The 280,280-nt window shown below is 48.9% G+C and overlaps 16 protein-coding genes and 2 pseudogenes across 26 annotated transcripts; 10 read left to right on the forward strand and 8 right to left on the reverse strand.

The window, feature by feature from the left end:
* The first annotated feature begins 3,742 nt into the window (after window positions 1–3,742).
* ubiad1 (UbiA prenyltransferase domain containing 1) lies at window positions 3,743–7,259 on the forward strand. Of its 2 annotated transcripts, none has more exons than XM_018746655.2 (3): window positions 3,743–3,925; window positions 4,401–5,014; window positions 5,402–7,259. In XM_018746655.2, the coding sequence occupies exons 2-3, from the start codon at window positions 4,456–4,458 to the stop codon at window positions 5,887–5,889; spliced, it is 1,047 nt and encodes a 348-aa protein (XP_018602171.2). In that variant the 5' UTR covers window positions 3,743–3,925; window positions 4,401–4,455; the 3' UTR covers window positions 5,890–7,259. The 2 variants fall into 2 exon arrangements, with proteins under 2 accessions (XP_018602171.2, XP_029105476.1); XM_029249643.1 differs by having other exon boundaries at window positions 3,743–3,922; window positions 4,399–5,014.
* Window positions 7,260–9,293: 2,034 nt separating this feature from the next.
* On the forward strand, window positions 9,294–59,848 carry mib2 (MIB E3 ubiquitin protein ligase 2). 4 transcript variants are annotated; one of them, XM_029259152.1, is made up of 19 exons: window positions 9,294–9,555; window positions 28,989–29,348; window positions 32,286–32,457; window positions 42,144–42,250; window positions 44,346–44,540; window positions 44,660–44,802; window positions 46,130–46,237; window positions 47,976–48,080; window positions 48,436–48,598; window positions 49,253–49,386; window positions 50,877–51,025; window positions 51,149–51,305; window positions 53,210–53,364; window positions 55,720–55,846; window positions 56,040–56,258; window positions 57,066–57,244; window positions 57,659–57,858; window positions 58,045–58,110; window positions 58,716–59,848. In XM_029259152.1, the coding sequence occupies exons 2-19, from the start codon at window positions 29,126–29,128 to the stop codon at window positions 58,955–58,957; spliced, it is 2,844 nt and encodes a 947-aa protein (XP_029114985.1). In that variant the 5' UTR covers window positions 9,294–9,555; window positions 28,989–29,125; the 3' UTR covers window positions 58,958–59,848. The 4 variants fall into 4 exon arrangements, with proteins under 4 accessions (XP_029114985.1, XP_029114977.1, XP_029114975.1 ...); XM_029259144.1 differs by lacking the exon at window positions 9,294–9,555 and adding an exon at window positions 21,353–22,106; XM_029259142.1 differs by lacking the exon at window positions 9,294–9,555 and adding an exon at window positions 28,346–28,736.
* A 4,011-nt stretch (window positions 59,849–63,859) lies between these two features.
* Window positions 63,860–147,912, forward strand: mtor (mechanistic target of rapamycin kinase). Of its 4 annotated transcripts, none has more exons than XM_029249917.1 (58): window positions 63,865–64,019; window positions 64,452–64,616; window positions 65,035–65,143; window positions 65,313–65,545; window positions 65,669–65,869; window positions 66,126–66,260; window positions 67,317–67,592; window positions 67,957–68,065; window positions 69,773–69,956; window positions 70,050–70,178; window positions 70,403–70,647; window positions 70,965–71,180; window positions 71,501–71,706; window positions 72,278–72,400; window positions 72,495–72,578; window positions 73,101–73,193; window positions 73,443–73,577; window positions 73,805–73,934; window positions 75,138–75,388; window positions 76,337–76,423; window positions 78,183–78,350; window positions 81,027–81,139; window positions 83,322–83,484; window positions 84,967–85,059; window positions 85,524–85,664; window positions 87,895–88,037; window positions 88,618–88,780; window positions 89,933–90,078; window positions 113,399–113,474; window positions 114,041–114,180; window positions 116,108–116,208; window positions 117,446–117,561; window positions 119,437–119,514; window positions 119,598–119,705; window positions 120,607–120,732; window positions 121,038–121,169; window positions 122,188–122,303; window positions 123,589–123,706; window positions 123,794–123,991; window positions 124,071–124,171; window positions 125,449–125,545; window positions 125,683–125,781; window positions 125,877–125,999; window positions 126,109–126,291; window positions 126,964–127,098; window positions 127,226–127,400; window positions 128,015–128,150; window positions 128,263–128,410; window positions 129,064–129,186; window positions 129,411–129,493; window positions 129,726–129,798; window positions 129,878–129,952; window positions 130,053–130,188; window positions 130,572–130,637; window positions 130,923–131,003; window positions 131,787–131,867; window positions 132,011–132,116; window positions 132,198–132,461. In XM_029249917.1, exons 2-58 carry the CDS (start codon window positions 64,497–64,499, stop codon window positions 132,211–132,213), a joined length of 7,542 nt encoding a protein of 2,513 aa, XP_029105750.1. In that variant the 5' UTR covers window positions 63,865–64,019; window positions 64,452–64,496; the 3' UTR covers window positions 132,214–132,461. The 4 variants fall into 4 exon arrangements, with proteins under 4 accessions (XP_029105753.1, XP_029105750.1, XP_029105751.1 ...); XM_029249918.1 differs by lacking the exon at window positions 63,865–64,019 and adding an exon at window positions 64,020–64,067; XM_029249919.1 differs by lacking the exon at window positions 63,865–64,019 and adding an exon at window positions 64,120–64,199.
* Window positions 96,011–99,343, reverse strand: angptl7 (angiopoietin-like 7). The gene is made up of 5 exons (XM_029249923.1): window positions 98,862–99,343; window positions 97,666–97,766; window positions 97,322–97,516; window positions 96,930–97,128; window positions 96,011–96,676 (listed from the first exon to the last, which is right to left on the reverse strand). The coding sequence occupies exons 1-5, from the start codon at window positions 99,247–99,249 to the stop codon at window positions 96,507–96,509; spliced, it is 1,053 nt and encodes a 350-aa protein (XP_029105756.1). The 5' UTR covers window positions 99,250–99,343; the 3' UTR covers window positions 96,011–96,506.
* Window positions 134,535–139,023, reverse strand: LOC114909880 (tripartite motif-containing protein 16-like). The gene is made up of 6 exons (XM_029249922.1): window positions 138,418–139,023; window positions 138,012–138,107; window positions 137,580–137,813; window positions 137,301–137,460; window positions 136,977–137,027; window positions 134,535–135,379 (listed from the first exon to the last, which is right to left on the reverse strand). Exons 1-6 carry the CDS (start codon window positions 139,006–139,008, stop codon window positions 134,835–134,837), a joined length of 1,677 nt encoding a protein of 558 aa, XP_029105755.1. The 5' UTR covers window positions 139,009–139,023; the 3' UTR covers window positions 134,535–134,834.
* Window positions 144,685–146,184, forward strand: LOC114909882 (serine/threonine-protein kinase mTOR-like). The gene is made up of 2 exons (XM_029249925.1): window positions 144,685–145,470; window positions 145,558–146,184. Exons 1-2 carry the CDS (start codon window positions 145,228–145,230, stop codon window positions 145,807–145,809), a joined length of 495 nt encoding a protein of 164 aa, XP_029105758.1. The 5' UTR covers window positions 144,685–145,227; the 3' UTR covers window positions 145,810–146,184.
* A 596-nt stretch (window positions 147,913–148,508) lies between the features above and the next one.
* On the reverse strand, window positions 148,509–152,025 carry LOC114909881 (serine/threonine-protein kinase mTOR-like). Its single transcript, XM_029249924.1, has 9 exons — window positions 151,802–152,025; window positions 151,542–151,689; window positions 150,550–150,672; window positions 150,243–150,325; window positions 149,938–150,010; window positions 149,784–149,858; window positions 149,560–149,695; window positions 149,107–149,172; window positions 148,509–148,826 (listed from the first exon to the last, which is right to left on the reverse strand). Exons 1-9 carry the CDS (start codon window positions 151,888–151,890, stop codon window positions 148,582–148,584), a joined length of 1,038 nt encoding a protein of 345 aa, XP_029105757.1. The 5' UTR covers window positions 151,891–152,025; the 3' UTR covers window positions 148,509–148,581.
* A 1,860-nt stretch (window positions 152,026–153,885) lies between these two features.
* Window positions 153,886–158,451, reverse strand: LOC114909879 (E3 ubiquitin/ISG15 ligase TRIM25-like). The gene is made up of 6 exons (XM_029249921.1): window positions 157,826–158,451; window positions 157,420–157,515; window positions 156,988–157,221; window positions 156,700–156,868; window positions 156,376–156,426; window positions 153,886–154,789 (listed from the first exon to the last, which is right to left on the reverse strand). Exons 1-6 carry the CDS (start codon window positions 158,414–158,416, stop codon window positions 154,257–154,259), a joined length of 1,674 nt encoding a protein of 557 aa, XP_029105754.1. The 5' UTR covers window positions 158,417–158,451; the 3' UTR covers window positions 153,886–154,256.
* A 4,483-nt stretch (window positions 158,452–162,934) lies between these two features.
* Window positions 162,935–186,601, forward strand: LOC114909249 (serine/threonine-protein kinase mTOR-like). The gene is given in 24 exon segments (XM_029247086.1): window positions 162,935–163,021; window positions 172,805–172,971; window positions 174,253–174,370; window positions 174,458–174,557; window positions 174,560–174,615; window positions 174,695–174,795; window positions 176,060–176,156; window positions 176,307–176,405; window positions 176,501–176,623; window positions 176,737–176,919; window positions 177,598–177,732; window positions 177,860–178,034; window positions 178,649–178,784; window positions 178,897–179,044; window positions 183,216–183,335; window positions 183,543–183,625; window positions 183,858–183,930; window positions 184,009–184,083; window positions 184,196–184,331; window positions 184,718–184,783; window positions 185,068–185,148; window positions 185,930–186,010; window positions 186,154–186,259; window positions 186,341–186,601. Coding segments are annotated over 24 exon segments (2,562 nt in total). The 3' UTR covers window positions 186,357–186,601.
* A 2,284-nt stretch (window positions 186,602–188,885) lies between these two features.
* LOC114909853 (tripartite motif-containing protein 16-like) lies at window positions 188,886–193,554 on the reverse strand. The gene is made up of 7 exons (XM_029249690.1): window positions 192,933–193,554; window positions 192,527–192,622; window positions 192,095–192,328; window positions 191,816–191,975; window positions 191,524–191,565; window positions 191,343–191,393; window positions 188,886–189,493 (listed from the first exon to the last, which is right to left on the reverse strand). Exons 1-7 carry the CDS (start codon window positions 193,521–193,523, stop codon window positions 188,958–188,960), a joined length of 1,710 nt encoding a protein of 569 aa, XP_029105523.1. The 5' UTR covers window positions 193,524–193,554; the 3' UTR covers window positions 188,886–188,957.
* A 2,010-nt stretch (window positions 193,555–195,564) lies between these two features.
* On the forward strand, window positions 195,565–195,687 carry LOC114909929 (uncharacterized; annotated as a pseudogene).
* An 8,324-nt stretch (window positions 195,688–204,011) lies between these two features.
* On the reverse strand, window positions 204,012–208,560 carry LOC114909856 (E3 ubiquitin/ISG15 ligase TRIM25-like). Its single transcript, XM_029249693.1, has 6 exons — window positions 207,937–208,560; window positions 207,531–207,626; window positions 207,099–207,332; window positions 206,811–206,979; window positions 206,487–206,537; window positions 204,012–204,626 (listed from the first exon to the last, which is right to left on the reverse strand). The coding sequence occupies exons 1-6, from the start codon at window positions 208,525–208,527 to the stop codon at window positions 204,085–204,087; spliced, it is 1,683 nt and encodes a 560-aa protein (XP_029105526.1). The 5' UTR covers window positions 208,528–208,560; the 3' UTR covers window positions 204,012–204,084.
* A 12,967-nt stretch (window positions 208,561–221,527) lies between these two features.
* Window positions 221,528–225,499, reverse strand: LOC114909857 (tripartite motif-containing protein 16-like). The gene is made up of 7 exons (XM_029249697.1): window positions 224,878–225,499; window positions 224,472–224,567; window positions 224,076–224,273; window positions 223,702–223,737; window positions 223,414–223,582; window positions 223,092–223,142; window positions 221,528–222,145 (listed from the first exon to the last, which is right to left on the reverse strand). The coding sequence occupies exons 1-7, from the start codon at window positions 225,466–225,468 to the stop codon at window positions 221,601–221,603; spliced, it is 1,686 nt and encodes a 561-aa protein (XP_029105530.1). The 5' UTR covers window positions 225,469–225,499; the 3' UTR covers window positions 221,528–221,600.
* An 8,046-nt stretch (window positions 225,500–233,545) lies between these two features.
* On the forward strand, window positions 233,546–236,343 carry LOC114909258 (serine/threonine-protein kinase mTOR-like; the record flags this gene model as incomplete). Its single annotated transcript, XM_029247087.1, has 6 exons — window positions 233,546–233,611; window positions 233,725–233,778; window positions 233,883–233,983; window positions 235,762–235,858; window positions 235,996–236,094; window positions 236,191–236,343. Coding segments are annotated over exons 1-6 (570 nt in total), but the record flags the coding sequence as incomplete, so codon positions are not given.
* LOC114909855 (serine/threonine-protein kinase mTOR-like) lies at window positions 236,343–243,105 on the forward strand (annotated as a pseudogene).
* Window positions 243,106–245,710: 2,605 nt separating this feature from the next.
* Window positions 245,711–250,110, reverse strand: LOC114909854 (E3 ubiquitin/ISG15 ligase TRIM25-like). 2 transcript variants are annotated; one of them, XM_029249692.1, is made up of 6 exons: window positions 249,505–250,110; window positions 249,043–249,138; window positions 248,612–248,845; window positions 248,324–248,492; window positions 248,000–248,050; window positions 245,711–246,252 (listed from the first exon to the last, which is right to left on the reverse strand). In XM_029249692.1, exons 1-6 carry the CDS (start codon window positions 250,093–250,095, stop codon window positions 245,711–245,713), a joined length of 1,683 nt encoding a protein of 560 aa, XP_029105525.1. In that variant the 5' UTR covers window positions 250,096–250,110. The 2 variants fall into 2 exon arrangements, with proteins under 2 accessions (XP_029105525.1, XP_029105524.1); XM_029249691.1 differs by lacking the exon at window positions 248,000–248,050 and having other exon boundaries at window positions 249,505–250,095.
* An 8,534-nt stretch (window positions 250,111–258,644) lies between these two features.
* Window positions 258,645–270,628, forward strand: exosc10 (exosome component 10). Of its 3 annotated transcripts, none has more exons than XM_018753105.2 (25): window positions 258,645–258,786; window positions 259,248–259,384; window positions 259,478–259,601; window positions 260,784–260,888; window positions 261,146–261,311; window positions 261,408–261,516; window positions 261,602–261,677; window positions 263,037–263,147; window positions 263,229–263,372; window positions 263,520–263,710; window positions 264,350–264,506; window positions 265,087–265,235; window positions 265,686–265,736; window positions 265,862–265,973; window positions 266,747–266,794; window positions 266,894–266,972; window positions 267,926–268,029; window positions 268,137–268,232; window positions 268,329–268,403; window positions 268,518–268,623; window positions 269,132–269,205; window positions 269,400–269,583; window positions 269,763–269,827; window positions 269,958–270,031; window positions 270,104–270,222. In XM_018753105.2, the coding sequence occupies exons 1-25, from the start codon at window positions 258,661–258,663 to the stop codon at window positions 270,132–270,134; spliced, it is 2,694 nt and encodes an 897-aa protein (XP_018608621.1). In that variant the 5' UTR covers window positions 258,645–258,660; the 3' UTR covers window positions 270,135–270,222. The 3 variants fall into 3 exon arrangements, with proteins under 3 accessions (XP_018608621.1, XP_018608622.1, XP_018608623.1); XM_018753106.2 differs by having other exon boundaries at window positions 267,929–268,029; XM_018753107.2 differs by lacking the exon at window positions 269,958–270,031 and having other exon boundaries at window positions 270,104–270,628.
* Window positions 270,629–272,117: 1,489 nt separating this feature from the next.
* srm (spermidine synthase) lies at window positions 272,118–278,852 on the forward strand. Its single transcript, XM_029249694.1, has 8 exons — window positions 272,118–272,320; window positions 275,268–275,388; window positions 275,639–275,731; window positions 275,823–275,976; window positions 276,197–276,280; window positions 276,731–276,876; window positions 276,969–277,091; window positions 277,870–278,852. Exons 1-8 carry the CDS (start codon window positions 272,190–272,192, stop codon window positions 277,888–277,890), a joined length of 873 nt encoding a protein of 290 aa, XP_029105527.1. The 5' UTR covers window positions 272,118–272,189; the 3' UTR covers window positions 277,891–278,852.
* Window positions 278,853–280,280: the final 1,428 nt, after the last annotated feature.

The raw sequence follows: 280,280 nt of genomic DNA on the forward strand, positions 1-280,280 counted from the left end.
GAGCCCGAGCCCGAGCGCGTCCCCGTCCGCGCGTCCCCGTCCGGCCCCGGGCTGCGGCGCTCCTCCGGTATCATGTTACGAGCAGGAAAGCGATGGAGGCCGGATCCCGTCCAGCTTCCGCGCGCGGGAAGCTCGTGCGCCCGCCATGGCAACCAGCCGTCAACAACGCGCCGGGCGAGGCGCGCGCCGGGGTCGCGCGGGACGCTCGCTGTGTGTGTGGCCGGTGGTGCGGCGGAGACCACGCACGTGTCGCCGGGACGTGTCCTCCTGTCCAGCTTTTGACACGGACGGACATCTGTTCACTCTTTATCTGACACTCGTCTCCAGAAGGACTTACTATAGTATGTTAATATGTTATTACAGCTGGGTAACTTTACTGAAGTAATTTCGGGTAAGTACCTTGTTCACAGGTACTGCAGCCAGAGGTGGGATTCGAACCTGCAACCTAACGTAAGAGAGCCCACGAAGGAGGGACAGCGTTCAACGAACAAACAAACAGCACAGAAGAAATGGGAAAAGACTCCGAGACGGAATCGGACGGAACTAAAAGGAAATCTGGCTTCTCCACGAGCCTCAGCCGCGCGGTTTCTCCTCGGAACGGACCGACAGCGTCCGCGTCCACGTCCAACATCTCACAGTACAAGTGTCCAAAACCGGAGGGGACGGGAGACAGAAATGGGAAAGACGAAAGCGTGGACGACATAAGTTCCATAAAACACTGAGAACTTTGTGTCCCTGAAGTGTGCAAGGGGGACGGGGGGTGCAGAGGCCTCTGTTTTTACCACGTTTCCACACGTGTCTCTGTGTCCTTTTATGTTCCGTCTAATATGTGGAGGGCGGGAACAACAGACAGCTCAACAATCTGGGTTTTGCATTAGAAGGTAGCGGAGCTGAGCCGCTGTGCCTGTAACGAAGGTACTTAGGCTGAATTACCGCGGTAAAAATTCCCAGCTGTGTAAATGGCGGGAGTGTAAAACTGTAACACATGTCAGTGTTAGTAAAGCAAAGCGTTTCCACCGCTCGTTTCGCTCCAGACCTTCTGATCTGTAGTCCAGCTGGTGCAGAACATCCAACATGTAGCAACAGGGTGTCGCATCCCAGAAAACGCCACAGTGCTTCTCCGTTTACCATGGTACATCACTTATTAACTGTCTTACATTTATCTGACACTTTTCTCCAAAGCAACTTTCAATGCTCAGCTACCCATTTATACAGCTGGGTAATTTAGGGTAAGTACTTTACTCCAGGGTACCGCAGCTGGAGAAGAGATTCGAACCTATAACCTTCTGGGTCCAAAGGCAGCAGCTCTAACCCTAACTACCAACTGTCCACCTACACAAATGCTGGCTGTGAGTCTCAGAGGTCGTGCTGTCGCCCCACACAACCATAGCTGTGGGTTCGAATCGCACCCCTGGCCGTGTCTTAGTGGGGGGTCTCTCGTTCTCCTCGCACCCTGCGCTCTTCCCAGGATCCGGGGCTGAAAACGCGGTAACGGATGGCGTGGACGACGGTAAAGGGCGCTGTACTGTATCTCTGCCGTTGCACCGTGTTTTTCCTTCTCACTCTAGTTCGAGTGTCTGCATCTTGTAAATATTCATTTCATTGCTTTTGTTATTTATTTTGTTCTTTACTAATCGTCTTAGTTGCTACGTCTCACGTCTGCTCTTGTGCGCCGTGTTGAGCTGCTGTGTGTGTGTGTGTGTGTTTCCCTGCAGGGATTAATAAAGTATTATTCTCTCCTACCTTACCCTACCATACCATGCTGCACCCTACCCTACCACGCCGTACCCTACTACCCTAGCGTACCCTACTATGCTGTACCGTACCCTACCATACCGTGCTGTACTCTACTGTACCCTGCTGTACCCTACCTTACCCTACTCTACCATGCTGTACCCTACTACCCTAGTGTACCCTACTATGCTGTACCGTACCCTACCATACATGCTGTACTCTACTGTACCCTGCTGTACTCTACCTTACCCTCTTCTACCATGCCGTACCCTACTACCCTACCATACTGTACCCTACTGTATTATACCATTACATCCCCTATCATATAATACCATGGCATACTCTACCGTACCATACAATGCCGTACCCTATCATACCATACCATGCCGTACCCTATCATACCATACCTTGCTGTACCCTACCATACCCTACCCTACTTTGATTCTTGCAGAGGTAACAGTGGGCTGGGCCACTGTTATTAGGCCAGTTACTATGGTGAAGGCCCTCTGTCCACAGAGCCATTGGACACTAACACAGTATTTTCATAAGAGGTTTACTTTTATTCATATATCTCGTGGTTTTTTCCCCAAGGAGACACTGTTAAGCTACTTACACTGGTGTGTAACCTTTTATCCAGCTGGGTCATTTTTACTGTATCTGTTCAGGGTAAGTACCTTGATCATACCCCAACAAGGAAACCTAGCTTGTCGTGCTGTTGGGGCTTGTGTGCATCCGTGAAGCTGGAAGCTATGCCGTCGGTAGTCTTGACAACCAGAAGGGCCACCCAAGACGGACAGGTTCTAGCAGAGGTGCCACAGCGGATGGGCAGTGTTGGAGGCGGAAGATCACACTCCACGTGACGACGGCAACGACATCGAATCTACACTGCGCAGAAGAAAGGCCAGCCAATCTACTTCTGTATCTTGCCAAGAAAACTTGATGGACAGTGAACAAGAAACTCGAACTAGTGCTGGAAGACGGTCCCCTAGGGCAGGGCGGACGCTCGAGGATCTCATCAGACTAGCACAAAACCGAGCCCTTTTTAATTCGCTGGTCTATCAAGTGACCGAGACTCGAACCCGAGTTGATGGCACGTGACGTGACACCTTGATCATGGGTGCTACAGCAGGAGGTGGGATCCAGACCCAGGTCCTTTGAGGCCGAAGGCAGTGGCTCTAATCGCCATGCCACCTGCTGGCCCTCATGCGTACCTGCTGGGTCGTAGGGTTTAAAGGTCAGCGTCTCTGAGTAAACTGAGGGTGTGAGGCCCCCACTGAACTCTGTAGCAAGTGTTTGGGAAGCCTTTGTGTATTTTACTGTATTTTACTGTCTCCTTTTGGGTTTTATAAAAACTCACAACTTGCCCCCCTACACTTGGATCTTTGGTGAATTCATAGTTGTGGTGCCAACATATCTTACACTGCTGCACAGCGATCGAGTGGCATAATCCGTACATAATATGCTCAACGGCAAAATGGTGATAAATTTGTTTGTATTTTCTCCATTAAAATGACAGGAATGCAGTGATTTTTGCAAAACAATACATTTTTTTTTACTAAACTTTTCATCTTTATCGCATGTTGAACTGAAACGGCTGTAAATGACACCATCCACTGCCTGACATTCTTGTTCTTCTTAAATTAAAGAAAAATAAATTTTTGGATACAATCATTTCATTTTACCATATTGAAGACAGCTAGTCCTGCTGTCTATTGATTTATTTTAATTTTCAGTTACTATTGTCTTTGATTGCTGTCACTGGTAAATGGGATTTCAGGCTTTTTTTTTGCAGTCATTTCTGCTTTTATTCAACCACGAGATGTATTAGTATTTCAGTTACCATACTAATTTAACAAGTACATTTGTCGCTCATGTGGACACGAGGGGAAGCGAATATTTCTCCTTCTCGGTTCCTCAGTGGAATTACGTCACCGACAACCACAAAGAGGAACTACAATAGCGGATCGCATGTTTCTTAGACGGAAGCACTTCCGGGTCGCACCGACGAGTGTCGGACAAAATGGCGCCGCTCAGGCGGACGGTCATGGCAGAAATCCTGGGATTTGACACGTAGCTCACCAGCCTGCTGGCGAATTTTACTCAATGTTTTACGCGATTAACTGTCATGTGAGGACGAGAAAGATGTTGCCTCGGTGCGCGAGAAACGCTCTTTGAGGTAACGGTGGAAAAGGTGAGTTTCGCAGTGTTTTTTTCTTATTAAAGTTGAGTTTTGATGGTTGGAGGTATTAGCATAGTTTGCTAACACCGGATTATCTTCTTAATCGCTTGCCTCCGAAAGCAGCTCACCAGCTATTGGCAGACATGTATAAACCCTAAAATGTGGTGTGATCCGGGGTACTTCAGTTTGTACGCTATGTGTTTTGAATTTAATAATGATGTTTGCTGAGTGTGTGAGGTACCTGCCTGCAGCCCCCAGACAAAATACTGCCGTCACAAGAAAACTAGTACTGCACTCCTTTACAGTTCAGTGTTCAGCGGACAGAACGTGGAGATGGAGCTTGCAGAAGGGCTCCGCAGTGAGCCTCCTTTTTCAGGGGGCCTCGGGGTTCTTGTTGATGTGGCACTTCCGGTCATTTCTGGGCCTCTATTACTGCCTCTGACACCCCTCCCCCCACAATTCCATCTTCCCGATTTGTTCTGTCCAGGTGGGCTTCCCGCAGTCCTCCCGCTGTGGCCTGGCGCTCGAAGCCCGGCTCCAGGATGACTCAAGGACAAAAGGCGAGCGGCGGCACGGAGACCTACGTCGTGAACGGATCTAATGGACACGGGGGGCTGCAGGACGAGGTCGGCGCGAGCAGGCCCGAGCGGGAGCCCGCCGAGGCCGCCTCGGGCATCGCCCGGATGGCCACGGGCGTCAAGTCCAAGTGCGCCGCCTACGTCCTCGCCCTGCGGCCCTGGAGCTTCAGCGCCTCCCTTACCCCGGTGGCTCTGGGCAGCGCGCTGGCCTACAAGACGGAGGGCGGCGTGGACCTCGTGGTGCTGCTGGTGTGCGCCGTGGCCGTGCTGGTGGTGCACGGCGCCGGTAACCTGGTGAACACCTACTACGACTTCTCCAAAGGCATCGACCACAAGAAGAGCGACGACAGGACGCTGGTGGACCAGATCCTGGAGCCTCAGGACGTGGTGATGTTTGGGGCCGTGCTCTACTCTCTGGGCTGTCTCTGCGCCACGCTGCTCTACTTCCTGTCGCCTCTGAAGCTGGAGCACCTGGCGCTCATCTACTTCGGGGGACTCTCCAGTTCTTTCCTCTATACAGGAGGTGACTAATACCGGTTACTGTACCGACAAATATGAACCTGTCCATGAGTCACCCCCCCCAGAAGTGGATATTTTTAAACCACTTGTTCGTTCGTCTCATACTGTCACCTGACTTTCCATTACATACGTAGCACCGTAGCAGGCAGCGCTTAGAGCTGCTGCCTTTGGACCCAGAGGTTGCAGGTTCGAATCCCTCCTCTCATTGTAATACCCCTAAGCAAAGTACTTACTCTAAATTGCGCCAGTAAAAATGACCCGGCTATATAAACGGGTAAATAATTGTAAGCAGATTAACAGTGTAAGTCGCTTTGGAGAAAAGTGTTGTATATTTATCCATCAATATATTTATCATTTTTCTAATAATTTTCCTGCTGTCCCCAACATGCAGGCATTGGACTGAAATACGTCGCCTTGGGAGACGTCGTGATCTTGATCACCTTCGGCCCACTGGCGGTCATGTTCGCGCACGCCGTGCAGGTGGGTTACCTGTCCGCGTTGCCCCTGGTCTACGCCGTGCCGCTGGCGCTCAACACGGAGGCGATCCTGCACAGCAACAACACGCGGGACATGGACTCGGACCGGCAGGCCGGCATCGTCACCTTGGCCATCTTGATAGGGCCCACGCTCTCCTACGTTCTCTTCAATGTGCTCCTCTTCGTGCCCTACATGCTCTTCTGCCTGCTGGCCACGCGGTACACCATCAGCATGGCGCTGCCCCTGCTCACGCTCCCCATGGCCTTCCCGCTGGAGAAGCAGTTCCGCAGCCAGTGCTACTCCAAGATCCCACAGAAAACGGCAAAACTGAACCTCCTTGTCGGCCTCTTTTATGTTTTTGGAATCATACTGGCACCTCGGGGCAGTTTGCCAGAACTATGATTAACCTTGATTCAGTTTTTCTTTTGGTACAGCGCAGCTTTTTTCCTGCCAGTTTATTTATCGTTGCCCTTTTCTGTCGCGCTTTGAGGGCTATAATTTATTAATGGAGTTATATTTCAGGGCAGACGTGGCGTATAATATAGGGAGGAACGCTGCCAGGCTACTGTTGCTTCCCCCACATCCATCTGTGTTACCATCCACCTGTGATGTATAATGTGATTGCGGAGAGGCGTTTCTGTGCAGAGATATGAGAAGGGAAGGCTCTGTCGTGTTCGTTTTCCAGCGACGGAAACAAGCCCGAGATGGTAAAACTTCTCAAAATCATTGGAAATTGAAACAAGTTTCAACAGTTCAGAGTTGCGGAACTTCACTAAAAATGTTACTTGAATTCACTGAGTAACTTATTAAAATATTTTAAAAATATGATGGCATTTATATAGTGTTCTGCTTTCAAAGTATACAAGAATTCATCTTTTTCTCCCAAAAGATCTTTTTTGTACTATGTATTTGAGTTGTAAGACGTAGAAAGTTGGCTACAAAGGGTAGCTTTCGCTTGTGAAGTTCCTCTTTCTGCCATCAGTTTTATATGTAATCGTTAGAGAAGAAAACAAGATCTGTGACTAGTAGCTATTTTCTAGCTATTGGGCTTCACAAGAACGTACAGAACACACAGTGTAGTGTTTTGAACAGTTAATGGCTCTCTAAAATTTCCATCTGATATTAAGTTGGGGCAGAAATTAGTGAACTGATGTTTACTGTACCACAGTCGGATGCAGTTTCGCTGAGAAGCTGAAAGTCACTCAATTTGTGTACTCAAACTGTGAGGAAAACATTATATACAGTGTAATCACTGCAGTTACACCATAGTCCCTGGCCCTTGTTCAGTGTTTTATGCACCTTAAGGATTGCAATTTGTGTAATTTCAGTCTCAGCTAATGGTCCCCCCGATTGTTTGTCATATGTATTTTTTCATTTTTTTTAAAACAAGGAGAATTACGAGTAGACTGGGGGGGGAAATCAGTGTGGCTCATTTTTCTTTTTATTTCTACAACACAACGTTGCAGCATTTCGTTGACTTGATAAAAATGGAACCAAGGGCAGTGTTCTGTAGTACTTTCCACTGGAGTTATGGAGAGACCCAGACACTGTGTGATGTCAAAAGTCAGATGTGTGTGTTGGATTTTTACAGAACATCCACAGTTTGAAGTGTTGGGAAGGTGGCACTGGCCTGACTGCTTTTTCTATCTCTTGACTTCAGGTACCGTATCGTGCCTCTCCCTGCACAGCTTTGTAAGTGCTGGGGCTTTTCCATCACTTATCATCATCATCATCCATGAAAAGCCTCAAGTTTACAATAAACTCAGTGTTTTTAATCCTCTCAGAGGTGTTTTCTCATTTATAAATGGCAACTTATTTTTCACTGTTTAATTTACGGGGAATTTACCTAATGAGTACGAGTTTGAAGTTTTTGCAGTCACCATCTGGAGGAGTTTCAGTATGATATATTTATTTAGAAAAGGAATATTTCAAAATTATGTTTCCTTGCGCTCAGTGGGTTTTCATGGGGGGGGTTTACTGCATCCAGAAACAGCACCTTTCACTAAATGCAAACCGTGACACTAAAATGCATTAGAGCTATAGACTGTAACACACCGGTAGAACAGTAAAAGGGTGTAGAACAAAACGTAGAAGGCACTGAAAGGGGGTATGGAACATACGTAGAATGTACAGTACCGTAATTACTCGAATATTACATGATTTTTCCCAAAATTCAAGTTAAAAAAGCGGGATGCGAGGAGATAGATGCGGGAATTTTCGGAAACTGAAGTTTTTCAGGAAAAAATTAAATTGACGTTTATAATTAAATCCTCAGTATTTATCATAATTTGTCATTTCTCCCGTTATTTATACAATCATATTTTTTTTTTCTGAACCGCTTGTCCCATACGCGGTGCATTTAAATTTTAATTAACGTTATTTACGCAATCGATCGCTCACCTTCATCACGCGACATATTTGAATCTTTAGCGATTGACTCTTAAGCGACAATGCTTCTGTGATTAACATATGCAAAACTTTTTCTTTTCTTTTTTCACCAAGTAAAATTAGGGGTGCAAAATATACGCGAGGGTGAGTTATATTTGAGTAATTACGGTATTTGGACTGCGGCGCGGGTCGTCGGAAATCACAGGACAAAAACGATCCGTGTCAACAGGGGGCGCCATCGCACAACAAAACCGGCTCCACGCGCGGGGACGAAGACGACCATTATCGGTGTAAAACACATAAATTACGCTTAAAAACGATGTAATTAATGTGGACTGATGTGACGAAATGAAATGATTTTAGCAATGAGATCATTCACGTTTTCATCTTCCGTCTCGGTGGATTTTGCTTGGTTAATTTTTCAAAACACTTGGGGATAAAAAAAGATTTACTAGACTGTCTGTGGTCCGTATAATTATAAATGCGTATTTATCACACAGTGAGGAGTGAAGAAAGAATTGATGCTTTATCATGGAGGTAAACAATCTGAGGTCGGCAACATTTCCTATTTACTATTTTACCCGTCTTAGCTAATCATTCATATATTGTTATATTAATACACTATTATTGCGATAGAACGCGGTAGTATTTACTTACTTGTACCTCGAGGCAGCAAAAACACGCGCCAGAAATCCGAGTACTGTACTGTACCTGTATGTGTAACTCACCGGCATGTTGCTGAAAGTGGGTGCTACACTGTATATGTTGTTTAGGGACTCTTTTTTTGGTTTATTACGTTATTAACGTTTGTTTCATATGAACTGTCACTTTAAGCGATTCCCGCGCTCTCACTTACTGGGCGGGAAGGAGGGCTGCTACTTTTGTATCAAAAACACGATTTACAGTCACAGAAAACTTTTTAAAACTACATATATCTATTAAAAACGATTTTGTTTATTTCAACGTTCAATTATTCAATTTAAAACGCATCCCTTTGGAGATTCCAATACTGGAGAAGTTCACTGGGATGCACTGAATAATGAGACAAAAATTAGGAAGTTTGCGCTCACGTCAAATGTTAAAATCCGTGCTTTGTGTAATTTTGTCATAAGAGTTTCATTGATACCTTTGTCCAGCCAGGATCCCTTAAGATCACTTTTGGACACACCGTTAACATTCGATCAGTGCGGTCACACGCTGCCTGCACTCAGTTTTACTCCGTGTGTAGCGCAGAAGCGCGTGTCTGTGCTCGGTGCGTTACACGGTAATATATTGTGACACCTTCAGTACCACATGAGCGCGCACCTCTAATTACAGTGCGAGCTCGGGGCGTGCGACCTTTCGGACGGCGCAAAGGTGATGACGTCACTCCCGAAAAGATTAATGTGTCATTTGCTTGAGGTCCCGTGCGCAGCGGGAGAAGTATAACGGCTTCGGGGGCGTTACGTTGCTTTCGCAGTGACTCCGGGCGCAGCGTCAGCTTGAAACACCAAAGCGAGCGGTACGCGCTGCTTGACCGCTGACTGCAGGAACGTCTCCGGCCGCAGGGCTGCGCCGTCTGCGCAGACGGACCGACGACTTCCGCCTGCGCTCGAGATATGGCAGCCTGACTGTTCGCTGCCGACGCGTCGCGTCTCGAACAGGACGGAGGGCGAGGAGGCCGAGAACGTCCGGAACCGGGTCAGTGCAGCTGGGCTCGCGGCAGGCTTTGTGCGGGAAAAGCGCAGGCGGCGCGGGGCGGAGCCGAAGGTTTGCGCAGCCGGGACTGCGCAGCTACTGCAGTGAAGGATTGGTGCTGCTAGGGGGCTTGCGAACAGCTGCCTGGGGCTGGGGGTCCGCACCCACTCCCCGCCGTCTGTGTGTGTAAAAGGCCCGGGCCTTTAGGGTGCGGGAGGTCGGTAACACGGCGGCGGGCGTCTGACGGCTGTCTGCTTCCCTCAGTTTTCTCTGCAATGCGTTAGTCAGTGTTCGAGGTGTAGTTTTGTTTATTCATTTATTTTTAAACAAGAATTGACTTTCACTTCTTCATTCGCATGATAAGGTTCTCATTTCCACAAGTGTGACTAGAGAGAGCGGACAGGGCAGGTAGGAGGAGAAACGAGAGAAAAGTGTTGGTGAGGCGAAGGAGATGATGAGCAGTGCCAGTGCGGGACACGTCTTGCGTCTCGAGGAGGCGTAAGGCGCTGTTAACGGTTCTCACTCCGCAAACGCCGCGACGGCGGGAGCCTCTCCGAGTCCTGGTCCTGCTAATAACCGCAGATGAGCTGCGAGAGCCGGAGAGGCGCCTTATTTTATAATATTCCGCCTCCACAAAACGGAAACGGCAGCTCCTCCTCACCTGTGAGGCAGGAGCTGCGAACGCCTGTCAGCTGCGCGTGCAGCGCGGCGCCCTCGCGCTCACCGCGAGCTCCCGCGTTCTCCCGCTCTCCGGGATGCTGGCGGCGTCGCGAGCTCTCTGTGATCCGCCCCCAGATCCCAACCGCGGTTCTGAGAGAGAAAGAAAGGAAGGTAACTGAGGTGAGGTCCAGGTCGACGCGCAAACGCAGGTGTTTTCCACACAGGAGGGGTTTTACCTCTTTCTAACCATTGTTTGGGGGGTTACCCGCTCTTCCCCTGAAAGCTCGTCACACTTGCTGCGTTGAGAATATTCTGGAAGGCATCTCTCTCTGAGAAGGTCTGTCCTGTCGGAGAAGGAGATGTCCATCGTTCAAGCGGCGCTTATCAAGAGAGCGTCCCTCGCGTGCGTTGGTTTGTGTCCCGCTGGTAGCGTGGCAGTCAGAGCTGCTGCCTTTGGACACAAACAAAGGTCGCAGGTTCGAATCCCACCTCCAGCTAGTTCAGGTCACTTGTGAGAAAAGCGTGTGCTAGCGAATAAACGTATATTTGGAGGCCTGAGGCGCCATTCGCCTTCCGAGAGCCGCTGCCCCAGTTCCTGTCCCGTCTCTGTTTTTGTCACCCCTCTCTTTGCGAAGGCGCCCCTTCCCCGTTACGAATTTAACCTCTGCCAGTGGACGCACGTTGACCGTGTCGCGAGAGATTGTTGCGTGTCAAAGGATGACCCCTGAAGGAAGACACCTGACCTCAGTGACACCTCAGCAGAAATATGTAGACCTGGAAACTGTTTCCCCACCTCAGAGTAGTTATATTCTCCAGGGGGGACCTGGTAAAAATAGTACTCTTATTAAAACTCATACATCATCTCATGAGCTCTTAACACTTATTTGATTACTTGCAGAGAAATCGGTTTGTATAATTATGATTAAATGTGCTATGTATTGAATAGTAAGACCGCTTGGAATTCGAAGTTGCGTTGAAACGGGCCACTAACCCCTCTTAGACGCGATGAATCAGATTTGGACGTGAATTCTCGTTGTCGCTGGGTGGTAATGTGAATGTAAATTAAGAAGAAACGTTTGGGTAAATCCACATTTTTGTGGAAGGTGCAGAAAAACTGTACTCTACCCAGAGAATAAATTACTGTATTCCTCATCAGTCTTGTAAAGGCTTTTTAATTTTTCCTGGCCGGTTTAGCGTGCTCTGTATATGTTGAAAAAGCAGACTGGCCGCCACACTGTTGCATGTTCAAGTTCAAGTAGTTTTTATTGTCATTCCTCTATACAGCTTGTGTACAGTGGAGCAAAATGTCATTTCTTCGGAGACCATGGTGCAACACAGAACACAAGACAATAAATAAATACACAGGACAAGACGTGGACGCGGGTATGGCTGCGAGCTGTAGGCCGTTGTGGAGTAGTGTAGTGCTGAGTTAATTGTTCGATGGAGCCAGGTGAGCGTTGGGAGGCAGCTTGGTGTTGAGTAGTCTGACTGCCTCAGGGGAAAAACTGTTGCGGAGTCTGCTGGTGGTGGCGCAGATGCTCCTGTACCTCCTCTCAGATGGCAACAGGGCAACGAGTCCACGAGAGGGGTGAGGCTGTCATCCACGATGCTGGTGGCCTTGCGGATGCGGTGGTTTTTGTATGTGGAGTCGATGGCGGGAAGAGGAACTCTGATCTTTTCAGTTGTTCTTACCACTCTCTGTAGGGTCCAGATGTTCAGATCCCTGGATGGAAACTGCTGTTGTACCACTGATTTGGGAACGTTGCATGATGGTGTACTGCTGAGTAAGGCACTTAATAATGTGAGCAGTAGGCGTCCGGCTGAATACAACCTGTGTGGCCTGTGTGTGTGTGTGCCGACACTGGCCTCTTCATACCAGCACTGACAGTAACTGATGCTCCTGAACCTAAGTCAGTCTCCGCTCAGCCGCTCGTGGCCTGACAGGACCTTGGTGTGTGGTTAACCTTGGGCAGGTGGATGTGGGGAAAACGACAGGTGTCTTTTGAAGATCATGTGATTATGGATGGGGAACGGACTGCTCTTTGACCCTCTCCTCGTTGTCTTTGACAAGAAGCGTTTGTGCAAAGTCAGTTTACCTAATTGAGTAAATTCCTCAGTATGGTATCCCCTGTTATACGGACCTTATTTTTCCATGGAAACAGTTTGTGTACCAAGACTCTGTAAAGTGGGAGGGACTTTCACCCTATTTTACATGGGGGGAACCATACGTTTCTGGACTTGAAGGACATGCCCCCATATATTTATGGGGGCAGCTGCTAGTGCAGTGATTAGAGCTGCTGCCTTTGGACCCAAAGGTCTTAGGTTCAATTCCCACTTCCAACTGTAGTACCCTTGATCAAGGTGCTTGCCCCAAAATTGCTCCAGTAAAATTCCCCAGCTGTATAACTGGGTAAATAGGTGTAACCTTAACATTGTAAGTCACTTTGGAGAAAAGCAGCAGCTAAATTAATAAATGTAAATTTCCACAAACACCCCCCCCCCCACCCCCCCAAACAGTTAAAAACAATCCAAAAAATAATAATTAAAACATTAAGATATTAATATATACACACACACACACATTTTCGGAACCGCTTGTCCCATACGGGGTCGCGGGGAACCGGAGCCTACCCGGCAACACAGGGCGTAAGGCCGGAGGGGGAGGGGACACACCCAGGACAGGATGCCAGTCTGTCGCAAGGCACCCCTAAGCGGGACTTGAACTCCAGACCCACCGGAGAGCAGGACCGTAGTCCAACCCACTGCGCCACCACACCCCCTCTGATATTAATATAATCAAGCAGGAATTTAACAGACTGAATTAAGGCAGAAATTTTCTTTTTTCCTAAACTACTCTAAATTACGTACAGGTAAACATGAAAAACACACAAAGTACATTCACCTTTGCATACATGTACATTTATTTTATTAATTTAACAGACACTTTTCTCCAAAGTGCTGTATATGTCAGGAAAATTCAATGAGCAGCACATCTAGAGAAGGAGGGATTTGGATGCAGGTACTTGATTGTACAGTCAGTTTGTTAAATACCACAGTCTAAACCAGTATACATTACATGAACAGCTGCATAAGCTTTTCATTATTAAACAAATTGTTAAATTATGAAGCAATACGGGGGGGCGCAGTGGGTTGGACCGGGTTCTGCTCTCCGGTGGGTCTGTGGTTCGAGTCCCACTTGGAGTGCCTTGCGACAGACTGGCGTCCTGTCCTGGGTGTGTCCCCTCCCCCTCCAGCCTTACGCCCTGTGTTGCCGGGTTAGGCTCTGGCTCCCCACGACCCTGAATGGGACAAGCGGCTCAGAAAATGTGTGTGTCTTAGTGTGTGCATGACACAATACAAACGCGTACATGTTTAGAAGCGCTTCAGATCATGGGAGAAAGAGTCTGAAAGAGGTGTTTTCAAACTCCTTTTAAATGTACAGAGGTACGTAGGAGAAAAACAAATATTTCTCAAAACTAAGAAAAAAACTACTAAAAACAATGCAAAAGAGATTATTATACATTGTTGAAAAGCCTCTGCTTGATTAGCTTGAGACTTTGTGAGTCATCATTGAGGAAAAGTCGGCGCCAAACAGCTGGAAAAGTCTTCATACCGGCAGTCCGTTTACTGGGGTGTACCTGTATTTAATCTGTAGAAAATAATGAACACAAGAAACAATATGACAAATTGATTTTGATCAACAGCATTTGTGTTGTTTTATCATCCAACCAATAGCGTTTATGATTATTTATCAAGTGACCAATAGCATTTAGATTTTGCCGATCATCTGACCAATAGCGGTTGGGAGTGTTTCTCAAGTGACCAGTAACATTTAGAATTTGTCAATCATCTGACCAATGGCGTGAAGGATTGCTTTACCTTTGGAGCAGTATCATTTTGAATTGGTTTATGGCCTGACCAATAGGATTTTGGATGTGTTTATCTGTTTTCCCTGGCAGTGAGCAGCTCTCCTTGTCAAGCTTCCCTGAACTAAATGAAATTCATACTGGAATTGATGGCTTTGCGAAGTTATGAAACGGCGGTGTGGCGCCGTGTCGCGACCAGTATTATTGCAGCGAGCACGACGGCGCTGGCCCTTGACTGACACGTCAATTGCTTACAATGTAGTCATTCGCAAAAAGGGGGGGGGGAAAGGAAAAAATGTCTTCCGTTTTATTTATGGCGTCCGCCCACAAGGTCCTCCCACCGGGTATTTCTGTGATAAACTGCACGGCGTCTTTGTCTCTGGGAGATTCCAGCTAAAGAGCTGGAGAAACACAGACGTGCACATTCTTTTCCGGTAACATTTCCTTTCTCTGGAGTCGTAAATGAGGCACGAGGAGGGTCTCGCCCCCCTTGAGAGCCCTTACTGCTGTTGGAATACTAATAGCTGAGTGGGAGTGCTCTTTTGCCCCTCAGACCTGATGGTGCATTTTTAATGAGGTTGTCGTGAGTTTTGGGTGAACTTGCACCTTCCTATAGGGAGCTTGATTCCCTGCTGTGACTCCTGGGGTGTCAAGGGATGTCTGTATTACCATTTGCCCCCTCAACAGGTGCCTGGGGGCTGGGAACGAAATAGCCAGTGAACCATCCACTGTACCTCTCGATGTCGATCAGTGTCATTCGGCACAGAACGTAAGGTTGAGCAGATTGAATGAACGTCAGCTTATCCTGTGTTACTGCTTGAGTATTTTACTGAAATTCTTTGGTTTAAATTAAGAAAATCCTGCTGGTTCTTAGTTTTGGCCTCTGAGGTATAATGACCTCCCTTTTCCCTTCAGCGCTGCTGAATCCCTCCTAGCATTGAAGAAGGATCTCAAATCCATCTCTTTGAGGGCCACTTCTCTCCTGATCTGGCAGCTCCATTAATGAGTGCAACACCATCTACTATGAGTATCTATGTATTTGCTATCTGAATGTCACTTCTATCCCAAGGAGCTACTAGAGGGTTGTGAACCAGCAACACGGTGGCGTCACACACACAAGCTCTACGTCATAATCCTGTGTCCGTGTCTGAAGCTCTTCCTGTTGTCCAGTGTACTTTTTGTTCTTTGTGAGCTGAATGTCTCTTTGGAGGAAAGGCTCTGCTAAAGGGGTAAATGTAAAAATAGAGGCACTTCCACAAAGTGGACAAGAGCAGCGAGTGTTTACACTGCTCTACTGCTGCTGTTTTCTTCCTTTTTTTTTTTTTTTTTTTAAAACTCTCATTGACTAAGGTTATTGTGGCGGCTGTAAACACGCTAGAAATAGTACCTCGGATTATATGACGGGCCCACATGTAGGTGCCGCACTCCTCCGCCTTTGGTTCTTCCTACGAGGAGCAGGCGGAACAGAGGGTTGTGAACCAGCAACACGGTGGCGTCACACACACAAGCTCTACGTCATAATCCTGTGTCCGTGTCTGAAACTCTTCATCAGCTGCTCATTCACTTTTATGTACTTTTACGTCACTGTGGGGAAAAGGTATGCGTGATGTGCACTTCGGAGGTTCGACAGCAGGGTCTCGTCACAGATGAAAAATGCCAGCTTTCCTCAGTTCGCATCCAATGGCGTGACGGCATAGACACGGTGTTCCCTGAAGCTCCATGATTTCATTCTTAGATTGTGAACATTTTGCACTCGTGCACATTTCCTCAGGGGGCCCGACACCCCCAGCTAATCAATAATCCATATACCCCCCTTTGCGTGGCGTACAGGGGACGTGAACATGACGTTGCGGAGATGTGAATTCTGGGAGAGTGTCGGGTATGGACATCGGTGTTGGTCCTTTGAGATTCACCTCCTCACAGAAAAAGCGGTGGGTTGGTGTGTTGAACTGAACGTCTGGTGGGATGTGGAGCTGGAGTGTGTGGCTGTGTACGTGCAGGGCTGGAATGCAGCAGAGACACCTCCCTGGTTCCTCCAGCTCTTGTGTGTCTGTGTGTCACAGTAGTGATTGGCAGGTTAGAAGGACTGGGTCGTGGCAGGTGCTCATTCATCAAGGCTGCCCCCGCCCCCATGAAACACTGCTTCTCTATATCCCCCAATCACAGCATGATAACCCCCTCCAGCACACACAGCGGGGGAAACATCCCCTCCCTGTGCCTCTGTTTGACACAGCAGTGATTGTAAAAGGGATTTCTGCTGGCTTCTCTCTCATTTTGAGGTGTGTTTCTGTGTGTGAGAGCGAGAGCATGTATGTCCCCTCCCCACATGCCTGTGTGTCACCGGGGTTTGACAGACACAGAAATAGCGCCAGGCGCAGCTCAGACACCAACCTTGCCTCTGTGTGTTTGTGTACACACGGGTGTGCGTGTGTGTGTGTGTGTGTGTGTGTGTGTGTGTGTGTGTGTGTGTGTGTGTGTGCGTGCGTACGTGCGTGTGTGAGCGCGTGCACGTGCATGCGCACGCACTCCGGCCTCAGCACTCTGCCCCCACTTTCCTCGTCCTCCTCAGATAATCGCGCCGTCAAGGAGACGCACAATGGATTAATCGCAGGGCTGCGTCCGCCGGCATTTCTCAGCCGTCGCTCTTCCCTCTGTCTTGCTCCCTTACGGCTCTCACTGTAGCGTTTTACGTCCGCACTTTATTCTGTGTGTGTGTGTGTGTGTGTGTGTGTGTGTTTTTGTTATTCTTCGCCGCCGGGGATCTTTTGCTGTGCTGATGACCCTCAGCAGACAGCCTAGTAGTGTATGACTGGTGTCCCTGCTGTGCGACTGAGAGTGAGCTCCCCTCCCCCCCAAGTAACGCTGTGCTCCTTCCTTCCTTGCTTCCTTCTCCCGCTGCTGCTGGTTTCACTTCCTAGGAAGCGCCGCCAGGGCTGAGGCCCCCCGGCGACCGCCCGTCCGCCCGGTCCCCAGCAGTCGCCGTCATTGCGGTCAGGCTGGCTGACGGGTGTTCCTCGCAACCCTGCGGGGTAGTGAGGCTGCGCTCAGTCCTCCCGGCTCTGCGTCCCGCTCGCGGTGTCCTGCACGGCTCGCTTCTGAGAGGTAAAGCCGACGTTTGAGCTGCAGGGACCCCTGCTTCTCGCCGCTGTGCTCACGCACACACGCACAGACGCACACACCATGTCTTACCGTGTCCATTGTGACTGTGCGCGACGGCCACAAAAAGGGGGTTTGTGTCTGAGTTTATTGGGGCCGTTAGAGACGGGGAGCGCAGACCCCCCCCGCTGCCACTTTGTGCCTTTTGTTTACTCTGCTCTCGTGCCGAGAGGCTCTCCATATGTTGATCGGGGGCGCATTTATTAATTTATTCCCTTTTGTGGGCAGAAACTGAGCACGTAAAAGAAAGAGCTGCCGGGCTTCTCGGTGCTGCAGCCAATTTGCACAAATGTAAATAATGTCCATGTGTCAGGTGGTTGGTTATGAGCAAGGTGGAGGGTTGCGTTCCTCCCCCTTCTTTTTTTTCCTTCCGAAAGCTCAGATGCAACCTGGTAGACATGCTTGGAATCCATTATCGCACGTGAGGGCCGTCTTAGCATGTCGCATTCGGGGAAAAGGGGGTAGCAGGAATTTGCTTTGTTTGGGTTTACATTGCTCTGTTTTGGAAGACCTTTTGTGCGTCCAGACCTCAAAATGACATCACAGTAATAGAGGAAAGATGTTCCTCAGCGGGTCTTGGTCACTGTGTGTGAGAGAGAACTGTGTGTATTGATGGATCTAGAGTAGGAAATGGACATAGAGCATGTCATGTTAGTGCCCTGCATCGTCCCTTGGTCTTCTCTTGCACGTTAACCTGTGTGCACTGCTGTTTCAAAGTGTGCGAACCCTTTGCGTCCCTTAGTTTTACCACGGAAGTTATTTAATGAGAAGCAGTGTCTCTCATGTGACATGATAGATGTGCAATGAGCACTTCCATATGTTGCTTGACAGGAAATCGTGTGTGTGGTAGAAAAACGCAAGTAGTGCACGTGTGAAAATAAGGAAAGCCCAGGTTGTGTTGGTCAAGAGCAGGCGACCAGTTCAAGTTGAGTTGATCTGCGCAATTCCTTTGTTTCTCGACTCTCGTTCAGGTACAGTGACACCAGCAGCGTCTGGGAATTAGCTCAGGTCTCGTTCGCCACCTTACCCAGGGTTCCCTTCCTCCGGTCACCTTACCTCTGTGCTCTCTGCTAAGGCCTCTGGATGGACAACTTGAAGATAATGAAGGATGGTTTGCCTCTGAGCATTCCCTGAGCTCGCCGTTAGCCTGTGAGCCGACTCCTTGGCCAAGAAGTCCTGTCCTGCTACTCCATGACATGGCATTTGGGCTTTTTGTTGTTGTTGTTGTTGTTGTTGTTGTTTCAGTGTCAGCTTTTTTTTTTTTTTTTTTTTTGGGGGGCAATTCTGGTGTGTTACATCCTGTTCACGTCGTGCCGTTAATATCTTTAGCCAGTGTCAGGGTATGATGCCAAAGCACTAATCCTTCTGGGAAGTGTTGTAACACACGGATCAGCGTAATAACATGTGATCCTACCCTCCACCTTCCAGATGTTTCCTCGCTAGTGTGCGAATGGAGTGCTTACTGTTGCCTTTTCTCCCGCGTGTTTTGTGCATTTTGTCAGCATCCGTCGGCGAGAGAACACTCAATGAGACGACGTTGCTGCAGAGCTCTTCTCAGCCGCAATATCGATTTGTGCAGACATGGAGCGATATATCTAAATAGTACTTTTAATTTAAGTGGTCGGTGTAACGATGGCGTCCTTGGCGGTGTCGGCTATCGTCTTGTGAAGCGCGGCCGGTATATCGATAAGGAATAAATAACCCCAATTTGCCACGCTGACTCGGAGGGCTCTGGCTGATTAGCTGATTGTATTTTCTTGAAGTTAATTAAAAAGCACTCTTTCCAGCCTTATCATTTTCTGATTAGGTCACGGCATCAGCGGTTGTATTTTAGCTCATCTACTTAAAGATTTTTGGCACGTTTATGATGAAAATTCAATTTACTGTAATTGTTGAATGTGTTAACGCTTCTCCAATTTTATGTAGTTTTCATCGTAGTGAAGTGTGAGCAGTAAATCTGTTTGTATTTGAACACACAGTTGAACACTGAAGGGTACGTGAGCGGGACACCTTCTCGTCCATGGACACGACTACTGGAGAGGAGACCTTTTGCTCCCAAATGTGGTGCCTTAACCACTGCTCCACCTGCTGGGCACACAGGGAGGGAGTGTAATATTTTCCACTGGTTTTTAGCAGGTGTGTAGGGTGTCGTGCTTCTTTTGGGTACCAGGTCACTAGAGAGGGTACTTTGGTCCTTGGACATTGCCATTACTGCAGATACTACATTTACTTACACTTAATCATTTAGTTGATGCTTTTATCCAAAGCAACTTAAAGTGTTAAAGTTCAAATTATTGCAGTTACACGCTTACAATTATTTACCCATTTATATAGCTGGGTAGTTTTACTGGAGTAATTTTTAGGGTAAGTACCTTGCTCAAGGGTACTACAGCCGGAGGTGGGGATCGAACCTGCGACCTTTGGGTCCCACGACAACAGCTCTACCACTCAACTGACAGCTGTCCCAGAGCTTTAGAGAACCATGGGCAAAGTCCGCGCGAAGGAAGGTAAACATGGGTAGCGGGACCATGCTCTAGTTCTCCTCTTAAGTGCACTGGGAGGGAGCTGCCGGAGCACGTTAGGGCTCCGTGTTTATCAGCGACACAGGAGACTGCTCTCCAAAGATGACGTGCTGCTTCCCGAAGCTTATCTGCAGTAAGTTCTCACGATTTCGCTCGTCTCTTCATGTACCTGTTTACTCGCAATGGACCTCGCTGCATTGGAACCGGGGAGCCTCTCTGAACCTCCCCCTCCAGCGGAACCTGGCTTTGCTGCGCTTCTCAGCTAATGGCAGTGTCCTCTGGACTCACCTGAGGTTCCTCACCAGTCTGTCCTCCTCAGAGCAATGAGAGGAGCACAGCTCTGCTAAGGAGGGATTGGGGGTTTGAGACACTGAACAAGATGTAGACGGTGCAGAGAAGACATGGGGAACAGTGTAGACAGCATAGTGAATTACTACCGTTTTACATACTTGCCACTTCTCTCCAAGATATTTTATATGAGGCTTGAACGCTGAGCTGCTTACGGTGGTTCCCCGTTTATACAGCTAAGTAATTTTTCCCGTATCAGTTCAGGGTAAATACCTCGATCAAGGGCTCTACAGCAGAAGGTGGGATTGGAACCCAGCTCCTGCACATTGCAAGGTAGTCAATGTCACCAGTATGACCCCTGCTGGTTGTAGAAAGCAGAGGACAGTAGGACGTCCACTTGTGTCCACTTTCAACACGTGACGAACGAGGGTGTCGCGTGTGTCTGTCCGTTCCACCCCCTCGGGTTCTGCCACCTGCGTTTCTCTGCACTCGTGTGTGTCAGTGTAAGAGACAGTTGAATATGTCTGCTCAATTAGGGTGGCATGGTGATGGTGGCAGTGGAAAGGGGCGGGTCTGGGGGGAGCAGCTGTCCCTTTAAGCACACCAGCTGTCCGCCCCTGCAGAGCTGCCATTGTCACCAGTCTATTGGACCGGCGGCCACTTGGTGAGCTTTCAACAGGCACACTGTGTGTGTGTGTGTGTGTGTGTGTGTGTGTGTGTGTGTGGGGTGGGGACAGCCAGCTTGTTTGCAGTCCCCCCCCCCAGCGATGCAGTCGGGCTAAACGCCTTATCGGAACAAAATATTGATCTTCCCTGAGATCGCCTCTCTTTGTGTCTCGCTGCCTTTGGGCAATAACACGCTCCACACGCTCCAGACAGTCTTGCGGTCACCGTTTAAAGGGACGGCTCTGGTGTGAAACGTGGAAGAGCTTTTCTCTGGACCACAGATGCTGACTAGAGTTATTACTGCTGTCTGTTTCATCCAAAGTGACTCATAGTTTTTAATTCGTTTACACACCAGGGTATTTTTACTGGGGTAATCTGGGGTGAGTGCTTTCATCGATGGTACTGCAGCAGGAGCAGGAGGGCTTTAACCAGCAATCTTCCCATTGCAAGTCTAAGTCCTTAACCACTGTGCCACCTGCTTCTCCCTTGTACAGCTGCGGTGCACTTATGTAGGTTCACAACAGCAGTTGCTGGTGTGTGTGTGTGTGTGTGTGTGTGTGTGTGTGTGTGTGTGTGAGACCCCTGCGATCTGTATGGCTGCATTAGTTTGTTGGGGAGGGTAGGGTGGTGGCTCATGAGCTCCTCCACCTTCACAGGACTAGTCCAGTTGCCTTTTTTTGGTACCTGTCCTGTGGTGCTTTTGAGTAGTTTTGTGGCCCTTCTCTTTTTGTGGTAGACAGTGCAAGTTTCTATGCTTCTTTTTACCATGTTTACCTGACTGTCTCTCCATACCGGTGTAAATAACCACAGTAAGGTTCATAGTAGGACTGCCATATGTGTGTTCCTTGCGGTTGCGGTCCGTCCCCTCCTTTTCACTCTCTATCCCCCTTGGGTTCATTCCTCACACCTCTCTCTGCTTCCCTGCTATATGTGACCGCACTTGTCCATCTGCCTGTGGATATCCTGCTTGTCCTCCGCCTCTCTCTGCCCCCCACTGTCCTTCACAGGGACACTGGTACGGATGTGGCTTGGCAGGTGGCGCCGCCCTGATGGGTCAGCGGGTGGCATCGTTGTGTTGGACTGGCGCTCGGTCGTGAGAAGTGCGAACGCCAAGACCCCGCAGCAGCAAACCCCCGGTGACTCATAGCGCGGAGACTGTCGTGGAGCCTTCGCCCTGTGAGCAGGCAGCCAGGCCCCGCCCCCTATCGTCGAGAGACTTCTGCTTCCTGTTCCCCTCGCGGCTTTGCCCGGGCAGCACCGTGTGATATGTGTTTCACTGTGGAAGAGCTCAAACGTTCCTGTGGACCACACTGTCTATTCGACCAGCCCGACACCGCCGACTGAGGACTGTGGCGCAGTGGGATGGACAGGGAGGCTGTGTGTACAATGAAATCAGGTGTGTCGGGGATACAGGTGGCCCTCGACTTACGATGACTCACTGCCCCCTTTAACTTTTTTTTTTTTTTTTTTTCTTTTTCCCCCCCTCCCTGATGTTTGGTTGTAACGTTCAGCAACAAGCGCTCTGCATGCTGTATGGAAACAATGACTGGCTATGCAGCAGTGCTGTGTTTTGTGTATCAACCGTTTCGTGCGCGATTCCCTTCAAATTACTTCGTATTTGAAATGTTGTGGTTGAGCTGGAAAGAAAAAGTGAAGGAGAACAAAGGGATTTAGAAGATGCACTGTTTTCACTTTTGCAAGAAAGTATAATATTGTACCATATTTATATTATTATTGTAAAATTGGTGAAAAATATAGTAAATCCCAATTAAAGAACATGGTGTTCAGCCATGGTAATATTTTAATATATCCTTGTGGTTCATGTAAAGAGATTTCTCCTCACAACAGGGTCATTGGAATGGAACCATTGTGATCCGAGCACCACCTGTATTAGGGAACTGACGCTCCGTTGATGAGTGATGCTCATAAGATGATGGAGGGATGGGATTTCCGTGGTCACGGTTCAGTGGTGCCGTGCGGGCTTGCTGACATCGACCCGACTGACACCTAGTCCTGGGCTCACTGCTGAACCGACCCGCAGCTCAACCCCAGCAGTTCACATGGTTGCAGCGTTTAGTAGAACTGTAAATATTGTTGTGACATTTACAGCTGTTACTGTTTAATGCAGAAGCAAAACATTGGTCCTTTTAAAGCGGCAGGCGCCCGACTGTTTTAGCTAGTGCGGAGAGTGTCCGCTGTGGTGTGTTTGCGTGCGTGCGTGTGTGTGTGGTGTGGGGTGGGGTTAATTCTGCATGTGTTGGAAAAGCCAATATTTGGCTGCAGTCCCTCAGTGCTTTGGACCTTATTTGACTTCCTGTGATTTATTTAATTTTTCCAATACAGGGGAAACGGTGTTTGTGTGTGTGTGTGTGTGTGTGTGTGTGTGTGGTCTCCCCCCCCCCCCCCACTTTTTTTTTTTGAAACATGGCGGTCAGTATTTTCTCGGCTTGGCAGAGCTTTTGTTCAGTGGCAAAATAACTAAACAGTACATAAGTGCATTTAAATAAAGAGCTGTTTAGCACGGTCAGATAGCAGTGCAACTAGATGACAGCTCTAAGTTACACTCATGCATGTTGGTACCTTACATTGAGGGCAGTCTCTCCGACATACTGTTTTTACACCTTTTTTTTTTTTTTTGCACTGACTGTCTTTTGTTTTCAGCTGGTATTAAGAATTTTTATTATAATTATTATTGTAATTGTAGACTTGTGAATGACAGATTTCTCTGTGAATCCCTGACTGGATCAGGTCGACTTATTTTTCCCCTGTCAACTCCATCATTTTCACTTCCTCTCGGCCTGCCAAGCTCTTAACCATGTCCGCAGGCCTCTTTTGTTTCCACTTTCTCCAGCATGTTTCACGATTTCCCGGTGGCCCTGCCAGCTGTGGCTCTTTTGAGGATTTTATCAGTGTCAGTCTGTAAAATTTTTCCGTTACCCCTAAAATTTAGTGCATGTGGAGATGTTGGTTGGTTAAGACATGGCTGGTAGTGTTGTTGTTGTTGTTGTTGTTGTTGTTGTTATACTGTCTTTATCTAATCCTTTTATCCAAGACCACTTACAATGTCAGGATAAGGACAGTACACCAATTACCGTGAAGTCGAGTGCTCTTAGGTGGGTAAAGTTGGTGATGTGCACGCAAAGCCAGTCTTTTTGGTAACCGTTGCATTCCGGGAATGCCCAGTATGAAGATGAGTTTGTCATTACATGGGAAACTGGTGGTGCTGAGTGGTGGTCAGGGATCTGGAGTTTGAGTAAGAACTTTGAAGGAGCAGCAGAAGGTTATGCTGCGTGACCTTTGGATAAGGATATCCAAACAGCTGGGCACCGGATCCCCATGACCGGTTGGTTACCAGAAAAAGAACGCTGTAGCATCCTTTACCCCTGTGGTATCGAAGATCCACAGCCGACTGAAAACGGAAGAAATCTGCATTCCCTGTTTTTAACACCTTTTATATCATGGCATGTGACTGAAGTTGTGTTTTCATCAGAAATGTGCTGCCAAGGACCCTGCTCTCACTGTTTTCACAAAGTACAAACATCCAGTTTTCCCAAGTGGGGGGAAGTGGAATCCCTGGGGACGCCGGCCTTGTTGAAAGGCATGCGGTGCAATGATGCCGGTTCACCGCGTTCGTCCTTCAATGTGCCACACCCGGGGCTGCATGGACCACAAAGTCCCTTGGTGCGGTATTCGTGAAAAGCGTGCCTTTTTCAGGAGGGAACCAGGCGAGCCGGGTGACTGCGAACCTGGTGCCCTGGCGTCCGGGGCCGAGCCACCTGCTGTGCGGGATCCGTCACCCTCCCCGTTGTGGTCCCTGGGAAGGTCCTTGCATATCTTCTGTGATTTTCCCTCAGGAGTGACACAGTGGACACAAGTAGTAATGAGACGAGACAGCAGGGCATCTATGATATTTGTCGAGAGCTTTACTATAGATACAGGGGTAAACGACGGGGTGCTTCCTCTCCGCAGTGAAGCAAAGAGGAAGGGAGAGTAAACGAGTACTATTCTCGCCTGGATGGTGCGAGAGAACGTGGGTTCGATCCCTGCTCAGTCTGTGTTGAATTTGCATGTTCTCCCTTTGTCTGCATGGGTTTCCTCCCACAGTCCAAAATCATGCTGTTCAGGTTCCCCTATAGTGTGTGAGTGACACTGAGAGAGTGTGTTTCACTGATGTATGGATGAGTGACCCATTCTAAGTAGTATCTCTAGCAGTGTAAGTCACCTTGGTGAAAAAGGTGTGTGGGCTAGTAACACTACATAGTATCCATGTGTAAGAGATGAGGCAGCAGACAGGAGATGCAGTCGCCCGTAGCTGTGGGCTTTTATTTGCTAGACAGCGGAGAAGGACGGAGATGGGAAAGGGGGAGCAGGGAACAGGTAGGGAAGGGTTTCGTGCAGGCTGGGAGAGTAGGGTCGATCGGGACGAGGGCTTCGTGTCAGGGATCGGGTCGGCGGTTGTCTCGGTCTGGTTCTCCTCCTCGGTCTCTTCCCTCTACTGCTGGGCACCGGGGAAGAAATAGGGGATGAAATCAGCCCCAGCTGTGGCTGTTTTAACCCTGTCTCCGCCCCCTCCCCGGGCGGCCTCGGCGTGCTACACCATGATTGTAAGTCGCTTTGGAGAAAAGCGTCTGCTAAGTGAATAAATGTAAATGTGCTATTCGTCATTTTTGTAACAATGTTTATTTAGCCACTGTTGTCTTCTAGCTCAGGTGCTGCCACGACAGGAACATTGTACCACAGTGACATCGGTATGGGCATGGGTGTGGTACCAGACCCCATTGACGCCATACTGTGTTATCACAGGGATGAAGTAGCATGGCTCTTCACCTTGCAAATGATTGAGTTGTGAACTTTCCGAGACCTGAACATTTTTCCCAATTAGTCATTTCTCATTGTATTTCCTAAAATTTCTCTGTGTTTGTGCCTACTAAGCCCAGAGAGGACAGTAAGGGACACCTGGATAGACTGGGGGCGTCATAGTTCAACTCACTTCCACAATGTTTACGTTCCCTGTGTGGGGTTCCTGAGTGTCAGTCACAAGTCAGAAGATGAGGAACGCTGCACATGTTTATGGGATTAATGAGTTCATCCAATTGATATCGAGTACGAGTTTGTGGGGTGTTTTCATTTCCAGTCATCATCGACAACAAAAGTAAATTTTAATGGAACCGACTTTTTTTTTTCTTTTTCCTCTTCCTTGTTTAACAAACAAATCACATTGTGCACACAGCCTTCTCATTCCACCTGTTGGCTGTCTGAGGAGCCGTTTAGTACGGCTGTGTAACTGCAAGGATTGGTTGATACTGATGGGCAAGAAAATCAAGATTCCAGGAGCTCTTTGCCATGCTCAGGAATGTCTAGAAGGGAAAAGGTAATGCGATAGTTTTACCCGAAGAGGTGTGGTATTACCTTTTGTCTACAAGGAATGTGGGGAAGGAGCAGGTGATCGGCATCTCGGAAACACCTTCTGACTTTGGCTCTTGTCTCGGTGCCCAATTTGGCTGTTTCAGAAACGCAAATATATTTACATTTATTCATTTAGCTGATATTTTTCTCCAAAGCAACTTAGTGTTAAGGCTATGATTATTTACCCATTTATACAGCTAGGAAATTTTACCAGAGCAATTTTAGGGTAAGTGCCTTGCTCAAGGGTACTACAGCCAGAGGTGAGGATCAAACCTGCGACCTTTGGGTCCAAAGGCAGCAACTCCAACCACTACGCTACCAGCTGTACCTGAATACAGGCCAGAGCACTCGGAGATGGCGGCTTGCATTCCGGATCCTCCTCCTTACTTTAGCGAGAAGTCCTTTTGTTTTGTGTTTGGTGTTAGAAGGAGGCTTGTGGTTCTTCTCCAGAAGGGCGCCTTGTGTGTCCACCCTGAACACGGACATTGTCTCTTTTTGTTGTACTCCTTGGAACCATGGGAAGTGCTCTCTGTGGCACCTTTTTCAATACTTTGAAGAAAATGTTATTACAGCATGTTGTTGGTTCATTGAGGACAATATTAATGGGATGTGACCCTAGAAGGGCTGTAAATGTCAGAGAGTGTTCTAAACTCAGTCACAATGGAAAGAGGCGCATGGGTGTAAGAAGGGAAAGCCCACCCAGAGGCCTCAAGGCTATCCATTGACTTGAGACTGACGTCCTCAGGTGGGACGTCCGGGTCCTGGTGCGGGCTGTGCAACGGTGGGTGGTGCACGTGACCCAGAGGGCGAAAATGGAGGTGATGTGGAATAGACTCAACACTGGCACCTTAGCGAAAGAGCTGAAAGTGTGTGGAACATTTAACCGCTGACCTGTTTCTATAGTCCCGTGTTGAGCTTACATCTTTGAAGTGGTTTCTAGATCTTCATTTCTTGCATCCTGCTGGGGGCTGATGTACAGTGGAAAGAGAAGTGCTGCTTAGAATGTTTCCGGAATCTTCTCTCATTTTATGCTGATTTTAGCTATTTGCAAAATATCAGAAAGGCCCGATTGCCTGGTGTGTGAAGATCTCAAGTGGCGCCATGCATGCGGACCTTGAAAGACTCATCTCTGTGCCGTTCTTCGCCGAAGAGCTGATGGCTCTGCGATCCGAAGGCCGCATGAACGCAACGGTTGAGAAGAGGCCCAGAGCTCTTCACCTGGCACTCGGAACACTGGCGCCACTCAGGGCCTCCTGCTCCAGTGTCTCATGGAAAGATTATGCCTCCATTGCAAAGACAGCATCCAGGGGATTTACCAGGATTTACCTGCCTGGGCCGAGCACGGTCAGCTGGCTGATCCACGTGCTCAGGTGCGAGAGCATGAGGAAAGCTGTTCCTGTCGTGTTTCTTTCACATGGGAACGCGTGGCGAGGAGCCGTCATGGAGTGCGAAACCCATGACCACGTGGTCATACCTTGTAGCCCTTAAGCCGGTGCTTAGCCGCTTAATCTGAAGTGCATCGGGGAACCTGTCCAGCTGTGACATTATCAGAGGGACCCGAGGTGCAGCCCTGTGTGTAGCGGTTCGAGGTGTGGAGGCGTCAAGGTTTTATCGATCAGGATTTTTCCTCTTTTTGTCAGCCAAAGGAATTGGAGACAGGAGTGTAAATTCGCTTCCCTTGCATTTCCCTTGGTCTTCTTAGGTTTATCCCTAGTCTTTATTGCACTTTTCCATTAATACCCTCCATCTGTCCATGCAAGGGTGATGGTCAGGCTGCCGCAGCGCAGTGTATTCTTTCTACGGGGAACCAGGTGGAGATGTTTCGGTGGCTCAAAGGCCTTGTCACCCTGGGCCTCGATGAGATGTTCTGTGTTGGAGCCGCTTGTGTTGCGCAGCCGTCCATGGCATGTGGGGCCGGACGAGACCGGCTGTGTCCAGTGGCGCCAGGGGTCTGTGGCAAGCAGCCAGCGGACACGGTCGACGGGAGGCGATAAGTTCTCGCTTTCTCGCTCTCTCGCGCCGCGAGTGTCAAAGATACACTTAGTAAACAAGCGAGAAAGAACCACGAATTCGTGTTGGGATGGAACACACACTCAACTTTGGGTATAAATCACTCGTGTTATGGCATAGATGTTCTGTTTTTGAAGTGGGCGGCCCGTGAGGACGCACATCCCCAGTTCGTGGGGATCGCGACCCCGAGCCCAGCAGGGGACGATGTCACTGTGTTGCTCTGGCAGGGTGTACCTGTTCCTGGTGAACCCAAATGTGCATTGGTGCTGGGTGGTGGCCACGTGCCACACCCCGCGAGGAGGGGGGGTGAACTCGTCCACGCCAGCGGGCAGGGGCGGGGCCACAAGCACAAAAATGCCAGGTCCTCAGCAGAGCTGGTGAGAGCTGACGGAGTGAATGCCAGAGGCGGATTGGAGTGCTTCTCGCGGTATTCTATTGCAGCGCGGCGAAAGACGGTCTATGGGGGTGCTGCGCGTCCCAGGAAGAGAGCTGTCGGGGTGGGGGAGGTGCTCGGCAGTAAAGAGTTCCCGTGACACTGTGCCCCTGATCCACCGTCTGCACTCGCAGCTGAGGAGTGTGTCCCATGACTGTGACACACTCTTGGGGATGTGTAAGTGCACTGCTGGCAGGGGATGGGGGTGGGGAAGAGGATGCTTCCTCTAGGGCAAAAGGGTCTAATTGTAATCACACTGGAAGTGTTGGTTGAGCATTGATGCTCAGAGTTCTTAGTGTCGTCATGTGTTTATTGTGTGTGTGTGTGTGTGTGTGTGTGTGTGTGTGTGTGTGTGTGTGTGTGTGTGTGTGTGTGTGTGTGTGTCTACATAGGTCGTACTAATTGGATTAATTTTGTTGCATCTTTCAGCTTCCCCAGAGCTGTCTTCAGAAAGTCCCCTCCTTCCCTCCCTGCCCCAGCCGCCAGCCCGGCCCCGCCCCCGCCCCGGCACCGCCCCCCCATTGAGGAGCAGCACTGAGCCCGGGAACATCCCGCAGCGTGGCGCCATGGAGGTGGGCATGCGCGTGGTGCGCGGTGTCGACTGGAAGTGGGGCAACCAGGATGACGGTGAGGGCCATGTGGGCACCGTGGTGGAGATCGGCCGCCAGGGTAGCACAACGACGCCCGACAAGACCGTGGTGGTGCAGTGGGACAGCGGTACACGCACCAACTACCGCACCGGCTACCAGGGCTGCTTCGACCTGCTGCTCTACGACAATGCCCAGATCGGTGAGCGTGCGCCTGTCGCCCCTGCTTTGCGGGAAGCTCTGAGCACTTTACAGATATTCTCTCATCAGGTCAAGTTGGACACAGAGGTGTTGCTCCCGCTCTAAACTCACATCATGACTTCATAGATGGTTTTGGTCTGTATAGTTACGGTGTTCCTTACCACAGCGTGGCACCGGGTCCTACTTTGTCCACCGCTGTCAGCCAACCCGCTGCAGTGGGTGTGGCACCTGGGAAAGACCGCTAGGAGATTTCCCCCCTCGCTGTGGAACCTTGCGGCTTTAATCCGTCAGGTTGCTCCTAGCAACCGGCAGTGCTGAGAGAGAGGCAGTGGTGCGTTAATAAGATTTCTCTCCACAAGGAGGCGCTGCGCTGAGCTCAGGCCAGATTTGCATCTGGGTGGAATTGGAGCGGCGCATGTCCCGCGCATCGTAAAGTTAGTGCAGCATAAAGAGCATCGCGTGGGACGGGCTTGACTCATGAACAGTAGGTGGCGAAGTGGTTAGAGCAGTCATCGGGGACTAAAAGGAGCCAAGTTCGAATCCCACCTCTTTCCGCAGTACCCTTGATTAATGTACCATGGAACCTTGGAACTCGAACGTAATTCGTTCCAGAAGGGCGTTCGAGTTCTGATTCAATTTTTTCCATAAGAAATAATGTAAATTGCATTAATCCGTTTCAGACCCCCAGATGATTGTCTATTTAAGCCTATATACATACATACCTGATGCTAAAACCGTAAATAAAAAGTGTAAAACCCATAAATACGTGAAATAAAATGAAATACAATTATTGCTTCTGATATACTATCACCGGCTAACTGTTTTTCGTTTATCAAAATCAACAGGAGTTTTTCAACCTTATCAATTACCTGTGGTCTTTGCTTTGTAATAGATTTCACTCCTTTAGCAACATCAGCTGCTTTGATGGTCTCTTTTTTTTTTTTTTTTTTTTTCCCCCCCCAGTATAGTGCAGATCGTAGATTTGGGCATTCCATACTGTGCAGCCAGGTCAACCACGCAAACACCTCTATCGCGTTTTTCAATTATTTCCTTTTTAACCTCTATCGTGGCTCTCACTGTTTTCCTTTTTGGCTCATTGCTTTCACTAGTAACCTTCTTAGGACCCATTATGGCTTATTTAATATAAGATATAAAAAAACCACAAAAACACATGGAAATTCACAGCACAATTCAGCGAGATGTACACGCCGCAAGTTTTCAGGCAAGACTGACTCATACCGAGTCATACGCACCCTTTGTTTTACGGGAAAAAAGATGCGTCACGTGTCCGACAGGTTTTAGCCTGAAAGGTTTATCGGTTCGAGTTCCGAAATTTCGTTTGAGTTCTGAGACATTTTTTTTCTCGAACAACTCGTTCGAGTTCCGAATTGTTCGAGTTCAGAAGTGTTCGAGTTCTGAGGTTCTACTGTACTTTGTAAGAATTACCTTGCTGCATTAATGGGTAAATCAGTGCCAATTGCTTAGTGTAGGGGAAACATATTGTAAGTCACCTGGAGAAAGGTGTCAAAAATGGTTTATAATGTGCTGCATTAAGACATACATAAATTGTGAGATGAGGAAATGTTCCATATCTTCCTGAGTGTGTAGGGTGTATAGATTTGCCCTTAACTGACACTGGCAGTAATAAAGGAGGGGAGGTGTGGTGGACGACTGGACTCCATCTGGGACAAGTGCTCATTTTTATCATGTTCAGTTGGCTGCAATGAGAGCAGGTTCATGTTTCTCATCCAATGTCGCTCCTCCCTTGACACGTACGCACACAGATGTGCAGACACATGTGCACACGTGTTGGTGTTGCTCATGCTGTTTTGTTCCTAGGGTCCCTCCCTGCTGGGGGAAGGGGGCAAGGCAGGGCGGCTCGAGGCCCAGAGCACGACGCTGTTAATAGAGGAGCTTTTCTGCATCACAAGATGTGCAGCTAATGTTAAATGAAGAGTGTGAGTCGGGCCTTAGAGGGGGGATGGTGTTCGAGGGCGCTGAGCTGAGTGGAGATGGCGATGCTCCCGCTGTCCTGGAGGGCAAGGAGCCCAACTCCTAACGGGGAACTCGCTGTGTCCCACTGCTTTCACCACTTTTTCTGTCCTCCTCAGGGCTTTGTGTGTGTGTATGTGTGAGTGGATGACTGTGTGTGATCGCCCTGTGATGCTCTAGTGTCCTGTGCGGGCCGTAGCCTTCCTCACACCCTATGCTTCCAGGATAGGCTCCAGACCACTGTGACCCTGCTTCAGATGAGTGATACCGATGACGTAGTACAGCTTGTTTCCAGTAATGGAATTACTCCCGATCCGAAAGCGTAAAACACTACAGTGCATCCCGTCTCTGTCCAGGGAAGCGTACCTACATGGATCGTTATGAAGCGAACAAAATGTTTTTCTGTACAAGTACATGCAAAGTCTTATGTTTAGCTCATTTTTACGTGCGGTTTCCTTTACCCGCAGACCTTGACTGCTTCCTGAGCCCCGCATTTTCCCCATCGGCTGATCCGCTGTTGGGAGAGCGACAGCACTGCAGTAATCCCGCTGATGGATCGGACCCCGTGCTCTGAATCTCGCTCAGACTTGACCCTAATGCTTGCTCCTGCTCGGCCAATTAGCGCCTAATCTAGACGGATTAGCGGTGAAATGAAAGGAAGGGGAAATGAAGCGGAAGGGGCTTATTTAGGGTTAGCAGTAAATAACTGTTACCAGGCTGCGCTCACCTCACGCACATGCACTTTTTTTTTGTTTTCTTTAAGCCTTGCTTTGCTCACACACTCGTACTTTGTAAATCACTCCAAACGAGGTGTGTCCTCTGTTCTCCAGGGGTGAAGTCGCTCCCTTTGCTTGGATTGAGAGACTGTGTGTGTGGGTATACCCTTGCATAGCCTGGCTGTGTGTCCTTAGCCTGTACTGAACCATGTCGTCCTCTCATGCCGCAGGTGTGCGCCACTCCAACATCATCTGTGACAGCTGCAAGAAGCATGGCATCATGGGAATGCGCTGGAAGTGCAAGGTGTGCTTCGACTACGACCTGTGCACGCAGTGCTACATGAACAACAAGCATGACCTGAGCCACGCCTTCGAGCGCTACGAGACGGCTCACTCCCAGCCGTGAGTACCGTCCGCCGGCCGCCGCCCCTCCCCTTGCCCTGCTGAGTCATCCTGCTGCCTCTTTCCCGTCCGTTACCACATTTTCACAGTGCTACTGCCCCTACGGTCAGCGTTTGTCACCCGGACCACCACTTCGAAGCGCTGACTGGTGTTTTACTGTGAGAACACTTCACCTCTTCTGCTTGATGCGGGTTTTGGGTGTGTGTGTGCGTGCGTTCCCAGATTTGAAGGAAATATAAATATTACTACAGAGGAGGTACTGCAAGCTTCCTCTAGGCAGCAGGTGGCACGGTGGTTAGAGCTGTGACTTTCAACTTGAAAGACCCAGGTCTGTTATGCTCTCACAATAGATAAATATTTTTAAATTTATTTTTACATGTATTAATTTAGCAGACGCTTTTCTCCAAAGCAGTGTGCATCTCATAGAAAATACAATGTGTGTATTACATTAGCAGAAAGAGACATAAAATATAAATTGTGTATTTTATATAATCATAGATTATAGATGTGTGTATGTATAAATGTGTGCATATATATATGTATGTGTTGAGATTTCAGCAGATCGCAGAAAACGAGGCCTTGATACAATCATGAGAAAAGCAAAAGAAAAACCACAAACGGGTAGATTTACATGACGCACATCCAGCAAAGCGCCACCAGCAGAAATAATAATGACGACGCTACTGTGGCGGCTCACTTGGGGGCCGCAGTACTGACAGCCGTGTTTGGTAAAGGCTCCTGTGACGCGTGACTCTACAGCCCCGGTGCCTTGTGATAGTGACGCCCGTGTCGCGGTGCTTTTTCCCCGCTACGCACTTAAATGTGGTGCTTTGTTTACTCAACAGATGCGACTGATCACGGCAGCGTTCATGGCTAAGTGGGGAGAAAGTTCCTCCTCCTTTGCAAATGAACGTGGCCGACGTTGAAAATGATGCGTTAGCTAATTAGCAGGGAGAGCTGTGAGTTCAAAGTAATTTTTTTGTAGAAAGCAGATCTGGTGATTATCATTTATTTCTTTATTTTAACTTTTCGTATTTCAGATTCTGTGATGATTAATGAGCCACATTACATTTCTGTCTGATTGGCTGAGCTATTAATAGTTGTTCTTCTGATTGGCTGCGCTACTGAAGAGCTGATTGGCTCAGCTACGTATGTGTTGTTCCTTTGCAGATTGGCTAAAGTGCTCCACGCTCTTCTTCTCATTGGTTGATTTGTACCGCATTCGTTCGGTGACTGGCTCAGATTTGCCTGGTGTCTTGGCTGGTTCCTTGAGTTGCGCTGTGTTTTTCAGGTGATTGGCCGAGCTGTGCCGACTATTTAAACTGATTGGCTGAGCTTTCAATGGTTCTTCTGCCGATTGGCTGTACTAAAGCACCGCATCTGATGGGTTGAGTTGTGCTTGGTTCTTTTGCCGATTTGGCTGAGCTGTGCTTGTTCCCACTGCTGATTGGATGAAACACGCAAAGTTTGTGAGTCGGCCGGTCGAGCCGCAACCAGTTTTCCAGCTGATTGGTTCCGCTCTGTTTAGCATCTCTGTGGAATGCAGGAGCCCGGAGGCTGGTCCACAGTCTCGAGGGGTTCAGGGTAAGACTGATGATGTGTCACTAGATGGTCAGGTCAGCCTGCTGCTATGAATAATTCATGTGCCAATTACTGACACATAGTTGTAGAGCCCTGACACGGAGGACCATCGGCTTAGAGAAAGAATAATAAAAACATATCAAGCTCCTCGGAACGCTTGTCCAACTCGCTATGAAACCCGCGTTGTAGCGTGTAATAGAGAGGGAGGAATAACCACTGACAATAGCAGCACGATCCCAGCGTGGGCTCCTGTGCAGCCGGGTGGGCCTGGTGCCAGGGAACGCGGGTCCATCAGCTCTACTAGACCGTTTAGCCACAAGTGACGGTTTGCATAGCAAGGTCTGTCACCTGCTGGGGCAGCTGTAGGGCGATTGCTAATTGAGAGCCAGCTCCGCAACCTGCCAGAGTGGTGGGGAGCCCCGGGGGGTCCTGGGGTATAACGGGGGCATCTGTTTGCCCTGCACCTTCTCTGTGGCGATGGAGTGTGGGCTGCAACTGAGCCATTTCACCGTGAGGTCCCCTGACTTTAATATAGTCCCTTATACAGCATCTCGGTTCTTCCTCACTCTTCCAGCGGCGAGAGGAGACTATTTACACTGTTATACAACTGGGTAATTTTTGCTATGTCATTGCAGGGCAGGCACCTCGGTCCAGGGTACTACGGCGGAAGGTGGCCTTCGAACCAGGGCCCTTCGTGTGCAGAGTGGTCGCTGAAACCGTTATGCCGCCTGCTGTCCCGCATATTGTTGGTTATATTTAAGTTTCCATATTTATCTCATTTAGGGTTAGGTGTTAGGTTTTGAGCTGCAGTCAGGGTTCTCGTTTGCAACCGGATCCTCAGAAAGAGAAGTTTCTTGGTGCCGCTGGCGATGGAAAGCAAAGCGCACCCTTCCCCCTTGCAACTGAACCATCGCAACCTGGTGGAGCCTCCTGTTCCGCCTGCTCCTCGTAGGAAGAACCAAAGGCGGAGGAGTGCGGCACCTACATGTGGGCCCGTCATATAATCCGAGGTACTATTTCTAGCGTGTTTACAGCCGCCACAATAACCTTAGTCAATGAGAGTTTTAAAAAAAAAAAAAAAAAAAAGGAAGAAAACAGCAGCAGTAGAGCAGTGTAAACACTCGCTGCTCTTGTCCACTTTGTGGAAGTGCCTCTATTTTTACATTTACCCCTTTAGCAGAGCCTTTCCTCCAAAGAGACATTCAGCTCACAAAGAACAAAAAGTACACTGGACAACAGGAAGAGCTTCAGACACAGACACAGGATTATCGGTGCGCAGCTTGTATGTCTGACACCACCATGTTGCTGGTTCACATCCCTCCAGTAGCTCATGTAGAAGTGACATTCAAATAGCAAATACATAGATAATCATAGCAGATGGTGTTAGACTCATTTATGGAGCCATCAGGAGAGAAGTGGCTCTCAAAGAGATGGGTTTGACTGACTTCTGAGTCCTGAGACACAGCATCTCTGAGGCACGAGGGAGTGTGTTCCACCACATTTGGACCTGACATTGATGTGAGACCCCTTGTGCATGGAGGAGGTGGAGGAGTGCAGCTCTCTTGCTGAGATGAAGGGATCTACTTGCTGCTTTAACTGTATGATCGTTTATAAGTTTGTGTCTGAAAATAGTTTTGTTGTTGGAACAAAAGGAGGAAGATACTTCAGCAGCGTCTCTCCGGCCTCCCGAGCTCAGCTTTCAGCTTTGCTGTGTGAAAGGAAGAGATCTCCATGACTTATCTGAAGAGCCCAGATTTTAATTTACAATTTTAGCATTGTACCGGTTTCAGGTTTGCTTTTGGGACTGGATCCTACAGCCGTCTGACCCCGTTGCAATTCCTCGCCACCTTCACGCGTGTGGTCCAACTCCTCCCGGCGTCCGCAGCCGTGGCCTCGCGCCACGCGGCCTGCAGGCTGACGGCTCCTCGCAGGCGGTTTCACACCTGTACACTTATTCACCATAATGTGGCTCATTAAGACGCTGCTGGCGGTTGTGCCGGCGAGGTGCCGATGCTGCACCGAAGGTGCGAGGAGTGATGGCAGCTGCGATGGCTATGTAGCACACGAGGTATGAGTTCTCACTTCCGTTTGGCAGCGTAGGTGATGCCTTGGGAGAGCGGGAGAACGGCAGGCTGCTTTCACAAGGGGAAGTTGGGGGAGTTTCGGTTCCGTGACGTGTGAAAGGGGTCATGGTGGTCGGGGGGTGCGCATGCTCGGAGCCACTAATAAATATTTACACGTATTAATTTATTTGGTGCTTTTTTCATTGTGACGCACACTGTTCGCTTTGTATGCTGAGCACCTTCCAGTGTTTTATACATCAGGGTCATTTTTACTGCGTCACTTAAGGGTTAGTACCTTCATAGGGGTGATGATGCAGGAGCGGAGATTTGAACCCGGGACCTTCAGATGGCAAGGCCGCAGTTCTAAGCACTGAGCAAAGGGAGATTCAACTTGCCGACGTGCCACCCATGTGTCTGTTATGGACATGTTACGTGTGCGTGTGTGTGTGTGTGTTTGTTTCGCATTTGTTGTGTAAAGGGTGCGTGAGCAAGGTCGCTCTTATCCCCCAGTCGGATTATTCTCTGCGGTGTCCCCCCACTTCCCTACCCCTCCCATCGTGGGCACATGCCAGGGGAGCAGGATTCCTGGAAGCTGACAGGAGGCGACAGATGCGCGGCACAAATGGATCACAGTGCTTGCGTCAAACCCAGACGGGTTTATCGGCCCTCTCAGGAGACGCCGCTCGTTTGTTGCCCTTCGGTGGCGTCCCGGGCCAAGGCGGATTGGCACGTGCCACTCAGAGACGTGGACAATTCTGGGGCAAACCTTTCGAGTTCCTTGCGACCTTTGTGCAAGTCATCGTTCCTTTAAGGTTGAAGCCCGTCAACCACGTGGTTAACGTCTCACTCAACCTCTCGGCCGGACTGTTTGTTCGGTAAACACACTTCTCAAGTTTACATGCCTCTCCGATATCATGTGGGTCATTTGTTCCAGTCCCAAAGTGGTGATGGCAGTGCAGCCCTCCCTGCCAAGGGGACAGATCTATCCATCACGCAGGGACAGGACCCAACAGCAGGAGGGTCTCGCAAGTCCTCATTCCCACATTCGCATCTCGGTTACCTTCTGTTTCCATAGCAACTGGGCTGCCGTTCCTCACCTGTTGACAGGCTGCGTTGTGCAGGGAACAATGTGCACCTGCGAGGGAGGAGACCTGCAGGGATAGTAGTTGTGGTTTCACATACCAGTAGGGGGCCTGCTCTTGTACCCTTGAGTGACCTACTGGGCTGAAATACTCCAGTAAAAATGCCCAGCTGGGTCAAAAGGTGACACATATGAAAAATCATCAGTTTTGAATGTGAAAAAATGGAAGAGTGCAACGATGTAACTTCCTCCTCTGGCTGAGCTTCCTCCGGTTGTTTGTACTTCCCTTTGTTGACGTGAACTGTTGTTTGCAGTGTGACTGACGATCATAACTAGTTTTCTCGCATCCCGGAGGCAGTGGTCGCTGGTGACACATGACCTTCGGCCTGCTGCGGTGCAATTACCCGGCAGTGTGGTAAACGCAACGCGTGGTCGCTGTGTTCACTTCCTGGTCGGACCCCGTGACCGTGACAACTGTTGCCGAAGCACCCCATTGTTAGGGCTTGCTCTGGAAGGTCAAAGGTTACTCCCTCAGCGCACAAGAGGAGCACTGAGTGCTTGTGACCCTTTCTGTGCTATGACTAATGGGCACCTCGAGGTGCATGGGTGTGAAGTGTGTCAGATTGCATACCCTCGGTGCCCTTCTGCGTCCGTCAGCTCTATTACGTGAATGTTTTCGGCGGAGCGCAGATTGGCGTAACAGCGTGTGACAGTGAGAGCGTCTGGCCCAGCTTCTGGGCTGCGGTCACGGTCAGTCGGCCTGCGGTCCAGAGATTCAGCTGAACGCTGGTTTCAGGGTCTGTGAGTCGTTGGGTTCGAAGGTCCAGCGAGTAGGTGCTGTAGGATATTGACTCTGGTCTGGTTTAAATTCCTGGCACCCTCACAGACCAAAGGTCATCTTTATCGATTTCAGTTTTTTTTTTTTTTTTTGGGGGACACTTTAACTGTTAGACACGTTCACGGTCGGGGGGAGGAAATGATCCAAGTGGCTGGAGTGTCGGCATGGAAGTGTGCGCACTGTGAAATGGTATTTGAAATGTGTGCAGCACACGCTGAGTGACAACAGCAACCTGTGGTGGCCATTCATGTTTATAGCAGCAGGGGTTGCAGCAGTTAAGGAACTGACCAATGAAGGCTGCAGCTTTGACTGCAGCTTTGGCTCCAGGCTAAACTCATCAAGATTTTCCACAAAACAGTGAAGGAGACCATGTCATACATGGGCCAGCAGGTGGCGTAGTGGTTTAAGCTAGTGCCTTGCAGTTCAAGGACTCGGATTCAAATCCTACTTCTTGGTTTAGTACTCTTAATCAAAGTACTTACCCTGAATAGATGCCGTAAAAATTGCCTAGCTGTATAAAGGGGTAAATCACTGTAAACAGCATTACAGTAAGTCACATTTGAACATGTCCACTAATGAGTAAACATTAAATAATTATACATGAACTCGTACTCTGCTCCGATCTATGAGCACAAACTGGAGTAGTCAACCTCTCGTTTTAGTGGACACACACACACACACACACACACACACACACACACACACACACACACACAGTGCAGTGACATATGGACTTTGAGGTAAGAGGGCCGTGGGATGTGGTGCTGGCATATGGGCGCACATATGTTTACAGGAGGGAGCGTGTGTGTCAGTGTGAGGGGAGGGGGGTCCTGCTAATCGGCTCGGACGCAGGCGCAGAGTCCTGTCACGAAGGTTTGAAAAGAACCTCCGCCTGCACGTTGCTTGGCTGAGGGATTCGACTTTTGCCGCCGTCCTGAAGATGGTTTCCTGTCCTTGCTGCCAACCTGTGTCTCTGCATGTTGCCTTTCTTTAAAAGTCACAAGACTGGAGATGAGAAGTAGAACATGTTGTTGGTGTCAGTAGTGATTAAGTGCTTTTACTCGTGGCCAGGTCTTAAATGTGATCAGAAGGGTATTAGTTCAAGTCCCATCCGGAGCCCTGCTGCTGTTCCTGTAAGAAAGACAGGACAGAAGCAACTCTCAGTGAAGAAGTCTGATGTGCAGAAGGATTCGCTGACGAAGCTGTAGGCCGGAGGTACGAACAGGGTGGAGTGGAGCAGCTCTGCAGTGTAGCGTGTGTATAAATGACCAACGGTCCAAAAGCCCCATTTCTAGAGAGCCAATTTGTGTGATTGACAGCTAATTTTCACAGAAGAGACACATTTTCTGCATATCTTGCCAGAAGGAAATGCTTTTTCCGTGTCATTAGTTTGTAGTGAAGATTATAAAACCGTTAAGGGGTTTCAGTCCAAGGCATGGACGAGCATCCCATACGTGATCCACATGCTTTCCAGTAGCAGAAATGTGGGAATGGCACCCGGGGGCTGTTCTCCTGTGACCCAAAGATCAAGAGGCTGTTGTGTAAGGCGTTTAATCATAAAGGAGATTTAACTGCTTCTCTCCTGTGTTGACCATTACATTTGAGATTACCTACCAAACCTCCGCAGGTCAGCATTTGGCTAAATGTCAAGGTTATTTCGAGGACCCGCTGCTCACAGTTATGTGAGTTAAAGTGTGTTAGAAATTTATGGCATTATTATTCTGTTTTCTTTCTTCACAACCTTTTTTTGTTCTTTTTTTTTGGTCTGTTTTTTGCAGCGGTGTCCTCTGGCCAGGTTGTTCCAAACACCTGTTGTTGTCCAATGTTCGCAGTGTGCAGATGGCCGTGGATTCCCACAGCCGCCGTTTGTGCCACTGCGTTGCGCCTCTCTGCACGGGCAACCGGCCAGTTTCCACCCCGGGCGGCTGTGGAGTGCCATGGAGCCTTGGACAGCAGTGATGACCACGGGCCGGGGAGGGAGGGTAGGACGTCTGGTGCCGACTCTGGTGCGCCTTAACGGCAACACGGATGTCCAGTTTTTCTTGCCGCCAATTAGTGCAGCGGTTACTGTGGCAGCAAGTAGTGGTTAGAACCGTTGCCTTGGACCGACTCCTGCTGTACTATCTTTGATCAAGGTACTTACCCTGAATTGATACAGTAAAAATGACACTGCTGTATAAATGGGTAAATCGCCCTAACGCGGTAAATCACCTAAGACATGGGAGTCAGATAAAGTAAGATTATTAAAAAAAACAACATTTTGGAGATTGTCACTGGCCTTCCCACACCTAAGGTCCTACATGTCACCTCTGTGCAGTTGAACAGTGTCTTGTCACTGTCATTCTGTCTATGCTGTGGAAGCTTTTGTCACCAAGACAAATTCCTTGTAAGTGTAAACATACTTGGCAATAAAGCTCGTTCTGATTCTGATTCTGAACTTTGTAGTCATGGTTCTACGTGCAGGCCCGGCTGTCTTGAATGGCCATTTGGGGGAGGAGTTAGCTGCTAGCATTAGCTAAGTCTCTTTTTTTCTTGATGGGGGGTGCGATGGATAAAGAGTAGGTGATGCAGCTCAGGCTTGGAGGGAGGCCATTTGCTCACACCAGGAAAATAACACGATGTACACCACCCAGTCCCCACCCCCCAAGCCCGCCCCACCCTGTCACAGGTGCTCTGGTCTGGCATCCTGGGATTTAAAGTCATTTGAGCGTAAGCCACTAAGGATCCAGGTCGGTGGCGAATCTGCAGCCCTGCCAAGCCGTTGCGGCTATCTGGGCGCTTGTCGAACTAAAATCCCTCAGATTCCAAAGAGGTCTGACGGAGACTGTGGTCATCATCAAAGGGGGGGGGGTACTGACACCTCTCTCCTCCGCTGAGAGAAAGGGACCGTCGTCAGGGCAGAATGAGTGCCATTCGCTAATGTTTCTGCTGTGAAAGTATGGGAATAGGCAGTTCCTTTGCTCCGAGCTCAGATCACATCTTTACCATCAGGTAAGTCCTGCTTCATGTCTCACTGTCCATCATGGTTCTTCTGTGTTAGCTTTACACCTGATGTTGCTGTACTGCACAGCGATAGCCATCCCTTCATTTAGATGTGAAATTCATCTACAGTGGTGTGGTGGGTGTTAGATACCAGTACGGTACCAGTGTAAGCACACATGGGCAGCCTACACAACACCTGTATGGGGTGAATTGGACAGATGTGTGATAACCAAGCAACACACAGTGTCCTACATCTCTTGGAATTGTTTCTGAGTGTGAAACAGCAGCTTTTCATTGGGACTTTTGTGTGAATTTTTAATGGTGCGTTGTTCGTACCGAAGGGGAGCGCTCTCACTTCCTACAGTGCACAACTAAATCAGAACTCGATAGTCAAAAGTAGAAGCTCGTTAAGGTAGTGTAGTGGTTAGAGCTGTCCCGTCAGTACCCTTGATCAAGATACCTGGCTAGAATTAATACAGTAAAAATTACTCAGTTCCGTAAAAGGGTAATCGGTCCAAGTAGCTCAGTGTACTAAGTGGGCGGCACGGTGGCACAGCGAGTATCATTACTGTCTCACAGCGCCTTGGTGGTGCGAGAAGACATGGGTTCGATCCCTGCTCAGGCTTTGTAGAGTTTGCGTGTTCTTCCTGTGTCTGTGGGGGGGTTTCCTCCCACAGTCCAAAGACATGCTGTTCAGGTTTACCCACAGTGTGTGAGTGACACAGAGAGATTGTGTTCCCCTTATGTATGGATGCGTGACTCATTAGTATATCTCAGTAGTGTATCTAGCAGTGTAAGTTACCTTGGTGAATAAGGTGTGTGGGCTGATAGTAACATTTCATAGAGTTTGTTGGAAGTCGCTTTGGAGAAGAGTGTCTGCTAAATAAATGTAAATGTGTAAAATCCTGACAGTGTTAGTCACTGGAGAAAAGTAGGAATGAGACAAAGATGGGTCTCCTCTGTCCACGCTAGTAGCAAATGTACAATGTGGTCCAGTGACCTCCTTGAGCCTATCTGTGTAGTTTTGAGACTGCAGACTCACCAGAACCTTATGCAACTGGTCACAGAGTGGTTAAGAGCTCAGATGAATAGCTCAGTCCTGTCTGCTGTTACTTGACAAGGTTGTGTGTCGTGTTCGCAGAGTGAGCCTGACACCCAGACAGAACCTCTCCCGGATCATCCTCAAGGGAATCTTCCAGGGGGTCAAAGTGGTACGCGGGCCAGACTGGGATTGGGGAAACCAGGACGGTGAGTAGAATCAATGGCCTGGGACTGGAACTGGGTTGCCATAGTGCGTATGTGCGCGCATGTATTCCAATTTTCCATGTGTACTCATGTATTCTGCCTTCATACCACTGATTTCTAGCTACTTGTGAAATAGTCTGCAGGAGATGGTCAAGCAGGCTGGATGGGATGAGCGTTTCATTAATCATCAGATTTTCACAAGTATCTTTAAGATATTGGACATGCCATTCTGTATTTATGACTCATTAGCAAAATGTTGACCACAAAACCCAAAATTAGACATTTGTGTTCCCTGGCTAAGAAACTTGTGGTGGTGGAATAGTGACCACGAGCTGCTGGTTGTCAGATGGATTCTTAGAGGTTTTTTGGGACGACACTGTTCACTTTTTTTCCCCCAGATCCTAAGAAATGTGTGTTTTCACTGTGTGTTTCCATGCAAGACTGTGATGCTCATGCTTTTGGTTGGGTGTCTGCTCTGGGGAATGGGCTCTGATTATTCAAGTGCCACATCTGAGGCGAATGAGTCAAAATGTCAGTTTGCTGCTGGCTCAGCTCGGAGCGGGTCACCTCTCGCACCCTTGCTCAGCTATGCGGGGGAAGCCTGGTTTTGCTCTGTATGAGGAGAAAAGCATTGGAAAAATGTTGCAAGCTGCTTGTGCTGTTTACGGTAACCTGCTGCTTGGCATTCTGGGTAAAATCTCAAAAGAATGTCAGCTGAAACAGGTGGTGTTTCCTAGTTGTGTTGAATGATAGTCTGTGGTGTTGAGTTGTAGACTTTGGTGTGTTTTCTTGAGTTTTAGATGTTGGGGCTCGTGCCTTGGTGCTGTAGTTGAGTTGTGTTCTTCTTTGCTTGGTTAGTGAGTGTAGAAATCTTGTATAATTGTAGGTAGCTGTAGTGTGCAACTGTTGTAGAGTCGGTAGGATTCAGCCAGAGGGACACCAGGTGAACGTGAGTCCTCATGAAAAAGGGAGCTGCGGGCTTCCCTCTATTTTATCAGAGAGGTATGAACCCCATTAAAGACCACACTGTTTAATAAAAAGTGACATGCGTCTTTGCCAGACCTCCGCCTTCCTCCTGGATGTGGTGAGTACGGTGCTCTGTAGAACAGCAGCACTTGGGATTTAAAAAAGGAGGTTGAAGGTTTCACTGGAGAGCGAAGACCCTGCTGTGGAACCTTTGGGGAAGGTGGATGAACTGAATTCCTTCATTATCTGGCCGTTAGCGAGGGAAGTCGCTTTGAACCAACATGATGGGTAAAAAATGGAACGTGGAGCAACTCAGTGCTGCTTGGTATTGATGATGATGATGATGATGGTGGTGGTGGTTTACTCTGAGAGCTGTGGTGAAATTAACTGCGATTGTGAGATTAAGTTCAAGTTGTTTTAATTGTAATTCCTCTACATAGCTTGTATATAGTGGAACGAAATGTCATTTCTCCGGAGACCATGGGAGCAACAGAACAGGAGCACAAGACACGAAATAAATTAAAGCTGAAACCGCCGAAGCTCACACCTCTGATTATGGAAAAAACATCTCAGCGCTGTATGAATCAAACCAAAATGTCACTTAAAGGTTGTGGTCTGATTTACAGCGAGTTCTTGTTTGCTTTTCTGCATCAGGTTTTTCTTTAAAGAAGCGCTGCGCTCTCAGTTTCAGCCTGCGATACCTCAAAGGTCATTTTTCATTTAATTTTTCATCCAACTGCTTTTCTTCCTAATCCCATGTGTACAAACAAATGTAAAGATGTTCTTTTTTTAGCGGTCCAATGTAACTTTGTGTGTTTTGTCTTTCCTCCTGTATGTTTGTGTTCGGTTACTGCTGGGTTGGACAGTAAGTCTGGTTGAGGATGAGTCATTAAGGCACTGAGTTGCACTGGGACCAGTGAGGCTGGAACTGCTCTGTATTTCTTGCCGTTACCCACACTCCCTCCATCTCCCTCTCTGACGTGGCACACGACACCCTTTCTGATCGACCCTCGTTCACAGCTCACACCTCATCTGTGCCTCTTTGAGGGCCTCTACCTTCTGTTCTCTTGGTCCCAGTCTTCTAAGTTTCTCACGGCCCATTAAAGGCCTGTCCACCTGTCTGTGTGGCCAGGAGGAGAAGGCAAAGTGGGCAAAGTGGTGGATATCCGTGGTTGGGACACGGAGTCCGGACGCAGCGTAGCCAGCGTGACCTGGTCCAACGGAACCACCAATGTCTACAGGATGGGACACAAAGGCAAAGTGGACCTCAAATACGTGTCGGACGTGGCGGGGGGCTACTACTACAAAGAGCACCTGCCGAAGCTAGGTACACCAGCTGCTTCTGGCTTTTTAAACTCTTGCTTTCATGTGTTGAACAACTGAGTTGTGAAGTTTTACAGTCACGGATTGTCTTGGAGCTCTTTGTGTGTTTGTGTGTGCGCGCAGGTGAGCACGCGGAGCTGCAGAGGCAGGAGAGTGCAGACGGACACACCTTCCAGCAGGGCGATAAGGTCAAGTGTCTGTTAGACGTCGACATCCTCAGGCAGATGCAGGAGGGCCACGGCGGTTGGAACCCCAAGATGGCCGAGGTAGCGCAGACCTGCGGAGCAGAGTTCCCTCGGTCCAGTTGCCTTCCACTCACCCCTTCCCTCTCTCGCCTCCTTGGCGCAGCCCCTTCCATCTTTTCACGCGAGCTGTCCAAACGCAGCTTCCCAGAGATTTGCCAAACCGTGTTTATTACTTCTGCCTCCAAGAGAAACCGCAAGTAAACATGTCTACGAGGAAAGGGAATGCGCTCAGGAGCACATTTCCTCCGATGAAAGGCTGTGAAAATCCTCCAGTGACATGTGCCTGGCACTCTCTGCGTTTCCCGCCAGAGAAATGTCAGCGTCTTGGGCCTCGTTCCACTGGCAAGAAATGTGCCAAGAGGCTGCTTGCCGTGCACATGGGGTTAATGTGCCATTCTTTACAGCCCGGTCGAGGGAGTACGTGGCACGCTATGTCTTTAAGTGTTGACCGTAGTTTGGCCCTTTTGGGAAAAAGCAGTGTAATTGATAATAGCTGCCACTTGCATGTATTAAGGCACGGTAATGCATGGTAATCGCCAGTAACGGACACAGATAGTCACGGACAGTAACACAGAGTAGTGGATAGTAACGGTAAGAGATGGTAACGTATAGTAATGAATAGTATTGCCCAGTAATGGCCAGTAACTGGTAGTAACACATGGATAGTAAGGTATGGTAATGGTCAGTAACTAATAGTAATGGATATTAAAGCACAGTAATGACCAGTAATAGTCAGTAACTAGGAGAAATGGATAATGAATGACAGTAACAGCCACTTACTAACAATAACAGAAAGTGTAATGATCAGTAATTGATATTAATGGCCAGAAATGGGATAATCATGATGTAACAAATGGTCATAGTCAGTAAATGATAGTAACACATAAGTAATGCGCAGTAACAGCGAGTGGTGTACAATAATGGATGGATGGTAGTGCATTGCAACAGGGAGTAAAGTGTAGTAGAATGAAGCAACACTAACAAAGGCAAAGTATTAAAGAGCGAACGACGGTCAAGGACTACGAGGGTAGAGACGTCAGAGCGATGGCGCTCAAAAAGACAAGACTGAATGTCCCCCAAGAGGTTCTTTTAACTTTCAGGTCCTCCAGCCAATCACTTTCAGCTTCCAGGGTGTGGCGATGATGGATGGTCCCATCCTGTCCCAGTCGGGGCAGGAAGATCAAAAAAAGAAACAGCACAAAGACAGTGCAGTGACCATAAGAGTGGCGACCACGTTATTGCGAGGACCCAACGTCTACACTCTACGCTCGTTCAGGCTGGTGTGTTCCCCTTTCAACTAGAGATGTAGTTTTGATTGGCCCGTCTCCCTGGCTCCTTCCTCCCACAGTACATCTGCAGGATAGGAACTGTGCACAGGATCACAGACCGCGGTGACGTCAGGGTGCAGTACAGCAACAACATCCGTTGGACCTTCCACCCTGGGGCCTTGACCAAGGTAAGCTCGGGAGCTTTAACACTTCACGTCGTTGCTGTTATCACAACTGCCCTTTTGTATAGACAGACAGCTGGTGGTGTAGTTGTTAGAGCTGCTGCCTTTGGGCCCGAAGGCTGCAGGTTTGATTCTCACCTCCAGCTATAAGTACCCTTAAACAAGGTACTTACCCTAAATTGCTCCAGTAAAATTACCCAGTTGAATAAATGGGTACAATAACTGTAAGTGGCTTTGGAGAAAAGTATCATGTACAAGTAAATGTAATATTATGTGGTGTTGAAGTATTTCACAGTTTAAGTAGATAAATTGTAAGCTTGTAACTGTAATTGTAACCTTAACATAGTAAGTTGCTTTGGAGAAAAGCATCAGCTAAATGAATAAATGTAAGTATCATTCCAAGTAAGCTGGTACAACATTTTAGATTGTATTTCTGCTCTTTTAAATTGTAAACACTTTAAATTAACACATGACGTCCTCCGACGTGATATCAGCAGTTAAGGTGTTTCTGCATCTGATGCCTGGTATAATAATTTCTTCTGTATTGTGCTGAAGAGGTCCAATTGAAGGATGAGCAGAAAATGAATGGTTACAATTCACCTGTAATATTCTTTTAAAATACATGTAAAATGAGAGCAACAGTAAAGTATTAATGCACCTTGGGATGAATCAGATGTTACTTAATTGTTGTTGTGTAGCCTGTATAGTTGAAATTATGATTTCTGCCTTCTCACAGGTATCACTGACACAACACAAATGTTCTGTGAAAAGTACCACCTTTTGAAACAATTTAAATGACAGTCCTCACCCAAAGTGATCACCTTTACTGTATTTAAATTGTGCAAAGATCTCAGGTGACGTGAGAGGTAAAAATAACGAATAAGAGATGGATAAAAAAGCAGTGTACACTGACCTCCACCAGGACCAAAAATGAAAGCCTTCGGGTCTGATGGGTTAACATTGCTGTACTATGGTCATGACCATCAGCGCTGCCGTCCTTGGAGATCCTTCTAGTGAAGATGTCACTAGTTTGAGTGAAGGACAGAGTGAGGAGAACTTTGTTTAGGGGCACTTCTTACAACCGTATGGTAAAGAGCTCCTGACTTTCACACGTCTTTCCCTTTCGTCACTCCTGAGTGTTCATTATCAGCAGCGTTAAATGTTGAACCCGGGTCTTGCCAAGGCAGCATCCTGTGACGACTAGACCCCGCAGGCTGCGGTATTTGCTTAATCTGTGTTGATCCATTTCTGGACAATCGACATTACACATGTAAAGAATGTCTTTTATCCCAAGCTCCAAATGTGAGGAGTGTAAAAAGTGTGAAAATGCTGTGAAAGAACGTTCCTGAAATTACTGCGTTTGCTGCTCTGTGCCCATCTGGCCAGGGGCACCTACTGTTTGTACCGTGAACATAAGTGATCTTTGGGGATTGAACTCAGTGTGAGACCGAACGATCCTGCGAGTCCTTCTTGTGGTCCAGCTGAGGTGAGGCTACACTGAAGCTGAAGAGGGAAAAACCTCAGGGTAAAACTGACATGAGTTTGATCAACGTGAGCTCTAAGGTGACCACTTTACCGGGGTGATGAACAACTTCAGCACACATTCGTGACTTGGTCCTGTACTCTTCCTGTTTCTACACATCCAGTAAAAAAAACCAATGGGTTCGCTGGATTGGGAGGAGCAGGTTGTTGGGAGGACTAGGTTGGGTTCGTTGGTTTGGATGACCACTTTGCATTGTTCCAGGTGAACACGTTCGGCGTGGGTGACCTGGTGCGAGTGCTAGAGGACATGGACACGGTGAAGCGTCTTCAGGCAGGCCATGGGGAGTGGACCGACAGCATGGCACCGGTGAGTGGTAGGGTCAACCTACCCTTAACACCTCGGGGCCGTTGACTGCTCTTCCTGTGGGGGAACGAGGAACAAACTAACTTAGCATTTCCATGGGAATCAGGGTGTTAGACACCCGGGGACAGGAGCGGTCGTGGCAGGAGCCTATGTCCGGGGTGAAGGCTTCTCCCGTGCTGTGTGCTGATTGGACAACGCCCTGGTTACGCCCTCGCCCTGCCTGCGACGCACACCTCACGCCATTTCGCGATTTAACGTCTTAGCGGAGATGTTCTTATGGCGTTTTCGCTCCACCCCATCACTCACAGCCCGTCATGTAAAGTTGACCGTGTTTTGTGAATCTGATCCCCCCCATCAGGCCCTGGGGCAGGTGGGCAAGGTGCTGAAGGTGTACGCCGACGGGGACCTCCGCGTGGCCTTCGGCTGCCAAACCTGGACCTTCAACCCAGCGTGCCTCTCTGCCCAGCCGGCGGAGGTGGACGCCAACCTGATGACGGCGGAGAACCCCAGCGAATCAGGAAGTAAGAGTGCGGGGGGGTGGGCCTTCACGCCACTTCCACCCCCACCCCCCCGAGCTGGCGAGCTGCTCTTTGCCCCTTGTTCTGCACTCTGTTCATCTTTCTCCTCACACCTTCTCTCTTCCAGCGACTTCTGTGGCAGCGCTGCGTTGCGCCCGCTTTCTGCGACGTGCTCGCCTTCATCCTGTACCGTCCTTGTTTCTGCGCTGCTCCCACTTGTGTTTTACCACAGCGTGTCTTCTCTGTACCGCATCTGTGTGTGCGCGCATGCGCTGTTGCACGCAAGCTGTCTGCTCCTTGCTGTACTACCTGCATGCCTCCTCTTCAATGCTGTTGCTCACTAGGGGGGTGGGGCCTGCGGTCATATGGGGGGATTGGATTGGATGTACCTTCCTGACCCGATTATATCCCGTCCTGCTGGGCTGTGGTGCGAGGGGTGGTCCGGAACATGCCGGGCTCTTTGGCGTGATGCAAACGTGACATTTTGACTCATTCTTGTCCTCTGCTGGGGTGCGAGGACTCGGATGGTGTTTCACTGGGCTGCTCTCATTTGGGTCTCTGTCATTTGTCACTCATGGTGTGAAGTGCAGACTGAGTTGTCCCTTTATTAAATCCATCTCTCTTTCTCTCTCTCTCGCTTGGACTCCGCCCACACAGCCACTGTGATCTCGGTGCTGGAGAAGCTGCTGTCCCAGTCCACAGAGCTGGATCACCCGGGCAGGCTGGTCATTGAGGCAGCGCATGGCAGCGCCGCAAAGGTCCGAGACCTGGTGCAGAAGCACCCTGACAAGGTGGGCTCCTCCCCACTTCATCTGCATGAAACAATAAATCCACGATACACACTGTGACTGACTTTGGACTGGGACGTTGTTTCCTTTGCCATAATGGAAAAAGTAAGAACTGTGCTCAGCTGGCGGTACCTTGAGCTTTGTGGGGCATCGGCGCCGAGCTGAGCTGCAGCAGTCTGTGAGATCGTGGGGGGTCGTGCCACTCAGGGAAGCTCTTGTGGGACTCTAAGATGGGCTAAAGGTGCTGTACTGCAACTGTGGGGGGTGTAGGGTCGAGCCACTCAGGAGAGCTCCTGTCGTCATACCCTTGAGGGAGTTGAAGTGAGCTGGCAGAGGGGAGAAGTATGAGCTAAGCACATGAGTAATGTGAGTGTGGGAAAGCTGCCCGGACGCAGTGGCTCTGCAGCAGTCCTGCTCCGGTGTCCACTTCCTGCTTCCAAGGGCACAAGACGCATCGCACCACACAGTGTCCCAACTTTCATACTCACTCCATTGACTGTAATGCACACATTTTAACGCTCTAGTCATCATCGTTATTAGTACAGTATTATTATTATAATAATAATGGGTTGTGTTGCCCACAGTAGCGGCTTACATACATGTATGGCCACTTTATTAGCTACACCTTGATAGTACCTGCTGAGTCACTTCTTGCCTTTAGAACAACATGAATTCTGTAATCCGTGGATCGAACAAGGTGCTGGAAAAATTCCAGTCACCTTTGTCTGTGACACCTCGTTGGCATTAAAAGCTCCTTTCAAACGTTGAGCGAAGCAGTAACCGGACATCTCGCGCTGTCCGCACACTGTTTGCACTGAATGACAGCCACTGTGTGATTCACTGTGCGGGGGGAGCAAGCTGTTGTAAGTCAAGTGTAAATTGGTGTACCTAATAAAGTGGCGAAGTATGCTGTCTGCCTATATATTCATATATAATCCATATATTACCAGTGTACTGTATACACACACACACACACACACACACATTTTCAGAACCGCTTGTCCCATACAGGGTCACGGGGAACCGGAGCCTACCCGGCAACACAGGGCGTAAGGCTGGAGAGAGGTAGGGGACACACCCAGGACGGGACGCCAGTCCGTCGCAAGGCACCCCAAGCGGGACTTGAACCCCAGACCCACCGGAGAGCAGGACTGCGGTCCAACCCACTGCGCCACCGCGCCCCTCACGTACTGTATACATTCAAATATATATATAGTGGGGGTGCGATGGCTCAGTGGGTTGGACCACAGTCCTGTTCTCCGGTGGGTCTGGGGTTCAAGTCCTGCTTGGGGTGCCTTGCGATGGACTGGCGTCCTGTCCTGGGTGTGTCCTCTCCCCCTGCGGCCTTATGCCCTGTGTTGCCGGGTAGGCTCCGGTTCCCTGTGACCCCGTATGGGACAAGCGGTTCTGAAAGTGTGTGTGTGTGTGTGTGTGTGATATATAATATGGATATATATATGGATGTATAGAGATATGCTTGCACCTATCGTCAGGTGGACATTAAGAACCAGGGGAAGACGGCTCTGCAGGTGGCCGCTCACCAGGGCCACCTGGAGGTGGTCAAAGTGCTGCTCCAGGCCAACAGCAGCGTGGAGGTGAAGGATGAGGACGGCGACACGGCCCTGCACTATACGGCGTTTGGGTGAGCATCGCCGGATCTTCTACAGCAGCTGTGGTAGGGTTGGGGGGATCCTGGGGTTTTGGGAGTGAAAGAGTGGTGTTGCCTGGGTGTGGCGTGTAAGCTGCTGCGCATGTCCTTACGCAGGAACCAGGCTGAGATCGCGCGGCTCCTGCTCGGCAAGGGTGCCAACGTGAACCTGCTCAACAACTCCATGTGCACGCCGCTTCACATCGCAGTCAACAAGGGCTTCACCGAGGTGGTGCGCGTCCTAACGGAGCACAGCGCCGACGTCAACCTGCAGGTGAGCACCCTGCCAGCGGTGTGAATGGCTTTGTTAGTCAGCTTCCTACCCGTGGAACATTCCAGTAGAACCAGCAAGGGTAGCTCAGCAGTTGAGGACATGGACTTGTAACCTGAAGGTTACTGGTTCAAGCCCCAGTTGACTCTGCTGCTGTAGTGCCCTTGAGCAAAGAAGGCAATTACCCTGGATTTCTCCAGCAAGGACACACAGATGTGTAACTGGGTCAAATACTGGCCGTTTGGAGAGAAGTCAATGTTCTCTATTGTATTCTATGTACAATAAGTCCTGTTTTAATTAAAAAAAAAAAAAAAACAAAAAGCAGCAGCAACAATAAATGCGTCAGCAGGGTCCTCGCTCCCGTCTTCTCGCTCAAGATGTTTTCTCCTTGATTGCTGGAGCCATTTAGACTGTTTACCTTTACATCTCTTATGGGGTTTTATGTAACTGTGTCACAAAACCCAGTTTGCCTTCGCGTTGGTTCGTGTTTTGGGGTTTTTGGGTCAGATTTTCCACTCGAGCGGAGCGGGAGAAAGTAAGGAGCTGCTCTTGAGTGGAAGCATTGGTGTACTGCATTGCTCTCTACCCTACTCAGTGCTGTGAGCTCCGGGGCACTTCCTGCGTCTGCTGTTCCTGAGATTCGGAAAAAAAAAAATCCCTTTTTCTCTTTCTACAAGTTCAGCTTGTGACAGTGGGTGATTTCTAGGCCAAGCGCCTTCGGACACTTGGTCACGACCTGGATCCTGGTGAAATGCCCCCTTATTTTGGTGGCTGTATTTAAATTAACTGTAGATGTCTTTGCCCCAGTAGGGGGCACGGTGGCGCAGTGGGTTGGACCGGGTCCTGCTCTCCAGTGGGTCCGGGGTTCAAGTCCCGCTTGGGGTGCCTTGTGGTGGACTGGCATCCCGTCCTGGGTGTGTCCCCTCCCCCTCTAGCCTTACGCCCTGTGTTGCAATGTTAGGCTCTGGTTCCCTGCAACCCCATATAGGATAAGCGGTTCAGGAAGTGTGTGTGTGTGTGTGTGTGTGTGTGTGTGTGTGTCTTTGCCTTTGCCCCAGTCATCCATGGGAAACACAGTACAAGTTTACACCTGAGTTAAGTTTTCCATATGATAATTTTCCATTTTATTTATTTTTCTTCTTTCCCGTTTTCTGAAAATTAATTATTGTACTATTGTATTAAATTGTACTTTCCCTCCGAGCCCATAGATGGCAGTAAAACGCACCTAAACAGCCTTCATTCAGCTCCCTTCTACAGTGTTTACTGGTCTGACTAGACAAGGATCATTGAACCTGTTCATGGGGTGAATCAGTCATCAGTCTTAGCAATCAAATCTCTATACCAAAATATCGTTAAGATATTTTCATTTTCAGTCGTTTAAAATTAGATTTTATTAGATTATTACTTAGTGGTAAAAGTGGCATTGGAGTTGTGAAGAAAACGAGATCGGAACACATTTCTGGTCCCTGTTGCTTTCCTAGTTAAGGATCCACTCGAACGTCTGTTAAAGCCCTCTCCGAATAGTGGATATTGTGAAAGTTTCTTGCAGAATCCACGGAGCAAAGTATTTCAGCAGAATGGGCGGATAAAGAAAACAAATGGAAAAGAGCAGAGTTTCCCACTGCCAGGGGATCGTGGAACGTAAATAAATATGTGAGGGACATGTATTGTGGTCCAGAGCGGTACTGTTTGCTTTACGATGTCAGAATTAGACTTGTTTAGTCTTGAGGGTTGCAGCAGAGGAAGCGCATTATGATCAGCGGAGATTGTCTTAGAAACGCTGGGGTTCCTTTTCCTTGGCTGCGCAGGCGGTTAAAGTGCTAAATGGGATTTGCCCCAAGGGCATAAACAAACGTTTTGATCAGTGAGTATGAATAAGTCACCGATGGATGTTGCCCCCCCCCCAGGACTCGTACGGAGACACCCCTCTCCACGACGCCATCGCCAAAGACTTCCGCAACATCATCGAGATCCTGACGGCCGTGCCGAACATCGACTTCACGCAGCAGAACAACCGAGGGTTCAACTTGCTGCATCATGCCGCTCTGAAGGGCAACAAGCTGTGAGTACCCGCAATCCCCTATTCGGTCCAGAGGGACTCTGACCTCAGCAAAGAGGCAGGGCCTGGACCCCCAGCTCGGCCCCCCGGTCCCATGGTCCTCCCTTGGGTGCTATCGGGTGCCTCTCTCATACAGAAGGTCAAGGGTCAAAGAGTCCCAGTGTTCCACAAACACCCCGTTAGCTCCACTCACCCCAGTTGGTGTCCAGACCTTCTCGTTGTTCCCTCTCGCTGTGGTGCCCCCGTCTTCAGCATGTATATTTTTGTTGCTTCTGAGAATATTTGTAATGTTTGTTGAAAATCTTTTTCTATGTTCACCGTTTACCCTTTATGCTTTACATTTGAGAGGGACTGTTTTTCCTTGTTCTGAAATTTATTTGTTCTTTTTAATGGAGGAGATCACTGATGGAACGTTCAGGCTCCTGACAGGAGGAGCAGGGACAGGGTCCGCATCCTAAAAAGGACATGCTACTCCCCTGTGTGTGTGTACGTGGATGTGTGTTTGCACATGCGCATCTTTTGTCTGTTCTTTGTGTGTTCCTTGCCTTCTTCTCACATTTGCTCCTCGTGGTTGGATTGCTGGGGTCGACGGGTTGGTTTGGGTTCGAGTTTCTTCAGGTGTTGTGGGCTATGAAGACGCTGAGCTGATCAAGCAAATGAAACGAATAGCTTGACAGAGCTGCAGAGAAGAGATGCCGGGGCTGCATGCTGGTGGTTGGAGGAGGTGTGGGTGGGGCGGTGCAGGAGGAGGACATAATCTCCCTTGCTCTCTCTCGTTCTCTCTCTCACGCACACACGCGTGCACACACTCACCCCCATACGGCCACGCTGCGGCTACAATGACCCTGATGTCCCCTCGGCTTCGCTCCTGCATCCAACGGATGATTTTAACAGTTAATTTGTCCTGCTGCTCCAACGATGCAGGAGGGACAAATAAAAAGAGGGCAGTTTAGCGCGGAGGAAAGCGCTGAGCGCAGAGCCTTCGGCGACTCGCGGCTGCCAGCCTCCAAGGCGAGCCATGAATAATGTGCTAATGAGAACTGCAGTGTGCCTGCGCTCATAAATACTACCGCATTTCTTTTTTTTTTTTTTTTTTTTTAAATAAAGAAAAAAAAAAGTGTATCACTAAAGGGGTTCTGGGATATATAACAAGCTGGTGAGCAAACAAAACAGATGAACGCCAGGAGCCAAGGAGCAGGTGAGCAGAACAGTTGAACATACAGGCGAATGAAACGGACCGAGGTGCAGACCAATGCTGGAGCGCTTTGTGGTAAAGGAACCTAATGGTTGCGGTGCGAAGGAGTATAACAGCCCGGAGCAGGGCTGGGTTCGAGTGAACGTGGCAGATTGAGGAACATGCAGACATACAGAAGTGGAGTGCAGGCAAATGCCGTGAACTAAGGTGGACGTTCGGGATAGAGACACGAGTGCTATGGGCAGTCATGGGGCCTCGTGACAGTAAATGGCGGTACATGAGCAGTTTTACATGGGGTTGAATCTGACCCCCACATATAGTGCGATCTGACGTCAGTCTCATCAGGACACGTGCTGGGATCTGGCCCAGGAACACAAACTGAAGAGGGACGTGCAGTAGGTGGAGTTCAGTGCGTCGCCACTGGTACAGTGGGCCGAGTGGCACCCGGGCGCCGCTAACCAAGGCGAAGGGAAGCCAGGGACTGCGGTGGCTTGGAGTATGACCTCCGTACTGCGTGAGAGCGTCGCTCTTGTCCTGCCGCCTCCTGTGGGGCCCCAAGGCCCAACACAGGTGAGAATTCTGTATACAAAACACGTCCCTTTCACAGGTTGCTGAGCTCCACGGCCGTTCTGAGCGCGCGCACAAGGAAGGGGACCTGGAGTGGAAAACGATTGTGTGGTTAGAAGAAGCGGAAGACAGGTGATTGGATAGTTGGAGGAAAAGGAAAGCGGGTGATTGGACTGTTTGAGGAAACAGCAGAAAGGTGGGTGGATGGCTGGAGAAAAAGACAGAACTCTCATTTTATTTTTGCATATTGACTCTTGTTAGACAGGATGAGTTCCACTCACGTGGGAGTGTTACGATTCGGACAACTTGAGCACCAGGAATGTGGTAATACCTCGGTCGTGCAGTCTGCCCAAAGCTTCTGTAATCCCACTAATGGACCCCCCGGATGGGCTCAGAGACGCACAGAGGTTTGCTTCCCAGGGTTCCTTGCTGTTCCTAGGTCTCCTACTTCACCGGCATTCTGTGTGTGTGGGGTATCGTACCGGTGTGAAGGACCATGCTGTTTTTGAAAACATGTTCCTCAGTATCTTAGAGTGTAACAGGCTTATGATGATGATGACGGCAGTGGTAACATTGCTCTTTCCGGGGCACTTAAGGGCCGCGGAGATGATCCTGGCTCGGGCACGCCAGCTGGTGGATGTGAAGAAGGATGACGGCTTTTCCGCCCTCCACCTGGCCGCCCTCAACAACCACAGGGACGTGGCTGAGATCCTCATCAAAGAGGTGAGGAGAAGGATGCACCTTTCTGTCTTTGAAGGGCTCCTCTGGGGTCGTACTAGGGAACCTCCCTTTTTCAGTAAACAACCTCACGCTGTAAACATGCAGGATGACTGAGGAAGTGATGAGGACGCTGTTGGGCGGCTGACCTGCAGGGGGCAGCGCGCCGATCTTAATTCTCCTTCTCCGCCCCTACCAGGGTCGCTGCGACGTCAACATCCGCAATAACCGCAACCAGACGCCGCTGCAGCTAGCCGTGACGCAGGGCCACAGCGACGTGGTGCAGCTGCTGGTGGCCGAGGGCGCCAACGTGAACGCGGAGGACGAGGAGGGCGACACGGCAATGCATGTGGCTCTGAGCCGGCAGCAGCTAGCCGCAGCCGTAGCCGAGGGGGAGCGCTCTTCGCTGTATGCCCAGGTGAGCTCCTACCCCCCTCCCCCCGTCGGTTGATACACGACCCAATGTTCTCCCATCGCCGCAGTGCTCAGCAGCAGTGCGCTGGGCTCCTGCCAGACCCAACAAGCCTTTCTGGCGGTGGCCAACACAAGCGCCAGCCTGTTCACCTTGTCAGCAGCTCTGTCCGGGACACTTTCCCGGTTTGGGATGCGCCCAACCCCCTCATGCATCCATGACCTCATAGTTTCTGTAGCTTGGCTTCGATCGCCCACCAGTGCCTCCAAAGGGAGCGGTGACGTACATGTGTAGTGGGGCAGCTTACACACTCCACCGTGTGAATGTTGTCCAGCTGCTGCGCGCCGTGACAGGTTATTAGAGATTAGGCCCTTGGCCACATCTCATCCGATTATGCAACGAGCATCTTATTTGGGCTCACGAGTGGCCGAAGCGGCGGACTGCTGACTGCAGCAGCAGCAGCAGTGATGACTGGCTGCCCACCTGTGTTTTTACCTTGTGTTACTGCTCTGGAGAGAGTGCCTTTGCTGTTCAACACTTTGGCCCGTTTTGTGGCCGAAGGCAGGAAGTGATGTCAGCGTGGCGGTGAAGGCACTGAACATGTGACATAGAGAGTGCAGGTTGCAGCAGGGTGTCCTGTACTTGGACCCTTCGGTTCAGTACCCTAACCTTTCCAGTGAATCGATTAATGCGACATTTTACTTTCAGTTGCCAGATTTTATCATTGTGACAAAAAGTGAGCTAAACAAAAATATTATTAGTTATGAAAACTATCAAAATAGTTAGAAATCCTCTGCTTCGTCATGCCCCCAGCTGAGTGCTTCAGGGTTGCTGGGCAACATGGAGCTAAACATGGGCGCCGCCATCGCCTGCTTTCTGGCGCAGGAGGGCGCCGACATCAGCTACGCCAACCATAAAGGCAAGAGCCCGCTGGACCTGGTGACGGACGGCGCCGTCTTGCAGCTCATCAAGAACTTCTCAGAGAAAAGCAGGTGTGTAGGCCCCGCCCCCAACCATGAGGCTCCGCCCTGTCCCCGATCCCTCCTCCTCCTCCTCTGGAGCATTGCGTTCGAGTGTCAGTCACAGTAGGGGGGGTGCGGTGGCGCAGTGGGTTGGACCACAGTCCTGCTCTCCGGTGGGTCTGGGGTTCGAGTCCCGCTTGGGGTGCCTTGCGACAGACTGGCATCCCGTCCTGGGTGTGTCCCCTCCCCCTCCGACCTTACGCCCTGTGTTACCGGGTTGGCTCCGGTTCCCCGCGACCCTGTATGGGACAAGTGGTTCTGAAAATGTGTGTGTGTGTGTGTGTGTGTGTGTGTGTGTGTGTGTGTGTGTGTCAGTTACAGTCCTCAGTTTTTTTTTTTTTTTTTTTTTTTTTTTAAATATTCCTCCCCCGCCGACCCTCTCAGGCTGCAGCAGCTGCACTCCCCTCCTAGCGGGATGGGCAGCGGCGGCAGCAGCAGCAGTCTGCGCAGGGTTCACACGACGCCCAACACCATGACCAACCTGGCGGTGCCCAGCATGCCGGGCCCCAGCGAGTGCCTCATCTGCTCTGAACTGGCGCTGCTCGTTCTCTTCTGCCCCTGCCAGCACAGCGTGGCCTGCGAAGGTACGAATCCTTGTGTCAGAGCGCCGCATGCGTCCTCCATCATCGCAGCTTCGGCATCCTCACGCTAGTGGGCCGCCTTGCTTGCTGTGGATTGAAGGTCCCGCTGACATGTCAGCAGGAACGTGTGTGTGCGTGTGTGTGTGGGGGAAAGACTGACGGCATTCCCCTGTCTGTTGCCTTCCTCAGAGTGTGCTCACCGCATGAAGAAGTGCATCAAATGCCAGGTGACCATCACCAAGAAGATTCGACAAGGTGAACACTTCTCTTCTCTTTTCCTCTCATTTGCATTTATTCTTCCAGCCGACGACGCTTTTCTCCACACGTGACCTTTGTACACTGAGCTACACTTATTCATTCATTGACCTCCTTTGTTCTTGAAATTCACTGGACGTCAGTAGGCTGTATTCTGTGCTCACCTTCCAGGACTCCTGGGTTTCTCAATGACATACAGCCACGTGTCCTTATTAATAAACACTTTGGGTTTTACATCTACGTTTATTCATTTAGCTGATGCTGTTCTCCAAAGCGACTTGTAATTTTATACAGTTACTTGTAATTTTAAACTACAGTTATTTACCCGTTTGTTCAGTTGGGTAATTTTACTGAAGCAACTGAGGATAAGTACCTTGCTCACAAGTTTACTACAGCTGGAGGAAGGAAATTGAACCCATGACCTTTGGGTCGTGCCACTACACTACCAGCTGTCTTCAGCTACTTAGTGTTTGACCCATTTGTACAGCAGGGTTGTCTTCACTCAGTTCAAAACGATAAAAAGAATTTGAGTGATGTGGGCAGGGCCCTGGGAGCTGCTGACCCTCCTCCTGCATGTGTTCCTGCCCTGACCCCACCCCCTGCAGACCAAACAGAGGTGGATTCCAGCCCTGTGGCAGAGAACTCGGAGCAGCACAACCTGTTGGAGCAGCTGCAGTCACGCTACCGGCAGATGGAGGAGCGCATCACGTGCCCTATCTGCATCGACAAGCACATCAAGCTGGTGTTCCAGTGTGGTCACGCCTCCTGCGTGGACTGCAGCGCCTCCCTCAAGGCCTGTCCGCTGTGCCGGCAGACCATCCGCGAGCGCATTCAGCTCTTCGTGTGATGCGGGCAGCCGCCTGCCTGTGCTGTCCGCCTCCCTGGTTACCCCCCCTCCCCCATCTCCGTTCTCTCTCGTGCCCGACACACCCTCCACACCGGGATGCCCCGCCCCTTTGCGCCTCGCCCTGCCCTTCGCAGGCACTGCTCCCTAAGGCCGTCGCTGCATGCTAAACCGAGCGTCTTGGAAACAGGGGAGCGGGGCGCCCTGTCTCCAAAGGAAATGACCCGGGGAAGGACCCCGGCGTGTATCCCGGTGCGCCGGGGTGTAGCCAGGAGTCGCCTGTTACATGGTGTCTAAATCGTGGTATTACCGCAGCCGCAACATCCAGGCAGGCCATGGAGCTGTCCGCTGACGCGGCCCCCCGATGCCGCTCATCGCCCTGTTTACAAGAGTGCTAATGACTGTGATCTTTCTCTGTGTGTGTGTGTGTGTGTGTGTGTGTGTGTGTGTGTGTGTGTGAGACACTGGTAATCGCTGTTACTTGGCACAGTCTTAGACACGATCCGTTTCTGTCCTTGTCAGCTGTTCCCTAGGCAAACACACACACTGTTGCTCCTCATGGTACCTGAATGTCAACAGGATGTGTGTTTACTTTGCATATGTAAATGAGATACATATATATCAGTATATAAACCTGCGCACGCTGATACACTCAGGTGGTGCGTCTTGTATTGTAATGAGGGTGTGTGTATTGTTTGTGCTTCAAGGTGGTGTGCGTGTGTGTGTGTGTATGTGTGCGCGCTCTGTGTTTCCAGCTTGTTTTTCCTATTTATCTCAACCGTGTTTTCTCACCGTTTGTGGGCAGTGAGACGAGACCCCACCCTGTGCTGCAGCGTCCGGTCGTCACTCTACACGCGACGCAGGTCTTACACACATCCAAAAAAAAAAAAAAAATCAGCATGTGTTGTAGCTACCAGAGGCCTTGGAGGCGCCTTGGCTTCGCTCAGATTTCACTCCAAGCAGGAAATCATCTTTTTCTTTTTTTATTTAATTGTCCGAGATACGAATCGTGAAAATGCACCGAACCTGAACATCAGTCAGGAGTGTGAAGAGGCTTCGCAGCGAGAGGCCACCGAACAGCAATGGCAGAGCCAACGAGGTGTTCCTTTTGCAGCCTTTGAGCACACGTTTCTCTCCCTTCTTTTTTAGTGTGCACCTCAGTCTAGCTCGTGAAATAGAAGGGTGCGTGCGTGCGTGTGTGTGTGCGCGCGCGCTCCTGGATTGCTTTGAGCAGGGCAGACCTGCGAGTCTCGTTCCATCTTCATGGTCGTTGGTCATGTTCCCACAGCCCACACCTTTACACGCTTCCTTCGAGAAGGGCTTCTGTACATACTTTGACTTTTAAATTTGTATCATGGACTTAAACACGGGTTCGGGGGGGTTGGGGTGGTGGCTGACACCTCCCCATCCAGGTGAGCTAATGTTAAGGATGGACATGTGAATGTTGTAAATGGTCCTTTTTTTTTTTTTTTTTTTTTTTTTGCTGAAGCTCCTCCGGTAATTGTGCACCAGTGCCAAAGTGGGCAGGAAGGAGCCCCCACCCCCCACCCAAAGGACACCTGCACACTTGAGCTGGTCACCTTAGTGGAGGCAACCACTAGCGAGTCCAGCTTCTAGGAGTCATGAAGGCCTAATGTGATGCTGGAAATGAATAATATAATTATTATTATTATTATTTGTAACTGTGGATACAGAGGTGAAGGAAAATGAGAAGAAAAAACAATCCTCACCAGTTGGTACCGAAGAAGGATGAGGGGGCCACTTCGGACACATGAGCAGAGCATCGTTCCTCATCACTGCTATATGCTGTTGCTGTACTGCTCTCCTGTCCCTCAGGGGTACTACTTCTGCTGCCCCTCCGACCCCTGCGCTTTCTCTCTTTCCCAGGTGTGTCACCGGACCGAGGGACTCTGCTGTCCTACATCAGTATTACACATGTTCACGACTCGCAACACAGACTATCAGATGGATTTATTTTATTAAGTGTTATTTCTCCCGTTCCTCTTTCTTTGGAGCCAAATATGTTTTTAAAAAACAGGAAGTTACTTGCAAGACCACTTTTGCGCTTGTAAGTGTTGGAAAGAGGGAGCCGAGAGGCGCTCGTCTGGGGTCTGGGAAGGAGGAGCGAAGCCCGGGCTGCGGAGCTTTGGCCTCCGCGCCTCGCTGTGTCCACACGTGGGACGCCGGGCAGCTTTGCGCTCAAATGCGGGAAAAGATTGTTTCAGTGACGCGTGGTGTCGTCGGTTTGCACCGCGTTTTCAGTTCTGCTCTTGGCCTTATTCTTCATTCCTCCTCTTTTTTTTTTTTTTTTTTTGTTTGACTCTGTAAAATACAACTTTTGCAAATAAATGGAAACATTTTATAATGGTGCTTGTGCTGCTTCCCTTCTTCTCCTTTTCCCTATGGCACTGCTTCACTTGACCAGACAGTTCCTTGACGAGGTTAAAAGGCATTATTACCACGGTTTATTGTAGCTACTTCATCTCAGGTCAACATTTAGCGTCCCTGTTACCTAAACAATTCTCCACTAACACTCACGGCTAATAGTGCTGAGCGACTCCCTATACCCGGTACGCCCCGTAGGTGTGGTGCGGGATGGGGAAGGGGGTGGGGGTGCGGTCGCGGTCAGTGCAGCCCGTAGGGACACTTTAGAGAGGAACTGAGTGACAGCTGATTACGGTAAAAGTGCACTGACTGGCTTTCAGCTAAACAAAGTAATAATGGTAAATGGTGAAATACAGATGTAATAAGGAAGTGATACATTTAATGGAGTAAAAGTACAATGTAAACTACTCTGAGAAACAATGTCAGTACAAGGAACAGAGTAAATGTAGCTTGTTACCACCCACCTCAGGAGAACAGTTATGACGCAGTTATGTAGAGCTGCTGCGGTAAAGTACGGTAACGGTAGGCGATGTCCTGCAACCTCAAGGATCTGGCTGAATCCCCACTCCTGCTGTAGGACCCAGAAACAGGGTACTTATCCCAAATTGGGACTGTAAAAATTACCCAGCTGCACGAACAGCTACATCGCTGCAAGGCTGCTTGAAGGGAAGTGTCAACTAAATGAATTAATACTGTCATTTTGCTGCTGCACATTACCACGGCGAATAAATGGTAATAAGATGATGGAAAGGAAAAGTACAGTCACAGATGGTGTTGGAATAATTTATGTGGCGCTGAAGAGGGTAGCTGAGAGGCGGCTTTCCAGACCTTTCTTCAGTGCTGGGAGGGATTCAGCAGTTGTGCAGGACATAAGGAGCTGGGTGTACTGCATCCAGACCAAAATCAATGGACTTTGCATGTTGGACCCCTCTACCCCCCCATGAGTGGGAGCACCATGCGGCCAGAAGTCACTCCGGGGAGCAGATCCTTGGACCAGAGCGCCAGACCCAGGGGCCACAAGGGGACGCCATTTCCTCGGGTGTCTCGTGTCCCTGTTTACACCGTCCCCCTATAGTCCTGGGAAGTTGACGCGTTTCCACCGGGTGTCCCAGCGTCCGTCGACTTTCAGCGAAAAAGGGAACTTCAGCAGATGCCGCAACAGGCGCCGTGCTCCGACTGGACAAGCAGATGACCTCAGGGCAGCTCACGTTCCGGAAAGTTCTTGTGACCAGGGAAGTCGTTCACTTCTGCTGCGTCGCTTATTAGCTTTCGTTAAGTTACAGCGCAGAATTTCTGGCGTGAGGCTCAGGGGTTCGCGGTGGCGTCCAGTAGGGGTCATGGGGGGTCACTGCACTTCGCTCCGAAGGTTGGCACAGCCAACTGGCAAACTCCACCACCCGAACCTGCTCTGAAAAGCCAACATAAAAGGCAGCTCTTGCCCTGCACCAGCACCATGGCCTGTCAAAGGTCTGAGGTCCACCGTCAGTAGAGGACATGCGAGCGGCATGCTGGGAAAACGGGGGCGCTGAGTGTGACGCACCCCTACGCGCACCGCTGTCCGAGGTTAACGTCCGCAGATCCACACGTGGCTTGTTCCAGAAATGCGGGATGATACTGTTTAATGAGGAGAAACACAGCCAACTGTGTGCGTGCGTGCGTGCGTGCGCCGGCCTCCCCCCAGCCTCAGGCTCTCGGGCTTTTATTGGGTCAATGATCTCGCTCCGGTCCAAACCGCTGCCTTACCGCAGTAAATGACAGCGAAACGACGCTCCCCTGGTGGTAGGAACCCAGAGGGTCGTACAGAGCTCATCCCCTCACACCGATTCACTCTTTTATACAGCACGGTAATGTTGGCCGTACGGTTCAGGTGAAGTACCTTGATCAGGGGTTCTGGAGCACGAGGTGGGATTTGAATCCAGAAAATCGGAAGAGCACCTCGAACCACTGCGCCCCCTGCTGCCGCCTTGAAATCCTCACATCTGCAGTGGACACGACAGTTATACTTTAAAACGTATATAGACGAGCGATAAAAATATGCACTGATTTTTTTTTAAATGACAATTAGCAGATGAAGGGCGCGCGGACAGTGCAGAGTTCATCCATCATTTTCCCATCATGTGCCACAGCGCCACCTGGCGGCCGCCGACTGTTATACACATCGGGCAGGTGTCGACTCTTTTTTTTCTTTTCTATAGAGCAGAGAGAATTCAACACAGTTTTGAGTTATTGAAAAAACAACCGACCTCTCTGTGCTTCAGAAAATAAAAACGCCGCACCGACCGTCGTCAACTTGTGGAAACACGTCGCGTCACGAGCCCAACGTCCCGCCTCTCTAGGCCTTTTAGACCGCAAGTGTGCCGTGATTGGATAACGGCTCGTCATAAAGACGCGCGAGAGGACTCTGAAAATAACTTGATTGGCCGAACCGATTGTTTGTCGTATAGGTCCGAGTTTGGCATGATCTCATTGGAACATTTTCCCGTCAGTTACTCAGACTCAGCGCCTCACCTGGATACCGCATACGCCAGTTAACCCTCCGGCCAGCTGGGGGCGCCATTGGCCAATTGGTAGATGTCCTCCCTCCCCGCAACCTACCCCGCCGAAGAAGAGTGTCGAGCTTTCGTACCTTGACACTCGACTCGGCTACCGAAGCTACGCTCTCCGCTCTCCACTCTTCAGGGTAAGACGTGTTTCCGCGTCCACGTGAGGCGTGTCCTTCGTCCTGCAGGTGCGCGCGCGCCGAGCGCTTCCACGCACGTTCTTCTGCTTCTCTGGGTCCGCGCAGGAGGGAGGTTGTGGCTCGCCTCGCGCTGCCCGCGTTAGCGCAGTTGCTAAAGCTAGCCTGCCTGGCAGAGACTGAGTGAGTCTGAGGCGGTGGTGTCGCGCGCCCGCGAATTAATTAAAAAGCTGCTTCTTTGGTGGAAATGAGGCGGTGAGCGACTAATAAGTGACGCGCGTCCCACCCGGCTCAGGTGTCACTCTGAGGCGGGCGCGTTGTCACTCACTGTCACGGCATGATTTCTGGCCCTTCTGGGCCAGCAGCTGTGTGTGACACACATCCCTCCTCCAGAGTCCAGGGCTCAACTAAACTGGTCCCTCCGACCTCTGACAGGCTCCGCGGGGCTCCGGCTCCGACGCCCCCGCCGCCACTGCCGCGATGTCCGGCACGGCCTCCGTGCTGCAGCAGTTCGTGAGCGGCCTCAAGAGCCGCAGCGAGGAGAGTCGAGCGAAGGCGGCGAAGGAGCTGCAGCACTATGTGACCACGGAGCTCCGAGAGGTAGCGTCCCTCCGCTCGCTCGCTCAGCTGGTGGTCAGCGGGGTTCCGCACACACTGACGGAGCCAACTGCCAGGGGAAGAAGGGTTCCGAACAAATAGCCACCTGGGTTTTGGCGCAAGCAGCCAGTTGGGGTAGGGCGCACACAGCGTGACACAGACAGCCGCCGGGTACAAAACACGGTACTGGAGCGAGCAGGATTTTACTGCGGTACGTACGGGGCACTGGGGATAGAACACCCAACGTAGACAGAGGCCCTGAGGCAGGCTGTCGGGTCGAATCCCGCACCTGATGTAGGATCCCTGGTTGAGAAACGTCTCGAAATAGAAAAGGGTGAAGCATCGGTGGGAGCGGTCGGCTTGTGCGGGCTGTTTGTTATTCACTTCGCTTTTTTATTACCACGTTTCCCTCCCTGTGAAGCTAAGCCAAGAAGAGGCGACCACTTTCTACGATGAGCTGAACCACCACATATTCGAGCTGGTCTCCAGCTCTGATGTCAACGAGAAGAAAGGCGGGATCCTCGCTATAGGTCCGTACCCACAATTGCCGCGGCCGTCCGTCTTCGGCTCTTTTAACAGCGCGACGCGGGTTCGAGGACGTCAGTAGTGGTCTTGTTTTTACTCTTCGTGTAGGCGGTAGACGTGGAGAGTTTGTGGTTTCCCACTTGTAGTCTCTCGTGTGTGTGTCCGTCCGCCCAGTGAGCCTGATTGGCGTCGAGGGGGGCAATGCCACGCGAATCAGCCGTTTCGCCAACTACCTGCGCAACCTGCTGCCCTCGAGTGACCCCGTCGTCATGGAGATGGCCTCCAAAGCCATGGGCCACCTGTCTATGGCCGGAGACACCTTCACCGCGGAGTATGTCGAGTTCGAGGTGAAGAGGGCCCTCGAATGGCTGGGAGCGGACAGGAACGAAGGGCGGCGCCACGCCGCTGTGAGTATCGCGGTGCAGCCGATTCTGCACGCCGAACCGGAGTAAACGGCGAAGCCGGGAAGCGGAACTAAAGCGACCTGTGTTGCGTCCAGCTGCCGAGCTTCTCCCTCCTTGTCCCCACAGGTGCTGGTGCTGCGTGAGCTGGCGGTCAGCGCACCCACCTTCTTCTTCCAGCAGGTGCAACCCTTTTTCGACAACATCTTCTACGCCGTGTGGGACCCGAAGCAGGCGATCCGGGAGGGCGCCGTGTCGGCGCTCAGGGCCTGCCTCATCCTCACCACCCAGCGGGAGACCAAGGAGATGCAGAAGCCCCAGTGGTACAAGGTGCGGCTGCGTCTGGTACTTTCCTCTCAGCTGGTGATGTGCAGGAACGTGGTGGGACCCCCGCCGGCGTAACTGCGGTATTTTCACTTAGACGGACGCGGGCGCTGTGGTATTTGGTGATGCTTTTATCAGAGATGATGTACGGTACCTTTGGCCCATTTTTCCAGCTCTTGAGTTTTTATTGATATTTGAGTCTGTGTTTCGGCCAGTGCCTTAACCGCCCTCCCCTTCCTCTTTGTCTGGGCGCTTCTCGCAGCAAACCTTTGAGGAAGCGGAGAAGGGCTTCGACGAGACTTTGGCCAAAGAGAAAGGTATGAACCGCGATGACCGAGTGCACGGCGCCCTGCTCATCCTCAACGAGCTCGTCCGCATCAGCAGCATGGAGGGCGAGGTGAGGACCCCTCGCTGGCGCCGTGGTGTCCAACCTCCGCTCGCACACTGATTCCATGTGTCCCCGGCGCTTTTCGATCATAAAGTCAAAGTCGATTTGCATTTTTCCACTTTAATTCACTCCGCTGCCATGATGTCTACGGCTCGTGTCTGTGAGATCAATAACAAAATGACAAACTGCACTTGTTGAGCAGGACTTTTCATGTTCCGTCATTTTAATTTTTTTTGGATGTTAAAATTTTTGCTTCAGATGACTAAAATCCTCTTATTATTTGTAATTATTGTAGCTATTTTACATTCATGAGTAAGTCAGAGCAGGTCTCTGCATTGAGCTTTTACCTTTCCGTTTATTAATTTAGCTTTTGTACAAAGAGATTTACTCATGAGGGGGTGCGGTGGCGCAGCAGATTTGACCTGGTCCTGCTCTCCGGTGTGTCTGGGGTTCAAGTCCCGCTTGGGGTGCCTTGCGATGGACTGGCGTCCCATCCTGGTGTGTCCCCTCCCCCCTCCAGCCTTATGCCCTGCGTTGCCGAGATGGGCTCTGGCTCCCCGCGACCCCGTATGGGACAAGCGGTTTCAGACAGCGTGTGTCTCTGTGATTTACTCGTTTACACAGCTGGGTAATATTTACCGGAGCACTTTGGGTAAATACCCCTCTCAAGAGGTACTACACCTGGAGGTGGGAATTGAATCTGCGACCTTTGGGTGCAAAGGCAACAGCTGCAATCACTACACTACCAGTTGTCCAGCTGTCTTTTAATGACACACTTTTAGTGGTCAAAGTGACTTTTTGGAGTTTTGAGCAGAGTTCAGGTCCCAAGTGTGTGTTTGTGTAAGGCGAGGAGCCTGTGTTCTGTGTCAGTTTATTGTAGGTTTTTATTGATCATAGCACTTATTGTGATTAATACCTGCTTTTACCACTTGCAGGTTTTCCTTTTTTCTACATTTTATCCGTAGTGTGTTTAGATTTTTGCCGTAGAAGTACAGTGCTGTTGCGTTACTGCTCCCTGCTGAGATCAGACCCCGTGACCTCTCGGTTCTGCCACGTCTTTGCCAGCGCATGCGGGAGGAGATGGAGGAAATCACCCAGCAGCAGCTAGTTCACGACAGGTACTGCAAAGAGCTGATGGGCTTCGGCGCCAAGCCGCGTCACATCACACCCTTCACCAGCTTCCAGTCTGTGCAGCCGCCGCAATCCAACGCCCTGCTGGGGCTCCTGGGCTACAGTGCGCCGCAAGGCTTCCTGGGCTTCGGGGCCGTGCCCACGCCCTCCAGGAGCTCGCTGGTGGAGAGCCGCTACTGCCGGGAACTGATGGAGGATCGCTTCGACCAGGTGGGGGTCCCCCTCGGTGTGTGTGTTTGTGTGCGTTTATGGTAAATACCTAAAGGTGGCTCAGTTGTTGTGGTTCAATCTTCTGTTCTGTTATGAAAATGGAGATTTAAAGTACAGAAGTGAAATCGTGGTTTTACTTTGCTAATATAAACACAATGACTTGGAACCGATTTGATGGAATCAGCGCTTTAGTTTCTCCCCAAAGTGTCCTGTGATCCACCATCTTTACAGTGAACTCCTCCTGTGCAGGGCGCCAGGGCTCTGGAGCGTATTTCGTTAGAACACGTATGATATTAAATAATAATAATAATAAAAAGGGAGTAAATGTGAATCTGATCGCTGTCTTGCTGTTTGTTCCCTGAAGGTTTGCCGCTGGGTGCTCAAGTACAGAACCAGTAAAAACCCTCTGATCCAGATGACTATCCTGAACCTGCTGCCTCGACTCGCTGCCTTCCAGCCACATACCTTCACAGGTGGGAGCTCTCTCTCTCTCTCTCTCTCTCTCTCTCTCTCTCTGAGAGACACACACAAAATTATACATGTAGACTAGAGAAAAGTACAGTCATGCCTCCCATAACGTCCTAGATACTTTCTGAGAAATAGGTCGTTGTACAAACTTTATATTAGCATAGAGTACTCGGTACGCTGCCTTGGTATTAGCACTCGCCAACTCACCGCTGACTTTAACGTGATGTAGCGCATAGTGATTCTTAAAGCGGTTAAACCCTCCGATTGCTGCGAGAGATTCGTTTTTGTGTCTGATTTTCAGTCCACGTGCTCAGCAACTTTCCCGATTATAGGCCCCTCTCTCATCATCGTCAATTTCGTAGCCGTCATGGAAGCAGATCCCTTTACCGCTTAAAGAATTTTTTTTATTTGCTTTTCAGGATTGTTGTGATGGTCGAGGGTGACTTTTGGAAATCACGTGCGATAGCGCTGACCCATTTTCCACCTTCGTTCTGCCTAGTAATCTTCGCCTTCTCATCCAAATCAAGTTTCGAGTTTATTGTCATGGGTACAAGTACCATGTGCAAGTATCATGAAATTCTTCTTGAATGCTTCTCTGGAGACTATTAGCAAAACAATCAAAATACTGCACAAAAAACAAAACAATGACAATGAGTAATGCTAATAATGACGACAAATAACAGTACATTTACATTTATTCACTTAGACGCTTTCCTCAAACGACTTACATTGGATTCTGTGTAGTGTAATGAGCCCACACACCTTATTCACCACGGTGACTTACACTGCTAGATACACTACTTACACTGGGTCACTCATCCATACATCAGTGAAACACACACACACTCTCTCTGTGTCACTCACACATTAAGGGGGACCTGAACAGCATGTCTTTGGACTGTGGGAGGAAACCGGAGCACCCGGAGGAAACCCAGACACGGGGAGAACATGCACACTCCACGCAGACTGAGCAGTGATCGAACCCATGTCTGCTCGCACCACCCAGGTGCTGTGAGGCAGCAGCGCTACTCACTGTGCCGACGTGCTGCCCCAGTAACAATAACAATAAATAAGTATTAAATAATAAATGATCACACACATATTGTTGTATGGTACTGTACTGTAAACTTTTTTAATAAGGTAATAGTGATTAAAAGTACATTATAATAACCTCCAAATGTAAACCAGTCTCACAGGTGTGTATTATGACTTTAAGACACATTTGTACTGTATTATAGACTATAGGTAATTTAACATTGTACGCCTGGCAGCACAGTCACCTCTCTGGGCAATCTTGTGTGTGCGTATGGTTGCTTAAAAGCCACTTGCGTCCGCTACGTCCCGCTGTCTGAAATTCGTCTTTAATTTCTATTATTTTCCTATGGGACCACGGCCGTATAAGCGAACGGATATAATTTGATAGGACGTTATGCCTGGTGTGACTGTACTGCGATGAAAAAGGGGCAGATGAGGGAGAAGCAGCATTTCATCACTTGTGTGTGTAATCCAAAACCTGTAAAGGAATAGAAAATGGAAGATAAAAATAATACAAAGTTGAACAGCAAAAAAAAGCCTTCACGCTCTGCTGAGAAGTTCTCGGTGACCGGCGTTGCCTAAGACGCACTTTAGGACCTTGGGCGTCTCGTCTTGTCCCTTAAGTCGGTGCTGAGCTCTGCAACCCTGACTCTTCTGCTCCCTCTCCTGCCTTGCAGAGCAGTACCTGGGCGACACAATGGGCCACCTGCTCGCCTGCCTGCGCAAAGAGAAGGAGCGCACAGCTGCTTTCCAGGCCCTGGGGCTGCTCGTGGTGGCCGTGCGCACCGAGATCCAGCCCTACCTCTCCAAAATCCTGGAGATCGTCAAGGCCGCGCTGCCGCCGAAGGACTTTGCACACAAGTGCGTCACTGCGGAGCCGCCGCTCCCGGCTTTCTCACCCTCTTGGCCCACGTGTGCTCTCTTGTCCCGTTCTGATTGGCCATTTCTCCACAGGAGGCAGAAGACCATGCAGGTGGACGCCACCGTGTTCACTTGCATCAGCATGCTGTCGCGGGCCATGGGAGCCAGCATCCAGCAGGATATCAAGGAGCTTCTGGAGCCCATGTTGGCGGTAGGACTCAGGTGGGCTTTACCTCCACAGCGACACCAAGCGCCTCCCGTTTTTTGTAGCCCAGTCTCTCGAACACTAAGCATTCGCCAGGGTTTTCATTCCGTTCAGCCGGATATAGTTTTGAAACAAGATTGCGCTAAGTCTCCTGCCAGGTGGAGCAGGAGTAGGGCTTTGCAGCGGAGGGATACGGTGCCCTCCCAGCAGTGCTTCAACTGTGCTCTGACCACACCCCCAGCCCTGCCCTGACCGCCGTGCTCTACGACCTGAGCCGGCAGATCCCTCAGCTGAAGAAGGACATCCAGGACGGCCTGCTGAAGATGCTGTCCCTGGTGCTGATGCACAAGCCCCTGAGACACCCGGGAATGCCCAAAGGCTTGGCCCACCAGTTGGCCTCCCCCAGCCTTACCAACATCCCCGAGGCGAGCGATGTGGGCAGCATCACGCTGGCGCTGCGCACGTTGGGCAGCTTTGAGTTCGAAGGTCAGGAGTCGAGGATCCTGGGGGTGTGGGTACTTGGATTTCTGCTGAGTGTAGAGTGCGATGGGATGCATCTGCATAGCATTTAAAAACAAACATTGCGCTCCATTGCTGACGCTTGTGTACAGGGACCTTAGCGATTTTAATAGTTTATGCTAGACTAATATTTCTGAAGACATTTGGTTATATTGTCGAACTCAAGGCTCCAACTTCAGATCCTTTTTTGCTGTTTGGTCCAACACTCTTCAGCTGATAAGTCCGATTCCTTAATGAGAGCGTCGCTCCTGCCGTTTCCTTCTTTCCTTCCGACCCCCCCGCAGGCCACTCGCTCACACAGTTTGTGCGCCACTGTGCCGACCACTTCCTGAACAGCGAGCACAAGGAGGTGCGCATGGAGGCGGCTCGTACCTGCTCGCGCCTGCTGACGCCCTCCATCCATCTGATTGGCGGCCACGGCCACGTGGTGAGCCAGACGGCCGTGCAGGTGGTGGCTGACGTGCTGAGCAAGCTGCTGGTGGTGGGCATCACTGACCCAGGTGAGGAGGACGAGGAGACAGGCAGCACATTCTAAGTCTGCTCCGCTACACAGCGATTGTAGTACAAACACCCAACACCGAGTACTGCATTTATTGCAGTTATTTACTCAGCTTTTCTCCAAAGTGACTTCCAATGAACTCTCCGTAGTGTTATCAGTCCACACACCTTATTCACCCTGGTGACTTACATTGCTAGATACATTACTTACACTTGGGTCGCTTATCCATACATCAGTAATCTGAGGAATCACGATCGGTGTCACGGGGACCGCTGGAGGTTCAGGTTACCCTGTAGCGTATTTCTCGGCCTCCCCCCCCAGATCCTGATATCCGCTACTGTGTGCTGGCCTCCCTGGATGAGCGCTTCGACGCCCACCTGGCCCAGGCGGAGAACCTGCAGGCGCTCTTTGTGGCGCTCAACGACGAGGTGTTCGAGATCCGCGAGCTGGCCATTTGCACCATCGGCCGTCTCAGCAGCATGAACCCTGCCTTCGTCATGCCCTTTCTACGCAAGGTGCTCATACAGGTAATATACCCTGTGGGTGGGGCAGGGCTGCGGGGGGTCAAATCACTGGGGGGGTGCACACAGCCCGCCTTGCGTTGGCCCAGTTCATTGGGGTTTAGTGTGGAAACTTTTAATCGTGCAGTAATGATCCGTGGTCGTTTTTTGTAAAAACGATCGATTTTTGCGAGGGAACACAGTGCAGTCTGCGGTATGATTCACACTCCTGACCAGCAGGGGGCAGCTGGATGCTACTCTTCTGACCGTTACTCAAGGTTCTTAATGCTGATTCATTTCAAAAAGAATGTATCTATAATAAACCCAATTGGTAACGGTTACTTTGGAAAAAACGGCCAAACAGTAATATCAAGAGGTTTTGGTGTGTTTTATTTTTTCTGACAATTCTAATTTTGTACATGCATTGTATTCTGTCTGCTTGTACAGCCGCACGTCTTGTTGAGGAAACTGTTCAGACGTCTTTCTCAGACACTAGAGCAATGTTAGTGATGAGTGTGCTGCACCCGGTGAGTAGCGACTGGAGAATTGGATGATATCAGTGATAACAAGAGCTCTTTCCAATGTTGGGTGACTCTAGATCCTGACGGAGCTGGAGCACAGCGGCGTGGGCCGGAACAAGGAGCAGAGCGCTCGCATGCTTGGCCACCTGGTGTCCAACGCTCCCCGTCTCATACGGCCCTACATGGAGCCCATTCTCAAGGTACTGCGAGGTCATCGAGATCAGAGTTCACACGCTCGTGACCACTGCTCTTTCTGCGTTTCCTAATGTCGGTGTTCTCCTCCTGTCACCGCAGGCTTTGATCCTGAAGCTGAAAGACCCCGACCCCAACCCTGGCGTGGTGATCAGCGTCCTGGCCACCATAGGCGAGCTTGCCCAGGTAGGCTGGGGCTATGGTTCACTGGGCCCTTGACGAAGGCGGCCCCACAGGTTAGCTTCACCGGGGCAGTTGGAACCTCCATCACCTTGAAGGTGTATGAGGTGTGTCCCTTGGCTGGTTCATTCTCAGAGAGATTCAGCTTCTGTGCCGTGTCCGGTCCTGTCGATGTCCACGCTGTCTTCCTTCTCCTTTGGGTGCAGTTTCTCGACAAGCCTCTGAGCCTGACTGTTGTTAACGTGAAAATGCAGGCTGTTGGCAGGTGAAGGCACTGAGCTCTCTGAGGAGATCTAGGAGCAAGGCTCCAGGCTAGGGGGGTGTGTGTGGAGACAGTATGAACAAAGGTAGAGGGCACCTGTGGGACGGAGACCTGTGCATACGACCTTTATGTGTGTATCTTTGCATGTGTCCGTTTGTGCTGGAACAGCCCTGCGTGTGACAGGTGTGTTCTTCTGTGGTTCCTGTGTGTGCATTTGGGGTCAATTTCCCATGTCCCCATGCCGTGTGTGTGTGTGTGTGTTTCAGGTGAGTGGGCTGGAGATGCGCAAGTGGATGGACGAGCTCTTCCCCATCATCATGGACATGCTGCAGGACTCCTCGTCGTTGGCCAAGAGACAGGTTAGTTGTTCCCAGGGTTCTTGGGGCTGTCATACACCACTTGTGCTTTAGCTTTGTGGCGCAGATATTGGTGCTGTGTTACTGCTTTATACCTGTGATACTTGCCATGGAGACACAGGGGCTTCCCTCAGAATTTCCACATTGTGTCACCGTTCTCTTGCCTTTGCGATCAGGTGCTTTGTGCAGCCATGTGCTTTTGTTCAAAGCCAACAGAGAAAAGGTGTCAGATGTTGTCCTCCTGTTTTCTAGGTGGCACTGTGGACACTGGGCCAGCAGGTGGCAAGCACGGGTTACGTGGTGGAGCCATATCGCAAGTACCCGTCGCTGCTGGAAGTGCTGCTGAATTTCCTGAAGACGGAGCAGAACCAGGGGATCCGGCGAGAGGTAACCCCTTTCACGGCTTTCTTTCAGCCTCTGCTTCCTGTTTGTCTCCAGGGAACTGAATTCATTTATTCTGAAGAAGGTGGGCTGAGCGTGGCAGCGGGGGTGGAGGGGTAGATATGACATACTGTTGTAGGTGGTTGACGGGGCCCAGGGGTGTGGCTGCGGAAGCCTCCTCTCCCGCGACCCTAACGAAATGGTGGCCCTTCTTTCCGTGTCCTTGTCACCAGGCCATCCGGGTGCTCGGGCTCCTGGGAGCGCTGGACCCCTACAAGCACAAGGTCAACATCGGCATGATCGACCAATCCCGAGATGCCTCGGCCGTCAGTCTGTCCGAGTCCAAATCCAACCAGGATTCGGGTGAGCGCTCAGCCTGTCTGCGACTCTTGTCATCGGAACGCCCCTCCCCCCTGCCTGTCAGTCATCGAAACGCTCCTCCCCCTTGCTGGGGTGCAGCACTGATCTGTGTGAGTCCCAGCTCCTCTCCTGGGCTCCACAGTTTGTACACATGTTTCTCCTTGTGCTTCAACCAAAGTATGGAAGCGTTTAGGACTGATTGTTATGCTGACTGATGGGAGAGGCTGGATGGAACTCTCCTTCCACGCTTTTCTGCCATGAGTCATTTCTTCCAGTAACGTAAAGCAAAAGTAAAATGCAAGATGAAGAGAATTTTACAACCGAATAAGACACACCTTGGTAGAGACACACACACTTATACGCACAGACCCTGGATGTCTGCGATGGCTGAATGAACCAGTAACTGGGCTCTTTCCCTTCAGTGGTCTTTGTGTTCATCCCCTAGTCCTTGAACTTATTCATGAAGGGCTTCCTGACATGTGTCACAGAGGCTGTTTAAAAGTGAACATGAGACAAAGTCGAGTCACTTCCCGGATCCACAGTCCTGCTGTTACATATGTTGTGGTGGAACTGAACCTGATCAACTCCACGTTTAGTGTTTGTAGAACTTTAAGCAACAGTTTGGTGGTCCTAAATTCTGCCCGTCTCTCTTGTGGAGAGAACTTTATCAAAAAGAAAGGAACGGGATGGAACCGTTTTATTTTTCCAGAGAGAAGATAATTCTGCCAAATAAGAGAGTGTGAAGAGTGCAACTGTAGAGGAGCTTATTTTTTGGGCTTTGCCAAGCTGGGCCAGGAAAGGAGATCTTCCAGGTGCTATTAGGCCCAGTTGTGTTCCAGGCTGGCAGGACAGTCCGTGGCACATCGGGTCCCGGGTCCCGTCCACAGCCGGCTTCAGCGTAGAGCAGCTTGCCGAAACACGCAGTGCTGCCGTATCCGTAAACTTGGAGCGATCGACGGTTGGTTTATCCGCCCCGCAAGACACTTTGGGTGCAGACACTGCGATGTTCGGGTCTTTGCTTGCTTATCACACACTTGAGTGAAACAGCGGTTCATCTCCTGCAAAACATCTTAAGCTGCACCCATTCGTGACACGTTGGCATTTTGTCTACCTTGATCATTTAACATGGGTCTTGAACTCACAGCCTACAGCTTACACATGTTAACTGCCACACTTCCTGGTGTGTGTGTGTGTGTGTCCCTCCAGCTGACTACAGCACCAGCGAGATGCTGGTGAACATGGGCAACCTCCCGCTGGATGAGTTCTACCCGGCGGTGGCCATCGTGACCCTCATGCGCATCCTGCGCGACCCGTCGCTCTCCAACCACCACACCATGGTGGTGCAGGCCGTCACCTTCATCTTCAAGTCCCTGGGTCTCAAGTGCGTGCAGTTCCTGCCGCAGGTCATGCCCACCTTCCTCAACGTGATCCGCGTGTGCGACGCCAACATCCGCGAGGTGTGTGTCCGTCGTTACTGAACCGTTCTGACCGTCTGTCTCAGCGTGAAGGTGGAGCGCCTGTAAGGTGGACTTGCTCGCATTCTCTCTGGAACTGAAAGATCTCACACACACACACACACACACACACCATCCAACTCCTCTGCACTTCACATAAAGTTGAGAACGATAATGTTATGTTTTTTGAACAATTGGGTGAATGATGGAATGGTTTTTTTTTTTTTCTCTCCCCCCCCTCTTCTATTTGAAATTATTTGATGTACTGGAATGTATCTGAAGACATTTTAGTAATTTGCTGTCAAACTTTTGGACACAAGTTGGTGAAAATGATAAACATTCGTTTGGAGCTCTTAAACTGGGCAAACTGCAGTATATAACAGTTTTATTAGTGATCTACACAGTACGGATATTTTTTGAGATATTTCCTTCTTTTGGGGTCATCGTGTTCGTAGTCATCCAGCTCCTGATTTGGACGCCACTGAAAGTGTAGATGAACGATGAGCTGTTGTGAGTCTCGTGTCTTTTTACAGCCCATTTAAAAGAAAAGGAACAAAATATTCCAGATATGACCTGAGAAATCCAGACTCCTGGATCTGTGTCCAGTAGAAGCAGGTTGAGCTCAGAGATATTCATTCGCTCTTAGCGATCATGTATGATATAGTTGGGCTCCAATACATTTTCCGTCAAACGCACAATTCTTCAGTTAGAGATGTCAGATAACGTCTACAAACACTCTGCTCTACACGTTTAGTCCTCACTTCTGTTGTTTGCACTCTCATGGGCTCCAGTCCCCCTCTGTCCTCGAGTGAAGCTTTTCAGAGAACCCAAGGTGATGATGACACCGCAGTTGGAAGGACCCCACTGACCTCGCGAGTGCTGTGTCCGCCACCAATGGGGCGCGCAGGGTAATGGCACTCTGTTGGTCACACTCTCTTCCTTCTCTCCCAGTTCCTGTTCCAGCAGCTGGGCATGCTAGTGTGCTTTGTCAAGATCCACATCCGGCCCTACATGGACGACATCTTCACCCTCATCAGGGTAAGTCCTCCGTCCCTAGTAGGGAGACGATCCCCTCGCGTTGGAGGTAGAACTGAAACCCTGCGGGCTTTTGGTTTCGCACCTTTTGGTGCGAGGAGTGTTGCGGTCTGGCTGGGCTGTGGCGAGCGCTCAGGTCCCGCCAGGGTATCGTTATGTTCCGTCAAAGGTACTCTGTGGACTCTCAGAAGCGCCGGTCCGTTGGCACGCGACTCTCCCGTCACCTCTTACCTGCACGAAGGCTTGACCCCCCTCCCCTGTGGTTTATGCGCAGCTGTACCTCTGGAAGTAGTGCTCGACAGCAGTGATTTTCTGCTTCTTGGCAAGGCGGAATGTCCCAGTTTTGATCTCTACAGTGATTTACTGTAGCGGCTGCATGAGGAGCGAAACGTGAGCTCGGCGAAGTCTGAAACAAAGGGCCCTTTCTGCCACGCCGCTCCAGATGGAAAGACGGAATAGCCATTGAGGCTCTGGGCGTATAAAAGAGCCCTGGCTGCCGTCCCTCACAGATTTGCCCACCCTCCCCGTCTCCTGTGCCGGAACGGGGGCAAATGGGGCGGCCCGAGACAGAGGCACCCCGCTGAGCCCTTCTCTTTCTGACCTCAGCGACTGAGACAGTTGGACTTCTTTCCCCCACATCTCTTTGCACTGGGCTCAGTGGCTGAGAACATAGTAGCCCAGTTGTTCAATTTTTAAGTCGTCTCCCCCCCACGAGCTGATGGATGGCAGTAAAGACCTCCCACACAGAAGGAGTGCGAGACTGCCTCCATTCAGCTCACTTGCACAGTGTTTACAGCTCTCGTCCGGTGATGTTGAGCGTTATGTGTTTGCGGGTTGAACTGATCAGCAGTCGCCACTGATTAACAGGACGTTGTGGAGAGAAGGTTTTTGTTTTTCGTTTGTTTTATACTGTAAATATTTGTGCTATAGCTTAGTTAAGTGTTGGTGTTACAAAATATTTGTGATATTTTCATTAAGGCAACCTGTGAAACAGTGGAGGAATATGTTTTATTAACCTGTAATTGATTTGACTTGGAGATAAAAGCATCTTTGGAATGAGTGACGAGGACATTTCTGATGCAGCTCGTGTTGCTAAGTTGAGGAGTCAAGTGCTCCAGCAAACTAATAATAATGAGAATCTGGTGCAGTAAAGCAAGGCGGGGTTTGAACCCGGCACCGACGAGTGTTGTGACTGGGTCCGTCGGAGTTTTTCCCCACGTGTGAGGGAGGGAGGGATGGAGGGCAGCCCAGCAAAATCAGAGCACGTGAGAAGCTCTCAGTGGTGAGTACGGGATGTGCCTCCAGGGCACATCTGCTCTCTCCCAGGGGATCTGTAGACGGGCTAGGTGCCAGTTACAAGTCCCCGAGATCAGGCCCCGCGCCACGTCCGCAGCCCAGCGGGGGGCTCTGCTGCCACAGGTGTGTTGAAAAGCGGGGGAAGCCTGTGCAGGTGTTTCTCATAACGGTGGCCGAATTCCCCAAGCTGTTGGAGAAACGGGTGTGAAGCCTCTAGTTCGGAGCCCTCGCTCGTCAACTGAGGACCCGTGGCCTCTGTCTTGGCGAACCTCGAGCTCCTCTCTTGCGGTAGAAGGTGAAAAAGGCTGTGGTCCAGTGACCTGCTTTTCGAACCTGTCAGGGTGCCGGACGAAGGGCCTCACTTTGGGCGTTTTACTCCAAACGGTCAGTGTGTATTAGACTGAAGCTGACGGTCTAACAGTTGACGACTTGTTGCTGTGCTTTGACTCCACAATTCTCCCCCCAGGAGTACTGGACACCCAACAATCCGATGCAGAACACCATCATCCTTCTGATTGAGCAGATCGTGGTTGCGCTGGGGGGAGAGTTCAAGCTGTACCTGCCGCAGCTCATCCCCCACATGCTGCGCGTCTTCATGCACGACAACAGCTCCGGCCGCAGCGTCACCATCAAGGTGAGCGGGTTGGGGGTGGGGTCGGGGGGATCATTCTCAGGACATGATTGTTCACTGCTCTCTGCAGGCTCACAGTCCAGCCAGTTGCAGACAAAGCACAACCTACGTCCTGCAAATCCTGCTGGCGTGGAAGTCGTCCATTAGGAAGTGCATCCGAGTATCCTGTTGCACTGTGCTTTTACTGTACTCTTATTGTGTTTTTACTGCGCTTGTCCCGTCTGTGTAAATCTAATTGAAACAGATCATGTTCAGTGTGGTTTTTCACTTCACTCATTTACACAAGTGCTGCCACAAGGTTACAAGAGCAGAACCCTGTCATACATGAACCTTGTAGTCACAGGTTCAGTTCCTTATCTGCCATCGTGTTTCACCTGCTTGCTTGGTAGCATCACCAAATCCTCCTAAAATGGACATAATTGTTTTGATATTCAATATTAGTTATGAGCCAAGATAACAAGGCAGCTTGTCCTCATGAGTACTGTCTGCTACTGTCTTTACCTGCACTCGCTTTATGTGCCGTACCCTGAACACACACATCTCATGCTCAAAGTTTATGAATTCATTCAACCTTTAATGCAAAAGAAAAGAAAGTGATCGATGAAAAGAGTTGAACTGAAATTGTGCTCAGTGGACATAGTTTGGACGGTCCAAACACTCAGTCACTGCGATTGTAACAGGTGGAAGTGGTAAAAAGCGCTGATGGAGGTTGGGAAGTTAACGCAGCACAAGCCGCACTATATCCCTGGTATCTGGTACTCGGCTGTCGGGAGGAGCGCAAAATCCAAAGCAGCGAGCGGGCAGTGTCACCCTGTCCTGGTGTGTCCGGGCAGGCTGGAGTTGCTGTCCGTCTTGCAGCTCGGGACACTGCCTTGAGCCCGTGCCGGAGATGAGCGCTGCGGGAGCTCTGCTGCTGGAAAATCCTGCTAAGTGTGACGAGTGCGAGGTGCAGCGATCTAATTGCACTTTGCGTTGATTAAATTTTGCAAACGCTTCCTGGGAGGTACAGCGGTACTAAACGTTCCCACCCAGAACATGTCCAAAATGCTCTTCCGATTCTAGCCAAAGCTAAAATACCAAGTGGCACCTGTTAGGACATTTGGACGATTCGGGATTCGACGGGGAGTTTAAACTCGTATTTCCTTGCGGGTTCTTGGATATCGACACAGCACTTGGAGGCATCTGCTAATGTTTCTGATCCTTTTTGAGCAGCGAAGCAAAGGCTGCTGGGAATGACAGTGAAAGGAAGGAACCCTGGCAATGGCGTGGAATGAATAACTGTGAAAGATCTCGATTGGTGTGCCGCACGAGGAGCAGGGGCTGGGTTCGGTACTCGGGAGCTGAATTCCGTTTTTATACGAGCACCGTCTGGAGGGTCTCCTCTGACCGCTCTCACTTGGTTTTAATTGACTGTCATGGAAACCGCTCATGTCTAGAGCTGCTCGGTCAGGCTGTCGTGAGCTGATAACCGCAGTAGAACCGTCAGGCCTCCCCAGGCATCGAGCCTCGAAGTCTGAACCGCGTCCAAAGAACACGTAGACATAATATCGGCTGATAACACTTAGGTGAACGGCGGTGCATTCCTGTCTGTCCGCAACTCCCTTCTCGCACAAATGGCAGTTGGAAACCCTGCAATTGTCCTGTCTCGTTTTGTTTTTTTTTTTTAATGGAGGATCTATGAGAAACGCCCTCCCCCACCCGCAGTCTCCATAATGACAGTATGTGGTTTGGGTGAACTGGCTCGTGTTGTAACCCCTTTCCTGTCTCCGGCGGCAGCTTCTCTGCTTTCTTCTGTGTAAGTGAATCGCTTGTCATAAATATGAGGTTTTCCTCTCAGAAAGATCTCCGACAAGGGCCTGTCGGGTACGTGTGTGTGTGTGTGTGTGTGTGTGTGTGTGTGTGTGTGTGTGTGTGTTTGCTTGCGAGGAATGAGTACACTTTATTGTCCCAGCATATCCCATCTTCAGCTCAAGCTGAAAAATCGTGCCCCCTGATACCTGGGCAGCAGGGGGTGCTGTTGGTAAGGTACTGTACCTTCATTTGTGTCCATGCTTATCAGATGCTTTTATCCAAAGTGATATACAACTCAGAATAAACAAAAGTGCATCAACAGATGAAGAGCTTTAGATGGGGAGATGGCATTTTCTACCCACAGCTTGTGTCTGATACCACCATGTTGCTGGTTCACATCCCTCAAGTAGCTCCTATAGGAGGCACATTCTTGTAGCAAATGCTTAGATAATCATAGCAGATGGTGTTGGACTCATTTATGTTGCTGTCAGGAGAACAGGAAAGAAATGGCTTCAAAAGAGTTGAGTTTGAGAACCTTCTTGAATGCTGGGAGGGATTCAGCAGCTCCGAAGCACAGCGGAAGTTCATCCGCCACATCACGGCCAAAACATAGAATCGATGAACCTTTTGTTTTGGCCTCTTGTCAGTGGGACCTCTAAGGGGCTTGGCGCTCTTGCTGCGGTTTAGAGAGGAACCAAACAATTGTCGGTTTCAATCCATCAAGGTGCTCGACCGTTGTGCCTTTGAGAGACACCACTGTGGTATTTTTGGAGAGAAAATTAATTGAAACAGGTCTCACTACAGGAGTACAGAGGTAAAAATAGTCATCTTGCTCCTGTGCGTGTTTCTTGTCCCCCAACTCATCCTGACTCTCTCCCCCACCTCCAGCTCCTGAACGCTATCCAGCTGTTTGGTGCCAACCTAGACGACTACCTCCACCTGCTGCTGCCTCCCATCGTGAAGCTCTTTGATGCTCCAGACGTGCCGCTGCAGGCTCGCAAGTCAGTAGGCGGGGTGTCCGCCGGGAGGGTGTGGGGTTCGGGGGCCATATTAAACCATAAGAAGGTGGTGCCTCCTCTCTTGTTTTTACTTTTGAACACATGACAAACACTTTCTGGTGTCACTACTACTGTCTGTTTATGACTATTGACGTAAGTGTTTGAGTTGTTGTGTGTGTGTGTGTGTGTGTGTGTGTGTGTGTGTGTGTGTGTGTGTGTGTGTTGGTGCATGACGTGTAGTTTGAGTTGCTGTTATGACTTGTCTTTTAATTAAATGGTACTAGAATATTCTGTACTTTTGTTTCGTTACCAGTACTGTATTCTGTAGTGAGTGCCAACTTTTTACCGTGTTTACGATGCATGAATAAGGGCTTCCAGTGAGTCATGGTGAATTGAGGAGCTGGTCAGCTGAATCGGACCGAAATGGAGATGTGGTCTGGTGGTTTCGGAGTGTGTGCGCACAGCTCAGTACAGCCGGAACGGCCGCTGTACTTTGCCTGCAAATGAGCACTTTGTTTATGATCAAACTATTACAGCCTATTGATTTTTCATATAAATATGTGAACTGTGTCCACAATTGGGCTGAGCGTCCAGACTATGCGTTTTGCATTATAGTGTGAGCTGTCCGGGCGTGTGCGCTTGCGCGCTCTCTCTCTCTCTCTCTCTCTCTCTCTCTCTCTCTCTCTCTCACACAAACACACACCCCCCTGTATCAAAACAGTACATACAGTGTTGATTAAAAGTGTGTGAAGCCTTTGTGTCCCTTAATTTTATCGCAAGATGGTTAATGAGAATCGGTGTATCTAATGTGCCATAATAGGTGTGTAATGAGCAATTCCATGAGTAGTAGAAACACACAAGTAGTGCAGCTGCAAAAATAAGTGAACCCCAAAATAATCATTTTTTTATTTTTTTTTCTAAGTTTATTTTAACCAAAAATAAGTTGTCAGTAGGTTGACTCACTTGTCACCGGTACCATCTCTTTGCTTCCCTCGTGGTCGCAATCCGTCTGAATCAGACCTAAAGAATTCAGGACGCTTGGAAGGACAGCGGATGTCTTACCGAAATCCCGTATTTTTGTAACTTGAATTTTTGTCGCCAATTTCTATTTCATGCGTTATAAATATTACTGCAGTGGTATTTTTTTTAGTCATTTAATGACATGATTTTGAACTTTCGTTCCCTTGTGTCACGATTTATTTATTCAGGCTCAAAGACAATTAATATTTTTGTTCAGAAACCTGACGGGAGTTTTAAAGTAGTTTCACAGACACTTTGACGCTTTGCCAGCCAATGCAGACCTTGTGGCGTCGCCAGGGACATACCTTCGCGCCTCCTTGTTTTCCCCGCAGACGGTCACTTCTGTGCCCACGTGGTGTAGAGTGCAGGGGGTCCTTTTTACGGGGCGACCGCTCATCTCTGAGACGAGGTCAGACAACAAACCTGACTGCCTGTGGATTACTCGCAGGTCTCAGCTCTGGGGGCTAGGGGTGTATATTGTGTGCAGTCGCGTTAGTGGGCAGTGCAGTAGCTGCATAGTTTCCCCATAGTGTGTGAGTGACAGAGAGAGTGTGTTCCACTGATGTATGGATGAGTGACCCATTGTAAGTACTGTATATAGCAGTGTAAGTCACCACAGTGAATAAGGTGTGTGGCTGATGACACTACATGGAGTTCATTGGAAGTCGCTTTGGAGAAAAGTGTCTGACAAATACATGTAAACAAGGGCAGGCTGATAAAGTGAAAACATCAAAACTGCTGTTTTTAGGAACAGGTAAGAGACCCTTTTAGTGTGTGTGTTACAAAAACTTTGTTTAAACACGGTAAAAGGGAGTGTTGGAGAACCAGGGGAAAGACACGGTGCTGAAAACACACTGCTGCAGAGAGAGATTTTGAGTAGAAATGGGCTCTGAAACCTGCACGGCTGTTTAAGACTTTAGATCCCCGCCGAAGCAGTGCAGCAGAACGTCCTTGAACATCAATGAATATGTCAATTAGTGCTTTATCTGCTGTGCTGATTGGTCACTATACCCCGTTGTAGAAGAAGCTCTTTGTTTCTGCTTGTTTTTGACACTTGTTTTGAGAGCGACGAAGAGCAGTGTGGGAGGGATTGCAGCGTCCACAGAAGCCCCGAGAAGGCGCCTTCCTCCACCTTCCAACCGTGACCCCTCTCCCATCCCCACAGGGTTGCCTTGGAGACCCTGGACCGGCTGACGGAGTCTCTGGACTTCACAGACTATGCCTCCCGAATCATCCACCCTATCGTGCGCACGCTGGACGGGACCCCTGAGCTGCGGGGCACTGCCATGGACACGCTGTCCTCTCTGGTCTTCCAGCTCGGAAAGAAGGTACCTCGGCGGTCCCGTCCCGCCATCCGAAGGCACTTCCTTTTTGCACTTTACTGCCATGTTTGCTGCTCGGTACTTTTGCTGAACAATTCACGCCAACTGCCTCGCTATGGGGTACAATGGCAGAGTCCTTCCGCCGTTTTGCCACGACTTGAGGTGCTGGGGTGCGACTCCCTCTCTAACGTGGTATTTGCTTATCTGTGCCTTTCGTAGAGAACACACAGCCTTGTGGCTTGGTGTTTGTTTGTGCTATGGTATTCTGTTCCGTAAACACCGTTTAGTAGAAACAAGGTTTTTTAAAATGTTTTTTTTTGTTAGACCCCCCCCCCCCCTCGCTGCCCACATGCACTGAACACCCTCGATCTAGCAGCCTAATGAGTGATAAAGGGACAGCAGGTGGCATAGTAGGGTTTGAACAGTAGACTTGCAGCTGATGGCTCAAAGAAACAATGGATCCCACTCCTGCTGCAGGGCCCTTCATCTAGGTACTTAGCCTGAAGTGATACAGTAAAAATTACCCTGCTGTATAAGTGGGTCAATCAGTGTAATTAGTTCGCTGTACAAAGCTCACGCTGTAAGGTCCTTTGGACAGAGTAGCAGTGTCATGAATGACGATGATGGTAGTAATAATAAATTAACTGGACGTCAGAAGGCTGTATTCTGTGCTCACCTTCCAGGGCTCCTGGGTTTCTCAGTGACATACTGCTGTGTGTCCTCCTTAATAAACACTTTGGGTTTTACATCTACATTTATGTTTATTTATTCATTTCTTTATTTGACACTAAGTCTCGAAAGCAACTTATTTCTACTTATGATTATTTTAGCCATTTATACATTTGTGCAATTTTTTTAATTTTAATTTGCTGGAGCAATTTTAGGGTAGGTACCCTACCCATGTATATTACAGCTGGAGGGTAGAATTTGAACATGTGACCTTTGGGTCCAAAAGCAGCAGCTCTAACCTACCAGGTACCAGCTGTCCCTGTTTACTGGGCACCGCTCCTCTGAGATTTGCAGGGACATCCATCTGAAGCAGAATTCTGGGACATTCCTGTTTTAAGCATCCAGTGCACTTTCCAGCCCCTCCCCCCCACACACTGGTGTGGGCTTTGAGACTCTGGGGCTCTGGAAGACGACAGACCCCTGGGGTGTCTTTTCCGTGTCGCTGGGGCCCCTCGACACGACTTCCTCTGGTCTGCTCGAGTCGTCTGTGGGTTGCGGTGCCAAGCCTTCCTCCACCCCTGGCCAAGACCTTTTAATCACCAGGCCTGGTTCGGGGTGCGAGCTTCCTGTCCCAAACCCCGTGTCTCCGGCTTCTCGTTAAGTCAGATGCAGCCAAGTGTCTTTAATTCACGCACCCTGTTGTTTGGTGGCTGTTTAATCACCACTCTTCCTTTCTGAGCCCCTGTTCTGCACGCGACTGTTGGGCAGCTGCTGTGAAGTCACCTCAACTCCCCCCCCCCACCCCCGTTCTTCCCCCAGTACCAGATCTTCATCCCCATGGTGTGCAAAGTCATGCTGAAGCACAGGATTAACCACCAGCGCTACGATGTCCTCATCTGTCGGATCATCAAGGTCAGTCCCTCCACCCCAGAAAGGGAATATGCTTTGTCTTTTTTTTTTTTTTAATGGTCCAGGTAAAGGGGGGCCAACATCACAGATAACCGATGTGGACCTGCGAGGTGTCAGGGCCATGCACAATGAGCCCGTTGTGTGCAGGTGTGAGGTTTTCCGCTCGGCCGCTCTCCGGGGAGCACTGCTCTGCGCACGTCTACCCCGTTACTCAGAGCAGATTCCTGCAAAGTGACCCCACGCTTCCTGCAGAGCACTGACTCACAGCACACTTTTCACAAGAAAGCAATTAGGTTGTCGCATTGAGCACATGATACTTCCTGTTTACATCCAGCTGCCCATGTCAGCTTTGCCTTCCAGTAGCACTAGTGTGTTTGCAGGAATCTGTCGAGTCCCTTTGGCTGAAAACATTGTGTGAATTCTCGCCGTGTCTCTGCCCTGTCCGTCCGCACACCTGTGTGTTTCAGGGCTGCACCCTGGCCGAAGAGGAGGATGACTCCTTCCAGCACCGACAGCTACGCAGCAATCAGGGCGACGCTCTGGTCAGCGGCCCCGTGGAGCCGGGGCCCATGAAGAAGCTGCATGTCAGCACCTCCGCCTTGCAGAAGGTCCTGATACTGCCTGTGTACCAGTTTGTGTGTGTGTGTGTGTGTGTGTGTGTGTGTGTGTGTGTGTGTGTGTGTGTGTGTGTGTGTGTGTCACCAGCACTGTGCACTGGCTTCTCAGTCCATGAACACAGCTGGTGCTGGAAATCTTTTTACCCCAGGTCGCAATCGCTAAAAGATTAATAATTTGGGTATTCAGTGGATAGGGTTAGAAAAAATCCGACAGAGTAATAAATCTGAAAAAAATATCTGTTATGGCTCTGTGCATTTTCTTAATTTTGAGCTACATTGGCACTAAAGCTAAAAGGACTGAATGTGAATTGCTGGAGTAAATGAATTTTTCTCGAGTGATTGTCTCATATACGCATTACTTGTTAATACTGTAATGACGGGGATCCCACAGCCCCCTTCTCTTTGGATGCTCTTTACCGCCATCTAACAGTTAGGAGTGTTATTACAGCTCACGTTTGTGCCGCTGCAAATATCGAATAAGAAGTAAAAGGGTAAACTGGGGGAAGAAATTCTAGTGTGTCTTCAAACATTTGCAGTTCTGGTGTTCATTGCATGAGAAGCCAGGGTTGATGTATCTTATATGTCTGTGTACCCTGTTATGTCACTGTTCCATCTACTCCTTTTATGTTCGTTGTGATTTGTTTACTATAGGCAGTTTGTATTTGTTATAATATTAGCACACATTACTATCTGTGGCTTAGTCAAAAACTTGATCAAATTATGATCACATTTGACACAGCAAAACACTCATGGCTCTAAATGTGTCCACCATTCCTGCATCTTAAATTCTTAATTTTATTCTGAATTATGTAGTAAATGTCCATTTCCTTGCCATATAGTGTAGTGTCTCCCTAGTGAGACCCTCTCCATCATATATTTCTCATTGCTAATTCTCATTTCCATAGAAATTTCCCATGCGCGCTCGCTCTGTTCTCCAACCAGCCGTGTACAGGGTTGCGAAGAAAAGGTGCCGTTGATAACCATCGATGATGAAAAGAGGTTACTTGTTATCAGGCTTGTTATCAGGAATGCTTTTTTCTCTAATGAAGGGCATCAGTTTACTGCCGTGCACTTGAATGGCGTCGGCCAACCGGTGACGGACTTCTCCGGAAACCCGTGCTGCTCTGCACAAGTATTTGCTTGCTCAGCAACTCGCCGAGGGCCACTTAGGGTTTATTCTCTGCACTTTTTTCTTGACATTCAGCTTTTATAGCTGCTGAAGTTTGAGGCTCGGTGTCCGACAGCCGTGTCCAGCTTGGGATTCGATAGCATCACTTCTGGGGATTCCATTTGCTTTACGGGCACAGAGTGACGCGGTTCAATTTTAACGCTTGTGGCAGAACGTCAGTCTTTCTTTTTCAGCTGGACTGTGACCCACGTCTGAACCCCCACAGCCCTCCATGTGTCTGTTGCCGGGGCGATACTGTTTCCAAGGACTCGATAGCATACACAGCAGTGCCCCCTATCCCCGCCGCTTCAAAAATGATGGCGTTTGGAATCAAAATTAGTCCATATGGTTTTTGGGAAAGAACATTGCGAATAAAGCTTGTCTCATTTATTTCTATTTTATTTTGTTTTATTTGTCCAAGCATGTCAATGTTGAGCTTTATACTCGCTTTTCATTGGCCTGCAGCTCATTGTGTTTTGTCCATAGCTTCTTAGAACCTTAATGGCATCACATTCTTCTCATCGTTTCCATGGCTGCGCTGTTCTATACCGAACAGTTACTGGTGCGAGCAGGACGGTGGAATTTCGTGCTCGCTAAACACTCACTCGGGGTGTGCTGTGAGGTGAAAACCAGCTGCCGGCGGCACTCTGAGCACCCACTTGAGATCAGTGATCCAAAACCCTTGGCGCTTGGCTAAGAAAAAAAAATACATTTTCTGTTTAAGGGAATTTCAAACAAACACATTTTGTCTGACTTTTTTTTTTTGTTGTTTGCAAATGTCTGAGCTTCCCCAGTAAATTATTTAGTTTGCTTCCCCTTGAGTCACGTCCACTTCCAGCAAGTACGGCTGTGCCATAGCTGCGCTGCGGTAAATGCAGTGTAATTGCGTCGACAAATGGTTGAGTTGCATTAAGGGCACCAGCTGACAGGGAGCTTCTTTCCCACTTGTTCACTGATGTGTCCACATGTAAACGTTGAACATGACGTGTTGTACATACTGATGCACAGTCCCTCTCCTTGTGTCTTCCTCCCTCGTTACCTTGGCGACGTCAGGCCTGGGGGGCAGCCAGGAAGGTGTCGAAGGATGACTGGCTGGAGTGGCTGCGGAGGCTGAGCGTGGTGCTTCTGAAGGAGTCCTCGTCCCCAGCTCTCCGATCCTGCTGGTCCCTGGCTCAGACATACATCCCTCTGGCCAGGTAGGTCTGGGCCCTGCCTCCGAGTCCCACTCCATTTTTTCTGACTGTTCCTGGGCCAGTCTTGCGTTCCACTAGGCAGGTAGCTCTGGTCTCCGCTGTCCCCTTCCAGTCTATCTTACCTCGTGGTCCACGGCCTAGACATTTGACATATGCTTTCCTCCAGCGACCTCCGTCCTTTTGGGGATGCCAGCCCGGGCTCCACTTCATTGCATCACATCCTTTCTTGTAACCTCATTCGAAAGGACCTGTGCTTTCAAATCACCGTATAACTTTACAGTCCGTTGGTTGATTGAGCTGATTGTTTTCTCCAGTGCGACTGAGAACTTCCACCAATTTAAGCATTTCTGCTACCAGTTAATTTTTAGTGAATCGGTTTAGGGGCCTTATCGCAATCAAGGTTCCACGGAGTGAGGTGGGATTTCAGACCAGGCCGTTTGAGTCCACAGACATCAGCTCCAGCCACGATGCCACCTGCTACCCCGTTTTATGTTCACGTTCCAAATGATTGTTATTGATTAGACACCTGGACCGTGAACCGTTGCTGACAGGCATGGCTGCTTGTCTTTCCCACCCCCTGCAGGGACCTGTTCAATGCCGCCTTCCTGTCCTGCTGGTCGGAACTGAGCGAAGACCAGCAGGACGAGCTGATCCGCAGCATCGAGCTGGCGCTCACCTCGCAGGACATCGCTGAGGTCACGCAGACACTGCTCAACCTGGCCGAGTTCATGGAGCACAGTGACAAGGTACGGACTCCCGGTCATACCAGCACTGGTCCCCACACACGGAGCCAACTCGCTCAAAACGTACCTTTAACATGCCTCACTGTTATATTATCGTTTTTTTTTTTTTTTTTCTTCTGACGCCTTTACCAAAAGCAACTAACAATGTTAGATAATCACATTTACACTGATTTAAGCATTTATACAGCAGGGTGCTCTGATTCTATCAGTTCAGAGTACCTTGATCAGGGGTACTACAGCAGGAGTAGGGATTCCATCCAGGCGCATTCTTATTCTGAAGAAAGTCCTAACCGCTCTGCCCCCTGCTGTTCGTTCGTTCTTCTCTGTGCACACAACTCCTGCCCACTTTTTGCTCGATCTCTCACCCTTCTGATGATGTCCATACCAAATGGACTGGAAGTGATTGCTCTGTTCCAAATGAACGTATCCAGTTGGTTTTATTGGGGTTGTAGATGCTGTGGAACATTTAATGAAACAATAATGACATCAGAAATGTAGGCAGCCCACTCACGCTCCCACGAGGAAGGGTTTGTAAAGCAAATCAAAGGGCTATGGAAGTGGTACTTTATGACGTGTCATTCCCGTTGGCCTGCTCCCGGCCCTCCCCAGCAATTGCTTGCAGGTTTTGTTCCCGTACATCGCAGCCAAGTCGCTTGTCGGCCGACGCTTCCAGTTCCCATCGTTTATCCAAAGCTCTGTGACTGAGCTCATGTTACCAGAGCCCTGCGGTTCATCGTCAGGAAAGTAAATAAATGACAAATCCTTCATTTGTGCAGTTGAACTACTGCTTTTGTAACATGCTTTTACCCGGAACATTTACCAAAGTTCGAACGATGTGTGTTTCCACTGTAAAAAATGAGGGAAACATTTTGAGTAGTAATTGTGGAAAAACCAAACTCTGTAGCTTCTTAACACATTACCCACATTTACCTGCTTGAGCAGAAGAGAGAAGTCATGATTTGGCTCCTGTTGAAGATGTTCAAGGTGATGCGTATAGGATTAACTGAACCAAGTTTGGTCGCCCTAGTTTAGGGAACAGTGTTGTTCCACTCAATTGAAGTCGTCATCTGGGCAATAAACCTGTAGCCTTGTCTTCTCTGCATACGCACCGTCTACTGTGAGCTCGTGAGGAAGACCTTGCCTTGTGCTGTTTAGGGACCCCTCCCCCTACGTGATGACAACGGCATCGTTCTCCTTGGAGAGAGGGCTGCCAAGTGCCGTGCCTACGCCAAGGCCCTGCATTACAAAGAGCTGGAGTTCCAGAAGGGTCCTTCGCCCCTCATCCTGGAGTCCCTCATCAGGTAGGGGTTGTATCAATGTGTTCGTTGTCAAAGCACTCGACTTCTCGAAGGATCACTCTTCATTCTTGAGTCCCTCAACTGCTTCCATCATGCATGGCTCGGTAGAGCCTGTTTGTGGTGCAATGGCGAATATGGATGTCCCCATTTACATAAGCAGCAAAAAATATTGAGTTCAGGCCAGGAATCCAGTTGAGGAGAACATGTTTCATCATGTTTCCTTTCTCTTCCTCATCACATGTTGGCCAGCTTTCCAAACGCTATGTCTTCCATAAACGTTTTCAGCACATCTTGCTTACTTGAGCAGCTGCTCAAGTCCCCTCCGGTTGTGTTGGACTCCATTTTTGGCTTTGCTCCAGATTCTGTCAAACTTGTCTGTCATCTCCACGGGTTTCGAGGGCAAAGCGATGGGTAAGACTGCTTCTCGCTCTGCTCAGAGCCGTCGCTGTGTATGAAAGCCGTCATTTTTTTAATTTCTGTGCGCAGAAAGGACCGGAGAGCTTTCCTGGAAATCCCAGCACTTCTGAGGTGTATTTTCTTCAGCTTCTGCTCAGTGGGTGTTGCGGTGGAATGTCAGATGACAGAGGCTGGACACTTGATCAGTTAAAGCAGCAGCCACTTACAGCAGGAGAAAGCCATAAAACCACTACCAGGCAGCGTGTTGCGAAAGAATATGGTGAAATACTCAAATTGCCTGCTGGAGCTTTTTATTTCAGCCTCATTCTACAGAACTGTGCAGTCTATGCTGTTTTGTACCACATTCGCTTTAGGCAGGTCAGGAGTCGTCCTCGTTTTTTTTTCCCCCCTCCTTTCTAGGCTTTTTCTGTGGCCAGTCAATAAAGGAAAATGAAAAAATCCCTGAACAATTTCAGATCTCTGATATTCAATTTGTGAACATCTTATGACATTAGTACAGACATGCGTTGCTTGTTAGCGGGGTTAAATTCTGAGAAATGTGTTGTTAGATTTCGCATATTGTGCAGATGTCAGAGTGTACTTATACACACCTAGATGGTATAGCCTTGATGCAGGCAAGACACACAGTAAACATGAGATATCTGGCGCTGCTGCCGGCGTAACACAGCATCCTGTTTTACAGTAAACTTTTTATAAGTAGAAGGAGTACACTATAAATTAACGAGAAGTACAGTGTAGTAAATGCATAAAGCAGTTACATAGGTGTTTTTATCATTATGAAGTATTATGTACTGTATATAATTGTATGTGCTATACTTTTATACGACTGACAGTGCAGTAGGTTTGTTTACAGCAGCACCGCTGTCAACACGATAAGTTGCGCTATGACGTTACGACGGCTACGACGTTGATGGTCTGAGAATTTTTCAGCTCCATTATAATGTTATGGGATCAACGTTATATATGCATTCAGTCCCTAAGCGAAACGTCATTAAGCGGCGCATGACTGTATTACTATATTAGTAATACTGCACTTAGAGGTGTTTCACTTCATGAAAAGCTGTACTTTTGTTTCTTTCGTGCGCAGATGCCATATGTAATAACAGCACTGAAAATTCAGTGAATAGAGTACCGGGATAAATACTCCAACAAAGAGTCTTCCCGTGACGTGCTCAGAAATGTGTGGGGAAAATTAGTAACATTCTGGTTCACTTCAGTCGGAATTTGTACAAATAGAGTTGGGACACTTTGTAGCCCCTTGGTTTGAAGGTCACGACGCTCGCTGAGTGGGTGGGAGGGTGGACTCTTGTGGCTGTGTCCAATGTCTCCCTCGGATATGTTCACAAGAGGACGTCGCCTGGATTCTAGTGCTTTGAGAAGGCGAGTTCACGCCACAGAGGCTGCAGGGTCTCTTACAGTTTAAATAAAGACAATATTTGGGTAGGAAGCTCCGGTGCTTCGGGCATGAATGGGTCACCTTGTGCGAGAGGTGATGTTTGGGCCTCTAAATCACACGTCCACACGTGGAAGCTGGTGGAGCTCCGGAAGCTCCATCGTGGAGCTTTACTGAGCCTCCACGACAACCTTGGGTGGTGCGAGAGGATGTGGGTTTGATCCCCGCTCAGTGTATGTGGAGTTTGCATGTTCTCCCCGTGTCTGTGGGTTTCCTCCGGGTGCTCCGGTTTCCTTCCACACTCCAAAGACATGCTGTTCAGGTTCACCCATAGTGTGTGAGTGAGAGCGAGTGTGTGTGTCATCCACTGATGTATGGATGAGTGACCCAGTGTAAGTAGTGTATCTAGCAGTGTAAGTCACCGCAGTGAATAAGGTGTGTGGGCTCATAACACTACATAGAGTTCATTGTTAAATAAATGAAAATGTTGGCAGTATGAGGCCAAAGTGAGCAAATGCAGAACCAGGGGGGCGAGGCGAGATTAACATCTTAGTAATATTTTTTTATTGTTTTTTCACTCCTCGGCACCCCTCTTTCGCAGGACGAGATCAACACGAACACACTGTCCTTACAGGGTGAAGGTAGATGACAGGCTTTCTCTTAGCACAGTAAACATGGTGCCCCCCCTGCACACGGAGCACTTTTCCAGGCCTCTAATTGGACACTGTGATGGTGTCCCTTTCATCTGCACGACCAGGGGTGCGAGTCTGGGCTTCCTGCTTCTCCACAGGCCTAATGGGAGCCAGGTGGGCGGTGCTGTCGGGCCGCCCGTCTGCTTCTCGTCTCGCTTGGACTTCCTGTAAGGGCTCCGTCCGTCCGTCCCCAGCAGCCCTCAACTACTGCACGCTCTGGTGAGAGAAAGGTGTCCTGTGCAGAGCGCCGCCAACTCTCCTTCACACACGCTACTGTTAAATGGGCTGCAGGTGGGCTCTGCTCCCAGCGGGGCTCCGTTCCTACAACTCACCGTTAGATGAAAAGCCCCCTATATGGCGGTGTATAAACTGTGAAGGTATATAAACAACACGCATGAGTGCTTCTCTCAAATAGGGCTCTTTTTTTTTTTTTTTTATTTTTCTTATACACTATTTCAACATTTCACCATTCGAGATGTTGGGCTAATTGGAGTTGAAGTGGGAATCGCTCATGGACCCCACAGCAGTAGCTCCACGGATGGCTCTTTGAAAACCATGTGGTAGCTGGAGGACTTCGTGTTCTAGCAGTTACTGTATGGTTCAGCAGGTTCCCATGGGTCAAACGCCCCAGACAAAGGGTGAAAGGCACCCGTGCCCCTTCCTCCCAGGGCTTCGACACACCTCTCTGGTTATCGGCACGGCATCTGTACACCGCGTGGGCTGAGGGTGGGGCAGGAAGGAGCATCGTCCTTCGACCGCGAGAGAGGATGGCCTGGGTTTTGTCTCTTTCTCACACGCACTCCTCTGCGGTGGATGTTGGGTCTGTTTTGGGTCCGATGGAACGGAAATGATTCTGAGGTCCAGAGCTGTGGAAGTTCACACACCTCGGCACACCTCTCTCTCACCTCGGAGGCCAGCACGTGCCGGAGCACTCATCCTACTGCGCCCCCCCTCCAACCCCTCCACACTCCCGCTGCTCCACAAACACCCTAATGAACTGCTCTGCTGGTCTCGCTCCTGCAGCGTCTGACTCTTTGAAATTTGGCGCAATTCCACCCTGAATTCACTACGGTAATAACACCCACCCCACCCCTCGTGGTTTCACGTTCTCTTCTCTTTATTCCAGCAGTCGCGTCCTGCTCAGCAGGAGTCTGAACGTCGAGTAAAAAGCTCCTGTCCCGGAATTACCTAGATTCTGTTATTCGCGTTTGCTTGATCCCACACAGCTCTTGGATTACATAAGTGTACCAGGGAATTGTGGGTATTCTGCTGAAGGATCTGCAGTGAGGGTGCTTGGCTCCCAGTCCTCCCCCCCCGCCTTTTTTTTTTTTTTTTTTTTTTTTTTTTTTTTTTTTTTTTTTAAAAAGAAAAAATATGAAGCCACATGTGTCTGCATCTGTTGGGTGTTAAAAACGTGTTCCCCCCACTGAGCTGGGAAGGTGTGTGCACCAGTCCCAGGGGGGCCCTGCTCTTGTACCTTTGACCTCCAACTCCGCTCTGCTTTGCTGGAAGGACAGTTCAGAGGCACATATTGAACGCCTGTTAGCGAAACGCGGTCGTCTTGAATGCGAACGTTCCCCTGTAGCACAGATGAGTGTGTAGTGGTGGGTGTTTCACTTCACTTGGGCGGCTTTCTCAAGGGTACAGCTTCAGGTCCGTTTCAAGGGCTCAAACCGCTAACCAACCAGTGGCTTTCAGCATTAAGGTTACGGTCACTATTGATGGCATTCGCTTTGTCCAGACTGGGTGTCGCAGGTTTAAACGGCGGGCTGGACCAGGTGAACTCCCCATCTTCGCTCGATCCCGAGTTCCGTGTTCTCCAGGACCTGACAGCCGGGCGTGTGTGTGTGTGGCTTTTCGCCGGGACGGCGCTGTTTGGGCTCCTCTCAGGAACAGCGAGTAGGAATGTAAACGTGGGGCTCTCAGATGTGGCCGGCGAACGCGGTTTTGCTCGACCGCGCTCTTGAGGCAAGATGCTAAGAAGTCGGGGCCTGTTGACTGAGTGCAACCTGGAAACTCCACAGCTCTGTTTGGAGGTTCAGGAACCACATCGTCTGTCATGTCCTGCCCATAATTAGTGCGATCAGGGGAGTTGTTTTGCAGGGCCCACAGCGAGAAGACATCGACTCTGTAATTTGGCCAACCCTGGGGCGGTGTGGTGGTGGCACGGCCATCGAGGTCATTCCAGGACAAAGGACTCGCGCTGATAAGGTCCTGCCCTCCGCCCTCCCCATACCGGGCGTGTCCACTGACATATATGTTTCAGTCCCGTTTTACCCCGTTATGAGTGTGTGGCACTGCTGTCAGTGTGTGTCCGGTGAGAGCTGTTGGTTTCTCTCCACCACTGGCAAACGCAGCTACGACCGGGCGGCTTTCCTTCATCATTCGGGAGGCGCCAGGTGACCGCGAGTAAAAGTTTAATACAGTCGTTCCTCTGTTTTCTTGACATGTCACTTCCTGCATAATTGTCGACGTCTTCAGATACACTGATGATGGTTTAATTTAGAATGAAAGGTAATTTCAGAAGAGTGAAAATGAGACTAGTCTGTCTGTACGAAGTCCTGTGGAATACTGAGTGCCAAGCTCCGACGCTCCAGGCGTAAACACCGTGGAGGCGAGTTGGATAAAGGCGATGCCACCGTTCTGCCTGGGTGCTCTTTACTCTCCCCCGCTTGCGGGATTGGTGAACACAGCTTGTGTGGACTGGGCCGCACGCAGAAATGGTGGAAACGAGAAAATCGGTCGTTGGTAAATGAACCGAGAAAAGTGCCGACGTTTGAAAACTAGCCACTATGAGGCGTCGCACCTCCCGGCTCTTGTCCTTCCCACCTGCACTCGTCTTGTAGGGTCTCTGGTTCGACAGCCCCGCACACCCCAGTGCTCCGACGCACCCCGAGCCGCGTCCGGCACGGTGCCGTGCAGAGGAGCCGGATTCAACCGGTTTCCAGTTTAGTCGTCTTGTGGAATGCGCTCTGGCTGTGGGTGCGAGTTACTCAAAGGGCCCCATCGCAGCCTCATCGCTGCAGCTCGCCACATTTTCCAAATTGCGGGACGTTCAGACGTGCGGCGGGGGGCCACTGCGGTCATGGGAAATGAGCGGGACGCGTTTTCTCACTTCGCCGCAGACACCTGGCTCAGTGTGAGATGGGGGACCCGGGAGGTCGGGGGGTCGACGACCAGAAAGCGGGCATTGTTTGTCGTGACTGGGGGCGGGCGGGGGCGTGGCCAGGGGGCGGGACTCCTGCTCTCAGAACCACAGTGTGCATCCCAACCGTGAACGGTCGGCCCTTCACCGCCTCCGTGCTGCCGCTTTCAGCTCTTTGTGCTCCACCAACTCTTCACTCTCACAGCAAACGACTCGTTTTTTTTATTATTAAAAACACAAAGTTTTTTTTTTTATTATTTGAACAGTATAATGTCACATAGAGCTGTACACATTTTACAAATTACACAGGATTCATTGGTGGCAAAAATATCAAGTGTCTGTGTGCCTTGGCAGTAACATGTGGTCTACTTGTGTGTCTACTTCCTGTGGTGGAAGGAAGGAGCGCCATGTGGTTGTTGGGTCTCTGGCTCTTTGGGTTCTCTGCTCTGTAGTGGGGAGCTCATAAATAATAGCGCGGGTTACCTCGTTCCTTCCGAAAAGTGTGCGTGCGCGTGTGTGTGTGCGTGTGGGTGGTCCCAGGGTGAGCAAGCACAATGTGGACCCGCTGGGGTCGAACCCTTCCTCGATGGACACACAGAAGGAAGCTGTAAAAAACAGGTAAATACTTCAACTACCGTTTACAGTTGAAAATAAGACCGCGACCGTTCTAATAAGACGGTATCGTTGCCGAGAGTTATGCCGTTTTAAGGAAGAAGGGCGCGTCCGCCGGACCCTCGCAGGAGCAACTCTGTCGACCGGATACATCGGAGCCGCTGCCGAGCGCCTACGACTGGAAGTTCTGGGGTCGGATTTTCATCTCCACCCGCTTGAGGGAGTAGTTGGGTCCGTGCCAGCCGTACCAGGTGATGCCATCCGTGCTCTTGGTGTGCTCGCCGTAGCGGTAGTACACACCGTTGAGGTTCGAGTCCGTGCAGCAGTTGTACCAGTAACCCCCTGCGGGAGAGAGAGGGGTGGTCAGAAGCTTTGCCCTGCTTGCTGCCGTTCTCAACACAAGCGTTTCTTTTCTCTGGGAGTTTAAAGCTGATGGAAACAGCAGGTGGCGCAGCAGTTAGAGCTACCATCGTCCCGCTCCAGCCTACTGCTGAAACTCCTGTGAAAATATGCCCTTGTGTGAATGAGTGAAAGTGAGATCGTTAGTAAATGGACCATATAAAGAGGGGCGGGGGGGGGGGGGGTTACGACTCACCTTTGCGCAGCTCCGCACACTTGTCCACACACTTGTCGTTGTCCTTGTCTTTGGTGCTGAAGTTGGTGTTGTTGTGGTAGCGCATGGAGTCCTGACCCGCTGTGCCGCTGTAGTTGGCCAGCAGGAGACGGTAGCTGTTGAGCTCGTTGCCCAGGCTGAAGTGCTGGTACTCAGCGTAGCGCTTCTCTCCCTCCCAGTCCTGCAGGGGGAGGGGGGGCACGGGAACAGGGCCCTGTACTTGTGTATCTGCCATTTCCTTTGTTGACTGTGGTTAATTGGTTCTACTCCCTCCTTCTCTACAATGTGTCCCACAGCCGTCTAGCAAACACACCCCAGAATCACGCTCCCTCAACATGTGGGCTCTGCTGCCCGCACTGCCCCCCGTCCAATACCTCAAGCTCTATGCGCAGCACGGTAGGTTGTTGGGTCAGACGTAAGATGTTGTCATTGCCCAGCCAGAAGTCACCCCGGGTGGTGCCGAAGCCACGCTTGTACTGCTTCCAGTCGCGGTCGAAGGAGGTGAGGCCCACCTTGCGCCGCTGGATAACGGTCCAGCCCCCCCCGCTGGTCTCCATGTCACAGTACACCTGGCAATCGCACAGGGGGCGCTACGGTTAAGGTACTGGCACCGGGAGGCTCCCGGTGGGAAAAGTCACAGGGAGAGTTCAGTAGCGAGGTAAATTGATGGAGGACGGCGGCGACGGTGATGTGAAAACTTGGGGGGGTCAGGGGTTACCTGCAGCTCCGGCGTCCCCAGGAACATGTCGGCGGGCAGCTTGTACTCCCCGGAGATCTTGTAGTTCTTGTTGTAGAGCGAGGCGCAGTCGTAGTTGGCGTCTGCAGGACACAGAGGGGCTCGTGAAAGGAAGCACTTTGGTACCGCGGTATAGTTTACAATGCGCCGCATACCCCGAAGTCTGGAGCAGTGACGCGGCGAGTAAGAGCTTGAGCTTGCGCCTTTGCCCAAGTGAGCCATGCGGTTCGGTCCTCGTGTGTGCGTGAGCGATGCGGTCACGCTACGGTGGCGCTTGTGGGGGCCATGGGACTGGGAGCAGGGTTGCGGTCGACAGTCCCTCCTTCCGCTTGCACTCTATTCGAGCCTCACCGGGTGAAGATGAGGTCGCTGACCAGCCCCCTTATTCTGTCCGAATCGCCTAAAAATGTGTTCATGGCATCTTCTAAATGGCCATGCCCACCTGCCTCAGAGCCTCTGCCAAATAGTTTTTTTATTTTTATTTATTAATTTTTTTTTTTTTTTTTTTTTTTTTTTTTTCTGTGTTTTCACGCCGATCGCGGGCGTGTTCGACCATCCCCTCGTCCGGCGCAGTGAACCGGTGCGTCGCCCCACGGGGCTTTCGGGACCCTTTCATCACCCATTCGTTTGTGGTTTGTAAAGCGCACAGCAGTAGCAGTTCCACTGCGGTCAAACGAGTTCCAGCTACGTCTCGTGTTCTTTCCACTTTTACTACAGTTCTTATTGTGCTTATTAATTCCTATTAACGTAATGTATAATGTTATTGTTCTTATATAACACAACGTTATTGTTTTTAATAGATCTGATCATTTGTGTGGGCGCCTTTCAGTATCTGATGGGTCCCTCTCAGCGCCTCTCTGGATGTGCATATTTCAAGCAGTCGCCATGGCGATGCTCCCGGGGTGGGCGAGGTCACCGGGCTGCAGCGGGCCGTCTCGCCGTCTCTTGCTGATTTCACCACAGTAAACTGCGATAAATGAGTAACTGCTGACCATCCAGAAGTCGAGGGGTGTTTGTAGTGGCCGTCACACACGTCCCGGCAGAACATGTACACACACCCTATGGTTTTACAGCTAAAACGCGGAGTTGACGATGATCAAGAAGAAACCACTTGTGCATGGGTCATCGCACCCACTCTCATTACCGTGGTACCGCAGGATGAGGGGGCGGGGCCTTACCTGCAGACGTCTGTGTGGCAGCCTGCGAGGCCTGCAGCCGTATGATCTCCACGTGGCCGTTGAGCTCGGAGAACTTGCTCTCGGCCTCGGTGACGCGCGCCTCCTGCAGGCGACTCTTCTGATCGAGGTCGAGCACCTGGCGCAGCAGCGACCGCACCTCCTCCTCCTGCTTACGCGCCAGCTCCTCCAGCTGGCTGCTCACGTTGGCCAGCTGCACCTTGAGGGCGCGCACCTCCTCGCAGCAGCCGCCCTTGCCAGGGGGCTTGGGTGCTGCCGGCGCTGCCCTCCTGCGAGGCTCCCGCTGGGCGCCCGTCTCATCGGGCAGGGGCAGGAGCAGCGGTAGCAGGAGCAGCGGCAGCGTGGTCGTCCTTAGTACCCTCTTCACCATGGTCGGTCGGGGGTTTGAAGGCGAGTGTTGCGTAGCGGTGCGGTGTGTGTGTGTGGCGCGGTGCGATGGTGACTTGTGTGCGCAGGCTGTTGTCCGTCTGCTTTCCTGCCTGCAGCTCGGACCAGTCTCACCTTAAATATCTTTGCACATGTGCCCTCCCCCTTTCTCTGGGGGAGACCACCCCCACCCTCTGGAGTGTGGAACCCGCCCACCCCTTCCCCCTTCCCTCCTCCTGTCCCCCCCCTGACTCTTGCCTCGTTCCACCCAGCGATTCTCTCATCAGGTGTTTTTTAACGTTTTCGGGGGCCGATTGTCCTCCGGCTCACGGTGCCGAAGACGGAGGGTCTCTGGGGGGGGGGATCCGGCATTCACCGACCTGCTTCATTAACCCTTTGAGTCACCAGGGCTCTCTGGGAATGTGCCACTTTGGGTTGTGTCCCACAGAGAATAGTGGATAGTGAACAGTCAGAGTGTCAGTGGTGCCAAAGACCTGTTTTCTGGGGTTAAAATGAACTACACGTTGTTTTACATTACTAGTGGTGTACTAGTAGTGTACTAGTATTAGTGGTGTTTTAGTAGCGTACTAGTATCTGTGTTTGTGGTGTGTGTTAGCCAAGCGCCGTTTGTGTGTGTTTTCCAGCAGCCCAGCTCAGACAGGACACTCTCACACACGTCACACTACTCACTCTCCCAATAAGAAGTATCCTGTGGAATTTCCTCCAGAATGCAGCACAGGACCTGGACCGGACCCGACTGGACGGGACCTGGCGATCAGCTCCTACTGGGAGCACTGATGGGCATGTGCGGGCGGTGGTTGTGGTGTTCCAGGTTTTGAACGAGGAAGGAGGCGAGCCCCACCTGTCAGGCGTCACGACTTTACATTTAGTAGGGTGGCCGCTGTCTGTCCTCCTGGACCAATAAGACAGACATCCCTGCATGACAATTGGAATAATGTTGGCGTTTACTGGCCCTGCTATCGAGGGCTTTTACGCAACGTACAGAGTCCTCGGCTGTAGGGTGTGGAATGTGTTTGCAGTGTCCCCCACCCCCCAAGGCCCATTGAAAGGGTGGAGTTCTACAGTCAAAGGACACCTCTCTTTGCTGTCTTCTGCACAAAGGGACCATCGTTCTCCATGACCACCGCGTGGTCTTCACCTCCGTCCATTGCGTGGTCAGCCCCCCTTCCTTCCCGGCTGCATTCGGGTGCCCCCTCGGGGTGGTCGGGCCGGGGGGTTGCTGAGAGGACCCGTTCGCCGTCAGCCTCCTGCCCCAAACAGGGCGCACAGACGTCCTTCTGCAAAAGCTGGGAGCTCAAGGTGGAATTGTTTCAGCATGTCGCTGTGCTCACGTCCGCTTCCCGCACGTGCCGTGGGTTCTGTCCTTGTACCGCGGTACGCAGCGTTCCGTGTGCTCATGTGTTTTTGGTTCCCGGTTTCCTGCCCCACCCAACGCTTCCATCTTGTTGCAATAACACTGTTTGTTTCTCCTCCGCAGCGAAAGCACAGGACACCCAAGGCGCTCTGCGGTCCACCGGGCCGGCGGTGCGGTCATGTAAACCTCTGCATTTGGTTCTGTTTGTCAGTGTCGTCGGTCAACGTCTCACTGCCCCATAAACATGACCCCCCACCCACTTCATGGGGTTCCGCACAGTCGAATGAGCACAAGGACGTCGTGCTACGTCCAAGAGCGAGGTCATATCCAGCCTGAGCCGTCTCTGCAAGTCAGACGTGTGGATAGTTTGGGTCGTTTCAGCTGACGGTGCTAATGAAGAGATGGACGATGAAGAGTTGGGGACCGTTGGTTGACCACTTAGTGCATTGCTCAGGAAATGGTGAAGGAGCTGTCACTTATTGCTTCTCTGTGTTTCAAGGACCTGCCTGGTGGAGACAGTTGGACATCAGAGGTTCATGGGGCTCATCTTGTGTGCCATTGTGCCAACATTCATACAGGGTGCTTTGGTCTCCAGGGGGTGGCGTGAGAACCCAATACTGCATTTTTACTGCTTACTGGTGAGCATATCTGCCCATGTATCTTGTTTCTTCCCCCTTCCCCTGCCTGGTACCATTTCTCCTAGATCGCTCACATTCACGTTTCCCTGGGGGAAAAGCGCTGACTCAGCAGAAGACTATTTTCAGTGCCTGTCCTCGGTCCTCAAAGGACACCTGTCTCCCCCAAGTTTAGTCCAGAACAAATGGGGACGAGACCTGGACTCAGATCACACTCTCATTGCTCACCCGCAGTTGCGAAGCGGAGTTTCCGGAGCAACACGGATCATGGTCCAAGTTTCCTCAACCTGCGGAGACACTGTCCTTGTAGGGACGGACACCTGTGTACGTGCAGTCCGTTGGCTGTGTACGTTACGCCGTCCCTCTGACAGTGCGCTGGTAAGGAGCCCTGGGAAACGCAAGCTATTTCTGCCCCATTGGGGGTCACATTGAGGTTGCGCACTCACCCCCGACGCGCCTCTGGCTTTCCTACTGCGGCCGGATTGGTCTGAATTGCTGTTCTTCTTGCTGAAGAGAAACAGCAGGGGACCAACAAAGGTCCCTCTTGTCCTGGGTTTCGGGGCCGAGACCGAGGAAATCCCAGCGGGCTGCTTGCTTGAAGCAGAGCTTTGTGTTTCTTATCGTCCTTCGAGGCTGAGCTTGCAGAACCACCCGTGATTTCTGGACTCTGTCAGGAGTGGTTCTGCAGCTCCAATCCTCACATCTCGTCCTCGCTGGTGTCGCTGCATTATCGTTTACCTCTGGCCAACGCAGCTGGCATCGCTGTCTCGAAGCCCACTCAAATCTCAAACCTGGACATTTTCAGCCACTGCGGCTCTGCTGACAGGCAACAAATACAGCTCTTGTTGGAGGTATCAACATGAGTCCTCCTGCTCTGGACTGGAGGGAGGTACTGAACCAAAACATGCATCCATTCATCCACCCATCCATCCATCCACCAGCAGTTGCTTTCCTATCATCCATCCACCAGCTCATATCCATCCATCCATTCATCCATCCATGCAGTCTTTTCCTTCCATCCATCAATCCATCAATTCTTCCATCCATCCATTCATTCATCCCCACTTGTCCAGTGCAGGGTCCTGGTGGTCCAGAGTCTATCCCAAATGCAAAGGGTGTGAGACATGTTACATCCTAGCCAGGACACCAGTCTGTCACAGAGCAGTCACACACACTCATTCGCTCGCTCGGGTGCCCACACACACACTCACATTCTGGGCACTTTAGTGACAAACTGCACACTTCCTGCTGGTGGCAGAACGAGTTGTACTGGAGAGATGTTTAGAAGCAGAGTAATGGTAATAACAGTAAGTTGGCACAGTGACCAGAGCCTCTCAGCTCTCAGTGCTTCACCGATGTCCTACTCTTCATCTCCAGGGCTCCGGTGAGCTCAGCGTTTCACACTGAAGGTCACTTCTACACACGGTGTGGTGAAAGCTCCCGCTTCCTTGAAAGAGTTTAGTGTCTGGGTTTATGTGCCTGCTCACCTAGCGAAACGCCCAGTTAAACCATGTTGTGTCTCTCACTCAGACACACACACACACACCTCCGGCTCTGAGCAGGTCAAAAGATCTGAAGGGTGTGAGGTGTCAGCCTGCAAGAGAGGAATAGCATAGCGAGTCAGTCTCGTGGGTTTTCATGCTCTTTGAGATCTCCACTTGTGGAATTTGGCTAGCAGTTGCTCCTGGGGGTTGGGTGAACTGGAGGGAGGTGTGTGTGTGTGTGTGTGTGTGTGTGTCTGGGGTGGGGTGGGGTGGGGTGGGGTGGGATGCTCAGCAGATGTGTTCAGTAAACCCAGTAGACTCTCTGCTGGCTGCATATTTCAATCTCATATGAGCTGTTTGTTCGCCGCCAGGCCAAAGCCTCGTGTCTTCCATTAGCAGAGAAGAAACAGACTCTCGTGGAATCCGGAGAAGATCCTGTCCTCCTCATTACCATAGCCATTTCTCCCTGGAATAAAGTGGAGGGGGTAGTGGCGAGAGGATTACGTAGATTCCTCTGCTCTCTCATCGCCTGCCACCAAGAGCCCCAGGAAGGATGCTCGTAAGGCGCTGAGATGTGGCGCGTTGTCTCGCATTCTTCTCTTTTACTTCGGCCCCCTTTGAGTTTGGGCATGTTGGGCATGGCGACGGCCTGCTGGAGATGAACATTCCTACATTCCTTCATGCTGCGCCGCAAACGCATGGCAGGTTGTTTTAGTGCTGAAAGCGCCTCGGTTGGGTCCGCCTGGAAACAGGAAGTGTGCCTTGAGCTGCCTTGTGGACAGGTGGACCGCATGTGCAACTCAATTCTGTCGTCGAGAGCTGAAGTGTTGAGGTCCTGAGCCAAGCTCCTGGGGTGACGTTCTTTGGCGATGGTTTAATTTCAGGAGAGCCTCGGTTTGGAGGGTTTGAGACGTTTCGTTTTCTCACCGCGATGGTTAGTGAGGGCAGTGCGTTCGAGAGCAGCGCGTGGCTAGAGGTCCCCCCGTCCCCCCCGGGGGCTTAGGGTCTTTGAAGTTGTAGGTTATTGGGTGTTACCGCGTCACTCATTGTTCACTTGATGGGATAATCAGCACTGAGGTTCTTTTATGATTGATGAACATTTTCTCTCATTTGTCGATTTAAACACTTTTTCTTGCCGCTCACACTTGGCCGTTGAGTCCAGAAGTGCCACAGATGTGCAGCAGGAGGACGTTGGCTCCGTGCCCTCTCCATGTGGCCCAAATCACAGGAGTAAATCATCCCAGACACAGAGAGTGGACTTAGTCTCCCATTAAACCTGTGTGTTTTGAACATTAAATGCATAGTTCTTCAAGACCCTCGAAGAGTAAGTTAATGCACTTATGGTTAGTTAGGGTTGGGGGTTAGTTAGTTAGTTGGTTAGTTAGTGGTAATCCATAATAAGAATTAGAAGATTTAAGTGGTGAAACACAACATTGAAATGAATATTTTTGCGACTACTAATGTGTGTTTTTCCTGAGACGCATCCATCAGTCAAACTAATTGGTCACCAGGGAGGATTTTAGATATTATGTTGCACTGAAGCAGTTGAAGTCTGAAGGACAAAAGACAGAAGTGGTTCCCCTCATGCGCTGATCGTTTTCAGAGTCCACGTTGAGTCCCACTCTTTGTGGAAAGGACACATCAAGGGTGTCACAGAGCGAGTTGGAACAAACGGCGTAAGGCGTTTGACGTTCGCCAATGCGTTTCCCAACTCTTCAGTGTAACAAGAACTGAATGTGTGCGGAGGGCCCCCTTTTCACCATGATTTTACACCTTCAGCTCCACGATCTCTCTGCTCACTCGCTCTCCTGGCAGAAACGCTTGCTATGAAAGTAAAGAGTGCTGAAGATGAGGAGGAGGAGTGTGTGTGTGTGGAGGTTTCAAATTGTCATTTGAAACCTGCGGCTCTATTTGGATCCCTTTCCTGAGCGGTTCGCACACGGCGGGTCTGCGGTCAGTCCGCATCTCTGGCCACCTGTGACCGTGACGCAGCCGAGGGCACGGTGTTTACATGGAAACGACTGTTCGCCTAACACACTTTTACCGCAAACTTGCCAATGTCAAACGTCCTGCACTCCTGGGGGGGTCTCTCTGGGGACACTTTACCCAGAATTCCACATATCCTGTCCACCTCGACTCTCCACTTATGTTTTTGTTTATTTGACTGACGCTCTTCTCCAAAGTGGTGCACAGTGATTTACTCATTTATACAGCAGGGTGTTTTTTTACTGTATTAATTTAGGGTGTATACCTTGATCAAGGGTACTACAGAGGGCATGGGCTTGAAACCTGGCACCTTTGAGTGGAAGGTTGGTTCTTACACTTCCCACCTATTTGTGTTGTTGTCATACTGTTATGTTTACCTTGTCTCTGGTATTTGTACCGTGGTGCAGGTCCTGGCCTTCGTAGCTCCTTGTGCTGAACGAGTACAAGTGCAGAACGACGTGTTGAGAAACTTCTGGAAAATAAGACAGGGAAGAGTATTATAAAGAAAGAGCTGGTGCTTTGGAAGAGAGGACTGTTTATAGGTGGTGTCCTCTGGGACTTTGGCACGTTCCCTGTAGCGAGCGGTGGACCGTGGTGCACTGCGGTGCACCTTCCTCGCGTGCCACAGGGCGTTTCGGTGGTGGCGGCGTCCAGCTGGTGTCCATTATATTGCCGCGCAGCGGGGCCGGCACCTGGAACCGGGAAGAAGGAGAGGGATTACTCCTCATCTTGCTCTCATTCGCTCTTTGTCCTGGGCCTCGTGGGTCCGTGTGCGCTGTGTGCTGCTCCAAACCCCAGGGGCGCAGACGGGCACAGACAGGCTCAAGCGGGTGCTCCGCAGCCACCTGCTGCTTCCATTGGGATCGTTTCTTTGCCCTCCTGCCTGTCCTTCTAGGGAAGTAGCCTTGCAAAATAAACGTTGCCCCCCCAGACCGGTGTTTTCCGACACCTCCGCTGCGGTATCCTGCGCTCCTGTGGGCTCCTCTGGAATTGTGGGTAACAAAAGCTGTGACTTGCGAAGGAGCCTTTCAGCTCTGCGTGTCCAACCGCATGTGAAGTGTGACCAATTAGTGTGAGCGGGACACACAGACCATGTTGCTAAGGGAGCAGTCATGTGACAGGCGTGTTAATCCTGTGTGTGTGTGTGTGTGTGTGTGTGTGTCCAACACGGGATTACGTCATAAATAACATGGCACTTCTCTCTCTTAGCTTGGTGTTGAATGGTATCTGTGGGCTTGGTGGAGATGGAGCTGTTTGTCGCAGCCAGGTGCCCCCCTGGCTACGTATAAAAGATGCTTGTGTGTGTGGAGTGTAATGCTCCCAGGGCAGTGGTCTGTGGCAGTAACAGCATTCTGATGAGCTAATAGTTACCCAGTCAAGTGGCCCGAGAAGGATGACACCGAGCCCCCCCATCTCCCTCCAAACAACTGTGACCTTTGACGCCGAAGTGGAACGTGCCCCCCCCCCCATTAACCTCCCTCATGTGTGGAAGGTTGCCAGAATGTTGGAAGGCCATGTGTCCCGTAATTTACAGTTTTTCTTTTCACACAGCCGTGTCTATACCCTGCCCAACCCCCTTCCCCCCCCCAGACATGTTAGACTCCCCACAGACGGCAGTGGCTGCGCTGCTGTAAATCCGCCGCTTGAATGGCCTCATTGTGGAGGAAGCAGACAGCGGGAGTTAAAATCTCTGAAGCAGAATGTGAGCTGAGGGAGACCCTGGAAAGCGCTGCGCTCACACACACTCCTGCGCTTCTCGTGTGTGCAGTTAACTGTGTCGTAGCACCAGCAGGGGTCACAGCACTTGGAGGTGTCCCCTCAAACCCTCCCATCTTCTTCGTACCACAGAGGTGCCCGGAGAGAAGCGTTATGTGTCTGTCACTGTTCTGCACCAGCGCTGTGAGTAGGTGGGAGACGGTTAAGGGACTGAGTCTGTCTGCTGTGTTGGTCTTATTGGACCCCTGGAAAGTTGACCTGTGGGTAGCGAACCGGCTCGTCCGGCCAATTGTCCTCACCGAACCCGTGTAACGCCCGTCCCCAGGGGCCTGCAGGATACGGTGCACCGGACCCTCCGAGGTGCTGCGTCTCCTAGCCTGGGATGTAGAGTGGGGCTGTGGGGGTAGGGGGTGGTCGAGGGATAAATGTAACCTTGGACAGCTGCGTATGTTAAATTTCTCCTGTGATTATAAAGTCCTAGATGTCCAAAGTCCAGCCTCAGGTTTGTTTGTGTCTTCAGTACGATGTGCCATCGTTGCCCATCCTGATCAAAGACCCACTTGACAAATGAACCTGGACCCACTGAGTTACATGCGGGGTCGAGGGGGGTCACGTTTTCCAGGTCTGGATGTGAGACGCCATCCCGTTCCAAATGATGTGGCAACTGAAATGTGTCCTGAAGCCGAGCGCTGAGTTCGCCGAGAAATGAATGACGTGGGATGGGAAAGTGGAAAGTGGCGCAATAAAAATACACCCTTTACCGCGGTTCTCCTGAGTTGAGAGATCCGTCCGTCTGTCTGCTGTTCCTGGGTGTCAGTGATCAGTAATGCGTTGAGGAACGTTGCACTTGTTTTTGGGATGAATTGGTCAGCGATGGACATCGAAAAAGGAGACTGTGGAGACAAAGATTTTTCTTTTCATGCAGCGTGACGTTAATAAACTGTTTATGTAACTTTATATTCCTTAAAGCTGTATCCAAGACTTTTACAGAATATAGAGGGTGAATCAAGGGAAGACTTTATTACCTTTTTTTTTTTTTTTTATTGTGGGGTCATCTAAAAATGATTTTATAGGTATAAACAAAGCGGATATGAACACGCTTCCAGGCCCAGTGTGCTGTAAAAATGGTTTCCGTGACAACAGGATTACATCTACATTTATCTGACACTTTTCTCCAAAGCTATTTATAACTGTTTACCCGTTTATACAGCTGGGTAATTTTCCTGCAGCATTTCAGGGTAAGTGCCTACTCAAGGGTACTACAGCTGGAGGTGGGGTTCGAACTTGCAGCCTTCAGGTCCAAAGGCAGCTGCTCAAACCACGGCAGCACCAGCTGCCCCTGGATTACTTTCCCTCTCAGTGGCTCTGTAAGCTGACACACGCTTCACCCTCGTGTCGATATGACCTCATCCCAACAGCCGCCGTGTTTTTCCCTCCTTTTCTCAAAGAGCGTTTTTGTGAGCTGTCAGCTCTGGCAGCCTGCGGCGCTGCGGAGATGAGCGACAGCGTTTTTGGATGCCGTTGAGAGCGATCCGTCAGGCTTTGTGCCCCTCGATGATCCCGTCTGTCAGCAGCGTCGAGAGAGGAAGAAGGGGAGAGCCCCCAAACGCTGTCGAGCTCTGATTGCAATCAGGCTGCAGTACAAATCGATGCATCACGCTGGCCGGGGGGGGACTTGGCCGGCGTCGCCATGGCGACTGTGCAGTCACGTGGCCAGATGGCAGGGGAGCCGCCGCTGAATCGCTGAGCCAGTCGCTCCACCTGGGGGTTGTTTTCAAAATATGGGCATCTCTGGGGCTCATGATCTCCAGGGGCCACGTAAGTCAGAGGTCGGTGGAGCAAACCTGACGTTTCCTCCAGGAACCGATGTGTGCCGGAACCCACCAGGTGGTCCGGGGCCCTGCGCTGCCTTTCCCAGGGGGTCTAGCGGCCGTGTGACCTCATGGCCGAGGCACGTTGGGGTGCGGCCTGCCTGTCCCGGTGTTCACCAGGGTAAGAAGCACCACAAACGCAGCTAGTCACCTGACGTCTCCTGAGTGTGTTGCGTGCGTGTTCCACCTACTAGGAGGGGCATGGAGAGTGCAGGGGCTTTATCCCCAGGACCACCCCAGGGCTGGGAATCAAAGGGCCACCCTGTTTCCCCCTCCCGTGCTGTGGCTGTCAGGCTGCCCTCTCGAGGGGAGGTTAAGGTGTGTCACCCCCCCACCGCGCTCATTTTTCTCACTGGGGGGTGAGAGCTGCAGGCAATGGCTCTGATTGCCCTCAGGGGGGCGGTGACATTGCCGCTGTAGGCAGCATGTGTAGTTGTGGCGTCCCAATGTAAGGCGCTTCCTCCATAGCCCCAGGCAGGGTACCACTGGTACACATAGCCCCCCACGGGGCAGTAAAGGTGTAGTTTGGAAGTTGTGCAAATTGCTCTGCCCACAACCGTCTTTGCAGCCAATGATGCGAACCTCCTTGTGGGTTTTGGCCTCAGAGTTGAAATTGTAGCAACAAACAGTTGCCGCTTGCAGTCAGTCGTACATCTGCCGTTTTGTTGATTTTCGAGACGTGTCACAGTAACGGCGTACTTCTGAATGCACCTATTTGTAATTCTTTTTACCGCCTTTATTTCAACAGCACAGAGCGCCGCACATACGCTTTAATATGTCTTCAGTGTGTTCCCTAAGGTCAGTCAGTTTAACTGCTGCTCCACCTGGTGGCCCGGTGAGGAATTCCGTGTCAGTACGTGTGTGTGTGTGTGTGTGTGTGTGTGTGTGTGTGTGTGTGTGTGTGTGAGATGTGTTCCCCCCCACGCCTGAGGTGAGCTCTGTTACAGTAAGTATGATGTGGGCTCAGTCTGTACAAATACATCATCTGAAAAATATGTGGGAAATAGATTTTTTTTTAATTTTTTTTTTTTTTTTTTTATGTGCAAAGCAAAAGCCACCCGTTTTTGTCGTTTCCCGTTGCTGAAATGCAGGACGATGTTCCGAAGAAGAGCGTTGCGTAACGTCAGGAGTTTCGTGTCAGGCCAGCGATCACCGCGACGACAGAGACACCGTGTTCCTGGGCACTTCGGTGACTGGACGGTTTACCGGAACGGTCCTGGGACAGAGCGACCCGCCTTACCGGACGCACCCGGCTGGGTGCTGAAGGAACACAGAGTCGTGTGGTGCCCTTCTCTGTTTAGTTCGGCCGTGTTTGTTCCTGCGCCGCACGCCACTCGTTTCCCTTTAGAGAAGTCCCCGCTGCCAAGTGCGATCTGTGGCTGGGGTGGCATGTGACTCCCACGTGCTGGTGGAAAGTTTGCGGTGGGCGTGGGTCCCGTTCGCCTGGGTTCCCAGCGGTTCTGGGAAAACAAACACGGGGAAAAAATTACCTTTTTTTTTTTTTCTTTTTCTTTTTAAATAAAAAATGTAAGTTATTATGTAATATGACACAAACCATCGGCTTGATGGTGTGATGCAGCGCATTCAGTGAGGAAATGTTTGTGTGGTCGCTGTCATTTGTTACGAAGAACAGGGAATGCGACCGTGTGTAGAACGGAGCGAATGGAAGGACTGGGTCAGTGGTGAAGGTTAGGATGAGTGGTTGGAGTTAGGGGTTTAGGTTGGGGTGAGCGGTTAGGAGCGAACAGAATGCAGTGAACAGAAGGACCAGCTCTTTGACCGCTGGGTGTGGATGAGCTCCCTGGGGGCCTCTGCTGTGGTCTCCAGGACTGGTACTTCTTGAGTTACTTTCCGGCCGTTAAAACGGAAACGCTGCAGGATACGAACAAACGAACGGATGGACGAACAAAGGGGCGGAAAGTGCGGTCACCCTCCGGTTACGAAGGCGCACTTTGACTTTCTGCGACGCTCTGTGGTTATCTCACGATGATCGATGATGATCCGTCAGCTGGGGCCCTGGGTCCTCGTGTCTAGCAGCCGTTAAACTTTGGTTTGCAGGTCTCTTTCAGGTAGTTTGTATTTAGAACGGTGGCGCTGAGAAGAAAAGAAGATTATAAATTGAGGGAGAAAAAGAAAACAGTAGTGCAGTGTGGAAACATACCGTAGTGCTGCACTCTGCTTATGTTCTTATTCTCTATTAATGATACTTTTTGGACAAACAATGTGGCAGCTGGCAGTGTAGTAGTTCACACTGCTGCCTTTGGACACACAGGTTGCAGATTCGAATCCCACCTCCAGCTGTAGCACCTTTCAGTGAGGTACTTACCTTAAAGTGCTCCAGTAAAATTACCGCACTGTATAAGTGGGTAACTGACTGTAAATGGAACCCCATCGAGAGTCAAGGACCACCTGTGTTGTTTTTATAGCAGGCAGGACGTAGTGGCTAAATATCTGGAACCTTGAGTAAAATCGGTCAGTTGTCCCTTGATGAATTGAAGGACGTGGTAAATCATGCGTGCAAAATAGTGTAACTGATGTGCTGCTCTTATCTTGTAGTTTCCTCTCATTTATACACATGGGTTGTTTTTAAGGGAGTAATTCAAGGTATGAAGGCAAGTGCCCGTCAGGGAATGGATCCAGTGATGGGCGCTCATTCAGAACGCCGCATGCAAACCGATCCCAGCGGTGCGCTCTCTCCGCAGCACCGACCCGACCGGACGCTAGGGGACTGTGCTCTAGGGGACCGATTGAGTGCCAGAACGCTGCACCACCCGGCGTGAATTGTGAAGACCAGCAGGTTGTTTTTCTTCTCTCAGATCCCACTGAAGCCGCGTTCGGAACACAACCCGAAGCGGTGGGGGCAGCAGATGGGGAGATGGGGGGTGGGGGGTGGACTCTTTTGTTCTCCCTCAGCTTTGGCTCTTTGACCAGGTTTCGTCAGTGTCTTATGGCATGAGTCGACCACTCCCCACGCTGCGGTTCACAAGCGGTCCTTCCTCCTCCCACGGTCGACCACAGCGTGTAACAACTCACCGGCCTCGACTACAGAACCACGTAATGGCGCACAGCAGTGTTGGCTCGGCGTTGTGTTTGTTAGGCCACAGTGTTTATTTCACATTTAATGTTCTGTTTACAGTAAACGTTGTAAAGAGCTCGTCCCTCGCCCGAGGTTGTGTGCACTCTGTCCGTGTTTCGTTTTGAGAGCAGTGTTCACAAAGCTGCGGTTCTCCATCTTGGACGGCTCTGCACCACATGCAGGACACGCTCTGTGTGTGTGTGTGTGTGTGTGTGTGTGTGTGTGTGTGTGTGTGGGGAAATGGTCCTGTCCTGAATGGCTCCGCTGTCCACAGTGTGTCTTTACCTCTTATGTTTCTGGGAAGTTCACAAGGTGGAGTGCGTTCCTGTTGACCGTGCGTCACCGAGCTCTTGATCATCTCTCTGTTTATTTGTGGTCGAAGTCGGGGAGCAGAAGGGGATGACAGACGAGGGTCGGGTCGCCTCTCAGCTGCGGTCCAGATGAGGTCACGTCTCACGGGGTCACGCAACCTTCGTTAGGTTTCCCGTCGCAACCCGACCGAACTCGTGTGGGCAGTGGGAGGTCTGACCCTGGCGGTCGGCCCCGCTGAGTCTCGCTCTCGTCGCTCTCCCTCGGCGCAGGATCCCGGAGCAAGGACATGCACCGTAGGTCCCAGTACTCCATAAAAACTTAATTTGTATTTTTCCCCCAATTATGCACATAAAAAAATCGCATTGGGTTTCAACGTGTAATAAAAGCGCCTCGCTGACATTCTCCTTTTCCCACACGGATCCAAAAGAGCCTTTTTAGAGCCTTAGCCATCAACCAGATGTTTCTAAATATTTATCTCAGGCGTTTGAATCTCTCAAGCACATGTTTGATATCAGAGGGATTTTTTTCGTCTATTTTACATCATTTGTCATTTATTTACTTTGCCGATGCTTCCATGCAGAGTCTTTTACCTCCTGCTGAGGTTTTCTCTGGTGATGGATTAATGAACATGTTTGAGTCCTTTAGGGGCTGGGGTCTCTGTATCACTGTGTGTGTGTGTGTGTGTGTGTGTGTGTATGTGTGTGCGCGTGTGTGTGTGCGCGCACGCTGTTAACACGCTGACGCTGAAGGAGACAGGTGTCAAATGAGGATGCTCTCGTCAGGCCCCGCCCACATTGTCCGACAGACGGAGACGAAAGGAACGTCGCGCGTTGTCCTCACCTGGAGGACACCGCGGTCGCCTGGTCCACCGGACACGGTCCCGGTCGTGTTCTTGCACTGCTTTGACAGAAAGGCGCCTGTAGTCTGTTTCAGCTCACACTTTATCCCCAGTGTGATGTCACTGCTTGATGAGCACTACTTGGCCACTGGTGAAAGCAGCAGTTTCACCATGTTTTCCATTGAGACCCCCCTGCATCCCAGGCCAGCGTCCTGCATCTTTGAGGCACTGCGCTTATACCATGTGTCCCAGCGAGCTCTTGACATGAACGCTTCCAGATGGTTTGCGCTTCCCGGGATGTTTTCTCGTACCACGTGGAGCGCAACGACGCAACGTTCCAGCAGGACTGCGGTTCTCTGGCGACCACCTGCGGTTTGTGCCTGGATGCCGGGGACCGTTCCTGGAGACTGTCAGTGATGAGCGTCAGGGCCAGGTCGGCTCGTGGAGATTAGCGCTCGGAGGGACGGATGCTGCTAGTTGTCGAGAGCAACCAGTACCGCGGTATGGGTCTCGCTCTTAGTTTCCATCGGTCCACTTTGCTCTCCGTTTAACTTCCTTCCACGAGTTCTTTAATGCATTGACACAGTGGTGCCTCCCATTGCATTGTGGGTACATGGTCTTACATTTAATGTAGTCCTTCATTGGAGCCTTTTCTGATTTTTACCCATTTATACAGCATGGTAATTTGTACTGAATCAGTCCAGGGTCACTACCTCTATGAAGGGTGCTGCATCCAGAGGTGGGATTGGAACCTGGGTTCCCTTAATGGGAGGCAGTGGCTCTAACCACTATGCCCCCTGCTGCTGCTCTTGGGTGTTGCTGTCTCTCACAGCTCCTCTCTCTCTCTTTCTCTCCTCCAGCATCAACAACAAGCTGCAGCAACCGGAGGCGGCAGCTGGGGTACTTGAGTACGCCATGAAGCACTTCGGAGAGCTGGTGAGGGTGCTCCGCCTCAGCGCACACACACGCCCATCTCCCTTACTGTGTGATACATTCACGAGGCGTGTTGCCTGGAGCAGTCAGGAAGTGATCATGATGCAGGCTGCAATGGCGGCCCTCCCCACTTGACCTTACTCGACCCCACCGGGGCCCTTCCCTCCCATCATCTCTTTAGCCGGCAGATGTCACATGTGTTGTGACACTGACGACCGTGCTGTCTGAACGTACAACATACTGCGTCGTGTGTGTGTGTGTGTGTGTGTGTGTGTGTGTGTGTGTGTGTGTGTGGGGATCTTTTGTGATGGGGTCCAAGAGACACTAGGTAGCTGTGAAGCAGACCACCTTCTGAGTATGGCACAGGGTCTCAAACCAAGGGGTTGCAGGTTTGAGTCCCCTGGGTTGTCCTGACCACCCTCACCGAAGTCGCCCTTAGCCGTCATTAACGGTCACTGACTTAACTATTCCTGCCAAACGGCAAACCTGGGGCTAATGCACACTAGAGTCGAGGAGCTGTGGGGGTCAATCTCACACCCACCTTCCCCCCCCTTGCAACCTGTGCACAGGAAATCCAGGCCACGTGGTATGAGAAGCTGCACGAGTGGGAGGATGCTCTGGTGGCGTACGACAAGAAGATTGACATGAACAAGGAGGACCCCGAGCTCATCCTGGGACGCATGCGCTGCCTGGAGGCCTTGGGGGAGTGGTGAGTGGAGGTGGGGGGGCTTCTGGGTCCTCTCCATAGGGTCTCGACCGTGGGGATAGGATCCTCGCAGTGTGGTCCTCCTTCCTGTGGGCTGTCAGTCATGGTTTTAGAGTCTGCGCTGTGAAGACCACACCTGAAGAGTGATGGGACACTGAAGCTCAGTCAGCAAGGGGCATAGTGGTCAAAGCAGCTCCACTGAGAAACACACTGTGTTTAGCAGCTCCTTTGTGGAGCAATAAGTGCGGCTCCAGGAATTTTTGGGAGCACCTGAAAGGGACCCGACCAAGGCTGTGGGGAGGAGCGGTCGAGAAGCTCCGCTTTGGGGTGGGGCTCGTTTAACACGAACGCAGTGCGGGTTGTTCACGGGGGAAGCAGGGCTGCGGTCGTGGACGGTTCAGTTGTTTCGGGGATTCCTTATTCCCTTTGCTCCATTCTGGTGAAGGAGGGGGAGTCCCCAGTCCCTGTGGAGACGCAGACACACTTTACTGGCCAGGTGCGTTCTGCTGCGGACAGTCCTGGTCCTGGAGACCACCCCGTGTGCTCGTCCCATGAAGGACTTTACAGGGGCACCGATGACAGATCCGGACCTTTCGCGGAACAATTTTAAGAAACGTGGACCCCAGCCTCAGCTTCCCTTTCTCCCTGAGACAGACGCTGGGGGAGGGGGTCGCGCTCAAGCTCTTCTCCAGACACGAGGTGGCTGGGCTATAAAAACAGCCTCGCTCGCCTCCCATGTCCCACACCTCCTTCTGACCAGCAGCCCACCTTTCCATGTGCAGACCTGACTGCTCTCCAGGGGGCTGCTTTGGCCTGGATAGGAGCAGCCGTTTGCCTGTGGGTTTCTGCTTTCGCAGTGTGAGCCGACGATGATGATGATGATGATGATGATGATGAAGACAATGACATCATCAGGCTCATTTTTTTTCATTGCATATCTTTCTTTTGGTGTGTGACAGGAGTTCAGTGTAAAATCACCTCTGGGTTCTGTGTCCCTATGCAGCAGGTTCTAATCTCCTCGTCTGCGAGTCCAACTGTGTTGCCATTTTTAAATTTCATATAGCAGGAGGGTATTGGCTCCAGGCTCCAAAAGCAGGTGTGCGCCCATTGCATGGTTAACGCGTGGTTGTTGGTTTAATGCCCAGAAAGGGACCTCGCAGGCGTAAATGGACTTGGTCAAAATAATGAGCTTATGTGCACTGGCTCCTCTCGTTACAAAAGGTTGAGTTACCGATTTTCACACATATTTATATTAGCATTTTTGCGATAATCTGCTTTCTAAAATGTGGCTCTATAGTGTTCACCCCTTTAGCTGACAGGTGCCGGTAAAGAGCAGCTGAACAGGAGTGTGGTGCCTCACTAGTACCTCAGTTCAACTCATTGCCACGGTGTTTACAGCTCCTGTCTGACGATGTTCAGTGCTGGTGGTCAGTGAGAAGACAAGGAATGTTACACGTTTATGGGGGGAATCAGCAGGCGGAAACAGTTGTATTTTTTAATTTAAAAATATTACATTTATTAATTTCGCAGACGCTTTTCTCCAAAGCGATGTAATTAAAACGTTTAAATTTAGCTTTAAATTTGATAATGTAGTTTAACAAAGCCTTGCAACACATTTTTATTTATTATAGCTATATGTAAACATTTTTTTTTTTTTTACAAAACATAACCCATAAACAGATTGAGGGACGTCTGTATAATGAAACTTTTATTGATTGTGACGTAGGAGTGAAAGTGAGAATGGATTTACGAACAGATTGAGTTACGAACAAATCATTGTGTTTGTAAGTGAAGGCGCCAGTATAAATGGTTAAAGTGTGAAATGGGTGTTCAAGTAAGTGTAAGTGACATGAGTGTTTAGTGGTGGCTAGCCAGCAACTATAGTGTCACGTTGGAAGTAGCAACTCATTGGTTCACGTGTGTGTTTCAGGGGGCAGCTGCACCAGCAGTGCTGTGAGGAGTGGACTCTGGTCAGCGAGGAGACCCAGGCTAAGATGGCGCGCATGGCAGCAGCGGCCGCCTGGGGTTTGGGTAAGGCCCACTCCCACCCCACCCACTCTTCATCACAGCACACTACTTTTAACGTGATTGGTTAGGGGTTTCAGGAGACGCACACATCACCGCTGATGTTGCTGCTCACCTAAACGGAATCCTTTCCTGCATGCAGCCTTCAGAGGGCGAGGGCGAGTTTGACACCTTTAGCAGGCCTAGGGGTCACAGGTGAGAGGGTGAGACACGGGGGGGACTTGGCAGCCTGTTGGCCTGAGCTGTGCTTACACAGAGCTCATGCTGCACGTGCACACACACACACACACAAGGGATGCCCAGTGGGCTCGGAGGTCTTGATGCTTGTGCGTGGTTCTGTGTCACCCTCCGCTCCAGCTCTGCAGGATCCCTCTTGGGTCTTAAATCTTTCCGCACGTTAACATTTCTCTGGCTCTTCGGACACGTGACGTGCCAACGGGGCAGCGTGGGTTCGAACCCTGTGCAGACCCACCTCTGGGTCGGCTCTCTCAACCTCGGCTCCACGTGTAAATGCAGGAGCTGCAGCGCCGGGCGCGGCCTGTGTTTACACAGGCCTGCTGCTGGAATGTGGGGCTGTCCACTAAAAGCACTTTTACAGGCCATGTGCCCCCCCCTCCACTTTGTTACAGTTATAAGTTTAATGGGGAAGGAGCCCCACCCCCTACCACCACCAAGTGCGTCTTTTTGGGATTTGTTCTTTTGCCGCATGGCTTTTTATTTATTTATCTTAAACCACTGCGGAAACGTAAACAGTGTGCTTTTTGTGTTCAAACCTGGTCATGTCACAGCTTCATCCAGAACGCGGTTACACCAGTTCCTGGGAGACCCAGTAACGCCTTTTAACTGGCTAATCCAGACAAGCAAAGATAGCTTTATTTGTACCCGTTTCATTGTCCTACGAATTGTACAGCTACACGCTTCTACAGTGTTTCGGGAGTCGGCTCTTCAGTCGGAAACAATGGCCGACGGCAGTGAGTCGTGATTGAATTTTGCGCATCCTGTTAGACGACGGTGAAACACACACAAGTAGCCGATGTGCCCTCTAGTGGTCACCCGCAAAGTCACCAGCAGCCAACACGGGTTTGCATTCAGCTTCAAGATAGAATGTCAGTCCTGCTTGTGGCCGTTGTGCTGGTGCCCATTGGCGCAGCGGCGCAGGGGGTCGACAAGCACTGCCAGCTGCTCTGCTCAATGCGCCTGTCAAGGAGTGTCCCCTTGTTTTTGTCTTTCTGTGTGTGAGCAGGACACTGGGACAGCATGGAGGAGTACACCTGCATGATCCCCAGGGACACACACGACGGCGCCTTCTACAGGGCAGTGCTGGCCTTGCACCAGGACCTGTTCTCACTGGCCCAGCAGGTAAGCGGCTTAGTGCACTGTGTGTGTGTGTGTGTGTGTGTGTGTGCGCGTGCACTCCTGGAACCTGTCACCCTTCCGCAGGTAGAGGGACCTTACTGGCGACTCAACACTTGCCTTCGGCCCAAAACCAGCAGCCACCCAGGGGGCCTGTGCGCTGTTTGCCACTTGTTCCTGCCACAGCTGGTATGGAATTAGGCTGAATGAAACCTGAGCACTCCTGTGCCTGTAGTGGTGCCACACAGCACGTGTGGAACAGGCTTTTCCTCCAGTCAAGGCACAGCGCCTCGTCTTTCCTTTTCGTGTCCCTCCCCACACAGCTCCTCTGTCCCTCATCTCACCACACAGAATCATGTGTTTGGTTCGGGTTCGAAGGAGTGAACACCACACCACGTGGGGCGCGCCTGGGCTCCTGAGGTGGGGTCTCAGCTTCCAGCTCCCCACCTAGGGGAGGTGGTGGAACCATCTTGACATGGATTTTCAGCCAGACTTTCACACGTATCCATCTAGGAGTCACTTGCCCGAAGGGACTTACACTGATTTACCCATGTACGCAGTAGGGTAATGTTTACTGCATCAATTTCGGGTGAGTACCTTGTTCAAGGGTACTGCAGCTTGAGCAGGGTTACAGCCCATTTCCTTCGAGTACCGAGGTGGCGGCTCCAACCCCTGTGGGCTCAATCGGGTCGTGACGTGCTACAGTTGATGTCACAGCTCTGAGAACACGCTGCGCGGTAACTGTGTGTAAACCCCGTGTAAATTTGGTGTAAACTTGTCTTCCAGACCACATGGTCAGGTAATGTTACCCTTTGCAACTCCGTCAGCTTCATTGCACAGCTCGAGTGGACACTGCGCGCCTCGCTCTGACACTCGGGACCCAGTAACCTCCCCGACATGCAATAAACGCAGAGCAGGGCGCTGATGGGCAAGTGCCCACAGGTGCGCTGGAACAGCTGTCTCTCGGTGACTGTGGGTGGGAGAGGCGTTTCGGCACATCGCTGCGCCACAGTAATTACAGTGCGGGGAACGAACTGCGTCGTGGCAGCAAGAAAATGGTTTTTAGCAAACTCGGTGCTCACAGCAGGTCAGTGGAGCGGGACCCAATGTGCTCTTATTAGACGTGGTTTATTATTCACATCTGCACCCATTTGGCCAGTGAGGACACGAGCAAATCATAATCTCTTGAAGCATAAACATACGTTTGAAACATACACGGGCTCCTCGGTTCAGGGAAAAATTGGGATCAGCTGTTCTTTCCATAAGTCACAATCAATAAAAACTTAATACAGACGCCTCTTGATTAAATTGCATTTTAAGTTCTGTAAAAATCTCTGTTATAGCTATAAATAATAAATTAAAAAAATTCTTTCTAAGACTGATATTTTATTTACTTTGAGCTTTATTTGAAACTAATTTAAAATGAGTGAAAGCAGCAATACTTTGTGTCCATAAAGTCAGTGGTGATTCATCCCAGAAACACGTACAGCGCCGCTCATACTGTTGTTGATGAGTGACCCTCGGGGACACTGCACTGGAGCTGTAAACACCGTGGAAGTGAGGTGAATTACGGCGATTACAAGCACCAAGTGTGTTTGTGTGCTCTTTACTGCCATCTGTCTGGCCGGAGGGTAGGAGGGTAAACACAGGTTAAATTCACTCCACTGTAGTAGAGCTGTGAATAAAATACCGTAAAAGCTAAGTGAGTAAACTGGGAAATGTCTATCTTCGGGGAAAAAAAAAAGGGTTAGCAACTCGGACCTTCATAACATGAGGAGCCAGTGTGGTCTAAATGTTATGCAACTGCACTGTGTACCTTGAAGACCAGCTGTAGAGACAAAGAGCGTGTGTGTGTGTGTGTGTGTGTGTGTGTGATTTCAGTGTATCGACAAGGCCAGAGACCTGCTGGATGCGGAGCTCACCGCCATGGCTGGGGAGAGCTACAGCCGGGCGTATGGGGTAAGCGACCTGGGCCAGGGGTGCGAGGGCTGCGGGGGTTTGCCAGTGGGGTTGGGTCACTGACCGGGTTGTGTCCCCTGCAGGCCATGGTGTCGTGCCAGATGCTGTCAGAGCTTGAGGAAGTGATTCAGTACAAACTGGTGCCAGAGCGGCGCGAGATCATCCGCGAGACCTGGTGGGAGAGGCTGCAGGTGACCTGGGTGGGGTGGGGTGGGGTGGGGTGGGGGGTGCATGCGCTCAAGATGAAGGATGTGTGACCAAAATGTCTGCATCCTGCGATAGGAAAAATGACTGCGAACGTGTGGAAATGTTTCTGCGCCCTACACCGTGAAGTCACCTGAGTTGGTTATACATGTTGCCTAGACAACCACACAGTTTTCCTACTGGAGTTCCAACCAATTTTGTTGACCTTAAAGCCCCTGAGTAGCTGTACAAACGAGGTAAGGTTCCTCAATCCAGAAAACAAGCAGGTACGAGCTCACGACAGGCGACACGTCTGCAGTGCGGGAGCTGGTTTGAACCCCCCAGAGGGAGGGGGGCATTGCTGCTAGTGTCCACGTCCGTATGATGCTCTTCTGAACGAGAACATGACCTGAGTGCCACCGGCGTGCTTTTCCCCGCATCCTTAATGAGTCCTTGTTGAGTGATTGCCGACATGTGGCGTCCCGAATACTTTCCATCATGCCTTTTCGGTTATGTTCATGAGGATAAGCTGTGAGATGGCCCTCCCCCCGTTGCCTAGAGACAAGCACAACAAAGCACATATGCATCTACAAGATTTATTTTTTTACTTCTTTTGGCCACCCCCTCCCCACCCCTCCTTGGGAAGGGGTAATCAGCATTAGATGGAAATGAGGACCAGTGTGTGTGAGCAAGAGGGATTGTTTAAGTTACAGTGGCTCTTTGGTAAGTCAGCTGTGTGTGTGTGTGTGTGTGTGTGTGTGTGTGTGTGTGTGTGTGTTAATAAGGTGTTAATAAAGTGCGTAAGGTGATAGGTTGCCTTCCTTTATCCTGTGTTGCTTCTGTGTGTGTGTGTTCATCTGCACCGGTACAGTGTGTAAACCCGAGGCGTTTCCCCTCCCCCGCCCACAGGGCTGCCAGCGCATCGTGGAGGACTGGCAGCGGATCCTCATGGTGCGTTCGCTCGTCATCAGCCCCCACGAGGACATGCGCACCTGGCTCAAATACGCCAGCCTGTGCGGCAAGAGCGGGCGCCTGGTGAGTCCTGCACGGGGGCGGGGGTCACGGGCCCGTTGCTCAAAACGTGTGCCACGCTGATGTTTGTCATATTGGGTGTTTCTCACTGTAAACATCGCGCTACAATGTGAGTGGAAAGTTGGGTCGGCTCCCTGTCCTGAAACGTGTGGCGCCTGCGCTTCGGTCCCGGGGCGTGGACATCACGTGTGCAGAGAGAAGGAAGAAAGGGTACAGTGTTGCTGGAGATGCCAGCAGTCTGTGTTTACTGAGGCTTGGGAAACGAGCGATGTCCCTCTGACACTTACCTCACCGCTCCTTCTCGACAGGCGCTGGCGCACAAGACGCTGGTCCTCTTGCTGGGCGTGGACCCCTCCAAACAGCTGGACCACCCGCTGCCCACGGCACACCCCCACGTCACCTACGCTTACATGAAGTACATGTGGAAAAGTGCCCGCAAGGTGTGTGTGTGTGTGTGTGCGCGCGCTCTGTTTCAACAGTGGGACCAAACAAAGGTTAGAGGCACTTTACAAACACACCAGAGGCTGGTGGACAGATCCCTAGAATCTCCCATGAGCACCGAGGCTGTAAAGCTGTTCTCTGCAGCATGATGTGGGCAGAGGGATGTGCAAACTGGACATGAACGCTGGCGCAGAAGGGGGTTCGGAGCCAGCATTTTGCCCTGCTTCCTGCCTCCGTGCTGCATTTCGATGGCAGGAATCTCTATAACACACATTCCTGTGTGTCACCAAAGTGCAGTAAAGGACTGTGCAGAGGGCGTGATCCGGATTGAGGACTTCATTCAAACGCTTTTCTCCAAAGCAACTTTCAATGAACTCTGTGTAGTGTTATGAGCCCACACACCTTATTCACCACAGTGACTTAACACTGCTAGATACACTACTTACAATGGGTCACTCATCCATACATCAGTGGAACACATTCTCTTTGTCACTCACACACTAGGGGTGAACCTGAACAGCACGTCTTCAGACTGTTGGAAGAAACGAGAACACCGAGAGGAAACCCACGCAGACATGGGGAGAACATGCAAACTCCATATAAACTGACCAGGGATCGAACCCATGTCCTCTGGAACCGCCCAAACCATATTAAAGCAGAAGGCAGCAGGTTTAGTCACCAAAACAGGTTTTATTTAGCAGCAAAAGCCAAAAACCAAGATGAGGACACAGCCCCTTTCGGGGGAGCATAAAGCACGAACAAGAACACACACATACACACCACTGCAGGAAGCAAACAGAAGAGAAGCTCAGCTCAGCTCACGCTCCCCAAACATTCCTCCCAGTCATCATCAGACCAGCTGCTTTAAAGTTCATCAAGATTCCTCTAGATTGGCGGCAGCTGGTTGTTTTATTCCGTCAGAACTTTCAGATGTCAAACGTGTAAATAATTGTTCTAAAGAAATTTGTAGACAAGTCTTGCTCGTTCTCTCTCTCTCTCGGTGTCGGAACCCTGCAGATCGACGCCTTCCAGCACATGCAGCACTTTGTGCAGGCCATGCAGCAGCAGGCTCAGCACGCCATCGCCGCAGAGGACCAGCAGCACAAGCAGGAGTTGCACAAGCTCATGGCTCGGTGAGCGCAAAATGTTCATCGTAGTCATCATCATCATCGGGGTTTCCACAGCTGAGTGTGTAAATGGGGCCCTGTCTGACCTTGGAACCTGTAACCTTCTGGTAACATGTCCACTTCTGCCAGTAGGTCCAAATATTGTCTGGTGTCCCACACTACATTTATTCATTCAGCTGCTGCTTTTCTCCACAACAAACTACAGTGTTAAGGTACAGTTATTTACCCATTTATACATCTGGGTAGTTTTAGGGGAGCAATTTTTTCAGGGTAAGTACTTTGCTCTGGTTTCTACCCTTAGAGGTGGGAATCAAACCTGCAACCTTGGGGTCCAAAGGCAGTAGCTCTAACCACTACGCTTACCAGCTGTCCCATTACATTAGTGTGTGAGACCCCCTGGACGTTTCGTCTCCTTGGACCTTCTGACACCTACTGAGCCTGGGAGAGTCAGTATTCAGTTCAGTCCAGTGTATCTTAATATAGTATAACATAGTATAATGTAGTATATGTAGTGTGTTCCTGGACGTCAGCCTATCAAGTTATTAGCAACTAGTGACTGTAGTAATGTTGTAAACAGCTGTTTGTGTTTGTTTAGAAGTCTTTTTTGTTTCCTAGTTTAGTATAGTTTGATATACTTTTGTATAATTTAATTATACATTAGTTGATAATTTAATGTATGAACAACTTATTTGTATTACAGATGTCTCCTGATCCTTTGTTCAGCACTCTGTGTGAGAATACTCTATAAAAATAAACTGATTTGAATAATGTTAGAAAATCTACATATATAATGAAATAAGGCAACTGAGGAAAGGAAAACAACAGAACTCCCAGGGACATGTCGTAGGGCCGGGCTCTAACCAGAACATTGTCGGTTCAGCTCCCGAAGGACACGATGCTGCTCCACGTTTACCTACCGTGCGTAACATGGTTCACATGGGCAGCGTCTCCAGGTGTGTGGAGGAGCAAAGTGTCTTTACATCTGTTCATGTAACTGATGCTTCCCTCCAACACAACTTACACTGATTTCCCAATTATCAGGTCATTTTTATTGCGTCCACATAGGATAAGTACTTTGATTAAGGGTACTACAGCAAAAGGAGGGATTCAAACCTGGGTCTGAATGGTGCCCAGGTTATTTTGAAAAGGAGCATGATTTTGAAAGGTCATGAAGTGTAATGAGTGTCGTTTTCAGTCTATGTAATTGCAAGGGTGTGTCTGGGGTTTGAGTGGGAGCAGTAGCTGCATTGCTGACCAGTTCAAACCCATTGCCTGCCTCTCTCGCCCGCAGGTGCTTCTTGAAGCTGGGCGAGTGGCAACTCAGCCTCCAGGGTATCAACGAGAGCACCATCCCCAAGGTGCTGCAGTACTACAGCCACTCGACGGAGCACGACCGCACCTGGTACAAGGTGGGCCTGCCGCCCCGCACCCGTGCCCATCTCCACTGGGAGGAAGGGGTCATTTCTCAGCCATGATGGTTCTTTGTTTGTGCGTAGGCCTGGCACGCCTGGGCCGTGATGAACTTCGAGGCCGTCCTGCACTACAAGCACCAGAACCAGGGCCGCGACGAGAAGAAGAAGCTGCGACACGCCAGCGGGGCGAGCGGCACCAGCGAGGCGAGCAACAGCGACAGCGAAGCCGAGAGCACGGAGCACAGCCCCCTGCCGTCGCCCGGCCAGAAGAAGGTCAACGAGGTGGGTCTGCTGGGTGTGCCGAGTGTGTTGGGTGTGCGAGTGACCCTTCGCTGACCTTACGCTCTGCCCTGTTCCCCAGGACCTGTCCAAGACCCTGCTGCTGTATACCGTTCCTGCCATCCAGGGCTTCTTCCGCTCCATCTCCTTGTCCCGCGGGAACAACCTGCAGGACACTCTGAGGTGAGTGTGTCCCGAGCGCTGCCATGGCCCGGGGGCATTCCCATCGCTCTCACACACAGGCGTGAGGCACGGACCGCTTCCTGCACCACGTTTCACTGCCCTGCGTCGGGGGATTCGGCCTAAGCGATGCTGTGTTGAAAGGTGGACCCCTAGTGGTCACGTGGTGCCGTTACTCCTTAGTGTCTGAACGTACAAATCAGCGTAAACACAAGTACATCAGCAACGGACAAAGAGCTTTGGACACAGACGCAGGATTATGGACACACAGCTTGTGTGACACACCACCATGTGGCTGGTTCACATCCCTCCAGTAGCTCCTATTTGAATGTCACTCCTATAACAAAAATATAGATAACCATAGCAGATGGTGTTGGGCTCAATTATTTACGTTTGCATGTATTAATTTAGGAGACGCTTTTCTCCAAAGCGACGTACATCTCATAGAAAATACAATGTGTTTATTATATTAGGAGAAAGAGATATAGTTGCAGATGTGACTCTTAAGTACAGTTAGTTCTCCTTCAGGATATGAACCAGCGTTTATCAAGTAGCTGCAAAAAACTTTACCAGAATATCGCTGGTTCATAGTCACCTTCCTAATATTAGTTTTTTTTTTTTTTTTTTTTTTGAGATGCATATAAACATTTACGTAACATTGCAGGAGTGGCTGTGTAAAGGATCGATCCGATCATGAACATTTATGCCTTACATTTATGGAGCCCTCAGGAGATGAGGAGAGAAGTGGTCCTGAAAGACATGGGTTTGAGACCCTTCTTGGATGCTGGGAGGGATTCAGCAGCTCTGAGGGATACAGGGAGCCATTCAGACCTGTCAGTTATGACACAGTACCAGTGAAAGGCGAATCCACTTTCTGGAAACTATTTCCCCCCCAACACTTGTGTTTGTTGGATGAAGAAATGAGGCTCCATGTGCAGAACTTCTAGAGATGGAGGACGCTGGCGGGTCGCTCCGCTGTCACTCTTTGGCCCAGGTGGCGCCATACAGGTGTACACACACTTCTTGGCACCGTGTGATCCTGTCCACATTTGTGCACATCTTGAGAAGCTGAAGTTCCCCTTGCTGCACATCAGCGTGACCCCCGTAGCTCCTACTGCTCCTTTACACCTGGAACTGTCAGGGTAACTGTGCTGTAAATCAGGGTACAGAGCAAAGCTGGAGCGGAAAAGAAGCGTGTGGCCTGCGGTCAATCCCTGGTTTGAGTGTAAATGCTGAGAGGGTCTGTTGCGCTGACTGGGTGCCGCTCCTCCCTCCCCCAGGGTCCTCACTCTGTGGTTCGACTACGGCCACTGGCCCGAGGTGAACGAGGCTCTTGTGGAAGGGATCAAGACCATCCAGATCGACACCTGGCTGCAGGTGACCTGCGGCTCCCTTCCACTGCCTCTTTCAGAGACACACACACACACACACACACTCACTCTCTCTCGTCTTACTTTACTCTGTGTAAAATGGAGGTGGACAGTGTGTTTTTCCCCGCCCCTTGTGTGTGACAGGTGATCCCCCAGCTGATTGCACGCATCGACACACCCCGCGCCCTCGTGGGCCGACTCATCCACCAGCTGCTCACGGACATTGGCCGCTACCACCCGCAGGTACCGCACCGTACCGCCCCACACCCCCGTGCCCGATACAGTGTGGATTCGGTGCCCCTCACCTTACCACCCTCCCCTTTGCGTGTCTCTGCAAGGCGCTGATCTACCCACTGACTGTGGCATCCAAGTCGACGACGACGGCGCGGCACAACGCCGCCAACAAGATCCTGAAGAACATGTGTGAGCACTGCAACACGCTGGTGCAGCAGGCCATCATGGTGGGTGGCCGAGGACACCGACACGGGACACACACACACGTACACAGACGTAGACGCACAGAGAGCTACTGCTAGAAATGAGTGAGGCTCCCTCCCTCCCCCGCTGCAGGTGAGCGAGGAGCTGATCCGCGTCGCCATCCTGTGGCACGAAATGTGGCACGAGGGCCTGGAGGAAGCATCGCGCCTCTACTTCGGCGAGCGCAACGTCAAGGGCATGTTCGCCGTGCTGGAGCCGCTGCACGCCATGATGGAGAGGGGCCCGCAGACTCTGAAGGAAACCTCCTTCAACCAGGTGGGCCGCAACCCCTTGGGACTCCGGAGCGTTTCATCGAGTTTAGTTCTCTCTTTACGTTCAGTCATTTAGCAAACGCTTTTCTACAGAGCCGCTTACGTGAGGGAGAAACCAAGCATGTTTCACGAGCGCACGGAGAGGCCGATACAGACAGGAGATTGCCAGAATCCACTGTGTGTGTGTGATGTCACCCTTTAAGCGAGCATGCGTCACATCGGTAGCTGCGTATGGCATTGGTAAGGAATACAGATGTGTTTAGGACAGGTAATGTAAATTTTTTGGAGTAGGTAGGAGATCCAGACAGTTCATGAACGGTGAGAGGGATTCAGCAGTTCTGAGTGGGAGAGGGAGGTCATTGCACCCCACTGGAGGTGAAACCAGGAGACTCGTAGCTTTTTATGCTACTTCATGTTAACCAGTCAGTTTGGTTACTTCACTGTAGTAAATAAACTATGTTACACCAATGGTGCAACTGCAGGGTCCCTGCTGCGACTTGATCCAGTGAGCTGTGTTTCTTTCACGGTGCTCGACCTGGTGACGGTCTGTAAACGCTGCCTTTCATTACCAACGAAGCAGCTTTTCGGTGATCTGTCCGTCTCCGTTCGTGCTGCTCCCGCATCGTTGACTCTTCCGAGGTGTTTGCTGTAAATGGTGGGCGTGTCTGTCTCTCAGGCGTATGGGCGGGACCTGATGGAGGCGCAGGACTGGTGCAGGAAGTACATGCGCTCGGGCAACGTGAAGGACCTCACCCAAGCCTGGGACCTCTACTACCACGTCTTCAGGAGAATCTCCAAGCAGCTGCCGCAGGTGAGATGCAAGCCGGCGACTGATCATCTCTTGCCCAAGACCCCCAGTCCCCAAACACTTGGAAACAACTTGTGACCCCTGCGTCATGAGCAATGACGTGGTGCCGCCGTTGTCCCTCCGCCCCCAGCTCACCTCGCTGGAGCTCCAGTACGTGTCTCCCAAGCTCCTCATGTGCCGTGACCTGGAGCTGGCCGTGCCGGGGACCTACGACCCGAACCAGTCCATCATCCGCATCCAGTCCATCGCGGCCTCGCTGCAGGTCATCACGTCCAAGCAGAGGCCCCGCAAGCTCACCATCATGGGTAAGGGCTGAGGGAGCTGAGCATCATGGGACAGGGGAGATTTGCATGAAAATCACATGTTGAGACTGTCAAAATTCATCCTTGCTGGGATTTTTGTGAGCAATTTAGGGTAAGTACTTTGCTCAGTGGTACTACAGCGGGGGGTTGGATCCAAACCTGCAACCTCTGTGACCAAAGGTAGCTGCTCTAACCGCTGCGCTACCAGCTGCCCCATATTTTGGAATAATAAAATGCTGAAATGTTCATCTGCTGGACACATGACAGAGCAGAGTGGCTCATTCTTCTGAGAAATGGCTCTTGAAGACATGGGTTTCAGACCTTTCTTGAATGCTGGGTGGGATTCAGCAGCTCCGAGGGACACCGGGAGTTGGATTGACCCCTTACGAGCTGCACTGCAAAATGACCGGAGCCAGGGGAGCTCAGCGCTCTTGCTGGGTTGTAGGGAGTGGGCGGATCATGTAGGTGTCCTGAAAAAGGTGTTAGACCCTCTTCCGGGTCATGACCAGAGCGTTGGGCCAATGAGGAGGGGAGACAGAAGGGAGCGAACGAACAAATTTGCGTGAGTTCGTACCCCAGACTGGCCGAGTCACGGATTCGTCCTGCTGCCCTTGCAGGCAGCAACGGCCACGAATTCATGTTCCTGCTGAAGGGCCACGAAGACCTGAGGCAAGACGAGAGGGTGATGCAGCTCTTCGGACTGGTCAACACGCTGCTGGCCAACGACCCGGCCTCTTTGCGCAAGAACCTCAGGTACCCGCAAATCCGAGCATCGCCGCAGCCAGCTGGCGCTTGGGTACGCCTGGCGACGCGCCCCTTCCGCTCCGCCGTCCACGTGTGTAAGCTGTGATCGGCCCTTCCTCAGCATCCAGCGCTACGCCGTGATCCCGCTCTCCACCAACTCGGGCCTGATCGGCTGGGTGCCCCACTGCGACACGCTCCACGCCCTCATCAGGGACTACCGCGAGAAGAAGAAGATCCTGCTGAACATCGAGCACCGCATCATGCTGAGGGTACGACCTCCTCAAGGAGAGGCGCCGTCGAACAAGCAAACTACGCAGTGGTTACAATTGCACATCCTCCTCTATATCGAACACGAGCTTATCTTTTTTAAGACACATTTCATATTTAGTTGCAGCAAAAATATGACCGAGGGCAGCGAAGGGCACTCGGACAGAACAGGAGTGTGGGGCCGCCTTAATTCAGCTCGCTTCCACGGTGTTTACAGTTTGTGTCTGGAGAGTCGGAGTGCCTTGTACATGTTTATGGGTTGCATGGGTCATCCGTCAGCGTTTAATAGTTTGTGGGCACAACAAAGTGTAGTTTTAATACTTTTAATACATAAAGTTTTATTTAGTATTAATGTAGCTACAAGTTATAAGAATAATGTAGTTTTAGATCATTTCGTTTACTACAGTTGTGCCTGAAATGTCTACAGAACGTAACCAGGGAATAAACTGAGGGATGTCTGTATTACTAAGCTTTCAATGGCTCTGGATTTTTGTGAAAATGACGAAGTTATGAACAACCTTCCAGCCCTGACAGTGAGCTGAAGAGGCAGAATAAATAAAAATAATTAACAGGGACGGTCCAGGACCCAGGCAGCTCCCGACTGACGTTCAGAACTTGTCCTCGTCCTTCTCTCTCGTCCCCCGGCTCCGTTCAGATGGCGCCGGACTACGACCACTTGACGCTCATGGAGAAGGTCGAGGTGTTCGAACACGCTGTGAACAACACGGCCGGGGATGACCTGGCCAAGTTGCTGTGGCTGAAGAGTCCGAGCTCCGAGGTGGGCGAACCCACCTCGTCCGGTTCTCGTTATCGGTTTGCTACCCGATCAACGCCTGAACGATGGCGCCAACATCACATTCTTTCAGTACATTTTACTTCAAAAATTAGCTGGTGGCTGGAGCGCTCTGGAGTAGAAGCCCCGCCCCTCAGGTTTCTCGCCGTGTGATTGGTGTGTTCCCTTCGAGGGTGTGGCTAACTGGAAAGCTCATTGGTCGTTTGCAGGTTTGGTTCGACAGGCGGACCAATTACACGCGCTCCCTCGCCGTGATGTCCATGGTGGGCTACATCCTGGGACTCGGAGACAGGTGAGGTCGCGCCGCACTAACGTGACGAAGGGTCTACCTACGTGTTACGCTGCTGCCAGGGTCCGAGACTCTTCACCAGTGAGACTAAGTACCTTTCAGAGAGTGCGGCAGTGAGAGGCTGGACTTCTTTGGGGGAACTTTTCAGTCCCGAGTCCAGATCTTCAAGCGTTGCTCCCCCTGGTGGTCAGTGCTGAAGGGCCACGTGCCGTGGTATGCTGTGCTGTGTCCTCAGGCACCCGTCTAACTTGATGCTGGACAGGCTGAGCGGGAAGATCCTCCACATTGACTTCGGCGACTGCTTTGAGGTATTTTTTCGCCCTTCTGCATTTTAACTCCTCTCTTTACGTGGAGTTGTCGGAGTGACTGCCCCTCCCCCGCTGCCAGGTTGCCATGACCAGGGAGAAATTCCCCGAAAAGATCCCCTTCAGGCTCACGAGGATGCTCACCAACGCCATGGAGGTAAGTGCCGTGATCGGCCACCTCTCTCGTGGTTTGAGGGTTACGGAACGGAGCCCCTCAGCTCTCTCTCTCTCTCTCTCTTTCTCTCTCGCTCGCTCAGGTGACGGGTCTTGACGGAAACTACCGGATCACGTGTCACACGGTGATGGAGGTGCTGCGTGAGCACAGGGACAGCGTCATGGCCGTGCTGGAGGCTTTTGTTTACGACCCGCTGCTCAACTGGAGGCTCATGGACAGTGAGTGTTTGTCCACTTCGACCACAGCAGCCAATTCAGACTTACAGTTAAGGAATCCACACCCCGCGGTCGTCATGGAGATTCTCGCCCACGGCCGGCTGCTTTCAGGCTGGGTTTCGGCCGGTCCTCGCCTTACCCAGAGTGCAGTTCACCACGGTAACGCGAGGTCATATTTGTATGCACAGGCAGGAGGTGCGTAAACACTCCGTGATCATGGTGTGTTGAGGGTGTCGCTCACGATGTGTTCAATGCTGTGCCGTACAAAAGCAGTGTGTGGCAAAGTACTGCACGCTGTTTGGTGTGTGTGTGCGTGCGTGCTTGTGTGTTTTTTTTTTTTTTTTTGATCGTGTCTCACACCCCTGCCTCTGTGTCTCCACCCACAGCAAACACCAAAGGGAACAAACGATCCAGGACCAGAACGGACTCCTACACAGCAGGACAGTCAGTCGGTCGGTCGGATCCTCGTGTGCGAACGTATCGCCATCTGCTCCACGTTCCGTTGACACACTTTTGTCTGATTTGCTCACATCAGCAGCAGACACATAGTTTTGTTTTGTTTCCCGTTTAGCAAACTCCGATTCCCAGCAAGGCAGCTGTGTTACCAGCTTCTTTTACTGTGATTTCCTTCATCTTGCCAAGGGCTCTTGTCTGAACGATTCCAGTAGTTGTATCCATGGAACGCGAGTGTGTAAAACCTTTGACCTTGGTGTGTGTTCTGTGTGTGTGTTCTGTAGAAGCCTTGGATGGTGTGGACCTTGGAGAAACTACCCACAAGAAGCCAGGAACCACCGTGCCTGAATCCATTCACTCCTTCAGTGGGTGTCAGTGCCAGGGTGTATGCGCACGCACGTACACACTGCCTGCTTCCAGCCACTCAGACTGTCAGTTACTCGCTGAGATAGAAACTGAGTTGTTTGCAGTTGCCCAGTTATACTAGATTTACACCCCCTCCCTCTCCTTAGGAAGGTAATTAACCCCTGAAGAACCCCCCATAAGGTGAATTCTCATGAACCAAAGACACGACCCCCATTAATTACACTGGAAAAAGTTTCGTACTGGGTGTGTCTGTTGTACTGGACTTTGGTGACGTTTTATCAGAATTGGCTGTGAATTTTGGGTCTCAGGAACACGTATATAGATATGTGTAGTGAACACTACTTCGGACAGTTACTATACCATAGTACAGCTGCACTTGCTCAGCTCAGCGCACTGTGCAAACCACACACACTTTTTTCCCCCAGATTCCACACTTTATTACACACACATATAGAAATGGCTGGTACTTTACCCCGGAATTGACTTAACGGTTAGCAAAACCCCAGGTAGCTACACGTCAACACCCAACGTAAAACACTGCCGACATCAAAGTGTTGACATACAGTGCAGTGCAGACCCACAATGTAGTGTCCGAAAACGCGGGTCTTTCCCGAATAGTCAAGATGGACGTAGATCTTCTCAAATATGCAAATGAAAGCTGTTCGTATTTGTCAGCAGGAGGGGGGCACTGGGGGGTTCGACTGTTGGAAGGTGTGCAGACTGATGGTCACTCACCACCACGGTAAAGGACGGTCCGTTGTCTTTTGTTCTGTCCCTGCCAGTTGGAGACGGCCTCGTGCAGCCCGAAGCCTTGAACAAAAAAGCTATTCAGATCATTAACCGCGTGCGGGACAAGCTCACGGGTGAGTGGTGTGGTGTGCGGGCGGTCGATGGGCAGAGCCGAGACTTGCCGGAGACTCGTCACGGTGGCATCGCGCTCGCTGTAGTGTGAGCGCTGTCCCTACACATACTGGACCGTGACGTCCACGTCCGCTCTCTCCTCCAGGACGAGACTTCTCTCACGATGAGACGCTGGACGTGGCCACGCAGGTGGAGCTCCTCATAAAGCAGGCCACGTCACACGAGAACCTGTGTCAGTGCTACATCGGCTGGTGAGCGTCCCCTCGCCTACTGCAGCTGAGTGCAGTTTGACCACAGATGCCTGCGCTGACCGACCGTCTCTCTGTGTCCAGGTGTCCATTCTGGTAGAGGCTCCTAGCGCTCAGCGTCATCTCCATTGCGGGCGGGTGGATGGACAGATGGACAGGCGGACAGATAGAGAGAAGGAGCACAGCTCTGCTCGGGCGACCGGGGTCGAACTCGAAGTCCACGTAGGGCGTGTAGAATGACCGTGTGTGATGTAACATGATGATGAGGCGATGCAGCGTAGACTTTCCTTGCAATGGAGGTCAACTGCTCTATTCTGTGTTAAATAAATGCTTGTTAAATGTCACGTACATCTAGAGTTTCCTTCTCTTTTTCATGTTTAGGCTCAGGCAACCTGACAATATTTGGCCCACACACTCGTCCATGATTAACGATCAGAATCCCTTCTCTTCACGTTTCCCATTAAAAAAAAGCATGTGACTCTGATTCATGGGGTCGGCATGTCGGGTTACAAGGGTGACCGGGTGTCACACCCCCTTTGGCACAACGAGGAGCACCTGTGGCTGATCAGGGGACGGGCGCATAAAAAGGAGATGCAGAGCACGCACAGACGTGGAATCTTGTTCAGTGTTATTACTCATCTGCGTACCTAGCTTTGCTTTCCTGACTTCCCTGATTCCTTGTAATTGTCCTCGTCCTCATCCTCCTCCTCGTCTCCTCGAAGCCTCTCCTGTATCTGCACGCCTTCCTGGTTTACCATGACTCTTTGTCCGTTCCCCGGATTACGTCTCTCGGATTCTCACTTTGAACTTCGTTCGCACATCGGTGACCCTTTGCCTGTTTTTTGACCATGTTTTCTGGATCGCCCCTTGAAAGATCCTCCTGTGCTCCGCGATTGGGTCCGGCGCTCCTACCGTGGGGAAACTCTGTGACACCGGGGAGGGGACAGCTTTTGCAAGGCACTTTTCATTTTTGTAGAAGGGTCACTGGTATTAATGGCAGTCACATTTATTGATTTGTACTACAATATTTACAGTTTCCTACTAATTTATCCCTCATTTCTGCCATGAGACCTGAAATAAGGACCCGTCCCCCTGGACAGTACAGGTACAGGACAACGGGGACTAAAGCTTCGACTTCAGTGTATTTGAAGGCCACTGAAAAAGAAAGGCTTTGTGTGTTTTACATTTACTCATATATTTACATTACATTTACGTTTATTTATGTAGCAGATGCTTTTGTCCAAAGCCACGTACATCTCAGCAAAAGTTCAATTTATGCATTACATTAACAGAAGGAGACATAGCTGCAGACATGTGACTCAAGCAAACCTAGTTTGTTACCTACCACTTGCTGCACCGAGGTTCATCGTTCGAGTAGGTGAATAAAAATCAGGATAGACAAATCCCGATACCCTCCCACCAATTTTTATTTTTTTTTTTTTTAAATATTATAAGATACACAAATTAGCAAGTATCAGTGCCTTCTGTCTTCTGAGCACCAGGGTTCCACCTCCTCAAGACTTTGTCGTACGTCAAAACCATCTGGGGATCGATCTTCCTGCACAGGCGAGTCACCAAACGCCAGACCTCCCGCACCTGTCCGCAGTTCCAAAAGGCGTGTGGGAGAGTTTCACTCTCACTGCACTGGAATCACGGGAGGAGTGGGTGGCTGGTCAGTTTGTGCCTATACAGGCCTACTTTGACCGGCAACATACTTTGTAGACAACGCCAGTTCAAATCTTGATGGTGGTGGTCGAGCTCCTTTGGCTGAATCCTCCTCGAGCCCCAGAAGAACTCGAGTTCCTCTCCTCTTGACCACGGCCTTAAAGTTTACTTTACCAGCGCTACACATGAAGATTGTTGGCTCAAAATTCACAAATACTCATTCAGACTAAACTGATATAAATCCACCTGGAGTAAAGTAACTGGTCATACAGGTTTTGTATGATGGGGAAACACAATGACACAGCGGTAGCGCTGCCACCTCTCAGTGCCTGGGCTGTTTGGGTGTAGCTTCAAATCCGATGTAGTTGGTTGAGAGTTTGCATGTTCTTCCTTTGTGTTCCCATTGGGTGCTCTGGTTTCTTCCCACTGTCCAAAGACAAGCAGTTCAGGTGAACTGGACACTCCTGTAGTGTGTGTGTGTGTGTGTGTGTGTGTGTGTGTGTGTGTGTGTCTCTGTGTCTGTACTGAAACATTTATCCATTTTCACAAGCTGCATGTCCTCATCAGGGTCGTGATGGTCTCGAACCCATCCTGGAAGGACTGGGGGCAAGGTGGAAAGAGGGGGGGTTGCCATGGATGGGACAACATTACATCACAGGGTAACCTCTCATACACACACCATGGGCAATTTCTTTATTGCTTATAATTCATTTTCAATTCGTCTGAACTACAGTTCCTTCAGATGTGGGTGGAAACCAGAGCGCCCAGAGGAAACTCACACAAACACAGAGGGAACATGCAAGCAGAACACAGACTGAGCTAAATTCAAACCAATGTCTCAACAGCCCAGGAACCACAAGGTAGTGGCACTACCTGCTGCACCACTGTGTCACTTATACTGACAGAATAATAAGACAATTTTCAAACAGCTTTAATAATAATGTCTAAAGAAATATTAACACAGAGCAGAAAAATAAGCAGAATGTCTGAAAAGAACAATAGAGGAACACACACAGGATTCCTCCTTCAGTTTGAGTTCAGCTCCTTTTTTCTCTCTCATCTCAGAGAACACAGTTTCACTTTAGATCCTGGTGCAAAAAACCCAAACCCAAACCTAAACGCAGGATAGAGGGGTTCAGTGAATGTGGTCTGGACTCTGTGGAGGAGGGTCATTATGTCCTTAGAGACACTGTAGAAGGACAGAGTTCCTGCCCTGTGATCCAGGTAAACTCCTATTGTGGAGGAACTGGGACCAGATACTGGAGTCTTTACTTTATTGTGATAGAAACTGTAACTGGAGGGAGAGCAGTACAAACTCCAGGACTTGTTGTTGTGTCCAAGAGCACAGTCATCACCTTCTCCTTTCCTGTTGATCCCTTTATATGACACTGCTACATAAACCCCCCTTCCACTCCACTGAAGTTCCCAGTAACAGCATCCAGACAGACCCTCTTTACACAGAACTTGTTTCCAGTAGTCAAATCTCTCTGGATGATCAGGATATGACTGGGACTCCTTCTTCCAGGTCACCGCTGTGTTCCTCTCAGACAGACTGAGGTTTTCATTCACTGTATTTGTGTCCAGTGTGAGCTGACAGGCATCTGATGGAGGAGAAACAGAAGAAAAGAGTTTTTGCCTTTAGCTGATCCTCATTTTTACCTCAGTTTACTGTAATATTACCTGTAAGTTACAGCTGTATTGACTAATGGTGGACAAAATGTCGGTAATTAATCTGACAATTAATACAATGTAACAAGTACATTTACTGCACCTCTTGTCGAGTGAATTTGTGGAGAAAGCGCACTTTGTCCTAAATATACTATTTATCTGGTACATTTGTGTAACTCAGACACATCAAGTTCAAGTTGTTTTTATTGTCATTCCTCTATATAACTTGTATACAGTGGAACGAAATGTCGTTTCTCTGGACACCATGGGAGCAACAGGACAAAACAAAAGGGCTGTACTGAAAGCAGTGTGTAGTGTATGGAGTCCTGCTGGATTAGCGTTTACTGTGTTGGGAGGACAGAAATGTGCACAAGACGGATTTCCCGCCACTTGTGAAAAACACTTGTGAAGACACTATACTCCAACGGAGCTACTAGTGATGCTACATGAAGCCTCAACTGGCGACTCTTTGTGACGACGGACGAATCTCTCGCTGCACCTCTTTATTATCCAATCACATCAACTCCCTCCAGTCTCTTTCAGAACACGTGACTTCATATTGTGCGTTTCATTGGTCATCTCATTTACAGCATTTCTCTAAGCCAATTAAATTACTCCTAGATTGAGCCAATAGTAACCCTGTTCTGTGTCAACTGACTTATTCTGTTTTTTTCATTGGCCAGGATGGACTGTCACTCATTTTCACTTCACAGAATCAGTGTTGCTCATACTTTACCACACAATCTTAAGAAAAAGGCGCTGTAAATGATCAGTGACAGTATAACAGGAAATATACCGTTAGTGAGTGAGAAGGAATTGGTAGTGCAGCAGTGAGTGTCTTTCACAAGGACACTAGAGCAGCGGGAGAAGTTACAAGTGAACTTTGCTAAGTGATACACTGCCTGCTGTCACACTGTCGTCATGGTGACGGAATATGACACATCATATCATGGACTATGACACGTGTGTAATGTTCATGACAAAGGAGCAGTGTGTTAAAACCACATTTTCTCTGTGCAAACACACTAAACAACAGTCACAGTGAGTTGAGCACAAGGAGTAACAAGAATCATATTTTGTGTCTTACTGACTAATAATGAACTTTATGTTCTAAAATATCTCTTAAAACAGAAATAAGTGAACACTGGAACTAGTTTTTACAAACAGAGTAAAAGCATTATTAAAGTATTTTAACTTGTTCATAAAAGTTACTTCAAAAACTTTTAGTGTATTAATTTGACACTTTTACTGTAGTTCATATCTGGATGAGAACTTTTACTTGAGCTGTTTTTCAAGTAACGACACTTGTATTTGAGTTTTCTTTCTCACTATTATACACACCTCTGTGAGTCACAGCCCTGAAATACTGAAACACACATCTGTTCACATAAACTCAGGGAAATCATGGAAACTCCACACAATTAATGGCACAACATTTTGTCTTAATCACAGGTACGTGTGTGTGTATGTGTGTGTGTCTGTCTGTCTGTCTCTCTGTCTGCCTATCTGAGTGTTTGTGAACAGACTCACAGGGTAAAAACTCTTCTCTGGTCCTGGGTTCCGTAATCTGTTGTTTTTTCACTAGAAAGAGATGAGGAGAAACAGAGAGTTGAGGGAATGGGATTTACCTCTGGTCCTGCGTACATGTGTGTTTCCTGTATGGTTTAATTTCTACTGTCGTGGAGATCAGAATTTCATTAAATACACACTCACATGGACTGGGCTTTGAGACCTTCACAAACATTACTGTAAATCCACATTGTTTATATTATATCTATATAGAAATGTGTTTTATGAGAAACAATGTACTACATCATGTGTGTATGATGAAAATGTATTTATTTCTGTACCAACCTGTTTGGGAGATCTCTGTGAATTTGTTCTTACAGGCTTCCTCTAGTTGGCCTTTGAGATCACAAAGAGCTTTCTTCACATCTCCAAAAGAGCAGTGTGGGTCCACAGGGATGGTGGGTAAGTGTACAGGTCCAGGAGGGACACAGAGAGACTGGAAACTCTACACACACAGATAGAATGAGTGAAAGAAGCATCTCCAGCTCACATCCTTTAAGTGTATCATATAAATGTATCACACATGCTGTGTTCTCCAGTCTCATAGAAAAGCAGTGTTGTTACCTGTAGGAAATGGATGTGATCCTCTGTGTGTGAAAGCTGCTCCATCTCAGCATCTCTCCTCTTCAACTCAGCAATCTCCTGCTCCAGTCGCTCCAGGAGACCTTCAGCCCGACTCAGCGCAGCCTTCTCCTGAGCTCTGATCAGGTTTACCACTTCAGAGCGCCTTTTCTCAAGGGAGCGGATCATCTGGGTGAAGATGCTCTCGGTGTCCTCCGCTGCTGCCTGTGCGGAGCGCTGTTAGAGACACACAGAGAGGAGGGAGCCTGTTTATTCCCCACAGTGTGACTCAGTGCGATCGAGAGCCACAGCACTGGAAAGTGGTCCAACTGTGGTCTCCTCACTGTGTGACTGGAGGAGAGCCCTGACTGAGCCCTCAAATGGCTCTTCCAGCAGCCAGCTGAGCTGTTGTCTTTTCCTCTGCTCCATACTCACTGTGAGTGAGTCCACAGCCTGTCTCAGCTCCTGCACCTTCTTCTCTCTCTGCTGGATCCCTTCCTGGAATTCGCTCTGTGTCGCCTTTAGATGCTTCTGCGGAAACACAAAAATACAAGGATGCCTCATTCTACAAATCCTGGAGTTACTAATTTTCAAACAGACAGAAATTTTTTAAGCTTTTAATTGCATTTACTGCACTGTTCTGTTTTTGTGATGGAGTCAAAATTACCTGCAATTCCTCATTTCAACAGTTGAAAGCAAAACACACTCAGAAGGAAACACAATTAGAGCTGAAGGACCACATTCCGTCTTCTCAAGCTTTTACAACGTCAGTTTGTGCAAAGTTAAAATTTTAAAATTAGATGTCGTACAAAGTACTTATTATTTAACTTATTGATCATACCTGTTCATCGGTCCTTCCTGCAGAAGCTGAGACTGTATCATGTCCTCTATGTTCGTCCATCACACACAGCAGACAGATACACTGATGATCGGTACGACAGTAGACCTCCAGCAGTTTGTCATGTTGGGAACAGACCTTTTGCTGAAGGTTTCTAGTCGCATCAGTCAGTTTGTGTTTTTTAAAAGCTGGAGAGTCATAGTGAAGCTGGAGGTGAGTTTCACAGTAAGAAACCAGACACACCAGACAGGACTTGACGGCTTTGTTCTTTCTCCCAGGACACACATCACACGCCACATCTCCAGGTCCAGCAAAACAGTGTTCAGGAGGAGAAGCCTGGAGTTCTGTCTTCTTCAGTTTCTCCACCACTTCAGCCAGCATGGTGTTTCTGCCCAGAACAGGTCTTGAGCTGAAGGTCTGTCTGCACTGAGGACAGCTGTAGACACCAACATGATCCTGCTGGTCCCAGCAGCCTTTAATACAGTCCATACAGTAACTGTGTCCACAGTTTATTGTCACTGGATCCTTCAGTAGATCCAGACAGATTGAACAGCTTAAATGTTCCTGATGAAGAAGATCTCCAGCTTGAGCCATTTTGGTTTGTAGAAAGAGAGTTTAGTTTCATTTCACCAAACTGGTTCAGGGTGTGATGACAGAAGGTATTTCCTGGTTCTACGGTACAAGGGTTGGGTTACATGGTGACATTCTGATATGACATTTTCTTTTCTCACTTCTCTAGTTTGCAGCTAAATTAGATTGAGGGGAGTTTTCAAGATGACGACTTTGTAGGGAACGTTTTCACAGCTCAGATGGCAAGAGAGTTGGAAACTGACTAAACAACAATTTTGTTGAAGTTTTACATGTCTTTGTTTGTTATCTGTCTAAATTCCAGGGGAATGAAAAATATTGTTAAATGTAAATCTTTTTTCTTTTTGCCAAAATTCACAAGACTGACTTTCCCAGGAGTCTCACTCAACTGCGGAAGACAAGTATATCTGAAGGACCCAATGGGGTGATGAGGTGTAGATGTTGCATCTGTTTGAGTGACCAGCAGGTGTTTTTACTGTTAAAAACTGTTAAAACATCCTACAGTAACACTAAACGTTCAACTGAACTTAGATGTGGAACTTCTCCGAGATTTAGTGTGGAAAGAGGAATCAGAGAAAGTTGCCCCCTTTCCTTTTTCTTACTTTCCACTCACTCACTGTCCAGCTTTATTATGAGGAGGGATCTTTGGGGAACATTATCATTCGGCAGTTAGCTGATGACACCACCCTTTTCTTAAGAGTTTGTGACCAAATTCCCCTTGATTTAAATATTATTCATACTTTTTCTTAGGCATCAGCCCTATATCTTAATATCAATAAATGTGAGCTTGTGGCAGTCAAAGACTGAATTATCCACTCATACGAATATTCAAGTGAAAAACAGTGTTATTCATTCAAGGATAACTGTCAATAAAGATGAGGAAAAAAATACTCCCTCAATTTAAGCCCTATTACTGAGATGAAATAGAAAAAACGTAGTCCCACCCTCAGCTATAATAGCCTTGAGCAAATTCCCTGGATCGATCGGTCCATCAGCTGTTGTTTAGATAGCGCTGATCGTAAAGGACCCCTCACACCCCGCTCACTGTCTGTTTACCCTACTTCCCTCTGGCAGGCGATACAGACTGATCAAAAGATGGACTACCAGACACCGAAACAGCTTTTTCCCGGCAGCCATAAAGATTCTAAAGGCCCTCCTATAACCTCAATCTACACTGGACTTTTTACTTCTGCTGCACCCTACCTGTTCAACATTACACCCATGTGCAGCACGTTCTTTACATCTTTCGTGCAACATCATGTGCAATATGTTCTCTAAATAACTGACAATCACTGCACTATAATGCCACTTTATGATACAGGTGAACGCATACTTTTTTCTATGCTTGGTCATTTAGTTGTATTATGGTTGCACGGTTTTGTGTTCTGTCTGCATTATAGGTAGTCATGTTTGTATTAGTCTATGTCTAGTTCAGTACGTGGATATGTAGCATGTATATGTGAATGTGCACTGTAGGTTTGCTCTAAACCGGAACCAAATTCCTTGTATGCTCAGGTATACTTGGCCAATGAAGCTGATTCTGATTCTGATTCTGACAAGATGCTCTCCATTCGCCCCTTTTAATGTTCCTCTGTCTTTCAAATATACAGGAGAAGAATTTTGCAACTTGTTCCCGAAAAAGCCTTTGCACTTAAAAGTTACACGACTGAGGATGTTATCAATCTTGAATCTCAATCTTGAGAAAGTCAGAGAGCTGTAGAGGAAGAGAGGCTCAAACCCAGGGGACGGTGCTGTACGCTGAAGGTTGTTTTCTCCAAATCCCCAAATACTCACTCAGACCGAACTGATGTGACTCAATCTGCAGTAAAGTAACTGCTCATACAGGTTTTGTATGATGTGGAATGTGGAAGAAATTCTCAAGAGCTCACCTGTGATAACATCTTGGTACGCAACCAGGACCACATCCCTGCCTTTATCAGGTCATGTCAGTGTAGTGCTTGGAACAGCCTGTTTCACAGGGATTTTCCATTTCATAGTGCAATTTGCAGCCTTAACACACATTACAAAGAAATATTACCACTTACTATGCCTAACAATTTCTATGTCTATTAAATTTGAACATCACAGGAGACACATTGACACAGCGGGAAGTGCTGTCAACTCTCAGTGCCGGGGCTGTTTGAACCCTGTGCAGCTGGTTGGGAGTTTGCGTTTTCTCCCAGTGGGTTTCCTCTGGGTGCTCTGGTTTCCTCCCACTGTTCAATGACACACAGTTCATATGAACTGGACACGCTAAATGTGTGTGTTTGCAGGCATGCTCGTAGGAAAAGAACCTGTGAAGTTTCAGATTGACTGCAGTGCTGCTGTAATGTAATTCCTATTGATCTGCTGAGTCCAGACACACAACTAAAAGATAAAGAGACTGTGCTAGTCATGTACAACCAAAGCAAAGTGAGACCACTTGTATGCACTGGAAGTTATAGAGTCTATGGATGCGGAGATTCTTTGCAGTCTTTCCATGTCCATTTCAGGGTCTATCAGTTCGAAGTGCTCATGCTTTCTGGATTCGGAGGCTTATAGAGGGAGTCAGGTCCCCTGACCCACATTGCGTTCATGAGCTGTGATGCAGCCGCAGATCTGGTGGCTAAGTCGGCTGGGTTCTGCTCCAAAGGGACGTAATGCCACTGCTCAGGGGACGTTGTCTGGCGTATGCGATGCACACAATTGTGTACGTAGACAAAGAAGCGCTTTGAGTCATTACAGATGTATCCGAGGACCACCCTGCTGTCACAGTAGAATTTTACAGCGTCCGGCTTGTGGTTCAGTTAATCTAAGATCAGCTCTGCTATCTCAACCGCCAGGACAACTCCACATAGGTCAAGGCGTGAGATTGTGGGCTCCGGCTGCGGTGATAGTTTTGCCTTTCCCAGCACAAATCCAACTTCACAACATCCATCTTCAGTGACAGTTCTTCAATAAGCTACTGCCCCTATGGCCTAGTTTGAGGCATCAGAAAAAAGACACAGTTCTGTGTACATAGGTCTTGAGAGTGACATGGGTACATAGCAGCGAGGCACGTGGAGGCTGCTCAGCTCCCCGAGTGATGCTTTCCACACTTCCCATTTGCTCATCTTTTCATTAGGCAGAGGAGCATCCCAATCCCGAACTCCACTGGACAGCTCTCGCAACAACAATCTGCCTCTGATCGTCACCGGTGCTGCCAGACCCAAGCATCTTTGACCAAAGACGCTGTTGACGACTGATAGCACCCCACGACGGGTGTAAGGCTCGTCAGTGACAGCTACTTTAAAGGTAAACATATCTGTGCCGATGTCCCAGCATAAGCCTAGGCTCCTTCGGGCAGGCAGAGTCTCATCATCTAAATCCAGGTCTTGGATGCCCAAGGTCAGTCTTCAGGTTTGAAGGCTTTCATCACAGTGAAGCTGTTTGATGCAATTTTGTGCAGCTTCAGGTTAGACTCCGCAAGTGATGCACAAGTACGCTTCAGTAGGTCTCTGGCTGCAGACTCTGTAGAAAAGGATACGAGCCCATCGTCCACGTAGAAGTGTCTTTCCACAAAGTTCCTTGTGTCAGCTCCATACTTTGGTTTGCCTTTCCGAGCAGCTCGCTGCAGACCGTAGATGGCAACCGCCGGGGACGGGCTATTCCCAAAGACATGCACCCGCAGACGATATTCTTCTATCTCCTTGGATAGGTCATTGTCTTTATGCCACAGGAATCTCAGGTAGTCTCTGTGGTCATGCTTCACTAGGAATCCATAAAACATCTGTTGCATATTGGCGGTGACTGCGATGAGGTCCTTCCTAAACTGTAACAGCACACTCAAGAGAGTATTGCTCAGGTCGGGGCCTGTGAGCAGCACTGATTTGAGGGAGACGCCGTGCTGTTGGGCGCTTGAGTCAAACACGACTCGTATCTGCCCTGGCTTCTGGGAATAGTACACCCCGAAAATGGGCAGGTACCAGCATTCTTGTTTCTCATGGACGGGCGGTGCCTTCTCTGCATGTTTGTTCTTGAACAGCTTTTCCATGAAGGAGAAAAACTGCTGCTTGATCTCTGCGTTTTTGCTCAGAGTGCATCTTCAAGATGTGAGGCGGGACAGTGCTTGTTCTCTGTTGTTTGGGAGTGGGGGACAAGGTGACTGTCAACTTTCAAGAGTTTATTGTCATACGTACACCATACAATGAAATTCTTACTCTGTGAATGCTCCAAGCAGCTTATGACATAAATTATAAAGACATAAGGAAGAAAAGACACGACATAAATTAAAAATTAAAAAAAATAACTATTAGTGCAAATGCAAGAAACAGCAGCTTATGACATAGGTTACAAAGACATTAAGAAAAATGACACAAGAGATGAATTGCAAATTTAGAAAATAACTATTAGTGCAAAAGCAAGAGGCAGAATTATGTACATGTATAAAGTGTACAGTGCACAATGTAAACATGGAAGACATGCATGTGCAAAGTTCTGCAGAGGCAGAGAGAGACTTGAATGGTAAGGGAGCTACCAAGTTGTTCTTTTCATCCCGATGGACTTCGTTCGCCATAATCTTTAGAAAGATCTCATCCTCGAAGGACATGGCACACTAAGGGGCTGTGCAGAGGGCGTGATCGGGATTGAGGACTTGATTCAGTCGATTCCTACTGATGTGCCCGTTGGGGGCAAATGTTTTACATTTATTTAGAAAACACTTTTCTCCGAAGCGACTTCCAATGAACTCTATGTAGTGTCATCAGCCAACACACCTTATTCACCGCGGTAACTTACACTGCTAAATACACTACTTACACTGGGTCACTCATCCATACATCAGTGGAACACACACACACACACACACACACACACACACACACACACACACACACACACACACTGTGGGTGAACCTGAGCAGCATGTCTTTGGACTATGGGAGGAAACCAGAGCACCCAGAAGAAACCCACGCAGACACGGGGAGAACATGCAAACTCCACACAGACTGACCAGGGATCAAACCCATGTCCTCTCGAACCTCCCAAACCATATTAAAGCACAACGCATGAGGTTTGGTCACCAAAACAGGTTTTATTTAGAAGCAAAAGCCAAAAACCAAGATGAGGACACGGTTCCTTTCAGGGGAGCATAAAGTATAAACAAGAGCACACACACACACACAGGAACAGTACGTATAGCGTGTTCCTGGACGTCAGCTTATCAAGTTATTAGCATCTAGTGACTGTAGTAATGTTGTAAACAGCTGTTTGTGTTTGTTTAGAAGTCCTTTCCCATGTAGAATGCCCAGGAGGGGTGGACCCCTAGGGTTTTTTTCCCCTCCCTAACCTTTCAGCTAGGAGATTTTTGTTTTTTAGTTTAATACAGCTTGATATACTTTTGTAAAACTTAATTATAGATTAATTGATCATTTAATATATTGTGGCACACAGCGACGTGGGTTTGGACAGGGCAAAGGAGGACGCAGATGCAGCGTTCATAACAAACGATTTATTCAAACAGCAGTACAAAAAAAAAAAATTATGCTCTCAGTCCCAAGACTACTTTTCCTTTAGAACTTGTGCTTATAGCTAGCCTTTCTAACCTGCATTAACACTGCTAAGTTCTCTTCCACACACTGGGAGACACGGTCACCCTACCATTTTCCCCTTAAGTGCCCCCAGTGGTTATACACACATTTAACATTATCTCCCATAATGCAACTATTTACATTTAAACACACACTCCCTCCTAAACAGTAACGCGGGGTCATTACAGCATGAACAACTTATTTGTATTACAGATGTTTCCTGATCCTTTTTTCAGCACTGTGTGAGAATGCTCTATAAAAATAAACTGATCTGAATAATGTTAGAAAATCTACATATATAATGAAATAAGGCAACTGAGGAAAGGAAAGCAACAGAACTCCCAGGGACATGTCGTAGGGCCGGGCTCCAACCAGAACATTGTCGGTTCAGCTCCCAAAGGACACAATGCTGCTCCACGTTTACCTACCGTGCGTAACATGGTTCACATGGGCAGCGTCTCGAGGTGTGTGGAGGACCAAAGTGTCTTTATATCTGTTCATGTAACTGATGCTTCCCTCCAACACAACTTACACTGATTTCCCAATTATCAGGTCATTTTTATTGCGTCCACATAGGATAAGTACTTTGATTAAGGGTACTACAGCAAAAGGAGGGATTCAAACCTGGGTCTGAATGGTGCCCAGGTTATTTTGAAAAGGAGCATGTTTTTGAAAGGTCATGAAGTGTAATGAGCGTAGTTTCCACAGTGTATGTAATTGCGAGGGTGTGTCTGGGGTTCGAACGGGAGCAGTGGATGCATTACTGACCAGTTCAAACCCATTGCCTGCCTCTCTCGCCCGCAGGTGCTTCTTGAAGCTGGGCGAGTGGCAGCTCAGCCTCCAGGGTATCAACGAGAGCACCATCCCCAAGGTGCTGCAGTACTACAGCCACTCGACGGAGCACGACCGCACCTGGTACAAGGTGGGCCTGCCGCCCCGCACCCGTGCCCATCTCCACTGGGAGGAAGGGGTCATTTCTCAGCCATGATGGTTCCTTGTTTGTGCGTAGGCCTGGCACGCTTTGGCCGTGATGAACTTCGAGGCCGTGCTGCACTACAAGCACCAGAACCAGGGCCGCGACGAGAAGAAGAAGCTGCGACACGCCAGCGGGGCGAGCGGCACCAGCGAGGCGAGCAACAGCGACAGCGAAGCCAAGAGCGCCGAGCACAGCCCTCTGCCGTCGCCCGGCCAGAAGAAGGTCAACGAGGTGGGTGAGGTGGGTGTGCCGGGTGTGTCTGGTGTGCGAGTGACCCTTCGCTGACCTTACGCTCTGCCCTGTTCCCCAGGACCTGTCCAAGACCCTGCTGCTGTACACCGTTCCTGCCATCCAGGGCTTCTTCCGCTCCATCTCCTTGTCCCGTGGGAACAACCTGCAGGACACTCTGAGGTGAGTGTGTCCCGAGCGCTGCCACGGCCCAGGGGCATTCCTATCGCTCTCGTGCACAGGCATGAGGCACCAACCGCTTTCTGCATCACGTTTCACCACCTTGCATCAGGGGATTTGGCCAAAGCAGCACTCTGTTGAAAGGGGGACCCCTCATGGTCACGTGGTGCCGTTACTCCTTAGTGTCTGAACGTACAAATCAGCGTAAACACAAGTACATCAGCAACGGACAAAGAGCTTTGGACACAGACGCAGGATTATGGACACACAGCTTGTGTGTGACACCACCATGTGGCTGGTTCACATCCCTCCTGTAGCTCCTATTTGAATGTCACTCCTATAACAAAAATATAGATAACCATAGCAGATGGTGTTGGGCTCAATTATTTACGTTTGCATGTATTAATTTAGGAGACGCTTTTCTCCAACGCGACGTACATCTCATAGAAAATACAATGTGTTCATTATATTAGGAGAAAGCGATATAGTTGCACTCTTAAGTACAGTTAACGCCGCCAACAAGATCCTGAAGAACATGTGTGAGCACTGCAACACGCTGGTGCAGCAGGCCATCATGGTGGGTGGCCAAGGACACCGACACGGGACACACACACGCACACAGACATAGATGCACGAGTGGCTGGAGGAAGCATCGCGCCTCTACTTCGGCGAGCGCAACGTCAAGGGCATGTTCGCCGTGCTGGAGCCGCTGCACGCCATGATGGAGAGGGGCCCGCAGACTCTGAAGGAAACCTCCTTCAACCAGGTGGGCCGCAACCCCTCGGGAATCCGGAGCGTTTCGTGGAGTTTAGTTCGCTCTTTACGTTCACGTTCAGTCATTTAGCAAACGCTTTTCTACAGAGCCGCTTACGTGAGGGAGAAACCAAACGTGTTTCACAAGCGCACGGAGAGGCCGATACAGACAGGAGATTGCCAGAATCCACTGTGTGTGTGTGATGTCACCCTTTAAGCGAGCATGCGTCACATCTAGCTGCGTATGGCATTGGGAAAGAATACAGATGTGTTTGGGACAGGTAATGTAAATTTTTTGGAGTAGGTAGGAGATCCAGACAGTTCATGAACGGTGAGAGGGATTCAGCAGTTCTGAGTGGGAGAGGGAGGTCATTGCACCCCACTGGAGGTGAAACCAGGAGACTCGTAGCTTTTTATGCTACTTCATGTTAACCAGTCAGTTTGGTTACTTCACTGTAGTAAATAAACTATGTTACACCAATGGTGCAACTGCAGGGTCCCTGCTGCGACTTGATCCAGTGAGCTGTGTTTCTTTCACGGTGCTCGACCTGGTGACGGTCTGTAAACGCTGCCTTTCATTACCAACGAAGCAGCTTTTCGGTGATCTGTCCGTCTCCGTTCGTGCTGCTCCCGCATCGTTGACTCTTCCGAGGTGTTTGCTGTAAATGGTGGGCGTGTCTGTCTCTCAGGCGTATGGGCGGGACCTGATGGAGGCGCAGGACTGGTGCAGGAAGTACATGCGCTCGGGCAACGTGAAGGACCTCACCCAAGCCTGGGACCTCTACTACCACGTCTTCAGGAGAATCTCCAAGCAGCTGCCGCAGGTGAGATGCAAGCCGGCGACTGATCATCTCTTGCCCAAGACCCCCAGTCCCCAAACACTTGGAAACAACTTGTGACCCCTGCGTCATGAGCAATGACGTGGTGCCGCCGTTGTCCCTTCACCCCCAGCTCACCTCGCTGGAGCTCCAGTACGTGTCTCCCAAGCTCCTCATGTGCCGTGACCTGGAGCTGGCCGTGCCGGGGACCTACGACCCGAACCAGTCCATCATCCGCATCCAGTCCATCGCGGCCTCGCTGCAGGTCATCACGTCCAAGCAGAGGCCCCGCAAGCTCACCATCATGGGTCAGGGGAGATTTGCATGAAAATCACATCTTGAGACTGTCAGAAGTCATCCTTGCTGAGATTTTTGTGAGCAATTTAGGGTAAGTACTTTGCTCAGTGGTACTACAGCTGGGGGTTGGATCCAAACCTGCAACCTCTGTGTCCAAAGACAGCTGTTCTAACCGCTGCACTACCAGCTGCCCCATATTTTGGAATAATAAAATGCTGAAACGTTCATCTGTTGGACACATGACAGAGCAGAGTGGCGCATTCTCCTGAGAAATGGCTCTTGAAGAGATGGGTTTGAGACCTTTCTTGAATGCTGGCTGGGATTCAGCAGCTCCGAGGGACACGGGGAGTTGGACTGACCCCTTACGAGCTGCACTGCAAAATGACCGGACCCAGGGGTGCTCAGCACTCCCTCGCTCAGTCAATACTGGGGTAAAGTACCAGCCATTTCTATATGTGTGTGTAATAAAGTGTGGAATCTGGGGGAAAAAAGTGTGTGTGGTTTGCACAGTGCGCTGAGCTGAGCAAGTGCAGCTGTACTATGGTATAGTAACTGTCCGAAGTAGTGTTCACTACACATATCTATATACGTGTTCCTGAGACCCAAAATTCACAGCCAATTCTGCTAAAACGTCACCAAAGTCCAGTACAACAGACACACCCAGTACGAAACTTTTACCAGTGTAATTAATGGGGGTCGTGTCTTTGGTTCATGAGAATTCACCTTACGGTGGGTTTTTCAGGGTTGATTACCTTCCTAAGGAGAGGGAGGGGGTATAAATCTAGTATAACTGGGCAACTGCAAACAACTCAGTTTCTATCTCAGCGAGTAACTGACAGTCTGAGTGGCTGGAAGCAGGCAGTGTGTACATATGTGTGTGTGTGTGTGTGTGTGTGTGTGTGTGTGTGCGTGCGTGCACGCATATACCCTGGCACTGACACCCACTGAAGGAGTGAATGGATTCAGGCACGGTGGTTCCTGGCTTCTTGTGGGTAGTTTCTCCAAGGTCCACACCATCCAAGGCTTCTACAGAACACACACACAGAACACACACCAAGGTCAAAGGTTTTACACACTCGCGTTCCATGGATACAACTACTGGAATCATTTGGACAAGAGCCCTTGGCAAGATGAAGGAAATCACAGTAAAAGAAGCTGGTGACACAGCTGCCTTGCTGGGAATCGGAGTTTGTTAAACTTGAAACAAAACTATGCGTCTGCTGCTGATGTGAGCAAATCAGACAAAAGCGTGTCAACGGAACGTGGAGCAGATGGCGATACGTTCGCACACGAGGATCCGACCGACCGACTGACTGTCCTGCTGTGTAGGAGTCCGTTCTGGTCCTGGATCGTTTGTTCCCTTTGGTGTTTGCTGTGGATGGAGACACAGAGGCAGGGGTGTGACACACGATAATAAAAAAAAAAAAAAAAACACACAAACACGCACACACACACACACACACCAAACAGCATGCAGCACTTTGCCACACACTGCTTTTGTACGGCACAGCATCGAACACATCGTGAGCGACACCCTCAACATACCATGATCACGGAGTGTTTACGCACCTCCTGCCTGTGCATACAAATATGACCTCGCGTTACCGTGGTGAACTGCACTCTGGGTAAGGCGACGACCGGCCGAAACCCAGCCTGAAAGCAGCCGGCCGTGGGCGAGAATCTCCATGACGACCGCGGGGTGTGGATTCCTTAACTAAGTCTGAATTGGCTGCTGTGGTCGAAGTGGACAAACACTCACTGTCCATGAGCCTCCAGTTGAGCAGCGGGTCGTAAACAAAAGCCTCCAGCACAGCCATGACGCTGTCCCTGTGCTCACGCAGCACCTCCATCACCGTGTGACACGTGATCCGGTAGTTTCCGTCAAGACCCGTCACCTGAGCGAGCGAGCGAGAGAGAGAGAGCTGAGGGGCTCCGTTCCGTAACCCTCAAACCACGAGAGAGGTGGCCGATCACGGCACTTACCTCCATGGCGTTGGTGAGCATCCTCGTGAGCCTGAAGGGGATCTTTTCGGGGAATTTCTCCCTGGTCATGGCAACCTGGCAGCGGGGGAGGGGCAGTCACTCCGACAACTCCACGTAAAGAGAGGAGTTAAAATGCAGAAGGGCGAAAAAATACCTCAAAGCAGTCGCCGAAGTCAATGTGGAGGATCTTCCCGCTCAGCCTGTCCAGCATCAAGTTAGACGGGTGCCTGAGGACACAGCACAGCACACCACGGCACGTGGCCCTTCAGCACTGACCACCAGGGGGAGCAACGCTTGAAGATCTGGACTCGGGACTGAAAAGTTCCCCCAAAGAAGTCCAGCCTCTCACTGCCGCACTCTCTGAAAGGTACTTAGTCTCACTGGTGAAGAGTCTCGGACCCTGGCAGCAGCGTAACACGTAGGTAGACCCTTCGTCACGTTAGTGCGGCGCGACCTCACCTGTCTCCGAGTCCCAGGATGTAGCCCACCATGGACATCACGGCGAGGGAGCGCGTGTAATTGGTCCGCCTGTCGAACCAAACCTGCAAACGACCAATGAGCTTTCCAGTTAGCCACACCCTCAAAGGGAACACACCAATCACACGGCGAGAAACCTGAGGGGCGGGGCTTCTACTCCAGAGCGCTCCAGCCACCAGCTAATTTTTGAAGTAAAATGTACTGAAAGAATGTGATGTTGGCGCCATCGTTCAGGCGTTGATCGGGTAGCAAACCGATAACGAGAACCGGACGAGGTGGGTTCGCCCACCTCGGAGCTCGGACTCTTCAGCCACAGCAACTTGGCCAGGTCATCCCCGGCCGTGTTGTTCACAGCGTGTTCGAACACCTCGACCTTCTCCATGAGCGTCAAGTGGTCGTAGTCCGGCGCCATCTGAACGGAGCCGGGGGACGAGAGAGAAGGACGAGGACAAGTTCTGAACGTCAGTCGGGAGCTGCCTGGGTCCTGGACCGTCCCTGTTTATTATTTTTATTTATTCTGCCTCTTCAGCTCATTGTCAGGGCTGGAAGGTTGTTCATAACTTCGCCATTTTCACAAAAATCCAGAGCCATTGAAAGCTTAGTAATACAGACATCCCTCAGTTTATTCCCTGGTTACGTTTTGTAGACATTTCAGGCACAGATGCAGTAAATGAAATTATCTAAAACTACAATATCCTTATAACTTGTAACTACATTACACACACACACACACACACACACATTTTCAGAACCGCTTGTCCCATACGGGGTCACGGGGAACCGGAGCCTAACCAGGCAATTCAGGGCGTAAGGCTAGAGGGGGAGGGGACACACCCAGGACGGGACGCCAGTCCGTCGCAAGGCACCGCAAGCAGGACTCGAGCCCCAAACCAACCAGAGAGCAGGACCCAGTCCAACCCACTGCACCACTGCGCCCTCCCAAGTACATTATTACTAATTAAAATTAATAAAAATTTGTTGTGCCCACAAACTCCAATTAAACGCTGACGGATGACCCATGCAACCCATAAACATGTACACGGCTCGTCGACTCTCCAGACACAAACTGTAAACACCGTGGAAGCGAGCTGAATTAAGGCGGCCCCACACTCCTGTTCTGTCCGAGTGCCCTTCGCTGCCCTCGGTCATATTTTTGCTACAACTAAATATGAAATGTGTCTTAAAAAAGATAAGCTCGTGTTCGATATAGAGGAGGATGTGCGATTGTAACCACTGTGTAGTTTGCTTGTTCGACGGCGCCTCTCCTTGAGGAGGTCGTACCCTCAGCATGATGCGGTGCTCGATGTTCAGCAGGATCTTCTTCTTCTCGCGGTAGTCCCTGATGAGGGCGTGGAGCGTGTCGCAGTGGGGCACCCAGCCGATCAGGCCCGAGTTGGTGGAGAGCGGGATCACGGCGTAGCGCTGGATGCTGAGGAAGGGCCGATCACAGCTTACACACGTGGACGGCGGAGCGGAAGGGGCGCGTCGCCAGGCGTACCCAAGCGCCAGCTGGCTGCGGCGATGCTCGGATTTGCGGGTACCTGAGGTTCTTGCGCAAAGAGGCCGGGTCGTTGGCCAGCAGCCGTGGCTGTTTCTCAGGGGCCGTCGCACAAATCCCACCGTTGGTCATTTCGCGAGGCCCATTGCTGCACTTTCCTCCACGTCGGTCCTGGCTTTCCCTGTAGCGTCAGCTTCTTTTCCATGGTCTGCCATCGTCGACTTGTATCTGAGTGAACATTCGGGAGAGAGCTGCATCTTACTCGTGGTGCCACAGGCCTCGTCTTTCACACCATCTCGATTTTTTTTTTTTTTTTTTCCTTAGAATTCCTTACGGATCAGAATGGATCACGAGCCCACCAAGGGTGTCTGGTTCAACACACTGTCCAACTCGAAAGGAATAAATTCATTTCTGGTAATTAAAATCTTTATTCAATAAATAAATAGATCCTAAACTTTAATAAAATGTAAAATAAAACAATAAAAATCAATAAAACCAGCTAATACAAAGACTGCATGACAGAACCTTCAAGACCCCAAGGCTTAAAATAATGAAAAATTAAAGGAACTTTCCCGGTAACTCCAATACCGCTCAAGAGGGGCGGTCCCCTGGCCTGTTGACAGGGTGTTACCATACACCTTACCTGCCTACCTTGGGTGTTTCTCTATTCACAACACGTCTCCCCGTTAACATTTTAGTGGAATAGGTGAGTGATAAAAATGCGTACTGTATGCAAAATTAAAAAATAACAAGCACAGCAAACTACTCTACACTACACTAAAGTAAACCTAAAATAAATAAATAACAATAAATAAATTGATTACTATAAACACATCACAAACATTGTCATTAACAAGTGACTACTTGAAAGTGCAATAAGTGCTATAAGTTGAAAAATTTGCAAATTAAAGAAAATGTGCCATAAAGGATAAAAAACCCTATGCCTCACATAAAACACATAACACACCACAAAACACAACACTTACACTCACCTATAATACAGGTTGCAGTATTTTGTAAGTGCGAAAGGACGTGTGTTACTTACCCAAGGATGGAGGATCTGCCACAGACCTGTGGGGTTACAGCCAAAAGAGGCCCTTCCACCTCTCTTGGACTTCTAAGTATCCCCATTGTGTCACATCTTTCCCCATCCTAAACGTTAGGTTGGTCTGGATGTTATGATACACACCCTGGACGCCCAAGTATACCCATCTGGACCAGCTGGGTTCTTGCGTTCCAAAGAATTTGCTTGGCTACCCTGATCACCACCACATCTGGGCAGCTGCTGCCTTCTGAGTGCCAGGGTTCCATCCCCTCAAGACTTTGTCGTACGTCAAAACCACCTGCGGCTCGATCTTCCTGCACAGGCGAGTCACCAAACGCTAGACCTTCCGCACCTGTCCGCAGTCCCAAAAGGCGTGTGGGAGAGTTTCACTCTCACTGCACTGGAATCACGGGAGGAGTGGGTGGCTGGTCAGTTCGTGCCTATAGAGGACTACTTTAACCGGCAACATACTTTGTAGACAACGCCAGTTCAAATCTTGAAGGTGTTGGTCGAGCTCCTTTGGCTGAATCCTCCTCGAGCCCCAGAAGAACTCGAGTTCCTCTCCTCTCGACCATGGCCTTAAAGTTTACTTTACCAGCGCTACACATGAAGGTTGTTGGCTCGAAATCGCCAAATACTCATTCAGACTAAACTGATGTAAATCCACCTGGAGTAAAGTAACTGGTCATACAGGTTTTGTATGATGGGGAAACACAGTGACACAGCGGTAGCGCTGCCACCTCTCAGTGCCTGGGCTGTTTGGGTGTAGCTTCAAATCCGACGTAGTTGGTTGAGAGTTTGCATGTTCTTCCTTTGTGTTCCCACTGGGTGCTCTGGTTTCCTCCCACTGTCCAAAGACAAGCAGCTCAGGTGAACTGGACACTCCTGTAGAGTGTGTGTCTCTGTGTCTGTACTGAAAGATTTATCTATTTTCACAAGCTGCATGTCCTCATCAGGGTTAGTGTTGGTCTCGAACCCATCCTGGAAGGACTGGGGGCATGGCTGGGGGGGGGTTGCCATGGATGGGACACCATCACATCACAGGGTAGCCTCTCATACACACACCGTGGGCAATTTTTTTATTGCTTATAATAATAATAATTCATTGCCAGTTCATCTGAACTACATCTCCTTCAGATGTGGGAGGAAACCAGAGCACCCAGAGGAAACCCTCACAAACACAGAGGGAACATGCAAGCAGAACAGAGACTGAGTTACATTGGAACTACATCTCAACAGCCCAGGAACCACAAGGTAGTAGTGCTACCTGCTGCACCACTGTGTCCCTTGTACTGAGAGAATAATAACGATATGATTTTCAAACAGCTTTAATAATGTCTAAAGAAGTATTGCTGACAGAGAGCAGAAAAATAAGCAGAATGTCTGAAAAGAACAATACAGGAACACACACAGGTTTCCTCCTTCAGTTTGAGCTCAGCTCCTCTTTTCTCTCTCATCTCAGAGAACACAGTTTCACTTTAGATGACAAACGAACCCAAAACCCAGGATAGAGGAGTTCAGTGAATGTGGTCTGGACTCTGTGGAGGAGGGTCATTGTGTCCTTAGAGACACTGTAGAAGGACAGAGTTCCTGCCCTGTGATCCAGGTAAACTCCTATTGTGGAGGAAATGGGACCAGATACTTCAGTCTTTACATTATTGTGATAGAAACTGTAACTGGAGGGAGAGCAGAACAAACTCCAGGACTTCTTATTGAATCCAAAGATATAGTCAATACCTTTTCCTTTCCTGTTGGTCCCTTTATATGACACTGCTATATCAATCCCATCATCTCCACTCCACTGAAGTTCCCAATAACAGCGTCCAGACAGACCCTCTGCACACAGAACTTGGTAATAGTAATCAAATCTCTCTGGATGATCAGGATATGACTGTATTTGTTCTTCACGGGTCACCACTGTGTTCCTCTCAGACAGACGGAGGTTTTCATTCACTGTATTTGTGTCCAGTGTGAGCTGACAGGCATCTGATGGAGGAGAAACAGAAGAAAAGAGTTTTTGCCTTCAGTTGATCTTCATTTTAACCTCGATTTACTGTAATATTACCTGTAAGTTACAGCTGTATTGACTAGCGGCAAATAAAATGTTGGTAATTAATGTGACAATTTATACAACGTAACAACTACATTTACTGCACTTGTTGAGTGAATTTGTGGAGAAAGTGCACTTTGTCCTAAACATACTATTACTCTGGTACATTTCTGTAACTCAGACACATCAAGTTCAAGTTGTTTTTATTGTCATTCCTCTATTTAGCTTGTATCCAGTGGAACGAAATGACATGTCGTTTCTCTGGACACCATGGGAACAACAGGACAAAACAAAAGGGCTGTACTGAAAGCAGTGTGTAGTGTATGGAGTCCTGCTGGATTAGCGTTTACTGTTTATGTGACACGTGAGACTTACGAAGTGCTGAGAGGACAGAAATGTGCACAAGACGGATTTCCCGCCACGTGTGAAAAACACTTGTGGAGACACTATAGTCCAACGGAGCTACTAATAATGCTACATGAAGCCTCAACTGGTGACTCTGTGACGACGGACGAATCTCTCACTGCAGCTCTTTATTATGCAATCACATCAACTCCCGCCAGTCTCTTTCTGAGCACGTGACTTCATATTGTGTGTTTCATTGGTCATCCCATTTACGGCGTTTCTCTAAGCCAATGAAATTACTCTCAGATTGAACCAGTAGTAACCCTGCTCTACATCAGCTGATTTATTCTGTTATTCTCATTGGCCAAGATGCACTGTCAGTCATTTTCACTTTCCAGAATCAGTTCTGCTCATACTTTACCACACAATCTTAAGAAAAGGGCGCTTTAAATAATCAGTGACAGTATAACTGGAAATATACCGTGTTAGTGAGTGAGAGGGAATTGGTAGTGCAGCAGTGAGTGTCTTTCACAAGGACACTAGAGCAGCGGGAGAAATTACAAGTGAACTTTGCTAACTGCTACACTGCCTGCTGTCACACTGTCGTCATGGTGACGGAATATGACGCATCATATCATGGACTATGACACGTGTGTGTGTAATGTTCATGAGAAAGGAGCAGTGTGTTAAAACCGCATTTTCTCTGCGCAAACACACACTAAACGACAGTCACAGTGAGTTGAGCACAAGGAGTAACAAGAATCACATTTTGTGTCTTACTGACAAATTAATAATGAACTTTATGTTCTAAAATATCTCTGAAACATAAGTGAACACTGGAACTAGTTTTTACATACAGTAAAAGCATTATTGGGTTAAAGTATTTTAACTTGTTCATAAAAGTTACTTCAAAAAGTTTTAGTGTATTAATTTGACACTTTTACTGTAGTTCATATCTGGATGAGAACTTTTACTTGAGCTGTTTTTGAAGTAAAGACACTTCTATTTGAGTTTTGTTTCTCACTATTATACACACCTCTGTGAATCACAGCACTGAAATACTGAAACAGACACATCTGTCCACATAAACTCAGGGAAATCATGGAAACTCCATACAATTAATGGCGCAACATTTAGTCTTAATCACAGGTACGTGTGTGTGTGTGAACAGACTTACAGTGTAAAAACTCTTCTCTGGTCCTGGGTTCCGTAATCTGTTGTTTTTTCACTAGAAAGAGATGAAGAGAAACAGAGAGGTAAGTGAATGGGATTCACCTCTGGTCCTGTGTATATGTATGTTTCCTGTATGGTTTCATTTCTACTGTTGTGGAGATCAGAGTTTCACTAAAGACACACTCACATGGACTGGGCTTTGAGACATTCACAAACATTACTGTAAATCCATGTTCTTTATATAATAACTATGTACAAATGTGTTTTATGAGAAACAATGTATTACATCATGTGTGTATGATGAAAATGTATTTATTTCTGTACCAACCTGTTTGGGAGATCTCTGTGAATTTGTTCTTACAGGCTTCCTCTAGTTGGGCTTTGAGATCACAAAGAGCTTTCTTCACATCTCCAAAAGAGCAGTGTGGGTCCACAGGGATGGTGGGTAAGTGTACAAAGTGTACAGGTCCAGGAGGGACACAGAGAGACTGGAAACTCTACACACACAGATAGAATGAGTGAAAGAAGCATCTCCAGCTCACATCCTTTAAGTGTATCATATAAATGTATCACACATGCTGTGTTCTCCAGTCTCATAGAAAAGCAGTGTTGTTACCTGTAGGAAATGGATGTGATCCTCTGTGTGTGAAAGCTGCTCCATCTCAGCATCTCTCCTCTTCAACTCAGCAATCTCCTGCTCCAGTCGCTCCAGGAGACCTTCAGCCCGACTCAGCGCAGCCTTCTCCTGAGCTCTGATCACATCTTTGAGCTCGGAGCGCCTTTTCTCAAGGGAGCGGATCATCTGGGTGAAGATGCTCTCGGTGTCCTCCGCTGCTGCCTGTGCGGAGCGCTGTTAGAGACACACAGAGAGGAGGGAGCCTGTTTATTCCCCACAGTGTGACTCAGTGCGATCGAGAGCCACAGCACTGGAAAGTGGTCCAACTGTGGCCTCCTCACTGTGTGACTGGAGGAGAGCCCTGACTGAGCCCTCAAATGGCTCTTCCAGCAGCCAGCTGAGCTGTTGTCTTCTCCTCTGCTCCATACTCACTGTGAGTGAGTCCACAGCCTGTCTCAGGTCCTGCACCTTCTTCTCTCTCTGCTGGATCCCTTCCTGGAATTCATTCTGTGACGCTTTTAGATGCTTCTGCGGAAAGACAGAAATACAAGGATGCCTCATTCTACAAATACTAGAGTTACAAATTTTCAAACAGACAGACATTTTTTAAGATTTTAATTTCATTTACTGCACTGTTCTTTTTTTGTGATGGAGTCAAAATTACCTGCAATTCCTCATTTCAACAGTTGAAAGCAAAACACACTCAGAAGGAAACACAATTAGAGCCGAAGGACCACATTCCATCTTCTCAAGCTTTTACAACGTCAATTTGTGCAAAGTTAAAATTTTAAAATTAGATGTCGTACAAAGTACTTATTATTTAACTTATTGATCATACCTGTTCATCGGTCCTTCCTGCAGAAGCTGAGACTGTATCATGTCCTCTGTGTTCGTCCATCACACACAGCAGACAGATACACTGATGATCAGTACGACAGTAGACCTCCAGCAGTTTGTCATGTTGGGAACAGACCTTTTCCTGAAGGTTTCCAGTCGCATCAGTCAGTTTGTGTCTGTTCCCGGGGATCAGTTCATTATGAAGTTTGAGGTGAGTTTCACAATAAGAGGCGAGACACACCAGACAGGACTTGAATGCTTTGAGTTTTCTCCCAGTACACACATCACACACCACATCTCCAATTCCAGCAAAACAGTGTTCAGGAGGAGCAGCTTGGAGTTCTGTCTTCTTCAGTTCCTCCACCACCTCAGCCAGTATGGTGTTTCTGCCCAGAACAGGTCTTGAGCTGAAGGTCTGTCTGCACTGAGGACAGCTGTAGACACCAACATGATCCTGCTGGTCCCAGCAGCCCTTAATACAGTCCATACAGTAACTGTGTCCACAGGGAATAGTCACTGGATCCTTCAGTAGATCCAGACAGATTGAACAGCTGAATCTGTCCTGATCCAGATGAACTCCACCTTCTGCCATTTTACTGCACACACAGAGGACAGAGCTCAGTTTCGTTTCTCTCTTCCTGTGTGTGTCGCAGTGGGACGTATTTCCTGCTTCTGCTGCAGGAGGTGTGGTGTTGGACTGAGACCAGACTGGGAGGAGCAGGATGAGCAGAGAGTGGAGTTTGACTCGCAGAGATTCTCACGGACTCCTTTCTGACTCTTTACACTGTCATATATTCTCTGTGTTTTACTGCAGAAACAAGAGTCTCATTGTTTTAGAGGGAAACTTTCTAATCCTGACACATCTTATGTTCTGCAGTCTTTTTAACATCATGTGGTACCTGAGTGTTTTATTATAACAAGCAAAATGCTGAACCTTCGTGTCACGACTGCAGGGTTGTCTAGAGATTTAGTAGAGTGTTACAAAGTTCTGTACCATGTTATGGATTATGAATCGATTAATCAATCAATGGTTTATTCATCAAATCCACAACAATGCAGCGTACAACAGTGGTTGCTGGCAATGAAATGTCTTTTTCTGCAAGCTCGTGGCGGGGGCATTAAAAAAGCAACAACATAGATTAAAATTACAAATGAGTTAAAAACATTTGCAAAATTCAACACAATAGGAGTTGGGTAACACTAATAACTATTAAGTAAAACTATTCAATGAAAAGGGGGTGCGGTGGCGCAGTGGGTTGGACCGCAGTCTTGCTCTCCGGTGGGTCTGGGGTTCAAGTCCCGTTTGGGGTGCCTTGCAGCGGACTGGCGTCCCGTCCTGGGTGTGTCCCCTTCCCCCTCCGGCCTTACCCCCTGTGTTTCCGGGTAGGCTCCGGTTCCCTGTGACCCCGTATGGGATGAGCGGTTCTGAAAATGTGTGTGTGTGTGTGTGTGTGTGTGTGTGTGTGTGTGTGTGTGTGTGTGTGTGTGTGTGTGTGTGTGTGTGTGTGTATTCAATGAAAAAGGGGGTGTGGTGGTGCAGCGGGCTTGATCGGTGCCTGCTCTCTGGTGGGTCTGGGGTTCGAGTCCCGCTTGGGGTACCTTGTGATGGACTGGTGTCCCATCCTGGGTGTGTCCCCTCCCCTTCCAGCCTCATGTCCTGTGTTGCTGGGTTAGGCTCTGGTTTGCCATGACCCCACTTGGAGGAAGTGGTGTGTGTGCGTGTGCGTGTGCATGTGCATGTGTGTCTGTGTCAAGCAGGGTGACGTGTCCTCCTCAACGGTACCACGGAGCTGAGTTGCTTTGCTCACACTTGCTGCTGGGTGGCAGCAAAAACAAAGAAAGAGTACCTTAATTTGACATACACACACACACATTTTCTGAACCGCTTGTCCCATACGGGGTTGCGGGGAACCAGAGCCTAACCCGGCAACTCAGGGCGTAAGGCTGGAGGGAGAGGGGACACACCCAGGATGGGACGCCAGTCCATCACAAGGCACCCCAAGTGGGACTCGAACCCCAGACCCACCGGAGAGCAGGACCCCAGTCCAACCGACTGTGCCACCGCGCCCCCCTGATTTGACATGTACATACAGTATATTCCTCATTATATTCATACTGTATTATTCACATTAATTGTTCATGATTTGTTTGCCTCTGGCAGCAACGGTAGAAAAGCCACGTGTGTTGATTCATCCTCTTACATGACACAGTATTTTAGTATTTTTTGCAGCAGAAGTTACAACTGCGACGGATTGTGATCCGTGTTTGCATGTTTTCCCTGTGTCTGCATGGGTTTCCTCTGGGTGCTCCGGTTTCCTCACACAGTCCAAAGACATGCTGTTCAGGCCCCCTTAGTGTGTGAGTGACACAGAGAGAGTGTGTTTCACTGGTGTATGGATGAGTGACCCATTCTAAGTAGTGTATCTAGCAGTGTGAGTCACCTTGGTGAATAAGGTGTGAGGGCTAGTAACATTACACAGTATCCATTCAAGTCGCTTTGGAGAAAAACGTCTGCTAAGTGAATAAATGTCAATGTAAATATAAATGTGTTACCCGCGGACCCGCATTTAAAGTAAAGTTGAAAAGCAACGCAGTTCCGTTTGTAGTTTGGGAAGAAGCCGTTGGAAAGTGAGGGACGCAGAGCTACTAGTGTGCGGGGCGGGTTCGGAGCAACACGTTGAGTCCAGTTATTACAGGGCAGTGTCAAGCGATCAAGCGGTCAAGCCGCGGTCAAGCGGTCAAGTGGTGCGGCTCACAGCGCCCATTGGAGCGAACTGGCGAGGAGAAGCGCCCTTGTTTCACTTTCACTTTGTTTACATGTGTTTCGTTCAGTGAGTTACACTTTTCCTCTCCGCCCCCTTTTCTCCCGACACACACACACACACACACACACACACACACACACACACACAGAAATCCAATCACGTAGGGATGTACTTCTGCTGTGCACACGAAATATCAGTGTGTAACCTTTGATGGGCGGCTAATCCATTCTGATCTCTTCTTATCAATGTAATATCTGGTTCTCGGTTCTGGCTCGTTGTGGTGGAATGACGTCCCCCTCCCACTCATAACTGCTGAAACTCTGTCTTCATTCAAGGAGGGTCTGAAAATGCATCTTTTCCAGACCCACTTTGCCCATCACCTCTCAAGCTCATGGTGTAAATGTTCATGCACCGCAACTTTATATCATCCCCAGATAAGCCTTTACACAGCCGTTACTCCTGTATTATATGTAAATGTAACCTTTATAAAAAAATTGTAGGAAGGTGATCAGGATTCATCTATCCAACGTTTTATTCATCTACTCGAGCAATGAACATCGATGCACAAAGTGGAAAATAGCAAAGTATGTTTACTTAAGACTCACTTCTCTGTAACTATGTGCCCTTCTCCTAAAGTAATGAAAAAATTGTATTTTCGCTGAGATGTTCGTCGCGTTGGAGAAAAGCATCTGCTAAATGAATGAATGTAAATGATATGTTCCGTGTCTGGGGACCATATATTAAGTGGATTTTTGGAACAGGGAGATGGAATAGGGGGTTGCTCCATCCACTCCACGCATCAACCTGGTATTGCAGTATCTCCAGGAACAGTGTGTTACCCCCCAACCCCGGAGGAAGAAACCTGTTGAAAAGTAGATGATGAGGACCTGAGGAGAGCGCCGTAGGCCGCCATGTTCAGATGCACGTAATGACGGGCACATCCGAAGGCGAGGCCAAAACGAAGAATTTGGGGAAAGCAGTGTCCCAAACATTTGGAGATGTCTTTTAACTCCACATCCGTAGAGAGTCCTAATGCTGGTCTGCCCCTGCGGATTCCGAGGGAGTACGCAGACCTAGCGGAGGTGTTCAGCAAACACAAGGCTGCGGAACTGCCCCCTCATAGACCTTGGGATTGTGCGATAGATCTTTTGCCTGGCACCACACCCCCTAGGGGACGGGTATACCCCCTTTCCCAGCCTGAACATCAGGCAATGGAGGCTTATATAATGGAGGCACTAGAAGCCCGATTAATCCGGCCATCTATTTCTCCAGCTTCTGCCGGCTTTTTCTTTGTTGAGAAAAAAGACGGGGGTTTGCGTCCGTGTATTGATTATCGGGGGCTAAATGCCGTTACTGTGAAGTACCCGCACCCCTTGCCTCTTATCACGTCGGCCCTCGAACAGGTTTCCGGTGCTAATATCTTTACAAAACTGGACCTTAGGAGCGCATATAACCTGATTCGGATTAGGGAAGGGGATGAGTGGAAGACCGCCTTTAGCACCACCCTAGGCCATTATGAGTATCTGGTCATGCCTTTTGGCCTGGCTAATGCGCCTTCTGTATTCCAGGCTTTTGTTAATGAAGTACTCCGAGAGCTGATTAATCGCTCAGTGTTGGTGTATCTAGATGATATTCGGATCTTTTCTCTGTCTCGTGAGGAGCGTATTGCACATGTCAGGGAGGTTTTACAAAAGCTAGCAACGCATAAGCTGTATGTGAAGGGAGAGAAGTGCCAGTTCCATGTGGAATCTGTGGATTTCCTGGGGTACATCCTAACACCCAATGGGGTTACGATGGATCCAAAGAAGGTCTTGGCAGTTCTGTCATGGCCTCAGCCGAAGACAGTAAAGGACCTGCAACGGTTCCTAGGCTTTGTGAATTTCTACAGGCGATTCATAAGGAACTTCAGTTCCATTGCAGCCCCGTTGACTGCTCTGTTAAAAGGAGCACCTAGGCGCCTGACCTGGACCCCTGAGGCTAGTCAGGCCTTTGAAGACCTAAAGAAGCGTTCTACCTCTGCCCCAATCCTGAAGCACCCTGACCCCAAACTGCCCTTTATTGTGGAAGTTGATGCATCTGAGGTAGGGGTAGGGGCGGTGCTCTCACAGCGCCAGGGAAATCCCTTGAAGCTCTATCCATGTGCGTATTTTTCACACAAAATGTCACCTACTGAAAGGAATTATGATGTAGGAAACAGGGAGCTCTTAGCCATAAAGATGGCCTTGTAAGAGTGGGGACATTGGTTAGAGGGGGCTACTCACCCATTTCTAGTGTTGACTGACCATCAGAACCTGGAGTATCTGCAGAAGGCAAAGAGGCTCAATTCTAGACAGGCACGGTGGGCCATGTTCTTCACCAAGTTCCGTTTCACGGTGACCTATTGTCCCAGCTCCAAGAATGGCAAGGCCGATGCTCTGTCCCAGTTGTTCGAGGTATCGCCTCAGCTCTCCCCACCAGACACCATCTTGTCACCGGTGCAGTTTGTGGCTCCCATCTGTTGGGCTTTATTTGACGATATCCAAGCGGCCCAATTTCATGAACCCGGTCCCAGCGAGCAGCCCCAAGACAAAGAATATGTCCCGTCCGCTGTCCGGTCCGAGCTCCTACACTGGGCCCATGATGGTCCCAGTAAAGGACAACCAGGGGTCAACCGAACGTTGAAGCTCCTCTCTGAATGCTTCTGGTGGCCATCCATGAAGCAGGACGTAAGAGACTTCATCCTTGCCTGCACCACATGTGCCCAGGCCAAAGTCCCACGACAGCTGCCAGCAGGCTTCTTGAACCGCTCCCAATTCCAAACTGTCCATGGTCCCATATAGCGGTGGACTTCATTACTGATCTACCGTGCTCTGACGGAAACACCACCATACTGGTGGTCATCGATCGTTTTTCCAAAACCTGTCGACTGATCCCGCTGAAAGGTCTGCCCACAGCCCTGGAGACCGTGGAACTGTTGTTCCAACATGTCTTCCGGTTGTATGGCCTGCCAGAGGATATCGTCTCTGACAGGGGACCCCAGTTCACCTCAAGGGTCTGGAAGGCCTTCTTTGCCCGCTTGGGAGTCTCAGTCAGCCTCTCCTCCGGTTATCATCCGCAGTCTAATGGGCAAGTGGAAAGCCTCAATCAAGAGATTGGGCGTTACCTGCGGAGTTACTGCAATCAGAACCAAGCCGACTGGAGCAGATACCTCCCCTGGGCAGAGTACGCCCAGAACTCCCTGGTCCATTCGTCCACAAACTTGACTCCTTTCCAGTGTGTGCTAGGTTACCAGCCTTCACTATTCCCGTGGATGATGGAAACCAGTGGGTTGCCAGCGGTGGACGACTGGTACAAGAGGAGTGAATCGGTGTGGGAATCTGCACATGTCCGTCTCCAGGAGGCGGTGTCCAGCCAAAAGGAGAAGGCCAACAAAAGGCGCAGGTCCCTGTAGGGGGGGGGGGTACTGTCACGTCTCACGGGGTCACTGCCCCTCCTGGTCAGAGGCGGCGCCACTCAGTGCTGCTAGGGAACAGCCACGCATCACCTCACAGTCTCATAGGACACGGGGGTATAAAAGGAGCCAGCAGAGCAGAACCGATTGTGGATTCTTAATCAGCGGTTCCATTGTGGTCTCTTGGCAATTAGTAGTCTCTTGTTCCCTCAGTCTGTTTCCAAGGTATTCATGTTCCAGTCCCGAGTGCCCGTCCTGTCAGTTCCTGCCTCTTGTTCTCCAGTCCTGGTCCAGTGTTCCAGTCCGGTATTTCGTCACGTCTCGGGGTTACGGTCATACTCACAGAGTAGCGTTTCACTGTTCACCGTAGTTTAAACTCTGTGTGTGTTTCCTGGTCTCGTGTTTCCTATTTCACTTCCACCGAGTGTCTTACAGTACACACAGTGCACTTTTAACATCACACTGCACATGAGGTCATTTTACGCTTCGTCCGTGTTCGGACGTAATAGCAACACGCGTCCGTGTCGGACTCCTGTCCGGACGCTAGAAATCCGCAACGAAACTACAGAGGTCTCTAGAACAAGAAACATGTAAGGACAACATGAATTGTGCCCGTTTGAGAGAGATGTACTTTTCTGTACTTTTACTGAGATGTAAAATGAATAAGATGAATAAATGTAAATGTCAGTGTAAATGAATAAATTAGTGAATGTGGTGGTAAAGCTGCTGCTGTAGTGTATAACACTCTGAAAACACAAATTGCTGTACTGTCCAAGTGAAAAAATTAAGCAGACACATTAACAACAGGTGCCACAAATCTCATCTCAGGATTTACAGCCACTGTGTGGAACACTTACATGTGATGTGTGGTGAACGCCCGGCATTAAAAAACACTTTTCATTGATCCTGAGAACATGATATTTATATGTAAGGAAATAAGACTGGTCATTGAAAAGTTGGTTCAACACTCCAAAGGTAGAACCAAAGAGCATCAACACCGCTTTCACACACATGTCCCTGCAAAAGTAAGTTCATGATATTACCATTTCTAGGACAGCAGGTATTTCTGGGTCTTTATGTGGACAAATTTATTTGTATGATATGTGTGAAGATGGCTATGTTTAGCTCTGTAAAATCAGCAACAACGATACATTTATAAATATCATTGAAGGCCAAAGTTCCATGTTTTTCAGAATTTGATCAACACAACAGGGGGGCAGTGGTGCAGTGGGTTGGACCGGGTGTCAGAGAAAATGCTGAGAATGACAATGAGTCCTTTTTCAGTAAAGTTTGTGAGGAATTTCCGCAAGCTCTTATGGCATAAGTTAAATGCAATATCATTTTATTGTAAATCTACATATTGAAGTACACACACACATTTTCAGAACCGCACATCCCATACAGGGTCACAGGGAACTGGAGCCTACCCAGCAACACAGGGCACAAGGCCAGAGGAGACACACCCAGGATAGGATACCAGGCCGTCCCAAGGCACCCCAAGTGGGACTCAAACCCTAGACCCACCGGAGAGCAGGACTGTGGTCCAACCCACTGCACCACCGCGCCACCGCACCCCTTCTGTATTGAAGTATTTCTTGTCAAAGGTGTTTTTATATAAATTCAAACCAACAACTTTGAATGCAAAAAAAAAAATCTGTTTTGCCTCAATTTCAGTTATACTTTGTCCTTGATAACTGCTCATCTTTAAAAATTACCTGAAAGTTGAGATGTTTTTATCAGTTTCATTGTAGGCTCTATAGTTTGACAGAGCTTAACCACATCAGTTCAAGTTTGACAGATTTAAGTGTCTGTTTTCATACTGGATATTGTCCATTTCATTATAGGCCTGGAAATATTCTCCATTCAGTTCACTTCAAAATGTATTCACCAAAAAATTAGAGATGACAAAATGACCGAATCATATACACTGAGCAGGAAACATTTAAGTTGCTTTGGCAGCCAGATACCATCTGGTATATATGGCTATAACAACAGAATGCTGAGATAATAGTGTTTTGTGTAAATTATACAAATCAGAATCCTAGGAAAATGTCTGCTGTATGTTAACAGGCACTATGAATGTGAGGTGATGAGATTTCTCTGTTAATTATGCATAGAAAGCTCTTGATATGTTCAACCAGGTAGGTTAGATATGGCACCATGTGGAATCTTTCCACAGACACTAACACATCAGTTACTGCAAAGTATAGCTTGAACTTGAGATATAGAGAGGAAACTCAACATTCCAAAATTTTTATTTCAGTACCGACAGTAGCCTACACCATCTCCCAGTGCCTAGGTACCAGTACTGTACATGTACATCAGTAAACTTCCTGGCATCGTTCAGGTTTTCATCTAATTGATATCACATGTCTGGTTTGATCAATAGAAAACATCTTTAGCTTTAACATGAACTATATTTCATGGAAATCAGTGGAGACCTGCCCAAGAAGACTTGTTATGGGAGAAGTGCATCCAAACCCTTGTGCTTTTGTTTACACACGTGAAACATTTTTCCAATACAGCGGATGATGTTGCTGTTGCGGCACGCGGGTTACTATTGTATTTGGCCTGTCTGTGTATATGTAACAACCCACATTACTGCAAGTTTGAGCGGGAACTGTGTTCATTGTAAATAGTTTAATTATGGGGAAAATGTGAATAAAGTGTTCAACCGCTGCGGGGACTTACGGGGAATGTAATGGGGTGACTGTGTTTGCCAGCAAGAAAAGGAGAAAACCTGGGAGTGCTAAACAGGGTGGGAAGGCTGGCTTGAGGTAAAGGTGTTCTTTACCCCATCCAAACCCAGAGTGCTGCGTGCCACAATATCTATGGTCTGTACAGCAAAAAGGCTAGAAATGCTCTTTGTCCCTATCTAATAGATACTCACCCTGTAAGAGGTTGTCTTTGCTTCATGAGCTTCTGGTTACCACATTTTTCACATCTTTCTGGCGGTAAAGTCACTCCTCACCCCTTAAGTCCTTTGTGAGATTGGGTCCAGGCCTATATGGTTCAAGTCCCAGGAATGACCCTGCTTTTGACACTGAAATGTGGTCAATCTGATCTGCTGTGATAAACATCCTGAAAGATTGCAAAGATCACTTGAACAAAGAGTATTTCACTTTAAGTTACACAGCACGTTTTGCAAATAACGGACTCGTTCCCTCCCTGGGAGCACCATCCTCCAAAAAATGATTCAAACTGTCAAGCTGTCCTGACACATACTGTTCCCCTATTGAACTGTAGTGCTGCTCCAACAGCTCATGCTGCTGTTTTCAGCGCTACTGTTTTATTGTCTCTAGTGCTCATGCTCTGTGTACTGCAATGTACTGTATTTACACTCGCCTTGTTTGTAACACACTGCACTGTATGTTCTATGTGGCACGGAGGTCCTAAGAGACACAAAATTTAGTTGGAATGGTGGAATTTTGGTGGAATGACAAAAAAGTTTACTTTGACTGCTGCATGGTGAAGGTTGTTGGATCCAAATGCCTAAATACTCATCGATATTCTGATTTTATGCAGCTACTCATGTGATGAACATTGGTTCATATGGTGAAAGAAACAAACTAACTGTACTTAAGAATCACACGTCTGCAACGATGTCTCTCTTTCTCCTAACGTAAGAAATGTGCGTTGCTTTGGAGAAAAGCATCTGCTAAATGAATAAATAAAAATGTGAACTTGAGATTGAACTGATGTAAATCAATGTGTAGGAGAGTGATCAGGTTTTGTATGATGGGGAAACATAATGAGACAGCAGGTAGTGCTGCCACCTCTCAGTGCCTGGGCTGTTTGAGTGTAGCTTCAAATCTGATATAGTTGGTTAAGAGTTTGCATGTTCTTCCTTTGTGTTCCTACTGGGTGCTCTGGTTTCCTCCCACTGTCCAAAGATAAGCAGTTCAGGTGAATTGGACACTCCTGTAGTGTGTGTGTGTGCGTGTGTGTGTGTGTCTCTGTGTCTGTACTGAAAGATTCATTCATTTTCACAAGCTGCATGTCCTCATTAGGTTCGGTGTTGGTCTCGAACCCATCCTGGAAGGACTGGGGGCAAGGCTGAAGGGGGGTTACCATGAATTGGATGGTATTACATCACAGGGTAGCCTCTCATACACACACTGTGGGCAATTTAGAGTTGCCAATTCATCTGAACTACATGTCTTTGAAATGTGGGACGAAACCAGAGCACCCAGAGGAAACCCACACAAACACAGAGGGAACATGCAAACAGAACACAGACTGAGCTAAATTCAAACCTACATCTCAACAGCCCAGGAACCACAAGGTAGTGGCTCTACCTGCTGCACCACTGTGTCACTTGTACTGAGAGAATAATAAAGACAGTTTTCAAACAGCTTTAATAATTTTAATAATAATGTCTAAAGAAATAGTAACACAGAGCAGAAAAATAAGCAGAATGTTTAAAGAGAACAATACTACAGGAACACACACAGGATTCCTCCTTCAGTTTGAGTTCAGCTCCTCTTTTCTCTCTCATTTCAGAGAACACAGTTTCACTTTAGATGAAAACCAAACATAAAACCCAGGATAGAGGGGTTCAGTGAATGTGGTCTGGATTCTGTGGAGGAGGGTCATTGTGTCAGAGGCTGTTGGAAGTTCTATTCAGTGTGCTCTCATGTCGGTGAAGTATTGATCCCATGACCTTTGTATGTGATGTGTTCTGATGAAGCACGTATGTAAATAAATGTTCTTCTCTTCTGGTTTAAGGAAACCGATGGTGTGAGCGTGTATCTTGTTACCTCCGTTAGTTCTGATTAATTTACCATTTCTCTAACGTGTAGATGGCTGCGCCAACAGGTTATGGGCCCAGAAGAGGAGCTGGTAACAGATGGAGAAGACTGTGTTTCGACGAAGATGAAAAGAATTACGAACTTTGGGAGACAAAGTTTTTCGGCCACCTGTGTTTGCTGGGACTGAAAGAGACCATATTGGAAGTCCCCACACCGAGTGATGGAGAAACCGCGGACGAAGACGTGAATGAGGACACTGATAAAAAACGAGGAAGCCTACGCCGAACTGATTCAGTTTTGGATGATAAGAGTCTTTCCCTTGTAATGAGAAAAGCCGCAGATGACGGAAGAAAGGCTCTGCAGATACTGAGAGGTTATTATGCAGGAAAGGGAAGCAGCGAATTATAAACCTGTACACAGAACTCACATCCCTTGAGAAAAATGCAAATTAAAGTGCTACGGATTACATTATTCGGGCTGAAACGGCCGTTACAGCTCTGAGGAATGGTCAGGAGATGCTCAGTGATGGACTGTTGATTGCAATGATTCTTAAAGGTTTGCCAGAATCATTTAAACTGTTTGCAGTAAATGTAACACAGAGTGATGAAAATATGACTTTTGCAGAATTTAAGACAAAGCTTAGAAGTTTTGAAAACACTGAGAAATATGATAGGTCAAATGAGGACAACGTTATGAAAGTGAGTGGTGCAGCTTTTGAGAAAGGAGGGAGGAAGAAAAATGCAGACCCTGATATTACATGTTATAGTTGCGGTCAAAAAGGGCATAAAGCCCGGAGATGTCCAAATGAAAGTTGTAAAAGTCACGCACGGTAGTGTAGCTATTGCAAAAGGTCAACACACAAAGATGAATCTTGCAGACGCCAAAGGAAAAATTTGAAACAAGCAACAACTAGAGAGGACGCGGATAAACATGCATTTGTCTTCAAAACGAGTGATTATCAAGTAGACGGAGTGAAGCATAAAGGACGAATGGTTGATACAGGGGCAACATCACACATAATTACCGACATCGGAAAGTTTACGAAATTTGACGATACGTTCCAAACGGGAAAACATTTCATGGAGCTTGCGGATGGGACAAGAGCGAGTGACGAGAGTGAAGAGAGGTGACGCGGAGATATGTTTGATTGACAGTGAAGGAAAGCAAGTGAGCACAACGCTCAAGAAAGCGCTGTACATTCCTTCGTATCCACAAGACATATTCTCTGTTAAAGCAGCGACTGCCAACGGAGCTTCTGTTAATTTTTGACAAGGACGTGACGAGCTCATTCACAAAGACGGCACGAGATTTGAAATAAAAGAGTATAATAGACTGTACTATCTAAACACTATGGATAAGGGAGGAGATTATTGTAACGGCTGTTATGACATTCAAACTTGGCATGAAATCCTCGGCCACTGCAACTATGATGATGTTTCCAAGTTGCCAGATACAGTGGAATGAATGGAAATCAAAGGGAAGATTGACAAGTCCAAACTGCACTGTGAAGTCTGCACACAAGGCAAATTTGCGCAAAGCAGGAACAGAGAACCCGATGCACGTGCCAAAGTCCCACTTGAACTTGTGCACACAGACTTGGCTGGTCCTATTCAATCAGAGGCTAAAGACGGTCACAGGTATGCACTTGTATTTATTGATGATTTCTCAGGCACAGTATTTGTTTACTTCCTGAAAGCAAAAAGTGACACTGTAAAAGGCTACTGAAAAATTCCTAGCAGACACTGCTCCTTATGGTACAGTAAAGCGCATTAGGTCAGATTCACAGCAACAGATTTTAGGTCATTGCTGAGGAAAAATCACATTAAAAATGAGACCTCTGCACCATATTCACCCCGCCAAAACGGTACCGCTGAAAGAAGTTGGCGAACATTGTTTGAAATGGCCAGATACATGCTCATATAGAACAAATTACCAAAACAGTTGTGGACTTATGTTGTGATGACTGCTGCAGTAATTCGCAACAGATGCATTAATAACAGAGTAAAGCAGACTCCATACCACATGTTGACAGGAAGAAAACCGGATCTTTCAAAGATGAGTTTTTGGATCAATGTGCTATGCATAGAAACATAACAAAAAGAAGCTGGACTCACGTTGTGAGAAGGGAATATTTGTTGGGTATGACAAGAATAGCCCTTCATACCTCGTTTATTACAGACACTGGAAAAGTCCTTAAACAGAGGCTTGTAAAATTCTTCAAGAAATGTGCTGTCGAGCAGCAAACTCAAACTGACCCACAAATACCAGATGAGGATGTTTATGGGGGAAGTTGTTTGCCATCTAAGGTAACAACAAACATCACTGAACAGAGTTCAAGGAAGTCTCAAGAGAACGGAGACGAAACTACACACACATTGTCTGAAACCACTTGTCCCAAGCGGGGTCGCGGGGAGCCGGAGCCTAACCTGGCAACAGAGGGTAGGGGGCTGGAGGGGGAGGGGACACACCCGGAACAGGACGCCAGGTGGCACCCGAAGTGGGACTTGACCCCCAGACCCCCCGCAGAGCAGGATCCGGTCCGACCCACTATACCACTGCACCCCCCATGAGGTGAAACTACAGATCTTCAAAATGATGATCAGACTGAAGATATTCAGAATAGTTGCATCCCCAAAAGGAACAGGAAAGCTCCAATCCTTATCTGACTACGTAACTGATATAGAAGATGGTGATGAGATACTTACTAATATTGACTACTGTTACAGAATGTGTAATGTACCACAAACCTTCAAGGAAGCCATGAGTTCAACCAAATCACAGGTGTGGATTAAAGCCATGGAAGAAGAGATGGATTCTCTAAAAGAAGATGAAACTTTCACATTGATGACTCTACCCGAAGGCAAACATGCAGCGGGGGGTAGCTGGGTCTAGGCGATCAAGAACAATGCAGATGACAGTGAAACGTATAAGGCCAGATATGTTGCTAAAGGTTATAGTCAAGTAATGGGAAGAGACTATAAGGAAACTTCTTCTCCGACGGCAAATATCACATCAGTTCACTTTGTAAATTCTACACTAAACAGGTGGTAGGTTGTCTTCCTTTAACCTGTGTGTTGCTTCTGTGTGCGTGTTCTTTGTTTCAACAGTGGGACCAAACAAAGGTTAGAGGCACTTTACAAACACACCAGAGGCTGGTGGACAGACCCCTAGAATCTCCCATGAGCACCGAGGCTGTAAAGCTGTTCTCTGCAGCATGACGTGGGCAGAGGGATGTGCAAACTGGACATGAACGCTGGCGCAGAAGGGGGTTCGGAGCCAGCATTTTGCCCTGCTTCCTGCCTCCGTGCTGCATTTCGATGGCAGGAATCTCTCTAACACACATTCCTGTGTGTCACCAAAGTGCAGTAAAGGACTGTGCAGAGGTCGTGATCCGGATTGAGGACTTGATTCAAACGCTTTTCTCCAAAGCAACTTTCAATGAACTCTGTGTAGTGTTATGAGCCCACACACCTTATTCACCACAGTGACTTAACACTGCTAAATACACTACTTACACTGGGTCACTCATCCATACATCAGTGGATGACACACACTCTCTTTGTCACTCACACACTAGGGGTGAACCTGAACAGCATGTCTTTAGACTGTTGGAAGAAACGAGAACACCGAGAGGAAACCCACGCAGACATGGGGAGAACATGCAAACTCCATATAAACTGACCAGGGATCGAACCCATGTCCTCTGGAACCGCCCAAACCATATTAAAGCAGAAGGCAGCAGGTTTAGTCACCAAAACAGGTTTTATTTAGCAGCAAAAGCCAAAAACCAAGATGAGGACACAGCCCCTTTCGGGGGAGCATAAAGCACGAACAAGAACACACACATACACACCACTGCAGGAAGCAAACAGAAGAGAAGCTCAGCTCAGCTCACGCTCCCCAAACATTCCTCCCAGTCATCATCAGACCAGCTGCTTTAAAGTTCATCAAGATTCCTCTAGATTGGCGGCAGCTGGTTGTTTTTATTCCGTCAGAACTTTCAGATGTCAAACGTGTAAATAATTGTTCTAAAGAAATTTGTAGACAAGTCTTGCTCGTTCTCTCTCTCTCTCGGAACCCTGCAGATCGACGCCTTCCAGCACATGCAGCACTTTGTGCAGGCCATGCAGCAGCAGGCTCAGCACGCCATCGCCGCAGAGGACCAGCAGCACAAGCAGGAGTTGCACAAGCTCATGGCTCGGTGAGCGCAAAGTGTTCATCGTAGTCATCATCACCATTGGGGTTTCCACAGCTGAGTGTGTAAATGGGGCCCTGTCTGACCTTGGAACCTGTAACCTTCTGGTGACATGTCCACTTCTGCCAGTAGGTCCAAATATCATCTGGTGTCCCACACTACATTTATTCATTCAGCTGCTGCTTTTCTCCACAACAAACTACAGTGTTATGGTACAGTTATTTACCCATTTATACATCTGGGTAGTTTTGGGGACCAATTTTTTCAGGGTAAGTACTTTGCTCTGGTTTCTACAGTTAGAGGTGGGAATCAAACCTGCAACCTTGGGGTCCAAAGGCAGTAGCTCTAACCACTACACTTACCAGCTGTCCTATTACATTAGTGTGTGAGACCCCCTGGACGTTTCGTCTCCTTGGACCTTCTGACACCTACTGAGCCTGGGAGAGTCAGTATTCAGTTCAGTCCAGTGTATCTTAATATAGTATAACATAGTATAATGTAGTATATGTAGTGTGTTCTTGGACGTCAGCTTATCAAGTTATTAGCATCTAGTGACTGTAGTAATGTTGTAAACAGCTGTTTGTGTTTTAGAAGTCTTTTTTGTTTCCTAGTTTAGTATAGTTTGGTATACTTTTGTATAATTTAATTATACATTAATTGATCATTTAATGTATGAACAACTAATTTGTATTACAGATGTTTCCTGATCCTTTGTTCAGCACTCTGTGAGAATGCTCTATAAAAATAAACTGATCTGAATAATGTTAGAAAATGTACATATATAATGAAATAAGGCAACTGAGGAAAGGAAAACAACAGATCTCCCAGGGACATGTCGTAGGGCCGGGCTCCAACCAGAACATTGTCAGTTCAGCTCCCGAAGGACACAATGCTGCTCCACGTTTACCTACCGTGCGTAACATGGTTCACATGGGCAGCGTCTCGAGGTGTGTGGAGGAGCAAAGTGTCTTTATATCTGTTCATGTAACTGATGCTTCCCTCCAACACAACTTACACTGATTTCCCAATTATCAGGTCATTTTTATTGCGTCCACATAGGATAAGTACTTTGATTAAGGGTACTACAGCAAAAGGAGGGATTCAAACCTGGGTCTGAATGGTGCCCAGGTTATTTTGAAAAGGAGCATGTTTTTGAAAGGTCATGAAGTGTAATGAGTGTAGTTTTCACAGTGTATGTAATTGTGAGGGTGTGTCTGGGGTTCGAGCGGGAGCAGTAGCTGCATTGCTGACCAGTTCAAACCCATTGCCTGCCTCTCTCGCCCGCAGGTGCTTCTTGAAGCTGGGCGAGTGGCAACTCAGCCTCCAGGGTATCAACGAGAGCACCATCCCCAAGGTGCTGCAGTACTACAGCCACTCGACGGAGCACGACCGCATCTGGTACAAGGTGGGCCTGCCGCCCCGCACCCGTGCCCATCTCCACTGGGAGGAAGGGGTCATTTCTCAGCCATGATGGTTCTTTGTTTGTGCGTAGGCCTGGCACGCCTGGGCCGTGATGAACTTCGAGGCCGTGCTGCACTACAAGCACCAGAACCAGGGCCGCGACGAGAAGAAGGAGCTGCAACATGTCAGTGGGGCGAGAGCGGCGAGCACAGCCCTCTGCCGTCGCCCGGCCAGAAGAAGGTCAACGAGGTGGGTGAGGTGGGTGTGCCGGGTGTGTCGGGTGTGCGAGTGACCCTTCGCTGACCTTACGCTCTGCCCTGTTCCCCAGGACCTGTCCAAGACCCTGCTGCTGTACACCGTTCCTGCCATCCAGGGCTTCTTCCGCTCCATCTCCTTGTCCCGCGGGAACAACCTGCAGGACACTCTGAGGTGAGTGTGTCCCGAGCGCTGCCATGGCCCGGGGGCATTCCCATCGCTCTCACGCACAGGCGTGAGGCACGGACCGCTTCCTGCACCACGTTTCACTGCCCTGCGTCGGGGGATTCGGCCTAAGCGATGCTGTGTTGAAAGGTGGACCCCTAGTGGTCACGTGGTGCCGTTACTCCTTAGTGTCTGAACGTACAAATCAGTGTAAACACAAGTACATCAGCAACGGACAAAGAGCTTTGGACACAGACGCAGGATTATGGACACACAGCTTGTGTGACACACCACCATGTGGCTGGTTCACATCCCTCCAATAGCTCCTATAGGAGTGACATTCAAATAACAAAAATATAGATAACCATAGCAGATGGTGTTGGGCTCAATTATTTACATTTGCATGTATTAATTTAGCAGACACTTTTCTCCAAAGCGACATACATCTCATAGAAAATACAATGTGTTTATTATATTAGGAGAAAGAGATATAGTTGCAGATGTGACTCTTAAGTACAGTCTGTTCTCCTTCAGGATATGAACCAGCGTTCATCAAGTAGCTGCAAAAAACTTTACGAGAATATTGTTGATTCATATTCACCTTCCTAGTTTTTTTTTTTTTTTGAGATGCATATAAACATTTCCGTAACATTGCAGGAGTGGCTGTGTAAAGGATCGATCCGATCATGAACATTTATGCCTTACATTTATGGAGCCCTCAGGAGATGAGGAGAGAAGTGGTCCTGAAAGACATGGGTTTGAGACCCTTCTTGGATGCTGGGAGGGATTCAGCAGCTCTGAGGGATACAGGGAGCCATTCAGACCTGTCAGTTATGACACAGTACCAGTGAAAGGCGAATCCACTTTCTGGAAACTATTTTCCCCCCAACACTTGTGTTTGTTGGATGAAGAAATGAGGCTCCATGTGCAGAACTTCTAGAGATGGAGGACGCTGGCGGGTCGCTCTGCTGTCACTCTTTGGCCCAGGTGGCGCCATACAGGTGTACACACACTTCTCGGCACCGTGTGATCCTCTCCAGATTTGTGCACATCTTGAGAAGCTGAAGTTCCCCTTGCTGCACATCAGCGTGACCCCCGTAGCTCCTACTGCTCCTTTACACCTGGAACTGTCAGGGTAACTGTGCTGTAAATCAGGGTACAGAGCAAAGCTGGAGTGGAGAAGAAGCGTGTGGCCTGCGGTCAATCCCTGGTTTGAGTGTAAATGCTGAGAGGGTCTGTTGCGCTGACTGGGTGCCGCTGCTCCCTCCTCCAGGGTCCTCACGCTGTGGTTTGACTACGGCCACTGGCCCGAGGTGAACGAGGCTCTCGTGGAAGGGATCAAGACCATCCAGATCGACACCTGGCTGCAGGTGACCTGCGGCTCCCTTCCACTGCCTCTTTCAGAGAGACAAACCACACACACACACACACACACACACACACACACACTCTCGTCTTACTTTACTCTGTGTAAAATGGAGGTGGACAGTGTGTTTTTCCCCGCCCCTTGTGTGTGACAGGTGATCCCCCAGCTGATTGCACGCATCGACACACCCCGCGCCCTCGTGGGCCGACTCATCCACCAGCTGCTCACGGACATTGGCCGCTACCACCCGCAGGTACCGCACCGTACCGCCCCACACCCCCGTGCCCGATACAGTGTGGATTCGGTGCCCCTCACCTTACCACCCTCCCCTTTGCGTGTCTCCGCAAGGCGCTGATCTACCCACTGACTGTGGCGTCCAAGTCGACGACGACGGCGCGGCACAACGCCGCCAACAAGATCCTGAAGAACATGTGTGAGCACTGCAACACGCTGGTGCAGCAGGCCATCATGGTAAGTGGCCGAGGACACCGACACGGGACACACACACACACACGTACACAGACGTAGACGCACAGAGAGCTACTGCTAGAAATGAGTGAGGCTCCCTCCCTCCCCCGCTGCAGGTGAGCGAGGAGCTGATCCGCGTCGCCATCCTGTGGCACGAAATGTGGCACGAGGGCCTGGAGGAAGCATCGTGCCTCTACTTCGGCGAGCGCAACGTCAAGGACATGTTCGCCGTGCTGGAGCCGCTGCACGCCATGATGGAGAGGGGCCCGCAGACTCTGAAGGAAACCTCCTTCAACCAGGTGGGCCGCAACCCCTCGGGACTCCGGAGCGTTTCGCGGAGTTTAGTTCGCTCTTTACGTTCACGTTCAGTCATTTAGCAAACGCTTTTCTACAGAGCCGCTTACGTGAGGGAGAAACCAAGCGTGTTTCACAAGTGCACGGAGAGGCCGATACAGACAGGAGATTGCCAGAATCCACTGTGTGTGTGTGATGTCACCCTTTAAGCGAGCATGCGTCACATCGGTAGCTGCGTATGGCATTGGTAAGGAATACAGATGTGTTTGGGACAGGTAATATAAATTTTTTGGAGTAGGTAGGAGATCCAGACAGTTCATGAACGGTGAGAGGGATTCAGCAGTTCTGAGTAGGAGAGGGAGGTCATTGCACCCCACTGGAGGTGAAACCAGGAGACTCGTAGCTTTTTATGCTACTTCATGTTAACCAGTCAGTTTGGTTACTTCACTGTAGTAAATAAACTATGTTACACCAATGGTGCAACTGCAGGGTCCCTGCTGGGACTTGATCCAGTCATCTGTGTTTCTTTCACGGTGCTCGACCTGGTGACGGTCTGTAAACGCTGCCTTTCATTACCAACGAAGCAGCTTTTCGGTGATCTGTCCGTCTCTGTTCGTGCTGCTCTCGCATCCTTGACTCTTCCGAGGTGTTTGCTGTAAATGGTGGGCGTGTCTGTCTCTCAGGCGTATGGGCGGGACCTGATGGAGGCGCAGGACTGGTGCAGGAAGTACATGCGCTCGGGCAACGTGAAGGACCTCACCCAAGCCTGGGACCTCTACTACCACGTCTTCAGGAGAATCTCCAAGCAGCTGCCGCAGGTGAGATGCAAGCCGGCGACTGATCATCTCTTGCCCAAGACCCCCAGTCCCCAAACACTTGGAAACAACTTGTGACCCCTGTGTCATGAGCAATGACGTGGTGCCGCCGTTGTCCCTCCGCCCCCAGCTCACCTCGCTGGAGCTCCAGTACGTGTCTCCCAAGCTCCTCATGTGCCGTGACCTGGAGCTGGCCGTGCCGGGAACCTACGACCCGAACCAGTCCATCATCCGCATCCAGTCCATCGCGGCCTCGCTGCAGGTCATCACGTCCAAGCAGAGGCCCCGCAAGCTCACCATCATGGGTAAGGGCTGAGGGAGCTGAGCATCATGGGTCAGGGGTGACTTGCATGAAAATCACATCTTGAGACTGTCAGAAGTCATCCTTGCTGAGATTTTTGTGAGCAATTTAGGGTAAGTACTTTGCTCAGTGGTACTACAGCTGGGGGTTGGATCCAAACCTGCAACCTCTGTGTCCAAAGGCAGCTGCTCTAACCGCTGTGCTACCAGCTGCCCCATATTTTGGAATAATAAAATGCTGAAACGTTCATCTGTTGGACACATGACAGAGCAGAGTGGCTCATTCTCCTGAGAAATGGCTCTTGAAGAGATGGGTTTGAGACCTTTCTTGAATGCTGGGTGGGATTCAGCAGCTCCGAGGGACACGGGGAGTTGGATTGACCCCTTACGAGCTGCACTGCAAAGTGACCGGACCCAGGGGTGCTCAGCACTCTTGCTGGGTTGTAGGGAGTGGGCGGGTCATGTAGGTGTCCTGAAAAAGGTGTTAGACCGTCTTCCGGGTCGTGACCAGAGCGTTGGGCCAATGAGGAGGGGAGACAGAAGGGAGCGAACGAACAAGTTTGCGTGAGTTCGTACCCCAGACTGGCCGAGTCACGGATTCGTCCTGCTGCCCTTGCAGGCAGCAACGGCCACGAATTCATGTTCCTGCTGAAGGGCCACGAAGACCTGAGGCAAGACGAGAGGGTGATGCAGCTCTTCGGACTGGTCAACACGCTGCTGGCCAACGACCCGGCCTCTTTGCGCAAGAACCTCAGGTACCCGCGAATCCGAGCATCGCCGCAGCCAGCTGGCGCTTGGGTACGCCTGGCGACGCGCCCCTTCCGCTCCGCCGTCCACGTGTGTAAGCTGTGATCGGCCCTTCCTCAGCATCCAGCGCTACGCCGTGATCCCGCTCTCCACCAACTCGGGCCTGATCGGCTGGGTGCCCCACTGCGACACGCTCCACGCCCTCATCAGGGACTACCGCGAGAAGAAGAAGATCCTGCTGAACATCGAGCACCGCATCATGCTGAGGGTACGACCTCCTCAAGGAAAGGCGCCGTCGAACAAGCAAACTACACAGTGGTTACAATCGCACATCCTCCTCTGTAGCGAGCACGAACTTATCTTTTTTAAGACACATTTCATATTTAGTTGCAGCAAAAATATGACCGAGGGCAGTGAAGGGCACTCGGACAGAACAGGAGTGTGGGGCCGCCTTAATTCAACTCGCTTCCACGGTGTTTACAGTTTGTGTCTGGAGAGTCGACGAGCCGTGTACATGTTTATGGGTTGCATGGGTCATCCGTCAGCGTTTAATTGGAGTTTGTGGGCACAACAAATTTTTATTAATTTTCCATCCATCCATCCATCCATCCATCTTCCTCCGCTTTTATCCGGGGCCGGGTTGCGGGGGCAGCAGTCCGAGCAGAGTCCTCCAGACTTCCCTCTCCCCGCACACCTCCTCCAGTTCCTCTGGGGGAACCCCAAGGCATTCCCAGGCCAGCCGGGAGACATAGTCTCTCCAACGTGTCCTGGGTCTGCCCCGAGGCCTCCTCCCAGTGGGACAAGCCCGGAACACCTCCCCAGGGAGGTGCCCAGGAGGCATCCGGAACAGATGCCCGAGCCACCTCAACTGGCTCCTCTCGATGCGGAGGAGCAGCGGCTCTACTCCGAGCTCCTCCCGGGTGACTGAGCTCCTCACCCTATCCCTAAGGGTGCGCCCAGCCACTCTGCGGAGGAAACTCATTTCTGCCGCTTGTATCCGCGATCTCATTCTTTCGGTCATGATCCAGAGTTCATGACCATAGGTGAGGGTAGGAACGTAGATCGACCGGTAAATTGAGAGCTTCGCCTTACGACTCAGCTCCCTCTTCACCACAACAGACCGGTACAATGACCGCATTACTGCGGACGCCGCACCGATCCGTCTGTCAACATGCCGCTCCATTTTTCCCTCACTCGTGAACAAGACCCCGAGATACTTAAACTCCTCCACTTGAGGGAGCAACTCCCCCCTAACCCGGAGGGGGCAATCCACCTTTTTCCGACTGAGAACCATGGTCTCGGATTTGGAGGTGCTGATTCTCATCCCCGCCGCTTCGCACTCGGCTGCAAACCTCCCCAGTGCACGCTGCAAGTCTTGACTTGATGAAGCCAACAGGACCACATCGTCCGCAAAAAGCAGAGACGAGATCTTGCGGCCACCAAAACAGACACCCTCCGTTCCCTGACTGCGCCTAGAAATTCTGTCCATAAAGATAATGAACAGAATCGGTGACAAAGGGCAGCCCTGGCGGAGTCCAACATGCACCGGGAACAGGTCTGACTTACTGCCGGCAATGCGAACCAAGCTCCTGCTCCGGTCATACAGGGAACGAACAGCCCGTAGCAACGAGCCCTGAACCCCATAATCCCGAAGTACCCCCCACAGGATGCCACGAGGGACACGGTCGAATGCCTTCTCCAGGTCCACAAAACACATGTGGACTGATTGGGCAAACTCCCACGAACCCTCCAGCACCCTAGTGAGGGTATAGAGCTGGTCCAGTGCTCCACGGCCAGGGCGAAAACCGCATTGCTCCTCCTGAATCCGAGGTTCGACTATCGGTCGGATTCTCCTTTCCAGTACCCTGGCATAGACTTTCCCAGGGAGGCTAAGGAGTGTGATCCCCCTGTAGTTGGAACACAATCTCCGGTCCCCCTTCTTAAAAAGAGGGACCACCACCCCGGTCTGCCAGTCCAGAGGCACCATTCCCGAACTCCACGCGATGCTGCAGAGGCGTGTCAGCCAAGACAGCCCCACAACATCCAGAGACTTGAGAAACTCGGGGCGGATCTCATCCACCCCCGGAGCCTTGCCACCGAGGAGTTTTTTGACTACCTCAGCAACTTCAGCCAGGGTAATGGACGAGTCCCTCTCCAAGTCCCCAGCCTCAGCTTCCTCTACGGAAGGCGTGTCGGAGGGATTGAGGAGATCCTCAAAGTACTCCTTCCACCGCCCGAGAACATCCTCAGCTGAGGTCAGCAGCGCACCACTTCCACTGTAAACAGTGTTGGCGGAACACCGCTTCCCCCTTTTGAGTCGCCGGACGGTTTGCCAGAATCTCTTTGAGGCCGACCGAAAGTCTTCCTCCATGGCCTCACCGAACTCCTCCCAAGCCCGAGTTTTTGCCGCGGCGACTGCCAGAGCCGCGTTCCCTCTGGCCCGCCGGTACCCGTCAGCTGCTTCAGGAGTCCCATCAGCCAGCCAGGCCCGATAGAACTCCTTCTTCAGCTTGACGGCATCCCTTACTTCCGGTGTCCACCACCGTGTTCGGGGATTGCTGCCGCGACAGGCGCCGGAGACCTTATGGCCGCAGCTCCGAACCGCCGCCCCGACAATGGAGGCGCGGAACACAGTCCATTCAGACTCAATGTCCCCCACCTCCCTCGGGACCTGGTTGAAGCTCTGTCGGAGGTGGGAGTTGAAGACCTCTCTGACAGGGGCCTCCGCCAAACGTTCCCAACAGACCCTCACTATGCGTTTGGGCCTGCCAGGTCTGTCCAGCTTTTTCCCCCGCCATCGAATCCAACTCACCACCAGGTGGTGATCAGTTGACAGCTCAGCCCCTCTCTTCACCCGAGTGTCCAAGACATATGGCCGAAGGTCAGAAGAAACGACTACAAAGTCGATCATCGACCTCCGACCTAGGGTGTCCTGGTGCCAAGTGCACTGATGGACACCCTTATGCATGAACATGGTGTTCGTTATGGATAAACCGCGACTAGCACAGAAATCCAATAACAACTCACCGCTCGGGTTCAGATCAGGGAGGCCGTTCCTCCCAATCACGTCCCTCCAGGTATCACTGTCGCTGCCCACGTGGGCGTTAAAGTCCCCTAGTAGAACGACAGAGTCCCCAGTGGGAGCGCTTTCCAGCACGCCCCCCAGGGACTCTAAAAAGGCCGGGTACTCTACCCTGCCGCTAGTGCATAAGCACAAACGACAGTGAGAGACCGTTCCCTGACCCGAAGGCGTAGGGAGACGACCCTCTCGTTCACCGGGGTAGACTCCAACACATGGCGGCTGAACTGGGGGGCTATTAATAAGCCCACACCAGCCCGCCGCCTCTCACCTTGGGCAACGCCAGAATAGTGGAGAGTCCACCCTCGATCGAGAAGAGCGGTTCCAGAACCCAAGCTGTGAGTGGAAGTGAGCCCGACTATATCTAGACGGTATCTCTCAACTTCCCGCACCAGCTCAGGCTCCTTCCCCGCCAGTGAGGTGACATTCCAAGTCCCAAAAACCAGAGTTGGCGCCCGAGGTTTGGGTCGGCCGGGCACTCGGCCCCGACCGCCGCCCAAATCACAATGCACCGGCATAGACCTGGCCATCAGGCGCTCGCATGCGAGCCCCCCCCCCAGGCCTGGCTCCAGGGTGGGGCCCCGGTGACCCCATACCGGGCGGGGTAAACGAAAGCCTTGATTTTTTCTTCATAAGGGGTTTTTGAACCGCGCTTTGTCTCGTCTGTCATCCAGGACCTGTCTGCCATGGGAGACCCTACCAGGGGCATATAGCCCCAGACAACATAGCCCCTGGACTCATTCAGGCACTCAAACCCCTCCACCACGGTAAGGTGGCGGTTCACGGAGGAGTTTATTAATTTTAACTAGTAATAATGTACTTGGGAGGGCACAGTGGTGCAGTGGGTTGGACTAGGTCCTGCTCTCTGGTTGGTTTGGGGCTCGAGTCCTGCTTGGGGTGCCTTGCGACGGACTGGCGTCCCGTCCTGGGTGTGTCCCCTCCCCCTCTAGCCTTACGCCCTGTGTTACCGGGTAGGCTCCGGTTCCCCGTGACCCTGTATGGGATAAGTACTTCAGAAAATGTGTGTGTGTGTGTGTGTGTGTGTGTGTGTGTGTAATGTAGTTACAAGTTATAAGGATATTGTAGTTTTAGATAATTTCATTTACTGCATCTGTGCCTGAAATGTCTACAAAACGTAACCAGGGAATAAACTGAGGGATGTCTGTATTACTAAGCTTTCAATGGCTCTGGATTTTTGTGAAAATGACGAAGTTATGAACAACCTTCCAGCCCTGACAGTGAGCTGAAGAGGCAGAATAAATAAAAATAATGAACAGGGACGGTCCAGAACCCAGGCAGCACCCGACTGACGTTCAGAATTCGTCCTCATCCTTCTCTCTCGTCCCCCGGCTCCGTTCAGATGGCGCCGGACTACGACCACTTGACGCTCATGGAGAAGGTCGAGGTGTTCGAACACGCTGTGAACAACACGGCCGGGGACGACCTGGCCAAGTTGCTGTGGCTGAAGAGTCCGAGCTCCGTCCGGTTCTCGTTATCGGTTTGCTACCCGATCAACGCCTGAGCGATGGCGCCAACATCACATTGTTTCAGTACATTTTACTTCAAAAATTAGCTGGTGGTTGGAGAGCTCTGGAGTAGAAGCCCCGCCCCTCAGGTTTCTCACCGTGTGATTGGTGTGTTCCCTTCGAGGGTGTGGCTAACTGGAAAGCTCATTGGTCGTCCGCAGGTTTGGTTCGACAGGCGGACCAATTACACGCGCTCCCTCGCCGTGATGTCCATGGTGGGCTACATCCTGGGACTCGGAGACAGGTGAGGTCGCGCCGCACTAACGTGATGAAGGGTCTACCTACGTGTTACGCTGCTGCCAGGGTCCGAGACTCTTCACCAGTGAGACTAAGTACCTTTCAGAGAGTGCGGCAGTGAGAGGCTGGACTTCTTTGGGGGAACTTTTCAGTCCCGAGTCCAGATCTTCAAGCGTTGCTCCCCCTGGTGGTCAGTGCTGAAGGGCCACGTGCCGTGGTATGCTGTGCTGTGTCCTCAGGCACCCGTCTAACTTGATGCTGGACAGGCTGAGCGGGAAGATCCTCCACATTGACTTCGGCGACTGCTTTGAGGTATTTTTTGCCCTTCTGCCTTTTAACTCCTCTCTTTACGTGGAGTTGTCGGAGTGACTGCCCCTTCCCCGCTGCCAGGTTGCCATGACGAGGGAGAAATTCCCCGAAAAGATCCCCTTCAGGCTCACGAGGATGCTCACCAACGCCATGGAGGTAAATGCCGTGGTCGGCCACCTCTCTCGTGGTTTGAGGGTTACGGAACGGAGCCCCTCAGCTCTCTCTCTCTCTCTCTCTCTCTCTCTCGCTCGCTCGCTCGCTCGCTCAGGTGACGGGTCTTGACGGAAACTACCGGATCACGTGTCACACGGTGATGGAGGTGCTGCGTGAGCACAGGGACAGCGTCATGGCCGTGCTGGAGGCTTTTGTTTACGACCCGCTGCTCAACTGGAGGCTCATGGACAGTGAGTGTTTGTCCACTTCGACCACAGCAGACAATTCAGACTTACAGTTAAGGAATCCACACCCCGCGGTCGTCATGGAGATTCTCGCTCATGGCCGGCTGCTTCAGGCTGGGTTTCGGCCGGTCGTCGCCTTACCCAGAGTGCAGTTCACCACGGTAACGCGAGGTCATGTTTGTATGCACAGGCAGGAGGTGTGTAAACACTCCGTGATCATGGTGTGTTGAGGGTATCGCTCACGATGTGTTCGATGCTGTGCCGTACAAAAGCAGTGTGTGGCAAAGTGCTGCACGCTGTTTGGTGTGTGTGTGCGTGCGTGCGTGCTTGTGTGTGTTTTTTTTTTTTTTTTATCGTGTGTCACACCCCTGCCTCTGTGTCTCCATCCACAGCAAACACCAAAGGGAACAAACGATCCAGGACCAGAACAGACTCCTACACAGCAGGACAGTCAGTCGGTCGGTCGGATCCTCGTGTGCGAACGTATCGCCATCTGCTCCACGTTCCGTTGACACACTTTTGTCTGATTTGCTCACATCAGCAGCAGACGCATAGTTTTGTGTTTCAAGTTTAACAAACTGCGATTCCCAGCAAGGCAGCTGTGTCACCAGCTTCTTTTACTGTGATTTCCTTCATCTTGCCAAGGGCTCTTGTCCAAATGATTCCAGTAGTTGTATCTATGGAACGCGAGTGTGTAAAACCTTTGACCTTGGTGTGTGTTCTGTGTGTGTGTGTTCTGTAGAAGCCTTGGATGGTGTGGACCTTGGAGAAACTACCCACAAGAAGCCAGGAACCACCGTGCCTGAATCCATTCACTCCTTCAGTGGGTGTCAGTGCCAGGGTGTATGCGCACGCACGTACACACTGCCTGCTTCCAGCCACTCAGACTGTCAGTTACTCGCTGAGATAGAAACTGAGTTGTTTGCAGTTGCCCAGTTATACTAGATTTATACCCCCTCCCTCTCCTTAGGAAGGTAATTAACCCCTGAAAAACCCCCCATAAGGTGAATTCTCATAAACCAAAGACACGACCCCCATTAATTACACTGGTAAAAGTTTCGTACTGGGTGTGTCTGTTGTACTGGACTTTGGTGACGTTTTATCAGAATTGGCCGTGGATTTTGGGTCTCAGGAACACGTATATAGATATGTGTAGTGAATACTACTTCGGACAGTTACTATACCATAGTACAGCTGCACTTGCTCAGCTCAGCGCACTGTGCAAACCACACACACTTTTTCCCCCGGATTCCACACTTGATTACACACACATATAGAAATGGCTGGTACTTTACCCCGGTATTGACTGAACGGTTAGCAAAACCCCAGGTAGCTACACGTCAACACCCAACGTAAAACACTGCCGACATTAAAGTGTTGACATACAGTGCAGTGCAGACCCACAATGTAGTGTCCAAAAACACAAGTCTTTCCCGAATAGTCAAGATGGACGTAGATCTTCTCGAATATGCAAATGAAAGCCGTTCCTATTTGTCAGTGGGAGGGGGCACTGGGGGGTTCGACTGTTGGAAGGTGTGCAGACTGATGGTCACTCACCACCACGGTAAAGGACGGTCCATTGTCTTTTGTTCTGTCCCTGCCAGTTGGAGACAGCCTCGTGCAGCCCGAAGCCTTGAACAAAAAAGCTATTCAGATCATTAACCGCGTGCGGGACAAGCTCACGGGTGAGTGGTGTGGTGTGCGGGCGGTCGATGGGCAGAGCCGAGACCTGCCGGAGACTCGTCACGGTGGCATCGCGCTCGCTGTAGTGTGAGCGCTGTCCCTACACATACCGGACCGTGACGTCCACGTCTGCTCTCTTCTCCAGGACGCGACTTCTCTCACGATGAGACGCTGGACGTGGCCACGCAGGTGGAGCTCCTCATAAAGCAGGCCACGTCACACGAGAACCTGTGTCAGTGCTACATCGGCTGGTGAGCGTCCCCTCGCCTACTGCAGCTGAGTGCAGTTTGACCACAGATGCCTGCGCTGACCGACTGTCTCTCTGTGTTCAGGTGTCCATTCTGGTAGAGGCTCCCAGCGCTCAGCGTCATCTCCATTGCGGGCGGGTGGATGGACAGATGAACAGGCGGATGGATGGAGAGAAGGAGCACAGCTCTGCTCGGGCGACCGGGGTCGAACTCGAAGTCCACGTAGGGCGTGTAGAATGACCGTGTGTGATGTAACATGATGATGAGGCGATGCAGCGTAGACTTTCCTTGCAATGGAGGTCAACTGCTCTATTCTGTGTTAAATAAATGCTTGTTAAATGTCACATACATCTAGAGTTTCCTTCTCTTTTTCATGTTTAGGCTCGGGCAACCTGACAATATTTGGCCCACACACTCGTCCATGATTAACGATCAGAATCCCTTCTCTTCACATTTCCCATTAAAAAAAAGCATGTGACTCTGATTCATGGGGTCGACATGTCGGGTTACAAGGGTGACCGGGTGTCACACCCCCCTCGGCACAACGAGGAGCACCTGTGGCTGATCAGGGGACGGGCGCATAAAAAGGAGATGCAGAGCACGCACAGACGTGGAATCTTGTTCAGTGTTATTACTCATCTGCGTACCTAGCTTTGCTTTCCTGACTTCCCTGATTCCTTGTAATTGTCCTCGTCCTCATCCTCCTCCTCGTCTCCCCGAAGCCTCTCCTGTATCTGCACGCCTTCCTGGTTTACCATGACTCTTTGTCCGTTCCCCGGATTACGTCTCTCGGATTCTCACTTTGAACTCCGTTCGCACATCGGTGACCCTTTGCCTGTTTTTTGACCATGTTTTCTGGATCGCTCCTTGAAAGATCCTCCTGTGCTCCGCGACTGGGTCCAGTGCTCCCACCGTGGGGAAACTCTGTGACACCGGGAAGGGGACAGCTTTTGCAAGGCACTTTTCATTTTTGTAGAAGGGTCACTGGTATTCATGGCAGTCACATTTATTGATTTGTACTACAATATTTACAGTTTCCTACTAATTTATCCCTCATTTCTGCCATGAGACCTGAAATAAGGACCCGTCCCCCTGGACAGTACAGGTACAGGACAACGGGGACTAAAGCTTCGACTTCAGTGTATTTGAAGGCCACTGAAAAAGAAAGGCTTTAAGTGTGTTTTACATTTACTCATATATTTACATTACATTTACGTTTATTTATGTAGCAGATGCTTTTGTCCAAAGCGACGTACATCTCAGCAAAAGTATAATTTATGCATTACATTAACAGAAGGAGGCATAGCTGCAGACATGTGACTCAAGCAAACCTAGTTTGTTCCCTACCACTTGCTGCACCGAGGTTCATCGTTCAAGTAGGTGAATAAAAATCAGGATAGACAAATCTCGATACTCTCCCACCAATTTTTCTTTTTTTTTTAAATATTATAAGATACACAAATTAGCAAGTATCAGTGCCTTCTGCCTTCTGAGCACCAGGGTTCCACCTCCTCAAGACTTTGTCGTACGTCAAAACCATCTGCGGATCGATCTTCCTGCACAGGCGAGTCACCAAATGCCAGACCTCCCGCACCTGTCCGCAGTCCCAAAAGGCGTGTGGGAGAGTTTCACTCTCACTGCACTGGAATCACGGGAGGAGTGGGTGGCTGGTCAGTTTGTGCCTATAGAGGACTACTTTGACCAGCAACATACTTTGTAGACAACGTCAGTTCAAATCTTGATGGTGGTGGTTGAGCTCCTTTGGCTGAATCCTCCTCAAGCCCCAGAAGAACTCGAGTTCCTCTCCTATTGACCATGGCCTTAAAGTTTACTTTACCAGCGCTACACACGAAGGTTGTTGGCTCCAAATTCCGAAATACTCATTCAGACTAAACTGATATAAATCCACCTGGAGTAAAGTAACTGGTCATACAGGTTTTGTATGAGGGGGAAACACAATGACACAGCGGTAGCACTGCCACCTCTCAGTGCCCGGGCTGTTTGGGTGTAGCTTCAAATCCGATGTAGTTGGTTGAGAGTTTGCATGTTCTTCCTTTGTGTTCCCACTGGGTGCTCTGGTTTCTTCCCACCGTCCAAAGACAAGCAGTTCAGGTGAACTGGATGCTCCTGTAGTGTGTGTGTGTGTGCCTCTGTGTCTGTACTGAAAGATTTATCCATTTTCACAAGCTGCATGTCCTCATCAGGGTCGTGATGGTCTCGAACCCATCCTGGAAGGACTGGGGGCAAGGTGGAAAGAGGGGGGGTTGCCATGGATGGGACAACATTACATCACAGGGTAACCTCTCATACACACACCATGGGCAATTTCTTTATTGCTTATAATTCATTTTCAATTCGTCTGAACTACAGCTCCTTCAGATGTGGGTGGAAACCAGAGCACCCAGAGGAAACCCACACAAACACAGTGGGAACATGCAAGCAGAACACAGACTGAGTTAAATTGGAACCTACATCTCAACAGCCCAGGAACCACAAGGTAGTGGCTCTACCTGCTGCACCACTGTGTCACTTGTACTGACAGAATAATAAGACAATTTTCAAACAGCTTTAATAACTTTAATAATAATGTCTAAAGAAACATTAACACAGAGCAGAAAAATAAGCAGAATGTTTGAAGGGAACAACAGAGCAACACACACAGGATTCCTCCTTCAATTTGAGTTCAGCTCCTCTTTCTCTCTCATTTCAGAGAACACAATTTCACTTTAGATCCTGGTGCAAAAAACCCAAACCCAGGATAGAGGGGTTCAGTGAATGTGGTCTGGACTCTGTGGAGGAGGGTCATTGTGTCCTTAGAGACACTGTAGAAGGACAGAGTTCCTACCCTGTGATCCAGGTAAACTCCTATTGTGGAGGAACTGGGACCAGATACTGGAATCTCTACATTATTGTGATAGAAACAGTAACTGGAGGGAGAGCAGTACAAATTCCAGGACTTCTTATTGAGTCCAAGACCACAGTCATTACCTCTTCCTTTCCTGTTTATCCCTTTATATGACGCTCCTATATAAACCCCGAAGAATCCACTCCACTGAAGTTCCCAGTAACAGCATCCAGACAGACCCTCTGTACACAGAACTAGTTCCCAGTAGTCAAATCTCTCTGGATGATCAGGATATGACTGGGACTCCTTCTTCCAGGTCACCACTGTGTTCCTCTCAGACAGACGGAGGTATTCATTCACTGTATTTGTGTCCAGTGTGAGCTGACAGGCATCTGATGGAGGAGAAACAGAAGAGAAGAGTTTTTGCCTTAGCTGATCCTCATTTTTACCTCAATTTACTGTAATATTACCTGTAAGTTACAGCTGTATTGACTAATGGTGGACAAAATGTCGGTAATGAATGTGACAATTAATACAATGTAACAAGTACATTTACTGCACCTCTTGTCGAGTGAATTTGTGGAGAAAGCGCACTTTGTCCTAAATATACTATTTATCTGGTACATTTGTGTAACTCAGACACATCAAGTTCAAGTTGTTTTTATTGTCATTCCTCTATATAGCTTGTATCCAGTGGAACGAAACGTCGTTTCTCCGGAGACCGTGGGAGCAACAGGACAAAACAAAAGGGCTGTACTGAAAGCAGTGTGTAGTGTATGGAGTCCTGCTGGATTAGCGTTTACTGTGTTGGGAGGACAGAAATGTGCACAAGATGGATTTCCACATGTGAAAAACACTTGTGGAGAGTCTACAATCCAACGGAGCTACTAGTGATGCTACATGAAGCCTCACCTGGTGACTCTTTGTGGCGACGGACGAATCTCTCGCTGCACCTCTTTATTATCCAATCACATCAACTCCCTCCAGTCTCTTTCTGAGCACGTGACTTCATATTGTGTGTTTCATTGGTCATCTCATTTACAGCATTTCTCTAAGCCAATTAAATTACTCCTAGATTGAGCCAATAGTAACCCTGTTCTGTGTCAACTGACTTATTCAGTTTTTTTCATTGGCCAGGATGGACTGTCATGTGAAACTTTTACCACACAATCTTAAGAAAAAGGCACTGTAAATGATCAGTGACTGTATAACAGAAAATATACCCTGTTAGTGAGTGAGAATTGGTAGTGCAGCAGTGAGTGTCTTTCACAAGGACACTAGAGCAGCAGGAGAAGTTACAAGTGAACTTTGCTAACTGCTATACTGCCTGCTGTCACACTCTCTCGTCATGGTGACGGAATACACACACACACACACACACACACACACACACACACACACACACACACACACACACACACACACACACACACACACACACACACACTTTTCAGAATCGCTTGTCCCTCACAGGGTCACGGGGAACCGGAGCTTACCCGGCAACACAGGGCGTAAGGCCGGAGGGGGAAAGGGACACACCCAGGACGGGACGCCAGTCCACCGCAAGGCACCCCAAGCGGGACTTGAACCCCAGACCTACCGAAGAGCAGGACTGCGGTCCAACCCACTGCGCCACCGCACCCCCTGGTGAGGGAATATCACACATCATATCATGGACTATGACACGTGTGTAATACTCATGACAAAGGAGCAGTGTGTTAAAACCATATTTTCTCTGTGCAAACACACTAAACAACAGTCACAGTGAATTGAGCACAAGGAGTAACAAGAATCATATTTTGTGTCTTACTGACTAATAATGAACTTTATGTTCTAAAATATCTCTTAAAACAGAAATAAGTGAACACTGGAACTAGTTTTTACAAACAGTAAAAGCATTATTGGTTTAAACTATTTTAACTTGTTCAAAAAAGTTACTTCAAAAACTTTTAGTGCATTAATTTGACACTTTTACTGTAGTTCATATCTGGATGAGAACTTTTACTTGAGCTGTTTTTCAAGTAACGACACTTGTATTTGAGTTTTGTTTCTCACTATTATATATTATACACACCTGTGTGAGTCACAGCACTGAAATACTGAAACACACACCTGTCCACATAAACTCAGGGAAATCATGGAAACTCCACACAATTAATGGCACAAAGTTCAGTCTTAATCACAGGTACGTGTGTCTGTGTGTGTAAGAGATTGTGTCTGAGTGTTTGAGAACAGACTCACAGTGTAAAAACTCTTCTCTGGTCCTGGGTTCCGTAATCTGTTGTTTTTTCACTAGAAAGAAATGAAGAGAAACAGAGGTGAGGGAATGGGATTTACCTTTGGTCCTGTGTACATGTGTGTTTCCTGTATTGTTTAATTTCTACTGTCGTGGAGATCAGAGTTTCACTAAAGACACACTCACATGGACTGGGCTTTGAGGTCTCCACAATATGGACTTCATTTACTGTGCAGACAGACAGAGAGATGGGAGATGTGTGTATTAATCCAGAATATTACCTGCAGTCACATGTTTTTCAATAGAAAGAGACTAGAAGCAAATTAATGTTATTATACTGATGAGCATGTAAGAATGTGTTTTCTAACAATGTTCTTCATCATTTGCTATTTCATTTTTGTTTGAAAAACTACATAGTTTAGAAAAGTGTAAATATACCTAGTGGAATCACAGTAAAAGGAAGTATTTCTGTACCAACCTGTTTGGGAGATCTCTGTGAGTTTATTCTTACAGGCTTCCTCTAGTTGGGCTTTGAGATCACAAAAAGCTTTCTTCACATCTCCAAAAGAGCAGTGTGGGTCCACAGGGATGGTGGGTAAGTGTACAGGTCCAGGAGGGACACAGAGAGACTGGAAACTCTACACATACAGATAGAATGAGTGAAAGAAGCATCTCCAGCTCACATCCTTTAAGTGTATCATATAAATGTATCACACATGCTGTGTTCTCCAGTCTCATAGAAAAGCAGTGTTGTTACCTGTAGGAAATGGATGTGATCCTCTGTGTGTGAAAGCTGCTCCATCTCAGCATCTCTCCTCTTCAACTCAGCAATCTCCTGCTCCAGTCGCTCCAGGAGACCTTCAGCCCGACTCAGCGCAGCCTTCTCCTGAGCTCTGATCAGGTTTACCACTTCAGAGCACCTTTTCTCAAGGGAGCGGATCATCTGGGTGAAGATGCTCTCGGTGTCCTCCGCTGCTGCCTGTGCGGAGCGCTGTTAGAGACACACAGAGAGGAGGGAGCCTGTTTATTCCCCACAGTGTGACTCAGTGCGATCGAGAGCCACAGCACTGGAAAGTGGTCCAACTGTGGCCTCCTCACTGTGTGACTGGAGGAGAGCCCTGACTGAGCCCTCAAATGGCTCTTCCAGCAGCCAGCTGAGCTGTTGTCTTCTCCTCTGCTCCATACTCACTGTGAGTGAGTCCACAGCCTGTCTCAGCTCCTGCACCTTCTTCTCTCTCTGCTGGATCCCTTCCTGGAATTCACTCTGTGTTGCCTTTAGATGCTTCTGCGGAAAGACAAAAATACAAGGATGCCTCATTCTACAAATACTAGAGTTACTAATTCTCAAACAGACAGACATTTTTTAAGCTTTTAATTGCATTTACTGCACTGTTCTGTTTTTGTGATGGAGTCAAAATTACCTGCACTTCCTCATTTCAACAGTTGAACGCGAAACACACTCAGAAGGAAACACAATTAGAGCCGAAGGACCACATTCCATTTTCTCAAGCTTTTACAACATCAATTTGTGCAAAGTTAAAATTTTAAAATTAGATGTCGTACAAAGTACTTATTATTTAACTTATTGATCATACTTGTTTGTCGGTCCTTCCTGCAGAAGCTGAGACTGTATCATGTCCTCTGTGTTCGTCCATCACACACAGCAGACAGATACACTGATGATCAGTACGACAGTAGATCTCCAGCAGTTTGTCATGTTGGGAACAGACCTTTTCCTGAAGGTTTCCAGTCGCATCAGTCAGTTTGTGTTTTTTAAAAGCTGGAGATTCATTGTGAGGCTGGAGGTGAGTTTTACAATAAGAGGCGAGACACACCAGACAGGACTTGACGGCTTTGTTCTTTCTCCCAGTACACACATCACACACCACATCTCCAGGTCCAGCAAAACAGTGTTCAGGAGGAGCAGCTTGGAGTCCTGTCTTCTTCAGTTCCTCCACCACCTCAGCCAGTATGGTGTTTCTGCCCAGAACAGGTCTTGAGATGAAGGTCTGTCTGCACTGAGGACAGCTGTAGACACCAACATGATCCTGCTGGTCCCAGCAGCCCTTAATACAGTCCATACAGTAACTGTGTCCACAGGGAATAGTCACTGGATCCTTCAGTAGATCCAGACAGATTGAACAGCTGAATCTGTCCTGATCCAGATGAACTCCACCTTCTGCCATTTTACTGCACACACAGAGGACAGAGCTCAGTTTCGTTTCTCTCTTCCTGTGTGTGTCGCAGTGGAACGTATTTCCTGCTTCTGCTGCAGGAGGTGTGGTGTTGGACTGAGACCAGAGTGGGAGGAGCAGGATGAGCAGAGAGTGGAGTTTGACTCGCAGAGATTCTCTCGGACTCCTTTCTGACTCTTTACACTGTCATATATTCTCGGTGTTTTACTGCAGAAACAAGAGTCTCATTGTTTTAGAGGGAAACTTTCTAATCCTGACACATCTTATGTTCTGCAGTCTTTTTAACATCATGTGGTACCTGAGTGTTTTATTATAACAAGCAAAATGCTGAACCTTTGTGTCACGACTTCAAGGTTGTCTAGAGGTCTAGTGGAGTGTAGCAAAGTTCTGTACCATGTTATGGATTATCAATCGATCAATCAATCAATCAATGGTTTATTCATCAAATCCACAACAATACAGCGTACAACAGTGGTTGCTGGCAATGAAATATCTTTTTCTGCAAGAAGGACGGGACACCAGTCCATCTCAAGGCACCCCAAGTGGGACTCGAACCCCAGACCCACCGGAGAGCAGGACCCCAGTCCAACCCACTGTGCCACCGCGCCCCCCCGATTTGACATGTACATACAGTATATTCCTCATTATATTCATACTGTATTATTCACATTAATTGTTCATGATTTGTTTGCCTCTGGCAGCAACAGTAGAAAAACCACGTGTGTTGATTCATCCTCTTACATGACACAGTATTTTAGTATTTTTTGCAGCGGAAGTTACAACTGCGACGGATTGTGATCCGTGTTTGCATGTTCTCCCCGTGTCTGCGTGGGTTTCCTCCGGGTGCTCCGGTTTCCTTCCACAGTCCAAAGACATGCTGTTCAGGTCCCCTTTAGTGTGTGAGTGACACAGAGAGAGAGAGTGTTTCACTGATGTATGGATGAGTGACCCAGTGTAAGTAGTGTAACTAGCAGTGTAAGTCACCTTGCTGAATAAGGTGTGAGGCTAGTAATGCTACATAGTATCCATTCAAGTCGCTTTGGAGAAAAGCGTCTGCTAAGTGAATAAATGTCAATGTAAATATAAATGTGTTACCCGCGGACCCGCATTTAAAGTAAAGTTGAAAAGCAACGCAGTTCCGTTTGTAGTTTGGGAAGAAGCCGTTGGAAAGTGAGGGACGCAGAGCTACTAGTGTGCGGGGCGGGTTCGGAGCAACACGTTGAGTCCAGTTATTACAGGGCAGTGTCAAGCGATCAAGCGGTCAAGCCGCGGTCAAGCGGTCAAGCGGTGCGGCTCACAGCGTCCATTGGAGCGAACTGGCGAGGAGAAGCACCCTTGTTTCACTTTCACTTTGTTTACATGTGTTTCGTTCAGTGAGTTACACTTTTCCTCTCCGCCCCCTTTTCTCCCGACACACACACACACACACACACACACACACACACACACACACACACACAGAAATCGGGTCACGTGGGCATGTACTTCCGCTGTGCACACAAAATATCAGTGTGTAACCTTTGATGGGCGGCTAATCCATTCTGATCTCTTCTTAACAATGTAATATCTGGTTCTCGGTTCTGGCTCGTTGTGGTGGAATGACCTCCCCCTCCCACTCAGAACTGCTGAAACTCTGTCTTCATTCAAGGAGGGTCTGAAAACTCACCTTTTCCAGACTCACTTCGCCCATCATCTCTCAAGCTCATGGTGTAAATGTTCATGTACCGCAACTTTATATAATCCCCAGATAAGCCTTTACACAGCCGTTACTCCTGTATTGTATGTAAATGTAACCTTTATTAAACAAATTGTAGGAAGGTGATCAGGATTCATCTACCCCGCGTTTTATAAACCTACTCGAGCGATGAACATCGGTGCATAAAGTGGAAAATAACAAACTATATTTACTTAAGAATCACTTGTCTGCAACTGTGTGTCTTTCTCCTAAAGTAATGAACAAATTGTATTTTTGCTGAGATGTTCGTCGCTTTGAAGAAAAGCGTCTGATGAATGAATGAATGTAAATGATATGTTCCCTGTCTGGGGACCATATATTAAGTGGATTTTTGGAACAGGGAGATGGAATAGGGGGTTGCTCCATCCACTCCACGCATCAACCTGGTATTGCAGTATCTCCAGGAACGGTGTGTTCCCCCCCACCCCCGGAAGAAGAAACCTGTTGAAAAGTAGAAGATGAGGACCTGAAGAGAGTGTCGTGGGCCGCCATGTTCAGACGCACGTAATGACGGGCACATCCGAAGGCGAGGCCAAAACGAGTAATTTAACAGCACAAATGTACAGCCCCGTTGCTCACTGACAGCAGGCAGTGTATCTAACTCACGCCGTCAGTCACCCTGCATCAAGAGGAATCGGCCGAATACTGCAGCGTACTCTCCGTCAGCGGGGGGCAAAACGGAGGGGCTCCGTGGCCTGTGGCGCGTACTGCGGTACCTTTTTAGGGCAGGGATGAGAGCACAGAGGTAGATTGGCGATCATTTCTTGGTAGGAGAACTCATCACGTTCGGTTGTATTGACACAAAGTCCTGACTAAAGAGGAGTCAACAGCTGCCATGTGACATGTGAACCTGCACTGGAACCAAAGGTAAAAGGTCCGTTTTTACACAGGATGTTCCCGTTACCGTGGTGCGCGAGGTGTCGTTTTACTCATCCTTCGGCATAATTGTTCTGAACCAATTTTCGGACGTCCCTTCAGCTCAGTGCCAGGTTTGAGGTAAAATTGCGGTTATATTGCTGATATTAAGCAGTATGTTTTTATCGAATCAGTTCCAACTGTCTCCAGAACCTTCCACACACCTGTAAAACATCACTTCCTTCCTGGCAGCGTATAATTTATGCTGCCTAACCTGGCAGCCCACAGGGCATAGTGCTGGAGAGGGGAGGGAATACACCCAGGATGGGACGCCAGTCCATTGCAAGGCACCCCAAGCAGGCCTTGAACCCCAGACAGCAGGACCCGGTCCAACCCGCCGCGCCGCCATGCTCCCCTCTGAGAACCAAAGATAAAAGGTCTCTTTTTACACACGACGCTCCCATTACCGTGGTGCGCGAGGTGTCGTTTTACTCGTCCTTCGGTATAATTGTTCTGAACCAACCAACCCCCCAGAACCTTCCACACACCTGTAAATCATCGCTTCCTTCCTGGCTGGTAGTGTAGTACTTACAACGGCTGCCTTTGAACCGAAAGGTCAGAGATTCAAATCTCACCTCCAGCTGTAGTACCCTTGAGCAAAGTACTTACCCTAAATTGCACCAGTAAAATTTCCCAGCTGTATAAACGGGTAAATAACTGGTTGACCGAGATTCTGCGATTCACTCCCTGGGCACTCAAGTCTACTCCTGTTTGGATGAGCTGGATTCTCATGTTCCAATTTGCTGAGTCATGTTGATCATCAACCACTTCCAGGTGGCTACTGCCTACTGAGTGTACTTATCTTTTAGTGACAGTCTTTGTCAGGCTTTTCTTGAGAGACGGTGTGAGCTAAAATGTGTAGTAAGATCCAACATGTTTCAGTTCATTGCCCTCAGAAACTGAAATGGTTTTTACTGAGAAGCTTTTTCTTATATATTTAATCCTTTACTGTTTAATATAGGAGGGGGTGCGGTGGCACAGTGGTGCAGTGGGTTGGACCGGGTCCTGCTCTCCAGTGGGCCTGGGGTTTGAGTCCCGCTTGGGGTGCCTTGCGACGGACTGGCGTCCCGTCCTGGCTGAATCCCCTCCCCCTTCAGCCTTACGCCCTGTGTTGCTGGGTTAGGCTCTGGTTCCCCGTGACCCCGTATGGGACAAGCGGTTCAGAAATGTGTGTTTAATCTGGGATATGGAATAACTTGTATGGTTAGGGTGGCATCACAGCTACCTGAGTTAATTTTTCATTGTTCAGTAATACTAAGGGATGGTCTTCAGCATCTACTGCAACTCCCAGGCTGACAGTGAGTCCCACTCTGGCCACAGGAGTGACAATTTTGCTTTCCCTTTGTTGATTTTCACCTTTCCCTGACTTGAATTTGGAGTTACAGCTGTCCATCAACACCAGTCCAGGAGTGTTGGATGTGATTCACCGAACCGGAAAGGCAAGATTTCCCACAAGTTCAGAAGCAGCTTCCTGGAGGCCACAGCTCTGGGAAAGAAGTTGTTCCTCAGTTTATTGGTGCAGAATCTTATTGTCATGAACCATTTGCGAGACGGCAGCAGTTTAGACAGGGAGGGACCAGGGTGTGTGGTGTCCTCGATGATACTGCCAGCCTTCTTCCTCGGTCGACCGGCATAGATGGTGTCCAAGTTGAAGAGCTCCATCCCGATGATGCGCTGACCGGCCTTCACCTCGTGATGTAGAGCCTTTTGCTTGGCAGCTGTACAGCTGGCATACCACGCGGTGGCGCAGTTAGAACACGCAGGGAGAAGAGACAAACTCCCAACCAACTGCACAGGGTTTGAACCTACATACAAACAGCCCAGGCACTGAGAGGTGGCGGCGCTACCTGCTGTGTCACTGTTTCCCCATCATACAAAACCTGTATGAGCAGTTACTTTACTAGAGACTGATTTACATCAGTTCAGTCTGAGTGAGTATTTGGGGATTTGGAGAAAACAACCTTCAGTGTACAGCATTGTCCCCTGGGTTTGAGCCTCATTTCCTCTACAGCTCTCTGACTGTCTCTTCTTTCACTCAGCTCAAACTTTTCTCAAAGCCAGTTACAATGTGAAGCTATTCACAATTATTTCTACACTCACTGTAGGTCATTTCACAGGAGAAATTTAGAGTCAGTACTTTGCTCAACAAGGGGTGCGGTGGCGCAGTGGGTTGGACCAGGTTCTGCTCTCCGGTGGATCTGGGGTTCGAGTCCCACTTGGGGTGCCTTGCGACGGACTGGCGTGCTGTCCTGGGTGTGTCCCCTCTCTCTCCGGCCTTATGCCCTGTGTTGCCGGGTAGGCTCCGGTTCCCTGTGACCCCATATGGGACAAGCGGTTCAGAAAATGTGTGTGTGTGTGTGTGTGTGTACACCTTGCTCAAGGGTATTGTGGCTGAGGGTGGGATTCAAACCAGATACCCCCTGGTCTCTCTGGAGGCAGACACTGAGTTTTTTCTTTTTCGTTTCAGCAATAGTACTTAAACTGAGGGAGCATTTTTTCTCATCTTTGTCAACAATAATCCCTAAACACTGTTTTTCACTGGAATATTTGGATGACTGGACAATTCACAGCCTTTGTGTCATGCCGGAACAGTGGAAGCCGGGGCGAAGGCGAGTAGGACCCAGTCGTGGGTTCCTTTTTTTAACAAAGAAAGCCGAGGAGCAAGACATGGAGCAGTAGTCAGGGACAGGCGTGGGTCAGGCTTTGTGCGTTCGACGATTCATGGGAAACGAGACAAGGGACGTAAACGAAAAGACGAAGCAAAGGTCAGTGGCCAGGAGATCGGGAACTTTGGAAGGACAGGAATCGTTGGACACACTGGAGAAGCGGTTGCTCAAGCCAGGTTCCGCAAGCAGGCGTGGAATCCTTGTCCTTTCATCCCGTCCCGCGTGATGAGAGGCAGGTGCGGGCGAGGTGCTCGTGACACTTTACCATAAGCTCACATTTATTGATCCTGTATGACGATATAGGGCTGATGCCTTAGAAAAGTACTAATAATGTTTAAAGCAAGGAGAATTTGGTCACTAACTCTGTTCTAAGCACTTCTTGGCATTCACGGCATTTGAGTCTTCCGAGTACTTTTCTCATCACTCAACCTGAAGTTGAAGCACAGAAAATTCCTTGGCTGCGAGTCAGCAACAGGTTTATTGTAACGTAGTGTTTTCTATAATAGAGGACCTCATACTTCATATTGTCAAGAAACATCAAAAAACATCTTACATATCTTATATATATCTTAAATACTTATATATCTCTTACACTGCTAGTCCAGCTCATCCTCATTTAAATGTGCATGCTCATTTTTATGCACCTCCTTGAACGATGGACATGTTGTATCTTTTATTGAGTTGCTGCTGTTTGATGTTGTGTGTAAAGGTGTTGTTTGTATTTGGTTGCCAACTTGTAATTGCTGACGAGTGATTGGCACTGAGTTTAAATTGTACAATTTGGAATGCGATTTATAGAAGTGCCACTAGATGTCCGTTGTTTCAGCGTAAATGCGATACTAGTAGGTGAGAAGAAGAGTTTGCCTCAGACTGAGTGTACGAGTGGAGCGACGGATGTTTTCTTGGTATTTTTAATTAAATGTAACATAGAAGTCGGTCTCGTCATTTGCGAACTCAAGAAGCTGCGTGACAACATTTTTTGGTGCCGAAACCCGGGAGGAGACGAACTAAACGGATAGCTCGTCGCACCTCCTAGCCGCGAAGTAACAACAACAACAGGCGTCGAAAGAGACAAAATGGCGGCCCGGTTACAGAGAGAGACTGAAACATAAACGCGGAGTTTCGCGGGCATCCGGCCGCAACGAAACTACTGAGGTCTCTAGAAGAAGAAACATGTAAGGACAACGTGAATTGTGCCCGTTTGAGAGAGATGTACTTTTCAGTTTTCTGTACTTATCTGAGATGTAAAATGAATAAGATGAATAAATGTAAATGTCAGTGTAAATGAATAAATTAGTGAATGTGGTGGTAAAGCTGCTGCTGTAGTGTATAACACTCTGAAAACACAAATTGCTGTACTGTCCAAGTGAAAAAATTAAGCAGACACATTAACAACAGGTGCCACAAATCTCATCTCAGGATTTACAGCCACTGTGTGGAACACTTACATGTGTGGTGAACGCCCGGCATTAAAAAACACTTTTCATTGATCCTGAGAACATGATATTTATATGTAAGGAAATAAGACTGGTCATTGAAAAGTTGGTCCAACACGCCAAAGGTAGAACCAAAGAGCATCAACACCGCTTTCACACACGTCATGTCCCTCCAAAAGTAAGTTCATGATATTACCATTTCTAGGACAGCAGGTATTTCTGGGTCTTTATTTATGTGGACAAATTTATTTGTATGATATGTGTGAAGGTGGCTACATTTAGATCTGTAAAATCAGCAACAATGATACATTTATAAATATCATTGAAGGCCAAAGTTCCATGTTTTTCAGGATTTGGTCAACATGACTTACATTTCTTTTTAGTTGCAAATCATAAAACCTTTCTTTGAGAATGACAGAGTCCTTTTTCAGTAAAGTTTGTGAGGAATTTCCCCAAGCTCTAATGGCATAAGTTAAATGCAATATTATCATTTGATTGTAAATCTACATATAATGAAGTATTTCTTGTCAAAGGTGTTTTTTATATAAATTCAAAGCAACAACTTTGAATGCAAAAAAAAAAAATCTGTTTTGCCTTAATTTCAGTTATACTTCGTCCTTGATAACTGCTCATCTTTAAAAATTACCTGAAAGTTGAGATGTTTTTATCAGTTTCATTGTAGGCTCTATAGTTTGACAGAGCTTAACCACATTAATTCAAGTTTGACAGATTTAAGTGTCTGTTTTTATACTGGCTATTGTCCATTTCATTATAGGCCTGGAAATATTCTCCATTCAGTTCACTTCAAAATGTATTCACCAAAAAATTAGAGATGACAAAATGACCAAATCATATACACTGAGCAGGAAACATTTAAGTTGCTTTGGCAACCAGATACCATCTGGTATGTATGGCTATAACAACAGAATGCTGAGATAATAGTATTTTGTGTAAATTATACAAATCAGAATCCTAGGAAAATGTCTGCTGTATGTTAACAGGCACTATGAATGTGAGGTGATGAGATTTCTCTGTTAATTATGCATAGAAAGCTCTTGATATGTTCAACCAGGTAGGTTAGATATGGCACCATGTGGAATCTTTCCACAGACACTAACACATCAGTTACTGCAAAGTATAGCTTAAAATTGAGATACAGAGAGAGAACTCAACATTCCAAAATTTTTATTTCAGTACCGACAGTAGCCTACACCATCTCCCAGTGCCTAGGTACCAGTACTGTACATGTACATCAGTAAACTTCCTGGCATCGTTCAGGTTTTCATCTAATTGATATCACATGTCTGGTTTGATCAATAGAAAACATCTTTAGCTTTAACATGAACTATATTTCATGGAAATCAGTGGAGACCTGCCCAAGAAGACTTGTTATGGGAGAAGTGCATCCAAACCCTTGTGCTTTTGTTTACACACGTGAAACATTTTTCCAATACAGCGGATGATGTTGCTGTTGCGGCACGCGGGTTACTATTGTATTTGGCCTGTCTGTGTATATGTAACAACCCACATTACTGCAAGTTTGAGTGGGAACTGTGCTCATTGTAAATAGTTTAATTATGGGGAAAATGTGAATAAAGTGTTCAACCGCTGCGGGGACTTACGGGGAATGTAATGGGGTGACTGTGTTTGCCAGCAAGAAAAGGAGAAAACCAACGAGGAGCACCTGTGGCTGATCAGCGGACGGGCGCATAAAAAGGAGATGCAGAGCACACACAGACATGGAACCTTGTTCAGCGTTTTTACTCATCTGTGTACCTAGCCTGTGCTTTCCTGACTTCCTTGATTCCTTGTAATTGTTCTCACCCACGTCCTCATCCTCCTCCTCGTCTCCCGAAGCCTCTCCTGTATCTCCACGCCTTCCTGGCTTACCATGACTCTTTGCCCGTTCCCCGGATTACGTCTCTCGGATTCTCACTTTGAACTTCGTTCGCACATCGGTGACCCTTTGCCTGTTTTTTGACCATTTTTTCTGGATCGCCCCTTGAAAGATCCTCCTGTGCTCCGCGATTGGGTCCAGCGCTCCCACTGTGGGGAAACTCTGACACCGGGGAGGGGACAGCTTTTGCAAGGCACTTTTCATTGTTGTAGAAGGGTCACTGGTATTAATGGCAGTCACATTTATTGATTTGTACTACAATATTTACAGTTTCCTACTAATTTATCCCTCATTTCTGCCATGACACCTGAAATAAGGACCCGTCCCCCTGGACAGTACGAGTACGGGACACCTGGGACTAAAGCTTCAACTGCAGTGTATTTGAAGGCCACTGAAGAAGAAAGGCATTGTGTGTGTTATATTTACTGATATATTTACATTACATTTACATTTATTTATTTAGCACATGCTTTTGTCCAAAGAGACGTATATCTCAGCAAAAGTACAATTTATGCATTACATTAACAGAAGGAGGCATAGCTGCAGACATGAAAGTCTCAAGCAAACCTAGTTTGTTCCCTACCACTTGCTGCACCGAGGTTCATCGTTCGAGTAGGTGAATAAAAATCAGGATAGACAAATCCCGATACCCTCCCACTAATGTTTTTTTTTTAAGTATAAGATACACAAATTGGCAAGTATCAGTGCCTTCTGCCTTCTGAGCACCAGGGTTCCATCTCCTCAAAACTTTGTCGTACGTGAAATTCATCTGCGGACCGATCTTCCTGCACAAGCGAGTCACCAAACGCCAGACCTTCCGCACCTGTCCGCAGTCCCAAAAGGCGTGCGGGAGAGTTTCACTCTCACCGCACTGGAGTCGCAGGCAGAGTGGGTGGCTCGTCAGTTTGTGCCTATACAGATCTACTTTGACCGGCAACATACTTTGTAGACAACGCCAGTGCAAATCTTGATGGTGGTGGTCGAGCTCCTTTGGCTGAATCCTCCTCGAGCCCCAGAAGAACTCGAGTTCCTCTCCTCTTGACCACGGCCTTAAAGTTTACTTTACCCGCGCTACACATGAAGGTTGTTGGCTCCAAATTCCCAAATACTCATTCAGACTAAACTGATATAAATCCACCTGGAGTAAAGTAACTGGTCATACAGGTTTTGTATGATGGGGAAACACAGTGACACAGCGGTAGCGCTGCCACCTCTCAGTGCCCGGGCTGTTTGGGTGTAGCTTCAAATCCGATGTAGTTGGTTGAGAGTTTGCATGTTCTTCCTTTGTGTTCCCACTGGGTGCTCTGGTTTCTTCCCACCGTCCAAAGACAAGCAGTTCAGGTGAACTGGATGCTCCTGTAGTGTGTGTGTACTGAAAGATTTATCCATTTTCACAAGCTGCATGTCCTCATCAGGGTCGTGATGGTCTCGAACCCATCCTGGAAGGACTGGGGGCAAGGTGGAAAGAGGGGGGGTTGCCATGGATGGGACAACATTACATCACAGGGTAACCTCTCATACACACACCATGGGCAATTTCTTTATTGCTTATAATTCATTGCCAGTTCATCTGAACTACATCTCCTTCAGATGTGGGTGGAAACCAGAGCGCCCAGAGGAAACCCACACAAACACAGTGGGAACATGCAAACACAACACAGACCGAGCTAAATTTGAACCTACGTCTCAACAGCCCCTGTGGTGGCTCTACCTGCTGTACCACTGTGTGACTTGTACTGAGAGAATAATAAGACAATTTTCAAACAGCTTTAATAACTTTAATAATAATGTCTAAAGAAACATTAACACAGAGCAGAAAAATAAGCAGAATGTCTGAAGAGAACAATACAGGAACACACACAGGATTCCTCCTTCAGTTTGAGTTCAGCTCCTGTTTACTCCCTCATCTCAGAGAACACAGTTTCACTTTAGATCCTGGTGCAAAAAACCCAAACCCAAACCCAGGATAGAGGGGTTCAGTGAATGTGGTCTGGAATCTGTGGAGGAGGGTCATTGTGTCCCTAGAGACCCTGTAGAAGGACAGAGTTCCTGCCCTGTGATCCAGGTAAACTCCTATTGTGGAGGAAATGGGACCAGATACTGGAATCTCTACATTATTGTGATAGAAACTGTAACTGGAGGGAGAGCAGAACAAACTCCAGGACTTGTTATTGAATCCAAAGATACAGTCAATACCTTTTCTTTTCCTGTTGGTCCCTTTATATGACACTGCTATATCAATCCCATCATCTCCACTCCACTGAAGTTCCCAATAACAGCATCCAGACAGACCCTCTTTACACAGAACTTGTTTCCAGTAGTCAAATCTCTCTGGATGATCAGGATATGACTGGGACTCCTTCTTCCAGGTCACCGCTGTGTTCCTCTCAGACAGACTGAGGTTTTCATTCACTGTATTTATGTCCAGTGTGAGCTGACAGGCATCTGATGGAGGAAAAACAGAAGAGAAGAGTTTTTGCCTTTAGCTGATCCTCATTTTTACCTCAGTTTACTGTAATATTACCTGTAAGTTACAGCTGTATTGACTAATGGTGGACAAAATGTCAGTAATTAATCTAACAATTAATACAATGTAACAAGTACATTTACTGCACTTGTTGAATGAATTTGTGGAGAAAGTGCATGTTGTCGGGCGAAGAAGGACGCGGAGGTAGCGTTCATAACGAACGGTTTACTTGAACACCAACACAAAGGGAATAATGCTCTCGGTCCGAGGACCCCTTTTCCTCCAAGACTTGCGCAGCCAGCCAGCCAGCCAGCCAGCCAGCCAGCCAGCATTTCCCCCCGAAGTGGCCCCAGCGGTTACACACCATTTAACATTATTTCCCATAATGCAACTATCTACATTTAAACAGTAACACGGGTCGTTACACTATTAATATGGTAGATTTCTGTAATTGAGACACATCAAGTTCAAGTTGTTTTTATTGTCATTCCTCTATAGCTTGTATTCAGTGGAACGAAATGTCGTTTCTCCGGAGACCGTGGGAGCAACAGGACAAAACAAAAGGGCTGTACTGAAAGCAGTGTGTAGTGTATGGAGTCCTGCTGGATTAGCGTTTACTGTTTATGTGACACGTGACATTTACCAAATGTTGAGAGGACAGAAATGTGCACAAGACGGATTTCCAGCCGCGTGTGAAAAACACTTGTGGAGACACTACAGTCCAACGGAGCTACTAGTGATGCCACATGAAGCCTCAACTGGTGACTCTTTGTGACGACGGACGAATTTCTCGCTGCAGTTTTTTATTATCCAATCACATCAACTCCCGCCAGTCTCTTTCGGAACACGTGACTTCATATTGTGCGTTTCATTGGTCATCTCATTTACAGCATTTCTCTAAGCCAATTAAATTACTCTCAGATTGAACCAGTAGTAACCATGCTCTACATCAGCTGACTTATTCTGTTTTTTTCATTGGCCAGGATGGACTGTCACTCATTTTCACTTCACAGAATCAGTGTTGCTCATACTTTACCACACAATCTTAAGAAAAAGGCGCTGTAAATGATCAGTGACAGTATAACAGGAAATATATCCTGATATTGAGTGAGAGGGAATTGGTAGTGCAGCAGTGAGTGTCGTTCACAAGGACACTAGAGCAGCGGGAGAAGTTACAAGTGAACTTTGCTAACTGCTACACTGTCTGCTGTCACACTCTGTCGTCATAGTGACGGAATATCACACATCATATCATGGACTATGACGTGTGTAATACTCATAACAAAGGAGCAGTGTGTTAAAACCGCATTTTCTCTGCGCAAACACACACTAAACGACAGTCACAGTGAGTTGAGCACAAGGAGTAACGAATCATATTTTGTGTCTTACTGATTAATAATGAACTTTATGTTCTAAAATATCTCTGAAACAGAAATAAGTGAACACTGGAACTAGTTTTTACAAACAGTAAAAGCATTATTGGGTTAAAGTATTTTAACTTGTTCATAAAAGTTACTTCAAAAAGTTTTAGTGTATTAATTTGACACTTTTACTGTAGTTCATATCTGAATGAGAACTTTTACTTGAGCTGTTTTTGAAGTAAAGACACTTCTATTTGAGTTTTGTTTCTCACTATTATACACACCTCTGTGAGTCACAGCACTGAAATACTGAAACACACACACCTGTCCACATAAACTCAGGGAAATCATGGAAACTCCACACAATTAATGGCACAAAGTTTAGTCTTAAACACAGGTACGTGTGTGTTTGTGTGTGTGTGTGTCTGTCTGTCTGTCTCTCTGTCTGCCTATCTGAGTGTTTGTGAACAGACTCACAGGGTAAAAACTCTTCTCTGGTCCTGGGTTCCGTAATCTGTTGTTTTTTCACTAGAAAGAGATGAAGAGAAACAGAGAGGTGAGTGAATGGGATTTACCTTTGGTCCTGTGTACATGTGTGTTTCCTGTATTGTTTAATTTCTACTGTCGTGGAGATCAGAATTTCATTAAATACACACTCACATGGACTGGGCTTTGAGTCCTTCACAAACATTACTGTAAATCCATGTTCTTTATATAATAACTATGTACAAATGTGTTTCATGAGAAACAATGTATTACATCGTGTGTGTATGATGAAAATGTATTTATTTCTGTACCAACCTGTTTGGGAGATCTCTGTGAATTTGTTCTTACAGGCTTCCTCTAGTTGGGCTTTGAGATCACAAAGAGCTTTCTTCACATCTCCAAAAGAGCAGTGTGGGTCCACAGGGATGGTGGGTAAGTGTACAAAGTGTACAGGTCCAGGAGGGACACAGAGAGACTGGAAACTCTACACACACAGATAGAATGAGTGAAAGAAGCATCTCCAGCTCACATCCTTTAAGTGTATCATATAAATGTATCACACATGCTGTGTTCTCCAGTCTCATAGAAAAGCAGTGTTGTTACCTGTAGGAAATGGATGTGATCCTCTGTGTGTGAAAGCTGCTCCATCTCAGCATCTCTCCTCTTCAACTCAGCAATCTCCTGCTCCAGTCGCTCCAGGAGACCTTCAGCCCGACTCAGCGCAGCCTTCTCCTGAGCTCTGATCAGGTTTACCACTTCAGAGCGCCTTTTCTCAAGGGAGCGGATCATCTGGGTGAAGATGCTCTCGGTGTCCTCCGCTGCTGCCTGTGCGGAGCGCTGTTAGAGACACACGGAGAGGAGGGAGCCTGTTTATTCCCCACAGTGTGACTCAGTGCGATTGAGAGCCACAGCACTGGAAAGTGGTCCAACTGTGGTCTCCTCACTGTGTGACTGGAGGAGAGCCCTGACTGAGCCCTCAAATGGCTCTTCCAGCAGCCAGCTGAGCTGTTGTCTTCTCCTCTGCTCCATACTCACTGTGAGTGAGTCCACAGCCTGTCTCAGGTCCTGCACCTTCTTCTCTCTCTGCTGGATCCCTTCCTGGAATTCACTCTGTGTTGCCTTTAGATGCTTCTACGGAAAGACAAGGATACAAGGATGCCTCATTCTACAAATACTGCAGTTACTAATTCTCAAACAGACAGACATTTTTTAAGCTTTTAATTGCATTTACTGCACTGTTCTGTTTTTGTGATGGAGTCAAAATTACCTGCACTTCCTCATTTCAACAGTTGAACGCGAAACACACTCAGAAGGAAACACAATTAGAGCCGAAGGACCACATTCCATCTTCTCAAGCTTTTACAACATCAATTTGTGCAAAGTTAAAATTTTAAAATTAGATGTCGTACAAAGTACTTATTATTTAACTTATTGATCATACTTGTTTGTCGGTCCTTCCTGCAGAAGCTGAGACTGTATCATGTCCTCTGTGTTCGTCCATCACACACAGCAGACAGATACACTGATGATCAGTACGACAGTAGATCTCCAGCAGTTTGTCATGTTGGGAACAGACCTTTTCCTGAAGGTTTCCAGTCGCATCAGTCAGTTTGTGTTTTTTAAAAGCTGGAGATTCATTGTGAGGCTGGAGGTGAGTTTTACAATAAGAGGCGAGACACACCAGACAGGACTTGACGGCTTTGTTCTTTCTCCCAGTACACACATCACACACCACATCTCCAGGTCCAGCAAAACAGTGTTCAGGAGGAGCAGCTTGGAGTCCTGTCTTCTTCAGTTCCTCCACCACCTCAGCCAGTATGGTGTTTCTGCCCAGAACAGGTCTTGAGCTGAAGGTCTGTCTGCACTGAGGACACCTGTAGAAACCAGTATGATCCTTCTGATCCCAGCAGCCCTTAATACAGTCCATACAGTAACTGTGTCCACAGGGAATAGTCACTGGATCCTTCAGTAGATCCAGACAGATTGAACAGCTGAATCTGTCCTGATCCAGATGAACTCCACCTTCTGCCATTTTACTGCACACACAGAGGACAGAGCTCAGTTTCGTTTCTCTCTTCCTGTGTGTGTCGCAGTGGAACGTATTTCCTGCTTCTGCTGCAGGAGGTGTGGTGTTGAACTGAGACCAGACTAAGAGGAGCAGGATGAGCAGAGAGTGGAGTTTGACTCGCAGAGATTCTCTCGGACTCCTTTCTGACTCTTTACACTGTCATATATTCTCGGTGTTTTACTGCAGAAACAAGAGTCTCATTGTTTTAGAGGGAAACTTTCTAATCCTGACACATCTTATGTTCTGCAGTCTTTTTAACATCATGTGGTACCTGAGCATTTTATTATAACAAGCAAAATGCTGAACCTTCGTGTCACGACTTCAGGGTTGTCTAGAGGTCTAGTGGAGTGTAGCAAAGTTCTGTACCATGTTATGGATTATCAATCGATCAATCAATCAATGGTTTATTCATCAAATCCACAACAATACAGCGTACAACAGTGGTTGCTGGCAATGAAATATCTTTTTCTGCAAGAAGGACGGGACACCAGTCCATCTCAAGGCACCCCAAGTGGGACTCGAACCCCAGACCCACCGGAGAGCAGGACCCCAGTCCAACCCACTGTGCCACCGCGCCCCCCCGATTTGACATGTACATACAGTATATTCCTCATTATATTCATACTGTATTATTCACATTAATTGTTCATGATTTGTTTGCCTCTGGCAGCAACAGTAGAAAAACCACGTGTGTTGATTCATCCTCTTACATGACACAGTATTTTAGTATTTTTTGCAGCGGAAGTTACAACTGCGACGGATTGTGATCCGTGTTTGCATGTTTTCCCTGTGTCTGCGTGGGTTTCCTCCGGGTGCTCCGGTTTCCTTCCACAGTCCAAAGACATGCTGTTCAGGTCCCCTTTAGTGTGTGAGTGACACAGAGAGAGTGTGTTTCACTGGTGTATGGATGAGTGACCCATTCTAAGTAGTGTATCTAGCAGTGTGAGTCACCTTGGTGAATAAGGTGTGAGGGCTAGTAACGTTACACAGTATCCATTCAAGTCGCTTTGGAGAAAAGCGTCTGCTAAGTGAATAAATGTCAATGTAAATATAAATGTGTTACCCGCGGACCCGCATTTACAGTAAAGTTGAAAAGCAACGCAGTTCCGTTTGTAGTTTGGGAAGAAGCCGCTGGAAAGTGAGGGACGCAGAGCTACTAGTGTGCGGGGCGGGTTCGGAGCGACACGTCAAGTCCAGTTATTACAGGGCAGTGTCAAGCGGTCAAGTGGTGCGGCTCACAGCGCCCATTGGAGCGAACTGGCGAGGAGAAGCACCCTTGTTTCACTTTCACTTTGTTTACATGTGTTTCGTTCAGTGAGTTACACTTTTCCTCTCCGCCCCCTTTCTCCCGACACACACACAGAAATCCAGTCACGTGAGGATGTACTTCCGCTGTGCACACAAAATATCAGTGTGTAACCTTTGATGGCTCCTCCGTGAACTGCCACCTTATCGTGGTGGAGGGGTTTGAGTGCCTGAATGAGTCCAGGAGCTATGTTGTCTGGGGCTATATGCCCCTGATAGGGTGTCCCATGGCAGACAGGTCCTGGATGACAGACGAGACAAAGCGCGGTTCAAAAACCCCTTATGAAGGAAAAATCAAGGCTTTCGTTTACCCCGCCTGGTATGGGGTCACCGGGGCCCCACCCTGGAGCCAGGCCTGGGGGGGGGGGCTCGCATGCGAGCGCCTGGTGGCCAGGTCTATGCCCACGGGGCCTGGCCGGGCTCAGCCCGAAGCCATGACGTGGAGCCGCTCTTCGGTGGGCTCACCACCTGCCGGAGAAACCGTAAGGGGCCGGTGCGTTGTGATTTGGGCGGTGGTCGGGGCCGAGTGCCCAGCCGACCCAAACCTCGGGCGCCAACTCTGGTTTTTGGGACTTGGAATGTCACCTCACTGGCGGGGAAGGAGCCTGAGCTGGTGCGGGAAGTTGAGAGATACCGTCTAGATATAGTCAGGCTCACTTCCACTCACAGCTTGGGTTCTGGAACCACTCTCCTTGATCGAGGGTGGACTCCACTATTCTGGCGTTGCCCAAGGTGAGAGGCGGCGGGCTGGTGTGGGCTTATTAATAGCCCCCCAGTTCAGCCGCCATGTGTTGGAGTCTACCCCGGTGAACGAGAGGGTCGTCTCCCTACGCCTTCGGGTCAGGGAACGGTCTCTCACTGTCGTTTGTGCTTATGCACTAGCGGCAGGGTAGAGTACCCGGCCTTTTTAGAGTCCCTGGGGGGCGTGCTGGAAAGCGCTCCCACTGGGGACTCTGTCGTTCTACTGGGGGACTTTAACGCCCACGTGGGCAGCGACAGTGATACCTGGAGGGGCGTGATTGGGAGGAACGGCCTCCCTGATCTGAACCCGAGCGGTGAGTTGTTATTGGATTTCTGTGCTAGTCGCGGTTTATCCATAACGAACACCATGTTCATGCATAAGGGTGTCCATCAGTGCACTTGGCACCAGGACACCCTAGGTCGGAGGTCGATGATCGACTTTGTAGTCGTTTCTTCTGACCTTCGGCCATATGTCTTGGACACTTGGGTGAAGAGAGGGGCTGAGCTGTCAACTGATCACCACCTGGTGGTGAGTTGGATTCGATGGCGGGGGAAAAAGCTGGACAGACCTGGCAGGCCCAAACGCATAGTGAGGGTCTGTTGGGAACATTTGGCGGAGGCCCCTGTCAGAGAGGTCTTCAACTCCCACCTCCGACAGAGCTTCAACCAGGTCCCGAGGGAGGCTGGGGACACTGAGTCCGAATGGACTATGTTCCACACCTCCATTGTCAGGGCAGCGGTTCGGAGCTGCGGCCATAAGGTCTCCGGTGCCTGTCGCGGCGGCAATCCCCGAACACGGTGGTGGACACCGGAAGTAAGGGATGCCGTCAAGCTGAAGAAGGAGTTCTATCGGGCCTGGCTGGCTCATGGGACTCCTGAAGCAGCTGACAGGTACCGACGGGCCAAACGGAGCACGGCTCTGGCAGTCGCCGCGGCAAAAACTCGGGCTTGGGAGGAGTTCGGTGAGGCCATGGAGGAAGACTTTTGGTCGGCCTCAAAGAGATTCTGGCAAACCGTCCGGCGACTCAGAGGGGGGAAGCGGTGTTCCACGAACACTGTTTACAGTGGAAGTGGTGCGCTGCTGACCTCAGCTGAGGATGTTCTCGGGCGGTGGAAGGAGTGCTTTGAGGATCTCCTCAATCCCTCCGACACGCCTTCCGTAGAGGAAGCTGAGGCTGGGGACTTGGAGGGGGACTCGTCCATTACCCTGGCTGAAGTTGCTGAGGTAGTCAAAAAACTCCTCGGTGGCAAGGCTCCGGGGGTGGATGAGATCCGCCCCGAGTTTCTCAAGTCTCTGGATGTTGTGGGACTGTCTTGGCTGACACGCCTCTGCAGCATCGCGTGGAGTTCGGGAACGGTGCCTCTGGACTGGCGCCTCTGGGGGACCGGAGATTGTGTTCCAACTACAGGGGGATCACACTCCTTAGCCTCCCTGGGAAAGTCTATGCCAGGGTACTGGAAAGGAGAATCCGACCGGTAGTCGAACCTCGGATTCAGGAGGAGCAATGCGGTTTTCGCCCTGGCCGTGGAACACTGGACCAGCTCTATACCCTCACTAGGGTGCTGGAGGGTTCGTGGGAGTTTGCCCAACCAGTCCATATGTGTTTTGTGGACCTGGAGAAGGCATTCGACCATGTCCCTCGTGGCATCCTGTGGGGGGTACTTCGGGATTATGGGGTTCGGGGCTCGTTGCTACGGGCTGTTCGTTCCCTGTATGACCGGAGCAGGAGCTTGGTTCGCATTGCCGGCAGTAAGTCAGACCTGTTCCCGGTGCATGTTGGACTCCGCCAGGGCTGCCCTTTGTCACCGATTCTGTTCATTATCTTTATGGACAGAATTTCTAGGCGCAGTCAGGGAACGGAGGGTGTCTGTTTTGGTGGCCGCAGGATCTCGTCTCTGCTTTTTGCGGACGATGTGGTCCTGTTGGCTTCATCAAGTCAAGACTTGCAGCGTGCACTGGGGAGGTTTGCAGCCGTGCGCGAAGAGGCGGGGATGAGAATCAGCACCTCCAAATCCGAGGCCATGGTTCTCAGTCGGAAAAAGGTGGATTGCCCTCTCCGGGTTAGGGGGGAGTTGCTCCCTCAAGTGGAGGAGTTTAAGTATCTCGGGGTCTTGTTCACGAGTGAGGGAAGAATGGAGCGGCAGGTTGACAGACGGATCGGTGCGGCGTCCGCAGTAATGCGGTCATTGTACCGGTCTGTTGTGGTGAAGAGGGAGCTGAGTCGTAAGGCGAAGCTCTCAATTTACCGGTCGATCTACGTTCCTACCCTCACCTATGGTCATGAACTCTGGATCATGACCGAAAGAATGAGATCGCGGATACAAGCGGCAGAAATGAGTTTCCTCCGCAGAGTGGCTGGGCGCACCCTTAGGGATAGGGTGAGGAGCTCAGTCACCCGGGAGGAGCTCGGAGTAGAGCCGCTGCTCCTCCGCATCGAGAGGAGCCAGTTGAGGTGGCTCGGGCATCTGTTCCGGATGCCTCCTGGACGCCTCCCTGGGGAGGTGTTCCGGGCTTGTCCCACTGGGAGGAGGCCTCGGGGCAGACCCAGGACACGTTGGAGAGACTATGTCTCCCGGCTGGCCTGGGAACGCCTTGGGGTTCCCCCAGAGGAACTAGAGGAGGTGTGCGGGGAGAGGGAAGTCTGGAGGACTCTGCTCGGACTGCTGCCCCCGCGACCCGGCCCCGGATAAAAGCGGAGGAAGATGGATGGATGGATGGAACCTTTGATGGGCGGCTAATCCATTCTGATCTCTTCTTATCAGTGTAATATCTGGTTCTCGGTTCTGGCTCGGTTGTGGTGGAATGACCTCCCCCTCCCACTCAGAACTGCTGAAACTCTGTCTTCATTCAAGGAGGGTCTGAAAACGCATCTTTTCCAGACCCACTTTGCCCATCACCTCTCAAGCTCATGGTGTAAATGTTCATGCACCGCAACTTTATATCATCCCCAGATAAGCCTTTACACAGCCGTTACTCCTGTATTATATGTAAATGTAACCTTTATAAAAAAATTGTAGGAAGGTGATCAGGATTCATCTATCCAACGTTTTATTCATCTACTCGAGCAATGAACATCGATGCACAAAGTGGAAAATAGCAAAGTATGTTTACTTAAGACTCACTTCTCTGTAACTGTGTGTCCTCCTAAAGTAATGAATAAATTGTATTTTCGCTGAGATGTTCGTCGCTTTGGAGAAAAGCATCTGCTAAATGAATGAATGTAAATGATATGTTCCCTGTCTGGGGACCATGTATTAAGTGGATTTTTGGAACAGGGAGATGGAATAGGGGGTTGCTCCATCCACTCCACGCATGAACCTGCTATTGCAGTATCTCCAGGAACGGTGTGTTCCCCCCCACCCCCGGAGGAAGAAACCTGTTGAAAAGTAGATGATGAGGACCTGAGGAGAGCGCCGTGGGCCGCCATGTTCAGACGCACGTAATGACGGGCACATCCGAAGGCGAGGCCAAAACGAAGAATTTGGGGAAAGCAGTGTCCCAAACATCTGTAGATGTCTTGTAACTCCACATCCATAGAGAGTCTAATGCTGGTCTGCCCCTGCGGATTCCGAGGGAGTACGCAGACCTAGCGGAGGTGTTCAGCAAACACAAGGCTGCGGAACTGCCCCCTCATAGACCTTGGGATTGTGCGATAGATCTTTTGCCTGGCACCACACACCCTAGGGGATGGGTATACCCCCTTTCCCAGCCTGAACATCAGGCAATGGAGGCTTATATAACGGAGGCACTAGAAGCCGGATTAATCCGGCCATCTACTTCTCCAGCTTCTGCTGGCTTTTTCTTTGTTGAGAAAAAAGATGGGGGTTTGCGTCCGTGTATTGATTATCGGGGGCTAAATGCCGTTACTGTGAAGTACCTGCACCCCTTGCTTCTTATCACGTCGGCCCTCGAACAGGTTTCCAGTGCTAATATCTTTACAAAACTGGACCTTAGGAGCGCATATAACCTGATTCGGATTAGGGAAGGGGATGAGTGGAAGACCGCCTTTAGCACCACCCTAGGCCATTATGAGTATCTGGTCATGCCTTTTGGCCTGGCTAATGCGCCTTCTGTATTCCAGGCTTTTGTTAATGAAGTACTCCGAGAGCTGATTAATCGCTCAGTGTTGGTGTATCTAGATGATATTCGGATCTTTTCTCTGTCTCGTGAAGAGCGTATTGCACATGTCAGGGAGGTTTTACAAAAGCTAGCAACGCATAAGCTGTATGTGAAGGGAGAGAAGTGCCAGTTCCATGTGGAATCTGTGGATTTCCTGGGGTACATCCTAACACCCAATGGGGTTACGATGGATCCAAAGAAGGTCTCGGCAGTTCTGTCATGGCCTCAGCCGAAGACAGTAAAGGACCTGCAACGGTTCCTAGGCTTTGTGAATTTCTACAGGCGATTCATAAGGAACTTCAGTTCCATTGCAGCCCCGTTGACTGCTCTGTTAAAAGGAGCACCTAGGCGCCTGACCTGGACCCCTGAGGCTAGTCAGGCCTTTGAAGACCTAAAGAAGCGTTTTACCTCTGCCCCAATCCTGAAGCACCCTGACCCCAAACTGCCCTTTATTGTGGAAGTTGATGCATCTGAGGTAGGGGTAGGGGCGGTGCTCTCACAGCGCCAGGGAAATCCCTTGAAGCTCTATCCATGTGCGTATTTTTCACACAAAATGTCACCTACTGAAAGGAATTATGATGTAGGAAACAGGGAGCTCTTAGCCATAAAGATGGCCATGGAAGAGTGGAGACATTGGTTAGAGGGGGCTACTCACCCATTTCTAGTGTTGACTGACCATCAGAACCTGGAGTATCTGCAGAAGGCAAAGAGGCTCAATTCTAGACAGGCACGGTGGGCCATGTTCTTCACCAAGTTCCGTTTCACGGTGACCTATTGTCCCAGCTCCAAGAACGGCAAGGCCGATGCTCTGTTCCGGTTGTTCGAGGTATCGCCTCAGCTCTCCCCACCAGACACCATCTTGTCACCGGTGCAGTTTGTGGCTCCCATCCGTTAGGCTTTATTTGACGATATCCAAGCGGCCCAATTTCAAGAACCCGGTCCCAGCGAGCAGCCCCAAGACAAAGAATATGTCCCGTCCACTGTCCGGTCCGAGCTCCTACACTGGGCCCATGATGGTCCCAGTACAGGACAACCAGGGGTCAACCGAACGTTGAAGCTCCTCTCTGAATGCTTCTGGTGGCCATCCATGAAGCAGGACGTAAGAGACTTCATCCTTGCCTGCACCACATGTGCCCAGGCCAAAGTCCCACGACAGCTGCCAGCAGGCTTCTTGAACCGCTCCCAATTCCAAACTGTCCATGGTCCCATATAGCGGTGGACTTCATTACTGATCTACCGTGCTCTGACGGAAACACCACCATACTGGTGGTCATCGATCGCTTTTCCAAAACCTGTCGACTGATCCCGCTGAAAGGTCTGCCCACAGCCCTGGAGACCGTGGAACTGTTGTTCCAACATGTCTTCCGGTTGTATGGCCTGCCAGAGGATATCGTCTCTGACAGGGGACCCCAGTTCACCTCAAGGGTCTGGAAGGCCTTCTTTGCCCGCTTGGGAGTCTCAGTCAGCCTCTCCTCCGGTTATCATCCGCAGTCTAATGGGCAAGTGGAAAGCCTCAATCAAGAGATTGGGCGTTACCTGCGGAGTTACTGCAATCAGAACCAAGCCGACTGGAGCAGATACCTCCCCTGGGCAGAGTACGCCCAGAACTCCCTGGTCCATTCGTCCACAAACTTGACTCCTTTCCAGTGTGTGCTAGGTTACCAGCCTTCACTATTCCCGTGGATGATGGAAACCAGTGGGTTGCCAGCGGTGGACGACTGGTACAAGAGGAGTGAATCGGTGTGGGAATCTGCACATGTCCGTCTCCAGGAGGCGGTGTCCAGCCAAAAGGAGAAGGCCAACCAAAGGCGCAGGTCCCTGTAGGGGGGGGATACTGTCACGTCTCACGGGGTCACTGCCTCTCCTGGTCAGAGGCGGCGCCACTCAGTGCTGCTAGGGAACAGCCACGCATCACCTCACAGTCTCATAGGACACGGGGGTATAAAAGGAACCAGCAGAGCAGAACCGATTGTGGATTCTTAATCAGCGGTTCCATTGTGGTCTCTTGGCAATTAGTAGTCTCTTGTTCCCTCAGTCTGCTTCCAAGGTGTTCATGTTCCAGTCCCGAGTGCCCATCCTGTCAGTTCCTGCCTCTTGTTCTCCAGTCCTGGTCCAGTGTTCCAGTCCGGTATTTCGTCACGTCTCGGGGTTACGGTCATACTCACAGAGTAGCGTTTCACTGTTCACCGTAGTTTAAACTCTGTGTGTGTTTCCTGGTCTCGTGTTTCCTGTTTCACTTCCACCGAGTGTCTTACAGTACGCACAGTGCACTTTTAACATCACCCTGCACGTGAGGTCATTTTACGCTTCGTCCGTGTTCGGACGTAATAGCAACACGCGTCCGTGTCGGACTCCTGTCCGGACGCTAGAAATCCGCAACGAAACTACTGAGGTCTCTAGAACAAGAAACATGTAAGGACAACATGAATTGTGCCCGTTTGAGAGAGATGTACTTTTCTGTACTTTTACTGAGATGTAAAATGAATACGATGAATAAATGTAAATGTCAGTGTAAATGAATAAATTAGTGAATGTGGTGGTAAAGCTGCTGCTGTAGTGTATAACACTCTGAAAAGACAAATTGCTGTACTGTCCAAGTGAAAAAATTAAGCAGACACATTAACAACAGGTGCCACAAATCTCATCTCAGGATTTACAGCCACTGTGTGTGGAACACTTACATGTGTGGTGAACGCCCGGCATTAAAAAACACTTTTCATTGATCCTGAGAACATGATATTTATATGTAAGGAAATAAGACTGGTCATTGAAAAGTTGGTTCAACACTCCAAAGGTAGAACCAAAGAGCATCAACATCGCTTTCACACACATGTCCCTGCAAAAGTAAGTTCATGATATTACCATTTCTAGGACAGCAGGTATTTCTGGGTCTTTATTTATGTGGACAAATTTATTTGTATGATATGTGTGAAGATGGCTATGTTTAGCTCTGTAAAATCAGCAACAACGATACATTTATAAATATCATTGAAGGCCAAAGTTCCATGTTTTTCAGAATTTGATCAACACAACAGGGGGGCAGTGGTGCAGTGGGTTGGACCGGGTCCTGCTCTCCCGTGGGTTTGGGGTTCAAGTCCTGCTTCGGGTGCCTTGCGACGGACTGGTGTCCCGTCCTGTGTGTGTCCCCTCCCCTTCCAGACTTGCACCCTGAGTTGCCGGGTTAGACTCTGGTTCCCCGCGACCCCGTATGGGATAAGCGGTTCAGAGAAAATGCTGAGAATGACAATGAGTCCTTTTTCAGTAAAGTTTGTGAGGAATTTCCGCAAGCTCTTATGGCATAAGTTAAATGCAATATCATTCTATTGTAAATCTACATATTGAAGTACACACACACACACACACATTTTCAGAACCGCATGTCCCATACAGGGTCGCAGGGAACTAGAGCCTACCCAGCAACACAAGGCCAGAGGGGGAGGGGACACACCCAGGACAGGACGCCAGTCCGTCGCAAGGCACCCCAAGTGTGACTCGAACCCTAGACCCACCAGAGAGCAGGACTGTGGTCCAACCCACTGCGCCACCACACCCCACTATATTGAAGTATTTCTTGTCAAAGGTGTTTTTTATATAAATTCAAAGCAACAACTTTGAATGCAAAAAAAAAATCTGTTCTGCCTTAATTTCAGTTATACTTTGTCCTTGATAACTGCTCATCTTTCAAAATTACCTGAAAGTTAAGATGTTTTTATCAGTTTCATTGTAGGCTCTATAGTTTGACAGAGCTTAACCACGTTAATTCGAGTTTGACAGATTTAAATGTCTGTTTTCATACTGGATATTGTCCATTTCATTATAGGCCTGGAAATATTCTCCATTCAGTTCACTTCAAAATGTATTCACCAAAAAATTAGAGATGACAAAATGACCAAATCATATACACTGAGCAGGAAACATTTAAGTTGCTTTGGCAGCCAGATACCATCTGGTATATATGGCTATAACAACAGAATGCTGAGATAATAGTATTTTGTGTAAATTATACAAATCAGAATCCTAGGAAAATCTCTGCTGTATGTTAACAGGCACTATGAATGTGAGGTGATGAGATTTCTCTGTTAATTATCCATAGAAAGCTCTTGATATGTTCAACCAGGTAGGTTAGATATGGCACCATGTGGAATCTTTCCACAGACACTAACACATCAGTTACTGCAAAGTATAGCTTAAAATTGAGATACAGAGAGAGAACTCAACATTCCAAAATTTTTATTTCAGGACCAACAGTAGCCTACACCATTGCCCAGTGCCTAGGTACCAGTACTGTACATGTACATCAGTAAACTTCCTGGCATCGTTCAGGTTTTCGTCTAATTGATATCACATGTCTGGTTTGATCAATAGAAAACATCTTTAGCTTTAACATGAACTATATTTCATGGAAATCAGTGGAGACCTCCCCAAGAAGACTTGTTATGGGAGAAGTGCATCCAAACCCTTGTGCTTTTGTTTACACACGTGAAACATTTTTCCAATACAGCGGATGATGTTGCTGTTGCGGCACGTGGGTTACTATTGTATTTGGCCTGTCTGTGTATATGTAACAACCCACATTACTGCAAGTTTGAGCGGGAACTGTGTTCATTGTAAATAGTTTAATTATGGGGAAAATGTGAATAAAGTGTTCAACTGCTGCGGGGACTTAGGGGGAATGTAATGGGGTGACTGTGTTTGCCAGCAAGAAAAGGAGAAAACCAACGAGGAGCACCTGTGGCTGATCAGCGGACGGGCGCATAAAAAGGAGATGCAGAGCACACACAGACATGGAACCTTGTTCAGCGTTTTTACTCATCTGTGTACCTAGCCTGTGCTTTCCTGACTTCCCTGATTCCTTGTAATTGTTCTCACCCACGTCCTCATCCTCATCCTCCTCCTCGTCTCCCGAAGCCTCTCCTGTATCTCCACGCCTTCCTGGCTTACCATGACTCTTTGCCCGTTCCCCGGATTACGTCTCTCGGATTCTCACTTTGAACTTCGTTCGCACATCGGTGACCCTTTGCCTGTTTTTTGACCATTTTTTCTGGATCGCCCCTTGAAAGATCCTCCTGTGCTCCGCGATTGGGTCCAGCGCTCCCACCGTGGGGAAACTCTGACACCGGGGAGGGGACAGCTTTTGCAAGGCACTTCTCATTGTTGTAGAAGGGTCACTGGTATTAATGGCAGTCACATTTATTGATTTGTACTACAATATTTACAGTTTCCTACTAATTTATCCCTCATTTCTGCCATGAGACCTGAAATAAGGACGCGTCCCCCTGGACAGTACGAGTACGGGACACCTGGGACTAAAGCTTCAACTGCAGTGTATTTGAAGGCCACTGAAGAAGAAAGGCATTGTGTGTGTTATATTTACTGATATATTTACATTACATTTACATTTATTTATTTAGCACATGCTTTTGTCCAAAGGGACGTATATCTCAGCAAAAGTACAATTTATGCATTACATTAACAGAAGGAGGCATAGCTGCAGACATGAAAGTCTCAAGCAAACCTAGTTTGTTCCCTACCACTTGCTGCACCGAGGTTCATCGTTCGAGTAGGTGAATAAAAATCAGGATAGACAAATCCCGATACCCTCCCACTAATGTTTTTTTTTTAAGTATAAGATACACAAATTGGCAAGTATCAGTGCCTTCTGCCTTCTGAGCACCAGGGTTCCATCTCCTCAAAACTTTGTCGTACGTGAAATTCATCTGCGGCTCGATCTTCCTGCACAAGCGAGTCACCAAACGCCAGACCTTCCGCACCTGTCCGCAGTCCCAAAAGGCGTGCGGGAGAGTTTCACTCTCACCGCACTGGAGTCGCAGGCAGAGTGGGTGGCTCGTCAGTTTGTGCCTATACAGATCTACTTTGACCGGCAACATACTTTGTAGACAACGCCAGTGCAAATCTTGATGGTGGTGGTCGAGCTCCTTTGGCTGAATCCTCCTCGAGCCCCAGAAGAACTTGAGTTCCTCTCCTCTTGACCACGGCCTTAAAGTTTACTTTACCCGCGCTACACATGAAGGTTGTTGGCTCCAAATTCCCAAATACTCATTCAGACTAAACTGATATAAATCCACCTGGAGTAAAGTAACTGGTCATACAGGTTTTGTATGATGGGGAAACACAGTGACACAGCGGTAGCGCTGCCACCTCTCAGTGCCCGGGCTGTTTGGGTGTAGCTTCAAATCCGATGTAGTTGGTTGAGAGTTTGCATGTTCTTCCTTTGTGTTCCCACTGGGTGCTCTGGTTTCTTCCCACCGTCCAAAGACAAGCAGTTCAGGTGAACTGGATGCTCCTGTAGTGTGTGTGTGTGTGTGTGTGTGTGTGTGTACTGAAAGATTTATCCATTTTCACAAGCTGCATGTCCTCATCAGGGTCGTGATGGTCTCGAACCCATCCTGGAAGGACTGGGGGCAAGGTGGAAAGAGGGGGGGTTGCCATGGATGGGACAACATTACATCACAGGGTAACCTCTCATACACACACCATGGGCAATTTCTTTATTGCTTATAATTCATTGCCAGTTCATCTGAACTACATCTCCTTCAGATGTGGGTGGAAACCAGAGCGCCCAGAGGAAACCCACACAAACACAGTGGGAACATGCAAACACAACACAGACCGAGCTAAATTTGAACCTACGTCTCAACAGCCCCTGTGGTGGCTCTACCTGCTGTACCACTGTGTGACTTGTACTGAGAGAATAATAAGACAATTTTCAAACAGCTTTAATAACTTTAATAATAATGTCTAAAGAAACATTAACACAGAGCAGAAAAATAAGCAGAATGTCTGAAGAGAACAATACAGGAACACACACAGGATTCCTCCTTCAGTTTGAGTTCAGCTCCTGTTTACTCCCTCATCTCAGAGAACACAGTTTCACTTTAGATCCTGTTGCCAAAAACCCAAACCCAAACCTAAACGCAGGATAGAGGGGTTCAGTAAATGTGGTCTGGACTCTGTGGAGGAGGGTCATTATGTCCTTAGAGACACTGTAGAAGGACAGAGTTCCTGCCCTGTGATCCAGGTAAACTCCTATTGTGGAGGAACTGGGACCAGATATTGCAGTCTTTACTTTATTGTGATAGAAACTGTACCTGGAGGGAGAGCAGATTAAACTCCAGGACTTGTTATTGAATCCAAAGATACAGTCATCATCTCCTCCTTTCCTGTTGATCCCTTTATATGACACTGCTACATAAACCCCCCTTCCACTCCACTGAAGTTCCCAGTAACAACATCCAGACAGACCCTCTTTACACAGAACTTGGTTCCAGCAGTCAAATCTCTCTGGATGATCAGGATATGACTGTATTTGTCCTTCACGGGTCACCACTGTGTTCCTCTCAGACAGACGGAGGTTTCCATTCACTGTATTTGTGTCCAGTGTGAGCTGACGGGCATCTGATGGAGGAGAAACAGAAGAAAAGAGTTTTTGCCTTTAGCTGATCCTTATTTTTACCTCGATTTACTGTAATATTACCTGTAAGTTACAGCTGTATTGACTAATGGTGGACAAAATGTCGGTAATTAATCTGACAATTAATACAATGTAACCCGTACATTTTCTGCACTTGTCGAGTGAATTTGTGGAGAAAGTGCATGTTGTCCTAAATATACTATTACTCTGGTACATTTCTGTAACTCAGACACATCAAGTTCAAGTTGTTTTTATTGTCATTCCTCTATATAGCTTGTATACAGTGGAATGAAATGTCGTTCCTCCGGAGACCGTAGGAGCAACGGAACAGGACAATAAATGCACAGGACAAAACAAAAGGGCTGTACTGAAAGCAGTGTGTAGTGTATGGAGTTCTGCTGGATTAGCGTTTACTGTTTATGTGACACGTGAGATTTACGAAGTGTTGGGAGGACAGAAATGTGCACAAGATGGATTTCCACATGTGAAAAACACTTGTGGAGACTCTACAATCCAACGGAGCTACTAGTGATGCTACATGAAGCCTCAACTGGTGACTCTTTGTGACGACGGACGAATCTCTCGCTGCAGTTCTTTATTATCCAATGACATGAATTCCCTCCAGTTTCTTTCTGAGCATGTGACTTTATGTGCGCGTTTCATTGGTCATCACAATATTTATAGTGTTTCTCTAAGCCAATTAAATTACTCTCAGATTGAAACAATAGTAACCCTGTTCTGTGTCAGCTGACTTTTTCTGTTTTTGTCATTGGCCAGGATGGACTGTCATGCGAAACTTTTACCACACAATCTTAAGAAAAAGGCGCTGTAAATGATCAGTGACAGTATAACAGGAAATAACTTCCCGCAATTAATGGCACAACATTTAGTCTTAATCACAGGTACGCGTGTGTGTGTGAACAGACTTACAGTGTAAAAACTCTTCTCTGGTCCTGGGTTCTGTAATCTGTTGTTTTTTCACTAGAAAGATGAAGAGAAACAGAGAGGCGAGTGAATGGGATTTACCTCTGGTCTTGTGTACATGTGTGTTTCCTCTATGGTTTCATTTCTACTGTCGTGGAGATCAGAGTTTCACTAAGGACACACTCACATGGACTGGGCTTTGAGTCCTTCACAAACATTACTGTAAATCCATGTTCTTTATATAATAACTATGTACAAATGTGTTTCATGAGAAACAATGTACTACATCGTGTGTGTATAATGAAAATGTATTTATTTCTGTACCAACCTGTTTGGGAGATCTCTGTGAATTTATTCTTACAGGCTTCCTCTAGTTGGGCTTTGAGATCACAAAGAGCTTTCTTGACATCTCCAAAAGAGCAGTGTGGGTCCACAGGGATGGTGGGTAAGTGTACAAAGTGTACAGGTCCAGGAGGGACACAGAGAGACTGGAAACTCTACACACACAGATAGAATGAGTGAAAGAAGCATCTCCAGCTCACATCCTTTAAGTGTATCATATAAATGTATCACACATGCTGTGTTCTCCAGTCTCATAGAAAAGCAGTGTTGTTACCTGTAGGAAATGGATGTGATCCTCTGTGTGTGAAATGTCATGGTTGTGCGTAGCACGGACGGACTCAAGTGCAGAGTGTCCGGATCGACGTGCACGGAAGCCGAATCAGAATCCATAGTCGTAGTCGAGGGGCAGGCGAGGGTCAGGCGATCAGCAAACGTCGTAGAAAGGACTAGGCAAAGAACGTGGTCAGGAAGAAACAGGCAAAGGGTCGAAGTCGTAATGGGTCTCGCAGTAATACGGTTCGCAGGGATACAAGGAGGCAAAACAAGATTCCGCGTCTGGGCTTCCTCGGCTTCCCTCTTTATAGTCGTTCCCATCAGGGAACGGCAGGTGTCGCAGAGGTGCCAGATGCGGAGAACGTGACATGAAAGCTGCTCCATCTCAGCATCTCTCCTCTTCAACTCAGCAATCTCCTGCTCCAGTCGCTCCAGGAGACCTTCAGCCCGACTCAGCGCAGCCTTCTCCTGAGCTCTGATCACATCTTTGAGCTCGGAGCGCCTTTTCTCAAGGGAGCGGATCATCTGGGTGAAGATGCTCTCGGTGTCCTCCGCTGCTGCCTGTGCGGAGCGCTGTTAGAGACACACAGAGAGGAGGGAGCCAGTTTATTCCCCACAGTGTGACTCAGTGCGATCGAGAGCCACAGCACTGGAAAGTGGTCCAACTGTGGTCTCCTCACTGTGTGACTGGAGGAGAGCCCTGACTGAGCCCTCAAATGGCTCTTCCAGCAGCCAGCTGAGCTGTTGTCTTCTCCTCTGCTCCATACTCACTGTGAGTGAGTCCACAGCCTGTCTCAGGTCCTGCACCTTCTTCTCTCTCTGCTGGATCCCTTCCTGGAATTCGCTCTGTGTCGCCTTTAGATGCTTCTGCGGAAACACAAAAATACAAGGATGCCTCATTCTACAAATACTGCAGTTACTAATTTTCAAACAGACAGAAATTTTTTAAGCTTTTAATTGCATTTACTGCACTGTTCTGTTTTTGTGATGGAGTCAAAATTACCTGCAATTCCTCATTTCAACAGTTGAAAGCAAAACACACTCAGAAGGAAACACAATTAGAGCTGAAGGACCACATTCCGTCTTCTCAAGCTTTTACAACGTCAGTTTGTGCAAAGTTAAAATTTTAAAATTAGATGTCGTACAAAGTACTTATTATTTAACTTATTGATCATACCTGTTCATCGGTCCTTCCTGCAGAAGCTGAGACTGTATCATGTCCTCTGTGTTCGTCCATCACACACAGCAGACAGATACACCGATGATCAGTACGACAGTAGACATCCAGCAGTTTGTCATGTTGGGAACAGACCTTTTCCTGAAGGTTTCCAGTCGCATCAGTCAGTTTGTGGTTCTTAAAAGCTGGAGAGTCATAGTGAGGCTGGAGGTGAGTTTCACAGTAAGACACTAGACACACCAGACAGGACTTGAATGCTTTGAGTTTTCTCCCAGTACACACATCACACACTACATCTCCAGGTCCAGCAAAACAGTGTTCAGGAGGAGCAGCTTGGAGTCCTGTCTTCTTCAGTTTCTCCAATACTTCAGCCAGTATGGTGTTTCTACCAAGAATAGGTCTTAAGATGAAGGTCTGTCTGCACTGAGGACAGCTGTAGACACCAACATGATCCTCCTGATCCCAGTGACCCTTAATACAGTCCATACAGTAACTGTGTCCACAGTTTATTGTCACTGGATCCTTCAGTAGATCCAGACAGATTGAACAGCTGAATCTGTCCTGATCCAGATGAACTCCACCTTCTGCCATTTTACTGCACACACAGAGGACAGAGCTCAGTTTCGTTTCTCTCTTCCTGTGTGTGTCGCAGTGGGACGTATTTCCTGCTTCTGCTGCAGGAGGTGTGGTGCTGGACTGAGACCAGACTAAGAGGAGCAGGATGAGCAGAGAGTGGAGTTTGACTCGCAGAGATTCTCTCGGACTCCTTTCTGACTCTTTACACTGTCATTTATTCTCAGAGTTTTACTGCAGAAACAAGAGTCTCATTGTTTTAGAGGGAAACTTTCTAATCCTGACACATCTTACGTTTTGCAGTCTTTTTAACATCATGTGGTACCTGAGCATTTTATTATAACAAGCAAAGTGCTGAACCTTTGTGTCACGACTTCAGGGTTGTCTAGAGGTTTAGTAGAGTGTTACAAAGTTCTGTACCATGTTATGGATTATCAATCGATGAATCAATCAATCAATGGTTTATTCATCAAATCCACAACAATACAACGTACAACAGTGGTTGCTGGCAATGAAGTGTCTTTTTCTGCAAGCTCGTGGCGGGGGCATTAAAAAAACAACAACATAGATTAAAATTACAAATGAGTTAAAAACATTTGCAAAATTCAACACAATAGGAGTTGGGTAACACTAATAACTATTAAGTAAAACTATTCAATGAAAAAGGGGGTGTGGTGGTGCAGCGGGCTTGACCGGGGCCTGCTCTCTGGTGGGTCTGGGGTTCGAGTCCCGCTTGGGGTGCCTTGTGATGGACTGGTGTCCCATCCTGGGTGTGTCCCCTCCCCCTTCAGCCTCATGTCCTGTGTTGCCGGGTTAGGCTCTGGTTCGCCATGACCCCACTTGGAGGAAGCGGTTTCAGTGTGTGTGTGTGTGTGTGTGTGTGTGTGTGTGTGTATGTGTGTGTGTGTGTGTGTGTGTGTGTGTGTGTGTCCAGCAGGGTGATGTGTCCTCCTCAACGGTACCGCAGAGCTGCAAAGCTGCTTTGCTCACACTTGCCGCTGGGTGGCAGCAAAAACAAAGGAAGAGTACCTTGATTTGACGTGTACATACAGTATATTCCTCATTATTATATACTGCATTATTCACATTAATTGTTCATGATTAGTTTGCCTCCGGCAGCAAAGGTAGAAAAGCCACGTGTGTTGATTCATCCCCTTATATGACACAGTATTTTAGTATTTTTTGCAGCGGAAGTTACAACTGCAACAGATTGTGATCCGTGTTTCTATGTTCTCCCTGTGTCTGCCTGGGCTTCCTTCCACAGTCCAAAGACATGCTGTTCACGTCTCTCTTAGTGTGTGAGTGACACAGAGAGTGCGTTTCACTGATGTATGGATGAGTGACCCAGTGTAAGTAGTGTATCTAGCAGTGTAAGTCACCTTGGTGAATAGGTGTGTGGGCTAGTAATGCTACATAGTATCTATACAAGTCGCTTTGGAGAAAAGCGTCTGCTAAGTGAATAAGTGTAAATGTGTTACCCGCGGACCTGCGTTTAAAGTAAAGTTGAAAGACAACCCAATTCCCTTTCTAGTTTTGGAAGAAGCCGCTGGAAAGTGATGGAGCGCACGGCTACTAGTGTGCGGGGCGGGTTCGGAGCGACACGTCGAGTCCAGTTATTACAGGACAGAGTGTCAAGCGGTCAAGTGGTGCGGCTCACAGCGCCCATTGGAGCAAACTGGCGAGGAGAAGCGCCCTTGTTTCACTTTTACTTTGTTTACATGTGTTTCGTTCAGTGAGTTACACTTTTTCCTCTCTGCCCCATGGTGTTTCTGCCCAGAACAGGTCTTGAGCTGAAGGTCTGTCTGCACTGAGGACACCTGTAGACACCAACATGATCCTTCTGACCCCAGCAGCCCTTAATACAGTCCATACAGTAACTGTGTCCACAGTTTATTGTCACTGGATCCTTCAGTAGATCCAGACAGATTGAACAGCTTAAATGTTCCTGATGAAGAAGATCTCCAGCTTGAGCCATTTTGGTTTGTAGAAAGAGAGTTTAGTTTCATTTCACTGAACTGGTTCAGGGTGTGATGGCAGAAGGTATTTCCTGGTTCTACGGTACAAGGGTTTTGGTTACATGGTGACATTCCGATATGACATTTTCTTTTCTGACTTCCCTAGTTTGCAGCTAAATTAGATTGAGGGGAGTTTTCAAGATGATGAGTTTCTAGGGAACGTTTTCACAGCTCAGATGGCAAGAGAGTTGGAAACTGACTAAACAACAATTTTGTTGAAGTTCTACATGTCCTTGTCTGTTATCTGTCTTAATTCCAGGGGAACGCAAAATATTGTTAAATGTAAAGCTTTTTTCTTTTTGCCAAAATTCACAAGACTGTCTTTCCCAGGAGTCTCACTCAACTGCGGAAGACAAGTATATCTGGAGGACCCAATGGGGTGATGAGGTATAGATGTTGCATCTGTTTGAGTAACCAGCAGTTGTTTTTACTGTTAAAAACTGTTAAAACATCCTACAGTAACACCAAACGTTCAGCTGAACTTAGATGTGGAACTTCTCAGAGATTTAGTGTGGAAAGAGGAATCAGATAAAGTTGCTCTTTTTCTTACTTTCCACTCACTCACTGTCCAGCTTTATTATGAGGAGGGATCTTTGAGGAACATTATCATTCGGCAGTTAGCTGATGACACCACCCTTTTCTCAAGAGTTTGTGACCAAATTCCCCTTGCTTTAAACATTATTCATACTTTTTCTTAGGCATCAGCCCTATATCTTAATATCAATAAATGTGAGCTTGTGGCAGTCAAATACTGAATTATTCACTAGTACAAATCTTCCAGTGAAAAACACACACATTGTCTAAACTGCTTATCCCATATGGGCTTGCAGGGAGCTGGAGCCTAACCCAGCAACACAGGGTGTAAGGCTGGAGAGGGAGGGGACACACCCAGGACAGGATACCAGTCCATCGCAAGGCACCCCAAGCAGACTTGAACCCCAGACCTACTGGAAAGCAGGACCTGGTTCAATCCACTGTGCCACTGCACCATCCCACCCCCCTTCCCAGTGAAAAACAGTGTTATTCATTTACGAAAATTGTCAACAAAGCTCAGCATTGTTGACAATTATAAAAAAAATACTCCCTCAATTTAAGCCCTACTGAGACGAAAAAGAAAGAACTCAATCCCACCCTCAGCTATAATAGCCTTGAGCAAAGTCCCCGGATCGATCGGTCCATCGGTTGTTGTTTAGATAGCGCTGATCACAACATGCTCTCCATTCGCCGCTTCTAATGTTCCTCTGACTTTCAGATATACAGAAGAATATTGTAACTTGTCCCTGAAAAAGCCTTTGCACTTAAAAGTTACACGACTGAGGATGTTATCAATCTTGAATCTCAATCTCGAGAGAGTCAGAGAGCTGTAGAGGAAGAGAGGCTCAAACCCAGGGGACAGTGCTGTACACTGAAGGTTGTTTTCTCCAAATCCCCAAATACTCACTCAGACTGAACTGATGTAAATCAGTCTGTAGTAAAGTAACTGCTCATACAGGTTTTGTATGATGTGGAATGTGGAAGAAATTCTCAAGAGCTCATCTGTGATAACATCTTGGTACGCAAGCAAGACCGCATTCCTGCCTTTATCAGGTCACCTCAGCCTAGTGCTTGGAACAGCCTATTTCACAGGGATTTTCCATTTCATAGTGCAATTCGCAGCCTTAACACACATTACAAAGAAATATTACCACTTACTATGCCTAACAATTTCTATGTCTATTAAATTTGAACATCACAGGAGACACATTGACACAGCGGGAAGTGCTGCCAACTCTCACTTGTAGATGTAGGTTCAAACCCTGTGCAGCTGGTTGGGAGTTTGCATTTTCTCCCTGTGGGTATCCTCTGGGTGCTCTGGTTTCCTCCCTCTGTCCAATGACACACAGTTCAGATGAACTGGACATGCTAAATTACCTGTAGATTGTGTGTGTTTGCAGGCATGCTTGTAGGAAAACAACTTGTGAAGTTTCAGATTGACTGCAGTGCTGCTGTAATGTAATTCCTATTGATCTGCTGAGTCCAGACACACCACTAAAAGATAAAGAGACTGTCCTAGTCATGTACAACCAAAAGTTGTACAGTGCCTGTATACTTGGGCGTCCAGGGTGTGTATCATAACATCCAGACCAACCTAACGTTTAGGATGGGGAAAGATGTGACACAATGGGGATACTTAGAAGTCAAAGAGAGGTGGAAGGGCCTCTTTTGGCTGTAACCCCACAGGTCTGTGGCAGATCCTCCATCCTTGGGTAAGTAACACACGTCCTTTCGCACTTACAAAATAGTGCAACCTGTATTATAGGTGAGTGTAAGTGCTGTGTTTTGTGGTGTGTTATGTGTTTTATGTGAGGCATAGGGTTTTTTATCCTTTATGGCACATTTTCTTTAATTTGCAAATTTTTCAACTTATAGCACTCATTGCACTTTCAAGTAGTCACTTGTTAATGACAATGTTTGTGATGTGTTTATAGTAATCAGTTTATTTATTGTTATTTATTTATTTTAGGTTTACTTTAGTGTAGTGTAGATTAGTTTACTGTGCTTGTTATTTTTTAATTTTGCATGCACATTTTTATCATTCACCTATTCCACCATGTTAATAGGGGAGACGTGTTGTGAAACGGAAAACACCCAAGGTAAGTAGGTAAGGTGTATAATCTCATCCTCAAAGGACATGGCACACTTGTTGTCATTGTCTGTACGCTGAAAGACCATAAGCCCAAGCTTGTGTTCAGGTTGCATAGGTTTTGACGGGGACATAGAGAGGCCATACCTGCGCTTCCCGCCGCAGTTTGGTTTTTCCTTTACGCTGATGCTGTTATGGCATGGAGTGAGGAGAGATGGGCGTCCATTCTGTAGGATGTGGGTTCTGAAGACACTCAGAGTTGGTTTATGAGCGTTGTCAATACACACTTCACCTACAATTACCCAGCCTAAGTCTAGACTCTGAGCAAAGGGTGCATTGTGAGGCCCATTGACTTGCTCTCTCACCTTGTGCACATGTATCATGTCTCTCCCTAGCAGGATCATCATCTGAGCGTCAGGATCTAGCTTGGGAATGTGGGGAGCAATGTGTCTTAGGTGAGCATGTGCGAGAGCGACCTCTGGAGTTGGAATTTCAGATCTATTGGTCATTATCTCATTGCACTCGATGAGTGGTGGAAGATCCATGCACACACCTCCATTCACTGCTTCACTTTGAAAGCCTACCGCCTTTCTTCCAGTCATCTCCGTGGTGCCTGCGCATGTCTTCATCGGATATGGTGACAGGTTGCTCTCAACCCGGAACAGGTGGAAAAATTCAGAGCGGGCCAGTGAGCGGTTACTCTGATCGTCGAGTATGACATACATTGTGATGGAGTGCTCCGGTTGACCCTGGGGGAAGACACGCACCAGGCACACCTTTGAGCAGGACTGCGTGAGGCTGCCCTTTCCGCAGAACTTGGTGCATTGTGATGTCACCCTCAAGTGGAGGACTGCCTCGTGCTTCTGCATCTGGTTCTAGAGTGGTCAGTGGAGCAGGAGGCTGGGAGGTATGAGGGTGCATTGCAGAGCAGTGTCTTTCACTCTCACACTCACCACATTTCAGCATCGCTTGACAATACCTGGCCTGGTGGTTTGGAGAGCAGACTTAAAACAGCGTTTGTGTTCTTTTAGGATGTTTTTTCGTTCTTGCAAAGTTTCATTCTGAATAACCTACATTTTTCCATAGGATGAGTTTTCTTGTGCACAGGACAATATCGGGCTAGATCATTGTCTTTTCTCTCAGTCTCTGTAGCGCTTGTGGAGTCTGCGTCAACTGCGGCAGACACGTCTGTCTTTTGCACAGATATAGCAGTCTTGAATCCGCTGTGCTTTGATTGAGTTCTCTCACCTTTTTGTAAGACTGACCGCTGCTTGACAAGATGAAACTCGGGTCATTTCTGGCCTTAGCCTGGCCATAGACAAAGTCAACAAAAAATGAAAAAGGAGGAAAAGTTATTCTGTGCTGTTCCTTGTATCGTGAGCTGGTGTGGAGCCATTTGTCCTGCCGGGCTGGAGGCAACTTTTCCACTATGGGCTTTATCCCACAAGGAGTATCGAGGTAGGCCAGGCCAGGAAGATAGCCATCATTTTTAGCTGCGAGCAGCTCCATGAGAAGATCGCTGAGCTCTCTCAGTGTTGTGTTGTCTTCAGCAGACAGACGGGGGAAGCTATCTAGTCTTTTAAATAAGGCATTTTCCACGCTTTCTGGTGTAGCATAGCATTCCTGAAGTCTTTCCCAGGGCAGATGGAGGTCAGCTCTGGGGTCGGTAACATAAACAGCACGGATCCTTTTCACATGCTCAGATGACTCTTGACCCAGCCATTTCACGAGGAGGTCCAACTCTTCACTATATGTGAGCCCCAAACCCTGTGTTGCGTTGAGGAATGAGGATTGCCATGCTCTAAAGTTCTCTGGCGTGTCATCGAATTTGGAGAGACCAGTGCTCACTAATTCTCTGCGTGCTAGGAACTTGGCAAAGTCTAACATGGTTGGAGTGTTAGCATGAGAAGGATGCTGACCATATTCTGTGCATGGATAATCTGATGGTCTTGAAGTAAGTATGCGTTCAGTTGCACGTGTGTGCTGATTTGCTGAGGGTCTGAAGAGATTGAGTGGAGGCTTCTCTGCAGCTACAGGTGTTGTTTGCTGAGTACGATTGTTTGCAGCGTGCCAGATTTCCTTGTGAGGCGATAAAGCAGAAGTCCGACTACTGACCTGTGACTGGCACAGCACATATTCGTCTGTGCGCCCCTGAACCACTTGTGGCGGGACAGCGTTTCTCACACTTTGCATATCACCATTTTCAATAGCTGCAGCTGCTTCTAAGATTTCAGCATTTACTCGCGCAGCTTCCGCTTCCTTTTCAATCTCCAATGCTTCCAGTTCTAGATCTAGCCTAGCTCTCTGCTTTTTTATTTCTAGCTGTCTTTTAGCATAAACCACCTTGGTAAGTGCTGCTTCAGCTGAGGCTCTAGCCTTGGCAGCAGCCTCCATCACAGATGACTTGGAAGAAGATGAGCGCTTAGAGCTCGCTCTTGATGCTGCATGGACTGAAGAGTTGGGTGAAGATGGACGCTGCATGCTTGCGTTCCTGTATTTTTCCCTGCACCCACCGCTGGTGTAACTTTTCACTGTACTGTTCTCCCTGCGTCTTATGCACACAGCCAGAGTACGTTAACGCAGTTTAACAGCAAGCCAAACTCGATTCTCACGAGCCAGGATATGAGCGTCTTGCTCCTTTATTGTCTCCAAATAACAGGTGAAAATGCGAGTGAAAGTATAATAAACAGAAACGGTAAAAAAAAACACTTTGACACTTTGAGTCTGACTTCAAGAAATTGCTGTAATAACCAGGTAACTCATTCACAGATAGCACAGTTAGCTGGAAGAACGAGTTGGAACCGGTGGGAAGAGACCGACAGCCACATCACACGATGACACACCCATGGAAATCACGGAATATTTTAGCAGGAAATACACCGACTAGTGTTACAAAAGTCGGAGTTGGACTGTCGAAAGAAACATTTTTCAAATTTATTTTTTCCACACTTGTATTTTCTACAACTGTCTTGGCAGGAGAGCGACTGCAGCCTGTACTTGTGTGACCAGCTGCTAGATGGCAGTAGGTAGCCAAACAGAAGAGCGATACGGAGCACGTTGATAAACATATTTACATTTATTCATTTAGCAGATGCTTTTCTCCAAAGCGACTGTTCTGCCCGCAGACTTGTTTAGTTCAATAGCGCGATTTGTTTACGTGTGGTAATTCTATGATGCACTACTGTTAGGATAAGCATGGTGGGAGCGTCTGAGTTCTGTGTGTTTTCCACACTTATGTTGTGGAAACAATAATTAAGCTTTGAAGCTCCTGCAGACATTCGTTAAGATGTTTACTTGCTTTAGGTTTAATCTCTGTAAATTGCGTTCGTTTATTCGGCCGTAACTCCACGTTACTGTCCTGAAACGCGTGTGTGAGTTCACATTGCATTTTGTTCACTCCCAGGTGCTCAATGAAAGCAAGTGAAGTGGCCCTTTGCACACAGCCTCTGTTCCTCACATGGCCTTCCGTCAGAACAGAACAAAACACTCATCGCTGCTGCAGTACTTGGACCTCTTGGAATCTGTATCTCCACCCAAACCTAACCACGCGGCGGAAGAAGGGTGGCAAACCAGAGACCCGCTCCAAGGGCAGGGGCAAGACAGACCTTCTTGTGGAGGGAGTGGTGCTTCCTGAAGCTGGGCGAGTGGCAGCTCAGCCTGCAGGGTATCAACGAGAGCACCATCCCCAAGGTGCTGCAGTACTACAGCCCTCTGCCGTCGCCCAGCCAGAAGAAGGTGAACAAGGTGGGCGTGCCAGGTCTGCAAATGACCTTCTGCTCTGCTCTGTACCCCAGGACCTGTCCAAGACCCTGCTGCTGTACACCGTTCCTGCCATCCAGGGCTTCTTCCGCTCCATCTCCTTGTCCCGCGGGAACAACCTGCAGGACACTCTGAGGTGAGTGTGTCCCGAGCGCTGCCACGGCCCGGGGGCATTCCCATCGCTCTTGCGCACAGACATGAGGTACTGACCGCTTCCTGCACCACATTTCACCACCTTGCATCAGGGGATTTGGCCAAAGCAGCACTCTGTTGAAAGGGGGACCCCTCATGGTCACTTGGTGCCATTACTCCTTAGTGTTTGAATGTACAACTCAGTGTAAACACAAGTACATCAGCAACAGACAAAGAGCTACAGACATACATTTACATTTATTTGCTTAGCAGACACTTTACTCTAAAGCAACTTACAACACATACTATGTAGTGTACTAGCCCACAAGTCTTATTCACCAAGGTGGCTTTCACTGCTAAATACACTACTTATAATGGGTCACTCATCCATACACCAGTGAAACACACTCTCTGTGAGACTCACACACTAAGGGGGACCTGGACAGCAGGAGGAAACCCACACAGACACAGAGAGAAGATACAAACTCCACACAGATTGAGCAGGGATCAAACCCATGTTCTTGCACACCACCCAGGCACTATGAGACAGCAGCACTTCTCACTGTGCTACAATACCACCCAGCTTGCGGGGGACAGCTTGTGTGTGACACCACCACATGGCTGGTTCATATCCCTCAAGTAGCTCCTATAGGACTGACATTCAAATAACAAATATAGAGAGAAACATAGAGGGTGCGGTGGCGCAGTGGGTTGGATAGGGTCCTGCTTTCTGGTAGGTCTGGAGTTCAAGTCCTGCACAGGGTGCCCTGTGATGGACTGGTGTCCCCTCCAGCCTTGCACCCTGTGTTGCCAGGTTTGGCTTTGGCTTCCCGTGACCCTGTATGGGACAAGTGGTTCAGGTAGTGGGTGTGGATAATCATAGCAGATGGTGTTGGGCTCAGTTATTTACATGTGTCGATAGAGAAGCTGCTTTTTTCCAAAGCGACGTACATCTCGTAGCAAATACAATGTATTCATTACATTAGACGAAAGAGACATAGCTGCAGATGTGACTCTTAAGTACAGTGAGTTTTCCTTCACTATATCAACCAACGTTCATCAAGTAGCTGCAATGCATAAAACTTTACCAGAATATCGTTGATTCCTAATCACCTTCCTAGAAGTTTTTTTTTTGAGATGCATATAAACACTTCCGTAACATTGCAGGAGTGGCTGTGTAAAGGATCGATCCGATCATGAACATTTATACCTTACATTTACGGAGCCCTCAGGAGATGAGGAGAGAAGTGGCCCTGAAAGACATGGGTTTGAGACCCTTCTTGGATGCTGGGAGGGATTCAGCAGCTCTGAGGGACACAGGGAGCCATTCAGACCTGATAGTTATGACACAGTACCAGTGAAAGGCGAATCCACTTTCTGGAAACTATTTCCCCCCAACACTTGTGTGTGTTGAATGAAGAAATGAGGCTCCATGTGCAGAACTTCTAGAGATGGAGGACGCTGGAGGGTCGCTCTGCTGTCACTCTTTGGCTCAGGTGGCGCCATACAAGTGTACACACACTTCTCGGCACCGTGTGATCCTGTCCACATTTGTGCACATCTTGAGAAGCTGAAGTTCCCCTTGCTGCACATCAGCGTGACCCCCGTAGCTCCTACTGCTCCTTTACACCTGGAACTGTCAGGGTAACTGTGCTGTAAATCAGGGTACAGAGCAAAGCTGGAGTGGAAAAGAAGCGTGTAGCCTGCGGTTGATCCCTGGTTTGAGTGTAAATGCCGAGAGGGTCTGTTGCGCTGACTGGGTGCCGCTGCTCCCTCCCCCAGGGTCCTCACGCTGCCGTTTGACTACGGCCACTGGCCCGAGGTGAACGAGGCTCTCGTGGAAGGGATCAAGACCATCCAGATCGACACCTGGCTGCAGGTGACCTGCGGCTCCCTTCCACTGCCTCTTTCACAGACACACACACACACACACACACACACACACTCTCGTCTTACTTTACTCTGTGTAAAATGGAGGTGGACAGTGTGTTTTTCCCCACCCCTTGTGTGTGACAGGTGATCCCCCAGCTGATCGCACGCATCGACACACCCCGCGCCCTCGTGGGCCGACTCATCCACCAGCTGCTCACGGACATTGGCCACTACCACCCGCAGGTACCGCACCGTACCGCACCACACCCCCCGTGCCCGATACAGTGTGGATTCGGTGCCCCTCACCTTACCACCCTCCCTTTTGCGTGTCTCCGCAAGGCGCTGATCTACCCGCTGACCGTGGCGTCCAAGTCGACGACGACGGCGCGGCACAACGCCGCCAACAAGATCCTGAAGAACATGTGTGAGCACTGCAACACGCTGGTGCAGCAGGCCATCATGGTGGGTGGCCAAGGACACCGACACGGGACACACACACACGTACACAGACATAGATGCACGAGGGCCTGGAGGAAGCATCGCGCCTCTACTTTGGCGAGCGCAACGTCAAGGGCATGTTCGCCGTGTTGGAGCTGCTGCACGCCATGATGGAGAGGGGCCCGCAGACTCAAGGAAACCCCCTTCAACCAGGTGGGCCGCAACCCCTCAGGACTCCGGAGCGTTTCATCGAGTTGAGTTCTCTCTTTACGTTCAGTCATTTAGCAAACGCTTTTCTACAGAGCCGCTTACGTGAGGGAGAAACTAAGCGTGTTTCACAAGCACACGGAGAGGCCGATACAGACAGGAGATTGCCAGGGTCCACTCGGTGTGTGTGTGATGTCACCCTTTAAGCGAGCATGCGTCACATCTAGCTGCGTATGGCATTGGGAAGGAATACAGATGTTTTTGGGACAGGTAATGTAAATTTTTTGGAGTAGGTAGGAGATCCAGACAGTTCATGAACGGTGAGAGGGATTCAGCAGTTCTGAGTGGGAGAGGGAGGTCATTGCACCCCACTACAGGTGAAACCAGGAGATTTGTGGCTTTTTATGCTACTCCATGTTGACCAGTCAGTTTGGTTACTTCACTGTAGTAAATAAACTATGTTACGCCAATGGTGCAACTGCAGGGTCCCTGCTGGGACTTGATCCAGTCATCTGTGTTTCTTTCACGGTGCTCGACCTGGTGACGGTCTGTAAACGTTGCCTTTCATTACCAACGAAGCAGCTTTTCGGTGATCTGTCCGTCTCCATTCGTGCTGCTCTCGCATCGTTGACTCTTCCGAGGTGTTTGCTGTAAATGGTGGGCGTGTCTGTCTCTCAGGCGTATGGGCGGGACCTGATGGAGGCGCAGGACTGGTGCAGGAAGTACATGCGCTCGGGCAACGTGAAGGACCTCACCCAAGCCTGGGACCTCTACTACCACGTCTTCAGGAGAATCTCCAAGCAGCTGCCGCAGGTGAGATGCAAGCCGGCGACTGATCATCTCTTGCCCAAGACCCCCAGTCCCCAAACACTTGGAAACAACTTGTGACCCCTGCGTCATGAGCAATGACGTGGTGCCGCCGTTGTCCCTCCGCCCCCAGCTCACCTCGCTGGAGCTCCAGTACGTGTCTCCCAAGCTCCTCATGTGCCGTGACCTGGAGCTGGCCGTGCCGGGGACCTACGACCCGAACCAGTCCATCATCCGCATCCAGTCCATCGCGGCCTCGCTGCAGGTCATCACGTCCAAGCAGAGGCCCCGCAAGCTCACCATCATGGGTAAGGGCTGAGGGAGCTGAGCATCATGGGTCAGGGGAGATTTGCATGAAAATCACATCTTGAGACTATCAAAATTCATCTTTACTGGGATTTTTGTGAGCAATTTAGGGTAAGTACTTTGCTCAGTGGTACTACAGCGGGGGGTTGGATCCAAACCTGCAACCTCTGTGTCCAAAGACAGCTGCTGTAACCGCTGCGCTACCAGCTGCCCCATATTTTGGAATAATAAAATGCTGAAATGTACCGGTCTGTTGTGGTGAAGAGGGAGCTGAGTCGTAAGGCGAAGTTCTCAATTTACCGGTCGATCTACGTTCCTACCCTCACCTATGGTCATGAACTCTAGATCATGACCGAAAGAATGAGATCGCGGATACAAGCGGCAGAAATGAGTTTCCTCCGCAGAGTGGCTGGGCGCACCCTTAGGGATAGGATGAGGAGCTCAGTCACCCGGGAGGAGCTCGGAGTAGAGCCGCTGCTCCTCCGCATCGAGAGGAGCCAGTTGAGGTGGCTCGGGCATCTGTTCCGGATGCCTGCTGGACGCCTCCCTGGGGAGGTGTTCCGGGCTTGTCCCACTGGGAGGAGGCCTCGGGGCACACCCAGGACACGTTGGAGAGACTATGTCTCCCGGCTGGCCTGGGAACGCCTTGGGGTTCCCCCAGAGGAACTGGAGGAGGTGTGCGGGGAGAGGGAAGTCTGGAGGACTCTGCTTGGACTGCTGCCCCCGCAACCCGGCCCTGGATAAAAGTGGAGGAAGATGGATGGATGGAAGATGGAAAATGCTGAAATGTTCATCTGCTGGACACATGACAGAGCAGAGTGGCTCATTCTCCTGAGAAATGGCTCTTGAAGAGATGGGTTTGAGACCTTTCTTGAATGCTGGGTGGGATTCAGCAGCTCCGAGGGACATGGGGAGTTGGATTGACCCCTTACGAGTTGCACTGCAAAGTGACCAGACCCAGGGGAGCTCAGCGCTCTTGCTGGGTTGTAGGGAGTGGGCGGGTCATGTAGGGGTCCTGAAAAAGGTGTTAGACCGTCTTCCGGGTCGTGACCAGAGCGTTGGGCCAATGAGGAGGGGAGACAGAAGGGAGTGAACGAGCAAGTTTGCGTGATTCGTACCCCAGACTGGCCGAGTCACGGATTCGTCCTGCTGCCCTTGCAGGCAGCAACGGCCACGAATTCATGTTCCTGCTGAAAGGCCACGAAGACCTGAGGCAAGACGAGAGGGTGATGCAGCTCTTCGGACTGGTCAACACGCTGCTGGCCAACGACCCGGCCTCTTTGCGCAAGAACCTCAGGTACCCGCAAATCCGAGCATCGCCGCAGCCAGCTGGCGCTTGGGTACGCCTGGCGACGCGCCCCATCCGCTCCGCCGTCCACGTGTGTAAGCTGTGATCGGCCCTTCCTCAGCATCCAGCGCTACGCCGTGATCCCGCTCTCCACCAACTCGGGCCTGATCGGCTGGGTGCCCCACTGCGACACGCTCCACGCCCTCATCAGGGACTACCGCGAGAAGAAGAAGATCCTGCTGAACATCGAGCACCGCATCATGCTGAGGGTACGACCTCCTCAAGGAGAGGCGCCGTCGAACAAGCAAACTACGCAGTGGTTACAATCGCACATCCTCCTCTATATCGAACACGAGCTTATCTTTTTTAAGAGACATTTCATATTTAGTTGCAGCAAAAATATGACCGAGGGCAGCGAAGGGCAATCGGACAGAACAGGAGTGTGGGGCCGCCTTAATTCAGCTCGCTTCCACGGTGTTTACAGTTTGTGTCTGGAGAGTCGGAGTGCCTTGTACATGTTTATGGGTTGCATGGGTCATCCGTCAGCGTTTAATAGTTTGTGGGCACAACAAAGTGTAGTTTTAATACTTTTAATACATAAAGTTTTATTTAGTATTAATGTAGCTACAAGTTATAAGAATAATGTAGTTTTAGATCATTTCGTTTACTACAGTTGTGCTTGAAATGTCTACAGAACGTAACCAGGGAATAAACTGAAGGATGTGTCTGTATTACTAAGCTTTCAATTGCTGTGGCTTTTTGTGAAAATGACGGCGTTATGAACAACCTTCCAGCCCTGACGGCGAGCTGAGGAGGCAGAATAAATAAAAATAATAAACAGGGACGGTCCAGGACCCAGGCAGCACCCGACTGATGTTCAGAACTTGTCCTCGTCCTTCTCTCTCGTCCCCCGGCTCCGTTCAGATGGCGCCGGACTACGACCACTTGACGCTCATGGAGAAGGTCGAGGTGTTCGAACACGCTGTGAACAACATGGCCGGGGACGACCTGGCCAAGTTGCTGTGGCTGAAGAGTCCGAGCTCCGAGGTGGGCGAACCCACCTCGTCCGGTTCTCGTTATCGGTTTGCTACCCGATCAACGCCTGAACGATGGCGCCAACATCACATTGTTTCAGTACATTTTACTTCAAAAATTAGCTGGTGGCTGGAGAGCTCTGGAGTAGAAGCCCCGCCCCTCAGGTTTCTCGCCGTGTGATTGGTGTGTTCCCTTCGAGGGTGTGGCTAACTGGAAAGCTCATTGGTCGTTCGCAGGTTTGGTTCGACAGGCGGACCAATTACACGCGCTCCCTCGCCGTGATGTCCATGGTGGGCTACATCCTGGGACTCGGAGACAGGTGAGGTCGCGCCGGACCGGACCGGACACTTTTTAGCGGAAATGAGGTCAGGCGCACTAACGTGACGAAGGGTCTACCTACGTGTTACGCTGCTGCCAGGGTCCGAGACTCTTCACCAGCGAGACTAAGTACCTTTCAGAAAGTGCGGCAGTGAGAGGCTGGACTTCTTTGGGGGAACTTTTCAGTCCCGAGTCCAGATCTTCAAGCGTTGCTCCCCCTGGTGGTCAGTGCTGAAGGGCCACGTGCCGTGGTGTGCTGTGCTGTGTCCTCAGGCACCCGTCTAACTTGATGCTGGACAGGCTGAGCGGGAAGATCCTCCACATTGACTTCGGCGACTGCTTTGAGGTATTTTTCGCCCTTCTGCATTTTAACTCCTCTCTTTACGTGGAGTTGTCGGAGTGACTGCCCCTCCCCCGCTGCCAGGTTGCCATGACGAGGGAGAAATTCCCCGAAAAGATCCCCTTCAGGCTCACGAGGATGCTCACCAACGCCATGGAGGTAAGTGCCGTGATCGGCCACCTCTCTCGTGGTTTGAGGGTTACGGAACGGAGCCCCTCAGCTCTCTCTCGCTCGCTCAGGTGACGGGTCTTGACGGAAACTACCGGATCACGTGTCACACGGTGATGGAGGTGCTGCGTGAGCACAGGGGCAGCGTCATGGCTGTGCTGGAGGCTTTTGTTTACGACCCGCTGCTCAACTGGAGGCTCATGGACAGTGAGTGTTTGTCCACTTCGACCACAGCAGCCAATTCAGACTTACAGTTAAGGAATCCACACCCTGCGGTCGTCATGGAGATTCTCGCTCATGGCCGGCTGCTTCAGGCTGTGTTTCGGCCGGTCGTCGCCTTACCCAGAGTGCAGTTCACCACGGTAACGCGAGGTCATGTTTGTATGCACAGGCAGGAGGTGTGTAAACACTCCGTGATCATGGTGTGTTGAGGGTATCGCTCACGATGTGTTCGATGCTGTGCCGTACAAAAGCAGTGTGTGGCAAAGTGCTGCATGCTGTTTGGTGTGTGTGTGTGTGTGTGTGTGTGTGCGTGCGTGCTTGTGTGTTTTTTTTTTTTTTTTTATTATCGTGTGTCACACCCCTGCCTCTGTGTCTCCACCCACAGCAAACACCAAAGGGAACAAACGATCCAGGACCAGAACGGACTCCTACACAGCAGGACAGTCAGTCGGTCGGTCGGATCCTCGTGTGCGAACGTATCGCCATCTGCTCCACGTTCCGTTGACACACTTTTGTCTGATTTGCTCACATCAGCAGCAGACGCATAGTTTTGTGCTGTTTCAAGTTTAACAAACTCCGATTCCCAGCAAGGCAGCTGTGTCACCAGCTTCTTTTACTGTGATTTCCTTCATCTTTCCAAGGGCTCTTGTCCAAATGATTCCAGTAGTTGTATCCATGGAACGCGAGTGTGTAAAACCTTTGACCTTGGTGTGTGTTCTGTGTGTGTGTGTTCTGTAGAAGCCTTGGATGGTGTGGACCTTGGAGAAACTACCCACAAGAAGCCAGGAACCACCGTGCCTGAATCCATTCACTCCTTCAGTGGGTGTCAGTGCCAGGATGTACACACACGCACACATACTGCCTGCTTCCAGCCACTCAGACTGTCAGTTACTCGCTGAGATAGAAACTGAGTTGTTTGCAGTTGCCCAGTTATACTAGATTTATACCCCCTCCCTCTCCTTAGGAAGGTAATTAACCCCTGAAAAACCCCCCATAAGGTGAATTCTCATGAACCAAAGACACGACCCCCATTAATTACACTGGTAAAAGTTTCGTACTGGGTGTGTCTGTTGTACTGGACTTTGGTGACGTTTTATCAGAATTGGCTGTGAATTTTGGGTCTCGGGAACACGTATATAGATATGTGTAGTGAACACTACTTCGGACAGTTACTATACCATAGTACAGCTGCACTTGCTCAGCTCAGCGCACTGTGCAAACCACACACACTTTTTTCCCCCAGATTCCACACTTTATTACACACACATATAGAAATGGCTGGTACTTTACCCCGGTATTGACTGAACGGTTAGCAAAACCCCAGGTAGCTACACGTCAACACCCAACGTAAAACACTGCCGACATCAAAGTGTTGACATACAGTGCAGTGCAGACCCACAATGTAGTGTCCGAAAACGCGGGTCTTTCCCGAATAGTCAAGATGGACGTAGATCTTCTCAAATATGCAAATGAAAGCTGTTCGTATTTGTCAGCAGGAGGGGGGCACTGGGGGGTTCGATTGTTGGAAGGTGTGCAGACTGATGGTCACTCACCACCACGGTAAAGGACGGTCCTTTGTCTTTTGTTCTGTCTCTGCCAGTTGGAGATGGCCTCGTGCAGCCCGAAGCCTTGAACAAAAAAGCTATTCAGATCATTAACCGCGTGCGGGACAAGCTCACGGGTGAGTGGTGTGCTGCGCGGGCGTTCGATGGGCGGAGCCGAGACTTGCCGGAGACTTGTCCCTTGTCACGCTGGAATCGCGCTCCCTGTAGTGTGAGTGCTTTCCCTACACATACTGGACCGTGACGTCCACGTCCGCTCTCTCCTCCAGGACGAGACTTCTCTCACGATGAGACGCTGGACGTGGCCACGCAGGTGGAGCTCCTCATAAAGCAGGCCACGTCACACGAGAACCTGTGTCAGTGCTACATCGGCTGGTGAGCGTCCCCTCGCCTACTGGCCTGGTGCAGCCGAGTGCAGTTCGACCGCAGACGCCTGCGCTGACCGACGGTCTCGCTGTGTCCAGGTATCCATTCTGGTAGAGGCTCCCAGCGCTCAGCGTCATCTCCATTGCGGGCGGGTGGATGGACAGATGGACAGATGGACAGACGGACAGATGGAGAGAAGGAGCACAGCTCTGCTCGTGCGACTGGGGTCGAACTCGAAGTCCACGTAGGGCGTGTAAAATGACCGTGTGTGATGTAACATGATGATGAGGTGATGCAGCGTAGACTTTCCTCGCAATAAACAGTGGAGGTCAACTGCTCTTTTCTGTGTTAAATAAACGCTTGTTAAATGTTACGTCCATCTAGAGTTTCCTTCTTTTTTTCATGTCTAGGCTCGGGCAACCTGACAATATTTGGCCCACACACTCGTCCATGATTAACCATCAGAATCCCTTCTCTTCACGTTTCCCATTAAAAAAAGCATGTGACTCTGATTCATGGGGACGGGAAGTCGGGTTACAAGGGTGACCGGGTGTCACACCCCCTTTGGCACAACGAGGAGCACCTGTGGCTGATAGGGGACGGGCGCATATAAAGGAGATGCAGAGCACGCACAGACGTGGAATCTTGTTCAGTGTTATTACTCATCTGCGTACCTAGCTTTGCTTTCCTGACTTCCCTGATTCCTTGCAATTGTCCTCGTCCTCATCCTCCTCCTCGTCTCCCCGAAGCCTCTCCTGTATCTGCACGCCTTCCTGGTTTACCATGACTCTTTGTCCGTTCCCCGGATTACGTCTCTCGGATTCTCACTTTGAACTTCGTTCGCGCATCGGTGACCCTTTGCCTGTTTTTTGGCCATGTTTTCTGGATCGCTCCTTGAAAGACCCTCCTGTGCTCCGCGATTGGGTCCGGCGCTCCCACCGTGGGGAAACTCTGTGACACCGGGGAGGGGACAGCTTTTGCACCAAGTTCTCTAACCTAGCTAGCACTAGCAAGATACTTTTCATTTTTGTAGAAGGGTCACTGGTATTAATGGCAGTCACATTTATTGATTTGTGCTACAATATTTACAGTTTCCTACTAATTTATCCCTCATTTCTGCCATGACACCTGAAATAAAGACCCGTCCCCCTGGACAGTATGGGTACAGGACACCAGGGACTAAAGCTTCGACTTCAGTGTATTTGAAGGCCACTGAAAAAGAAAGGCTTTAAGTGTGTTTTACATTTACTAATAAATTTGCATTACATTTACGTTTGTTTATTTAGCAGATGCTTTTGTCCAAAGCGACGTACATCTCAGCAAAAGTATAATTTATGCATTACATTAACAGAAGGAGGCATAGCTCCAGACATGAAAGTCTCAAGCAAACCTAGTTTGTTACCTACCACTTGCTGCACTGAGGTTCATCGTTCAAGTAGGTGAATAAAAATCAGGATAGACAAATCCCGATACTCTCCCACCAATTTTTCTTTTTTTTTAAATATTATAAGATACACAAATTAGCAAGTATCAGCGCCTTCTGCCTTCTGAGCACCAGGGTTCCATCTCCTCAAGACTTTGTCATACGTCAAAACCATCTGCGGATCGATCTTCCTGCACAAGCGAATCACCAAACGCCAGACCTCCCGCACCTGTCCACAGTCCCAAAAGGCGTGTGGGAGAGTTTCACTCTCACTGCACTGGAATCACGGGAGGAGTGGGTGGCTGGTCAGTTTGTGCCTATAGAGGACTACTTTAACCGGCAACATACTTTGTAGACAACGCCAGTTCAAATCTTGATGGTGGTGGTCGAGCTCCTTTGGCTGAATCCTCCTCGAGCCCCAGAAGAACTCGAGTTCCTCTCCTCTCGACCACGGACTTGAAGTTTACTTAACCAGCGCTACACATGAAGGTTGTTGGCTCCAAATTCACAAATACTCATTCAGACTAAACTGATATAAATCCACCTGGAGTAAAGTAACTGGTCATACAGGTTTTGTATGATGGGGAAACACAGTGACACAGCGGTAGCGCTGCAACCTCTCAGTGCCTGGGCTGTTTGGGTGTAGCTTCAAATCCGATGTAGTTGGTTGAGAGTTTGCATGTTCTTCCTTTGGGTTCCCTCTGGGTGCTCTGGTTTCCTCCCACTGTCCAAAGACAAGCAGTTCAGGTGAACTGGATGCTCCTGTAGTGTGTGTGTGTGTGTGTGTGTGTGTGTGTGTGTGTGTGTGTGTGTGTCTCTGTGTCTGTACTGAAAGATTTATCCATTTTCACAAGCTGCATGTCCTCATCAGGGTCAGTGATGGTCTCGAACCCATCCTGGAAGGACTGGGGGCAAGGTGGAAAGAGGGGGGGTTGCCATGGATGGGACAACATTACATCACAGGGTAGCCTCTCATACACACACCATGGGCAATTTTTTTATTGCTTATAATAATTCATTTTCAATTCATCTGAACTACATCTCCTTCAGATGTGGGAGGAAACCAGAGTGCCCAGAGGAAACTCACACAAACACAGAGGGAACATGCAAGCAGAACACAGACTGAGCTAAATTCAAACCAATGTCTCAACAGCCCAGGAACCACAAGGTAGTGGCTCCACCTGCTGCACCACTGTGTCACTTATACTGACAGAATAATAATGACATGATTTTCAAAAAGCTCTGATAACTTTAATAATAATATCTAAAGAAAAAATGTTGACATAGAGCAGAAAAATAAGCAGAAAGTATGAAGAGAACAATAGAGGAGCACACACAGGATTCCTCCTTCAGTTTGAGTTCAGCTCCTTTTTTCTCTCTCATTTCAGAGAACACAGTTTCACTTTAGATCCTGGTGCAAAAAACCCAAACCCAAACCCAGGATAGAGGGGTTCAGTGAATGTGGTCTGGACTCTGTGGAGGAGGGTCATTGTGTCCTTAGAGACACTGTAGAAGGACAGAGTTCCTGCCCTGTGATCCAGGTAAACTCCTATTGTGGAGGAAATGGGACCAGATACTTCAGTCTTTACATTATTGTGATAGAAACTGTAACTGGAGGGAGAGCAGAACAAACTCCAGGACTTCTTATTGAGTCCAAGACCACAGTCATTACCTCTTCCTTTCCTGTTTATCCCTTTATATGACGCTCCTATATAAACCCCGAAGAATCCACTCCACTGAAGTTCCCAGTAACAGCGTCCAGACAGACCCTCTGTACACAGAACTTGTTCCCAGTAATCAAATCTCTCTGGATGATCAGGATATGACTGGGGCTCCTTCTTCCAGGTCACCGCTGTGTTCCTCTCAGACAGACGGAGGTTTTTATTTGCTGTATTTGTGTCCAGTGTGAGCTGACAGGCATCTGATGGAGGAGAAACAGAAGAAAAGAGTTTTGCCTTTAGCTGATCCTCATTTTTACCTCGATTTACTGTAATATTATCTGCAAGTTACAGCTGTATTGAGTAACGGCGGATAAAATGTCAGTAATGAATGTGACAATTAATACAATTTAACAAGTACATTTACTGCACCTCTTGTCGAGTGAATTTGTGGAGAAAGCACACTTTGTCCTAAATATACTATTTATCTGGTACATTTGTGTAACTCAGACACATCAAGTTCAAGTTGTTTTTATTGTCATTCCTCTATATAACTTGTATCCAGTGGAACGAAATGTCGTTTCTCCGGAGACCGTGGGAGCAACAGGACAAAAGAAAAGGGCTGTACTGAAAGCAGTGTGTAGTGTATGGAGTCCTGCTGGATTAGCGTTTACTGTGTTGGGAGGACAGAAATGTGCATAAGACGGATTTCCCGCCACGTGTGAAAAACACTTGTGGAGACACTACAGTCCAACGGAGATACTTGTGATGCTACATGAAGCCTCAACTGGTGACTCTTTGTGACGACGGACGAATCTCTCGCTGCAGTTTTTTATTATCCAATCACATCAACTCCCGCCAGTTTCTTTCGGAGCACGTGACTTCATATTGTGCGTTTCATTGGTCATCTCATTTACAGCGTTTCTCTAAGCCAATTAAATTACTCATAGATTGAACCAATAGTAACCCTGTTCTGTGTCAACTGACTTATTCAGTTTTTTTCATTGGCCAGGATGGACTGTCATGCGAAACTTTTACCACACAATCTTAAGAAAAAGGCGCTGTAAATGATCAGTGACAGTATAACAGAAAATATACCCTGTTAGTGAGTGAGAGGGAATTGGTACTGCAGCAGTGTGTCTTTCACAAGGACACTAGAGCAGCGGGAGAAGTTACAAGTGAACTTTGCTAACTGCTACACTGCCTGCTGTCACACTGTCGTCATGGTGATGGAATATGACATCATATCATGGACTATGACACGTGTGTAATGTTCATGACAAAGGAGCAGTGTGTTAAAACCACATTTTCTCTGTACAAACACACACCAAACGACAGTCATAGCGACTCGAGGACAAGGAGCAACAAGAATCATATTGTGCGTGTTACTGACAAATTAATAATGAAAATATCTCTTTAAACAAACATAAGTGAACACTGGAACTAGTTTTTACAAACACACACATTTTCAGAACCGCTTGTCCCATACAGGGTCGCGGGGAACCGGAGCCAACCCGGTAACACAGGACATAAGGCCGGAGGGGGAGGGGACACACCCAAGGGGGACTTGAAACCCAGACCCACCGGAAAGCAGGACTGTGGTGCAACCCACGGTACAAACAGTAAAAGCATTATTGGTTTAAAGTATTTTAACTTGTTCATAAAAGTTACTTCAAAAGTTTTAGTGTATTAATTTGACACTTTTACTGTAGTTCATATCTGGATGAGAACTTTTACTTGAGCTGTTTTTCAAGTAACGACACTTGTATTTGAGTTTTGTTTCTCACTATTATACACACCTCTGTGAGTCAGAGCACTGAAATACTGAAACACACACATCTGTTCACACAAACTCAGGGAAATCATGGAAACTTCACACAATGGCACAACATTTCGTGTTAATCACAGGTACGTGTGTGTGTGTGTGTGTGTGTGTGTGTGTGTGTGTGTGTGTGTGTGTGTGTGTCTGTCTCTCTGTCTGCCTATCTGAGTGTTTGTGAACAGACTCACAGGCTAAAAACTCTTCTCTTGTCCTGGGTTCCGTAATCTGTTGTTTTTTCACTAGAAAGAGATGAAGAGAAACAGAGCGGTGAGTGAATGGGATTTACCTCTGGTCCTGTGTATATGTATGTTTCCTGTATTGTTTAATTTCTACTGTCATGGAGATCAGAGTTTCACTAAGGACACACTCACATGGACTGGGCTTTGAAACATTCACAAACATTACTGTAAATCTATGTTGTTTATATAATAACTATGTACAAATGTGTTTCATGAGAAACAATGTACTACATCGTGTGTGTATGATGAAAATGTATTTATTTCTGTACCAACCTGTTTGGGAGATCTCTGTGAATTTGTTCTTACAGGCTTCCTCTAGTTGGCCTTTGAGATCACAAAGAGCTTTCTTCACATCTCCAAAAGAGCAGTGTGGGTCCACAGGGATGGTGGGTAAGTGTACAAAGTGTACAGGTCCAGGAGGGACACAGAGAGACTGGAAACTCTACACACACAGATAGAATGAGTGAAAGAAGCATCTCCAGCTCACATCCTTTAAGTGTATCATATAAATGTATCACACATGCTGTGTTCTCCAGTCTCATAGAAAAGCAGTGTTGTTACCTGTAGGAAATGGATGTGATCCTCTGTGTGTGAAAGCTGCTCCATCTCAGCATCTCTCCTCTTCAACTCAGCAATCTCCTGCTCCAGTCGCTCCAGGAGACCTTCAGCCCGACTCAGCGCAGCCTTCTCCTGAGCTCTGATCAGGTTTACCACTTCAGAGCACCTTTTCTCAAGGGAGCGGATCATCTGGGTGAAGATGCTCTCGGTGTCCTCCGCTGCTGCCTGTGCGGAGCGCTGTTAGAGACACACAGAGAGGAGGGAGCCTGTTTATTCCCACAGTGTGACTCAGTGCGATCGAGAGCCACAGCACTGGAAAGTGGTCCAACTGTGGTCTCCTCACTGTGTGACTGGAGGAGAGCCCTGACTGAGCCCTCAAATGGCTCTTCCAGCAGCCAGCTGAGCTGTTGTCTTCTCCTCTGCTCCATACTCACTGTGAGTGAGTCCACAGCCTGTCTCAGGTCCTGCACCTTCTTCTCTCTCTGCTGGATCCCTTCCTGGAATTCACTCTGTGTTGCCTTTAGATGCTTCTGCGGAAAGACAAGGATACAAGGATGCCTCATTCTACAAATACTAGAGTTACTAATTCTCAAATAGACAAACATTTTTTAAGCTTTTAATTGCATTTACTGCACTGTTCTTTTTTTGTGATGGAGTCAAAATTACCTGCAATTCCTCATTTCAACAGTTGAAAGCAAAACACACTCAGAAGGAAACAAAATTAGAGCTGAAGGACCACATTCCATCTTCTCAAGCTTTTACAAAGTCAAGTTGTGCAAAGTTAATAAAGTTTTAAAATTACAGGACCACATTCCAACGTCAAGTTGTGCAAAGTTAATAAAGTTTTAAAATTTGAAGTTGTACAAAGTACTTTTTATTTAACTTATTGATCATACCTGTTTGTCGGTCCTTCCTGAAGAAGCTGAGACTGTATCATGTCCTCTGTGTTCGTCCATCACACACAGCAGACAGATACACTGATGATCAGTACGACAGTAGACCTCCAGCAGTTTGTCATGTTGGGAACAGACCTTTTCCTGAAGGTTTCCAGTCGCATCAGTCAGTTTGTGTTTCTTAAAAGCTGGAAAGTCATAGTGAAGCTGGAGGTGAGTTTCACAGTAAGAAACCAGACACACCAGACAGGACTTGAATGCTTTGAGTTTTCTCCCAGTACACACATCACACACCACATCTCCAGGTCCAGCAAAACAGTGTTCAGGAGGAGCAGCTTGGAGTCCTGTCTTCTTCAGTTTCACCACCACTTCAGCCAGCATGGTGTTTCTGCCCAGAACAGGTCTTGAGCTGAAGGTCTGTCTGCACTGAGGACAGCTGTAGACACCAACATGATATTCCTGATCCCAGTGACCCTTAATACAGTCCATACAGTAACTGTGTCCACAATTTATTGTCACTGGATCCTTCAGTAGATCCAGACAGATTGAACAGCTTAAATGTTCCTGATGAAGAAGATCTCCAGCTTGAGCCATTTTGGTTTACAGAAAGAGAGTTTAGTTTCATTTCACCGAACTGGTTCAGGGTGTGATGGAAGAAGGTAATTTCTGGTTCTACGGTGCAAGGGTTGGGTTACATGGTGACATCCCGATATGACATTTTCTTTTCTGACTTCTCTAGTTTGCAGCTAAATTAGACTGAAGGGAGTCTTCAAGAGGACAGCTTTGTAGGGAACGTTTTCACAGCTCAGATGGCAAGAGAGTTGGAAACTGACTAAACAACAATTTTGTTGAAGTTTTACATGTCCTTGTCTGTTATCTGTCTAAATTCCAGGGGGATGCAAAATATTGTTAAATGTAAAGCTTTTTTCTTTTTGCCAAAATTCGCAAGACTGACTTTCCCAGGAGTCTCACTCAACTGCGGAAGACAAGTATATCTGAAGGACCCAATGGGGTGATGAGGTGTGGATGTTGCATCTGTTTGAGTGACCAGCAGGTGTTTTTACTGTTAAAAACTGTTAAAACATCCTACAGTAACACTAAACGTTCAACTGAACTTAGATGTGGAACTTCTCCGAGATTTAGTGTGGAAAGAGGAATCAGAGAAAGTTTCCCATTTCCCTTTTCCTACTTTCCATTCACCAACTGTCCAGCTTTGTTAGGAGGGATCTTCAAGGAAGATTATCATTTGGCAGTTAGCTGATGACACCACCCTTTTCTTAAGAGTTTGTGACCAAATTCCCCTTGATTTAAATATTATTCATACTTTTTCTTAGGCATCAGCCCTATATCTTAATATCAATAAATGTGAGCTTGTGGCAGTCAAATACTGAATTATTCAATAGTACAAATATTCCAGTGAAAAACACACACATTGTCTAAACTGCTTATCCCATACGGGGTTGCAAGGAGTTGGAGCCTAACCCAGCAACACAGCGTGTAAGGCTGGAGAGGGGGGGGGCACACCCAGGACAGGATAGCAGTCCATCGCAAGGCACCCCAAGCAGGGCTTGAACCCCAGACCCACCGGAGAGCAGGACCTGGTTCAACCCACTGTGTCACTGCACCATCCCACCCCCCTTCTCAGTGAAAAACAGTGTTATTCATTTAGGAAAATTGTCAACAAAGCTCAGCATTGTTCACACACACACACACACACACTTTCTGAACCGCGTGTCCCAGGGAACCAGAGCCTACCCGGCAGCACAGGGCATAAGGCTGGAGGGGGGGGGACACACCCAGGACAGGATAGCAGTCCATCGCAAGGCACCCCAAGCAGGACTCAAACCCCAGACCCACTGGAAAGCAGGACCCAGTCCAACCCACTGCACCACCACACCCCACAGCATTGCTGACAATTAGAAAAAAAAATACTCCCTCAATTTAAGCCCTACTGAGACGAAAAAGAAAGAACTCAATCCCACCCTCAGCTATAATAGCCTTGAGCAAAGTCCCTGGATCGATCGGTCCATCGGTTGTTGTTTAGATAGCACTGATCACAACATGCTCTCCATTCGCCGCTTCTAATGTTCCTCTGACTTTCAGATATACAGAAGAATATTGTAACTTGTCCCTGAAAAAGCCTTTGCACTTAAAAGTTACACGACTGAGGATGTTATCAATCTTGAATCTCAATCTCAAGAAAGTCAGAGAGCTGTAGAGGAAGAGAGGCTCAAACCCAGGGGACAGTGCTGTACACTGAAGGTTGTTTTCTCCAAATCCCCAAATACTCACTCAGACTGAACTGATGTAAATCAGTCTGTAGTAAAGTAACTGCTCATACGGGTTTTGTATGATGGGGAATGTGGAAGAAATTCTCAAGAGCTCACCAGTGATAACATCTTGGTACGCAAGCAGGACCACATTCCTGCCTTTATCAGGTCACCTCGGCATAGTGCTTGGAACAGCTTATTTCACAGGGATTTTCCATTTCACAGTGCAGTTCACAGCCTTAAAACACATTACAAAGAAATATTACCACTTACTATGCTTAACAATTTCTATGTCTATTAAATTTGAACATCACAGGAGACACATTGACACAGTGGGAAGTGCTGCCAACTCTCAGTGCCGAGGCTGTTTGAATGTAGGTTCAAACCCTGTGCAGCTGCTTGGGAGTTTGCGTTTTCTCCCTGTGGGTTTCCTCTGGGTGCTCTGGTTTCCTCCCACTGTCCAATGACACACAGTTCAGTTGAACTGGACATGCTAAATGTGTGTGTTTGCAGGCATGCTTGTAGGAAAAGAACTTGTGAAGTTTCAGATTGACTGCAGTGCTGCTGTAATGTAATTCCTATTGATCTGCTGAGTCCAGACACACAACTAAAAGATAAAGAGACTGTGCTAGTCATGTACAACCAAAGCAAAGTGAGACCACTTAAGAAATGCAAACTGAAACCAGAAATTGTACGGACTGGAATTCCAGGTGGTGGATAAGAACTGTCGTTTCACTGTTGGGCAAGAGGGCGAGTGAAGCCCTGAAACTAATCAAAGTACATTATGAGAACATCTTGGCAATAGACAGCATAGTCACTACTGAAGAACCCAGTGGCACCCAGCTGTCAATGCAACAAATGAAGACAGATGTGTTCTGTATTGTATGTATGCTGATGTATCCACAGGTGATGGCTGCCTGGAGGGAGAATACAAAATAATTGAGATTGACAGCACAGTAAAACCTGTACAACTCCCGGAAAGAAAAGTACCGGTAGCCGTGATGAAACCCGTGAAGGAAGAACTGCAAGATCTTCAGAGGAGAGGAGTATAGACTGGATTAGTAGTATGGTAGTGGTACAGAAACCCAATGGTAAATTGAGAGTATGCATTGATCCAAAACCCTTGAACAAAGCTTTAAAACACAGCTGTTTTCCTCTACCAATCAGCATACTACTAGAAATAGGGTAAACACGCTCAGTACAATACTGTACTTGTACTGTATGCAGCAGTCTATTTTTAATTAAATTTATGCTTTATAGAAATAATTTATTTTATTGACTAGGCCTATGTCTTTTTACAGTCATTAATGTCAGACAGGGGGTGCGGTGGCGCAGTGGGTTGGACCAGGTCCTGTTCACCAGTGGGTCTCGGGTTCGAGTCCCACTTGGGATACCTTGCGATGGACTGGCGTCCCATCCTGGGTGTGTCCCCTCCCCCTCCTGCCTTACGCCCTGTGTTGCCGGGTAGGCTCCGGCTCCCTGCAACCCCGGATGAGACGAGCGGTTCAGAAAGTGTGTGTGTGTGTGTGTGTAATGTCAGACATTTACTAGAGAATCCATCCATCCATCCATCTTCCTCCGCTTTTATCCGGGGCCGGGTCGCGGGGGCAGCAGTCCGAGCAGAGTACTCCAGACCTCCCTCTCCCCGCACACCTCCTCCAGTTCCTCTGGGGGAACCCCAAGGCGTTCCCAGGCCAGCCGGGAGACATAGTCTCTCCAACGTGTCCTGGGTCTGCCCCGAGGCCTCCTCCCAGTGGGACAAGCCCGGAGCACCTCCCCAGGGAGGCGTCCAGGAGGCATCCGGAACAGATGCCCGAGCCACCTCAACTGGCTCCTCTCGATGCGGAGGAGCAGCGGCTCTACTCCGAGCTCCTCCCGGGTGACTGAGCTCCTCACCCTATCCCTAAGGGTGCGCCCAGCCACTCTGCGGAGGAAACTCATTTCTGCCGCTTGTATCCGCGATCTCATTCTTTCGGTCATGATCCAGAGTTCATGACCATAGGTGAGGGTAGGAACGTAGATCGACCGGTAAATTGAGAGCTTCGCCTTACGACTCAGCTCCCTCTTCACCACAACAGACCGGTACAATGACCGCATTACTGCAGACGCCGCACCGATCCGTCTGTCGACCTGCCGCTCCATTTTTCCCTCACTCGTGAACAAGACCCCAAGATACTTAAACTCCTCCACTTGAGGGAGCAACTCCCCCCTAACCCGGAGGGAGCAATCCACCTTTTTCCGACTGAGAACCATGGCCTCGGATTTGGAGGTGCTGATTCTCATCCCCGCCGCTTCGCACTCGGCTGCAAACCTCCCCAGTGCACGCTGCAAGTCTTGACTTGATGAAGCCAACAGGACCACATCGTCCGCAAAAAGCAGAGACGAGATCTCGCGGCCACCAAAACAGACACCCTCCGTTCCCTGACTGCACCTAGAAATTCTGTCCATAAAAATAATGAACAGAATCGGTGACAAAGGGCAGCCCTGGCGGAGTCCAACATGCACCGGGAACAGGTCTGACTTACTGCCGGCAATGCGAACCAAGCTCCTGCTCCGGTCATACAGGGAACGAACAGCCCGTAGCAACGAGCCCCGAACCCCATAATCCCGAAGCACCCCCCACAGGATGCCACGAGGGACACGGTCGAACGCCTTCTCCAGGTCCACAAAACACATATGGACTGGTTGGGCAAACTCCCACGAACCCTCCAACACCCTAGTGAGGGTATAGAGCTGGTCCAGTGTTCCACGGCCAGGGCGAAAACCGCATTGCTCCTCCTGAATCCGAGGTTCGACCATCGGTCGGATTCTCCTTTCCAGTACCCTGGCATAGACTTTCCCAGGGAGGCTAAGGAGTGTGATCCCCCTGTAGTTGGAACACAATCTCCGGTCCCCCTTCTTAAAAAGAGGGACCACCACCCCGGTCTGCCAGTCCAGAGGCACCGTTCCCGAACTCCACGCGATGCTGCAGAGGCGTGTCAGCCAAGACAGCCCCACAACATCCAGAGACTTGAGAAACTCGGGGCGGATCTCATCCACCCCCGGAGCCTTGCCACCGAGGAGTTTTTTGACTACCTCAGCAACTTCAGCCAGGGTAATGGACGAGTCCCCCTCCGAGTCCCCAGCCTCAGCTTCCTCTACGGAAGGCGTGTCGGAGGGATTGAGGAGATCCTCAAAGTACTCCTTCCACCGCCCGAGAACATCCTCAGCTGAGGTCAGCAGCGCACCACTTCCACTGTAAACAGTGTTCGTGGAACACCGCTTCCCCCCTCTGAGTCGCCGGACGGTTTGCCAGAATCTCTTTGAGGCCGACCGAAAGTCTTCCTCCATGGCCTCACCGAACTCCTCCCAAGCCCGAGTTTTTGCCGCGGCGACTGCCAGAGCCGCGCTCCGTTTGGCCCGTCGGTACCTGTCAGCTGCTTCAGGAGTCCCATGAGCCAGCCAGGCCCGATAGAACTCCTTCTTCAGCTTGACGGCATCCCTTACTTCCGGTGTCCACCACCGTGTTCGGGGATTGCCGCCGCGACAGGCACCGGAGACCTTATGGCCGCAGCTCCGAACAGCCGCACCGACAATGGAGGAGCGGAACATAGTCCATTCAGACTCAATGTCCCCCACCTCCCTCGGGACCTGGTTGAAGCTCTGTCGGAGGTGGGAGTTGAAGACCTCTCTGACAGGGGCCTCCGCCAAACGTTCCCAACAGACCCTCACTATGCGTTTGGGCCTGCCAGGTCTGTCCAGCTTTTTCCCCTGCCATCGAATCCAACTCACCACCAGGTGGTGATCCGTTGACAGCTCAGCCCCTCTCTTCACCCGAGTGTCCAAGACATATGGCCGAAGGTCAGAAGAAACAACTACAAAGTCGATCATCGACCTCCGACCTAGGGTGTCCTGGTGCCAAGTGCACTGGTGGACACCCTTATGCATGAACATGGTGTTCGTTATGGATAAACCGCGACTAGCACAGAAATCCAATAACAACTCACCGCTCGGGTTCAGATCAGGGAGGCCGTTCCTCCCAATCACGCCCCTCCAGGTATCACTGTCGCTGCCCACGTGGGCGTTAAAGTCCCCCAGTAGAACGACAGAGTCCCCAGTGGGAGCGCTTTCCAGCACGCCCCCCAGGGACTCTAAAAAGGCCGGGTACTCTACACTGCCGCTAGGCGCATAAGCACAAACGACAGTGAGAGACCGTTCCCTGACCCGAAGGCGTAGGGAGATGACCCTCTCATTCACCGGGGTAGACTCCAACACATGGCGGCTGAACTGGGGGGCTATTAATAAGCCCACACCAGCCCGCCGCCTCTCACCTTGGGCAACGCCAGAATAGTGGAGAGTCCACCCTCGATCGAGTAGAGTGGTTCCAGAACCCAAGCTGTGAGTGGAAGTGAGCCCGACTATATCTAGACGGTATCTCTCAACTTCCCGCACCAGCTCAGGCTCCTTCCCCGCCAGTGAGGTGACATTCCAAGTCCCAAAAACCAGAGTTGGCGCCCGAGGTTTGGGTCGGCCGGGCACTCGGCCCCGACCACCGCCCAAATCACAACGCACCGGCCCCTTATGGTTTCTCCGGCAGGTGGTGAGCCCACCGAAGAGCGGCTCCACGTTGTGGCTTCGGGCTGAGCCCGGCCAGGCCCCGTGGGCATAGACCTGGCCACCAGGCGCTCGCATGCGAGCCCCCCCCCCAGGCCTGGCTCCAGGGTGGGGCCCCGGTGACCCCATACCGGGCGGGGTAAACGGACGCCTTGATTTTTTTGTCATAAGGGGTTTTTGAACCGCGCTTTGTCTCGTCTGTCATCCAGGACCTGTCTGCCATGGGAGACCCTACCAGGGGCATGTAGCCCCAGACAACATAGCTCCTGGACTCATTCAGGCACTCAAACCCCTCCACCACGATAAGGTGGCGGTTCACGGAGGAGTACTAGAGAATTATGTTGTGTAATTTTTTTTTTATATCCGTGTTTGCAACAAATGTGAAGGCTTAGCTCTAACAGAGGGGGAATCCAACATATGTAAATTTTGACTTGTGCAAGGAGTTGAAGAACGGTCTATTTGCGTAAGTCGAGGGGTGTCGCCCATGATCTCCTAAGTTCATGTAAGGTATAAATGTTCATGATCGTGCTCAGATCAATCCTTTACGTAGCTACTACACACACACATTGTCTGAAACTGCTTGTCCTAACCCGGCAACACAGGGCATAAGGCTGGAGGGGGAGGAGACACACCCAGGACAGGACGCACGGCACCCCAAGCAAGACTTGAACCCCAGACCCAGCAGAGAGCAGGACCCAGGCCAACCCACCGCGCCACCACGCCCCCTACACAGCTACTAATATAACGTAAATGTTACAAACGACAGAGTTCTGTTCTATTTTCTTTGAGATGTACGTCGCTTTGGAGAAAAGCATCTGCTATATGAATAAATGTAAATGTGTTTTGCAATGTGCTCCTTATCGCTCTTCTCTTTGGTGGCTCCCTACTGCCATCTAGCAGCTGTGTGTGATGTGCAAACCAGTGACAAGTGAAATTCCTTGAGACTAAAAAGCTTTTGAGACATCTACTGTATAAAGTGTTTATGAAATGTTGGAAAGAGGTTAATATGCACATTGAAAGTGAGTGAAGTTGTGCAGTAAGTGCCACTGCCCTCCATATTTTACAGCTGACTAAACATTTATCAAACATGTCAGGCCCAAAGGAAAAAGATGGTCATTCTCAGTTCTCTTTAGTGTTCACAAGCGATACAGTCACACTTTGGTGGAAGACAAGCTCAGAGAATTGGATCTGAGGGTGGGAGCACAGGCCACCTCTACTGAGAGCTTGGCCAGTGTGTCGTGAACGGTTTCCTGGGCAACCAATGTCTCTGTATTTATATGGTTCGCTGTTCGTTTTGTAAATTCTACACTAAATAAAGCCGAAACAAAACCTGAGGTGAACTGTCATTGTGCTTAGGAAGAAACCCTGGAAAACAGGTGACTTGTTAAAATTATTTCATGACAAATTAGAGAATGGAAACTTTTACAAAGTAAATTGTGAAAACTGCATTTTTGTATTTCCTTTCGACACAAGTTTTTGATACAAATACGGACATCATTAAACACGTGCCAGGGATCATACTGCACAGAGTGGTGCTGAAACACACACACACACACACACACACACACACACATTTTCTGAACTGCATGACCCATATGGGGTCGCGGGTAACAGGAGCCTACCCGGCAACACAGGGCGTAAGGCCGGAGGGGGAGGGGACACAACCGGGACGGGACGCCAGTCCATCGCAAGGCACCCCCAGCGGGACTCAAACCCCAGACCCACTGGAGAACAGGACCTGGTCCAACCCACTGCGCCACCGCACCCCCTTAGGTGCTGAAATAAATCAATCGAAATAATCTGAAAACCCCTTTACTACTCAAGAACCTGCACCTCAGTCAGTCTCTTCAGCATGCTTAGCGCCCTTCAGGCTTTCTCAGCGGTTGAACACTTTATTCACATTTTACCTACAATCCAACTAGTACTTAAAAAGACCAGTTTTCCCGCCCAAACTCTCGGTAACACGTCGTTTTCTCGTTACAAAGAGTCTTCTTAGACCTCATTTTTCGTTTATAGATGTATGGCAACACTATTACTACACACATTTAACAGATAAACGCTGTTTACAAATTCCATGAGGTTAATTAATACAGCGTATGTTTTTCAGTCATGTTCGGCAAAATTGCAAAGCGTTTCAACAAGTCTGGAAAAGGCGCAGAACTACAACTCCCGAAATCACCCAAAGGCTGGCTTCAAGTCTCGCGATACTAATAAGTATCGAAATCTCGCGGAAGTACGACACGATGAACGATCCTCCAGCTCCGGTCCAGCTCTCGCGATACCACCGAATCGCGTAATGGCGGCGTGTGGTCGTATAGAGATGGACACGGAGGAAAACAGTGGCTCGCAGTCGGTGGGTGCGGCGGGCTCGGGAGACGCCGCCATGTTTTCCGGTTTCAAGGACATGGACGCGTTTGTGAAGGTTTGTCAGTGGTGTGCGGCGACGCGTTTCTCTTTGGCTTCAGTATAGGTCTCGGGGACACGTGGGGTCTGGCACACACAGCTCAAAATGTCTTACTGCTAGGGCCGGGACGTGAGTGTGTTAGCTGTTATACATATAGTGGCAAGTGGTGTCTCTTTGTGTCTAGAAACACTCTAATTTTATGGAATTAAAAAAAAAAATAGTTCATAGCTGCAGTTCAGTTCCCGGACCGTCACCTGTCCAGTTAATGACGTCACTGTCCTGGGTGGGGTTGGACATTGACTGATTCAGGAAAATGGCGAGTTCAGAATTCTGGCCCTTTTTGAACCCAGAAATCCAGCATGTTCATGTTGGTCCCCCCAGCTGCTGTCACTGTCCAGGGTGGAGTTGGACACTCTTTGTACCAGTGGTTCAGTTCATGTTGGACCGTCCAGCTGATTTGCCCCTGTTCCTCTCCTCAGCACGGTCTCGGAGCGGTCGTCGCAGTGACGAAGGCGGCCGCCGGTCTCCCCCAAGCTGGTGATGAGTACGATTTCTACCGCAGCTTCCCAGCATTCCAGTCTTTCTGCGAAGCTCAGGGGGACAGGCTTCTGCAGTGGTGAGCGCGCTTCGGAGATGCATCTTCGGTCACGAGAACGTCTTCGTGGTCCACGTGTTCATCGTGGATGTGTTTTGGGGTCTGTGTGTCCAGCATGAGTCTTCTGATGAGGTACCATGGCTGCCGAGCGCACAGCAGGGACAGGAACAGCCTGACGGGCCTGGAGGAGAGTTTCGATCTGGTCGTGGACTCCAATGATGTCATTCTTGAAAGAGCGGTACGTCTATCGCTTCGTATCTGACACTGGGGAGATACGCTGGCTCCTTGTGCTTCAAATAACTGAGATATTAATTTTCAAAGGGCATCTTTGCCTGTTTCTCTTTGTTATGAAGCAGATGTGACATATTTAATAATTTAAATTTGTTAATTTAGCTGGTGCTTTTCTCTAGAGCAACTAACAGTTATTTACCCATGGTGTAATTTAGGGTACCTCGGTCACTTGTGTTATCTGAAGGTGGGAGTTGAACCAGCTACACTACCAGATGTGCCCACACACAGGAGAGAGATGGCAGAATATGTGTGTGGAACCACCGTGATTCCCCTCACTCCCACAGTGTTTACAGCTGATGTGGGACATTGGAGTGTCCCAGTGAATATGATGATATAATGTGTGAGTGACAAAGAATGTGTGTGTCTTCAATTGATGAATGGATGAGTGACCCATTGTGTAATTAGCAGTATAAGTCACTTTGGTGAATAAGGTGTGTGGGCTGTTCGCGGAGTTATAGGATGAATCGGTCAATAATCAGCACTGAATTTGAGTTTGTGGAGGGTCCACCTTTTTTCTTTTTTTAAAAACATTTATTCGTTTAGCTTACACTTTTCTCCAAAGCGACCTACAGTGTTAAGGTTACAGTTATTACAAGCTTACAGTTATTTACCCATTTATACAGCTGGGTAGTTTTAGGGTAAGTACCTTGCTCAAGGGTACTACAGTTGGAGGTGGGGATCAAACCTGCAACCCTTGGATGCAAAGGCAGTAACTCTAACCACTAGACTACTAGTTGTTCCTCTTTTTATTTTCATGGATTTAAAATCTTTATATTAATTGAGCTCACAGTTAATAAAAATGTTACACACACATAGTGTAGCCCACAAATACATTGAGGGGCATCTGTGATATTGGGCTTTTCTTTATTGTCACTTTGGAGTTGCAAACAAAACGAGTTACTGCTGGACTTCCTGTCCCAGTTGTGTTTGTTAGCCGGTACAGCCGTCCCTCACAAAGCAGCATCCCGTAAAGTGAAAAATCACCATGATGGTTTGTGGAAATGGATTCGCTTTCCTCCGTCCCAACAGGCTCATAAACGTTTTTCCTTATACATAGTTATTCTGCTTCCAGTTGTGTTTGTAAGTTGAGATGCCGCTGTACGGTGTCTGCTATGTGTTTTTCCGACAGGGGATCCTGCTGGACGAGGCGTCCGGGGTCAGTCGGACCCAGCAGCCCATCATGCCTGTGGGTTTCCAGCCTCCCAAGACCGTGGTGTCCAGTTGGAACCGCAGGGTAAGTGTGACTGAGAACCAAGGCCTGGTGTGCGGACAACTTCCTGACCACGATGTTCTCTTGCTGTGCTCTGTCCTCAATTCCTCGTCTCGTTCATGATGCAGAGAAGCTGGATTCTTATTTCAGCACGCTTGTACTACCACCATTTCAATTTTGAGTTCAGGGCTCCATCACGTCGCTGCGCTGCGTGTCACCCTGTGGCAAGGTGAGTGGAGCTGCGGAGCTGCCCCCTCAGGCCCGGTGTGTCTGTCCCACAGGGCGGAGACTTGGCTCAGAGGAACACCTTGGAGACCATCCGCCTGCTGCAGGCCAAGAACATCCAGCGACCACAGCTGAAGTTCAAGGAGAAGGTGGACAACAGCAACACGCCCTTCGTCCTCAAGATCTTCATCAAGCCCAACGCCATAAAGCCACTGTCGTCCTGTAGGTGTCTCTGCGTCTCTGTTGTTTATTTGTTGGATTCTTGGAAAACTCCACCGAGAATCAAATGCAGTTTCTCTTACCTGTGTGACGCTGCAGATTTCACCAACAAGCGCCTGCGCAAGGAGCGGCCCGAGGACCTGGACATCCCGGCGGCTCTGGCTGACTTTGTGCACCAGCAGAGGACCCAGGAGCACATGGATGACATGTAAGATGCCGGCGGTCAGCCACCTTTGGACTGCCTGTACCCTCTCGGTCCAGGGAAACTAACCACATGACTTCCTGGCCCACAGGTTTGCCCACCCCTATCAGTACGAGCTGGACCACCTGTTGATGCCCGAGAGCTTGATGTCAAAACCTGAACCGCAGGTTGGTGTTGCTTCTTGTCCCTTTCTTTTATGTCAGCAAAGTATTGATATTTCATTTATTTATATATAAATAAGTGTAAGAAATGGTTAGGGTACTTTTAAGGATACAGCCAGCTGAGGACCTATATATAAGATGTCTCTCAGTTTACAGGCTATGATGTTCTTGTTGTCTTGTGCACCTGAGGCTTCTGCTTCTTTTTCTCTCCTGGTTAGATCCAGTTTGCTGACTTCTTTCAAGACAGTAGTGGATGCCTTTGTATAAAATCTTCAGTTTGTTGACAATGTGGCGCATGGAGTAACTTTAATTTCATAAAACAACAACAGACTGGTGTGTTTCTTCAGCTCTTTTGTTTTGGCCATTTTTGAACCCAGGAATGAACTTTAGGAATGCCAGTGACTCGCAACCCAATGAACGACAATTTAATTGCTTTCTTGAACAGAATTGCAGGTTTTAACTGCGCGCACACAATTACAAAGGATTCTATACCATTAAGACCATCACTGTTAGGACATTGGAGTAATACCTGCTGAAAATGAGGCTTTGCAGTCATATGTGAATAATAAATTATAAATCAGCGATGGCAATTTTCAACATTAGTAATGACATCTTGGCTGTATTTTAAAATCAGTTTAATGGTATCTTGATTCAAAAGTGTCAATTGTTTCAAAAGCATAAATTAGTGGTTCTGAACTTTTGAATGCTAGTCTGTATATGTATCAGTGCTTCTTTTTGTTTTTGAAAATAGCTTGTAGGGAACCTACAGAGATACAAACAAACCATACTGGCTTCTCGTGTTACAAACGGTCAACTTACAAAGACATGAATGTTTATATTATTTAAGCATTATTAAATGCTTTTTCATCACTAAACTGTCCTCTTGAGACATACTTCTTGTTTGAGTGACATTGTTTTATAAACTAGTATAATGTAGTTGTTCGCCTGCCGAGGCTGTGATTGTCATGCAGTTGTACTACAAGTGTGGGATGGAGCCTTAGTCCAACTCACTTCCACATTGTTCCCAGCTGAGCTCTGGTGCTCCTGAGTGTCTGTGTTTAATAACATGATGGTGTTACCTGTTTCAGGAGTGAGGAGGCAGTGGCTGCTCTTCTAGTTGTTCTTATTTAGAAAAGTATTCTTTATTATCTGTGAATAAATGGAGAGACGTTACGTTAATCTTTTACTGATTGTGGCTTAGTGGTAAACGTGACCTTGGCGTTCGAACAGTAAAAACAGACTCCCGCTCCCAGTTATGACTAAGCTGAGGAGCCAGGGTAGGTATGTTTTGTTCATTGTGCAGGTTGAAGTCCCGCTTTTACCCTGTTTAGAAGCAGTAAACCTGAATGGCATGTTCTGTTGCAGATGTACAGACCCATCGATGAGACACCCTGCAAGTTCATCGACAGCCTGGAGGAACTCGTGATGCTCAACGAAAAGCTGGCCAAGACCACAGAGTTCGCTGTGGATCTCGAGGTGCCAGCGTCAGTGCGCCGGGGTTTCGTGGGACTCGTGCTTACCTGTTGGCTAACGCTGTTCTTACTTCCTGTCCCGCAGCACCATTCCTACAGGAGTTTCTTGGGAATCACGTGCCTGATGCAGATCTCCACGAGGGACGAGGATTTCATCATCGATACTCTGGAACTCCGCAGCGAGATGTACATCCTGAACGAGACGTTCACGGATCCTGCCATTACCAAGGTTCTCGGCGCCAATCTGTTGTAGTTAACCTGCTGTGTACCGTCCTCATTTTCAGGACACCTTGTCACAAAGCCCCCCCCACAGCGGTGAAGTTTAAGCCCCACCTCTAAATTAAGATTTGAGGATAACATACCGTGTCTCATTCAGGTTTTTCACGGCGCTGACTCTGATATCGAGTGGCTGCAGAAAGACTTTGGCCTGTATGTGGTGAACCTGTTTGACACACACCAAGCAGCTCGCACCCTGAACCTGGGCAGACACTCGCTGGACCACCTGCTAAGGCTCTACTGCAGCGTGGACATGGACAAGCGCTACCAGCTGGCGGACTGGAGAATTAGGTAATGCTGGTAGTTCAGGGAAGGTCGTGTCTCTTGCAGGATGTACAATGTATTCCAGTTGGCACCTGATGTGTCAATGAAGTGCCACGTACCAAATTATGAACGTAGGTGGGACAGGAAGCGCGTTTGTAAATCCACGGCAACTTTTACCAGTCTGTTACAATGAGGAAAAGCCTGATAATACTGACATCTCATCATTTCTGTAAAAATCTCGCCTATGGTTATAAGGAAAAATACTTTCTAAGAATTAAAAAAAAATAAAAAATTTGTTTGTTTAAACCACATTAAAATGAAAAGTAATTCAAGATGACAAAAACCAAAATTCTTTGTCTCCTGAAACTCTTGTTCAGTCCTGTGTGATACCCCTATTCATCCCATAAACATGTAACATTGATGATGATGTTGATCACCGGCACTCAGGAGCAACAGGCATGATCTGTAAACACTAGGGAACTGAATCGAATCAGTCTGGTCCTATTGACTTCTGTTCTCTTTGGATGCTTCTTTCTGCCATCTAATGGGTGGATGCAGAAGCGCAAACAGCTTTTGTTCTGCAGCAGTCTGAAATTGTATTTGTAACCTGAGGATCCTCCTCTGCATGAAGGTTGCTGAGGTGCTCCTGGTGTTCTGTCCCCACAGACCTTTGCCTCAAGAGATGTTTGAGTACGCGCGGGCCGACACGCACTACCTCCTGTACACGTACGACCGCATTCGGCTGGACCTGCTGGAGGCTGCAAACGGGCAGCCCACTCTCATCCAGGTGGCCTGGCAGAAGAGCAAGACCATCTCCCTGAAGGTATGGAGATCTGGGGCAGGACCACTGCTGAGCTCCCAGCTTTTATCCTGCTTGACTGAGGTTGTTTTCAAGTGCGCTGGGAAACCTGCGCAGTCTGAGGTCCACCTGAACTACAGAACTGTGTGTGTTCTACTCTTTTCTCCATGACTCATCAGTGATGGAAGGGGCTGCTGGTAAACGTCAAGCTGGGATTCATTCCATGCACTTCACTTACTCACTAGGGCTTCAAAATCAAGAGGCTGTTGGTTCTCAGTTTTGATCTTGATGTGGTGGAATGAACCTCAGAGCTGCTGAGTCTCTCCCACAATGAAGGGTCTCCCACCCATCTCTTTGAGAGCTGCTTCTCTCGATGTTCAGGACAGCTTCATAAATGAGTCCAACACCATCTGCTGTCATCATTATTGTATTTGCTAGTTGAATGTCAGTTCTGTAAGAAGAGCTACTGGAGTGTTGTGAACCAGCAACATGATGGTGTCAGACAAACTGTGTCTATCTGGTGTAAATTAATGTTACAGTAAAACACATTTCCACACACAGTCCACAGGTTAAAGATGTGTGTCCATCCGCCTGTCTTGTTTAGGTTTACATGAAGCCCATCTACACAGAGCACTCGTACCTGGAGCTCTACCGGAAGCAGAAGACGACCTTCAACACGCAGCAGCTGACAGCCTTCAGGCTGCTCTACGGCTGGAGGGACAAGCTGGCAAGAGAACAGGATGAGAGCACCGGGTATGGCATTCGCTCGCTCGCTCTCTCTCTCTCTCTTTCTCTCTCTCTCTCTCTCTCTCTCTCACATACATATACACACAGGTTCACTGATGTGCTAACATATGTATGAACACAAGACACCCACTTCTCACTCAAGAACACATTGGAATGGTAATGCTTGTATTGTAACTTGTAGAATATTCCTGTGGATTTTCTTCTTTAAAGAAGCCTTATAAGACAGTGTCTCAGTCAGGGAGTTAAGATACTGCCTCTGAACTAAGTGGTTGCTGGTTCAAATCCCACCTCCTGTTGTAGAACCTTTGAGCAACATGTTTATCCTGAAATTCTCCAGTAAAAACTACTCAGATGTGTAAATGGGTAAATGAGTGTAAGGTGTTTTGAAGAAAAGTGTCAGGTAGAATGAATGAAATGTAAACACTGATGATTTTTTGTTTGTATTTGTTGTTGTAGATATGTTTTACCCAACCACATGCTGACGAAAATCTCTGAAAATCTGCCAAAGTAGGTTTCATAAAAAAGCCACTCTTTATTCCACATGTATTAATTTATTCCACTTTTTATTTGTACTGAAAGAGACTCGTATGTCAGTTTTGCTGATGGCCGCTTTATATGAACAACCCCCCCAGAGAGCCACAGGGCATCATTGCCTGCTGCAACCCAGTTCCCCCGCTGGTGCGTCAGCAGGTCAATGAGCTCCACCTGTTAATCCAGCAGGCACGGGACATGCCGCTTCTCAAGGTGCGCCACCGTCAGGCCCCCTCCCTCCTCTTTTGAAACATTCAGCTGTACACACTCCTGTTCACACGGGCTCCTTGTATTAAATGTCTGAGTTATGAATTTTCAGATGCAAATGTTTCTTTATTTTTGTTTTGTAATTGTTTTTTTTTTGTGGTGTGAATGCAGTCTGTGTTTCCCTGCCCAGCCTATAGGTGGCAGTAAAGAGCACACAGAGCATTAGTGTGGGACCGCCTTCATTCAACTCACTTTCAAGTGTTTGCAGCTCCTCTGGTGTTCACATGTACTGATCAGTAACATTGAATCAGTTAAGAATTACCACCAAACAGGACTTTGTGAAGTTGTTTTTGTCTTCATTCATTTCAAATTTGTTTTAATTTTAATCAAGCTTTGTTAGTAAGAAATTAATAAAATAAAGAGCATTTTTATTTATTGTAGCTCTAGCCATTATTTTTACTGAATGTAACTTGGGAATAAATTGAGGCACATCTGTCTTGTTGACATTTTACTGATGAATTTCAAACAAAATGAGTTACAAACTCAAATCTGTCTGTTTTTAACTGTTGGAGCTGTTGTGTGTTTATCAGGACACTGGAGCTTTTTTCCCCTAACAGTACACTTTGTGTGCGATACACTAGAGGACAGGTTTACCTACGAACCTATTAGTGGGTTTTTCAGTGGAATTTTCTGGAACTGTTCTGAAGGCCTTGTCTTTCAGCCTTCTCTTGCTTAACCACTTCAGAAGGTTCCACCCTCTGACATGTTTGTTTTTGCAGGCTGAAATAGTGGCAGAGAAGAAAAAAGGACTGACACCTTCCAAGCAGGTCTGGTGAAACATGTTCTTGCATGAATTGGTTGAAACAGGGCCTTGTTTGCAGTGCTGCGTTGTGTATTTAACGCGTTTGTCATGGTTTTGCTCACAGCCTCGGGTACCTTTATTTGGACCGCATGACATCTCCCATGTCCCTGAGAGCCCGCTCTTCGACTTCTCCTCCTCTCCCGGTAAGTCCCTGATTCCAAGTGAGAGCTGACTCCATTTGTCCAGCCCTGGGTTCGAGGTTCAGTTTGGTCTCACTGTGAGTGGCAGTTCTCTGGTGGGGTATAACAGCTGCTCTAATGCCATAGATGCTGTTGCTCTGTTGAATTTGATTGTGATCGTTATTGCATGAGCCCCTCCTAGGACCTGCAGTGTTGAATCTCAACGTGATGAAATCCAGCAGTCCTCCAGCCTGGACATCCTCTTTCTGAGGAGTATTTCTAAAGACAGCTCAGTAGGAGTTGGAGTAGGAGACACAGTAGGAGTGTCTGGTTGACGTAATTCAACTCACTTCCACAATGTTTACTGTCCACGTCTGGTGTCTGAGTGCCAGCAATCAATAACAAGTTCGCGTGAAAAGTCAGGGCACATTTTTTCTGAGAAGATATAGGGTTGTGGCAGTATTGGCGGTACTTCCTGGTGTTCTTATTGAGAGAAGTCATACGTGCGACACCGTGTACATAAGTGTTGGACATGTTTATGGGACCAGGCAGTCAAATAGGTCTTTGAACAGGAGTTTATGGAGACTGTATTTTCAGTTAGTTTTAATTTCAGTGTAGGGAGCAGGTGGTAATGTGGTGGTTAGAGCTACTGCCTCTGAACCAAAAGGCTGCAAGTTTGAATCTCACCTAGTTCTGTAGTACCTTTGAGCAAAGTACTTACCCTAAATTGCTCTAGTAAAATGTCCCAGCTGTAAAAATAGGTAAATAATTGTAGGTACCTTAAAGTTGATTTGGAGAAAAGCGTCACATAAATGAATAAATGTAATGTAAAATCTTGCACAGTGTTTTTATTTCTTCTATAGGACTTTTAAATTCATGTTATGAAAACGACTTGCTGTTCCACTTGTGCTCGTAAGCTGAAGAGGTATAGAAAGTGGAGGTGTATAAAACAAGAGTATTTACATGTCTTCCCTCAGCAGTGGAGGCCAAACACGGAGTACTGTTCTCTGAGGAGGAGCCAGCTGAGGAGATGGAGCCATGGACCTGCCTGGTGGCCTCTGCCAAAATCACACTCTTTGCAGTAAGAGCACTTTCACCAAATGACACACAGCATCCTAAAGCACAAAGGAGGCCTTTCTGCTTACAGAATGACCTTAATGCCGGCACCCTGGTGCCGTTCTGCTGCAGGAAGAGGACACGAAGCAGAAGAAGGTGGTTCCTCTGACGGTGGCCCAGCAGAAAGCGTGCAGCATCATGGAGTCCTTCGAGAACCCGTTTCGAATGGTACCGTTTTGGCACAGCTGTGGCTGTTGCTGAAGTTCATGCTGTTTGCCCCCCTTCTTCCCTGATGACCAGTGTATGTTTGTGTGTGTGTTGTAGTATTTACCATCAAAGGACAACAACATTCACATCTCAAAGACAGCAAAATATGACCCATCATCGAAAGTGTACGAGGTACGTGCCAGTTTCCACAGAGGTGCCTTGGTGTAGAAGAGCTCCACAGAAAGGAGAAATTACTGTGTAAGTAATGAATTATAGTAATGATGATGATAGTGCTGCTGCAATCAGATCAGCAACAGGTGGAAGCTGCAGAGCATAGAGCAGCAGAAGAAGGAGGCTGAAGCCCAGCAGGAGGCAAGGGCCAGGGCCAGAGAGGCGGCCAAGAGGGCGTCAGGTACGCTTTGCACACGGTTCTGCTCATCCTCTTCTTCCTGGTGAGCTCCACCTGCTGCCGGATGTTTGGTTATTACAGTACACGGTACAGGTAGTCCTCAAATTACAGTGGTTCTCCAAACGACTCCATTGCAAGTCAGGCATGCCCTTTGATTATATAAACATTTCATATGCATTCAGAAATATGGTGCCTTGTGGCAGCGTGGTCGGCATTAATATCCATAACAGGAGGAGCCAGTATGCTTCTGCGCTCGGTGTCCTTTCTCCCACCACAAAACACACACGCTATTGTGCGAAACAGCTGCTGCAGTTCAGTGGAGTGCCTGAAGTTGCCGCGGTGCCTGGATTCTCCTCCAGCCAGGAGGACATGAGAAATGTGATATGGTCCTCTCTGGAAACTCCAGTCCTTCGTGTTTTGTGCCAGCGGTTGCTGTGGGACCTGCTGCACCGTTGCTCTGTTGAACAATTCGGGCAGCTGCTGCAGAACCTCTCTGTGTTTCCTCTTCCAGAGGAGAAGAAGAAGGCTCAGCAGAGCTACCAGGAGTCTCTGAAGGACGTCCAGACCGTTCGGCAGCAAGCCAGAGTGAGTCCTTTCACTGTGTAAACACAGCCTAGAAGTATGATGCCACCCCTCAGGGGTCTCTGCCTCCTCTTTAATGAGTTAACGGTGTGATTACTCCTGCTGTATGGCAGTGTCCGCTCTGCAAGGTGCATCTCTGTGAATTGAAATAACTGCCGAGCAGCTTTAAGCGCTAACAATGGCTGCGTTGTGGTCAGGAGGCCGCCAGGCTGGAAGCAACCAAGCGAGAGGGTGACAGCAGCCACCTGGAGCAGAGTGCCCCCAAGGCCAAGAAGAAACAGTTGAACCCGACTGAGAAAGCGAGTAAAAAGGCCCCCCCCGAAGCGTCCGTTCCCTTCAAGCCCTTCGACTACAGTGAAGCACCTCTCAAAGTGTTCAGTGGTACGACCGCTGTCTGCCAGCTCCCTTTTCCCTTAATCTCTCCTGCTGAATAGTTTGCTCGTATTCATCCGCCTTGGATTATTTGAATGGATTTATGGAGTTGTTTGTACCTTTTGTATTCTAGACAGAGTTTCTTTCCTCTTATACATGAACTGAATCAGATTTCTTTGTCCTCCTAGGGGCCAAACCCAAAGAGAGCGTGCAGTTCGACCCAAACAAAAAAGTCCAGGAGACCAAACAGAAGGTGCTTTGCAATTGGTGTTAAAATGGGCTGTTTCTGCATAAGTATTTTATTTATTAGAATAGTTTTTCTTTCTTCCAATGTTGTAATATAGACTTAAAGTAATTACACATTGCAAAATGTTTTTCTGTAGAAAAATTCCAAAGCACCAAAAATGAAGCCTTCGGCAGGAAACAGGAGTATGTCTTATGTGGCCAAATCTGAGAGGTGAGCTCATCCCAACACTCCTTCACTCAGTCTCACTTTACTGTACTTATATTTTTCTTTTCTTTCGTTTAGGGGATTCAGACACAACTGGCCCAAAAGATAAACCGCTCATCATTTCAGTATCTGCATGGAAGGAGATAGCTGAGGACACTTTACTGTGCAAAGTCTCTTTGGGGAGCATTATAGCTCCAAGGACGTGTGTTCCACTGTCCATCGTACAGGTTCTGTTTGCTGGACCACAGCCATTCATTTGCTTGTTACTCTAAGCTCCATTTTTAGGTTTAATTTTTAGTAATTTTTTTATTGGCACCATTAAATCAGCCAGTTGGAAGCAGGGATTGGACCTGACTGTCTCATGTGCCTGTGGAACAGACCAGCCCTAGTCATCAGTCATCATTTACACAGATGTCAGTTAACCCCTAGGAGTGAGCCAGAGCCGTCACCTAAGGTATTTTGATTAGTACATGTTGCTTTACATCTCATTTGTATTATTTTAATACGATAATGAGTCTGTAAAATACTTTAGCATTTTAATGTCATTGTGTACATTAGGGTGACACCATTAGTCATTTAAGGTCTGTCCATACATTTATTAAAACTTTCTATGGATGTGTTTTTCTTTTTCTTAAAATTTGGGTGGTGGGATGGGGGAAAATTTTCCCCTTTGGGTCTAATCAACATGCTTTCTGTGGCTAATGGAATTTAATTTCAATACTGACAGGCACAAACTGCATCTGCTGATTGCGGAGGACTGGGGAGAACTGCATATATGTGCATAAACGACCCCAGGGTCACCAACAATCTCCTGTATTAATATATTTATGCAGTTGGCAGATGCTTTTCTCTAAAGCAGTGTGCAACTCTAAACAAAAGTGCATCAACAACAGGCTTTGATACACACACACACCCGATTACAGAAGCAAACTTTGTGTCTTTCATATTCAAGGGAGCACGTGTCAGTTACCTATGAAAGTGACATATGACTAGGGCAAATAGTTGAAGGACCAACAACAGTTTCAGGCAAACGGGGGAGAAGTGGGTCTGGAAGATGTGGTTCAGGCCCAAGAATGTTGGAGAGGATTCAGCAGCCCTGAGGGACAGTAGGTCCAGCCTAGTATGCCAGCTGTACCTAATAAAGTGTGTGTGTGTGTATAATGTATATAAAGATACACTGTTTACACTTGCATCTCTCCCCCCTCCAGTGAGTCATATGGCTTTGTGTCCATATACATATTGAAAATGTACAATGACAATCCAGTGTGAACAGTCATAAACGGGCAACATTCTTATTTTACACAGAAACACAGCACTGTATATTAAAGAAGTCAAGTTTACCCTGGAATAGCAGAGCCAGATATTTTTTTACAGTATATTTTACTCATTTGTACAGCTGGGTAACTTTTACTGTATCAGCTTAGAGTAAGTACATTGGTCAGGAGGTAGGGGTGGGTCTCAAAGCAACTGTTTTGTAACGGGGCCATGGCATGTGTTTGTACAAGTGCAGAGGTGGGTGTGTACAGGTGTTGCTATGGAGACTTCTGGGAGAACTTCGATCAGCTGTAGAGTATGGAACTGAAAACGTTTTAAACGGTTCCCAGCAAAGTTTTTTTGTATAAATCTAAAATGTAATGCGTCCACATGAGCAGAATAAATGCCTCTAAGTTAGTTAATGTGCAATCATGGCACTGTGCGTGGCATCAGTTGGTCGGTAGCGGAACCGTTTTCGACGAAACACGTAAAACTCGTCCCCGTCTCGCCTCTACGCCGCGCGGCGTCCATCGCGTTCGCTCCCTCTCGCCGCCTTTCACGTGGGCTCCTTACCAGCTGCTGCGCAACCTAACAGCGCCTCCCCCGAGACCGCCCCTTGACTTTTCTCATTGGTCCGCCCGAGCGAACGGCGGAACTTAGAGAGCCGCGATTGGCTGGCGGCGACGTCGCGCGTTCGGTTGCAGCGCAGAAGTGCGCTGAACGTGGCGGCGGGCTGAACAGCCCCGCACTGACTGAGTGTGAGCTAGCAGATCATTAGCACCGGGCGTCGGGCGCTGTGCGAGGCGAGGCGAGGCGAGGCGAGGCGAGGCGAGGCGAGGAGACGGGAAGGTGAAGGAGAAGAATAAGAAGAAGAAGAAGAAGCAGCAGCTCTGCTCTGTTCTCTGCCACGATGGACAGCATCAAGGAGGGCTGGTTCACGGAGACGTGCGCGCTCTGGCCTGGCCAGGCGATGAGTCTCCAGGTGGACGAGGTGCTGTACCACCGGCGCTCGCGTTTCCAGGACGTCATGGTCTTCAAGAGGTGCCTCCGTGCTTCATTTTAAACTTTATTTTACTTTATTTCAAGTGAATAAAAAAGAACTAATATTTTTAATTTACCGTGTTCGCTGAGGCAAAACGACACCGGCGTAAGTGCTCCCCTTGGAGCTCCGGAGCCGCTGCCCCTCGGCGACTTAGTTTCGTGGGGAAAAGCGAGTTGTGCTCTCGCGCTCGCGGTGTGACGTCACGTTGTGCTCGAGAGCTGTGCCACTCACACACACACTTTTCTACACACACTACACTTTACACCACACACGCACTGTACTGTACACACATCTACACACTGTACACTCACAGTCACTTCTGTTTCTCTTCTGACCGCTTCTTATTTATTACACATGATGACACGACACGAGGAGGTAACCAAATAATGAGTGTGTGGGACTCGGCTGGAGTGTCATGACGAACGTGTGTGTTACTCGTGGAAGCGTCACAGGTGGACGTGACACCTCTTTTCTTCACTAGCTGCCCCTTTGCTTCTTATTGCTCCCTCACTCATCCCCCTTCTTCCTTCCACACTGTTGCTCTTCCTTCCTTTCCCTCCCTTCTTTCCTGTACTTCCACACCCTGGAGCACTGACCACATGTGTGTGCATGCGCCATGTGGAGTAAACACTCAACACACTTTCAGGGGAGGAGAGCTTGGATCCACACAGGTTTATTTGCCTCCCCTTGGCTGTGATTGGGGGGCAGGGTTTGTTTTCCTCTCCACTTTTGCCAGCTGGCTTGTGGTGGTGTTAAATTTTTTTTTTGGTCTAACACTTTTTCCCCCAAGTAACTTACAGTATTGAGGATGTGTTACGTGCCAGCAAGTCAATGGCAACTCTATGGATAGTTGTCCTGAAGTGTCCAGTGTTCCTCCAACCACCCCCCACTCGAAAGTGGGACATCCGTAGCTGTGGCGATCGAGTCGATCCACCGCATGGTCAAGCTTCCACCTCCCAAAGCATGATGTCCTACTCCATGGACCCATTATCAAGGTCCTTAGAATTATTTACCTGCTTACACAGCTGGGTGATTTTACTGGAGTAATTTAGGGTAAGCACCGTACTCAAGGGTACTGGAGCCGGGGATCAAACCAATGACCTTTGGCTGCAAAGGCAGTAGCTCTAACCACTACACTGCCACCTGTCCCAGAGTAGTTGTGTTGTTTGTGTGACTTTGGATTATTTCCAGTAACCTTGTTCTCACTGCTCAGAAGTGCTGTATATAAATGAATGGAGTTCAAATCAATTTTCAGGTTGGTTTCCTTTTTAGAGCGTGTCGTTAATGTAGCGCCCCACTCATGAGCGGGAGCGTTCGGGGTGAAGGCCTCTCCTAATAACCCTGTTAGTGCATTATTTCTGAAATATTCCGACTGGAGGAATCGAACCTGATTTACATATTTTCCAAATGATGATAAAAATGGTTATTCATATAGCCGGCTTTTGAACGGTACTCAAAAGGTAGTTGTCTTGGCTGGCAAATTTACCGTGTTTTTACCCGTCGGTGCAGGAGCAGGAGGCGAGGAATTTAAGTCCATGTGTAGGTGGAGTCCGTACCGTGTTCTAGATGAATGAACCTTGAGTTTTCCAGAGGTACCTTTGGATGTGTATTTTGCTAATAAACTTGATTTGTTTTTAATTTTGTTGCAGTTGTGGGTTAAGATTGAACTCTAACATTAAATGTTGAAGAAACCTGAGTGGGAGGTCATTTGTAGCTCTTCGTGGAGACTTTCATGTATTGCTGTGGAGGCCTAGTGGGTGGTGTGTCGTCACCTCTGAAGGCGTGTCCCCAACACACACACACTGCGGCTCTGCCATCTTTCATCCGTTGTTATTTTTTGTGCACAAATAGAAAGTTCCATGTTTCCGCAACATCAAGGTGGAGCCGCGTTGCTGAAAGGACCGTTCAGAGGCTGCGAACTATTAGATGACAGTATGGTAATTTAAGATGTGAACATAGATAATCTCAGGCTTTTTCGTCAGCGACGTTGATAAAAATCGCCATCAGAATTAGGTGTTGCGTATCAAAGACCTAATCTTCCCCACACCTCCTCGGACAATGAATGTGTTTCAGTAGGATCATTTAGCTGTTTAGCAAAGATTTGTTCTTCTCTCCAGGGTACAACGCAGCCCCCCGCTGTGACCCTAACTGGGCCTGCACCATTGAGCCCCAATCTGTCTGAACATAAGGGCTTTTCCTGTTTCTCCTGTTTCTGGCAACAAAAACTAGCTGTGTTTGGGCTGTTGGTAAGATGCCCTGAACGTGTCCAAGAAACATTGATCGAGATGCAATAATCACTTTCTCCAGCATCCCGTTTACATTTATTCATTTAGCTGATGCCTTCCTCTAAAGATATATTCAGCTGCTTTACAGTTACTCTATTTACCCAGGTATACAGCTGGGTAATTTTAGTGGAGCAATTTAGAGTAAGTACCTTGCTCAAGGGTACTACAGCTGGAGGTGAGATTCAAACCTGCAACCTTTGGGTCCGAAGGCAGCAGTTGTATGTACTACACTACCAGCCAGGAAGGAAGTGATGTTTTACAGGTGTGTGGAAGGTTCTGGAGACAGTTGGAACTGATTCGATACAAACACACTGCTTAATATCAGCGATATAACTGCAATTTTACCTCAAACCTGGCACTGAGCTGAAGGGACGTCCGAAAATTGGTTCAGAACAATTGTGCCAAAGGACGAGTAAAACGACATCTCGCGCACCACGGTAACGGGAACATCCTGTGTAAAAAGGGACCTTTTACCTTTGGTTCCAGTGCAGGTTCACATGTCACATGGCAGCTGTTGACTCCTCTTTAGTCAGGACTTTGTGTCAATACAACTTTCTCAAATTATGGTGGTTTATATGTTAATTTTTCCAGTCTAAACACTTTTTTTTTTCTCTCTCCCCTCTTTCTAGTAGATTAACTGCTCATGTTTGTCTTTCCGCAGCAAAACATATGGAAATGTTCTGGTTCTGGACGGCGTGATCCAGTGTACCGAACGTGATGAGTTCTCCTACCAAGAAATGATCGCCAATCTACCTCTGTGCTCTCATCCCTGCCCTAAAAAGGTACCGCAGTACGCGCCACAGGCCACGGAGCCCCTCCGTTTTGCCCCCCGCTTATGGAGAGTACGCTGCAGTATTCAGCCGATTCCTCTTGATGCAGGGTGACTGACGGCGTGAGTTAGATACACTGCCTGCTGTCAGTGAGCAACGAGGCTGTACATTTGTGCTGTTAAATTACTCGTTTTGACCTCGCCTTCGGATGTGCCCGTCATTACGTGCGTCTGAACATGGCGGCCCACAACGCTCTCTTCAGGTCCTCATCATCGGCGGAGGTGATGGAGGTGTGTTGAGAGAAGTGGTGAAGCATCCCCTGGTGGAGTCGGTGGTGCAGTGCGAGATAGACGAGGTATGCATGTGCGGCACCTGCAGGAGCCTTGCTCTCTCTGGCGTCAGTCCACACGCACGATGAGCGATCTGTGTTTTTCTCTCTTTTCCAGGATGTGATCAGCGTTTCTAAGAAGTACCTTCCTGGAATGGCAAACGGCTTCTTCAGCCCCAAGCTGACGCTGAACGTGGGAGACGGCTTTGAATTCATGAAGCAAAACCAGGACGCCTTTGATGTCATCATCACCGATTCCTCAGACCCAGTTGGTGAGGAAGTAGTGCTTAATTTGGACTTGGAGCCTGAAGATCCTGCTCGCACTGCTGCTCTTGAGCACCCTTTGGCTAAGTCTGGTGGAGTATGGAAAGGACCATGTCAGGTTGTTGGAATGTGTGATGAATGAGCGCTGTTTTGTCCTGTAAAATGCTCTGTCCTTCTTAGTGACACATTGTTTCCTTCTGCCTCAGTTCTGTCTTTGTTGTCACACAGGTCCAGCAGAGAGCTTGTTCAAAGAGTCCTACTATCAGCTGATGAAGACAGCGTTGCGTGGTGGTGGCATCCTCTGTTGTCAAGGTGAGGGCGCTCGTACCGCTCCCTTATACAGTCACGGTTTTGGTCTGATCCGATGAGCTTTGTAGTTCTGAACAAAGCACATGGCTCCAACAGCAGAGCCACACGTGTACTTTGCGGCCACTTCGTGTCCTTATCCACTAAATGGTCAGCTGGCCCTCGTGCTGCAAATCAAGTGGCTTTAACTGTGTTCAAAAGACGACTTGCTGATGTTAAGAAGGCGGAGATCTCGATACACTGAGACCGAAAGGTTTCTATGTTCTTCCTGCAGTACCTATGAAGACATAACACCAAATTGCTCCAGTAGAACACAGAGTTGCACAAAGAGGAAGAACCATAAGTCATTTTGAATTATTAATGAAAACTTTGCGAAGGAGCTGTAGTTGATGCGCAACTGGCCGATACAAGAGCTCTAACAGGACGGGTTCCCCGCCTTGCTGCTGTGCTTCTCAGGAGAGTGTCAGTGGCTTCATCTGGAGCTCATTAAGGAAATGCACACCTTCTGCAAGACCCTCTTCCCTGTGGTGGACTACGCCTACTGTACCATCCCCACGTACCCCAGCGGGCAGATCGGCTTCATGCTCTGCAGTAAAAACCCTGTGAGTGACCCACCTTGGGGTGGGGGGGACCTGTACTCTGTCTACGGGGGCCACTAGGTCACTTGCAGTGGACTGTTTGCATGGCCTTTCAGGAAACAAACTTCCGTGAGCCTGTGAGGGAGCTGACCGGGGAAGAGGTGGACAGTATGAACCTGAAATACTACAACTCGGACATCCACAGGGCCAGTTTCGTGCTCCCCGAGTTCGCCAGGAAGGTAATGCTGCCAGCACACTTTAGTACGGAAGTAAATTCTAGAATGTCAGAGTTCGCAACCCCAGTGCGCTGGCTGCTCATCTGTTCGTAACTAATTCTGTTCGTAATGTCAGTCAGTTTTATTGATACTGCCTCACAAGCAACAAAACCTTAACAGCATCGTACTTCAGTTTATCTATTAAAAGTTCTGCAAATATTCCTATTGTAGCTAGTTTTTAAAAAAAAAAAAAAAAAAAAAAAAAAACTTACCTGCTTTGGAGAACAGCGGTGTTGTGCAGTGTGTGGATTGTAATCTAAGTTACTTACCCATTACAGGTTGGTCATTTTTACTGATGCACTTTGGGGAAAGATGCCCTGACCATGGCAGAGAATTTTAAATGACAAAGTAAAAATGCTTTTGACACTTTCACCACTAAATGTGCGCAACAGTGCGTACCTTATTACCCCCAACCCACCACCCAGAAACACCGGAGCAACTGTGGAACTCTGCAAGTGTGTGTATTAATGTGCTCCGTATCGCTCTTCTGTTTGGCTACCTACTGCCATCTAGCAGCTGGTCACACAAGTACAGGCTGCAGTCGCTCTCCTGCCAAGACAGTTGTGGAAAAAATAAATTTGAAAAATGTTTCTTTCAACAGTCCAACTCCGACTTTTGTAACACTAGTCGGTGTATTTCCTGCTAAAATATTCCGTGAGTTCCATGGGTGTGTTATGTGATGTGGCTGTCGGTCTCTTCCTGCTGGTTCCAACTCGTTCTTCCTGCTTGACTTCACTCCCAGGTGCTCAATGAAAGCAAGTGAAGTGGCCCTTTGCACACAGCCTCTGTTCCTCACATGGCCTTCCGTCAGAACAGAACAAAACACTCACCGCTGCTGCAGTACTTGGACCTCTTGGAATCTGTATCTCCACCCAAACCTAACCACGCGGCGGAAGAAGGGTGGCAAACCAGAGACCCGCTCCAAGGGCAGGGGCAGGACAGACCTTCCTGTGGAACTCGGTTGTGTTCTGCCTATAAATTCCACGCTTCCTTCCAGTCTATATTTTTTATTTTATTTTAAATTCTCATTTTTCCATGTTAATTGACACGTCCCTATCCAACAAGCAGGTAATACTGATCGATTGCAGCTCAGATGCAGCATGTCAAGGTACTAAAGCATACATCTTCACCGTAATGTCAGCAAATTATTCCTAAAGCCAACAAATAAAAAGCACATCTCAGGATTTTGTCTTAATATCGTCTTAAATGCCTGAAGTTACCGCTTCCTTCCCTTTACTGTCAGGAGTTGATGTTTAATAATCAACATTTTTACACTGATCGCTGCTTAACAGGTGTGCAAACCAGTGACAAGTGAAATTCCTTGAGACTAAAAAGTTTTTGAGACATCTATAAAGTGTTGATGAAATGTTGGAAAGGGGTTAAAATGCACACTGAAAGTGAGTGAAGTTGTGCAGTAAGTGCCACTGCCCTCCGTATTGTACAGCTGACTAAACATTTGTCAAACACGGCAGACCCAAAGGAAAAACATGGTCATTCTCAGTTCTCTTTAGTGTTCACAAGCGATACAGTAACGCTTTGGTGGAAGACAAGCTCAGAGAATTGGATCTGAGGGTGGCAGCACAGGCCACCTCTACTGAGAGCTTGGCCAGTGTGTCGTAAACAGTTTCCTGGGCAACCAATGTCTCTGTATTTATATGGTTCGCTGTTCGTTTTGTAAATTCTACACTAAATAAAGCAGAAACAAAACCTGAGGTGAACTGTCATTGTGCTTAGGAAGAAACCCTGGAAAACAGGTGACTTGTTACAAATGTTATTTCATGACAAATTAGAGAATGGAAGCTTTTACAAAGTAAATTGTGAAAATTGCATGTATTTTATATTTTTTGACTCAAATACTAGCAACACCACAGGGGCACGTGGTGCTCTAGAGGCTGCTCAGAGCGGTGTCTTAACCACCAGTGTGGACTCTCTCCGTAAGAGTTTCAATGAAACGAAGAAGAGAAAGCCCTCGGTCACACTGTTCATGCTCATTCGGTGTACGCATCCACAGCAGTATTTATTTCTAATCATTAGTAAATTCACTGCTTATTCATAACTTCAGACCCATGGATAGGATGTCATTACATCACGGTAGCCTCTCAAACACACACTGTGGGCAATTTAGCGTTGCCAGTTCATCTAAACTACATGTCTTTGGGATGTGGGAGGAAACCCACACAAACACAGAGGGAACATACAAGCAGAACACACTGAGCTAAATTTGAATCTACATCTCCACAAGGTAGTAACGCTACCTGCTGCACCACTGTGTCACTTGTACTGAGAATAATAACATGATTTTCAAACAGCTTTAATAATGTCTAAAGAAATATTAACACAGAGCAGAAAAATAAGCAGAATGTTTGAAGAGAACAATAGAGGAACACACACAGGATTCCTCCTTCAGTTTGAGTTCAGCTCCTCTTTTCTCTCTCATCTCAGAGAACACAGTTTCACTTTAGATGAAGTCCAAACCCAAAACCCAGGATAGAGGGGTTCAGTGAATGTGGTCTGGACTCTGTGGAGGAGGGTCACTGTGTCAGAAACACTGTAGAAGGACAGAGTTCCTGCCCTGTGATCCAGGTAAACTCCTATTGTGGAGGAACTGGGACCAGATATTGGAGTATAAACATTTTTGTGATAGAAACGGTAACTGGAGGGAGAGCAGAACAAACTCCAGGACTTGTTATTGAATCCAAAGATACAGTCATCATTTCCTCCTTTCCTACTGATCTCTTTATATGACACTGCTATATCAATCCCATCATCTCCACTCCACTGAAGTTCCCAGTAACAGCGTCCAGACAGACCCTCTTTACACAGAACTTGTTTCCAGTAATCAAATCTCCCTGGATGATCAGGATATGACTATTTGTCCTTCACGGGTCACCACTGTGTTCCTCTCAGACAGATTGAGGTTTTTATTCACTGTATTTGTCTCCAGTGTGAGCTGACGGGCATCTGATGGAGGAGAAACAATAATGAACCTCATTTTTACCTCGATTTACTGTAATATTACCTGTAAGTTACAGATGTATTGACTAACGGCGGATAAAATGACCATAGGTGGGGGTAGGGACGTAGATAGACCAGTAAATGGAGAGCTTCGCTTTATGGCTCAGCTCCCCCTTCACCACTACAGTCCGGTACAGC

This window comes from Scleropages formosus, chromosome 2 (assembly GCF_900964775.1).
Source record: "Scleropages formosus chromosome 2, fSclFor1.1, whole genome shotgun sequence".
Taxonomy (NCBI): domain Eukaryota; kingdom Metazoa; phylum Chordata; class Actinopteri; order Osteoglossiformes; family Osteoglossidae; genus Scleropages; species Scleropages formosus.

Excerpts from the sequence above, each read along its gene's own strand:
- LOC114909854 (XM_029249692.1), bottom strand. The coding sequence starts at position 250,095 with ATGGCTCAAGCTGGAGATCTTCTTCATCAGGAACATTTAAGCTGTTCA. Across the intron at positions 249,139-249,504 it reads CAGGAAGGACCGACAAACAG|AAGCATCTAAAGGCAACACA; the intron begins GTATGATCAATA and ends GTCTTTCCGCAG. Across the intron at positions 248,493-248,611 it reads ATCACATCCATTTCCTACAG|AGTTTCCAGTCTCTCTGTGT; the intron begins GTAACAACACTG and ends CTGTGTGTGTAG.
- LOC114909853 (XM_029249690.1), bottom strand. The coding sequence starts at position 193,523 with ATGGCAGAAGGTGGAGTTCATCTGGATCAGGACAGATTCAGCTGTTCA. Across the intron at positions 191,394-191,523 it reads GACCTCAAAGCCCAGTCCAT|TGAAAAAACAACAGATTACG; the intron begins GTGAGTGTGTCT and ends ATTTCTTTCTAG. Across the intron at positions 189,494-191,342 it reads CAGAGAAGAGTTTTTACACT|ATGCCTGTCAGCTCACACTG; the intron begins GTGAGTCTGTTC and ends CTCCTCCATCAG.
- srm (XM_029249694.1), top strand. The coding sequence starts at position 272,190 with ATGGACAGCATCAAGGAGGGCTGGTTCACGGAGACGTGCGCGCTCTGG. Across the intron at positions 275,389-275,638 it reads CTCATCCCTGCCCTAAAAAG|GTCCTCATCATCGGCGGAGG; the intron begins GTACCGCAGTAC and ends CGCTCTCTTCAG. Across the intron at positions 275,732-275,822 it reads TGCAGTGCGAGATAGACGAG|GATGTGATCAGCGTTTCTAA; the intron begins GTATGCATGTGC and ends TCTCTTTTCCAG.
- LOC114909857 (XM_029249697.1), bottom strand. The coding sequence starts at position 225,468 with ATGGCAGAAGGTGGAGTTCATCTGGATCAGGACAGATTCAGCTGTTCA. Across the intron at positions 224,274-224,471 it reads AGGCTGTGGACTCACTCACA|CGCTCCGCACAGGCAGCAGC; the intron begins GTGAGTATGGAG and ends TGTCTCTAACAG. Across the intron at positions 223,738-224,075 it reads GAGATGCTGAGATGGAGCAG|ATTTCACACACAGAGGATCA; the intron begins CTTTCATGTCAC and ends CACAACCATGAC.
- LOC114909882 (XM_029249925.1), top strand. The coding sequence starts at position 145,228 with ATGAAGTGTAATGAGCGTAGTTTCCACAGTGTATGTAATTGCGAGGGT. Across the intron at positions 145,471-145,557 it reads ACGACCGCACCTGGTACAAG|GCCTGGCACGCTTTGGCCGT; the intron begins GTGGGCCTGCCG and ends GTTTGTGCGTAG.
- exosc10 (XM_018753105.2), top strand. The coding sequence starts at position 258,661 with ATGGCGGCGTGTGGTCGTATAGAGATGGACACGGAGGAAAACAGTGGC. Across the intron at positions 259,602-260,783 it reads ATGTCATTCTTGAAAGAGCG|GGGATCCTGCTGGACGAGGC; the intron begins GTACGTCTATCG and ends TTTTTCCGACAG. Across the intron at positions 266,973-267,925 it reads CGACTTCTCCTCCTCTCCCG|CAGTGGAGGCCAAACACGGA; the intron begins GTAAGTCCCTGA and ends GTCTTCCCTCAG.
- LOC114909881 (XM_029249924.1), bottom strand. The coding sequence starts at position 151,890 with ATGACCAACGGTGGGATTTGTGCGACGGCCCCTGAGAAACAGCCACGG. Across the intron at positions 150,326-150,549 it reads TGAAGAGTCCGAGCTCCGAG|GTTTGGTTCGACAGGCGGAC; the intron begins GTGGGCGAACCC and ends GGTCGTTTGCAG. Across the intron at positions 149,173-149,559 it reads CAACTGGAGGCTCATGGACA|CAAACACCAAAGGGAACAAA; the intron begins GTGAGTGTTTGT and ends CTCCATCCACAG.
- angptl7 (XM_029249923.1), bottom strand. The coding sequence starts at position 99,249 with ATGGTGAAGAGGGTACTAAGGACGACCACGCTGCCGCTGCTCCTGCTA. Across the intron at positions 97,517-97,665 it reads TGGGGACGCCGGAGCTGCAG|GTGTACTGTGACATGGAGAC; the intron begins GTAACCCCTGAC and ends TGCGATTGCCAG. Across the intron at positions 97,129-97,321 it reads TGCTGCGCATAGAGCTTGAG|GACTGGGAGGGAGAGAAGCG; the intron begins GTATTGGACGGG and ends CTCCCCCTGCAG.
- ubiad1 (XM_018746655.2), top strand. The coding sequence starts at position 4,456 with ATGACTCAAGGACAAAAGGCGAGCGGCGGCACGGAGACCTACGTCGTG. Across the intron at positions 5,015-5,401 it reads TTCTTTCCTCTATACAGGAG|GCATTGGACTGAAATACGTC; the intron begins GTGACTAATACC and ends CCCAACATGCAG.
- LOC114909879 (XM_029249921.1), bottom strand. The coding sequence starts at position 158,416 with ATGGCAGAAGGTGGAGTTCATCTGGATCAGGACAGATTCAGCTGTTCA. Across the intron at positions 157,516-157,825 it reads CAGGAAGGACCGATGAACAG|AAGCATCTAAAAGCGTCACA; the intron begins GTATGATCAATA and ends GTCTTTCCGCAG. Across the intron at positions 156,427-156,699 it reads CACAGAGATCTCCCAAACAG|TGAAAAAACAACAGATTACG; the intron begins GTTGGTACAGAA and ends ATCTCTTTCTAG.
- LOC114909880 (XM_029249922.1), bottom strand. The coding sequence starts at position 139,008 with ATGGCTCAAGCTGGAGATCTTCTTCATCAGGAACATTTAAGCTGTTCA. Across the intron at positions 137,028-137,300 it reads CACAGAGATCTCCCAAACAG|TGAAAAAACAACAGATTACG; the intron begins GTTGGTACAGAA and ends ATCTCTTTCTAG. Across the intron at positions 135,380-136,976 it reads CAGAGAAGAGTTTTTACCCT|ATGCCTGTCAGCTCACACTG; the intron begins GTGAGTCTGTTC and ends CTCCTCCATCAG.
- mtor (XM_029249917.1), top strand. The coding sequence starts at position 64,497 with ATGTCCGGCACGGCCTCCGTGCTGCAGCAGTTCGTGAGCGGCCTCAAG. Across the intron at positions 81,140-83,321 it reads GTGCCGCTGCAGGCTCGCAA|GGTTGCCTTGGAGACCCTGG; the intron begins GTCAGTAGGCGG and ends CCATCCCCACAG. Across the intron at positions 85,060-85,523 it reads TCATCTGTCGGATCATCAAG|GGCTGCACCCTGGCCGAAGA; the intron begins GTCAGTCCCTCC and ends TGTGTGTTTCAG.
- mib2 (XM_029259142.1), top strand. The coding sequence starts at position 28,523 with ATGCCAGAGGCGGATTGGAGTGCTTCTCGCGGTATTCTATTGCAGCGC. Across the intron at positions 55,847-56,039 it reads CTGAGATCCTCATCAAAGAG|GGTCGCTGCGACGTCAACAT; the intron begins GTGAGGAGAAGG and ends CGCCCCTACCAG. Across the intron at positions 58,111-58,715 it reads CACCAAGAAGATTCGACAAG|ACCAAACAGAGGTGGATTCC; the intron begins GTGAACACTTCT and ends CACCCCCTGCAG.
- LOC114909856 (XM_029249693.1), bottom strand. The coding sequence starts at position 208,527 with ATGGCAGAAGGTGGAGTTCATCTGGATCAGGACAGATTCAGCTGTTCA. Across the intron at positions 207,333-207,530 it reads AGGCTGTGGACTCACTCACA|CGCTCCGCACAGGCAGCAGC; the intron begins GTGAGTATGGAG and ends TGTCTCTAACAG. Across the intron at positions 206,980-207,098 it reads ATCACATCCATTTCCTACAG|AGTTTCCAGTCTCTCTGTGT; the intron begins GTAACAACACTG and ends CTGTGTGTGTAG.